General features: G+C 47.4%; 4 protein-coding genes across 5 annotated transcripts; 2 read left to right on the top strand and 2 right to left on the bottom strand.

The window, feature by feature from the left end:
* Nucleotides 1-45,858: 45,858 nt before the first annotated feature.
* Nucleotides 45,859-55,223, top strand: C19H19orf81 (chromosome 19 C19orf81 homolog). The gene is made up of 7 exons (XM_029585358.1): nucleotides 45,859-45,978; nucleotides 48,780-48,912; nucleotides 49,025-49,148; nucleotides 49,278-49,398; nucleotides 51,089-51,228; nucleotides 52,012-52,237; nucleotides 55,085-55,223. The coding sequence occupies exons 2-6, from the start codon at nucleotides 48,849-48,851 to the stop codon at nucleotides 52,211-52,213; spliced, it is 651 nt and encodes a 216-aa protein (XP_029441218.1). The 5' UTR covers nucleotides 45,859-45,978; nucleotides 48,780-48,848; the 3' UTR covers nucleotides 52,214-52,237; nucleotides 55,085-55,223.
* A 20,842-nt stretch (nucleotides 55,224-76,065) lies between these two features.
* On the bottom strand, nucleotides 76,066-205,175 carry SHANK1 (SH3 and multiple ankyrin repeat domains 1). Its single transcript, XM_029585256.1, has 25 exons — nucleotides 205,060-205,175; nucleotides 190,622-191,044; nucleotides 186,104-186,307; nucleotides 185,018-185,089; nucleotides 184,192-184,300; nucleotides 183,597-183,748; nucleotides 182,637-182,804; nucleotides 181,698-181,814; nucleotides 181,234-181,311; nucleotides 179,473-179,539; nucleotides 178,461-178,743; nucleotides 176,651-176,814; nucleotides 176,272-176,385; nucleotides 173,828-173,903; nucleotides 162,140-162,169; nucleotides 116,633-116,715; nucleotides 111,473-111,597; nucleotides 98,922-99,057; nucleotides 94,446-94,526; nucleotides 93,663-93,686; nucleotides 84,970-85,026; nucleotides 82,815-82,939; nucleotides 81,550-81,670; nucleotides 78,698-81,230; nucleotides 76,066-76,881 (listed from the first exon to the last, which is right to left on the bottom strand). Exons 2-25 carry the CDS (start codon nucleotides 190,883-190,885, stop codon nucleotides 76,311-76,313), a joined length of 5,754 nt encoding a protein of 1,917 aa, XP_029441116.1. The 5' UTR covers nucleotides 190,886-191,044; nucleotides 205,060-205,175; the 3' UTR covers nucleotides 76,066-76,310.
* Nucleotides 205,176-257,489: 52,314 nt separating this feature from the next.
* Nucleotides 257,490-265,253, top strand: CLEC11A (C-type lectin domain containing 11A). The gene is made up of 4 exons (XM_029585345.1): nucleotides 257,490-257,921; nucleotides 258,654-258,861; nucleotides 260,922-261,113; nucleotides 261,513-265,253. Exons 1-4 carry the CDS (start codon nucleotides 257,802-257,804, stop codon nucleotides 261,905-261,907), a joined length of 915 nt encoding a protein of 304 aa, XP_029441205.1. The 5' UTR covers nucleotides 257,490-257,801; the 3' UTR covers nucleotides 261,908-265,253.
* Nucleotides 265,254-268,882: 3,629 nt separating this feature from the next.
* LOC115080940 (zinc finger BED domain-containing protein 1-like) lies at nucleotides 268,883-285,934 on the bottom strand. Of its 2 annotated transcripts, none has more exons than XM_029585415.1 (6): nucleotides 285,658-285,934; nucleotides 280,194-280,264; nucleotides 279,471-279,733; nucleotides 278,354-278,418; nucleotides 273,616-273,773; nucleotides 268,883-273,184 (listed from the first exon to the last, which is right to left on the bottom strand). In XM_029585415.1, exons 2-6 carry the CDS (start codon nucleotides 280,240-280,242, stop codon nucleotides 271,167-271,169), a joined length of 2,553 nt encoding a protein of 850 aa, XP_029441275.1. In that variant the 5' UTR covers nucleotides 280,243-280,264; nucleotides 285,658-285,934; the 3' UTR covers nucleotides 268,883-271,166. The 2 variants fall into 2 exon arrangements, with proteins under 2 accessions (XP_029441275.1, XP_029441274.1); XM_029585414.1 differs by having other exon boundaries at nucleotides 285,697-285,934.
* Nucleotides 285,935-288,358: the final 2,424 nt, after the last annotated feature.

Raw genomic sequence — 288,358 nt, 5'->3', positions numbered from 1 at the left:
ACGGAAGGGCTGTGGGGAGCTATGGAGAGCTTGGAGAGGTTCAGGTTGTGACTGGGAAGGGCTGTGGGGAGCTGTGGAGAGAGCTGGGAGAGGTTCAGGGTGAGACTGGGCAGGGCTGTGGGGAGCTATGGAGAGAGCTGGGAGAGGCTCAGGGTGAGACGGAAGGGTTGTTGTGAGATGTGGAGAGAGCTGGGAGAGGCTCAGCATGAGACTGGGAAGGGCTGTGGGGAGCTGTGTAGAGAGCTGGGAGAGGCTCAAGGTGAGACTGGGAAGCAGATTTAGGAGCTGTGGAGAGAGCTGGGAGAGGCTCAGGGTGAGACTAGGAAGGGCTGTGGGGAGCTGTGGAGAGCTGGGAGAGGCTCAGGGTGAGACTGGGAAGGAGAGTTAGGAGCTGTGGAGAGAGCTGGGAGAGGCTCAGGGTGAGGCTGGGAAGGAGAGTTAGAGCTGGGAGAGGCTCAGGGTGAGACTGGGAAGGATTGTGTGGAGCTGTGGAGAGAGCTGGGAGAGGCGCAGGGCGAGACTGGGAAGGAGTGTGGGGAGCTGTGGAGAGAGCTGGGAGAGGCTGAGGGTGAGACTGGGAAGGGTTGTGGGGAGCTGTGGAGAGAGCTGGGAGAGGCTCAGCGCGAGAGTGGGAAGGAGTGTGGGGAGTTGTGGAGAGAGCTGGGAGAGGCTCAGGGCGAGAGTGGGAAGGAGTGTGGGGAGTTGTGGAGAGAGCTGGGAGAGGCTCAGGGCGAGAGTGGGAAGGAGTGTGGGGAGTTGTGGAGAGAGCTGGGAGAGGCTCAGGGCGAGAGTGGGAAGGAGTGTGGGGAGCTGTGGGAGAGAGCTGGGAGAGGCTCAGGGCGAGAGTGGGAAGGAGTGTCGGGAGCTGTGGGAGAGAGCTGGGAGAGGCTCAGGGCGAGAGTGGGAAGGAATGTGGGGAGCTGTGGGAGAGAGCTGGGAGAGGCTCAGGGCGAGATTGGGAAGGAGTGTGGGGAGTTGTGGAGAGAGCTGGGAGAGGCTCAGGGCGAGAGTGGGAAGGAGTGTGGGGAGCTGTGGGAGAGAGCTGGGAGAGGCTCAGGGCGAGAGTGGGAAGGAGTGTGGGGAGCTGTGGAGAGAGCTGGGAGAGAGCTGGGAGAGGCTCAGGGCGAGACTGGGAAGGAGAGTGAGGAGCTGGGAGAGACTCAGGGTGAGACTGGGAAGGAGTGTAGGGAGCTATGGAGAGAGCTGGGAGAGGCTCTGGGTGAGACTGGGAAGGGCTGAGGGAGCTATGGAGAGAGCTGGGAGAGGCTCTGGGTGAGACTGGGAAGGGCTGAGGGAGCTATGGAGAGAGCTGGGAGAGGCTCTGGGTGAGACTGGGAAGGAGTGTAGGGGGCTGTGGAGAGAGCTGGGAGAGGCTCAGGGCGAGACTGGGAAGGAGTGTGGGGAGGTATGGAGAGAGCTGGGAGAGGCTCAGGGTGAGACTGGGAAGGGCTATGGAGAGAGCTGGGAGAGGTTCAGGGTGAGAATCGGAAGGGCAGTGGCAGCTATGGAGAGAGCTGGGAGAGGCTCTGGGTGAGACTGGGAAGGATGGGGAGCTGTGGAGAGAGCTGGGAAAGGTTCAGGGTGAGACTGAGAAGGGAAGTGGGGAGTTGTGGAGAGAGTTGGGAGAGGCTCAGGGTGAGACTGGGAAGGGCTCTGGGGAGCTCTGGAGAGAGCTGGGAGAGGCTCATGGTCAGACTGGGAAGGGCTGTCGGGAGCTGTGGAGAGAGCTGGGAGATGCTCAGGGTGAGACTGGGGAGCTGTGGAGAGAGCTGGGAGAGACTCAGGGTGAGACTGGGGAGCTGTGGAGAGAGCTGGGAGAGGCTCAGAGTGAGACTGGGAAGGGCTGTGGGGAGCTAAGGGGAGAGCTGGGAGAGGCTCAGGGTGAGACTGGGAAGGAGAATGAGGAGCACGGAGAGGCTCAGGGTGAGACTGGGGAGTGTGGGGAGCTATGGAGAGAGCTGGGAGAGGCTCAGGGTGAAACTGGGAAGGAGAGTGAGGAGCTGGGAGAGGCTCAGGGTGGGACTGGGAAGGAGTGTGGGGAGCTGTGGAGAGAGCTGGGAGAGGCTCAGGGTGAGACTGGGAAGGAGTGTGGGGAGCTATGGAGAAAGCTGGGAGAGGCTCTGGGTGAGACTGGGAAGGGCTGAGGGAGCTATGGAGAGAGCTGGGAGAGGCTCTGGGTGAGACTGGGAAGGGCTGAGGGAGCTATGGAGAGAGCTGGGAGATGCTCAGGGTGAGACTGGGAAGGAGAGTGGGGAGCTGTGGAGAGAGCTGGGAGAGGCTCAGGGTGGGACTGGGAAGGAGTGTGGGGAGCTGTGGAGAGAGCTGGGAGAGGCTCAGGGTTAGTGGGAAGGAGAGTGAGGAGCTGGGAGAGGCTCAGGGTGGGACTGGGAAGGGCTGAGGGAGCTATGGAGAGAGCTGGGAGAGGCTCTGGGTGGGACTGGGAAGGGCTGAGGGAGCTATGGAGAGAGCTGGGAGATGCTCAGGGTGAGACTGGGAAGGAGTGTGGGGAGCTGTGGAGAGAGCTGGGAGAGGCTCAGGGTGGGACTGGGAAGGAGTGTGGGGAGCTATGGAGAGAGCTGGGAGAGGCTCAGGGTTAGTGGGAAGGAGAGTGAGGAGCTGGGAGAGGCTCAGGGTGGGACTGGGAAGGGCTGAGGGAGCTATGGAGAGAGCTGGGAGAGGCTCTGGGTGAGACTGGGAAGGAGTGTGGGGAGCTGTGGAGAGAGCTGGGAGAGGCTCAGGGTGAGACTGGGAAGGAGTGTGGGGAGCTGTGGAGAGAGCTGGGAGAGGCTCAGGGTGAGACTGGGAAGGGCTGTGGGGAGCTGTGGCGAGAGCTGGGAGAGGCTCAGGGTGAGACGGAAGGGCTGTGGGGAGCTCTGGAGAGAGCTGGGAGAGGCTCAGGGTGAGACTGGGAAGAAGAGTGAGGAGCTGGGAGAGGCTCAGAGTGAGACTGGGAAGAAGAGTGAGGAGCTGGGAGAGGCTCAGAGTGAGACTGGGAAGGACTGTGGGGAGCTGTGGAGAGAGCTGGGAGAGGCTCAGGGTCAGACTGGGAGGGGCTGTGGGGAGCTATGGAGAGAGCTGGGAGAGGCTCTGGGTGAGACTGGGAAGGACTGTGGGGAGCTATGGAGAGAGCTGGGAGAGGCTCTGGGTGAGACTGGGAAGGGCTGTGGGGAGCTCTGGAGAGAGCTGGGAGAGGCTCAGGGTGAGACTGGGAAGAAGAGTGAGGAGCTGGGAGAGGCTCAGAGTGAGACTGGGAAGGACTGTGGGGAGCTGTGGAGAGAGCTGGGAGAGGCTCAGGGTAAGACTGGGAGGGGCTGTGGGGAGCTATGGAGAGAGCTGGGAGAGGCTCAGGGTGAGACTGGGAAGGGCTGTGGAGAGAGCTGGGAGAGGCTCTGGGTGAGACTGGGAAGGGCTGAGGGAGCTGTGGAGAGAGCTGGGAGAGGCTGAGGGTGAGACTGGGAAGGGCTGAGGGAGCTATGGAGAGAGCTGGGAGAGGCTCAGGGTGAGACTGGGAAGGGTTGTGGGGAGCTGTGGAGAGGGCTGGGAGAGGCTCAGGGTGAGACTGGGAAGGGTTGTGGGGAGCTGTGGAGAGGGCTGGGAGAGGCTCAGGGTGAGACTGGGAAGGGTTGTGGGGAGCTGTGGAGAGAGCTGGGAGAGGCTCAGGGTGAGACTGGGAAGGGTTGTGGGGAGCTGTGGAGAGAGCTGGGAGAGGCTCAGGGTGAGACTGGGAAGGGTTGTGGGGAGCTGTGGAGAGGGCTGGGAGAGGCTCAGGGGGAGACTGGGAAGGGTTGTGGGGAGCTGTGGAGAGGGCTGGGAGAGGCTCAGGGGGAGACTGGGAAGGAGTGTGGGGAGCTGTGGAGAGGGCTGGGAGAGGCTCAGGGTGAGACTGGGAAGGGTTGTGGGGAGCTGTGGAAAAAGCTGGGAGAGGCTCAGGGTGAGACTGGGAAGGGTTGTGGGGAGCTGTGGAGAGGGCTGGGAGAGGCTCAGGGGGAGACTGGGAAGGGTTGTGGAGAGCTGTGGAGAGGGCTGGGAGAGGTGCAGGGTGAGACTGGGAAGGAGTGTGGGGAGCTATGGAGAGAGCTGGGAGAAGCTTAGGGAGACTGGGAAGAAGTGAGGGGAGCTGTGGAGAGAGCTGGGAGAGGCTCAGGGTGAGACTGGGAAGGGCTGTGGGGAGCTGGGAGAGGTTCATTGTCAGATCGGGAAGAAGTGAGGAGCTGGGAGAGGCTCAGGGTGAGACTGGGAAGGGCTGTGGGGAGCTGGGAGAGGTTCATTGTCAGATCGGGAAGAAGTGAGGAGCTGGGAGAGGCTCAGGGTGAGACTGGGAAGGGTTTTGGGGAGCTGTGGAGAGAGCTGGGAGACGCTCTGGGGTTATGATGTAAAAAAGCCTCAAACACAAGGATATTTTAGACTGGCTTTGCCTAAGTCCAGAGAGGAAGGATGATGCAAAGACTCAGGGAATGTAACCTCAGTGTAGCAAAGTGGAAAGCGTATACATGGGGTTCGTGGTGCAGGAGACAGGCGTAGATAGGAGTGACTGCCTGATGAGCAGAATTCACAAGGAAAGGTGGAGATGCCGTGAGGAGCTGCAGAGGTGAGCAAGCTAACTTGAAGGGAATGCGGGAATGGATCGGGAGGGATTACATGGTGAAAGAGAAGTTGTGCAGATGAATTTTGGATGGGTTACAAAGATCATGAGAGATTAGAAGCAGTGGGCACCCCACACGCGTGTTCTTACAAGAAACCAGCAGCTGGGAAGGAAAAGCATGGCATTACGTAATTAAAGCATCCCCCAGGCCACAGCTCCTAACCTCACTCTACTTTTGCATTTTATTTTACTGGGGAAGTGCTACAACTCCAGTGCTATATGGACCCTCCTCATGAAGTGCTGGGGTCACCTTGCTCCAGTCTATGACAAAGCTCATCTGAAGAAGCTTCTTTTCAGTTTCCACAATGACAAGACACCATTGGGATATGCTAAATGCCATACTGTGCACTGAATAAAGGGGCAATGGTAAAGAGAAGAGAAAGTGAGATTGGGTCCTCATGCTACGCCTGTCCTGCTGTTCAGGCACAGACCGCAGGAAAGAAGTCATGAGGGGGGTCTCACGCCAAGATGCCATAATGAGAAACATTATTACAGGTCTCCTGATTTCAAATAATGCGGTGAGAGGTTCATGATGGGGATGGTATAGACAGACAGGACAGAGGCTCATGGAGAACAGGAATTATGAGGTTACAGAGCCAAAAGCAGGAGGGAAGAGCATTTAACTACACAACAAAAGCCGACCCGTGCGGTCAGCAGTCTCAAGCCACTGTCTCACTGTCACCTCTTCCCAAGAGGACGTAAAAATTAAACAATGGGATAATCCACTATTGCCTCCCAAGAACAGAGATCATTGCTCTCCTCGCCCCCTCCTTCCTTGAGACTGGGTCCATTCTCCCTTCCCTGATGCTGGGATTGGCTTTCTCCCTTACCCCCTTCCCTCTCCTCTCCCCTCCCCCCATCGAACTTAAACTGGTTCACCCACATCTCCTCCCCAGGACTGAAATCATCTTCATCCAGGGTTTGAGCTCTTCTCTCCCTCCATTTTAAGAGATTCCTACCTAACCATGAAAGGACAGGCTTTATCAGCCTCAGCCCAGCCTTGAAATGCTTTGCTTGGATCCCTCACCAGTCTAGTGCCCCATTCACACAGCAGATAATAGCCGGACGATGCAGGACTGTACATCACTCCACAGTTACTCATTCTGTCAATCCCTACAGCTGCCGGGCACTCTCTTAGTCACTGACTCCTGTTACCGGGCTTCCCAGTTCCCTAACTCCGCACCAATCACAGCGCTCCCAAAACCCACAACCCTCTTTTAAATTCTCATCAGTCCCTTTGCCAGCTCTGCCACAATTGCAGCCTCCGTATAGTATCCCCCAACCCTATCTGAAATACTCACCTGCCAAATGGCTCTCTTCACTCATGCCCCCCCATCCCCATACACGTGCCAACCCCTTTTATAAAGCTCAGAAGTGCAACTACAATTTATTTATATACCATCCAATCCTCCTTATAATGACCAACAGTCCTTCAATTCTGTCCCATTCGTGGCCCCATTATGCACTCTGCATCCCCTTTTACAGTGCCTTTCCGGTCCCTTTTTCCAAACATAAATCTATAATAGGCAGATCCAGGATTCATACTTAATCATGGCCCCTCATGCATTCCCCAACCTCCCCAGCTTCCCACATCTCTGGCAATTATGACATCTGTACAGCTCCGCTCCAGTTCCTGCCCCCATCATACACACTCTAAACCTCTTTATAATGCTCATCTCCCCCCCACAGCCCGGTTGAAGAGTACTTGCCTTCCTCCGGGTTTTCCCAGTCACAACAAGCAGGCAAGAAGCAGGCAGGACTTCAGCACCATGGACAAGAGCCAGCCGGAGCTTCCGACAGCTGCAGCCCCGCACATGGCCCAGGAAAGGCTTTCCTGGCGATTGTCCAGCACAGAGTGGGTAGCCTAAGCTTTGGGTGGGTGGGCACCGTTGCTTGCTGCTCTTCTGAAGAGCCGGCGGTGGAGGGAGTGCCAACAAGCACCCATCCCCCCCCCCAAGAGATACCCCCCCACACACACAGGACCACCACTTCAGCGGGCGACCGAAGGGTCTGGCAGGAGGAAGGGATTCTGGCTGCACAGCTGGAGAGGTCCATGCACAGTCTGCACATGGACCGTCTGTGGCATTGTGCCTTGATTTACGCCCTAATTGAATTAAAAGCCTGTTGGCACAACATGCATTTGCGGCTCTATTGTTTGGGAGCCTCTGCAAAGCCCTCAGTAATATCTTACTGCAGCCTCCCTGTCAGCAGCTAAGTATTACTCTCCAGCCTTTTTAATTATAGCCTGTGTCTCGGAGGTAAGCCCCCTAGGCACATCTGCACCAGGGGTGCTCTCTTCCCTCCCCCACCCACCCCTCCTTCTATGCTGCTTTCCGATAGCAGCAGGCAACCAGGGAAAGCGATCAGCGATAGCCAGCCAGAAGCAGCAGCTGCCTACCTGCACAGGCTCTCATTCCTCTGGTAAGGAAGAAAGAGGGCACAGGCAGCCAGCAAAGATTCAACGCCTCCCGTCGGGCGATGCTCAACGTCCTAGCCCCCAGCGGCCAGTTCTCAGCCTCCTCGAGGGCTGGGAGGGGGGGGGGGGGGTTGGGGGGGTGCCAGGCGATTTTCAACTGCTTCCTCTCGCTGTCACTGCTTCTCCGTCTTTCCTGCTAGCTCGTGAGTTCGGAGAAGCAGCCGAGCCTGTGTCCTGGAATCTCCAGCTCCATCCCCTTCCAGCCGGCAGAGGGCAGCCTGGAGCTTTCAGAATATTAATGCACGCGCACATACACAAAAAAGAGAGGTGGTGGGGATGAGGGAGGATCATCATCCCCCACCCCCCCAAAAAGACTGAACAGCCTTTTTCAGAGCACCAGAAGCCACTAAAATCGTGTGCCAGCTGGCTGCACGGCTCGCTCTGTCTCTCCATCAGGAAATCGGAATTCAGGGGGAGGGGGGGGGGGTGGCATTTGCCCCTAGCGGGCAGCGAATGGCCAAGTTAGGTGCCTGCTGGCAAAGCAGAGGGAAGCGCAGCCCACGCAGGAGACGGGCGCCCGTGGGCTTCTGCAGCTCGGGCTTGCTCTGCTTCAGGTTAGGAGTGGAAAGCTGCAGGCCATTCTTGGGGGGGGGGGGGGGGGGGAAGAGATTTTGGGCAAAACTGCCCCCGTGGTATTTTATACCCAAAGTCTGTGCCCCAGTTTTGGAAGCAAAAGCATGCAGGCGCCCCCCGCCCGCTCAATCCTGCCGTGGGCACAGAGTATTCGTGGACATTTGCACCTGAGGTTTGGTTGACAATTTTCCTGTGTGCAAAATTGTAGGTTAGGTTAGGCGCATAAATCTTTAACCCCCCTCCCCCCCCACACACAAAAGCCCCACAATACCTTCCTTTTTGTGCAGGTAAAGTTAGCGATAGTCAGGTAAGGAAAGGAAGCAGATGGATTTCTGGGGCTGAAGATCTACACTGAGCACTCAGGGCTGAGTTATTTATTTCAAAGATTTATATTCTGCTGGTATCCAGTGTTCATGGCGGATTACAAATTTAAAATTTACCAGGACCCTAAAACATTAAACTATTATAATAACAACAAGTAAAACTAACCGACAGAACTAAAACTATAAAATTCATAACAAAATCAAAGCCAATCCAAAGACAAAAATAAACAAACATGAAACAATAAATACCTGCGGTTGAGAGGAGCAACAGGATAAAAGCCTCTGCCTACAGATACACATGGAGCACAGCAGTCTTAGGCAGGACCACTCAATGTGCCAAGGTCCCAACCAAGCCTTTTGGGAATGTATTCATAGTCTAAAGAAATAAACTGCAGTCCCAAGGCAGAATAATGACCACCAGCAAGAATAAGATATTTAAACATTTAGGAAAATAGCTAAATCCTGTTTACTTGAGGAGGCCTATAAATAGCCTAGATCTGTGTGTTTGGTTTTAAGATCATTTCTATTTTATGGGCATTTGGATTTTTACTGCCATGTGAATAAGTTGTTTGTTTTGTTAAAGAGAAATGGTTTATGAAGGTGGATGGTGTTATCTGCACAGAACTAAGACTACCCAGAATATTGAGCAGTGGGCCTACAGATCGGGGAGAGAGGGAGTGGTAAGTCTTGGAGATTGGTGACCATTAACCACTCCTCCTCGACTCAATGTGCGCTAATTACCTATGCAAAGAGCTAGGTTAGCGCAAATTGCGATAACGTTTTCAGACTTTGCGATAAGTGCAAGACCTGTTGTATTTCCTGCATAGAACCACTGTGGGACGAGAGAGAGAGAGAGAGACTAGCCATAATGTCCTCTCCCTAGATAGGTATTTGTATCCCTATGGGACGCCCACCTAGTAACTGGAGGTGAGGTTTAGGTATTAGTGTACGGGGTTAGGGGCCACTTTGACATTCAACGTGAGACGTACAAAGAGAACAGTGCTTCCTTGTGAAGATTTGATGACCCTCGGAGGGAGGAATCTCACTCCAAGATGAGATTTGTGCAAGGTTCTCTGAACCTAGCTTGATGGACACTCTACCTGGGTAACATCAAGCTAGGTTGAGAGAACATTGCACAAATCTCATCTTGGAGTGAGTTTCCACTCTCCTTAGATCATCAAATCTTCACAAGAGACCACTGTTCTGCTCGTACGTCTCACGTTGAATGTCAAAGTGGCCCCTAACCCCCTACACTAATACCTAAACCTCCCATAGGGATACAAATACCTATATCTAGGGAGAGGACATTATGGCTAGTATCTCTCTCTCCCCCTCCCCAGATGGCCAGGCTGATGCTCCAGGAGCTTCAAACCTACTAAAACAGGCCTTTCAGGAGACATTAAGAAATGCGCTAACACCTACCACCCTGTAACGCACGTTATCGCATGGCTTAACGCTACTGAAAAAGGTGTAGTTAAAATCGGTGTTAAGTCTGTGCAATAGCACTTTGCAGACTGGCAAACCCAGCCCACTCCTGCCCCTAACTCCTCCTCTTTTTCAAATTTGCATCGCACCATATGATAGATATGGTGCTATCGCATGCGTTAAAGGCATTTTCGCATGCGATAAGCCCTTAACGCATGTGAAAACGCCTTAGCGCATTTTGATAAATGACCCTCTTAGACCATGATCCCATTGTTGTGTGAATTTGGGTTTCAACCACCTCCTCATAAATCCTAAATGTTCATTTCACCAGGATCCGCTAAGAACATAAGAACTACAATACTGCATCAGACCAAGGGTCCATCAAGCCCAGCATCCTGTTTCCAGTCGTGGCCAATGCAGGATACAAGCAGTTGGAATGATCTCAAATATTAAATAGATCCCAAGCTGCTAATGCCCAGGGATAAGTAGTGGCTTTCCCCAAGTCTACCTGGTTAATAACAGTTTATGGTCTTCTCCAAGAACTTGTCCAAATCTTTTTAAACCCAGCTACATTAACTACCTTAACCACATCCTCTGGCAATGAATTCCAGAGCTTAATTGTGCACCGAATGAAAAAATAATTTTTTTCAATTTGTTTTAAATGTGCTGCTTATTAACTTCCTGGAGTATCTCCTAGTCCTTGTATATTTTGAAAGAGTAAATAACCGATTTGCAATTACCTGTTCTGTTCCACACATGATTTTATAAACTCTATCATATCCCCTGTCAGCTGTCTTTTCTCCAAGCTGAACAGTCCTAACCTCTTTATCCTTTCCATCCCCTTTATCATTTGAGTCACCCTTCTCTGTACCTTTTCCAGTTCTACTATATCTTTATTGAGATGCTGTGACCATAATTGCACATAGCGGCGACGCACCGGGGCCTTCCCCAGTTCCCTCCCAGTCTGCTCCAATTAAGGAGCGGACTGGGAGGGAACTTCCCAACCCCCTAACCTACCCTCCCTCCCTATCCCTATCCTAGCTACCCCTATTTTTTTTATTTTACCTTTTGCTCCTGCAAAGGAGCGGGAGCTAGCTGCGCGCACGCCGGTACCCTGCCAGCTCGTGATCCCCTGGCACAGCAGCAAATGGCCACTGTACCGAGCGCCTCTAGCCCCGCCCCCTTTTAAAGCCCCGGCACTTACACGTGTCCCGGGGTTTATGCGCATGGCCGGGCCCGTTTGAAAATTGGCCCGGCGTGCATAAGGCGTGGGATTTACGTGCGCTGAGGTTTTAAAACCTACCCCTTTAGTTTTTCTTCTGTTCTTCATATAATGGAATCTAATCTCCAATTCTAAATTGTCTTAACTTTATTAGCTTATATTAATAAAAGGAAGGATAAAAACTGTTAAGATTTTATGTATGTTTTATTGTGAACTGCCTAGGGTCTTTGACATAGGCGGCATATCAATAAACAATAACATAACTTAATGGTCCAACTGCCTCCCTCGCATACTTCCTGCTTTGGATATATTTGTAAAAGTTTTTATTTTGAGGGTTTACCTCTATGGCCAGCTTCTTTACAAATTATCTTTTTGCTTGCCTTATCAGTATTTTGCATTTAACTTGCCAATGCTTATGTTTTTTCCTATTTTCCTCAACTAGATCCTTTTCCATTTTTTGAAAGTTCTTTTGGCTAAAATAGCCTCTTTCACCTCTTTTAACCACACCAGCAATTGTTTGGCCTTCCTTCCAACTTTTTTAATGTGTGGAATACACCTAGACTGGGCTTCCAAGATGGCATTTTTAAACAATCCACACCTGATGTAAGCTCTTAACCTTTGTAGCTGCACTTTTTAGTTTTTTTCTATTTTCCTGATTTTATCAAAGTCTCCTTTTTGAAAGTTAAATTCAAACCAATGGATTTACTTAATGTTCTCCCTCCAGTCATTAAGTTAAACTTGATTGTGTTATTTCTTTTAAAATCTTATATCCCGCTACCTCCTTTACATTGTTTGGCATCGGTTACAAAATACTACATTCATAATATTAAACATATAATGTACAGAATTTAAAACATAAAACAAAAGTCATTTTAAAATTCTCAAATCAATACCTAAAATCATTTTTAAACAAAAATGATGTCAAAATTTTCTGAAACTTTTTTACATCTACCTGCTGCCTTAACATACTCGGAAGAACATTCCTTAATGTGGGCACTGCATAAACAAAAGACCTCTGGATCATTTCCGATCTATAGTCGCTAAATGAAGGAATTTTTAATACTCCAGCTCCTTCTTTGGCAAACCCACCCATGTACTGTTACAATAGTCCAACTGACTCAAGACAAGACTGTGTAACACTGAACTGAACAGTCGTTGAGGTAAGATGGCTTTTAATGGTCTTAGAGTTTTCAATTTAAAGAATGCTGATTTGCAACTTGTTTCGCATGGAATTGGAGGGTGAGTTTTATTTATTTATTTATTTTTTATTTTTATATACTGATGTTCCTGTATAATGTTCATATCACACCGGTTTACAAGGAACTAAAACTGTCGTCTCGGGGCAGAATACATTGAAACATAATAACAATAAATAACTTAAACGATACATAAAAAGTCGTAATATAACTGAGATATAGTACTACTCTGAACATACGTACAGGGGAAATAGGGGACCGGGGACTATAATGTCATTGTATTCCTCGGGTCTTAGTTCTCCGGGAATGCTTGGGTGAAAAGCCAAGTCTTTAGTTTCTTTTTGAATGTCATAGAGCAGGGTTCTTGGCGCAGGTCCAGAGGGAGCGAATTCCAGAGTGGGGGACCCGCAGTGGAAAGAGCGCGTTTCCTCAGTGAGGTTTTTGCCGGCTGGGAGAGTAGCGTGTTCTTGTATGCACTTCTGATCGGTCTCTTAGTGATGTGCTTCTGCAGTTGAAAACTTAGGTTGAGAGGGGAGATGTTGTGCAGGGCCTTGTGTATCATCATAAGGGTTTTAAAGTGAATCCCGTATTTAATCAGCAGCCAGTGAAGGTGCTGTAGGATGGGGGTGATATGATCCCTTTTGTTGTTGTTTGTCAGAATTCTGGCCGTCGCATTCAGGACCATCTGCAGTGGTTTGATGGTGCTAGCAGGAAGGCCCAACAGGAGTGAGTTGCAATAATCCAGTTTCGGGAGGATGATGGATTGAATCTAATAGTTTTGAATCTAATAGTAATCCCAGGCTCCTTGCTTCCAAAGGACCCTCATAATTAATTTGCAGACCAATCTGTGGCAAAGTTTTGCCAATCCACAGCAATTCCGTTTTTGCTATGCTCAAGGATAAACCTCGTAACTCCCAACCAAGTGGTAACACTGCTCAGGCAATGGCCAAAAAGACATAAGGACTGAACCATCAACATCATTACAACAAATAGGTTGTAAATTGTCCACATAGATAAGATACACAACTCCTAAACCTCTCAAAAAATTCCTAATTGGTGCTAAATAAATATTAAATAAAACCGAGGAAAAGGCCAAACCCTGAGGTACCCCGAAGTCAAAGTTTTCCATGTGGAACAATTTTGCCCCAGATGAACTCTGATTTCTTGCCATCAGAAAGGACTCAAACCAACTTAAGTGCCTGAACACCCATTCCAACTTCCTGCAACCTTACCAACAGTTTACTAAGGTCCGCAGGCTGCGGAAACTTCCGGTTGTCCCAGTAGCCCAGTCCCCCCCCCCCTCCCCCCGCTTCTCAATATGGCTATGAAGTGCGTCCATAAGGGTTAATAATAACAACTGAGTGTTATGCCCTTTTCTGAAGGTCAACTGATTATCCTCCAAAACTGGAACCTGTGCCAGATACTCATCCAGTTGATAGAACACCCACTTCTCAAGTAGTTTTTCCAAAGTTGGTAAGTTTGACACTGGCCGGAAACTGGAAAGTTCATGATTACCATTGCTGAGCGGCCCCGCTGCCGTTACTTCTCGCATCAAATCCTGCATTCCACTAAAATGGCTCCCCTTCCCATTGGCTCCTGGACCAGCTGCTCTATGATGTGACATGGGGTAATTTAAATCTCCCATTATTTCAGTGCTGCCAGATTTGTTAGCTTCCCATCATCCATCCATTTGTTTTGGCCAGATAGGCAGTAAGACATCCCCACTACTATACTCTTCCCCATCACACATGGAATTTCCACCCATAAAAATTCTACATCCCTAACAAACTGCCTCTGGCCCCCCTCCCACCAAGTTGATCCTCCCTATCATTGCAATATAATTTGTACCCTAGTATAGCACTGTCCCATTGGTTATCCTTCTTCCACCAGGTCTTTGAAATGCCAAGTATCTCTATCCCATCATACACTGCTATATACTCTAACACTTCCAGCCTGTGCGCGAAAATGCCACTTCTACTGTGTAAGTGGGGAAATTTTAAAAAACATGCACGCCGGTGCCATTATCAGTTTTCCCAGTTCGTTCCCAGGTAAGGGATAGGACTTCCAACCCCTTCTTGTTTAATAGCCTCCCTTTTCCTCTGTAGCCCTGACCCTTAAAATCCCACCAATCTATTTGTCTTTATTTTATAACTTGCACGTCATCCATAGCAGAAGTAAAGTTACGCGGAAGGGAACCCAGAGCATGACGGTGCGCATAAGTAGTTATGGGATAATTTCTATTTTAAATCCAAGAACCTCTTTTTTGGAACTTTTCATTTGTACGCGTAGTGGCAAACATGCACGTACTCGGACGGCATTTAAAATCTGCCTGGCTTGTGTGCGTATCTCCTGGTTTTGGCTTTTAAAATTCACCTTAAAGCGTGCAGTGGAAGTGAAGGAGTAGTCTCGGGGTTAGAGCAGTAGGCTGAAAACCAGGGAAGCTCAGGGTTCAAATTCTACCACCACACTCCTTGTGACTTTTGGCAAGTCATTTCACTCTCTATCGCCTCAGGTAAAAACTGTAAGTTCTCTGGAGATAGGGAAACAAGTATAGTACCTGAAGGTAATCTGCTCTGAAGGGTCACATACATAAATTAATTAAAATAACTTAGAAATCGCTGCTTGAATCGTGCGTATCCACAGATTATCCGGCTATAGACGAGAGGCGGAACACTTCTGCCAAAGACATTCCAGTCATCGTGAGCTTTTCATCCATCCTTGGTTTCATCGCTCTCATCCGACGTGTGTGCGCTGTTTTATAGACCAAGCTGGGGCAGAGACCCTAAAAGCAGATGCATGCACAGAGCTTCGCCCGGCAGCGGTGCATAAGCGAGATATCAAAGCACCAGAGCAGAGACCCAGCAAGCTATAATCACCCTAGGTCCTAGACCCATTCCTGCCACTAACTCACCATGTGGTATCTACCAACTCATGCTGCATCTGCCTCCCCATCTGCTCTCGAGGGCCTTGCTCGGAGCCAGCTGGAAGCCATGTGAAATATTCATAGGATTATGTGGCCTTGGAGGGGGGGGTTACTTATTTCTCTTTAGAAACCTGTGGGGACTCAGTTTCCCCATTTCTCTGTTTAGCTCAGCAACAACCTCGGAGCTAATAAATAAATAAATAAATAAAATTAAATTGCAGAACAAAAATGTTACAACTAAGGAAAATGCATCAGAGTTGGAATAACTGCAGGGAACTGGAAGGGACGGGACGGTCATTACATGCAGGCTTTTCAGTGGCCTGACAGATCATGCGCCGAAATGGGCATTGCCGAATCGTGGGAGCGACGTCAGTCGTTTGTGAGAACGTGGAGAAAGCTGCAGTCCACGCGTTCCCTTCTCCAGAGGGCAACGTCAGGGCTGCAAGATGGAAGCTTTCATGTCTAGAGAAAGCTGCATCTCCCAAAGGGTGGACAGCAGCCTCCTTGCAGCAGCAATGATGTGTGTCAGGCAGGAGGAGATTAGCTGAGCCGGGAGCTTTTCATGGCAGAGAAACGCAGCCTGTGGCAGAAGATAAGGGCCCTCGCAGTCTCTCCCATGCGGGCTTGAATTCTGTAACCTCCCCTGGAGTCTGTTCCAGGCGTCCTCTCGCCCCCCCCCCCCCCCCCTTCTGCTTCAGCTTCTCATTGTAGGAAAAACGCTTCCTTCTGCTACTTGATTAAAAGCCTGCTGGATATCTGGATGTTTGTCTCGTATCTCCCTGTGCCTTCCTTCGTCTACCTGTCATGGGGTGAGCTCACGCCTTTCGCTCACTCAGCCTCTGGGTATGGATTATAGTACAGGCCAGGCAACATTTGGCTGGCCCTCTGAATTGCCTCCACTGGGCCAATGTGCTTCTGTAGCCGTGGCCTCCAGAACTGACTGCCCTCTCCTAGTGAGCTCTCAGGGTCCTCAGAGATGAGGTCCCTGCCGCCACCATCCCCCACAGGGCTCTTTCTTGTTTGCTGAAGGCTAGATCTCGCCCACCACAATAGACTTTGGTCCTTAGAGTTCTGCATCTCCAAAGGCCTGATTTTTAATTAAACTGCAACTGCCAAACTCTTGACCATTCTTCTGAATTTTAAAGTCACCTTCTCTGTTCCCCCCAGCATGTTTCTTCTTCTGTTGTATATTCTCATATAATCTGCCAACAGGGCACAAATAACCTTCTAACCCCTTCTCAATGTCATTCATGAAGAGGACGGGGCCTAGCGCTGATCCTGCTGGCATCCTGCTAGTCACATTCCCTGCAGCAGAGAGGACCCCGCTGATGCTCACTCTCTTGACTCCTGTTGCTCAACCATTCTCATGCCCAGTTTAAGAATTTTGTTCCAACATCTAGACAGGCCTACCTTGCTCACCATTCTGTGTAGAATAGTAGGAAAGACCAGAAGGACACATCTACTGCACCCACCCTATGCCCTGCCTGATCTACTCCTCTGCTCACCTCAAAGAAATCAAACAAGCTTGTTTGCCAAGATTTTCCCCAGGATCCTGTAAGCCACTGGCTTTAAGGTGTTGAGCGGTTCTGCCCACCACGGATGCTAAGCTTTCCACATCCTCCTTCTCCAGTCTCCTGGATCTTCTCCTGTTCCAGGTGATGAGTAAAACAGAGCTGCGACAGACAGAGGCAATACCTCCCTCATCTCTTTCAGCATTCTGGGATGTACCCACCCCCCCACTGAGGAAACCCATCCCCTAACCTCGTGAAGCTGCCCCTACCCTGGATTCCAAAGTGAAAGACAACGCAAACAGGAGCAGGCATGCCCTTCTCTGGTAGCGTGCCTTCTTACACCGGCCAACGGGTTGACTCCTGAGGCTGAAATCTGGACGCTGCCTTCAAGGGCGCAGCCTGAATTCATCTTCACAGTCTACAAGCCCTGCCATGGGGTTGGGTCAGGTGATCCCACACAGCCACCAAGTTAGCGAGCAGAGTCACAAGACAACTGCAGTAGCACCTGCTTTAACAAGTATGCAGAAGGCGGTGGGAGCCAGGGCACACTCATCCCTCTGTGCAAAAACAGTAAAACATTTTTTCTACCCTCAAGTCTGCTCCATTGACAGCTCTGAGTACAGCTAGTAGCACTACAGAAATGATTAAAAAAAAATATATATATATCCCTGTATGGGGCCCTGGTGAGACCTCACTGAGTACAATGCTGGAGACCGCACCTTCAGAAGGATAGGAACAGGCTGGAGTCGGTGCAGAGGGGGCTACTAAAATGGTCAGAGGTCTTCATTCTAAAGCACAAGGGGATAGACTTAAAGATCTAAACATAACATAGTAACACAGTAATGCCGGCAGAGAAAGACCAAATGGTCCATCCAGTCTGCCCAGCAAGTTTGTTATGGTAGTAACTGCCGCTCCGTGCAGGTTACTCCCAAGCCTTATGTTAAGGATAGAAATATTTACAATCAAAACCAAGCAACTGTCACACCCATAACAAAATTACTGCTAGCAACATGTTTACGTGATGAGCAGCCTTCCCGATAAATCAGTCAATGCTGCTTGAACGTGCTTTGCTTTTGGACTTCGCTATAAAAGCAGTCCTGTGCTTTCCCCCTAATGTTTGTGTACCAATACCCTGGGACCATAAAAACCGGGGCCTAGCACTGGCTGTCATCGGACTCCAGTCCTCTTCCTCCCTCCCACTCCCCGCCCCCCGCTGTCAAAGCAGAGAGCGATGTTGCAACTGCATCAAAAGCATCAAGGCTAATTGGTTAAGGGTAGGAATCCCCCATGCCTTCTGTTAAGGGAATTAACTGCTGCTCTGTTCACCCTCTTCTTCATTTCCGTCCTCTCGCCTTTAGGGATCCACACGGATTATCCCAGGCCCTTTGAATTCCTTGACTGTTTTCTTCTTCACCACCAACTCCGGAAGGGCAGTCCAAGCATCCACCCACCCTCTCCGTGAAGAAATATTTCCTTATGTTGGTTCCGCGGTGTCCCCGCTGAATTTTTTATTTTGTCGCCCCTGGTTCTACTGTTTCATTTCTGGTGAAAAAGGTTCAAAGTTTGTGCATCATTAAAACCCTTCAGGTATCTGAAGGTCTGTATCACATCTCCCCTGCAGCTCCTCTCTTCCAGGGTCTCCATATTCATAAGTCTTCTGATACCTGTACACCCTGGAGGAAAGGCGAGATAGGGGAGATATGATAGAGAGATTCAGATATCCCAAAGGTTTCATACACAGGAGGGGAGGCTTTTTCACTGGAAAGGAGGCTCTAGAACAAGGGGGTCATTGGATGAGGGTGAAAGGAGTAATCTTAGGAAATATTTCTTTACAGAAAGTGCGGTAGATGCATGGAACGGCCTTCCAGAAGAGGTGGTAGAGACAAAAACAGGATCTGAATTCAAGAAAGTATGGGATAAAAACCACAGGGGATGTCAAAAGGGAGTGATGGGAATTGTAAAGCTGAATTAGTTGGGTAGACAGGCAGATTCGACGGGCCATACGGTCTTTTGCTTGTGTCACGTTTCTCTGTAATATTTTGGATTTCTAGCCGTCCTTTTCAAATGATGCTCATGGTAGCTTACAGCATCATTAGAATTCAAATAGAATAAGTCCCTTCTTCAGAGAGCTTACAATCTAAGGGGATACCTGATGCAATAGGCGATAAAGTGACTTGCCCAAGGTCACAAGGAGGATCAGTGGGAGAAGTTCATTTTGAACCCTGAGCTTCCCCGAATGTTCATCCCATTGCTTTAAGCTCTAGGCCTCGCCACCTCCTCTTGTATTGGTTTCTTGTGCACGGCATCCCTGTCTAGCTGATTCTCTTGCTCCCAGCCTATAGTTCCTATCCTTCTACCTTCCACTGCTCCGTCACGACACCCACTTCCCTGAATTCTTTTGCCTTTCCCTCTCTCCTTGTTTTTTCTCTCTGTTTCTCAGCCTTCCTGAACTTCCTCTGCTTGGATTTCCGATCTGGCTTTGCCAACGATGTAAATGAAATTCAGAAGTTAAATGATCTGGATCTACAAGAATAATGTTCTGTCTTTTTATCATTCTATCTTTCAACATCAGACAGCTAAAGATCCTTGTATGCATATGGAGGAGCCCCACTGCAGTGCACGACAGAAAGCATTAGCTGCAGGAGCAAAAGGGACTTGTAGTCTTTCTACACGGCTCATCAAATAAAGATGGGCCTCAAATCTAATCAACTGCAGCATCCATCAGCAAACCTAAGAGGCCGCGAGCGCCGCCTCCGTGCCAGACGAGAGCTGACTGGGGTCTTCCTGGTCTCAGCAATCATTTCCCTCCAGCACAAAGCACTCATCTCTTCCCAGTGGTGCTGGCACACGGCCCCGGAGAACACTCATGCCACCCTTCAGAATTCCCTAGTGATTACACAAGAACGCAAAAAGAAAGAATCAAACACGCTTCCTAGAAGGAATCCCTTACCGTGTCTTTCCCTTTGCATCTTGTCTGCTTAAGAATACATTAATCACACTGGGCACTTACAAACATGAAATGACCAGGAAACAGCATGACTGAAAGGGGCAAGGAAAAAACAAAAGCGGATCTTCTAATCTGTCAGAGAACCCCAGACAAAGCATACATCCAGGACGTACAACTCATACATGCACTATGCTCCCTCACCCATCATTCATAGCGTACCCGAGACCCTCATATAAAGCATACATCCAGGACGTACAACTCATACATGCACTATGCTCCCTCACCCATCATTCATGTCGTACCAGAGACCCTCATATAAAGCATACATCCAGGACGTACAACTCATACATGCACTATGCTCCCTCACCCATCATTCATAGCTTACCCGAGATCCTCATATAAAGCATACATCCAGGACGTACAACTCATACATGCACTATGCTCCCTCACCCATCATTCATAGCGTACCCGAGATCCTCATATAAAGTATACATCCAGGACGTACAACTCATACATGCACTATGCTCCCTCACCCATCATTCATGTCGTACCAGAGACCCTCATATAAAGCATACATCCAGGACGTACAACTCATACATGCACTATGCTCCCTCACCCATCATTCATAGCGTACCCGAGATCCTCATATAAAGTATACATCCAGGACGTACAACTCATACATGCACTAGTCCATGTGCCTATAAGTAAAGAATCACCTGTGCTAAAAGATTCCAATTTATCCCTGTCAACTGAAAAGCAGAATGTAAATACAAACAAAAAACACACTTTGAAATGTTTGTATGCTAATGCCAGAAATCTAAGAAGTAAGATGGGATAATTAGAGTGTATAGCAGTGAATGATGACATAGACTTAATTGGCATCTCAGAGACATGGTGGAAAGAGGATAACCAATGGGACAGTGCTATACCGGAGTACAAATTATATCGCAATGACAGAGAGGAGCATCTTGGAGGCGGAGTGGCACTTTATGTCTGGGATGGCATAGAGTCTAACAGGATAAACATCCTGCATGAGACTAAATGCACAATTGAATCTTTATGGGTAGAAATCCCATGTGTGTTGGGGAAGAGGATAGTGATAGGAGTGTACTACCATCCACCTGGTCAAGATGGTGAGACGGACAGTGAAATGCTAAGAGAAATTAGGGAAGCTAACCAAATTGGTAGTGCGGTAATAATGGGGGATTTCAATTACACCAATATTGACTGGGTAAATGTAACATCAGGACATGCTACAGAGATAAGGTTCCTGGATGGAATAAATTAGTTTTATGGAGCAATTGGTTCAGGATCGACAAGAGAAGGAGCTACTTTAGATCTAATTCTCAGTGGAGCACAGGATTTGGTGAGAGAGGTAACAGTGGTGGGGCCACTTGGCAATAGTGATCATAATACGATCAAATTTGAATTAATGACTGGAAGGGGGACAGTAAGTAAATCCACGGCTCTAGTGCTAAAAACTTTCAAAAGGGAAACTTTGATAAAATGAGAAAAATAGTTAGAAAAAAACTGAAAAGTGCAGCTACAAAGGTAAAAAGTGTGCAACAGGCGTGGACATTGTTAAAAAAATACCATCCTAGAAGCACAGTCCAGATGTATTCCACGCATTAAGAAAGGTGGAAGGAAGGTAAAACAATTACCAGCATGGTTAAAACGTGAGGTGAAAGAAGCTATTTTAGCCAAAAGATCTTCATTCAAAAATTGGAAGAAGGATCCATCAGAAGAAAATAGGATAAAGCATAAACGTTGGCAAGTTAAATGTAAGACATTGATAAGACAGGCTAAGAGAGAATTTGAAAAGAAGTTGGCCATAGAGGTAAAAACTCACAGTAAAAACTTTTTAAAGTATGTCCGAAACAGAAAGCCTGTGAGGGAGTCAGTTGAACTGTTAGATGATCGAGGGGTTAAAGGGTCACTTACAGAAGATAAGGCCATTGTGAAAAGATTAAACAATTTTTTGCTTCGGTGTTTACTGAAGAGGATGTTGGGGAGGTACCCGTAATGGAGAAGGTTTTCATGGGTGATGATTCAGATGGACTGAATCAAATCACGGTGAACCTAGAAGATGTGGTAGGCCTGATGACAAACTGAAGAGTAATAAATCACCCGGACCGGATGGTATACACCCCAGAGTTCTGAAGGAACTAAAAAATGAAATTTCAGACCTATTAGTAAAAATTTGTAACCTATCATTAAAATCATCCAATGTACCTGAAGATTGGAAGATGGCCAATGTAACCCCGATATTTAAAAGGGGATCCAGGGGTGATCCTGGAAACTATAGACCGGTGAGCCTGACTTTAGTGTCGCAAAAAATTGTGGAAACTATTATAAAGGATAAAATCACAAAACATTTAGATAGACATGGTTTGATGGGACACAGCCAGCATGGATTTACCCAAGGCAAGTCTTGCCTCACAAATCTACATTTTGTTTTAAGGGGTGAATAAACATGTGGACAAAGGTGACCCGGTAGATGTGGTGTATTTGGATTTTCAGAGGGCATTCAACAAAGTCCAGCATGAGAGGCGTCTAAGAAAACTAAGAAGTCATGGGATAGGAGGCGATGTCCTTTTGTGGATTGTAAATTGGTTAAAAGACAGGAAGCAGAGAGTAGGATTAAATGGTCGGTTTTCACATGCGCGCGCTGCCGTGCGCATGTTATAAAATCCAGGGTCGGCGCGCACAAGAGGGTGCACAATTGTGCAACTTGCGTGCGCCGAGCCGCGCAGGCTGCCTCCGTTCCCTCCGAGGCCGCTCTGAAATCGGAACAGCCTCGGAGGAAACTTTTCTACCGCTCCCCCCCCCCCCCCACCTTCCCCTATCTAACCCACCCCCCAGCCCTAACTAGATCTCCCCCCTACCTTTGCTTCAGAAGTTGGGCAGGCGTAACTTGCGCGCACTGGCGCGCCATCCCCCGGCACAGGCCACTGTGCTGGAGGACTTGGGACCACCCCCCCGGACCTCCGCCACGCCGCCCCCCCCCCCTGGACCCGCCCGCATCCTGGGGCTTAGGCTCGGCGCGCGCAGGGGCAGATTTTCTCGGGTTATGCGCGTAGCCTTGGAAAACCTACCCCAAAGCATACATCCAGACAGCACAACTCATACACGCGTTATCCACCCTCACCCCCATTCAGGATGTGCCAGAGAGAAGACTATACAAAGCATCTATGAAGAAAGATGTCTTCCCTTCATAGACAGCCGTCCAGGAAGTGGATGCCCTCTTTTATGGATGAGAAGTCAGTAATTTCAGCTCAGGCACCACTCCACAAGGAAACCCAACCTTCACTCACTGAGAGAAGGCAATTCATGATCTTTCTAACAAGGCCCTTTCCTCTCTCACCCCAGCGAGTCCAAGCCTGCCCTGGAGAGGAAAGCTCTTCCTAATATCTAGATCCCTAATATCTAGATCCCTAATATCTAGATCCCTAGAAACGGGAGTGGTGCCGAATGATTGGAGGAGAGCGGTGGTGGTCCCGCTTCACAAGAGTGGGAACAGAGAAGAGGCTGGTAACTACAGACCGGTTAGCCTCACTTCGGTGGTGGGAAAAGTAATGGAGTCACTGTTGAAAGAGAGAATAGTGAACTATCTACAGTCGGGAGAATTGCTGGACCAGAGGCAGCATGGATTCACCATTGGAAGATCCTGTCAGACAAATCTGATTGACTTTTTTGACTGGGTAACCAAGGAATTGGATCGAGGAAGAGCACTCGATGTCATCTACTTGGATTTCAGCAAAGCTTTTGACACTGTCCCGCACAGGAGACTGGTGAATAAAATGAGAAGCTTAGGAGTGAGTGCCGAGGTGGTGGCCTGGATTGCAAACTGGTTGACGGACAGAAGACAATGTGTGATGGTAAATGGAACTCTCTCTGAAGAGAGAGCGGTTTTAAGCGGTGTACCGCAGGGATCGGTGTTGGGACCGGTCCTTTTCAATATCTTTGTGAGCGACATTGCGGAAGGGATAGAAGGTAAGGTATGTCTTTTTGCGGATGACACTAAGATCTGCAACAGAGTGGACACGCCGGAAGGAGTGGAGAGAATGAGACGGGATTTAAGGAAGATGGAAGAGTGGTCGAAGACATGGCAGCTGACATTCAATGCCAAGAAGTGCAAAGTCATGCATATGGGGAGTGGAAATTCGAATGAACTGTATTCGATGGGGGGAGAAAGGCTGATGTGCACGGAGCAGGAGAGAGACCTTGGGGTGATGGTGTCTAATGATCTGAAGTCGGCGAAACAATGTGACAAGGCGATAGCTAAAGCCAGAAGAATGCTGGGCTGCATAGAGAGAGGAATATAGAGTAAGAAAAGGGAAGTGATTATCCCCTTGTACAGGTCCTTGGTGAGACCTCACCTGGAGTATTGTGTTCAGTTCTGGAGACCGTATCTCCGAAGAGACAGAGACAAGATGGAGGCGGTCCAGAGAAGGGTGACCAAAAAGGTGGAAGGTCTTCATCAAATGACTTATGAGGAGAGATTGAAGAATCTAAATATGTACACCCTGGAGGAAAGGAGGAGCAGAGGTGATATGATACAGACTTTCAGATACTTGAAAGGTTTTAATGATCCAATGACAACGACAAACCTTTTCCATAGGAAAAAAATCAGCAGAACCAGGGGTCACGATTTGAAGCTCCAGGGAGGAAGATTCAGAACCAATGTCAGGAAGTATTTCTTCACGGAGAGGGTGGTGGATGCCTGGAATGCCCTTCCGAAGGAAGTGGTGAAGACCAGAACTGTGAAGGACTTCAAAGGGGCGTGGGATAAACACTGTGGATCCATAAAATCAAGAGGCCATCAATAAAGAGTGGGTGGCTCACCAGAATGACGGCTACTGCCTGGAGATAATACCCTTATTCAATAAACATACACATGGTTACTGTGACTCCAACATCACTCTAAGCTACAACAGCAAGAGGAAATGTGGAAAAAAGGATTCGCACTCACAAAGTGGGGAGTAGCTGGCTTGTTACGGCGGTTACTACCCCAAACCAAATAAGCCTGATACTTCACTTTCAATACATATCCAGCATAGCTCTCTGCTTCAACGGCAGGGGAGAAGAAAAACTGATACTTCACGCATAGCTCTCTGCTTCAACGGCAGGGGAGAAGAAAAACTGATACTTCACGCATATCCAGCATAGCTCTCTGCTTCAACGGCAGGGGAGAAGAAAAAAGGATTCGCACTCACAAAGCGGGGAGTAGCTGGCTTGTTACGGCGGTTACTACCCCAAACCAAATAAGCCTGATACTTCACTTTCAATGCATATCCTGCTTCAACCGCAGGGGAGAAGAAAAACTGATACTTCACGCATATCCAGCATAGCTCTCTGCTTCAACGGCAGGGGAGAAGAAAAACAACCAATAAGGGCTGAATAACACAGTCTGGGTAAAACAAATAAACATGGGTGTAGCTTGCTTATTGCGGCGGTTACTACCCCTACTACCCCTAACTAATCAAGCTTGATATTTCACTTGGTTGCAGCTCCATCACTGCTCTCTACATTAATGGTGGGGGTGGAAGGGAAATAGAACCAAAGAGTTAAGAGAAACAGATAAATATGAGAGAAAAAATGAGGGAAGCTTGCTGGGCAGACTGGATGGGCCGTTTGGTCTTCTTCTGCCGTCATTTCTATGTTTCTATCTATATGTTTCTATGTTCAGGGTTCAAATAACCTAAAACAATTCCCAGACCCAGAGGAAACCATTGTTCACTAGAAGGCACCTTGGGCCCTCAGCCGCAATCGCTCAGTATATGATCTCTTCTTTCACCCCCTAGTTCAGAATGGGGGTGGGGAAGGGGCTTATTAAAAGCTTTCAACGTACGTAAACGCATAGCCTTTATAACCTTGTCTACATTAAAAAAGTGAGTCGATGTGTGAAGCCTTTCCTGACGCCACAGGGTTTTGGAATTATTGTCCAGCCTAACGTGGTCTATTTCGGGCCTGCACAGCCTTTGCGAGCTGGGTGTTGCAGCCGGGCCAGAGTGCTGCGGCTCGGCTGATCTCAGGGAGCGGTTATCGGCTCTCTCTTCATCGGTTACCTGGGGAATAAGGTTCACGCTGGCAATTCCATATATTCATGGGACTGGGCCTCATTCTCTCTTTGGGTTGGGCGCGCTTAGCTGGAAGGCTCATGCCAGAGCTCTTTCAGTGGCGAGCCCAGTTTTATGGCACAGGCTGCATTTTGGCCTCTGGCAGGAGCCAGATTGTCGCTCCTCTAGGAAAAAGGAGAAAGCTTTTTTGCTTTCAATGGGGTTTTTGGTAAGGCTCAGATTTTGCGTTTTTAACACTGCAGTATGCTCTGACTGATGCTAATGCTAACTTCTATTTATTGGTCTACTTGATTTTAGACTTGACATTTATTTAAAAGACTTATAATCCACTCGCTTGACAATTCTTGGCAGTTTACAGGAAAAATTCATAAAATGTACTTTAAAGCGAAGTAACTGTTTCTGCTGTTATGCATCACCTTGTCTGATTTGGTGCTACATTTGATGTCTTTCTTTATTAGCAATACTGTATATTTGTTTTGGTTGGTAGCCATTAGGAGAAAATCATTTTAGGGTTGGAAATCTTCAAAATAAACAAATAAATATGTGAGATGAATGTGTGCGGTGGGGATGGACAGACTGGATGGCTTGCATGGTCTTTATCTGCCCCTCATGCTCTATGGTAGGACTTCATGTGAATGACCCAAATTGCAGACAGCGCTCAGCAATTTGCTGAAATCTGGAGGCCAATTTAGGGACCAGTGACCTTCATCCAGTACCTCACACCATAAAAGTGTCCTTCTGTCCACACTAGCATTTGGTATCCTGAGATCCAAGTGACAATCTGATGGCTGCTGTCACTGAAGGAGCTGGAAAATGAGTCCTCAGGCCATAAAGTGCATAGTAAGAATTAATATACAGAGACAGAAACTCGCCTTACAGAGATTCAGCAGTCTGAGCAGATGTTTGATCTCAACATTGCTACACACAACTGTCACACAGCTTTCTTCCTCCTTTGGGGGAATGGAGTGGGTACACAGAACAGCGACTCTGCACTGTGAAAAGCAAGGCAGAAATTTAAAGCAGAAAAAAAGACTTCAGTCCTGCAAAATTACAACTGTTTCCTACAGCAGGGACGACAACATCTGTACCAGCAAGATCTCCAGATCTGTTTCATATGGCAGGTTCAAAAGCAAACAAAATCATTGACATTCACACACAGACATGCACTTATGCACACACCACAATCAGAAACGACACAGACACCTAGACAGACGGACACACGCAGAGACTAGACAAAGACACAGACATACACACATGTCTAAGAAAACTAAAAAGTCATGGGATAGGAGGCGATGTCCTTTCATGGATTACAAACTGGTTAAACGACAGGAAACAGAGAGTAGGATTAAATGGACAGTTTTCACAGTGGAAAAGGGTAAACAGTGGAGTGCCTCAGGGATCTGTACTTAGACCGGTGCTTTTTAATATATTTATAAATGATCTGGAAAGGAATACGAGGAGTGAGGTAATCAAATTTGCAGATGATACAGAATTATTCACAGTAGTTAAATTACAAATGGTTTGTGATAAATTGCAGGAGGACCTTGCAAGACTGGAAGATTGGGCATCCAAATGGCAGATGAAATTTAATGTGGACAAGTGCAAGGTGTTGCACATAGGGAAAAATAATCCTTGCTGTAGTTACACAATGTTAGGTTCCATATTAGGAACCACCAATCAGGAAAAACATCTGGGTGTCAGAGTGGATAATACATTGAAATCATCGGTTCAGTGTGCTGCGGCAGTCAAAAAAGCAAACAATGTTAGGAATTATTAGAAAGGGAATGGTGAATAAAACGGAAAATGTCATAATGCCTCTGTGTCGCTCCATGGTGAGACCGCACCTTGAGTACTGTGTACAATTCTGGTCACCGCATCTCAAAAGAGATATAGTTGCACTGGAAAAGATACATAGAAAGGCGACCAGCAATCAGAGAGAAGCACTGGTTCCAGCAGAGAGAAAGCACTGGTTCCAGCAGAGAGGAATCACTGATAGCAGTCAGAGAGGAAGCACCGATACCAGCAATCAGAGAGGATGCACTGGTTCCAGCAGAGAGGAAGTACTGATTTCGGCAATCAAGAGGAGAAGCACTGATTTCGGCAATCAGAGGAGAAGCGATACGAGCAGAGAGGAAGCACTGATACTAGAAATCAGAGGAGAAACACTGATATCAGCAGAGGGGAATCACTGATATGAGCAATCAGAGGGGAAGCACTGATTCCAGCAGAGGGGAATCACTGATATGAGCAGAGGTGAAGCACTGATTCCAGCAATCAAGAAGGGAAGCACTGATACCAGCAATCATAGGAGAAGCACTGATTCCAGCATTCAAGAGGGGAAGCACTGATACCACAGAGGGAAAGCATTGATTTCAGCAATCAGAAGGGAAGCACTGATATGAGCAGAGGGGAATCACTGATACGAGCAATCAGAGGGGAAGCACTGATTCCAGCAGAGGGGAATCACTGATTCCAGCAGAGGGGAATCACTGATACGAGCAGAGGAGAATCACTGATACGAGCAATCAGAGGGGAAGCACTGATTCTAGCAGAGGGGAATCACTGATTCCAGCAGAGGGGAATCACTGATACGAGCAGAGGGGAAATCACTGATACGAGCAATCAGAGGGGAATCACTGATACGAGCAGAGGGGAATCACTGATACGAGCAATCAGAGGGGAATCACTATTCCAGCAATCAGAGGGGAAACTCTGATAGGAGCGATCTGAAAGGAAGCACTGATGCTAGCGATCAGAGGGGAAGCATTAATATGAGCAATCAGAGGTCAAGCTTGCATGAGTCAGTAGAAAATCATCTTCATTATCTGAAAACCGAGCACCAATGAAAACAGCAAGTTTAATTCTCTCTTTATTGGGGAGGACGATTGACTGCAGCAAGTTACAAAGACAGAGGCACATATTAATTTTAATATTATGGCCTCCTTTTTAAAAAAAAAAAAAAAAAAAAGAGCCTCCGTTCAGATGGAGTCACTGCCCAAACTCGTGCTCTGGATACATGCCAAACTGTTAGAGGAAGAATCACTCAATCCAGGGTCCATGACTCTGTCAAAGAAAAGAAATGCTCAGTGCATTTTCAGCCCAGGGGAAAGGAGGCCATTTAAGTGCATCACCCCCCTCTGAATAACAAGAGCTTACCTTCCTCTCCAGGGACTTCTACGTAAAATACAGAAAGGACCACTTGGTCCACTCAGTCTGACTAGTCTTAGTCCATCCGCGGTCTTCTCTATCCCTCCACCTCGCTAGCCCCTTGAATTCTGCCACTGGCTGGGATCCCCCTCTCAGCAACCTCTTTTAGGTTTAACTTCCAAGGCTGGGCCTGCTGCAGCGTCAAGCTTCCCATATTTCTCTGGGTGGAACGACCCTCGGTCCCAAGGAAAGACAGACTAAAATCTTCCGGCGTGTCGGCTTCCAAATTTGTTTGCAGCTCGGGATTATTACCCCCCCCCCTGGCTAGAAGGCCAATTAGCAAAAAGGTATCCTCTGCAATATCTAGGCTTAACGTTTCAAAGCCTTACACGGCACACAGCGTCGAGAGCTGCAATCCAGCCACACAAAGGGAGCCGGGTACAGCTTCCTCGCTGGGTAATGCTGCACGTCGTACGCAGAGATGCAGGGGATACCCATCCCCTGGAAAGGGCACCTTTGCTTTGTAATCTATACCTAGCTTCGGATAGGCTTTTATACCAGCCGAACTGAAGTTGGCACCGATCCCGCTATACTGTGCCTTGTTCTAATAATGTCGCACAGCAAGATGTCAGCACGTTGCCATGTCATCCGCAATGCATTCAGAGGGCCCCCCCTCAGGGCAGTCGGGAAGTACAGAGTGGGCATTCCCAGCTACATGAAATGTCAGAAGCGCTGCCCTCTGCGGGATGCCATGCCACCATGCTTTAAAGAGCACGGAGATATGCAGAAAACGTGTTCCAGAACGACAGACAGGAAGGTTTTCCTCCAGGCGTTCCAGTGCACCTGGGTAAGTTGGCCTGTCTGGAAAATGCCCTCTTCTGTCCTGAGCTTACACAGAGCAGACCCATTTCACTCCTGAGGCTGCATGGAGACTGGGGGGCAGTTATTGGGACTGCCTGCTCGAGGGGCTCGACTGCTTCGAAGGCCCCTGATGAAACACAGCACGAGACATCGCGCTGCTGGGTCCTAAAGGAGCCTCCTGAGCTGCTGTGAAGACGGGATAGAGAGGTGCATGATACACCTCAGGCTGTCATTGGGCTGGGCCAGATTGCGAGTGCCCGTTTTCTGAACGTGGATTACTGGAATTTAGAACTGAAGATTATCCACAATCCACTGAAACCTCTACGGAGGACACATCGCCCCCAGCACCACTCTTTCCCCAAGCCCAGCAGGCTAGGCCAGTGCCAGCAAGCGTCCTCTTTCAGCCCCTCCTACTTGTCCAGTGCTGGCATCCTCTTCCATCCTGTCCAACCATCAATAGAAACATAGAAATGACGCCAGAAGAAGACCAAACGGCCCATCCAGTCTGCCCAGCAAGCTTCGCACTTTTTTTTTTCCTCATACTTATCTGTTACTCTTGGCTCTTAGTAACCCTTTGGTTCTACTTCCCTTCCACCCCCACCATTAATGCAAAGAGCAGTGTTGGAGCTGCATCTAAGTGAAGTATCTAGCTTAGTTAGGGGTAGTAACCTCCCCAATAAGCAAGCTACACCCTTATTTGTTTACTCAGACTATGTGATTCAGTCCTTGTTGGTTATTGTCTGTATATAGATCCACTTTTCTTCATTCCCCCTGCCATTGAAGCAGAGAGCTATGCTGGATATGCATTGAAAGTGAAGTATCAGGCTTATATGGGTTGGGGTAGAAACTGCCGTAACAAACAAGCTACTCCCCATTTTTTGTGAATGCAAATCTTTTTCAATATTTCCTCTTGCCGTTGAAGCTTGGAGCAATGTTGGGGTCGCATTAACTGTGTGTATGTTTACTGAATAAGGGTATTATCTCCAGGCAGTAGCCATCATTCCCGCGAGCCACCCATTCTTCATTCACACGGCTTTGCAGAGAGGACACGTCCTCTACAGCCGAGAACCCTCCCTTGCGATGGATACCGCAGGTTTAAAGGCTATAAGAGTATTATGGAAATAAAACTGGACAGCTTTGCCGGGAACCTGCAGATTTTGCAGCTGGCTGGAGCACCTCGCCCTGATGGCAGGAAGCAGTAAGAAGCCTGGGTGCGTAACACAGCGTCTGCCTCTAATCTAGGCTTTTTTTTTAATTTCTAATTTTGTTTTCCAGTTTGTGCCTGTGTAAGAGGGAATGGCTCCTCCGTGTCTGGTTACAGCCTTTGATCCTGTAACGCTGGGCCATCCCCACTTGAACCTGATCCGATACGGAGGGTTCTCCAGCTCCCATCTCCAGGGACAGAGCCAGAACCTGTGTGGCCCTGGCAGTTATGATACAGAGCCTGCACCTGTCACCGGCTAGCTCTGGCTGTGGAGGCTCTTGAAGTCAGGTACCACAGTTTAGCAAATCATGTGGTAAAACAGCGCAGGAACATGCTGTTTTATATTACTGCTTACTAAACGGACCCCTAAGTTAGTACCTGAACCAACTTCCCTGGTTCTCAGCCCTCTACTGAATCTTGGAGGAGAAGTCCATTACCTGCTATTAATCCAGTTTACTTAGAAACCAGCCACTGCTATTACTGGCAACGGTAACATGGAATAGACTTAGTTTTTGGGTATTTGCCAGGTTCTTGTGGCCTGGATTGGCCACTGTTGGAAACAGGATGCTGGGCTTGATGGACCCTTGGTCTGACCCAGTATGGCATTTTCTTATGTTTCTTATGTTCACTATGCCACTCCTCACATTTATAAAGTCTGTATGTCAGTGGGTACATGGTTGTGTGGGTATATACATAAGTGTGCATGTGTTGGTGTATATATATGTACATGTGTGTGTGTACTCATAGGGCATGTGTGTCAGTGGGTACTTGGCTGTGTGGGTATATTAAGTGTGTGTGTGTATTCATAGGGCGTGTGTGTCAGTGGGTACATGGTTGTGTGGGTATATACATAAGTGTGTATGTGTATTCATAGGGCAGGTGTGTCAGTGGGTACATGGTTGTGTGGGTATATACATAAGTGTGCGTGTGTTGGTGTATATATATGTACATGTGTGTGTATACTCATAGGGCATGTGTGTCAGGTATATACCCACACAGCCATGTACCCACTGACACACATGCCCTATGAGTACACACACATGTACATATATATATACACCAACACACATACTTAATATACCACACAACTATGTACCCACTGACACACATGCCCTATGAATATACACATGTACATATATATATACTGACTAACACACACACACACACACACATACTTAGGTATATACCCACACAGCCATGTACCCACTAAGTGTGTGTGTGTTAGTCAGTATATATATATGTACATGTGTATATTCATAGGGCATGTGTGTCAGTGGGTACATAGTTGTGTGGTATATTAAGTATGTGTGTGTGTTGGTGTATATATATGTACATGTGTGTGTACTCATAGGGCATGTGTGTCAGTGGGTACATAGTTGTGAGGTATATTAAGTATGTGTGTGTGTTGGTGTATATATATGTACATGTGTTTGTGTACTCATAGGGCATGTGTGTCAGTGGGTACATAGTTGTGAGGTATATTAAGTATGTGTGTGTGTTGGTGTATATATATGTACATGTGTTTGTGTACTCATAGGGCATGTGTGTCAGTGGGTACATGGCTGTGTGGGTATATACATAAGTGTGTGTGTTAGTCAGTGTATATATATGTACATGTGTGTATTCACAGGGCATGTGTCTCAGTGGGTACATGGTTGTGTGGATATATACGTGTGTGTGTGTTGGTGTATATATTTGTACATGTGTGTGTGTGCATGTATTCATAGGGCATGTGTGTCAGTGGGTACATAGTTGTGTGGTATATTAATAAGTATGTGTGTGTGTTGGTGTATATATATGTACATGTGTGTGTACTGATAGGGCATGTATGTCAGTAGGTACATAGTTGTGCGGTATATTAATAAGTATGTGTGTGTGTACTCATAGGGCATGTGTGGGTATATACATGAGTGTGTGTGTATTCATAGGGCATGTGTGTCAGTGGGTACATGGCTGTGTGGGTATATACATAAGTGTGTGTGTTAGTCAGTGTATATATATGTACATGTGTGTATTCATAGGGCATGTGTCTCAGTGGGTACATGGTTGTGTGGATATATACGTGTGTGTGTTGGTGTATATATTTGTACATGTGTGTGTGTGTGCATGTATTCATAGGGCATGTGTGTCAGTGGGTACATAGTTGTGTGGTATATTAATAAGTATGTGTGTGTGTTGGTGTATATATATGTACATGTGTGTGTACTGATAGGGCATGTATGTCAGTAGGTACATAGTTGTGCGGTATATTAATAAGTATGTGTGTGTGTATTCATAGGGCATGTGTGTCAGTGGGTACATGGTTGTGTGGGGATATTAATAAGTGTGTGTGTTAGTGGGTATATTTATTTACTTACAGTAATTTCTTACCCGCCCAATTGCCAGACATCTGTTCTGGGCCGCTTGCAATTTCACACACACAAATCAGAAACTAATACAGCAACAATTAAAAAAAACACCAAACAAACCCTACACTCTCCCAAAGGCCTCCCGGAACAGGTGAGCCTTCACCTGCTTCCGAAAGGTCTTAGAATCCTGTACCTGACAGATTTCCAAAGGAAGCCCATGCCACAACGCAGGGGCAGCCCAGAAGAAAGCTCTGTTCCTGGTCTCCTGCAACCTAACTTTGACTGCTAATGAAGAAGCCCCCTCAGAACACAATGATCGCATCAGAGAATATCAAGACACTTATGCCTTTAAATAATTCTGCCGCTCCCCAGGAATTGCCTAGCAAGTCAGGGATAAAATCTTAATATATGTATATGTGTGTGTTCTCATTGGGCATGTGTCTCCGTGGGTACACGGTTGTGTGTGTACACATATCCATAAGGTGTGCATGTGTCATTGGGCACGTGTGCGTGTATCTTGACTGCTCCCAAGTTCTAAAAGAAACCATTGTGCTGATAGGGGGTGAGAAAGGCAGTTTTCATGGCAACGGTTTCTATGGGAACAGGCCAATTCTGCAGTCGTCCCATTAAGTGCGCCAGTTGGTGCTGGACTGTCTGACAAGAATGATAAAGAGAGGCCAACAGTGCAAGGGAAAAAATGTTCAGCTGCATCTGTGACAGCACAGCACATCCCTACAAATCCTAAACCAATCCAAAAGAAAACCACAGGCCATCCTTATTCAACGCCATCCAATCCAAAAGCACAACCACAATCCATCCCTACACAACTCCACCCAGCCCATGAGCACTACTACCCATTCCTGCTCAACCTAACCCACAGCATAAACACAGCCCATCCCTACACAATGCCACCCAATCCAAGAGCACAACTACAACCCATTCCTACTCAACCCAGAGCATAAACAGAGCCCATCCCTACACATTTATTTATTTATTTAAATTAATATGTCACCTCTCCAATACATTGATCAGGGCAGGTTACAATTAAAACATTCATAAAATGGAATGCATAAACAAGAACATAATAAAATCAATTAAAAACATCCTTGAACAGGAAAGCCTTTAGGCTTTTTCGGAACATTCTGACATCATGTTCTTTCCTTAGCTGTACTGGGAGCACATTCCACATTACAGGGGCCGCATAATAAAATGCTCTTTTACAAATATACTGGGAATGATATTTGTGATGTGAGGGCAATGCTAACATTTCAGTGCCCCCAGATCTTAGGGTACATATTGGGACATAGTGCTGCAATTTATCTCCCAGAAAACTCTGGTTTTCGGAATAATGTAACTAGTAATTTAAACTGCGATCAAAACTGAATAGGCAGCCAATGGAGGTCTCTTAAGACTAGGGTCATGTGGTCAAACCTTTTTCCTCCAGTGATGATTCTGGCCGCTGCATGTTGTGCCATTTGTAAAGCCTGAAAAATTTTATCCGGAAATCCAGTAAACAGGCCATTACACTAATCAATATGACTCAATACTAAGGCTTAAACAACTGTTCTGAACGGAGGGGGGTGAGGGTAGCAGCGATCTCAGAGGTTTTACCATTTTAAGCTTATAAAACACTATTTTTGACACATTCTTCATAGGAGGACCCATTGATAATTTCAAAGCTAGAATCACACCTAGGCTGCAAACTTCTAACAAAATGGGCAATGATATTCCTTCAAGATAAATATTTAATCCTGCAGAAGGGGACGTTTTTCTTGTCCACAGTATCTTACTCTTTGCTACGTGTAGGGCAAACCCTGTTCTCTCCAGCCAGAGCTTTATGTCATTCATACAGTGTTGAAAACAGGTCCTCGACAAGTTTCCCTTATCACATGGAAAAAAATATCTGTGTGTCGACCACATAGATAAAGTATGACAGCCCTAATTCCCTACGGAAAGGGTCAATTGTTGACATTGATATATTAAATAATGTTGAGGATAAAGATGACCCCTGAGGTATACTTGAGTATAATGTATGCCAGGAGGAGCAGGGTGATCCCATCTGTACTCTTTCCTTCCTCCCTTTTTGAAATAATTCAAACCATTTTAAATACGGTCCCTTCAATGCCAAGTTGACTGAGATGGCAGAGGAGTGTGTCATGGCCAACTGAATCAAAAACTGCGGACAAATCTAATTGGACTAGCATTCCAGTTTCTCCCCGTTCTAAATGAATATGCATTTCATCCTTCATAGCAAAGAGCAATAATTTTGAAACTATCTTGTCTGCGAAAACCAAGCTGTTGTTCATCTAATATTGCTTCAAATTCTATAAACTCATCAAGCTGCAATAATATGCGTTTTTCCAGGATTTTAACCACAGTAGGCAAATTCGAGTTTGGGTGAAAATGTAAAAATTCTTGCATAGAACAATCTTTACCTTTGCAAATAGCTCTACTGTGACTAATTTTAAGCAATCAGGTATGTAACCTTCACACAGGGATATATTCACTATATTCTTTAATTGATAGTGGTGGCCTTCATATCCCTAATTAATCAAAATGGACATGGGTCAAGAGAAGAACTAGTGGAACGTAGTCCATTAATAATTAAGTCAATATGGTCAACATGTGGTAAACATGTGGCTAAAGGTGAACCGGTAGATGTAGTGTACTTGGATTTTCAGAAGGCGTTTGACAAAGTTCCTCATGAGAGGCTTCTAGGAAAAGTAAAAAGTCATGGGATAGGTGGCGATGTCCTTTCGTGGATTACAAACTGGCTAAAAGACAGGAAACAAAGAGTAGGATTAAATGGACAATTTTCTCAGTGGAAGGGAGTGGGCAGTGGAGTGCCTCAGGGATCTGTATTGGGACCCTTACTTTTCAATATATTTATAAATGATCTGGAAAGAAATACGACGAGTGAGATAATCAAATTTGCAGTAGTTAAATCACAAGCAGATTGTGATAAATTGCAGGAAGACCTTGTGAGACTGGAAAATTGGGCATCCAAATGGCAGATGAAATTTAATGTGGATAAGTGCAAGGTGATGCATATAGGGAAAAATAACCCATGCTATAGTTACACAATGTTAGGTTCCATATTAGGTGCTACAACCCAAGAAAGAGATCTAGGCATCATAGTGGATAACACATTGAAATCGTCGGTTCAGTGTGCTGCGGCAGTCAAAAAAGCAAACAGAATGTTGGGAATTATTAGAAAGGGAATGGTGAATAAAATGGAAAATGTCATAATGCCTCTGTATCGCTCCATGGTGAGACCGCACCTTGAATACTGTGTACAATTCTGGTCGCCGAATCTCAAAAAAGATATAATTGCGATGGAGAAGGTACAGAGAAGGGCTACAAAAATGATAAGGGGAATGGAACAGCTCCCCTATGAGGAAAGACTAAAGAGGTTAGGACTTTTAAGCTTGGAGAAGAAACGGCTGAGGGGGGATATGATAGAGGTCTTTAAGATCATGAGAGGTCTAGAACGGGTAGATGTGAATCAGTTATTTACTCTTTCGGATAATAGAAAGACTAGGGGGCACTCCATGAAGTTAGCGTGTGGCACATTTAAAACTAATCGGAGAAAGCTCTTTTTCACTCAACGCACAATTAAACTCTGGAATTTGTTGCCAGAGGATGTGGTTAGTGCAGTTAGTGTAGCTGTGTTTAAAAAAGGATTAGATAAGTTCTTGGAGAAGTCCATTACCTGCTATTAATTAAGTTGACTTAGAAAATAGCCACTCCTATTACTAGCAACGGTAACATGGGATAGGCTTAATTTTTGGGTACTTGCCAGGTTCTTATAGCCTGGATTGGCCACTGTTGGAAACAGGATGCTGGGCTTGATGGACCCTTGGTCTGACCCAGTATGGCATGTTCTTATGTTCTTGGTTGATGTTATATTAAACTCTGTCCATTTAGGTGATATACAGTATTTATCAGTAGTGCTGACATCATCTGGTATTGACAAAACTACCATCAGAGAAACATAGAAAATGATGGCAAATAGACCCAAATGGTCCATCCAGTCTGCCAAACAAGTTTCTTAGGGCAATAGCTGCCGATCCATGCAGGTTATCCCCATGCAGAAATATTACACTTAAAATTAACACAGGTTACTCCATTTCTTCATTTACATCCTCTAGCTTCTTGGGATCTACAATATTTACCCCATGCCCTTTTGACTTCTATTTCCGTTCTTGCCTTCACCACCTCTTCCGGGAGGGTATTCCATGCATCTACCACACTTTCCATGAAGAAATACTTCCTGGCATTGGTACAGAGGTGATACCCTTGGAGCTTCATTTCATGACCCCTAGTTCAATAGCTTCCTTTCCATCAGAAAAGGTTTGATTTTTGTGCATCAATAACACCTTTCAGGCAATTGAAAGTCTGTATTATATCCCCCCCTCCTGCACCTCCTCTCCTCCGGAGTGTGCATACTCAGGTCCTGCAGACTAATCTCATATGGCTTTTGATGCAGACTCCACACCATTTTGGTTGCCCTCACCTGGAACACTTCCATCCTGTCTCTATCCTTTTTGAGATGAGGTCTTCAGAACTAAAAACACAGTACATCAGGTGAGGCCTCACCAAGGATCTATACAGGAGCATCATCACCTCCTTTCCTGCTGGTTATGCCTCTCCCTATGCGGCCCAGTATTCCTCTGGCCTTAGCCACCATCTTCTCACCTTGCTTCACTAACTGCAGACTGTCAGCCACTATCACCGCAAGATCTCTTTCTCAGTCTGTGTGCATCAGTCTCCCCCTCCCCCCACATCCCATTCAGCTCCTTTGGATTATTGCACCACAAATGCGGGACTCTGCACTCCTTTGCATTGAATCCTAGCTGCTAAACCTTTGACCACTCTTCCAGCTTTGCTAAATCACTTTTCATTCTTTCTCCGCCGAATACATGATCATCCTTACACATCACCCACCCAATACACCAACATAGTCACAGCCCATCCCTACACATCACCTGCCAAATACACCAATACAGTCACAGCCATCCCTAAGCATCACCCAATTGATACACTAACACAGTCATAGGCCAACCCTACGCATCACTCACCTGATACACCAATACAGTCACAGCCATCCCTACGCATCACTCACCCATACACCAACACAGTCACAGCCCATCCCTACACATCACCTGCCAAATACACCAACACAATCACAGCCCATCCCTACGCATCACCTGCCAAATACACCAATACAGTCACAGCCCATCCCTACGCATCACCTGCCAAATACACCAATACAGTCACAGCCATCCCTACGCATCACTCACCCATACACCAATACAGTCACAGCCATCCCTACGCATCACTCACCCATACACCAACACAGTCACAGCCCATCCCTACGCATCACCTGCCCAATACACCAATACAGTCACAGCCCATCCCTACGCATCACCTGCCAAATACACCAATACAGTCACAGCCCATCCCTACGCATCACCTGCCCAATACACCAATACAGTCACAGCCCATCACTATGCACTCACCCAAAACACCAACACAGTCACAGCCATCCCTACACATCACCCAATCGATACACCAATACAGTCACAGCCCATTTCTACACATCACCAGCCCAATACATCAACACAATCACAGCTCCTCCCTATGGATCACCCAATCGATACACCAACAGTCACAGCCCATTTCTACACATCACCTGCCAAATACACCGACACAGTCACAGCCCATCCCTACGCATCACTCACCCAATACACCAACACAGTCACAGCCCATCCCTACGCATCACTCACCCAATACACCAACACAGTCACAGCCCATCCCTACGCATCACTCACCCAATACACCAACACAGTCACAGCCCATCCCTACGCATCACTCACCCAATACACCAACACAGTCACAGCCCATCCCTACGCATCACTCACCCAATACACCAACACAGTCACAGCCCATCCCTACGCATCACTCACCCAATACACCAACACAGTCACAGCCCATCCCTTCGCATCACTCACCCAATACACCAACACAGTCACAGCCCATCCCTACGCATCACTCACCCAATACACCAACACAGTCACAGCCCATCCCTATGCATCACTCACCCAATACACCAAAACAGTCACAGCTCCTCCCTATGGATCACTCAATCGATACTCCAACACAGTCACAGCCCATCCCTACACATTACCTGCCAAATACACCAACACAGTCACAGCCCATCCCTACACATTACCTGCCAAATACACCAACACAATCACAGCCCATCCCTACACATCACCTGCCCAATACAGTCACAGCTCCTCCCTACAGATCACCCAATCGATACACCAACACAGTCACAGCCCATCCCTACGCATCACCTACCAAATACACCAACACAGTCACAGTCACAGTCACATGCCTTCTTCAATCTAGGTTCTTAATATGGCAGATTTTTGCTTTTTTCTGCAATGTGATCTTTCATCAGCTTGTGTTTTGAGGGTGAGAGTTGTCACTGATTCCTCCCAACTTTACAGAGCCCATCACTCCTGGCCAACTCTTAGACATTTCATTTTATGCTTAGTCTGCTGGCGAGGTATGACATCAGCTAAATTCAGGAACACTGAGATATTTGACTAGCTTTGCAAAAAAGTTTTATGTCTAAATGTTATTAATTTTGTAATGTTCTCTTTCTTATTTTGGAGCGAGTACTATCGCTAATGGCACTTTTAGTATTATAAAGTGGAAGTATATTATGCTGGGGAGATGGAGTAATGTCTGCTTTACTACTGGCTAATGCCTAACTGCACCTTAAATCATATGTGCCAGATCTGGTTAGGGGACCAGGAGTTGGACATATTACTCCAGGGGGGCTGGGGACCCTGACCATATGACGAAGGCCCTACACACTCCTCCAGTTTACTGGCTGCAGGCGACATCCATTCCGCAGAGCAACAACCTGCTCCCTTAGGTCAGGGGTATGGGAAGTGTATGTTTCTGGAAGGGACGCCAAGCATTGTTTAAATGGCTGGAAAGTATGTTCATCAGACGGGATCCCACCTCCACAAGAAGTGCTCTTCAGATTACAATTCAGACAGGGCGACCGTAACTATCACGGACCCGTACCGGGAACAGTCCCGAAGCTCCCAGCCGACTGGAAAAATCAAGCTGCCTTGCGACTACATCGAACGCCCCAATCTAGACAGAGACCTCAGGTTACAGTGGGTGGGCAATGTCGGATAAGCAGTAAAGGTGGAGATGCCAGAGCCAGGATCTCCCATGCCACACAGATGCCAAAGGGCACCACTGCTGAGGAGGGGAGGGGAGAAGAATATAAGAGGGGGGGAGGGGAGATTAGTCTCCAGGACAGTAAAGGAATAAGGGAGATTCTCCTCCTTGAGAGAGGGAAAGGAATAAGGGGGGGGGGGGGGGAGATCCATTTCAAGCAAGGGAGAGGAATAATGGGGGCAGGGGTATCCTGTTCGAAAATGGCAGGGGAATAAAATAGGGTAGGAAAAAAGCTTGAGAATGGGAGGAGAGCATTCTCTGAAGCCTGATGTTATCATGAGCAGGTCTGACTTCCACAAGCCAGCACCATGCCAAAGGCACCCCCTCCCCTCTCACACCAATGCACCCCATCCCTCCCCTTCCAAACCCTGCACCCACCTAACCCCATCCCCTCCCATCCCCCTCACACCAAAGCACCCCATAAGAAAATAAGAACGTGCCATACTGAGTCAGACCAAGGGTCCATCAGGCCCAGCATCCTGTTTCCAACAGTGGCCAATCCAGGCCATGAGAACCTGGCAAGTACCCAAAACCTAAGTCTATCCCATGTAACCATTGCTAATGGCAGTGGCTATTCTCTAAGTGAACTTAATAGCAGGTAATGGACTTCTCCTCCAAGAACTTATCCAATCCTTTTTTAAACCCAGCTACACTAACTGCACTAACCACATCCTCTGGCAACAAATTCCAGAGTTTAATTGTGCGTTGAGTAAAAAAGAACTTTCTTCATTTTTTTTTTTTTAATGTGCTACCCCATCCCTCCCAGCCCCAGCACTTGAATGTACCCCATCCCTCCCCTTTCAAGCTCCGCACCCACCTACCCCATCCCTCCCCTCCAGGCACCCTAACCCTTCCTTCTTGGCACTGCACCCAGGTAACCGCTCTCGGTGCCCGCACACCCTCATCCCTCCCGGGCACCATGCTCACATACCTCCATCCCATGCATCGCACCCACATTCCCACAAAACGTCCCCCCTCCTCTCGGGCACTCAAGCCACAGGCGCTTGTTCTCACATCCCAATCTTTCCATGTTTTCCTGTAGAAATCCATCAAATCCATTCTGTAGCGTGACACATTGAAGCCCCCTCAGGATACCAAATTAATTAAAGCATAAACCTTTCCTGAAGAGAGATTAATTAGGAGCAGTAAGAGAGTGAGATAAACCGTGGGAGACATTAGCAGAAATGATTGATCACAACATGACCACAGGCTGTACGAAAGTTGCCCCTTTGGATTTTGCTTCCACAGGGTAGATCAAAGGAAGAAATCCTGGATCGGAAATCAGCTTCTGTCCAGCATCTAGTACGGGAGAGTCAGAGGAACCACAGGGAGCTGTCACAGTGAACCAGCTCACGACTGACTCAAGCCATGGCCCTGGCCTGCAGTTTTATCAAACGATAATAAAAATTAAAAAATAATTTAAGTCAAAAAATAAAATATAAAAACTGACACATGGAAGGTAAGGAATCACAAGCAAGGAAGGAAACAGGCTCCAGAACATGCACACCCTGTGCTGTAAGCAGTCACTCCTGAGCCATCAGCCTCAGTGGGTAATGACATAAAGGGTAGATGAGGGGAGGTGAGAGGACTGGGTGATGGTGGCAATGGGTAATTATACAAAGGGTAGATGAGGGGAGGTGAGAGGATTGGGTGATGGTGGCAATGGGTAATGATACAAAGGGTAGATGAGGGGAGGTGAGAGGACTGGGTGATGGTATAAATGGGTAATTATACAATGGGTAGATGAGGGGATGAGAGAGGATTGGGTGATGGTATCAATGGGTAGATGAGAGGATTGGGTGATGGTGTCAATGGGTAGATGAGGGGATGAGAGGATTGGGTGATGCTATCAATGGGTAATTATACAATGGGTAGATGAGGGGATGAGAGGATTGGGTGATGCTATCAATGGGTAATTATACAATGGGTAGATGAGAGGATTGGGTGATGGTGTCAATGGGTAGATGAGGGGATGAGAGGATTGGGTGATGCTATCAATGGGTAATTATACAATGGGTAGATGAGGGGATGAGAGGACTGGGTGATAATATCAATGGGTAATTATACAATGGGTAGATGAGGGGATGAGAGGACTGGGTGATAATATCAATGGGTAATTATACAATGGGTAGATGAGGGGATGAGAGGACTGGGTGATGGTGTCAATGGGTAGATGAGGGGATGAGAGGACTGGGTGATGCTATCAATGGGTAATTATACAATGGGTAGATGAGGGGATGAGAGGACTGGGTGATGCTATCAATGGGTAATTATACAATGGGTAGATGAGGGGATGAGAGGACTGGGTGATGGTGTCAATGGGTAGATGAGGGGATGAGAGGATTGGGTGATGGTGTCAATGGGTAATGATACAAAGGGTGGATGAGGGGACTGGGTGATGGTGTCAATGGGTAATGATACAATGGGTAGATGAGGGGATGAGAGGATTGTTTGTGTGCATTTACACTGACCTGTATATTTGAATTCTTTGCTTCTCTGTATCTGCAGTGCGTTATATTTTGAAAAATACTCTATGTCTGCTATAGCATAGTTTATAATATCCAATCACTACAGCACCAGCAGCTTTATATGACAAGGAGACTGCTTTTATCCTCCTCTAGCATCATGCAAAGTCTAATTATACTAAGTTTACTGCTCAGAGACCTCCCACACACCTTCAGTTCTCCCTGGTTCACCACAGATTAGAAAGGAAGAATAGATATCTCCCACCATCCCATCATGTAATAACGTACATCTCTGCTGTGGGCAGTTTGGGAGATACAGAGACTTTTTCAAAGTCCCAAAAATGGCCAGGAGGAATCCGCTCCACTGCCAGTCCCTTGTGTGCTCATTTTATAACCAACAACCACGGGCGGGGAGGGTCCTTGCTGACTGGAATCCAACTGACTTCCCGCTTCCGTACTGAGAAGCATCCTTGCTAGAGGAGATGGGGGGGGACGGGGACCCTGATCCTTTACGCCCAGCTCTCCACAAGCCCGACCCGGCTGCATCCATTCATCACTGCGTGCCGAGCGTGCAGGGCCACAGCCCATTTCTCCAGCTGCATATATTCCGCACAGCAGTCCGAGCGCCAGCCGCTGAGCCGGTGAGCCCTAAGCCCAGCCCCAGCTCGGCACCGGTTCTGGCAGACAGCAGGAACTCACCTCCCCCCTTTGCTTTAGAAAAGGAATCGGGGGTTTGGTTTTTTTTTTTAACCCTTCTTCCCTTCCATGTGCCTTAACTAAGCAGACAGACAGACAGAGCTTTATAACATTCAGCTGTGACATCGTTTCCAGAGCCAGGAAAATAAAAAAAAACTGCTGATTCCAGGGAGCTGGTTATTTCTTGAGTCGCTGCCAAAAAGCATGTGAAGAGGAAGAAAGCAAAAATGGAATATTCATTAGCCAGAGGTTCGCTTTCGACCTGCTGGATTCTCTCTCAGCTCGGGAAGGGAGGGGGGGGGGGGGGGGGAGAGAGCACTTTAATTAACCAGAGCTTTTAATTTCAGCCGAGACGTGACATAAATACAACTTATGCATGGTGGTGGCACGGGGGGGTAGCCACAGGCTCTCCCAAGGCTGGGGATGCACCGGAGCAGTTCACTTGTATTAACAGTGCAGAGCAGTCGGACCAGACTGGGGGCTTGATGGCCTGGGCAGCATTCACGGCCCCCGGAGGGAGTCCCCGGCAGAGAGACACTGGCGACACCCCGAGGGTCCATCGTGGCGGAGCTGCAGGGGAGGCCCAAAGGTGGTGGCCTCTCGTCTACAATGGCTGGGCGGAGGTTGGAGGGGGATAAAATATTAAGGACGCCCCCTGGCTAGCAGTGGGTGAAGGCGCAGGGTGCCATAGTCCGGCAGAAAATGGTTCCAGCTGAAAGCGCTCTGCCAGGGCAAGAAAAACAATTTAAAAAAAAGATTTTAAGAATAAGACTTGCCCTGCTGGGTCAGACCAAGGTCCATCATGCCCAGCATCCTCTCTTTGACAGTATCCAGTCCAGGTCTCAAGCACCCATCAAACCCCGTAAAGTAGATCTCGTTCCTGTTACTCACTCCCAGGGATAAGTGGTGGCTTATAACGTGGTAAGGACTTTTCCTCCAGGAACTTGTCCAAACTTCTTTTAAACCCCGCTATGCTCGTCGCCTTCATCACATCCTCTGGCAGCAGGTCCCACAGCTTCATAGAGCGTGGCGTGAGCAAACACTTCCTAAGATTTGTTTTATATCTGTTGGTTGCTAGTTTCCTGGGGTGTCCGCTAAGGTAAATAACCGCCCAGTTCCACCCCAGCTCTGATTTCTAAACTCAATCCCATCCCCTCTCTGTCCTGGCTGGCTTCCTCCTCAATCCTTTCCTGGCCTAAATATCAACTTGCCCACAAGAGAGCCATCAAAGCCCCCAGGAGAAGAAATCAGGAACAATGGCTAAGGGGACTGCCCAACGTGTGGCCATGTTGGAAAGCTGGAGGAGCAGCTAAACACGGAGAGCGCACGTTCAAAGGCAGGGCCTGCCCTCGGGCCAACAACGGCCGGAAGCGATTAAAAGCCGCGGCCTTCCCAGGTCCCCTGCTTCTGACCGCTTAGAAGGGCCTGGGGCTCCGGACCAGCCGCGCGTGTGCAATCGGGCTCCCGGCTTATTTTCAAACGGCGCCCGTCAAACGGGTGGGAGGCGCTCCCAATCTTCCCTGCCCCCCCCCCCGGCACGTTCGCAAAGCGCGGCCTCAAGGCCCTCCCCCAAGTTAGAAAATCGCCTGTGCCACGGGGGTAATCATGGGCCGACGGCAAGGTCGGGGACCAAACTGTTCAACGCACGCCCCCCACGGCGACGGGCCAGGGGCTCGGCTGCCCTCCTCCGGGCACGACACCGTCGGGGGATGGTGAAGGCCGCCTCCCTGGCAGGGGCTGCGAGCGCTACCGCTGCTGCGTCCTCCCAGAACCCGGGCAGGAGCCCCCGCTGTGGGAACCGGAACTTTTAAACGTTCAAGTAATGCACCAAGGGCAGAAGAAGAGGACCACCCGGGGGAGAGCAGGATGGGAGAGGTTCTCAGAAGTTCTATTCCACTCTGTCCAGGTCCAGCCGCACCACCAGCAGGGACGGTACAAGCGCTGAATACATTTACTAGAGATGTAGGCCTGGGGCAAGGTGTGCGAGTGCCAGCCAAGCCCCCTCACCCCCCCAGCACGGAGCTCTACGCTCCCGGAGACAAATCTGACCGGCCCATGGACGCCCCCCTTACCCTCGGGCTTGCCTACACCCAGGTATCAAATGCTTCCAGGCCATCCTGGTTCACCCCCGCACAGCTGGGTACGAAGAAAAGCAGGGGGGACCACAGTGGTGAGAGCAGCGGGCTACAAACCAGGAGAACCAGGGTTCAAGTCCCACTGCCGCTCCTCGTGACCTTGGACAAGTCACTTTACCCTCTGTTATCTCAGGTACAAACTTAGATTGTGAGCCCTCTGGGGATAGGGAAATGCCTACAGTACCTGAATGTAATCCGCTCTGAAGTGCTGAAGAAAAGCGGCATGTAAAATAAATACGCACTTGGACTAGCTCAGCCTGTCCACCATGACTCCGATTCCAGCCACTGCTTGTGGGCGGGGCTCCTCGGTCACTCACTGGGTTCTAGAGCTGGAACGCTGGAACTCTGGAACACTACAATGCTAGAACCCTAGAATCCCGGAATGCCGGCTTTCAAACCAGAAAAGGCTGTTTGTGCCACTCAGGAGCGCGGAGACCCCGCAGATCAAGGGTCCGGTGAGCCCTCTACGGTGACCCGGCACCCATCGCTCATGCCCTGGGCAGCAGAAGATCCTTGAATGAGCTGGAAAACGAAGGTAAGGGGGAGCCCAGCGCCGTTTCTCGCCGCCTCGGCTTTGCTCTTCCCCTGGCGGATGGAAACGTGGCCCCTTTCACAGTGAAGCCTGCCTCAGAAATCAAACACGAGCCACTGGCGGCACCTGCTCTGCTGGAAACGTACCAGCATCGATGTGAAAGTGTAATCTCCTGCAGGGTGGCTTTCTGCCCCAGAGTCAAAAACGCGTTCCCCTTTTCTCTTCAGTACAAATGATTTTATTCAGTCACAAGTTCTTAAGATTCTGCAAATGTCCAAAAGCCAACGTTCAGTGCAGCTTCCAAACTTACATGCAGAGCTGCTGCCATTCCCGAACATTCAACCAGGTCAGGAGAACATCAGGAGTGCCAGGCAGGCGGGTCAGACCAAGGCCCATCGAGCCCAGCATCCTGGTCACAGGTGCCCGGCCGATCCCCACTGTGTTACGTCCCTTGACCACGTCCTCTGGCAGCAGAGTCCACAGCTTGAGCATGCACTGAGAGAAAAAAGAAATACTTCCTACGAATTGTTTTAAAGCTGTCCCCGTCCCGGTGCTGTCTGACAGGGTAAATAACCAATCCCCTACGTACCCGTTCCACCCCAGTCATGGTTTTATAAATCTCAACCACATCCCCTTCTCAGGCATCGCTTTTCCAGGCTAACGAGGGCCTGCCCTGTTTAGTCTTCTCCATAAGGGGAGCTTTCCATCCCCTTTTAAATCATCTTCCTCGCCCTTCTCTGTCCCTCTCCTGTGTCTGCTATCGATGCCCAAGTTACAGAAAACGCTATGTTCTTAAAATAAAGCTGTTAATTAGCCATCGGGCTTTCATGCTTTTCCAGACACACACACGCCATCCACGTCCTCCCTCGACACACACGGCAGAGCCCTGCAGAACGCTGGCTCTGGGACTGTGAGCGCACAGAGACGCCGCAGCAGGCTGGCTCTGCCCTGCTGACCAGGCTAAAGATGCCATGCCTCTAGAGCATCAGGGACTTCCTGAATGATCACCAGCCCTGAAGTACGGGAGTGGCGCTCATCCCAAAGGTTCCTGCCTGTGGCACCGCTTCCAACAGCGCTTTTGGTCATGCTGGCCCCCAGGGTTTCGGCTAACCCTATACATGCAGCTTTGCAATAATCTAACTTGCGTTCTTTTATGGGAGCTTAGAGTCGGAAAGAACATCCAGGTTGCAAGCAGCAGCGATCGCTTGCTTGCCAGCTCTGCCAGGAGCTTAAGCCAAAAGGACAGATGACAAAGCAGATCCTTGGGGCACCCCTGACTGTACCCACTCACCCCCCCAAATTGTACGGAGAGATCCCCGGGAGCCTCGCAGCTTTTTACTGCCCTTCTCCACTGGAAGAACCCTGGAACGCAGGACTGCGAGGACATGACCCTAGGAGGGCCTCCTCGGCGACGGATCAACGTCTGTACGGCATGGAAGAACGCGCTTACGCTGGTTAATGGGGAGAAAAGGCTTTTCTCCCCGGGGAAATCCCGGTCGCCAAAAATACCTCTGAGCTGCAAGCACCTGCAGAGTGGTCACAGATCCTCCCTCCCACGTTAGCTGCACTTGGTCCAGATGGGCCACAGCGAGAAACGGTTCAAATAGGAGAAGGCAGGGGGCGGGCTGTGGCTCCCTAGGCCGTCTGTAAACCAAGCATGGCGCCAGCTCAGAGAAATGCCCCGCAACAACCAGCCTGCGCCTCCCCCACTCTACAGGAGGTGACCGGACGAGTTAACCTCCCTCTCGTCAGGATCCTGCCAGAAACCGGCAAGGGGCCACCTTCCAGTACTGCAGTCCCAGATTCAGGGTTCTTCCACGAGGAGGGAAGGAAAACCTGCAGAGCCCAAGGGGATCGCGCTGTTCCACAAGATAATGTAGGTCGGGGTTTTAATCATGCAATTGTCATCATGTAATTATGCATGTTTTAGTTTTGTGTTATAATTTTATATTGCTTGGTTTTGTTACATTATTTTTACGTTTATTGTATATGTTCTTATGCCCTTATATTAACAATGTTAGTTTTCATTTGTGTGATTATGTTGCATGCTTTTTTGGAACATTTGTAGGATTGGGTGAGCTAAAAATCAGGCAAATGAATAAATAAACTTTACCCGAAGGCAAAAGTACATGGGAATGAAAAAAAAAAAAGAGAGAGTTTTAAAACCATCAACAGTGCATAAGCAGAGCATGGCTGCATGCTCAGGACAATGAGGCCTCCTCTTGCTCCCAAGGAGTGTCTGTGGAAACCAAAACCAGCTGTCTCCTGGACAGGTCCCCCACGCCCCAAAAGGCTGGGCCCGTGACCTTCCCCGGAGCACCGACGGCAGCCGGGTCCCTGCCGGAACCCCCTCCAGTCCTGGGAAAGGCAGGCAAGCCTGTGCTTCCTCCAGCAGCCCGGAGAGCCACGGGCCTTGCTGCTTCTCGCTCCAACGTCCCCTCTAGTGACGCAGGGAAGTCAGCTTTAGAGAGCGGACACAGACCCCGACTAATCACTCGCACAAAGCTGGAAGCTGCCACAGCCTTACAGAGAGGTAACCACCCTCAAACTCTACTGCCTGCTCACGTGTTAAAAAAAAAAACAAAACCTGCCAGTTCCTCGGATATTGCAGACTTTGGGCAAATTATGGTACGGATTGTGCCCTGCTTTCCTTAAGATGTACTACTTTGCGAATAGTAATCCTTTTGCGCATTCTCTTGACTAAAAAGGCAATAATTAGTAATAATCTTAGCTTGCAGCTGTGCTGTACAGTGCATCAAGAGAGGTGATTTCCAGTCCTGTGTGTGTCCTCTCTCCCACTGCAGTGAACCGCGCCTGAAAACGGCAGGAAGCACTGATCAGTTACAAGAAACCCTTCCGCCTGCCTTGCCAAAATGCAGGAGGCAGCGAGGGAGGACAGCAAGGCTAGGAACTGCCTCACTGGCTGGTGGGAGACAGGTAAGTCAGACCCCAGGCTTAAGCAGGTCTTGCACGGTCAGACGCCAGTGACCGGGAGGGGAGCTCCCCCCCACCTCTCTCAGGCTTCACCACCACCACCTCTTCTTTCCAGATTTCAAGCAGAATAGCAGTAGCAGCAGCAGCAGCAGCCTGGAAAAAATGCCACCTAACTTTGCACTGCTTTCTGAAACTATTCACGCTAGCAACCTGGGCCGATCCTCCATCCTGAAATCCACGTGAGTCTGTGGGCCCGTCCCCCCTGCTCCATTCTCGCTCTCCCTGTCTTCTCTGTCTGTCTGGAAATGACTTGGCTGGACTGCAAGAGAGGCATGGGTAAAGCCTTCTCCTTCCCTTGCATCCTGCAGGAAACGTCACCTGAAGCAGATTATCCTGGAGTACGAAGCGCTGGACCTGGAAATGCCATGCATTCGCAAATTTCAGAAGCCTCCGGCAGCTCAGCCCCTCACTCTCTGCATGGAGTGTACGGTGAGTTCAGACCCCCCCAGCAGGGCCCATAATGTGTATTTATCAGCAGCACCGCCCCCCCTCCCCCATCACTTCAGCCACCGAGAGCCGGAGGGCAGGAGAGGATACAGGCCCGGGGTGACCGCTGAACAAGTCGCAGGCAATGGAGGAGGACTAGCATGGCCACAAAGAATTTCTCAGTGCCCTGGGAGACAGAAACTCGGTCAATTACATAAACTGCACGTTTCCCCTCAGGTGCTTAATGCAAAATTCAGGATTCCCTGTCTATAAGGAAAACCTGAAACAGACCAAAAAAAAAAAAAACCCCAGGCAGACCACAAACAGCTGTATCAAGAGACAACATGAAGGATGGTTTTCAAAATCAGTTTTAAATATTGTTTTGGGCAACAGGGTCTCACAAAGATGAAAGGAAGTTGGTAATCAGATCAGCAGGCAGTCCCAGTAACTGCTTCTAAGAAGCAGCTGGCTTCATTACTCAGAAAAATGAGTGAAGCTCTAATTATCCAACATGAAAATTAAATGTACTAATAAGACATAAACACTATACCTAAGTGAAAAAAAAAACAACAAAAAACACACACACACAGATCCCACCTACCATGGAGGTCACCATCCCAACTCCTAAACACTGGAATACACCTGGACACAGGCCTCAGATAAAGGCTGGGATACGCGGATATAGCAGGGGCACAGGCCTCAGATAGAGGATGGGATACGCGGGTACAGCATGGTCACAGGCCTCAGATAGAGGATGGGATACGCGGATACAGCAGGGGCACAGGCCTCAGATAGAGGATGGGATACGCGGATACAGCAGGGGCACAGGCCTCAGATAGAGGATGGGATACACGGAAACAGCATGGGCACAGGCCTCAGATAGAGGATGGGATACGCGGATACAGCAGGGGCACAGGCCTCAGATAGAGGATGGGATACGCGGGTACAGCATGGTCACAGGCCTCAGATAGAGGATGGGATACGCGGGTACAGCATGGTCACAGGCCTCAGATAAAGGCTGGGATACGCGGATACAGCAGGGGCACAGGCCTCAGATAGAGGATGGGATACGCGGATACAGCAGGGGCACAGGCCTCAGATAGAGGATGGGATACGCGGATACAGCAGGGGCACAGGCCTCAGATAGAGGATGGGATACGCGGATACAGCAGGGGCACAGGCCTCAGATAGAGGATGGGATACGCGGATACAGCAGGGGCACAGGCCTCAGATAGAGGATGGGATACGCGGGTACAGCATGGTCACAGGCCTCAGATAGAGGATGGGATACGTGGATACACTATGGGCACAGGTCTCAGGTACGTGGATACACTATGGGCACAGGCCTTAGATAAAGGATGAGATACATGGGTACAGCATGAGTACAGGCCTCAGATAGAGGATGGGATACGTGGATACAGCATGGGCACAGGCCTCAGATAGAGGATGGGATACACGGAAACAGCATGGGCACAGGCCTCAGATAGAGGATGGGATACACGGAAACAGCATGGGCACAGGCCTCAGATAGAGGATGGGATACACGGAAACAGCATGGGCACAGGCCTCAGATAGAGGATGGGATACACGGAAACAGCATGGGCACAGGCCTCAGATAGAGGATGGGATACACGGAAACAGCATGGGCACAGGCCTCAGAACAATGCTGGGCTATGTTTGTTTATCTCTGCAGCCTGAGAAGGATTTCTGTCACAGTGATATTCTGAAAGCAATAGAAAAAATCATTCCCAGGGCTTTAGAGAAAAGACGAGTCTGCAGAATCCAGTTTGAGAACACAAATGTGATCTGTGGAACTGCTGGCCGAAAAAACAGGTAATTGAAATGACAAATTCCCCCCCACCCACCCACTCTGTCCCCAGTCTGCACAGTGCCTTGCCAAATGGAAAACAAATCCATGCCCTGGACATAAGATAGCCAGGCCCAGAGCAGGCGAGGGTAGCAGGACCAAGCTGGTTAGAAGGGAGCTCGGTGCCTCAGAGCAGGGCACAGGTTGTATTCACATCCATCTTCAGCCTCTGTGCGGTTCAGCTACTTAAGCTGGATAAACCTAGCCAGCTAGCTTAGCCCGTCTATTCAGTAGCGCAGCTGCACTGTTGAATGTATCTGGCTTAGCTTTAAGACGGGTGTATTGACCGACCAGAGTTAGCCAATAAGTTTGCCGGCTAACTCAGCTCTTCCCGGTTCCACCCCTAACTTATCTGACTTGAATTTTAGCCAGAGAAGTGCCCAAGCCTTCATTTAGTTTTAGTGGGACCCCTTCTGAATTATCCAGCTAAATGCTTGTGAATAGGGACCTCATGAAGGGTAGCACACGGTAAGGAGGAGTTCCTGTCGCTCTCTCGGGCCTGCAGAGCTCTGCATCCTGGGCTGGCGGCAGTGCCTTTTAGCGGACCAGGGCAAGAATGATCCAGAGGTGATGTTCCTACCTTGAGCTTCTGAGACAGGAACGGGCGTCCTTTCACCAAATGCCCCATCTCATGAACGGGGGTGGCAGGGGTTCCTGTTGATCCCCTTCTCCCTCGCAAGGACCCTGGCGCGCACGCCTGCGACTCGCCAGGCGCCCGGACTCTCTCTCTCCTTCCTCTCCCTCTGCAGGTGGTTAATCACAGTGTCCGACTTCCAAACCCGAAATCTGTTCCTGAGGTCGGGTCTGGTGATTGGGAAAGACTATTTCCTGCTGCGCCGGCACGACGACGTGATCATGGAGGACTACAAGCTGCACCTCCGCAGAGCGCTGGCACGGAAGAAGATCCTGGACATGCTGAGTAATTCCACGGATGAGGACAGTTTAGACTGAAGGAATTAGCGAGAGGAGAAGATGGTAAAAGTTTTAAAAAAAAAAAAGATTTTTTTTTTTTTTATAAATTTACAGTACAGAAAGGGGGGGGGGGAAGAGTCCACTGCTATTTATTGCATCAGTAGCATGGGATCTTCTTAGTGTTTGGGAAATTGCCAGGTTCTTGTGACCTTTGGCGGACCCTTGGTCTGACCCAGCAGGGCAATTTCTTATTTTCTTATGTGGAAGGCACAGGGCAGCGACAGACACGTGCCAAAAGCATAGCCCCGTGCACCGCTACGCGAGCAATGATCGGGGGTCGCCCATGCTGCAGTCGGGTTTGGATTCGTGCCACGGGGCAAGCTGAGGTGGCAACGATCAGGGCAGGTTTCGTAGCCAAAGGCTAGGATGTCAATGGCAGCCCAGAACAGGGGTGCATTGGAAAACCTGCTCCTGCCATGTGTCTTGGGAATAACTTAAGAGCATGCTAATTATTTAAACTAGAGGGATAATGAACTTCTTGGCTCAATATCCCCCAGTGCATCAATGCACATTACGTTTCTCTTAGCCAGGTAGCTGTGAGAACATTAACTACACTGGGAGGGGGTAGCAGTGGGGAAAAGGCAAGTGTGCCAGTCATGCATCACAGGGCAACACCGACGGCCATTTAGACGCTGATTGCTCCCTTGCCTTCACGACAGAAGCAGCCTACTGCTCCCCCAGTATAACAGCAAGGCTATCCTGCGTTCCTGGACGCCTACTGGACACCCTCCTAAGGTCTCCACAGGCAGGAGAGGTGCTTACCTTCTGCAAAAATCACACCAGCTCCCCATCGCCTGTCCACGTGCAGCTCAAAGCGTGATGCCGGCATGAGCTGGCACATTGCTGACAGTGACGGGCAAGGCAGCAGAAGGTAAGTACCCCTCCTCTTCCCTGGCAGGGAAGCAGCTCAGGGAGGCCTGGGTCCTGGGGAGATCCAAGCGGTAGGCAGCCTTATTACAAGTCTGGATGGGGAGTTTCAGGATGGGCAGGGCAGGATAGGGGAGAGCCAGTAGGGATGCAAAGGTTCCTGCCGTCCAGGCCCAAAATGCCAAAGCTCCTTAACAAAAGCTTTTGCTGAATACTGCAGGACAGGGTTTACGTATGGAAAGTCCTAAGCCCCAGCTAAGAGAATGCCCGGGCTGTCACCCTGCCCAGAGATTAAAAATGAATTTCGGGAACCCATATCAAGTAACCTCAGCTCCCCAAAGTCACATAATCAAAGAAAAGGTTTGTTGCAGGGCCGCCCTCTCACCCCAGGCTGCACCAGCTCTGGATCCCCCACCCCCTGGCACACAGGAGTTTGTAATTCTGATGTTCATAGAAAAATCTGGAAACCCACAACTCTTTGCTTAAAATGGGGGCGGGTGTGACTGGATCAGCCTGAGCCAGGGAAGGGGCAATCCAGTTTTTCATTATCAGCCTGCAGCTGTCACACCTTCTGGCCTAGTGTAGCTGTCTCTCTCCCCTCGCCCTGTGCTCAGATTCTTAGCCTGTAAGCTCTTTGGGGAAGGGACTTATAGCTGCACACCTATGTAAGAACTATCATTTTTACATACATCACATCTCTCCTTTTCCCTCTCCCCCTCCCCCATACTTTGCCCAACTGCCCAGCACCTCCCTTAACCTGGCTGAGCTCCAAATACTCCCTAGCCCTGGGTCCTCCTGGCAGCAGCGGTGTGAGCAGGCCGTGCCCGCACGCAAACCCACCACCAGCACAGGACACTGGCAGCCCAGCTGCGTGCAGGATTTTATTAGCTACAACCTGCTCCGAAGTCAGAACAAAACTTCTCAATAATTGACATCATCTTAAGTTTTGCAGGAAAACACAGCACGTGATCAGACAATGGATTTTTTTTTTCACCTGTAAAGCAAACTGCAATGCATTTCTCCTGCGAAGCAAGTCACAAAAATGCAGCCATGCAGCCTGCAAAAAAAAAAAAAAAAAAAGTATTGCTGCTCCCTGAGCTCCCCATCCAGCCAGAAGTAAATGGCGAACAACTCCATTTCTAGCACAGAGAAGTCAGTCAGTACATCCTACCTGCTCAAGCATCAGGACAAACCGAATTTGAGGAGGGGACATTTTGCAAACGACTCCTGCGCCAAACGGCCTTAAAATGCACCCAAATACATAGAAATAAAGAAAATGTCCAGCAGAAGAGAGTCAAGGGGAGAAATAGGTCTCCTCGTCATTTTCACTTCTGCTACGTGGGAACTCTGCACCTGGGGCGTGGAGAGGGGGACACAGCCCCTCCCCTTCAGGGATGACCCCTGGCACTATCCCCCTTCCCTGTGCCCAGGCATTTCCTCTACTTCCTGCCCCAGCCCCAGGTAGGAGAAGGGAATAGGAGGGGAGGGGTCGAGGCTGAGGCTGCTGCAGTCAAATGTTGATAACTTTATTGGCAGGGCAAATGCAAAGTGATACGCGGCCTGCTTAAAGCCACAATGGCAACGCATCAGGCAAGAGTGATAGCAGTTAAGAGGAGCCTTTGCAGGTTCTGGTGCTGTAATGAGGTTTGCCTGCCCCATGCTTTGGGTCTCGTCCTGGCTGCCTTCCTGCCCTTCGACCGCCACCGCATCGCTTTCTATCAGGGCCGCACATCAGAGGGAGCTTGCAGGCCCACAGAGGGGATACTGGGGTTCCTGCATGGGCGAGGGCAGGAAGTTAGGGATAGGCAGTAGTGCCCGACGAGGCTGGGGCGGGGCAGGGCTTGGTGCCCGTCCCGGCAGACTCTGTGAGAAGTCGCCCCATGGGTCTGCCCCGGGACCTTCACAGCCCTTCTTTGATCTTTAGATTTACAGTTTTTAGCAGTAATAATAATTAAATGTTTTTTTTTATTATTATTTTAACAGATCCACCACTGCTCTGATTGCACCTTTTTCTGGAGTCTCTCCTTCTCCTAGTGTTGCCTCCCCTCCTGCTTCTGCTCTTAGTCCTCTCCTCCATCTTCTCCCCTTCCCCCCAAATAAAAAGCCAAAAGTGCCTTATTTACTTCTGCCTGTGTTTCCCTTCTGCTCTCCCATCATACCCAGCTCTGACTCCGCGGGGCTCGCCCCCTCCTCCAGCTCAGAGCCGCTGGCTGAAGAGTGAAGAAATAGGGTAACATTTCTGTTACCCCTTGGGGGTAGCCTGCATGGGTGGCAGTGAACCAGAAGAACACAGAAGTGCCAGTCCGGTCCCATGTACCCAGCACATCCCATAAAGCAGGCAGCCCTCTCCCAGCTTTCTCTGCCAGAAGAGTTACAGAAGCCCAGCCCCCAGCGGGAGGGATGCGTGGGGGCTGCCAGAGAGCAGGGCCTGGATGCACGCGCCGTCTGCTCCCCGGGCCTGGACGCACGCGCCGCCTGCTCCTCGGGTCTGGGATGACACTGGACTTTTAATATGAGCTCAAAGGGAAGGCTTTGCAGCGTGGGTGCGAGTGCTCACTGTTCTTGATTAAACGGGGGTGACCACAGCCTCCCAGTAAGGTGCGAGCAGTGTCTGATACGGAGTGGGCTCCGGCGACTTCCTTCTCTTTAACCTGCTTCTGAGGTGCAGCGTCTCGGTTTGTGACCCAGATTTCCTTTCCCTATCCCCGAGGGTTTCCACTGTTGCTGGTGTTTCGGCCCTTCCTTCTTCCTGGAGAAGGATAAGCAGACGGCTGGCGCCCCTACAGGACGAGAACCAGAAAACCTTTCAGTGCAGCCCGACGTAGGTCCTGGTGGAGACCCGAAGCCAGCAAAGACAGCCACCCCTGCGCAAGCTTGAACGTTACCCCTTCTGAAAACCAACCAAGGCGGAGGGGCTGGATTCGGCACACAGCTTCACTTGCTACCCAAAGTTAGGAGTCTAAAACGTGGGGGGGCTACAGGGGCAGAGGTAGACGCTTTGCGCCCGTAATGTAGGACAAAGAATCATAATCCCAGACATAGGTGTCAAAGGCAAGCACTGCTGTACACACACATATGAGAGGCAGTCCCTGCTCTAGGGAGCTTACAAAGAGTCTGCGAGAACTGTATGCATTGCAGAGAAGTACTCCCCAGGTCAAAGCAGCTTCAAACAGATGACGTTTCTAAACTGCCCTTGAATCTGGACTGAAAGGGAACAAGGACACAAAGGGTCAGGGAGTCTGCTTCAGCCAGAGGACTGCAACACCAAGGGGCCGTTGCAATATAAAGCGCTGAAAAATCAGCGCCCGCTTTCTTAATATGTGCATGGCGCCCGCAAGGGGGGCGCCATGCAATACTCAAATTAGAGGGTTGTGCTTGCGCCCGCAAGGGAGACGCCATGCAATACTCAGAGGGTTGTGCTAGCGCCCGCAAGGGAGGCGCCATGCAATACTCAAATTAGAGGGCTGTGCTAGCGCCCGCAAGGGGGGCGCCATGCAATACTCAAATTAGAGGGTTGTGCTAGCGCCCGCAAGGGGGGCGCCATGCAATACTCAAATTAGAGGGTTGTGCTAGCGCCCGCAAGGGAGACGCCATGCAATACTCAAATTAGAGGGCTGTGCTAGCGCCCGCAAGGGAGACGCCATGCAATACTCAGAGGGTTGTGCTAGCGCCCGCAAGGGAGACGCCATGCAATACTCAAATTAGAGGGTTGTGCTAGCGCCCGCAAGGGAGGCGCCATGCAATACTCAAATTAGAGGGCTGTGCTAGCGCCCGCAAGGGGGGCGCCATGCAATACTCAAATTAGAGGGCTGTGCTAGCGCCCGCAAGGGGGACGCCATGCAATACTCAAATTAGAGGGCTGTGCTAGCGCCCGCAAGGGAGGCGCCATGCAATACTCAAATTAGAGGGCTGTGCTAGCGCCCGCAAGGGGGGCGCCATGCAATACTCAAATTAGAGGGTTGTGCTAGCGCCCGCAAGGGAGACGCCATGCAATACTCAAATTAGAGGGCTGTGCTAGCGCCCGCAAGGGGGGCGCCATGCAATACTCAAATTAGAGGGCTGTGCTAGCGCCCGCAAGGGGGGCGCCATGCAATACTCAAATTAGAGGGCTGTGCTAGCGCCCGCAAGGGAGACGCCATGCAATACTCAAATTAGAGGGTTGTGCTTGCGCCCGCAAGGGAGACGCCATGCAATACTCAAATTAGAGGGCTGTGCTAGCGCCCGCAAGGGGGGCACCATGCAATACTCAAATTAGAGGGCTGTGCTAGCGCCCGCAAGGGGGGCGCCATGCAATACTCAAATTAGAGGGCTGTGCTAGCGCCCGCAAGGGAGACGCCATGCAATACTCAAATTAGAGGGCTGTGCTAGCGCCCGCAAGGGGGGCGCCATGCAATACTCAAATTAGAGGGTTGTGCTAGCGCCCGCAAGGGGGGCGCCATGCAATACTCAAATTAGAGGGTTGTGCTAGCGCCCGCAAGGGAGACGCCATGCAATACTCAAATTAGAGGGCTGTGCTAGCGCCCGCAAGGGAGACGCCATGCAATACTCAGAGGGTTGTGCTAGCGCCCGCAAGGGAGACGCCATGCAATACTCAAATTAGAGGGTTGTGCTAGCGCCCGCAAGGGAGGCGCCATGCAATACTCAAATTAGAGGGCTGTGCTAGCGCCCGCAAGGGGGGCGCCATGCAATACTCAAATTAGAGGGCTGTGCTAGCGCCCGCAAGGGGGACGCCATGCAATACTCAAATTAGAGGGCTGTGCTAGCGCCCGCAAGGGAGGCGCCATGCAATACTCAAATTAGAGGGCTGTGCTAGCGCCCGCAAGGGGGGCGCCATGCAATACTCAAATTAGAGGGTTGTGCTAGCGCCCGCAAGGGAGACGCCATGCAATACTCAAATTAGAGGGCTGTGCTAGCGCCCGCAAGGGGGGGCGCCATGCAATACTCAAATTAGAGGGCTGTGCTAGCGCCCGCAAGGGGGGCGCCATGCAATACTCAAATTAGAGGGCTGTGCTAGCGCCCGCAAGGGAGACGCCATGCAATACTCAAATTAGAGGGCTGTGCTAGCGCCCGCAAGGGGGGCGCCATGCAATACTCAAATTAGAGGGCTGTGCTAGCGCCCGCAAGGGAGACGCCATGCAATACTCAAATTAGAGGGTTGTGCTAGCGCCCGCAAGGGGGGCGCCATGCAATACTCAAATTAGAGGGCTGTGCTAGCGCCCGCAAGGGAGACGCCATGCAATACTCAAATTAGAGGGCTGTGCTAGCGCCCGCAAGGGAGACGCCATGCAATACTCAAATTAGAGGGTTGTGCTAGCGCCCGCAAGGGGGGCGCCATGCAATACTCAAATTAGAGGGCTGTGCTAGCGCCTGCAAGGGGGACGCCATGCAATACTCAAATTAGAGGGCTGTGCTAGCGCCCGCAAGGGAGACGCCATGCAATACTCAAATTAGAGGGCTGTGCTAGCGCCCGCAAGGGAGACGCCATGCAATACTCAAATTAGAGGGTTGTGCTAGCGCCCGCAAGGGAGACGCCATGCAATACTCAAATTAGAGGGCTGTGCTAGCGCCCGCAAGGGAGGCGCCATGCAATACTCAAATTAGAGGGCTGTGCTAGCGCCCGCAAGGGGGGCGCCATGCAATACTCAAATTAGAGGGCTGTGCTAGCGCCCGCAAGGGGGGCGCCATGCAATACTCAAATTAGAGGGCTGTGCTAGCGCCCGCAAGGGAGGCGCCATGCAATACTCAAATTAGAGGGCTGTGCTAGCGCCCGCAAGGGAGACGCCATGCAATACTCAAATTAGAGGGTTGTGCTTGCGCCCGCAAGGGGGGCGCCATGCAATACTCAAATTAGAGGGTTGTGCTAGCGCCCGCAAGGGGGGCGCCATGCAATACTCAAATTAGAGGGTTGTGCTTGCGCCCGCAAGGGGGGCGCCATGCAATACTCAAATTAGAGGGCTGTGCTAGCGCCCGCAAGGGGGGCGCCATGCAATACTCAAAGCATTTGCATGTGATGAGCGCTAACTCATTCACGCCGCGTCGGATGCGGGTTAGGAACTAATCCCCCTATTGCATTAGGGGGTGGATTAGCGCCTATTTAACCGGCGTCGGAGTGCGCACTGTATTGCATCGGCCCCCAAGTTAAGGAGGGGATGAGGTGCCAGGCAAAGGTGGACACAGAAATGAGCGCGCACTGACATCCAAGCAGAAAACAAATGAACTTCAGATGCAGTAAGCAAAGGTTGTGCTGATACCTCAGGAGGAAAGATAGCATGAAACCGAGAAAGTGCGCCCTTCACCTTTTACATTGAAATAACGAACATCAGCAGCGTTGTGGATGGGCACAGAGAAGGAAAAGGAATCATCAAATACGACGCCAAGGTTACAGGTCAAGAGAACTGGGAGCAGGAGACCCCCGCCCACAGAGAGAGAGGGGAAGGGAGAGGATGAGACCCCCATCCACAGAGAGAGAGAAAGAGGGAGGAGGGGAAGGGAGAGGGTGAGACCCCCATCCACAGAGAGAGAGAAAGAGGGAGGAGGGAGAGGGTGAGACCCCCATCCACAGAGAGAGAGGGGAAGGGAGAGGATGAGACCTCCATCCACAGAGAGAGAGAAAGAGGGAGGAGGGGGAGAGGATGAGACCCCCATCCACAGAGAGAGAGGGGAAGGGAGAGGATGAGACCTCCATCCACAGAGAGAGAGAAAGAGGGAGGAGGGGAAATGAGAGGATGAGACCTCCATCCAGAGAGAAATGGAGGGACAAAGGGATATGGGTTTGTCGGGAGAGGGAGGAAAATTGAAGACCAATCATCAATGGTTCTTTTGTCTCTGGCAGAAGCAAGTTCATATCAGATACCGTTCAGTTTATTGGCAGGATAACTTTAGATGTGCTGCCAAAGTAACATAAAGAAAGGGAAACGGGAGACAAAACAGTAAAACCGGTAAAATGAAATTACAGGGTCTGAGTTTCAAAAGTATTTTCACCCTTAAAATTGGGTTTTACGTGTGTAAATGTACTTTACAAATGGGCTTTTGAAAATTGCTACAATATTATGTTACATTGACATATGTAAAATTACTTTGAAAATTACCTCCACAGGGTAAAGGCAAAAAAGAAAAATAATTCCTCAGTTTTGATGCTGGCTGTTGCTTGTTTTGCAAGCTCTGATTAATCCATTATACAGTCGTCTTGTGACCACTACCGGTACTGTAGTCTCTGATTAATCTGTTATTCTGCCATCTTGTGACTATTGCTGGAACTGCAGGTCCTTTATTAATTCATTAGACTGTCATTGTGTGGTTGCTGCGGGTACTGGCATTTCTTTATTATTCCATTATACTGTCACCATGTGGCTGCTCCTGTTACTGCAATTTTTTCTTATTTCATTATACTATCACTTTGTGGCTGCTGCTGTTACTGCAATCTCTTATTAATTTATTTTACTGTCACTGTATGGCTGTCGTTGGTACTGCAGTGTTTTTATTCATTTATTATACTATTGCCATATGGCTGCTGCTGATACTGCAGTCTCTGTCAGTGAGTGGCTGCTGCTGCTATTGCAGTCTATGTATTAATCCATTATACTGTCACTGTGTGGGTGCTGCAGGTACTGCAGTCTCTTATTCATTATAAGGTCACTGTTTGGCTCTTACTGTTACTGCAGTCTCTTTATTTATTATGCTGACACCATGTGGCTGCCGCTGGTACTGCACGTTCTTTATTAACCCATTATATTGTGACTGTGTGGTTGCTGCTGGTATTGTAATATCTTATTAATTCATTCATTCATTCATTCATTCATTTATTTATTTATTTAACATCTCTTTTATACCGATATCCGTTCGCACATCGCACTGGGCAGTTCATCGTTTTATGTAAACCGGAGTGATTTGTAATTCCAACAAGAACTTCGGTATATAAAAATTAAAAATAAATAAATAAATAAATAAACTGGTAGTGGTCACAAGACGACTGTATAATGGATTAATCAGAGATTGCAAAACAAGCAGCAGCCAGCATCAAAACTGAGGAATTATTTTTCTTTTTTGCCATGTGGCTGCCACTGGTACTGCATTAATAAAAGATCGCAGTACCTGTAGCAGTCATACACTGACAGTATAATGAATTAATAAATAGACTGCACTACCAACAGAAACCACAAGATGACAGTAACGGATTAATAGACAGTACTACCTGCAGTGGTCACAAGATATCGGCTTAAGTGACATCAAATAAGCGTTGCAACTGGCAAATTACATAGCGTGGAGAGAGGAGGCAGGGGCTTGGCCACAGAAGAGGAGCTATTGAGAACTGTGCTATATCAGGACCCACCCTTACATAGCAACATAATATTAACTCCTGAGAAGACCAATGGTCCATCCAATCTGCCAGGCAGATTTCTTATGGTAGTAACTGCCACTTTGTGCAGGCTACCCCCAAGCCTTCTATATTCACAAAGCAACACTTTTACTGGGTGAAGTATAAAAATGCTTCCAGTCCCTGCATGGAAAGCGGGAGCGGAGCTCATACTAAAGGCTATGCTTTGTGAGGACCTGCCCCCACTCCTCACACCTTCCAATCATTTCATAGGGAGAGGAGGTGGGGTGGAGCAGCAGAGGAGCTAAGGGCAGAGCTACCTGAAGACCCACCCCCAGTACTCACATCTTCCAATCACTGCATGGAGAGAGGAGTGGGGCGGTGCCAAGGCTGATACTAAAAGCGCTTCTATGCGAAGACACGCCCCCACTTCTCACGCCTTCCAATCACTGCATGGGGAGAGGATAGGGCGGGGCTGTAGGGAAGCTAAAGACGGTGCTATGTGAGGACACCACCCCACTCTTCACGCCTTCCAATCACTGCATAGAGACCGGGGGCGGTGCCACAGGGAGGACGCTGATACTAAGGGCTGTGCTTTAAGGACTCCTCACACGGCATGGAGGGAGGAGGTGAGGGTGGTACCTAGAAGAAGCAGCTGCGGCTGTGCAGTAGCTACTTCAGCCTGGACACTGTAACGGCCCAACTAAAATCAGAAGGACCGTTTCGGAAATTGTCAGTTGGCAACACTGAGCCTCTGGGAGACCTGGCCAGTTTCTCCCGCTTCTTTCTAAATCCAGCTCAATCAAAACCCTAACTAGCATCTGTACCATAAGCCTTCATTCACAACCACCTGAGGATTTCTCCCTCTCTGTAACAGAGGGGCCTGCTGGGTAATATATAGCCCATGATGCTCTCAGTAAAACAGGGTAATGCATCCCATGATCCTCTCAGTAATAATGGGACCTGCTGGGTAATGTATTTCATGATCCTCTCTGAAGCACAGGTGCCACCTGGGCAATATATTCCATGATCCTCTCAGTAATCCTTGGGCCTGATGGATACTATATTCCATGATCCTCCCTGTAACACAGGCCTGCTGGATAATGTATCCCATCAGGGGAGGCTCAAGGCAAGGAGTGAGATGACACCGCCCCTCCCCCCCATATATGCATACACACATATACATTCACTTCTCTCACTCTTCCATACACACATGCACTCTCATTGTCTCTTCTCACCTTGATTCTCATTAGCCACAGGAGCCTCCTCTTACCCCAGGCCCGCGGGACATGCACTCCACTTCCTCCTCCTCCAGTAGCATCGGCCTGCCTTGTTTTATTTTCTATGTGCGGCCCGACACTGTTGCTCCTCCTCCTGCGTCTTCAGTTTCCCGCAGAGGAAGGCGATGTTCCTGCAGCAATGGGCTTCACATTTTCTTCCCGAGACATGGGTGCTGATGCCCCTCCTTCGTGCACTTTCTCTTCTGGCCTTCTGCAGCAGGCATCCAAAGTTTTCAGGTGTTGACCCAGAGACCCAACAACTCATTCAGAATTCTGGAGGCCCTGGAACAAATCCAGAGTCCCCAGGTGTGTGTGTGAGGCAGGGGCAGGCAGATGCCACAGGGGCATTCTTGGAGGGGCATTTTTTTGCCGCCTTAAAATTCTGCCGCCTGAAGCGGCTGCCTCATTATAAATCCACCCCTGTATCCTATGATCCTCTCTCTAACACAGGGCCTGCTGGATAATGTATCTCATGATCCTCTCTGTAACACAGGAGTTGCTAGATAATATATCCAATGATCTTCTGTAACACATGGGTCTGCTGGGTATTGTATCCCATCATCCTCTCTGTAACATAGGGTGTGCTGGATAATATATCCTATGAACCTCTTTGTAACACAGGGCCTGCTGGTTAATAGAAACATAGAAATGACGGCAGAAGAAGACCAAACTGCCCATATTTATCTGTTACTCTTGGCCCTTAGTAACCTTTTGGTTCTATTTCCCTTCCATCCCCGCCATTAATGTAGAGAGCAGTGCTGGAACTGCATCTAAGTGAAGTATCTAGCTTAATTGGTTAGGGGTAGTAATTGCCACAATATGCAAGCTACTCCCATGCTTACTTGTTTACAAAAGCTTGACTAGTACCCACTTTCAACCTCCCTCCTTAAGTGGGATTCAAACTCACGGCCCTCGGCTTACAGAGACCCAACTGCCTACCACCTCCAGGCCTCGCCTCACTGATCTGGTAAAATGTATCCCATGATCCTCTCTGTAATACAGGGACCTGCTGGATAATATCTCCCATTATCCTCTCTATACGCCAGGGGCCTGCTAGTTAATATATATCCCATGAATCTCTCTAATCGTGGAGGCTGCTGGGTAATATATCCCATGATCCTCTCTGTAACACAGGGCCTGCCAGGTAACACAAAGCTTTATGGGAAAGGTGGTCCCTGAGACTTTTTGTTCCACAATTGCATACTAGGGATGGAGATCTATATGTTAACTTCCATTGAATATATATGCAAGGCTAATGGAAAGTTAGGTTGTGATATTTTCTGTTAGAGCAACATAACTGCACACCAGATCTCATAAGAATAAATACAGCTATGCTGCTATTGGTACAAGCCCTAGAGTTGATACACAAGGTGACAAGGTTTTGATTTGGATAGATATCTAAGTATAGTATGCGTGTATTTTTTTTTTTTTAATCTAAGGGGGCATTCAAGTTGTTCACATGGTTTTTGACACTTCTGCTTTGGTTTGGCAAGGAGAATGGACTTGCTCAGCAGAGAAAGAAATAATTTGAGTATCACTCACAGCATAAATACCCCATGCCTGTAGCTTTGATCTCCACACTGTCTAGTCACAGTGACCGAGGGGATGGGGAGAAGGGGGCCATATTCTGAGAAGCCTGGTTACTGATAGCCGACTTTGTGCCCATCTCCTTCTAATATAAAACACAAGGGAGATAAACTCTGCCTCACAGTGCAGCCGTGAGTCATGAGAAAAATGGAACAAAGCATTTCATACAACCTGATCTCACCCACAAACAGCTACCGTCACGTACAGATACATGCTCTTCCTTGCCGCCCTATGGACATATGCTCGGAAACACACACACAGGTGTACATATATAGAGGAAGGACAAGGTAGGAGAGTTTGGGCTGCATCTCTCAAACCTGGCCCTTCTGCTACAGGCAGGGCCAGAGACCAAGCATCTCTGGCAGTGTTGCTCCTCCATCTGGCGCTTTTCAGACAGCAGCTGTGACTGTGCAGTGCAGAACTTAAAATCAGAACAGAATTCCTAGCACCCATGAATGTGAGGAGACAGCAGATCATGTAATCCGAAAGCTCTCTGTACCATTCACTTCTCTGGTTTTTACCAGATCGGTCTAGTTAGCAGCAAACTGTTCACTACTCCAACCACTATCTAGCTTAGAACTGTGTTCAGAAATATTTGAGTATCTGGTGTGATGAGACCTAGGATAATAATCTGTTTGTGTGTAGAGTTACCAAAGTGTCTTGGCCACTGTTTGTGTATGTAAATGATGGAATAAGAGGAAGTACATGACTGTATAAATGATGGAATACAGAGTACATGAATGTATAAAGCATGGAATACAGGAAGTGTGGTGTATAAATTATGGAGTAACAGGAAGTGTGTGAATACATGCAGAAATAACAGGAAGTGCATGTGTATAAACGATGGAATACAGGAAGTGTGGGTGTATACCTGGGAATTTTTCAGTTGTGGTCACCCTGAGATTGCCATCGATTAGCAGAGGGTGGGAGGAGTTGGAAGGAATAGAATATGTATCAGCTTTCTCTCTTCCACCTCCCTCCCTCAATCCACACTTTCTCCCACTCATCCCCATCACCTGGTCCCCCTTCAGAGATGACCCCAGCATATTCCCCTTCCTCTTTGTTCCCACCCCCTATAAGTTTCAGCTCCATGACTTATGCATCCTCACTCTACCCTTAGCTAAGCAAGGCCCAAGTCCTGGAATCTCAGCTGCAGTTTTGTGTGTTTTGCGGCTACACTCGTTTCTCCTCACAGGCTACTTGCAGTATCTGCTCTAGCCTTACTCTGCTGCTCCTGTTTTCTGCAAGCTTACTGAGGAAGGGGCGTGGCTGAGCTATATACAGAAACCCTGAAATTTCTAGTGTTTCCCCGAGACCCTGCAATTGATGCAAATTCCCTGCCTGTATAAATGCAGAGATAACAGGAAGTGCGTGTGTACAAATTATGGAATAACAGGAAGTGCATGTGTATAAATGATGAAAAAGCAGGTAGTGGATCTGTATAAATGATGGAATAACAGGAAGTATGTGTAAAGAAATGCAGAGATAACAGGAAGTGTGTGTAAATGATGAAATACAGAAAGTGTACATATAAATGCAGAGTAACAGGAAGTGTGTGTAAATGAGGGAATACAGTGTGTATATACTTCTAGAGGTGACAGGAAGTGTCTGTGTGTAAATGTTGGAATAACAGGAAGTGCATGTGTATAAATGATGGAATAACAGGCAGTATGTGTGAATAAATGCAGAGATAACAGGAAATGCATGTGTGTAAATGCTGTTGGATTCCATTTTCTGGAGTGCTGAGCTTTGCACATTATTTCAGGTAGCGCCATAGAAGTGCCAGGCAGACAGATCTGGCTCAATTCCCAGGTCAGCTCTTTTGCTCCTGCAGTCAGTAGTGCTCACAGACCCAGGGGGAGGGAGTTTCTGTCACTGGGTGATGGTGACACCTAGAGGCAGGATTTAAGGCCCAGGACTGTGAAGCTTTGGAAAGATCCCTGCTGCTGCAAGGACAGTTGCAGAAATGACTGCACTAAAGGAAATTGGGAGGGGAGAGAAAATATAGATTTCTAATGTTATCTATTACAAAAGGAGGTGCAAACGTTACACATTTATGGCAAGCTGTCTACTTGTGTGTGTTGCTGGAGTGTGGCATGGGAGAGGTCCTTGACATAAATTGATGTTTTTATTGGGGCAATACTGAAAAGACAAGTACTGTGAATGGCAACTAGGTAGCAAGGAAGATGACAGTATGTAAACCAATGAGACGTGGAATAAAAGTTCCTCTGAGCAGGGCCAGTGCAAGCATATCTTCAGTCATGCCCCTCCTTCCTTCAACTTACCTATTAGCAGAAGCCGTGCACTCCCTTCTTTGATGGTATTGGCTCTGGCACAGTACCATTCTGGGCCTTGCAGTGGTGGAATTTGCCACCTGAAAAATGTTGCCGGAAGCACCAGCCTTGCCACCGAGTTAATGCTGTGTCTCCTTTAAGAGGATCCTCTGAGGGGCTAGTGGAGGGTATATAATTTCATGTTCAAAGGTTGGTGGAACTCATCATGGGGGTGGGATGCCTGGGGCACCTCTCCTTGAGGGCTCTGCAGAGGGATTTCCCCCTCAAGGGGAAAGACCTGAGGCTGGAATGGTGTCTCTTCAAGGGGAATAACCAGGGGACCTGACCTGGGTCCCCGCCGTCCATGGAAGATTGAGAGCTTGGGATACAGGGGAAATCCCTTTCCACTGCCCGAAGCTAGTGTGGGAAGGATACGGACATTTTCTGGGTGTGATAAGAAGAGTATGCTGTATCCAAGGAGGGAGTTGATGTGAGGACAGCAGGAAAGAGTTAAAGTGAATGGAATGAGAGGAAGCATAAGATATTAAGTAAAATAGTCTGCTAGATTGGAGAGCAGAGGTATTTCTCTTACAACAGGGGAAGAATTATTCCGATGATGTTAGGGCATTTGGTTAATGTTTTTTGTGCTGTTGTTCAACTTGCAGTCTTGCTGTGGAAGTCTGGGAACCCTGGAGTGTCTGTGTCTTTTCATCTCTTTTCCTATTTCGTACATTTCTGACCGCTGGAAGCTGTTGGTTACTGATACCTTGGTGTATAAGACCCTACTTGAATTCAAGGGGTGGGCACATTCAAAGCCAGGCATCAGAACAAAAGGGGAGACCTATGGGGTTGGGCGTCTATGCCTGCTCCAATTACCAGGCCCAAACTTCAGCAAAGCCCTGCGAGGCTGGCACTGCGCTCAGATTCCATTCACATTGCGTGTGCACTCTTTGACATGGCCCTAAAAGACCTTTTCTGGAGGGCCAGCTTATGGGCACAGTTCCTTATTCTACACAGCTTTTTAAAACTGACCCCAGTGGGATCCCCTCTATAGAGCTCATGGCACGTCTGTGTGTGTGTTTAAGGTCTGGGAGAGCAGGAAGTGAAGTTGCACAGTTTATGAATTGGGGGGGGGGGGGGGGGGGCGTGCACCCCTGCCACCATCTCCTGCTTTCAGGTGTAAAATTGGATTTCCCCCCCCCAGAGCTGTACATAGGGGCAGCAGCCGCACATTGTTTCCCCCTATCACTAAAGTTGCCACCTGACCCAGCTTCGATGTTGACAGACTGGTCCAGCTTCGATTTCACTCCAGGTCATTCAGATTTCTCTGGGAAAAGCAAGATTGTTCACACAAGAACACAGAAGCACTAGAGGGCAGATTCCCATTAGGTACAATAAGCTTGTGCCTAGCGGTGCTGTGCCACACAGGGTGCCTTGGGTTAAAACGGGGAAAGATACATTTATTTTAAAAATGATGAAGGCATCGACAATATTATTAAAAGGGAGTTTCCCCCTCCCTCCTGCTACCAGGGGGGAGGGCCACAGATGATCGACACTTAAGAGGCATGCCCTGGATGCACTAGGGCAAAACCAGAATGAACTCAGACTCGCAGTTGACCTGACTCACGTGATCGATTTATACGTTTCCCCTCCGCCTTCCCCCACCACCTTGCTGCTGGTCCCAAGAGCATGCCATGATATGTGACCAAGCCTATATAGCAAAACGAGGGAGCTCCCTCCACCAACCCTGGGTCCCTTTCCCACCTGATTTGCAGGACAGAATCCAATTGATGGTAAATGTCAAGATCACCCACAACGCTCGCTGAAGGCCTTCGCCCCTAGTCCCAGCTTTTGAACCAGGCAGCGCTCTCCTCCGCAGCCATCCTGCAGGAAAGCAGGGCCAATGAAAGAGTGAGCAACCTCTGGCAGCAGCCCCTCCGTCTGCTATAACTGGCACAGATGGCATGGCTCCAGGGCGCCTGGTGTCTCCATATTTTATACTCGCACTGTTAAGAGGCAGAAGATGACAATGCAAACACAACCAGAGTGAACACCACCCCCGTACCAGCTCGCAGACACTCCGGCAGTACGGAAGGGTCTTCAACATCCCGCCCCCAATGAGCTGGGGAAACGCTAACAGTCTATGAAACCTCCAAGGGTTGAACGTCTGCAGCCCTCCTGCCCTTGGCACCAGAGTGAGGAGGCTGAAAAGCAGACAGTATCCTTCCTAAATTATAAACGCCTTTAACATTTGGAAGACATTCTTGATATATACATATATATATCTATATATATCTATACACATACATATAAATATATATAAATATATATACACACACACACACACACACATATATATATATGTACCTACCTCTCTATATATATATCCATACAGATTTATTTTGTTCAGCATAAACTGCCCCTTGCCCCTGAAAAGAAGCAAGAAGGGGCAGTGTTTGAGAGCCCTTATAGACGCTGCACAGGTGCAGAAGAGGAATGTGGGGAGTCTGAGACCCCAACAAACCATCGTTCACACCCCTGACGTCCTGAAAATAATTGTGTGTGTGGGGGGGGGGGGGGAGCTGAGCCTACCACCCTTCCCCTGGATGGAAGTCAGCCATGAGAGAACAGGGGCACAGAAAAAGAGAGAACAGACAGTGCTTGGTGAACAGAATATGGACCATGGCGCTTCTGCCCATTCTCAAGGTGTGGACAGAAAGTGTTACCATGGGAAACACAGGCGGCTGTCTCTAAACACCATTGCAACTTCTCACTTTGATTTTTCGTCATAACTGTGCTACTCAGATAAACCAAAAGGAAGTAACACAAGAGAGGCAGATGTGCAGGAGAAAGGCCAAGCAGGAGACAATGAGTCTCAGAGAGAGTACAGCCAGGGGTGAGCAAGGACCAGAGAGAGAGAGAGAGAGAGTGCAGCCAGGAACAAGTACCAGAAACAGTTTGGCTAGGGGTGAGTGTGTACGAGAGAGAGACAGAGAGTGCAACAAAGGGTCAGTGGGTCTGAGAAAAATAGAGAAAGACCAGCAGTGAGCAACTCCCAGAGAGAGACTATGAGAGAGCACACAGCCAAGAGACAGCAGGATCCAGAGAGATAGAGAGTACATCTAGGGATGAGCAGGTACCAGAGAGCACAACCTGGAGTGAATGGCTCTGAGAGAGAGAAAGCAGCCAGGAACAAATACCAGAGACAGCTTGGCTAGGGGTGAATACGAGAGAGACAGAGAGTGCAACAAAGGGTCAGTGGGTCTGAAAGACAGCATGACCAGAAATGAGCGCACAGCCAGGAGTGAGCAAGATCCAGAGAGAGAGAGAGAGAGAGAGTACAGCTAGGGGTAAGCAGGTACCAGAGAGCACTGCATGGAGTGAATGAGTCTGAGATAAAGAGAAAGTGCAGCCAGGAGTAAGTACCAGAGACAGCTTGCCTAGGGGTGAGTGGGTACGACAGAATATGGCAAAGGGTCAGTGGGTCTGAGAGAAATAGAGAGAGCACAACCAGAAAAAACTCCCAGAGAGTAACTATGAGGGAGCACACAGCCAGGAGTGAGCAGGATCCAGAGAGATAGAGAGTACAGCTAGGAGTGAGCAGGTACCAGAGCGCACAACCTGGAATGAATGGGTCTGAGAGAGAGAGAGAGAGAGAGAGATACAACCAGGGGTGAGCAGGGACCAGAGAGCATAGCCTGGAGTGAATGGGTCCCAGAGAGGGAGAGAGAGGGAGTACAGCCAGGAGTGAGCATGATCCAGAGAGATAGAGAGTACAGCTAAGAGTGAGCAGGTACCAGAGAGCGCAACCTGGAATGAATGGGTCTGAGAAAGAGAGAGAAACAACCAAGGGTGAGCAGGGACTAGAGAGCATAGCCTGGAGTGAGCAGGTACCAGACAGCACAACCTGGAATGAATGGGTCTGAGAGAGAGAGAGATACAACCAGGGGTGAGCAGGGACCAGAGAGCATAGCCTGGAGTGAGTGGATACCAGAGAGCACAGCCTGGAATGAACAGGTCTCATAGAGATAGACAGTTCAGCTAAGGGTGAGCAGGTACCAGAAAGCACAGCTTGGAGTGAACAGGTCTCATAGAGATAGACAGTACAGCTAGGGGTGAGCAGGTACCAGAAAGCACAGCTTGGAGTGAATGGGTCTCAGAGAGAGAGAGAGAGTACAGCCAGGGGTGAGCAGGGACCAGAGAGCACAGCTTGGAATGAATGGGTCTCAGAGAGAGAGAGAGAGAGAGAGTACAGCCAGGGGTGAGCAGGGACCAGAGAGCACAGCCTGGAGAGAATAGGTCTCAGAAAGATAGAGAGAGACAGAGAGTACAGCCTGGGTGAGCAGGGAACAGTGAGAGAGAGCACATCCAGGAGTGGGCAGATATGAGAACAAGAACACAGCCTTCAGTGGGAAGATCTTGGAGACAGCTAGGAGTGAGAACATACCAGAGAGAGAGCATACCAAGAACTAAGCGAGTACCAAAAAGACAGCATGAGCACAGGGTGAACAGGTACTAAAGAGACAGCACAGCCAGGACTCAGTGGGTATCAGAGAGAGCACAGCCAAGAATGAGCAGATACCAGAGAGAGCACAAGCAGTGTAGGAAGCTTACATTAACAGAGTGTGAGCGTGTGTGTTACCCATCTGTATTCTCAGACACTACACTTTCAGTAAGGGACTCCTCAGTCTTCTCTGCTCTGTTATACATTCTCAAAAAAAACAAACTTCTGGCCTGTGGCAGTTGTAATAAACTTGGAGAAAAAGGGTAATACTTTTCTGAATTCCACCCCCCTCGCCTACATACACACATCTGCTTAACTGCAGCCTAATCATGCCAGTAGCAGAGATCTTAGAGATGGCAACTCAGATCCAATCCAACTCTTACACACCTTCTCTATAGTCTTCTGTAACTGGTAATTCTACAAGAGAGAGGGATAATGAGTAAGAGGTCAGTTCTGTACCCATGTTATTACGGCAGGAGGGAGGGGTGATAAGTAAGAAGTCCCTTTTATATCTATGGTACTAACTATAGAAGGGAAGAAGAGTGACTAAGAAGTCTCTTCAGTATCCATGATACTATTACAGGAGGCAGGCATGATAAGAAAGAAGACCCTTCTGTATCTGTGATACTACTACGTAGAGAGAGATGATGAGTAAGAAGACACTTCTTTATCTGTGATACTATTACAGAAGAGAGAGGTGATGAGTAAGAAGACCCTTAGATTGTAAGCCCTCTGGGGATAGGGAAATACCTAAGTACCTGAATGTAATCCACTTTGAAGCGCTGAAAAAAGTGCGAAAAGTGGAATATAAATCTAAATAAACTAAATAAACCCTTCCATATCTGTGATACTACTACAGATAAGAGAGAGGTGATGAGTAAGAAAACCCCTCTGTATCTGTGATACTATTAGACTAGAGAGAGATGATCAGTAAGAAGATTCTTCTGTATCTGTGATACTACTACAGGAGAGAGAGGTGATGAGTAAGAAGACCCTTATGTATCTGTGATACAACTACAAGAGAGAGAGGTGATGAGTAAGAAGACTCTTCTCTAGCTGTGATATCACAAAAGAGAGAGGTGAAGAATGAATAAGAAGTTCCTTCTGAATCTGTGATAGTACCACAAGAAAGAGAGGTGATGATTAAGAAGTTCCTTTTGAAGCTGAGATATTACTACAGGAGAGACAGGTAATAAGACCCTTCTGTATCTATGATACTACAACAAGTGAGAGAGATGATGAGCAAGAAGTTCCTTCTGTATTTGTGATACTACAACAAGAGAGAGAGGTGATGAATAAGAAGACTCTTCTATATCTGTGATACTACTACAGGAGGGAGAGGTGATGAGTAAAAGACTCTTCTATACTACTACAGGAAAGAAGTGATGAGTAAGAAGACCTATATGTATCTGTGATACTACTACAGGAAAGAGATGTGATGAGTAAGAAGAACCTTCTTTATCTGTGATACTACTATAGGAGAGAGAGGTCATGATTAAGAAGTTCCTTATGTATCTGGATACTCCTACGAGAGACAGAGGTGATGAGTAAGAAGAATTCTGTATCTGTGATACTACTACAGGAGAGAGAGGTGATGAGTAAGAAGGCCCTTTTGTATCTGTGATATTACTACAGGAGAGACAAGTAATAAGACCTTTCTGAATCTGTGATACTACTACAGGAGAGGTGATAAGTAACAAGACCCTGCTGTATCTGTTATACTACTACAGAAGAGAAAGGTGTTGAACCTTTCTGTATCTGATACTACTATAGGAGAGAGAGGTGTTGAGTAAGAAGACTCTTTTGTATCTGTGTTACTACTACAGAAGAGAGGTGATGAGTAAGAAGACCCTTCTGTCTCTGATTAAGAAGAACCTTCTGTATCTGTGATACTACTATAGGAGACAGAGGTGATGAGTAAGAAGAATTCTGTCTCTGTGATACTACTACAGGAGGGAGAGGTGATGAGTAAGAAATTCCTTTTGAATCTGTGATATTACTATAGGAGAGACAGGTAATAAGACCCTTCTTTATCTGTGATACTACTATGGGAGAAAGAGGTGATGAGTAAGAAGACCCTTCTGTCTCTGATTAAGAAGAACCTTCTTTATCTGTGATACTACTACAGGAGAGAGAGGTGATGAGTAAGAAATAACTTCCATATCTGTGATACTACTACAGGAGGGAGAGGTGATGAGTAAGAAATTTCTTTTGAATCTGTGATATTACTATAGGAGAGACAGGTAAAAAGACCCTTCCTTATCTGTGATACTACTACGGGAGAGAGAGGTGATGAGTAAGAAGACTTTTCTATATCTGTGATACTACAGAAAAGAGAGATGTTGAGTAAGAAGACTCTTGTATATCTGTGATACTACTACAGGAGAGAGGTGATGAGTAAGAAGACCCGTATGTATCTGTGATACTACTACAGGAGAGAGGTGATGAATAAGAAGAATTTCCTATCTTTGATACTTCTACAGAAAGAGATTAAGAGTAAGAAGACCCTTCTGTATCTGTGATACTACTACAGGAGAGAATGGTGATGAGTAAGATGTTCCTTTCATATCTGTGAAACTACTACAGGAGGAATAGGTGATGAGTAAGAAGTCCCTTCTGTATCTGTGATATTCCTACAGGAGAGAGAGGTGGTAAGTAAGAAGACTTCTGTATCTGTAATACTACTACAGGAGAGAAAGGTCATGATTAAGAAGTCCCTTCTGTATCTGTGATACTACTACAGTTGAGAGAGATGATGAGTAAGAAGAGCCTTTTCTATCTGTGATACTACTACAGAAGAGGTGATGAATAAGACTTCTGTATCTGTGACACTACTACAGGAGAGAGGTGATGAGTAAGAAGTTCCTTCTGATTCTGTTATACTACTACAGGAGAGTTGATGAGTAAGAAGTTCCTTCTGTATCTTTGATACTACTACAGGAGAGAGAGAGGTAAGAAGCCCCTTCTGTATCTGTGATACTACCACAGATGAGAGAGAGGTGATAAGCAAGAAGTTCCTTCTGTATATGTGATACTTCTACAGGAGAGAGAGATGATGCGTAAGAAGACCCTTCTGTATCTGTGATACTACTAAAGGAGGAGAGAGAGGTCAAGATTAAGAAGTTCATTCTGTATCTGTGATACTCCTACAGGAAAGATAGGTGGTTAGTAAGAAAACCCTTCTGTATCTGTGATACTACTATAGGAAAGAGAGGTGATGAGTAAGAAGTTCCTTTTCAGTCTGTGATATTGCTACAGGAGAGACAGGTAATAAGACCCTTCTGTATCTGTGATACTACTACAGAACAGAGAGGTAATAAGACCCTTCTGTATCTGAGATACTACTACAGGAGAGAGAGGAATGAGTAAAAAGACCCTTCTGTCTCTGTGATACTACCACAAGAGAGCGATGTGATGAGTAAGAAATTCCTTCTGTATCTGTGATACTACTACAGGAGAGATAGGTGATGAGTAAGAAGACCCTTGTATATCTGTGATACTACTACAGAAGAGAGAGGTGATGAGTAAGAAGACTCTTCTGTATCTGTCATACTACTACAGGAGAGTGAGGTAATAAGACCCTTTTGTACCTGTGAAAGTACTACAAGAGAGAGAGGTGATGAGTAAGTAAACCCTTTTGTATCTGTTATACTACTACAGAAGAGAGGCGATGAGTAAGAAGTTCCTTCTGTATCCATGATACTACTACAGGAGGGAGGAGATGAGTAAGAAAACCCTTCTGTGTGTGTAATATAACTACAGGAGTGAGGGATGATTGGTAAGATGCTAGACACCTTCTGTATCCATGATACAGTTTTTGGGTACTTGCCAGGTTCTTATGGCCTGGATTGGCCACTGTTGGAAACAGGATGCTGGGCTTGATGGACCCTTGGTCTGACCCAGTATGGCATTTTCTTATGTTCTTATGTTCTTATAAAAAGGGAGGATGATTATGAAGACTCTTCTGTGCCTATGACACTGTGGGATGTTTAGAAGTCTTTTGTGTAGAGTACTGCAGAGGATAGAAGGTATGGGTCAGAGGTGCCTTCTCTACCTATGATTGTAATACAAGAGGTAAAAAGTCCCTTCTGTATGATACTCCAGGAGGGACGAGGGATAGGGCAGAAATCCATTCTATCTCAATGTTGGCACTGTGCAAAGGGATGGCCACAGGACTGGAAAGGCATCCTGTGCAGTATGACTGCAGAAATGCTGTTCTCTGCTGCACTCTACCACATTCACTCGTCTGTACCAGTGTGCAGTACCTCCCTCCTCTGCTACCAGAAATTTCCTATAGGAGAGATAGCAGCCTCCCTGCAGAAACGACAGAAACCACTTTCAATCTCTGTCCCTGAGCCTGCTTGTTTGTGCTCATTTCTTAAGAAGCCCAGACAGGAGACACTGCTGGTCTCTGCTCTCTCCTGAGTTGCCTATCCTGACATAGGAGCAGTCTCCCTGTGCTCTCCTTAGCACGTGTGAGGGGTCTCGCCATTCTCTCCTCAGCTCTCTCAGTGCATGTATGGGTAACCCCACCCTGCTTCTTGGAGTTCTCTCTCCTAATATGGAGAAACTGTCTCCTAAGCTCTCTCTCTCCTTGCAGAATTGAGCAATCTTCTCCTGGTCTCCTGATCTTTGTCTCTCTGTGCACATGTCAATGCTCCTTGCACATGGCAACAGTCTTCACTGTCTCTTCTGAATGCTTTCTTTGCACATGTGAGCAGTCTCTCCATGTTCTCTTGCCTTACACATAGGAGCGGCCTTTCCATGTTCTCTCTTTGCACAGGTGAGCAGTCTCCTCCATCACAGCTCGCTCCCAGTCCCTGTGCTTTCTTCCGACTGCCCGTTCCTCTCCTTGGCACGCATGTGGTACAGCGCTTGCTTTCCCCCTTCCCCGAGGCATGAACTGCTCAGAGAAGACTGTGGGTGAAATCATTATCCGTGAGTGCGCAGGAGGCAGAGTGTGTCAGTCCGCAGCCTGTGACAAGTCGCAACTAATTCCACCAGGCCATGCTCACCCCCCCCCCCCCCCCCCCCACGCTGGTTCACAAGCTGGTGACGTGATCTGTCTTTAAAACTCTGCATTTTTTTTATTTTTAGTATCATTGCAATTCTTGTTAGGTTATTTGAAAATTTGTTTCCTAATATAGTACATGCGGAACGGTGTCCCCTTCTCTGCGACACACCGCTGACATCATTTCCAAGGTCCTGAGGGGGAAGGGGGATTCCTTTGGGAATTTGGCCAGCTTGATAATCACCTCTCCAGGAAGAATTTCAGCGCACGCTCAATGTTCATGCGGTGACCCACACGGGTCACGCCCAAATCTATGTAGTCCTCCTTGGTCAGGGACGGCAGGTGGCTCCCGTCAATTTCATTCTCCAAAAAGTGCTCACGGTGCTCCCCCAAATTCAGATATTCCAGCCAGTCAGCCACATCAAACTTTGTCCAGAAGGGCAGGGGCTTGGATGTGAAGGCCTTTTCCGTGGGTGGCGGCAGAAAGTGTGTGGGCGAGAGAGAACGCGTCCCAGAGGGAAACATAGGGAAGGGATCGCTAGCAGCTGTGGGGGACCCACGCAGGTCAAACACCCCAGTATAGACTGGGGCAGAGGGTAAAATGGGGAGAGAAGAGGGGCGAGGTGCAGGGCTTATTTTGTGCTCTGTGGACAGGGTGGAGGGACTGGGTGCTCGCCTCAGTGCAGGACGGATGTCAAAGTCCACACTCTTAGGATGCTTTGGGATCTGCTGTGAAGACTTTGACCAGTTATGGTACAGGCTGCTTACAGGTTTCGATGAAATCAAGGAGGCTGTAGAATCATCCGCCATCCTGAGAGAAACAAAGAATGATAAGGACACGAAAACACACATCCTCCCTCTCGTTTGTAATCCTATGAAGATCCACACACACACACACACCCCCCTTCAACTGTCTGTGATCCTATGAGGATCCACAGACACAGCCCTCCAGCTATCTGTGAACCTATGAGAATCCACAGACACACACTCCCTCCCTCTATATGTGACCCTATGAGGATCCACAGACACACACTCCCTCCCTCTATATGTGATCCTATGAGGATCCACAGACACACACTCCCTCCCTCTATATGTGACCCTATGAGGATCCACAGGCACAGCCCTCCAGCTATCTGTGACCCTATGAGGATCCACAGGCACACACTCCCTCCCTCTATATGTGACCCTATGAGGATCCACAGACACAGCCCTCCAGCTATCTGTGACCCTATGAGGATCCACAGGCACACACTCCCTCCCTCTATATGTGATCCTATGAGGATCCACAGACACACACTCCCTCCCTCTATATGTGATCCTATGAGGATCCACAGGCACACACTCCCTCCCTCTATATGTGACCCTATGAGGATCCACAGGCACACAGTCCCTCCCTCTATATGTGATCCTATGAGGATCCACAGACACACACTCCCTCCCTCTATATGTGACCCTATGAGGATCCACAGGCACACACTCCCTCCCTCTATATGTGACCCTATGAGGATCCACAGGCACACACTCCCTCCCTCTATATGTGATCCTATGAGGATCCACAGGCACACACTCCCTCCCTCTATATGTGATCCTATGAGGATCCACAGGCACACACTCCCTCCCTCTATATGTGATCCTATGAGGATCCACAGACACACACTCCCTCCCTCTATATGTGATCCTATGAGGATCCACAGGCACACACTCCCTCCCTCTATATGTGACCCTATGAGGATCCACAGGCACACACTCCCTCCCTCTATATGTGATCCTATGAGGATCCACAGGCACACCCTCCCTCCCTCTATATGTGATCCTATGAGGATCCACAGGCACACACTCCCTCCCTCTATATGTGATCCTATGAGAATCCACAGGCACACACTCCCTCCCTCTATATGTGATCCTATGAGGATCCACAGACACAGCCCTCCAGCTATCTGTGACCCTATGAGGATCCACAGGCACACAGTCCCTCCCTCTATATGTGACCCTATGAGGATCCACAGACACAGCCCTCCAGCTATCTGTGACCTTATGAGGATCCACAGGCACACACTCCCTCCCTCTATATGTGACCCTATGAGGATCCACAGGCACACACTCCCTCCCTCTATATGTGATCCTATGAGGATCCACAGGCACACACTCCCTCCCTCTATATGTGATCCTATGAGGATCCACAGACACACACTCCCTCCCTCTATATGTGATCCTATGAGGATCCACAGGCACACACTCCCTCCCTCTATATGTGATCCTATGAGGATCCACAGACACAGCCCTCCAGCTATCTGTGACCCTATGAGGATCCACAGGCACACACTCCCTCCCTCTATATGTGACCCTATAAAGATCAAAAGACAACCCTTCCCCTCTGTCTGTGACCGTAGCAGGTTCCCCTGGCACGCTCCTTCTACATGTGTCTCTATATGGATTCACAAAGAACCGCCCTTCTGTTTGTGACATGAGCGTCCACAGCACCACCCTCTGTCTGTGACCTTATGAGGATCCACAGACATGTACCCCCCCCTCCCCCCCCCCCAAGTTATGAGTGTAATGCACCAGCAACAGAGGTCAGGCAACCCAGTTCTTCCATACTGCTCTCTAGATTAGTACTCAATTATTACCTATGTCTTTGCAGAGAGCTGGGTCTGTCCGCAGAAAAGGATACCGTTGACTCCGGAGGTCTAGACCAGGACATGCCACTCATCTGCTGAAGTTTGGAGCTCAGCTCATTGATGATACCAGACTTCATAGTGGAGATTGGAGAGGTCTTTCCTTGAGGACATTCCTCCCAGGAGAGCGTTGGGGACTTCCGCTGGACCTCCTTTGATGGCTCCGGAGGAGTACACAGTGAAGACCCCTGAGATGGGGTGAGAGTGTATACATTGTCTGTGCAGGGAGCTATAGAAATGGTGCAGTTGGTGGCAGTAGTAGGATCCCTGAGTAGCCCTGGGGTCCTGCTTGGGAATGTTCTGGATCGAATCTTAGTCTGAAATGGTGCCTTATCTGTCCCAAAAGCTTGTCCATCTAGATAGGTGATGTAAGTGTCCAACAATTCTGTCCCTTCAGTGGACAGACCAGACATGCTGGACAGAGTCGAGACACTGCTAATGGTCTCAAGATGGTGGTCACTGCTGCTTCGGCTGTCAATCTCCTCAATCCCAGAGTCTGTCACAGTCTCCACAGGATCACAGGCTGGAATCTGAATGGCAGACACCACAGATGAGAAGTTGACATGAGGTTCCTTAGGTTCAGGAGTGCCCTGGGTCAGATTGGCTACCTCGCTGTCATAGGAGGTCAGGCTTGAGGTTGTAGAGTCTAAGGTTGGTGCGATGCCAGTGTCAGGTGCTGGGGGCACTGGAGGTGGTAGGGTGCTTCCTCCCCCCGGTGCGCTTGGTGGAGAATCTGGCTTTTCAAAGCTATTTGAGAACTCTAAGGGAGGAGGAAGAGGTTCTGTGAAGAGAAAGTCATCATCAGCATCAATGGAAGGTGCTGGGGGAGGAAGAACCAGGAGAGGAAGGCCATTTGCCTCCTTGCCAGGCTGGTTGGGTTCAGAGTTTGTGTTGGCTGCAGGAGAAAGCCGGGTTGCTGAAGCTGGGCTCCTCCCATCCTCCCTCTCCTCCGTTTCCTCTATGAAACGCACGTGTAGCTCTATCTTCTCCGACTCCTCTCCCTTTTTCTCCCAGATTTGCCCTTGATCCAGACCTTGGAGCAGTATTAAATTGGATGGCTCGTGCCTAGGACTCTCCTCCAGTTTTTTCTCTGGGCAGAGCTTGGAATCCATCTCTTTGCCCTGGCCCAGCCCTGCTCCCCAGAGCTTGTGAGCAGAGCTCCCAGGGGATCCTGAGGGGGACCTGCATGGTTCACTGAAACGTGGGGAGGGAGGCTGGGACTTTCTCTCCTCAGCTTCACTCCGGCTATGCTGCTGGGACTCCTTCAGCGCCCTCTCTCTGGCTGCCAGTGCGAGGCCCAGGGGTGAACTGGGAGCCAAGATCTTTCCTGTCAAAGGATGTATCAAGTTACTGGTCACAATCCCCGCAGGGCTAACGGTGGACAGCACTGTCCCTGCGGGACGTGCCTGGAGCTGGGGTAAAAAGGTGGAACATACAGTGCTGAAGGCGCTGGTGGTACTAGAGCTGCATACCTTGCCAGATTTGGGCTGGTAAGAATACCCACTGCCAAGATCAATACTGCCAGGTAACCCAAAATTGGATGGGACGTTCAGGTGCATGTACGGTTCACTGGCAAACATGCCCTCATCGATGGATTTGGAGTGCTTGAGCCTTGGCATTGGTAGGGGTGCCGTCTCGGCCTCGTCTCCCATATCCGTAGACAGAAAGAGGGCTGATTTCCTGCGAGCTTCACTGTACCACTCCCGGTCTCGGCGTGCGGCACCGACGAGCGCTGCGCCAAACTGGCTGGTAAAGTCTATGTCATCGTGCAGCTCCAGGGAAGGGATGGGGTCCGGCTGGCTCTCGGCCTCCATACTGCTCCCTTGGCTGCTGCGGCCGCTGCTGCTGGTGGAGGGGGCCTTGATGATGATTGTGGGGATGGGAATGGAGCTCTTCTCCTGTGGTTTTGGGGGTGGCTGCTGGTGCTGGTGATGCTGCTGGTGCTGGTGATGCTGCTGCTGCTGCTGTTGGTGCTGCTGCTGGTGTTGATGCTGCTCATCCTCCACCTTGACCTGCTTCATCAGTTGCCCTTTCCTACGCATTGCCTTGGCTGGCACATACATGGCAGTACTGGCTGACCTTCCGGGAAGGTTGAAGTAGCGAATCTCCTGGGGCTGTCCCCGCCAGCCTCTCATGCCGGACTGAGAAATCATGTTGACGTGAGAGTGACCTTCTGCGCCAGGCTCGGAGTCCCGGCGGTAAAACGGAGCCTTTTCCCGCTGCCTCTGCTGCTTCCTCGCTTGCTGATCGTACAGGTCACTCTCCTGGCGAGAGGCAGTGTTATACACCTTTGCCTCAGAGCTGGGATTAAAAGTGGACCTCACAGTTGGACCAATGCGGGCAGAGGAGGGGCCCGCGTTAAAGGGCGGCTCTGGGGCAGATGTGGTCGGAGGAGGCGGGATGTCTTCAGAGCCTGGCACAGAGAGACTGCGACTGAACTTCACTGAAGGCGAAGCTAGGAATGGTTTCTCGTCATCAATAGATCCTACAAGAGAGAGAGATGCAGGAGCCAAGCCGTGACATAGAAATCAAAGACAAAGGTTTGGAAGCCCAGCAAACCCTGCTGAACAGAGAGAATCCTTTTTCTGGCAATGGGAAAGCATTAAAAAGAAATATTATTGTTAAGATTAATGTGAGGCATCCCCTCTGTATGCACAGGGCAGATCAAAGGAGAGGACAGAGCCTCTAGCTCTTGAGCTCAAGCTGTCTGTTCGAGCACTGGGAGGTAGGACAAACTCCTCAACCTTATGCAAGGTCACACAAGGACTGGCGTATGGAGACCTGTAAGCAGATCCATGCCTTACCAATAGATCTTTGACGTAGCATCAGGGCTTGGGAAGGACTCGTGGACAGGTACGATGGCCTCTCATAGGCAGACTGTGGACTTTGAGACCCCCCAACCAGTCGATGCTGTTCAAAACTTGGCTAGAAAGAAATAAAAAAGTAAATAAAAGAGTGAGGTGTCTGTACAAATAAAGAGAGTCCTTGATAAAGCACAAGCTTCATGAACTACATTCCCTGAAACCCATGCTGCATGCAACACCTCATAGGTCACCCACTCTAACTACAGAAACATAAAATCCCACAGATCATCCATCCCAGCTACAGAAACATTACACCCCACAGATCATCCACAGCAACTATAAAAACATTATACATAGCAGATCATCCATGCCAGCTACAGAAACATTACACCCCACAGAGGTCATCCATGCCAGCTACAGAAACATTACACCCCACAGAGGTCATCCATGCCAGCTACAGAAACATTACACCCCACAGAGGTCATCCATGCCAGCTACAGAAACATTACACCCCGCAGAGGTCATCCATGCCAGCTACAGAAACATTACACCCCGCAGAGGTCATCCATGCCAGCTACAGAAACATTACACCCCGCAGAGGTCATCCATGCCAGCTACAGAAACATTACACCCCGCAGAGGTCATCCATGCCAGCTACAGAAACATTACACCCCACAGAGGTCATCCATGCCAGCTACAGAAACATTACCCCACAGATCATCCATGCCAGCTACAGAAACATTACACCCCACAGATCATCCATGCCAGCTACATTCACTTTACACGTCACAGGTCATCTAAATATTAGATTTTACAAGTCCACAATGTCAACTACAGTCACATCACACCTCACATGTCACTCATGCTAACTAGAGAAACATTACACTCTGCAGGTCATCCACACTAACTAACATCTCATGACACCGTAGAAGACACCCACAACTGCAGTCACATTGTACCCCTGCAGATCGTTTGCAAAATTACAGACACATTCACTCCATGAGATACCATCGCAAACCATCCCAGTACAGCAGACACATCACCCTTGTCAATTGCTAGAGGGCAAGGTTTTATAAAAGGTGACTCAGATGCAGGGGCTAGAGGAAGAGATGGAAATCTTTATAGATGAGCATTTACACACAAGGTCTAGAGTTTTACAGATGGGCATTTAGATGGGAAATTTTCACCAGCAGGGAGGACCCTGTGCTAATGAAGGTCTCAGTAACAGCCCTCTGTGAACGATCATCACTGCTGCATGCCCATACCTCAGAGGGATAGAAGTTCTTTGTAGTGCTACGAGATTTAGCCACAGATGCCATGCTCCCGGGACCACCTCCCTCACTCACACTGATGGTTTGCTGGGCAGCAGCGAGAATTTCATCAAGTTTATCTTTAACAACAAGAAAGAGGTTTATGCAGGAATCTCTGAGAGAAACAAAAAGGCAGAGAGCAGCCTGCTATAATAATATGTAGACACCCCACCCCAAAGGGCACTGTGTGAGGACAACAAGGGAGAAAGTAGCGTTTTATACAAATAGCAATATGTGCCCGCGACTCCTCCCCCTCTCCCCCAATTACACTGTGTGATAGCAACAAGGGAGAAAGCAGCATGCTATACCAATAATAATACATGCCCCAACCCTACTCCACCCCAACCTGCGCTGTGTGATAACAACAAGGGAGAGAGTGATGTTTTACACAACTAATGTTACATCCCTCCCCCACTGCGCGTTGTGTGATTAACAAGAGAGAGAGAGCAGTGTTTTATACAAGTAACCTTACTCTCCACCACAATATGCGCTGTGGGATTACAACAAGGGAGAGAGAGAGCAGCGTCTTATACAAGTAATGCTACACCCTCCCAATGTGTGCTGTGTGATTAATGACAAGGGAGAGCGCAGCAGGTTATATAACTAACAATACCTGTCCGCCAATCCTCCTCCAAAGTGCATTATGTGATAACACTAAGGGAGACAGCAGTGTTTTATATACTTCCCCCAATGTGCACTGTGTGATTAATAGCAAGGGAGAGAACAGTAAGCTATACAAGTAACAATATGGGCTTCCCTCAACTCCCTCCTCCCCAAAGTGCACTGTGTGATAACAAGGGAGACAGCACTGCTTTATACAAGTAAAGTTACACACATCCCCAACAACGTACACTGTGTGATCAATAAGGGAGAGAGCAGTGTTTAATACAAGCAACTTTGCACATCCCCACCAATGTGCACTGTGTGATTAATAACAAGGGAGTGTTCAGCATTTTACACATTCTGTCTTAGACCCCTATGTGTGCTTAGTGATTAATAGCAAGAGAGTGAGCAGCATTTTCCACAACTAGCCTTACACTGTGACGTGCGCTGTGTGATCAATAACAAGGGAGTGAGCAGCATTTTCCACAACTAGCCTTACACTGTGACGTGTGCTGTGTGATCAATAACAAGGGAGTGAGCAGCATTTTCCACAACTAGCCTTACACTGTGACGTGCGCTGTGTGATCAATAACAAGGGAGTGAGCAGCATTTTCCACAACTAGCCTTACACTATGACGTGCGCTGTGTGACCAATAACAAGGGAGTGAGCAGCATTTTCCACAACTAGCCTTACACTGTGACGTGCACTGTGTGACCAATAACAAGGGAGTGAGCAGCATTTTCCACAACTAGCCTTACACTGTGACGTGCGCTGTGTGATCAATAACATGGGAGTGAGCAGCATTTTCCACAACTAGCCTTACACTGTGACGTGCGCTGTGTGACCAATAACAAGGGAGTGAGCAGCATTTTCCACAACTAGCCTTACACTGTGACGTGCGCTGTGTGATCAATAGCATGGGAGTGAGCAGCATTTTCCACAACTAGCCTTACACTGTGACGTGCGCTGTGTGACCAATAACAAGGGAGTGAGCAGCATTTTCCACAACTAGCCTTACACTGTGACGTGCGCTGTGTGACCAATAACAAGGGAGTGAGCAGCATTTTCCACAACTAGCCTTACACTGTGACGTGCGCTGTGTGATCAATAGCATGGGAGTGAGCAGCATTTTCCACAACTAGCCTTACACTGTGACGTGCGCTGTGTGACCAATAACAAGGGAGTGAGCAGCATTTTCCACAACTAGCCTTACACTGTGACGTGCGCTGTGTGATCAATAGCATGGGAGTGAGCAGCATTTTCCACAACTAGCCTTACACTGTGACGTGCGCTGTGTGACCAATAACAAGGGAGTGAGCAGCATTTTCCACAACTAGCCTTACACTGTGACGTGCACTGTGTGATCAATAGCATGGGAGTGAGCACCATTTTACACATGCACTCTTAACCCCCCCCAACTTGCTCTGTGTAATTAATAACAAGGGCGTGTGGAGCATTTTACATAAACAGTTTTCTACATTTAGGATAAAACAGAAATGTTCTTACTCAATGCCATTTGATAAACTGTCTTTTTCTTCTCAGCTGTCTGTGCAGGTTCGTAATCTTTAAAAAAAAAAAAGGAGTCAGGAATGTTTAAAGAAAGATTTACCATCTTATATACAGCAGCAGGCAGGTATAACGAGAGCGTTGTCATATGCATTATCCTACAACAGAAAGAGATGTAACCGTTCCTTATCTTCCCCCTTCCTCCCAGTCTAATACGGTAACAGTGACTGGATAGGATGAGGATTAACTGTGCTGCTCCCTCCCTGCCATCTCCCGGTCATCACTATTTCAGATGACGTTTCAAAAGGAGGCCGAGGTGAAGTGCTATTCAGAAAGGTTGGCAAATAGGAATATTTGCTATTCCAAGCTGGAGCACAGGCACTTTTGGGAAGCCCAGTGTGCAATACGTGAGCTGCAGATTGTTATAATCAGCTTCATTAGCTCACAGATGAGCCTCACTATCACTTTTCCAACACACAACTGCAGAACAGGGATTCCCAAATCCTTCCTGGAGATCTCACAGCTACTCGGGATTTCACAAGCTTCATTTGCCTATGCTGGAAACCCAATATATGCATCTTGAACCCTGGAGACAGTTGCACTTTACACTTGACATCCACCCCTCTTACCCACAGGAGGTGTAGAGTGAGGCGGGGGGTGGTTGTGGTGTGTGTGTGGGGGGGTGTCGGATCTGCATTTGCAGGTCTTTAGGAATTGCTGAGCATTACGATATCTTCAGTTACTCCAACAAGGGGGCTCTGGATTCTGGTTCCTTGTGTACCTAGGGCATCTTCTTAATGAACATGGGAAATAAAAGGTGCTCCAGAGGCTGAAGAGATGGATCTGACAGATGATCAGGGAAGTCTCCGACTCACCCTCCAGATCCCACAGTAACACAGTGAAAGACGGCAGATAAAGACCAATGCGCGCCATCCATTCTGCCCTGCAAGTACTCCTGGCTTTTTTTTTTTGGGTAGTAGCGACTGTTGCTCCGTGCATGCTACCCCTGAGGTATAATAGTAAAGTTACCTCATTTCTTCATTTCCATTCTCTAGACAGCAGGGATCCTCTGTGTTTGTCCCAAGCTCTTTTGAATTCTATTACCATTCTTGCCTTTTCCGGGAAGGGCATTCCATTGCATCCACCACCCCTGACTTTGTTTCTGAGTCTTCCCCCTTGGAGTTTCCTATCATGACCCCTAATTTTACAATTTCCTTTCCATCAGAAAAAATGTGATTCTTGTGCATCATTAATTCCTTTCAGGTATTTGAAGGTCTGTATCAGATCTCCCCCATCTCAACTCTCCTCCAGGGCATACAGTCTCATCTCATATGGCTTTCCGTGCAGTCCTCACATCATTTTGGTGGCTTTTTTCTGAAGTGTTTCCATTCTGTCCTTATCCTTTTTGAGATGAGGTCTCCAGAACTGAACACAGTGTTCCAGGTGAGGCTTCACCAAAGACCTGCATGGGGTATTATCACTTCCTTTTTCCTACTGGTTATGCTTCTCTAAGTAGCACAGCTTCCCTCTGGTCTTAGCCACCACCTTGTCACATTGCTTCACCGCCTTCAGGTCGTCAGATACTATTGCCCCAAGGTTTCTCTCCCAGTCCGTGCACATCAATCTTTGCCAAACCCCAAATGCATGACTCTGCACTTCTTGGCATTGAATCTCAGCTGTTAAACCTTCAACCATTTCTTGAGTTTTTTCTAGGTCACTTCTCATTCTCTTTATTCCTTCCGGTGTGTCCACTCTATTGCAGATCGTAGTACCATCTGCAAAAAGACAAATGTTACCTTCTAATCCCTCTCCAATACTGCTCACAAAGATATTAAGCAGAACCGGTCCCAAAACAGATCCTTAAGGAACTCCACTTATCACTTTTCTCTCCTCAGAATAGGCTCCATTTACCACTACTCACTGACATCTGTCAGTCAACTAATTTGTAATCCATTCCACCACCTTGGGACCCACTCCCAGGCTTCTCATCTTATTCATGAGTCTTCTATGTGGGACCGTATCAAAAGCTTTGCTGAAATCCAAGTAAACCACATGGAGTGCTTGTCCTTGATCCAATTCTCTAGAAACCCAATCAAATAAATCAATCAGGAAAAACTATGTTGTCTTGAATTGCAGATAATTCATTATCCTTTCCATTAGCAGTCTCTCCATTAATTTTCCCACCACCGAGGTAAGGCTAACCTGCCTGTAGTTTCCAGTCTCCTCCCTGCTACCACTTCTGTGAAGCGGGATCACCGCCACTCTTCTCCAGTCCTGTGGCACCACTCTCATCTCCAAGCATCAAATGAACAGCTCCTTCAGGAGACCCGCTAGTACATCTTGAGGTGATTGCTCTGGAGGAGGGGGAGGGGGACAAAGTATTGATGAAACCTCCGGTGTGTTCTACAGAGCCAGACCAGCTTCTCGGCAGCCTGGGGGATGCTCAGTCAGGGATCAAGTGGCAACAATGGGCTTGGCTTGAACATATCAGGGTCAGCTCCCCTCCTTTTCCATGGGAGCTGAAGAAAAGAAATGAGAAATTACTACTTACCTGATAATTTCCTTTTCCTTAAGGTGGATAGATGGATTCAGGGCCAGTGGGTTATGCACCTCTGCCAGCAGATGGAGACGGAGCAAGCTGACGTCAAAGTATATACACTCCTGCAGTGACATCAGCCTGCCAGTATTCTCTTCAAAAGCAACTATGGACAGATTAGTAAAAACCTTGATTAAAAAATATATAACCATTTCAATACCCAGTCAAAATGAAACACTGAGCTCAGACACGAAGTATATTAACTCTAGTCTAGGGACTGGATGAACACTTACCAGTAATCCCCTGGAACACATAGCCACACAGGAGAACCATCACACAATCATTCAGCAGCCGAGGATGGGAAGCTGAATCCATCTATCCACCTTAAGGAAAAGGAAATTATCAGGTAAGAAGTAATGTCTCAGTTCCTAGCATGTGGATAGATGGATTCAGGACCAGTAGGATGTACCCAAGCTACTCCCGAATAGGATGGGAGGCTGCCCGCAGTCCAGTCAACACTGCACGTGCAAAGGCTGTGTCCTCCTGGGCCTGCACATCCAGACTATAATACCTGGAAAAGGTTTGTAAGGAGGACCATGTCGCAGCTTGGCAAATATCAACGGGAGGCAACAATCTAACCTCCACCCATGACACTGCCTGAGCCCTAGTGGAATGAGCCCTAACCTGAATAGGCAACGGTTTTTCAGCATTCACATACATGGCCGTGACCACCTCCTTAATCCAGCGGGCTATTGTAGCCCACGAAGCTGGTTCGCCCTGCTTCCTTCCACCATGAAGGACAAAAACAGGTGATCAATCTTTCGGAAAGGTTTAGAAACTTCCAGATACCGCACAACATGTTTCTATACATCCAAGGAATGCAACAGGCAATATTCTTCTGCATCTCTTTCCTTATCCAAGGACAGCAAGGAAATGAATTGATTCAAGTGAAAATCTGAGACCCCTTTAGGCAAGAATGAAGGAACAGTACGCAGCTATATCGCTCCTGGATTCACCCGAAGGAATGGCTCCCAGCAAGACAAGGCCTGCAGCTCGGAAATTTGACACGCAGAACATATCGACACAAAAACACTGTTTTCAAGGTCAATAACTGCAAGGAAAGGCTATGCAGCAGTCGAAATGTAGGGCCCGCCAAGAAATCCAACACCAGGTTAAGACTCCGCAAGGGAGGATGAAGACGTTTCACTCCCTTCAAGAAATGGGCCACATTAGGATGAGACGATAAAGATTCACCATCCACCTGGCCCCTGAAACAGGCAAGAATTAAAGGCCAACCTTTTATTTAACAGATCCTGTAAAAATTCCAAAATGAGCAGGATCTTAACTGAACGAGGAAGCACTCCTCGATCCTTACACCAAGCCTCAAACATTTGCCAAACCCGCACATAGGCTAAAGATGTGGAGAACTTTCGAGCTCGTAGCAAGGTGGCAATCTCCATAGAAGAATATCCACGCTTCAACAAGCGAGCCCTCTCAAGGACTATACCATAAGACAAAACAGAATCAGATCTTCGTGAAGGACAGACCCCTGCTGCAACAGATTCTTGTGTGGTGGAAGACGAAGGGGGTTCTCTACCAGGAGTCTTTGCAGATCTGCATAACATGGTTTTCTGGGCCAATCCGCTGCCACTAGGAGCACCATCTCCCTGTAGCCTTCGATCCTGCAAACTATTCTGCCCAACATGGGCCATGGGGGAAAGGCATACGGCAGCTTGTCTTCTGGCCAGACCTGCACGAGAGCATCGATACCCAAGGACCTCAGATATCTCCTGCGACTGAAGTATAAAGAAACCTTTTCATTGCGAGAAGTCTCCAGCAGGTCTAGGAATGGAAGGCCCCAGCGATTCACTATCAGCTGAAACGCCTCGTCCGAGAATACCTATTCTCCTGGGTCCAAATTCTCCCTGCTGAGAAAGTCTGCTCTTGCATTGCCTTTTCCTGCAATGTGAGAGGCCGAGATCTCCTGGAGATGCCCTTCCGCCCATTCCATAAGTTGATCTATTTCCTGGGACACTTGCTGGCTCTTGGTTCCTCCCTGCTGAGTGATGTAAGCCACTGTCATTGCGTTGTCTGACATTACTCGGACTGCTCGACCCTGCAGTCTGCTGTGGAACTGCAAACACGCCAAGCGGACAACCAGCGCTTCCAGACAATTGATGCTCCAGAGAAACTCTTCTGTATTCCAGCATCCTTGTGCTGTTAATTCCTGACAGTGAGCTCCCCAACCCTGGAGACTAGCATCTGTCATGAGTATCAACCAGTCTGGCGATGTCAGGGAAACTCCCTTTCTCAGATGATCTGCCTGTAACCAACACTGTAGGTGAGAGCAGATTTCCATTGGCAGGTGGAGCATAACCGAATAGTCCTGAGACTGTGGGTTCCAACAAGATAGCAAGGAGCACTGAAGAGGATGCATATGCACTCTCACCCATGGCATCACTTCCAGGGTTGCCGCCATCACACTGAGTATCTGTAAATAGGATCACACTGTTGGGTGCAGAGTGTTCACCAAAAGCGCACCTGCGACATCAACTTCTGAATCCAAACTTCTAGCAGGAAAACTTTGTCCTGCCTCATGTTGAACCGAACACTCAGATACTCCAATGACTGAAATGGCTGAAGACTGCTCTTGGCTAGGTTCACCACCCAACCGAGCTCCTGAAACAGGGAGCTCACTTTGCGGGTCACCAGGCAGCTCTCTTCCAGAGACTTGGCTCGAATCAGCCAGTCATAAAAATACTGGTGGTACTAGGATTTCATCCTTTCTCAACTCAGCTGCCACCACCACTATAACCTTGGAAAAAGTTCTGGAAGCGGTGCCTAGATCAAAAGGCAGCGCCCGAACCTGATAATGGTGCCCCAATACCACAAAATGCAGAAACCGTTGGTGCTCCAATCGGATGGGAATATGGAGGTAGGCCTCAGACAGATCCAGGGAGGTCAAAAATTCACCCGACTGCACGGCCATTATCACTAAGCGCAAGGTTTCCATGCGAAAATGAGTCTCCCGCAAATGACGGTTGACTCCTTTGAGATCCAGGATGAGGTGAAAGGAGCTCTTCTTCTTGGGCACAAAAAAATAAATGGAATATCGCCCTGTACTTTCATGAGACATAGGCACTAGGAACCACAGCCCTCAGACTGAGGAGCCTTGACAGCGTAGATTCCATTGCCTGCTTCTTCTGTGGGAATGGAAGGGGACACCATGAACACATCTCGAAGAACAGTGCAAAATTCCAGTGCATATCCTCATATCACCTCCAGGTCCCACTGATCCGATGTGATCTCAACCTCTAATAAATTGTAGGGATGAAACCGCTTGGAACCCCTGAGACAACCTCTAATTCCAAAGGGGCACTGCGACTGCTTCTTATCCTCCGGCAACCGAGGAACCGGGAATTCGTTCCACTTACTGGCCAGTTTCTCCAATTCGCTCCCAAACAAGAGAAAGCCTTTAAAAGGCAATTTCGTAAGATTTGCTTTGGAGGTCACGTTGGCCGACCAATTTCGCAGCCATAATTGTCACCTGGCCGTTATTACTGAAGCCACTCCTCTGGCCAAGGTATGGACCATATCGCAGCCCGCATCTGCTAAAAAGGTGGCGGCGGGTTCCATCACTGCCCTGGAATTCACTCCAGAATCATCAACCTTCTGAGAGAGAAGCAGACAAGAGTGAGCCACCAGGGAACAACAGGAAGCTATCTGCAATGTCACTGCCACTGCGTCAAATGCTTAAGGATGGCCTCAATCCTCCTATCATGCACATCCTTCAAGGCCGCTCCTCCCTCCACGGGGATAGTCGTCCGCTTACAGAAGACACAGACAAGCGCATCCACTTTCGGAAAATGCAGACGCTATCTCACCACTGGATCCAGGGGGTACAGGGTCTTCCAAGGTCCGACCCCTTTTGAAATTTGCCTCTGGGGCATCCCATTCAAGATCAAATAATTCTTGAATGGCTTCCATAACAGGGAAAAAACAAAAGGCTTTATTGCAAGAAAACCAAAATGGGATTTATCTTTGGCTCAAACATGGAATCTGCCCCAGGCACTCCCAGCATCTTCAACGTCTGGGAAATTAGAGCTAGCAGTTCATCTCTATGAAAGAACCGCAACATAGTCCTTTCCGGTTCCATTCCTGGAGTCATTTCCCCATCTTCCAGAGTCAGGATCTGTCTCATTATCAGTGCCATCTGGATTCCTGTCGAGAATACCAGTAGCTAACCGAGGTGTGCTTAGGCGCTTAAACATAGTACTGGAAGAGGGAGAAGCCACTGCCCGAGGATCTGACCTGACAGAATTGGGTGGGGCTGAGAACTGCGCCTGAAGAAAGGATTGCAATCCTTGAAAATATTCTACCCAAGAAAAGGCAGAAGGATCCATGCCAAACCCAGAAGGCACTTGTCCAGGGCCCACTGAGATGTCATCCCCTGCGGAGGAACCAGTCAAGGGAGTTCAAAGGTCAGACAAGTCCTTAACCAGGCCATCACCAGGCTGGGAAGAACCAGGCTTAGTAAAATCAGAGGAAGATAAGCAGTGCTGTCGCATGTTAGAGGGCACTCCTGGCTGAGAGTCCCCCGAATATGATAGGCAACACAGAGAGAAAGGCACTTAGGTTTCTTGGTCACCGGTGCCATTAGTTCGTCAGTATGTTTAACAGGCGACTGAAGATGTGTGTCCAGCCAATTCGCCCTGAAAAAATTTAAGTGCACAAAATTTATGTGCATAAAAGTTAGGTGCCCCAAGTCTATGTGCTGCAAAACTAAGTGAATTGTCGCTGTGCCAAACCTGGGTGCACAACCGATACGTGTTAGAATGTGCGCCCAGGCAGCGTGCCCAAAAGAAACTGGGCGCACGTTTTGGTCGCACAGCTGGACGTACTGCGCACACTGGCAGTCCTGTAGAGGGCAGCTGACAGCGCAGAAAAGCGTGTGAAAACGCCACCGCAGCCTACCATGCGGCATACAGGAAAAAGCCCAACAGTGGGGCCTAGCCCACCTAGGCTGCCCAGTTCCCTTAACCTCCACAGGAGCGGGAACGAACATCAGAACGGTGCACGGAGACCGGAGGAAGTCCTACACAACCCCTCTACTCTGTCGCTGACTTTTTGGTTTTTTTTAAACTTACCTGAGCTCAGAAATGGTCTCTGGCTGCTGGGGCAGAAGGCATCTGCCATTACTGCTGTGCTTGGCTTCCTGCACTCGCTGCCTTTAAGCTGTACAATCAGTTAAGTCCACGCCGGCTGAAAAACCAGCTACCGGTCCAAGGCACACAGCTGAGGGACCACGGAAATCACCTCAGGAATTAACTGGGGAAGGGACCATTTGGTATCATCGCAGGACAGCGGGGCTTTTTCATGTCTTTATAAAATTCTCCTTTTAAAATCTGAAGCAATCCCCAGTAGGGAGATGCACATCCACCATCTGCTGGAGACGGAGAATACTGGCAGGCTGATGACACTGCAGGGTTATATATACTGTGACGTCAGCTTGCTCTGTCTCCATCTGCTGGCAGGGGAGCATAAACCCACTGGTCCTGAATCCATCTATCCACATGCTAGGAAAATATCCATTCTTCCTCCCATGGGAAATAATAGGAGGCAGAGGGGGAAACGGGAGGCCACCCGGATTTACTCCTGCTCTGAGCTGGGAGGGGAATAAAATCCACATCTCTAGGTGAATAAGTCTTGAGGACAGGAGAGGAGCTCAGTTATGGGGGAGGGGGTGTAGGTGGGCTGGGCCTCCTGCTTCTCCCAATATCTTTATTTGGGTCCTGCTAAATATCTTTTGGAGTGTTTCAAAATACATCAAATAGCAGCCGAATGTCCCCTTTTAGCCACTGTTTACCAAGTGAAGGCCCAAATCATTGTGTGTTAAAGCATTTCACGGGAGGATGGGGGGTGACCCTCCCCCTCCCCCAGCACGTGCATTTAACAGTACAGGTGCGCTCTGTCCCAAGCAGACACGGGAAACACGGCAGCATGCTGAGGCTGTTAGAACCACCCAAATCTCTGGTTATTATTAAGCCAGTGCTGCTGGGGAGATGAAGCTATCAAGAGTTTAACTCTCCAGCAGGTCCTCGCTTTCCTCCTAAACATTCAGCCAGTTAACTGACACCTGTAGAAGAGCAGCACTCACCACTTTTCTTCTTCCAGGGAGAGACTAGAGGAAAGAGGAGAGAAAGAGAAAGCAAATGTGAGAGATAGTGGATGAAAGCCAAGCCCTGAGAGAGTCTCAGGGAGTTACAGCAGATAGCTGACACACAGATATCCAGGGCAACCGGCAGAAGATGGCGAGAGGGAGGCAGGGGCACCGGGTGGAGAGAGGGAGGGCACAAGGAGAAAGGGAGGCAGTAGGTAGGGGCAGAGGGTGGAGAGAGGAAGATGGGGGGCATAGGGTGGAGAAAGGGAGATAAAGGTGGCACAGGATGGAGAGGAGATCGGGGACATTGTGGAGAGGAGGTGGTGAAGGGCAGAAGGTGGAGAGAGAGGTGGATGCAGGAAGGGAAGATTAGGAGGCAGGGAGCACATGGTGAAGAGAAGGCAGCAGGGGGCATGGGTGGAGAGTGGGAGACAAGGTAGGATTGGGGAGGACAAATGAATGACGGAGCTGAGAGGGCAGAAAGGGGTAAGGGTGATGGGACAGGGAAGGGATAAGGAGAGGGTAAGGAGTACTTGCCAGGTTCTTGTGGCCTGGTTTGGCCACTGTTGGACACAGGATGCTGGCTTGATGCACCCTTGGTCTGACCCAGTATAGCAACTTCTTGTGTTCTTATGAAACTGTGAGGGTTGGGAAGGTTAGGGAGTGATGGAGCTAGGAGGGCAGGGAGAGGTAAGGAGTCACAGAGCTGTGAGGGGTGAGGAGGTGATGGAACTGGGAGGGCAGGGCAAGGAAGTTAGCAAGCTTAGACTCGAGACTCACCCATCTCTTCAAGCTCGGATGTCATAGACTTGGAACGCATTGAAATCGCAGGGGGAGTAACTCGCTTCGTCTGTTGTGGCACTGGAAGGGTTGTAGATAAAACAGAAAATTCACAGCGTATAGGAAAACAACACATTCTTAATGCTGCCCCCTACAGTCACATCCATCCCCAACAGTGCCCCCTACAGTCATACCCATCCCCAATATAGCTACCTAGTCACATCCATTCCTAATACTACCCCCTACAGTCACAGCCTTCCCTAACACTGCCCCAGAGTTACACCCATCCCTATCACTGCCCCTAAAGTCACACACATTCCTAACACTGCCCCCTACAGTCACACACATTCCCAGTCCTTCTCCCTACTGTTACACCCATCCCCAATCCTGCTACCTACAGTCACCCTATCCCTAACACTGCCCCTACAGTCACACACATTCCCAATCCTGCCCCCTACAGTCACACCCATCCCTAACACTACCCCTTCCATCACACCTGCTCCAGCTTCTGCCCTCTACAGTCACAGCAATCCCTAACACTGCCCCAGTCACAACCATCCCTAACTCTGCCCCCTACAGTCACACATATTTCCAATCCTCCTACCTACAGTCACACCTAGCCCTAACACTGCCCCCTAAAGTCACACCCGTTGCAGCTTCTGCCCCTACAGTCACAACCATCCCTAACACTACCCCCATCTGTCACCCCTGCTCCAGCTTCTACAGTCACATCCATCCCTAACAGTGCCCCCTACATTCACACCCATCCCTAATGCTGTCCCCTACGGTCACACACATCCCCAATCCTGCTTCCTACAGTCACATCCATCCCTAACACTGTTCCCTACAGTTACACCCATCCTAACACTGCTCCCTACAATCACCCAGCTTCTGCCCCCTACAGTCACACCCATCCCAATCCTCCTCCCTATAGACACACTCATTCCCAATCCAACGCCTGACAGTTACACCCATCCCCAATTTTACCCCAGGCAATCACACATCTCCAGTCCTGCTGCCTACAGTCACACCTATCCCCCAAATCCTGCCATTTAAAAACACATTCATCCCCAATCTTGTCCCCACATTCATCCAATAATGCTCTCTACATTTACAGTCCTCCCAAATCCTGCATCCTATAGACACAACCATCCCCAATCCTACCACATAACTCTTCCCCATATCAATACAACCATCCTGACAACTGTTCTCTTATTGTTATGTCTATCCTAATTTGAAAAGAAGTTGGCCATAGAGGCAAAACTTATAATAAAAACTTTTAAAAATATATCCAAAGCAGAAAGCCTGTGAAGGAGTTGGTTGGACCATTAGATGATCGAGGTGTTAAAGGGGCACTTAGGGAAGATAAGGCCATCGCGGAAAGATTAAACAAATTCTTTGCTTCGATGTTTACTGAAGAGGATGTCGGGGAGAATCCGGTTACAAAGATGGTTTTCAAGGGTGACGAGTCAGATGAACTGAACCACATCACAGTGAACCTGGAAGATGTGGTAGGCCAGATCAACAAATTGAAGAGTAGTAAATCACCTGGACTGGATGGTATACACCCCAGGGATCTGAAAGAACTAAAAAATGAAATTTCAGACCTATGTCAATTAATTTGTAACCTATCATTAAAATCATCCATTGTTCCTGAAGACTGGAAGGTAGCAATTGTAACCTCGATATTTAAAAAGGGGTCCAGGGGTGATCCGGGAAACTATAGACCGGTAAGCCTGACTTCAGTGCCGGGGGGAAACTGTTATAAAGAATAAAATCACAAAACATTTAGATAGACATGGTTTAATGGGTCACAGCCAGCATGGATTTACCCAAGGGAAATCTTGCCTCACAAATCTCCTACATTATTTTGAAGGGGTTAATAAACATGTGGACAAAGGTGAACTGGTACATGTGGTGTATTTGGATTTTCAAAAGGCGTTCAACAAAGTCCCGCATGAGAGGCTTCTAAGAAAACTAAAAAGTCATGGGATAGGTGGCGATGTCCTTTCGTGGATTGCAAACTGGTTAAAAGACAGGAAACAGAGAGTAGGATTAAATGGACAATTTTCTCTCAGTGGAAGGGAGCAGGCAGTGGAGTGCCTCAGGGATCTGTATTGGGACCCTTACTTTTCAATATATTTATAAATGATCTGGAAAGAAATACGACAAGTGAGATAATCAAATTTGCAGATGATACAAAATTGTTCAGAGTAGTTAAATCACAAGCAGATTGTGATAAATTGCAGGAAGACCTTGTGAGACTGGAAAATTGGGCATCAAAATGGCAGATGAAATTTAATGTGGATAAGTGCAAGGTGATGCATATAGGGAAAAATAACCCATGCTATAGTTACACAATGTTAGGTTCCATATTAGGTGCTACAACCCAAGAAAGAGATCTAGGGGTCATAGTGGATAACACATTGAAATCGTCGGTTCAGTGTGCTGCGGCAGTCAAAAAAGCAAACAGAATGTTGGGAATTATTAGAAAGGGAATGGTGAATAAAACGGAAAATGTCATAATGCCTCTGTATCGCTCCATGGTGAGACCGCACCTTGAATACTGTGTACAATTCTGGTCGCCGCATCTCAAAAAAAATATAGTTGCAATGGAGAAGGTACAGAGAAGGGCAACCAAAATGATAAAGGGAATGGAACAGCTCCCCTATGAGGAAAGACTAAAGAGGTTAGGACTTTTCAGCTTGGAGAAGAGATGGCTGAGGGGGGATATGATTCATCAAGTGTTTAAAATCATGGGAGGTCTAGAACGGGTAGATGTGAATCGGTTATTTACTCTTTCAGATAACAGAAAGACTAGGGGGCACTCCATGAAGTTAGCATGGGGCACATTTAAAACTAATCGGAGAAAGTTCTTTTTCACTCAACATACAATTAAACTCTGGAATTTGTTGCCAGAGGATGTGGTTAGTGCAGTTAGTGTAGCTGTGTTTAAAAAAGGATTGGATAAGTTCTTGGAGGAGAAGTCCATTACCTGCTATTAATTAAGTTGACTTAGAAAATAGCCACTGCTGTTACTAGCATCAATAACATGGAACAGACTTAGTTTTTGGGTACTTGCCAGGTTCTTATGGCCTGGATTGTCCACTGTTGGAAACAGGATGCTGGGCTTGATGGACCCTTGGTCTGACCCAGTATGGCATGTTCTTATTAATGTGGACAAGTGTAAAGTGATGCATATAGAGAAAAATAACCCTTGCAGTAGTTACACAATTTTAGGTTCTATCTTAGGAGTTACCACCCAGGAAAGAGATCTAGGCGTCATAGTGAATAACACATTGAAATCATCGGCCCAGTGTGCTGTGGCAATCAAAAAAGCAAACAGAATGTTATAAAACAATGGATGTCATAATGCCTCTGTATCGCTCCATGGTGAGACCGCACCTTGAATACTGTGTGAAATTCTGGTCACCGCATCTCAAGAAAGATATAGTTACACTGGAGAAGGTACAGAGAAGGGCTACCAAAATGATAAAGGGCAAGGAATGGCTGCCCTATGAGGAAAGGCTAAGGAAGTAAGGGGCTGTTCAGTTTGGAGAAGAGACTTAGGGGGGATATGATAGACATCTACAAAATCATGAAAGGACTTGAACAGGTAAATGTAAATTGGTTACTTACTCTCTGAGATATTAGAAGGACCAAGGGGCACTCCAAGAAGTTAGCAAGTAGCTCATTTAAAACAAATCAAAGAAAATTCTTTTTCGTTCAGTGCATAATTAAGCTCTGGAATTCATTGCCAGAAGATGTGATTACAGAAGTTAGTGTAACTGGGTTTAAAACAGGTTTGGATAAGTTCTTGGAGAAGTCTATAAACTGCTATTAATCAATAAGGAATAGTAGCTTGAGATCTGTTTAATGTTTGGGTACTTGCCAGGTACTTGTGACTTGGATTGGCCACTGTTGGCGACAGGATGCTGGGCTCAATGGACCCTTGGTCTGACCCAGTATGGCATATCTTATGTTCTGCCCTCTACAGTCACACCAATTCAAATTCCTGTACCATACAGACACAGCCCTTCCCTACCCTGCCCCCTGAAGCCACGTTCATTCCAATTCGTGCCTGTCTGGGACACCTGAGCTGAACTCTTCCAGTCTATAGAATAGAGGCTTCAGCTTAGTTACTGTACACAATACCAAGAAAGGCTAGGGGCAGTTAATACAACCTGAAAGCAAGGCCGATAAGAGGAGGGAAGGGCCATCTGGCCTGGGCCTCAATCTCAGATGTACACACTTGTTTATTTATTATGTCCTCATGTTTTATTTTTACTGCAGCAAGGGGCCTGAAAAGCTGGTCTCCGAGACGGCTTGCCTATAAATTCTGCTTTTGTTTGACTGCCAGCTTCCTGATCTCCATCCGTTCTGTTATGGGTCACTTTCAAGTGGAGAGATGAGAGAAGGGAGAATGGGGAGATTTGGGAAAGGTGGGCACACGGGATAAAATGACTCCTACAGTACCTTTCTTCCGCATGGCCTCCTCCATCTCGGGGTTTCTGGTAACCATGACGACTTTGACCATTAGGTTATTCCCCCCCTGACGAATCATATTTACCACCTGGCGATGTCCCACTTTCACTACGTTGTGCCCATTCACCTGCAGACAGAGAACACAGGCATTAAGGGGCATTGCGTCACCATGAAAGGACTCCCTGCCACCATGCATGACCACAACCTTCACATGACATCCTCCCAGAATCTACTGAGCCTTACAGGGTCGTTCTGTTAGCACCTTTACTGATCCAAACTTGACACCGGTGCCACTTCCATGGGCGCTGCATTTAAATCCGCCCCCACAGGCACTGTGCTCTCTGGGCATGGACACTCATTCATATTGTGCAGGACGATGTGCCATCTCCCTCCCCACCCTTCCCCATCTCCATTTTCTGCCGATCTTGATGAGAGAGCAGGAGGAGAGGCACCAGATCTGCCATTCTCTCTTGCCCCTCCAAGATTTCCACACTGTTGGTGCATCACTATAAGCAGTGTGAAGAGAAGAGATGGGAGTCACAGGAAGCTTATCATTGTAACCCAACAGAAAGTGAGCCAGGCAGAAAGAGAGAGACGGTCTGCAGCCAAGCAGCAACGCAGTCCATGCCTTCATCTCGAAGGCTTTAGGTACCAGCTTCTGTTCCCTGGGAGACAACTTCCTCGTTCTGCTATGCTGCTTTTTACCGTTTTAATTACATAAGATCTTTAACTGGCTGAGACAGCAGCAGCTCCTGATCCTCTCTGCATACCTGCAGCACAGACTATGGGCCACTTGATATTTCAGTCCTTGCCACGGCAGCTCAGCGCTCCAAGCTGCCTGGTACAGCAGGGCTGATCTGTGGAGGGCAGATCCCAGCACCTCTCAATCCTGCCCTAAAGTAAAAGGAGAGAGCTCTCTCTCTTTGGTCCCAGTGTCTAGCCAGGAGAACACCCTCTTCTGCTGAGGTGGGAAGGATCTTATTCTCCAGAATGACTCAGGCCTTCCTGGGAGAGGGACCCGATGAGCCATCCTGACATTAATGCTGTCATGCCTCACATTTCTGATTTTCCTACTGTCTAGGTAACACTGTCGGGGCAATTCCCAAATGTTTAATTCATCGACTTTGCACCAATTTGGAAAGCGAAAACACGCAGGTGTTTTCACTTTACCCACAAACATGCGAACATTCTTGTTCTGTAGAAACATCACAAATAGAGACGAAAATGCAATCTGCACGTTATTCCCCTCCCCCATCTACATCCATCCCTAGAAACGCCTCCCCTCAATGTGGCTAAATGTACACACATACAGGCCGATACAGAAAAACGCGCGGGAGAGCCGGCAAGCGCCCGCTCTCCCGGCGCACGCGCAGGCCACTCTCCTGGGCGTGCGATTCAGGAGGGTGGCCTATGCAAATTAGCACCTCCTTTTTGACAGGAGCGGCAGCTGTCAGCGGGTTTGACAGCCGACGCTCAATTTTGCCGGCGTTGGTTCTCAAACCCGCTGACAGCCACAGGTTCGGAAAACAGATGCCGGCATAATTGAGCGTTCGTCTTCCGACCCGCGGGCCGATTTTTTTTTTTTTTTTTACTTTTGGGGCCTCTGACTTAATATCACCATGATATTAAGTCGGAGGGTGCACAGAAAAGCAGTTTTTTCTGCTTTTCTGTGCACTTCCCCGGTGCCGGACGAAATTAACGCCGACCTTTGGGCAGGTGTTAATTTCTGAAAGTAAAATGTGCGGCTTGGCTGCACATTTTGCTTTCTGTATCATGCGGGAATAACTAATAGCGCCCGCAACATGCATTTGCATGTTGCGGGCGCTATTAGTTTCCGGGGGGGGGGGGGGGGTTGGATGCGTGTTTTCGACGCGCTATTACCCCTTACTGTATAAGGGGTACAGCTAGCGCATCGAAAACGCGCGTCCAAACCTGGGCTAACCGTGCGCTCCACCGGAGCGCACTGTACTGTATCGGCCTGATAGTAAAACACCGCTCCCAGGAACACTTCCATTCAGTGTGGCTAAATGTACATGCGCTGTGAGACACAGCCTCCAGGAACACCTCCCCCTCAATGTAGCTAAATGTACACACATTGTAGAACACTGCCACTGGGAACGCATCCCCTCAATGTGGATAAATGTACATGTGTTGTGGAAATTTGCCCTCAGGAATTCCTTCTTTCAATCTGGATAAATGTACATGTATTGTGGAGCACTATCCCCAGAAATGCCTCCTGTTAATGTGGATAAATGTATACGTGTTGTTGAGCACTGCCCCTGGGAATGCCTCCCCTCAATGTGGCTAAATGTACACATGTTATGGGACACTGCTCCTAGGAATGCCGCTCCTCAATGTGGCTAAATGTGCACAAGTTGTGGGACACTGCCTCCGGGAATGCCTCCCCTCAGTGTAGCTAAATATACACACAATTTGGGACACCGCCCCGGGAAGAGACTGTATCCAAAACTACTTGAAGTTTCAGTGGTTTGATCACTGTTACTTTTTTATCATTACACATTTCCCTATTCCATTCTTCCTGCACAAACCCGACAGGGATGTACAAACACATACAGACATACACATATGCATGTGTATATACACACACATACACACAAACACATATATACACACACACACAGATATATGCATATAGACACAAACATACATATACATACACACAGACATGTAAACATATACATGCATATACAGACATGCATATATACACATACACACACACACACACACATGTATATGACATTGCCCCAGTGGAATTTCTTTTACTAAACTCTCCTTTATACTGGCTCCTTTCCTGAGAGGTTATCTCCTTTCATTGATACCCTACTCACCACTGGAGTGGATGCCAGGAATGCAATCATCTTGGGTGACTTCAACCTGCATATTGATGGTTCCCCTCTATCCAGCACTTGCTGGGATTTTTTTTTTTTTTTTTACAATCAATGAGTGCTCTTAGACTATCCCAAATGATCCATCAACCAACCCATAAGATGGGTTGCACTCTGGACCTGATCTTCACCACTACAGCTTGGGCTGTAAGTCCACTAAACACCTTCTGCACTGTAGTCTTTTGGTCAGATCATTTTCTATCAGTCCCTGTCATGGACTAACCAATCCATGCTCTGTGATTAGAAAACCTCCCATAGAAACAGAGCAGCTGCGCTCTGGCAGGGTGCCAGAGCTCCTGCAGCCTAGTGTGCATGACGTCACTAACTTAGTGAACCATTGGCAAACTTCTCTTCACACTTCTCTAGACGCTCTAGCTCCTTTGAAGCTTTTTAACTTTATTTGTCATAATACTGTTCCTTGGTTTTCTGCTTCTTTGCGCACACAAAAAAAGGGAGTTTCTTAGATCTGAGTGCCTTTGGAGTAAAAATAAGTGACTCTAATCTCTCCATTTACAGTGCTAAGTTGAACTCTTATAAGGTAGTGACAGATCAAGCCAGACAAGAATGGTATTCTGGTTGCATCCTCACCGCCACCTCTCAAGCACGTGAACTATTCTGTATTGTTCACTCTCTTTGGTCCCTGTTCCTAGTTCATCCACCCTACCCTCCACTTCCTCTACTTGTGAAACGTTTGCCTCTTTCTTTCACTTCAAAATTAATCAAATCAGTGCCAATTTCCACACCATGAAGACTCGAACCATGTGTTCCAGTCTCCTGGACAGAGTTTGCACCCACCTGCTCCTCTGAAGTTGTAGAGCTGTTAGGTAAAATGAAGGACACTTTTGTCCTTTTAATTCATGTTCCTCTGCTCTAATTAAAGTGCTTCATACTGACATAGGGGATGTTATAGCTAAAATCTTCAGCTCCTCTTTCTCCGAGGGTCTGGCTCCCTCTTCTGTGAAATCAGCAGTTGTTTGTCTTCTTCTTAAGAAATCCAATGCTGATATCACTGATCCTGCTAACTATTGCCCCTTCTCTAATCTACCCCTTCTTTCTATAATCAAGGAAAAATTAGTGCTCATTCAGTTACAGGAGTATATTGATTTAAATGGGTTTCTCGATAATTCTCAGTTTGGCTTCCATCCATTCCACAACACCGAGTCTTTGTTAGTATCTAGCTTTGACATCATCCGTCTTGAGTTTGATGCTGGGAAAACATTCTCTCTGGCTCTGCTGGACATTTTTTCAGCCACACCATCTTACTCAACAGATTGAAATCTTTGAGCATTTCTTCTACTGTTCTATCTTGATATTCTTCCAATCACAACATTGATGGCACTTCTTCTTCTTCTTCTTACTCCTTGTTGTTCAATATGTACCCAGCGCCATTATGTTCTGTACCATGTCATCTTGATGTGTCACTGAAGATCAGGGCCGGTGCAAGGGTGTTAGGCACCCAAGGCAAACCACACAGCTTGGCACTCCCCCCTCCCCCCCCCCCCCCCAATGATTGCATCCTACACACACACAATTTATTTTTAATTTGCATTTATATTAACAGATTTTTCCGCTCTGAAGTGCCAAAAAGCGGAATACAAATAAATAAAACCCTGCACGGCATGAAAAAGGACCAAGTACAGTCTTTTGAGGTAAAAATATTACTTATAACAATAAATATATTATATTTACATGCACTGCTGTGGTGCCAACCAAAAAAACTCTATAAAGAAGAAATTGGAACCTATCTGGTATTAGGCCTATGGTAATGCATGTTGGGTGTGGGCTTGGCCCTCAGAAAGCCAAGAATAAATGGAATTACAGTTACAATGTAGTAAACCTCCCATACCAAAACAGCACTAACTGCCAGCATTCAAAAAGTAATAATCCTACCTATGAAAAGGCAACATTGAAAATATTACATCAGGCCCAAAAACACCAATACACCTCCTATTAGGAATGCAGAACAAGCCAAGCAGAATACCTCACCTCAGTCACACATGCAGAACACAGACAAACCCTCACCAAATACAGAATAAGGAGATCATAAAGTATAAATAGAAATGTCCAGACAAAAATGGAACTGGAACCTGCAAGACAAACTGACTCTGTATGCAGTGCAATAATGGAAAAACAGAAACATCACCATTCCTTCTAAAACATCAAACAATAAAATCAAGAAATACAAATCAATAATCATAATAGTAAAATCATCCTAACAAAAAGGATAAATATTTCAAAACAGCTGATGAATAGAATAACATCCAAAAATTAAGAACTCATAAAAATGTTCCAAATACCAATAAAATATTTAAATACAGCAGACACATCAAATAACAGCCAAAGCAATATTTAAAATTAATAAGGATAAAACTAATTACCCTCTCTTCATACCTGGGAACTTTAGATTTCCAGAAGCTCTGAGACTGTCATGAATTAGCAGTGATTGGGGCACTATTGTTGCACAAAAACTATCTCCTCTCTCACCCACAGACACATGCTCTTTCATTCACACACAGACATGCTCTCAATCACATTCACACTTTCAGGCCGATTCAGTATGGTGCGCTCAGGCTGAGCGCACCATTAGCCCCCATCTGGACGCGCGTTTTCGACGCGCTATTATTACCCCTTATACAGTAAGGGGTAATAATAGCACGTGGAAAGCGCGCGGCCAACCCCCCGAAACTAATAGCGTGCATCACATGCAAATGCATGTTGATGAGCCTATTAGTTAGTCAGGCTCAATACAGAAAGTAAATTGTGCGGCCAGAGAGTAAATTTACAATTTACTCTCAGAAATTAACTCTCAGAAATTACTCTCAGAAATTAACTCCTGCCAAAGGCAGGAGTTAATTTCGGCCGGCACCGAGCAAGTGTACAGAAAAGTAGAAAAAACTGCTTTTCTGTATACCCTCCGACTTAATATCATAGCGATATTAAGTTGGAGGCCCCAAAAATAAAAATAAAAAAATCTTAAAAAACAAATAAAAAAATCTTTAAAAAAAAAAATTCTGCCCACTGGTTGGAAAATGGACACTCAATTTTGCCGGCATCCATTTTCCGAACCAGTGGCTGTCAGTAGGTTCGACAACCGACGCCAGTAAAATTAAGCGTCGGCTGTCAAACCCACTGACAGTCGCCGCTTCTGACAATAAGGAGGCGCTAGGGACGCACTAGTGTCCCTAGTGCCTCCTTATTAGAACGGGCCCTCATTTGAATACTGAATCGTGTGCCCAGGAAAGGTGCCTGGGCGCGCGTTGGGAGAACGGGCGCTCGCCTCGGAGTGCCGGCTCTCCCGCACACTTTACTGAATTGGCCTGATACACATTAACATACATACACATGCTCTCTCCACACATGCTTTGATTCACAAACACATTGTCTCACACATACCTGCTCTCTCCACACATGCTTTGATTCACAAACACATTGTCTCACACATACCTGCTCTCTCCACACATGCTTTGATTCACAAACACATTGTCTCACACATACCTGCTCTCTCCACACATGCTTTGATTCACAAACACATTGTCTCACACATACCTGCTCTCTCCACACATGCTTTGAATCACATTCATCTGCTCATTCATAAACATATATCCTTTCAATCACACACACACATGCTATTTTACTCACCCATCCCCCCCCCCCCCCCCCCAAAACACATGCAACAGCAGCCTCTTCCTCCTTCAGCCCCCATCTGTTATATCTCACTCCAGGCCTGGCCTTCTCTTCATCATATTCTGCTGTGTGTGGAATGAGCTTCTCAGGCAGCCTTCCCAATCTTTGATCGCAGGTGAGATAGGCTCTGCCTGGGCCTCTCTTCCGTTTTCAGCCAGCCGCAGGTAGGATGAGCTCTGTCAGTGACCCTGCTGGGCCTCTCTCTTTCCTGTCTTCAGCTGTGGGTGAAATGGGCTCCACCCACAGCCCTCTCTCCTTCCTGTCTTCAGCTGCAGGTAGGATGGGCTCCACCCGCAGCCCTCCCCAGTCTCTCTCCTTCCTCCACCCACAACTCTCCTGGGCCTCTCTCCTGCTCGTCTTCAATCACGGGTAGGATGGGTTCCACCCAGGCCTCATCTAGTCTTCTGCCATGGCCTCTCTATCTTCGATTGGCCTAAGGGTCACGCTGGCAGTTTTGGCGCTCTAGGAGGCTGCCTAATTCGCTTAATGGAAGCACTGGCCCTGTTCGATCTATGCAGATGACATACAATTCTTTTTTCCTATTGTATCTACATTTGATAAGGCTTTCAGTCATTTATCATCCTGCCTGGCTTGGATAAAGAATTGGCTGTTTGACAACAATCTTGCCTAGAAGCTCCAAAAAACAGATTGTCCTACTTTCCCACTCAGAACCACTTGAATTCCCCACCTGCTTCTCATCTGAAGGACTTGCAATCCTGATTATTTATTTAGAAACTCTTCTATTCCGCTGCTTCCCAATATCTGTCCAGCGCAGATTACAATTGTACAATCACACTATAACATAAAACAAGATAATACAACAGAATGCAACGAAAATCTTTCTAACTCATCCAAATGCTTCTTCAAAGAACATCTAAAGACCCTTTCTAAATCATTTTTCTTTTATTTAAAATTTTAAGCCCGCAATCTAGGGGCTTCAGTAACTCCTCCTTGTCTTTTCATCCTCGATTCATCCTCGATTCAATCCTCATTCCACAAGCTTCGTCTTTTGAGGCCACTAAAGCCGATTCTCTCTTCTCCTGACCTTTGCATGGTAACTCATCTGTTGTACGCTCTTCCCACCCCAGACCACGTCAACTCATTGAGAACTCAGCAGCCCACATGATACTGGATTCTCCCTTTAATGCACACATTTCTCCAGTATACGCCGCCCTCCACTGGCTCCCGATTGGTTGGCTTACATTTTAAGATTTGGACTCTCATCTTCAAAGCACTTGATGGTCGCTCCACCTCGTGCCTGTCCGAAGCATTACGGAGATATTTACCATCTCAAACTTTTCGCTCCTCTCAGTTGCATTTCCTAGAAATTCATTCCCTGAAGGTGGCCCGTCTCTCTAAGTCTAGAGAACACATTTTTTAAATTGCTGGTCCTGACCTGTGGAACTCTCTTCCTACAGAGATCAGGGCAGAGGAAGACTTTCGCTTCTGAAAAGCGCCTCAAAACTCAATTTTTAAAGCTTGCCTTTGCTGTCTAATGCTATCATAGAAACATAGAAACATAGAAATGACGGCAGAAGAAGACCAAATGGCCCATCCAGTCTGCCCAGCAAGCTTCCCTCATTTCTTTTCTCATACTTATCTGTTTCTCTTAGCTCTTGGTTCTAATTCCCTTCCACCCCCACCATTAATGTAGAGAGCGGTGATGGAGCTGCATCCAAGTGAAATATCTAGCTTGAGTAGTTAGAGGTAGTAGGGGTAGTAACCGCCGCAATAAGCAAGCTACACCCATGCTTATTTGTTTTTACCCAGATTATGTTATACAGCCCTTATTGGTTGTTTATCTTCTCCCCTGCCGTTGAAGCAGGGAGCTATGCTGGATATGCGTGAGGTATCAGTTTTTTTCTTCTCCCCTGCCGTTGAAGCAGAGAGCTATGCTGGATATGCATTGAAAGTGAAGTATCAGGCACATTTGGTTTGGGGTAGTAACCGCCGTAACAAGCCAGCTACTCCCCGCTTTGTGAGTGTGAATCCTTTTTTCTTCTCCCCTGCCGTTTAAGCAGAGAGCTCTGCTGGATGTGTGAAGTAACAGTTTTTCTTTTCCCCTGCTGTTGAAGCAGAGAACTATGCTGGATATGCATTGAAGTGAAGTATAAGAATGGAGTGATCAAGCTAGTTGAAAGGCATCAGGAATAGAGGAAGGTGGAGGTAGTAATTTGGATATTTGGTTTGGGGTAGTAACCGCCGTAACAAGCCAGCTACTCCCGTCTTTGTGAGTGCAAATCCTTTTTTCCACATTTCCTCTTGCTGTTGAAGCTTAGAGTGATGTTGGAGTCACAGTAACCATGTGTATGTTTATTGAATAAGGGTATTGTCTCCAGGCAGTAGCCATCATTCTGGCGAGTCACCCACTCTTCATTGGCGGCCTCTTGACTTTATGGATCCACAGTGTTTATCCCACGCCCCTTTGAAGTCCTTCACAGTTCTGGTCTTCACCACTTCCTCCGGAAGGGCATTCCAGGCATCCACCACCCTCTCCGTGAAGAAATACTTCCTGACATTGGTTCTGAATCTTCCTCCCTGGAGCTTCAAATCGTGACCCCTGGTTCTGCTGATTTTTTTCTTATGGTAAAGGTTTGTCGTTGCCTTTGGATCATTAAAACCTTTCAAGTATCTGAAAGTCTGTATCATATCACCTCTGCTCCTCCTTTCCTCCAGGGTGTACATATTTAGATTCTTCAATCTCTCCTCGTACGTCATGCGATGAAGATCCTCCACCTTCCTGGTCGCCCTTCTCTGTACCGCTTCCATCTTGTCTTTGTCTTTTTGTAGATACGGTCTCCAGAACTGAACACAGTACTCCAGGTGAGGCCTCACCAAGGACCTGTACAAGGGAATAATCACTTCCCTTTTCTTACTCGATATTCCTCTCTCTATGCAGCCCAGCATTCTTCTGGCTTTTGCTATCGCCTTGTCGCATTGTTTCGCAGACTTCATATCATTAGACACTATCACCCCAAGGTCCCTCTCCTGCTCCGTGCACGTCAGCCTTTCCCCCCCCATCGAATACAGTTCATTCGGATTTCCACTCCCCATATGCATGACTTTGCACTTCTTGGCATTGAATCTCAGCTGCCATATCTTCGACCACTCTTCCAGTTTCCTTAGATCCCGTCTCATTCTCTCCACTCCTTCCGGCGTGTCCACTCTGTTGCAGATCTTAGTGTCATCCGCAAAAAGACAAACCTTACCTTCTATCCCGTCCGCAATGTCGCTCACAAAGATATTGAACAGGACCGGTCCCAACACCGATCCTTGCGGTACACCACTTAAAACCGCTCTCTCTTCAGAGAAGGTTCCGTTTACCGTCACACATTGTCTTCTGTCCGTCAACCAATTTGCAATCCAGGTCACCACCTTGTCACTCACTCCCAAGCTTCTCGTTTTATTCACCAGTCTCCTGTGCGGAACCGTATCAAAAGCTTTGCTGAAATCCAAGTATATGACATCGAGCGCTCTTCCTTGGTCCAATTCCTTGGTTACCCAGTCAAAAAAGTCAATCAGATTTGTCTGACAGGATCTTCCCCTGGTGAATCCATGTTGCCTCTGGTCCATCAATTCTCCGGACTGTAGATAGTTCACTATTCTCTCTTTCAGCAGAGACTCCATTACTTTTCCCACCACCGAAGTGAGGCTAACCGGCCTGTAGTTGCCAGCCTCCTCCCTGTTCCCACTCTTGTGAAGCGGGACCACCACCGCTCTTCTCCAGTCTCTCGGCACCACTCCCGTTTCTAGGGATCTATTGAACAGGTCACACAGCGGACCCGCCAGAACATCTCTGAGCTCCCTCAATATCCTTGGATGAATCCCATCAGGCCCCATGGCTTTGTCCACTTTCAGGTTCTTTAGCTCTTCCCACACATTTTCTACTGTAAAAGGATTTTCATCTATTCCACTTCCCTCCAGTTTCTTGTTGTGTAGAGATGGTCCTTCTCCAGGGTCTTCTTTAGTGAACACAGAGCTGAAGTATTCGTTTAATATTTCTGCCATTTCTTCGTCTGTCTCCACACATTGATCATTACCACCTTTCAATTTCACTATACCACTTTGGACCTTTCTCTTTTCGCTGATGTATCTGAAAAATGTTTTGTCACCATTTTTTATCTCCTTGGCAATCCTCTCTTCTGCTTGATTTTTTGCCAACTTGATTGTTTTCTTCGTCTCCCTCAGTTGATACAAATATTCTTCTTTGTGCTCCTCCCTTTGGGATCCTTTATATTTCTTGAATGCTGTTCTTTTAGCTTTAATTTTGTCAGCCACCTCCTTTGAGAACCAGATAGGTTTCAATTTTCTTTTGCTTTTCTTTATGTTTCTAACATATAGAGCAGTTGCCTTGGTGATTGCTCCTTTTAGATTGGTCCACTGCTGATCCACATCTCTCTCGTTCTCCCATCCTTTAAGTTCTTCCTCCAGGTACTTTCCCATTTCCTCAAAGTCTGTGTTTTTGAACTGTAAAACTCGGGTCTTTGTGGTTCTTTTCCCTATTCTATTAGTGATATTAAACCATACCGTTCGATGATCACTGCTGCTGAGGTGGGCGCCCACCTGGACATCTGAGACATTATCTGCATTATTGAGCAATAAGTCGAGTATAGCACCTTCTCTCGTGGGTTCCAACACCATTTGTTTGAACAAAGATACTTGCATGGCATCCATTATTGCTCTACTATTTTTAGTTTCTGCAGATGGGATTTTCCAGTCTACATCTGGCATATTAAAGTCACCCACGATCACCACTTCTCCCTTCTTACCTATCTTATGGATGTCTTCAATCAGATCTCTGTCCAGCTCTTCCTTTTGGTTTGGAGGCCTGTAAACCACTCCAATATAAATGGACACTCCGTCATCTTTTTTTAGGTCGACCCATAGAGCTTCTTCTTTACCCCAACTTCCTTGTAGCTCAGATGCTTGGATGTTGTTTCTGACATAAAGAGCCACACCTCCCCCTTTTCTATCCTCTCTGTCCTTCCTTAACAAGTTGTAGCCTGGTATTGTTGTATCCCATTCATGAGATTCTGTGAACCATGTTTCTGTGATAGCAACAATGTCCAATTCTGCCTCAGCCATTAGGGCCTGCAGATCTGGGATTTTATTTCCCAAACTATGAGCATTTGTGGTCATAGCCTTCCAGGTACTCTCTTTAAGGTTATTGCTTTTCCTGGACTCCTGATGAGATATTAGTTGAGATTTGTTATTCACTTTACTCTTTCTGTTTGTAGTTGTGCCACTGTTGACAGAGTTATCCATCTCAATTAGATTTTTCTTTTGGTTATGGATCTTGAAATACTGCATGCATTGTGTTTTTTCTCTCTTTTCTGGTAATACTGCAATGTTTTTCTCAAGAACTTCCTCAGTTTTTAATATAGAGAGGGCTTGTTCTTTTTCAACCCCTGCAAACCTTTCTACTCTGATGTTTTTCTGATTTTATGTATAATTTTATTTTGATACTTGTAAAACTATGTAGGTGAATTGTAATTTGCCGAGATTTTCAGATTGGCGGAATATAAATTGGTTTAAATAAATAAATATACATTCATATACACACCCATGGCCATATACATGCATATACACACATATAAACACACACACACAGACATGAATATACACACACAGGAGTATGCACATGTCCAGATTCACATGGACAGATATATCAGTACATTATACTCCCAGAGAGCCAATGCATACAAACGCACACACCCACAGGCTTAGGCAGTTAGAGGCACATCTCCATCTCTATAGTGAAAGGTATTGCTAGAGATATCTTAATAGTGGGGAAGTGGGAAGAGGGTAACCCCAGCAATCTGACTTCTCCAGAGAAAGCACTCAGGCCTGCTGCCTTCTGAAAGGCGTTTCCGGACCCACTGCAAGTCCAGCAGCTGAATGCATGCGAGAGAATGGCACAAACACCAGTGCACTGCAAGATGCTATCTTTACCTCAATCAGGAAGTCGCCCATCCTCAGCCCTGCCCTCCAGGCGACGCCCCCCTCGTCCACCGACTCCAAGTATTGCAGCGCTGGGAATGCGGGCGTTGGGGTGAACTCTTCAATGGGGGTCTGAGCTGTGAAAGCAAAGGCAGCCCATTAGGACACCCCCCATACCCCCACGTCAGCACCAGGACACGATCCACAACCTCCTCTTAGATCCAAGCTCTCGAGCCAAGGCTCAGGCTACACCGAGCTGACAAAGGCTGCCAAGCTCTCCAAAGCTGATCTCCAGATGATTTCTTCCCTGCCTTCACAGTAACTGTTTTCACTATCTCGAAGGGAAATGACACAGAATATTATCTTTCTGAAACCAATCCTTCCGCTCTAAAAGGCGAATTGTAAAAGCCCGGCATGTGCCAAAACCGGGAGAAACGCGCACAAGTTGGGCCGGTGCCCACTGAGCGGATTTTAAAAGGTGTCCGTGTACACATTTTTTACAAATGAAAAATTCCCTGAAGGGGGTGGGGCATGAGTATTGTCCAGGCGGGGCATGGGAGCTCCTGGATTTCAACTTCAAATTTGCGCATAAATATTTACACGCACAGGCCCACGGCGCGTAACTTTACTTCTGCTATGCAGGATGCACAAGTAATAAAATAAAGATTAACAGATAGATCAGCGGGGTTTTGAGGGTCAGGGCTAACAGGGGAGAAGGGAGGCTTTTAAACTAGAGGGGTTTGGAAGTCCTATCCCTTACCTGGGTGAACTGGGAAAACTGGTAATGGCGTCGGCGCGCGTCTGTTAAAATCGCCCCACTTATGTGCTAGAAGTGGCATTTGCATCCACTTAAAATTGTGTGCATGTTCAGGCTATTTTACAACATGCGCACATAAACCCGTGTAATTTATAAAACAGCCACCTCCCTGGGGGCGGGCTGACGAACGCATGCACGTGCACCCATGTGCCTGTTTAAAAGTTACCGTCCCTGGCCTCAAATGCTAACTTTGGCCCCTTTGAAGCCTGACTGGGGCCAAGTACTGTGGAGTGGCAATGGGGGAGGAATTAGGGGCTCAGAACTAGTGTTCAGCACCAGACATCTAATTTAGGAGCCTAAATGCTTAAACCTCTGGAAATCACCTAACTCATGTTATGTACGCAGTAACTTTACGCACAGGTAGGAGAGGCACAGCCAGGGCTGGGGCCAGGCAGGAGTTTGCACTTGCTTGCATTAATGTTCCTGAAAAAATGAGAGCCTGAAAGCTTCCTTTAAATACAGGACGAAACTTAAACCCCCATAATCTCAGCTCCTAATTTCAGCTGAAAATTCCCAACAGTTTAGGTGCTTAATTTATAGGGCAATCAAACATCTTTTATTTCTTTTTTGTTGTTGGTTTTTTTCCTTTTCTGTGTGCAGTGAAATCTACTATTGGCAGTCAGCATGCAGAAAAAACCATCAGCTGGACCCCCCCTACTGAGTGATGAAACCCGCCTGCAAACTTTGACATTTTGGCCAGTGCGCACAACTTGCACGGGAGCAGTGGAAAGTAAGCACGGAGATTTCAAAAGGAGCCTTCCCTCCTCCAGCCTGTGCCCGCCTCGTTTTTTTCCCCTCCGGGTAAAAGTGCAGGAAAGCCCTTTTACAGGACTGATGAACCTGGGCCTGTAGGTCACGGACGGAGGGGGAGATATTCCTGGAGCTGGGGGGAGGTTTGCACGTCCGGGTGCACTTTTGCAATTTCAAACATATGCATGGAAATGTCTCCCGAAAAGTATTTAAATGGAAACAAATGAGGAGGTGGAAGCGTGGGATAATTTGCAAAGTGGATTAAGCGCGTGAGGTCCACTTCCAAAATCGGTGTAAATGCTGCCCGAATTCGCCGTCTACGCACTCCGCTCCTGGTGTGATTGTGAGTCAGTGACCCCCCCCTGGAGGTAGAGAAAGGACTTTACATTATTAAGAACTTCTTCTAGCCCCCTGGATGTGGGCCCCTTATGGGCTCGGGACCATCACTGATGGAATTAATTGTTCCTTGAAAGAAGGACTGATGCCGGCTCAGTTTAAAAAGGGAATTCTTGGCCCGGTCTTAAAGGGCTCACATTTACCCCTTCATGAGCCTTATATCGCCCTATCATTAGGGAAAGTACTAGAGAAGGTTGCATTGAATCAGTTGAATGACTATGTTGAAGGTAATAATTTATTACTTGAACATCAGAGTGGATTTCGGAAGGAGCAAGGAACTGAAACACTGTTAGCATCAGTGTCCGATTATGTTTGGAGATCTTTAGATGTGAAACGTGCAGTTCTGGTAGTATCTTCAGCTTTTGATTCTTTACCCCATGGTATTATAAAACAAAGGTTGAGGGAGGTGGGGATAGGAGGCACAGTTTCCAACAGGAACGGGCGGGGGGGAAATCATTCCCCCCGGGGGTTGCCCAGGGCTCCTGTTTCTCCCCAGTACGTTTGTATTTGCTCCCTCTTTGCAGGCTGTTGCGGGAACTAGGTGTTTATTTTATGGCATACGCGGATAACATTCAGCTGTTCTTTTCAATCGAGGATACGGTTACATTTATTCAATGGGTGTTCACTGAAATAAAAGACTGGATGGGTAAGAACCGATTGTTCTTAAACGTATCCAAGACAGAGGTCCTGGATATTACAAGAGAGATTGGAAATAATATGCCCCTTCCGGTTTCTAGTATGATAAAGAGAGCTGGGTGTGTGCCTGGGCCCAGAATTTTATTTTCAGCCTCAGCTGCAGGCAGGGGTAAGAGCAGGGTTTTTCAAACTTAGGAAACTGCGGCGTTTGCAATATGTGTTAGACAGGAACAAATTTAGGACCATTAGAGGAGCGTTCGTATTCCCCACCTTAGACTACCTAAGTGTCATTTGCAAGCTTTACAACTAGTACTGAATGTCGCCGCTCGTCTTCTTACTGGGACCCCCCTAAGAGATCATATTAGCCCATCTATAAATCATTACACTGGTTCCCCATTACTCAAGAGTCAAATTTCAACTGAAAGTATTATATGGAGAGTTTCCTGGTACATCCACCAGGGGGCAGTGAGGTCAGAAGGCAGGCTTTTATTAAACGTGCCAGAGCCTAGAAAGGCTAAGCTGCAGGAGACAAGGAACAGAGCGCCTGGTAAGCATCCGGCAGATAGAAATTGTTTCAAAAGCAGGTTAAAGCTCATCTGTTCAAGGAAGCTTTTAATTAACTTCTTTTTAAGAATATATTAGACAATTCTGTATTTTGTATTGTTTATGTTGTTGGTTTATGATTATGTATTTTGTTATGGAAACCACCCAGAACAGTCTTTTTGTTTCTTGGGTGGGAGAGAAATGTTATTTATAAATAAATAAATAAATATATATATAAATAAAATAATTTAGGCATATTGCTACAAAATTACCTTTCAGTGTCTGAGTTTCATATTTTAATAAGTAGAATGCAAAAAAGCGATCTTGGCACCACATTTAGTGCAGGGGCCCCAGGATCACAAATACAAAATTTGGAAAAATCAAGAGACAATTCTAGAAAAATTGTTCTTAAAATCAGAAAAAGAGGTTTTAGCCTAAAAAACTGAGGGCAACTCAGAACCAATGACACGAGTAAACAGCAACTCACCCATGTAAACCAGCTGTCTGGAGCTTCACCCCTCCCCCCCAATACTGCTATATGGGCGCTGAGGATCCGCAGGGGTGTGGATTGCGCAGGATCAGAAACTAATGCACAAGGATTGTGTGCTTCCTTCTCCTGCTGACAGTGTGGGATGGTTTCTCTGAACTGAAAGGAGGGGGGTCTCGGACAGGCCCCCGCTTTGTGTGTAACACAAATACATCAGCAGCAAAGGACTCCAGGCAGGATGGCTCCCTCGGAGATAACCAGAGCTTTTATACAGTGTCCTGCAGGCTTCCTACGCACATTCTCTCCAAACGCTGCCCTGTGGTTTTCCTCAGCCAGCATCGAGGACGTGTAATGCGTTCAACCAGTAGGGAGCATTTCTTTTCTAAATATGAGGCTGGAGAAAAATAAAGCTCCTGCGGGAGATCTCTTACTAAAATCGCTGTGATATACACGGTCACTATTAGCCAGTCACATCCAGCCTTCGCTAGTGAGAAGCCACCTAAACACAAAGTTAGACTTTGCATTGTGAGAATGTGCCTGCAAGTGCTTGAACTAAATTTCCAAAAGGGTCTGGCCATCCAGACCCAACTTCCTGATAACCGATCCCGGCTCAGCAGCTGAACACAGGAAGTAAAGTCAGGCACTCCCAGGGGCATGGTTTGGTCAGTCGTGGAATTTTAGCCCAAATTGTTGGTGCACACAGCCAGTTAGCACGAATTATCTGTTTTATATGAATTTTCAGCATCTAGGTAAGTCGCCGCTGAGTGTCTTGTTGAGAGTCAACCTCTTACTGCCTACGACAGTGATGGCGAACTATAGTCCTCGAGTGCCACAAACAGGCCAGGTTTTCAGGACATCCACAATGAATATGCATGAGATAGGTTTGCATACAGTGGAGGCAGTGCATGCAGATCTATCTCACACATATTTATTGTAGATAGCCTGAAAACCTGGCCTGCTTGCGGCCCTCGAGGACTAGAGTTTGCCATCACTGGTCTAGGACGACACAGCCTACTGGCCACCAGTTCATTCCAAGTCTTTGCACTAAGTAAATTTCAAAAGCTTACAAGGAATCCACACATGTAAATGAGGTCTTCTGCGTGTAGACTGGAATTTCAGCAACCTAAAACGAAGTTCCTACGTTCATATTACACAGACATTTGGCTATAAAAAGAGAGGGATTCTGGGGGCATTCCGGGGCGTTCTTAAGGTGTGTTTAAGTTATGTGGATAACTTAAATTTTCAACATAAGTAGTTATGGAACCGGCACACTCACAGCATTGTTTTGAAATGAGTAAAGTTAGCAGCACAATGAACCAATATTCAAACACACTTTCTGCGGGTGCCCTGCCTATGAAAATCAACATGTTTTATACAGGTTTAAAGCATGCATGCACTTGTTGAAAGTGGTTCGCCCATATCTGTTAGGGCAAAGAGTGGTTTCTTTACCTTTCTCAAGGCTCGCCATTTTCCTACCATGATCTCGGTTGAACAGGGCAAGCCAACAGCGGCACCCTGTCGTAATAAGGAAAGGTCTCCTCACCTTTTGCTCCTCTTAGCACGAAGCCAAATCCTTCGCTGTCTTTCTTCTGTAGCAGCACTGTCTTCTCTTTAATAATATAATCGCTGGAAGAGAGGAGAAGCACCCGTTAGAGGCAGATCTTGCTTTAGCAGACAGTGGCAGATGATTGTGAACGCAAAAGGAATCAGCGTGACAGAGACCTCCCACCGCATTCCCTGGCTCCCAGGGGAGTGAAACCCTGCAGACGGGATCTTCCGTCCCCCGGGAGCCCACCACTGTGGGAGCAGTTTTTAAAAAAAAATCTTTGCACCGAAACGAAGTCCACAGATGCTTTTGTTTTGAATCTTGCCAGGGCACAAAGAACCTGCTGACCCGTGTGCCACTTTTTTGAGTGAAGAGATTGTGCGAGGAAAGTGACGCGCGTGGTGGGAAAATGTGCAAACTTTGAAAAGTGGCATTCCCAGGGTTGGGAAATAATGCCTGCAGATTGTGCATTTTCAACTCTACAAGCTTTTATTTCCCATGGCCAAAAGCACCCACATAAAAATCAGGAGGCAAGATTCAAAAGGAAAGTCTGCACACACACTCCGATTGGAAACTGCTTGCAAAGTCCACAGCTTAAAAGAACCCAACGTGGAGAGTCTGAAAATTACCCCCATACTGTCAACAGTAACAAAACCTCACCCTCAGAACCCAGTAACCGTGGAAACACAAAGCTGTCAGATACAAATAGGAAGTCATCGAGTAGAATTGGTCAGCTGGTCATATATTTCAAAACAAATTCCAATATAACACACTTTGTGAAATTAGCTTCTTTTCTTACCAAATTTTTTGTAGGACTGACACTCAATGGGCTCATAAAATTGTAAAAGCCCTTTAAAGCTGAAAGTCCACTTTTCTTTATTTCATGTGAACCTGGCTGAAGACTGCAACTATGTTGATTGGGTTTTGATGAGTGAATTCATCACTTATAATAGCTGTAAACGGACATTTTTGAAGTTGAGGACCTGATTGGAAACTGTGTTTGTTTACCATTGAGTTGATGCCATAAGTAAGTGGACCTGTTTGCAGATTTTCATTACATGAAGCTGTAAATGAGCATGTTTGAAGCAGTGGACCTGATTGGAAACTGTGTTGTTGAACCATTGAGTTGATGCCATAAGTGGACCTGTTTGAAGACTTTCATTATATAAAGCTGTAAATGAGCATTTGTGAAGCTGTGGACTTGATTGGAAACTGTGTTGTACCATCCAGTTGGTGTTGTAAGTAGGGGGACCTGTTTGAAGACTTTCACTACATTTGTTTGGAATTTAATGAGAGATGGTGTCCCGGATTGAGAACTACTTCTTGCCTTACATGTTACTTCTGGTTTAGAGCTTGAGGAGCTTCCTCCTTCTGCCATGTTTTAAGTTAGATATATAAAGGGATTTTTAGTGGAGTTAGAGCGACAGTTTAGATGAAGACATTCAATTTGTCCCGTTTTCAAGCTTGAAAAGAGAAGAGAGATGTGAGCATTGGAAAGAAATACCAACTGAGGCAGATGGACGATCGAAACATGATATCGTGTCGGGGTTGGATCGGACTTTGAATGACAAGATAAGTAGAGTTATTGTGTGAAGCTCACTCTGAAAAAGAAAGAAAATAAGATATATTGCTTTGAAAAAGTGGGACTTTGTAATAATTTAAATATAAAAGTTGATTTATAAAAATTTAAATAAAGAAAAGTGGACTTTCAGCTTTAAAGGGCTTTTACAATTTTAAAAGCCCATTGAGTGTCGGTCCTACAAACAATTTGGTAAGAAAAAAAGCTAATTTCACAGTGTGTTATATTGGAATCTGTTTTGAAATATATGACCAGCTGACCAATTGTTCTACTTGATGAGCACTGGACTGTAAGGGTCTCTGGAATACGGTGTAGGGGGCTTTTTGCAGTGAGATACAAATAGGAGCCATGACACAGAATCACAAAACTCAAGAGTTTTAATCCCAGGGATATAAAAATAAACATCACAAAAATACAGCCCACAAAAAATGATGCTTCATATCCCAGGAACTATTCCCAACAGCCGAACACTACAGCTCATCAAAAAATGTTGCTTCATATCCCAGAAACCATTCCCAAAAGCCCAACGCTACAGCCCACCAAATGCTGAACCTTCAAGAACCCAAGGACCATTTCTCATCAGCCCAAAGATATTTCCCCTCAAACACTGCATCTTCAGGGTCCCAGAAATCATTCCTATTAGCCCAACCCTACAGTCCACCAAGTTCTGACCCTTAAGAAACCTAAGAGCCATTCACATCAGCCCAATACTATAGACTATCCAAAAGTGATCCTTCAGGAATCCAGGAATTCCCATCACACCAAAGATACAGCCCACCAAGCACTGAGCCTACAGGAACCTAGGAGTCAGTCCCATCAGACCAACATTATAATCCACCAAATACTGACCCTTCAGGATCCCAGAAGCCATTCTCTTCAGCCCAACACTACAGCCCACCTAATACTAACCCCAACAGGAACACAGAAGCAACTCCCAATACTGACCCTTCAGGATCCCAGAAACCCAGCCCAACAAACACTCATTCTTCAGATCTGAAGAGACCGTGCCATCATTCCAAAGCTACAGTCAAACACTAACCTTTTATAGCTCAGGAGACCATTAAATCATTCCAAAGATACAGACCACACAGCCCTGACCCTTCATAGCACAAGGGACCATGCCATCATACCAAAGATACAGCCCATCCACCAAACACTAACCCTTCTGCTCAGAAAGACTATGCAATCATCTCAAAAATATAGCTAAGAAAACAGTGATCCTACATATTACACAATAATAGAATATAGGAAACATAGAAATGATGGCAGAAGAAGACCAAACGGCCCATCCAGTCTGCCCAGCAAGCTTCGCACTTTTTTTTTTTCTCATACTTAACTGTTACTCTTGGCTCTTAGTAACCTTTTGGTTACTAAGAGCCAAGAGTAATTGGCTCTTAGTACATTAATGTAGAGAGCAGTGTTGGAGCTGCATCTAAGTGAAATATCTAGCTTAATTAGTTAGGGGTAGTAACCGCCGCAATAAGCAAGCTACGCTCATGCTTATTTGTTTACCCAGACTATGTAATTCAGTCCGTGTTGGTTGTTGTCTGTATATAGATCCACTTTTCTTCATTCCCCCTGCCGTTGAAGCAGAGAGTTATGCTGGATATGCATTGAAAGTGAAGTATCAGACTTTCTCCCCTGCCGTTGAAGCAGAGAGCTATGCTGGATATGCACGAAGTATCAGACTTTCTCCCCTGCCGTTGAAGGAGAGAGCTATGCTGGTTATGCATTGAAAGTATGCCATTATCTCAAAGATACAGCCTACCAAACACTGACCCTGCAGCAAATCATTCCATTATCTCCATGACACAGCCTACCAAACACTGATACTATATATCCCAGGAGACCATGCCGTCATATCAAAGATAACGCCCAGCAAATACTGTCCATTATATCCTCAGCGGCCAAGCCATCATCCCGACTCAAAATGCCTTGCCTGGTGCTTGGTTCCTGAATTACCTTATTTTATTTTATTTATTTTATTTAAAGCTTTTCTATACCGACTTTCATGATACAGATCAAATCAAATCGGTTTACAGGGAACAGAAGCATAACAACTTAACCATAACCAGCAGAAGCGAAAAGTTACAATAAAACAGGGGGATGTAACTGGGAAGATGAAAAGCAGAAGGGGAAAACAAAACTCAGTAACTAATTACAACTATAGCGAAGGCGGGTACTTGAGGCCTACATCTGATATGTGGCATGGCAGAAAGCCGGCTTTGATTAGGGGAAGGCTTGTCTGAATAAAAATGTCTTAAGTTTTTTTTTGAAAGTCAGAAGACAGGATTCCTATCTGAGGTCCGGGGGTATGGCATTCCAGATGGAAGGTCCCGCTGTTGAAAAGGCCCGTTCTCTGGTAGAAGACAAGTGAGCCGCTTTGTTAGGAGGGGCGTGTAGAGATCCTTTATAAGCTTCCCTTATGGGTCTGGCAGAGGTGTGAAGTTTGAGCGGGAATTGTAGATCAAGGGGGACCTGGTGGTGAATGGTTTTGTGGATAATAGTGAGTGATTTGTGAAGGATTCTGAAGCTAACTGGGAGCCAGTGCAGATCTTTGAGGATAGGCATAATGTGATCTCTCCGATTAGTGTTTGTCAGGATTCTCGCGGCGGCATTTTGGAGCATCTGAAGGAGTTTCGTGGTTGATGCTGGGAGGCCTAGCAGATTAGCGTTGCAGTAATCTACCTTAGAGAACAGAATGGCCTGGAGGACAGATCTGAAGTCGTAGTGGTGTAGTAGAGGCTTGAGTCTTTTCAGCACCTGTAGTTTATAGAAGCAGTCCTTGGTAGTGTGGTTTATGAACTTCTTTAAACTCAGGTGGCTATCGATTATAACTCCCAGATCTCTTACTTGTGTAATAAGAGTGTTAGGGTGTGACTGCTGGTGAAGGTCACCGTTATCTGGTGAGATAAGGAGTTCCGTCTTGGCTGCATTAAGCACCAGGTTAAGGCCAGTGAGGAGGAGGTTAATCGTTTGCAGACAGTTGGATCACTTTGCCTCATTCTTGGTTACTGGGCTATACTTGGTCCTCAATTCTGCAACTCTACTCTCAGTACTTCTGGCCAGTCATTGGTTTTAGCACTTTGTTCCATCCTCCCGGCCACATGCTTTAACTGGATCTAAGGAGAAGTCACCCTGAGACTGCCTATGGCTTAGTCAAACCCTCACATGTGGGCAACTAGTGGCGCTCCTTCTGACTATGAGTCTCATGAAGGCATCTAGAGGCTATCACAGCTAATAATGACTCACACATGGGCAGCTAGAGTAGATCCATCTATTTTAATGTTCACTGCATTGATGCAACAAAGAACTAATGTCTATAAAAAATAAAAATAATAAACTAACTATCAGTAGCTTGTGAGCTCCTTCTAACTACGAGTCACAAGGCATTAAGGGATAATCCTTCCAACTACTAGTTACGTGAGGGTACCTAGAAGTGATCCTTCTAAACATGAGCCACTTGGGCTCCTAGTGGTAATCCTTCCAACTATATGTCGCACAAATGCATTTAGGTGTGATCCTTATCACTACGAGTGAACATAGGGGCACCTAAAGACGATCCATCTAACTCAGAGTCACATCTAAGCACAGATTAATTTATTTATTATTTCATATTTATTGTTCACCTTTCCAGTGACTACCCAAGCAAGCTAACATAGTAACATAGTAATAACGGCAGAAAAAGACCAAATGGTCCATCCAGTCTGCCCAGCAAGCTTCTTATGGTAGTAGTATCTGCTGTGCCATGCAGATTACCCCTATATTTCTCTTAAGGGTCGTAACTGCCATTCCATGTAATTATCTCCAAGTCTTATGATAATCCATAAACAAATTTCTGCTCTCAACATTTTTAATGGGTGATGAGCCTTCTTGAATATTCAGACAGGGCTGCTTGACGTGCTATGCTTATGGACTTGCCCACAGAAACAGTCCTGTGCTTTTTTCCCCTTAAGTCTACATATTAGTCCCCAGACTGTAAAAGTCAGGGCCCATGTTGGTTATCGTCTGAATCTAATTCCCCTTCCCCCCGCTGTCTAAGCAGAGAACAATGTTGCAGTTGAGTCAAAAGCATTAAGGCTTATTGGTTAAGGATAATAATTCCATGCCTTCTGTTAAGGGTAGTAACTGCAGCTCCATGCAGGTTACCCTCATGCTTATCAGTATCACAGACCGTACATATCAGGGCCCTCTTTGGTTGTTGTCCGAATCCAAGACCCCTTTTCCTCTGCCATCGAAATGGAGAGCAATGCTGCATTGCATCAAAAGCATCAAAGCTTATTGGTTAAGGATAGTAATTTCCGTGCCTTCTATTAAGGGTAGTAACTGCCAAATTATCAAGTTACCCCCTGCATGTTTTTCTTCATTTCTGGCCTCTAGCCTTTAGGGAACCACAGTGTTTATCCCATGCCCCTTTGAATTCTTTGACTGTTTTCGTCTTCACCAACTCCTCCAGAAGGGCATTCCAGGCATCTACCACCCTCTCCATGAAGAAATGTTTCCTGACACTGGTTCTGAGTCGTTCTCCCTGGAGTTTCATTTCATGACCCCTAGTTCTACTGAATTTTTTCCCAACAGGAAAGCTTCAAAGTTCATGCATCATTAAAACCTTTCAGGTATCTGAAAGTCTGTATCATTTCTCCCCTGCACATCCTCTCTTCCAGGGTGTACATATTTAGATATTCAGTTTCTCCTCAAGTCTTCCAATACTGACCCCACGCCATTTTGGTCACTCTTCTCTAGACTGCCTCCATCCTTTTTGATATATAATCTCCAGAACTGAACATAGTACTCCAGGTGAGGCCTCATCAAGGACCTGTACCAGGGCATCATCACCTCCTTTTTCTTACTGGTTATTCCTCTCTCTATGCAGCCCAGCATTCTTCATGTCACATTGCTTAGCCATCACCAGACACTATTAACCCAAGATCTCTTTCTTGGTCAGTGCACAGCAGACCCCCCCCCCCCCAACCCCATCACATACAGCTCTTTTGGATTACTGCATCCCAGATGCACGACTCTGCATTTCTTGGCACTGAATCCCAGCTGCCAAATTTTCAACCATTCTTCCAACTTTCTTAAAACACTTTTCATTTTCTCTACTCCTTCCAGCGTGTCCACTCTGTTGCAGATCTTAGTATCATCTGCAAATAGACAAACTTTACCTTCTATCCCTTCCGCCAGATCGCTCACAAAGATATTGAACAGAATCGGTCCCAACATCTATCCTTAACGCTTAACACCGTTCTTTCTTCAGAGTAGGTTCCATTTACCATCACATGCTGTCTCCTATCAGTCAATCAGTTTGTAATCCACGCCACCACCTTGGCGCTCACTCCCAAGCCTCCTATGTTGGACTATATCAAAAGCTTTGCTGAAATCTAAGTAAATCACATCAAGCGCTCTTCCTTAATCCAATTCTCTAGTCACCCAATCAAAAAAATCTATTAGATTTGTCTGACAGGACCTTCCCCTGGTGAATCCATGTTGCCTCAGGTCCAGCAACCCTCCTTATTGTAGATAGTTCACTATCTTTTCCTTCAGTAGAGTCTCCATTAATTTTCCCACCTCCGAGGTGAGGCTAACCGGCCTGTAGTTTTCAGCCTCCTCTCTGCTTCCATTCTTGTGAAGCGGGACCACCACCGCTCTTCTCCAATCCCACGGCACCACTCCCGTTTCCAGAGATCTATTGAACAGGTCATTTAGCGGACCCGCCAGCACATCTCTGAGCTCCCTCAGTATCCTGGGATGAATCTCATCTGGCCCCATGGCTTTGTCCACTTTCAGTTTACTAACTCTTCCCAAACATTCTCTTCTGTAAACAGAGTTTCGTCTACCCCATCCCCATCTATGGTCTTGTCAACCAGCAACAGTCCTTCTCCAGGGTCTTCTTTAGTGAACACCGAACTGAAGTATTTGTTTAATATTTCCACCATTGCATCGTCTCTCTCCACACAGTGCTCCTTTTCACCTTTCAATTTCATTATACCACTTCGGGCCTCCCTTCTTTCTCTGATATATCTGAAAATCTCTGATATATCTGAAAAGGTATAGCAAACAGAATAAATATACAATCTAAAAATAACGTAACAGAATCAAACAACAAAGTAGATTCTAAAATACCAAGAAACACTAAAAGCAGCATCATGAAACAGTAGCAAGTATTTAAAAATAATAATGCCTGGCCTAAGAAATACTTAGCCTTCAAGCTGGCTCTTAAAGTGCATCTCTAGATACATCAACTGAGGTATTAAATGTGACTTTTAGGGGCCTGGTCCAAAAATTCACAACAAAACTAAAACTCTCAGCCTAGTGGTTAGAGCAGTGGGCTATGAACCAGGAGACCAGGGTTTGAGTCCCACTGTCGTTCCTTGTGACCTTGGGCAAGTCACTTTACCCTCCATTGCCTCAGGTACAAACTTAGATTGTAAGCCCTCTGGGGACAGGGAAAATACCTACAGTACCTGAATGTAAACCGATGTGATGTGTCAGATTGAATGTCGGTAATTAAAAATAATTTGTAACAAGTGTTTATAAATGTTAAATTTAAGCTAGAAATACCTGACACAAGAAATAAGCTTTGAGTATCCCCCTAAAAATCAACAAATCAGGTTTGTAAGGAATCTCTTTAAGAAGATAGTTACAGAGCTTTGGAAAAATAAACCCTCATGCCACAGTTCATCTCACTAAGAGGGGGCATCTGAAGTAAGGCCTCTGTCACGGATCTGAGTATTGAAGAGAGAGCAGAGGGCTTTAACCTCTCTTTCAATTAAACAGGTGCATGTATACAAAGGATTTTAAAAACAAGGGCCAACAACTTAAATGTCTCCTGGTAGATTATCGAAAGCTCTTTAGCATTGAGTGTTGTGTGAATATCTACGCCTGCTCTTTAGCAGGGGGTGTTTGTGTGAATATCTACGCCTGCTCTTTAGCAGTGTGAGTGTTTTCCTACTCTCTAGAATGTATACATGTGTACACAAAGGTCTGTGCAGTTATCATTTTCAGAATGGCTTTGCACATGGAATTTTGCTTTGATAATTCAGGCTGAAGATCGCGTAGATTTGATTTCAGCCTATTATAAAACTGGGCTCATAAAATGTAGTTTTTTTGCACACAAATGGTTGTACTAAAATAGTCCTGGGTTTAGATTGCCGGTTTTGCATACAGCTTTACACAACTTGGCAACAGGCATTCTGGGAGTGCAGTTGGGATGGAGTTCAGACTTTCGTATATATTTGTTTTATTTTAAAAAGAATGCATGTAATTTCACCCACACAAGTTAATCTTGACAGAGCAGGTGTACCTATGTGCGGATGCATTTCTGCACATATATGCATATATTTGCTTAGAAAATTTGAGTAAAGCCTGTGCCGGTTTTACCCTACCGTACAGAGTTGTAAAATTACCTCAATAAGGGCAATAATCAAAGGCCTTTCTGTGAGTAATCCAATATATATGCATTTCTGAGCAATGAATGTGCTGTCATCACATGGGGGCAGGACAAGGGTGGAGAATGGAATAGTCTGTAGAGTTTTGTTTAAACAAAGCAACGGGCATGAATAATTACCCTTAGGGAAAGCAGGTTCAAATCTCTGCAGGCTGTTTTTCATTAAGCAAAGTCAAACTACTTGCGTAGTTTAGCTCAGACTATTGCCCAGTAGCTCTCTGATTTATCTGAACATAGAATTGCCATGCTGGGTCAGACCAAGTCATCAAGCCCAGCATCCTGTCTCCAACAGTGACCAGTCCAAGTCATAAGTACCTGGCAGACCCCATAAAGTAGATCTAATTCCTGTTACTCACTCCCAGGGATAGCGATGGCTTTCTTGAATCTACCTGGCTACTAATGTGTTATGGACTTTTCCTCCAGGAACTTCTCCAAACCTCTTTTAAAGCCCGCTATGCTCGACACCTTCATCACATCCTCTGGCAGCAGATTCCACAGCTTGATAGTGCGCTGAGTGAAAAAGTACTTTTACGATTTGTTTTAAATCTGCTGGTTGTTAGTTTCATGGGGTGTATTATTTGAGAGGGTAAATAACCTTTCCTTATTAACCTGTTCCACCCCCCTTCTGATTTTATAAACTTCTCTCATGTCCCCTCTCAGCCGTCTCTTTTCCAAGCTGAAGAGTCCTTGACTGCGTAGCCTCATCATAGGAGAGATGCTCCATACCCTTTGTCATTTCTGTCGCCCTCCTCTGCACCTTTTCTAGGTTTGCTTTGTGTTGAGATGGAGCAACCTGAACTGCACACAGTACTCAAGATGAGGTCGCACCATGGATCGATACAGAGGCATTGCGATATTTTCTGTTTTATTCTCCAGTCCTTTCCTGATCATTCCTAACATTTTGTTTGCTTTTTTGACCACCGCCACCCACTGAGCCGAGGATTTCAAGACATTGTCCACAAGGATTACAAAATCCTTTTCCTGGGTGGTGACACCCAAAACAGAACCCAGCATCGTGTACCTGTAAGTTGGGATTATTTTTCCTTATGTGCATTACTTTGCGCTTTTCCCCATTAAATTTCAACTGCCGTTCAGTTGTCCAGTCACCCGGTCTCACAAACTCCTTCTGCAGTTCCTCACAATCTACTGTTTTAACAGCTCTGAATAATTTTGTGTCAGCTGCAAATCTGATCACCTCAGTTGCCAATCCCTTTTCAGATCATTTCCAAATATGCTAAATAGCACAGGTCCCAATATATTCCCCTGGCGTGCACCACTAACACCCTTTCTCCATTTGCAAAACTGACCATTTAGTCGCACCCTCTGTTTCCAGCCTAGGTGCAGTTTTAACTTGTTGTAGCCTAACCAGTTTGTTATTACCTCGACATAGATTTAATCTCATTATAGCATCCTTCAACTGCAATCCTAAAGCCACCGCCAGCTCAATATCATCTGCATAGAAAGGATAAGAGATTTCAAATTTCTGAATTACCTTAGCTAAGAGCTGGAGATAAATATTAAATATTATCAAACCTGGTGAAGAATCCAACACAATTCTACCACTAGGAAGATGTCCTGTATATAGTATATAAATAATTTCCCATAGGATTCTAACACACATATAGTCTCAGACAAATAATTCCTTATAATCATCAACCAAGTGAATCAAAATGTTCACTTTCATATGTTTTTGATATCGCTTAATGTTTGTGTGTTTTTTCTTTTGCTATTTAAATATACTGTATGCTTTCATCCAACAAAGGCTGTACAAATCAGAGCACTTATCACTGCAGTATCTTCAAACACAGCCAGACTCACAAGAAGCAGCTTAAAAACTCCAGTCCTGACGGTCACTGTTTCGATACAAACTGTGCCTGCTTTAGGGGAATGCTCAAACAACCTTCCAAACTGAAAAATTAAACCTATTCCTGACCCTGGGAAGTGCTCAGCTTTTTGGTGAATCTGAAAAAACATAGCAGAGAGCGTGCAGCCCTGGGGAACTCCTCACTCCAGGGGAGGATAGCTATCTTCGGACTTCTACCTAAAAGAAAGAAGGTAAACTGTTGTAGCCCTACATAAGACAGGCCTAATTCTAACAAAACATTTGATCATCAAAAGGAGGCCTCCTGTATTGAATGCTGTGGATAAATCAAGCATTCCTGCTAGGACTTCATTTCCCCTATCAAGTTCTCTCTGCAGAGAATCTACCACCACAACCAGCATGGCTTCTGTTGCACAATTTGGCCTAAAGCCAGACTGAAAGCTATCTAAATCCTCGATATCATCTAAAAACATTTGTGTCGTAATGACCCTGTTGACTTTTTCTTCCAGGAAGGGGTTGGTCTATAATTTTCCAGGCTTCCTGGATCCAGATTGCACTTTTTCGATAAACGAGAGACAATCCTTTAACTACAAGTCACATGCAAGCATCTAAGGCCGTCCTTATAATTACGAATCACATATGGGCACCTGGCAGTGACCCTGCTAACCAGAAGTCACATATGAGGAGCTACCAGTTAACCATTCCAATTATGAGTCACATTCAGGCACCTAGCCCAATCCTTCCATTTACAAGTCACCACATGGACCTTGCAGCAATCCTTTCAACTATGAGTCACATGCGGCTTCTTAATACTTATCCTTTTGTATCTTTCAGAGGTAGTGAAGAGAAAAGAGACTTCCCTCTCTGTAGGTTTCCATTCCCATTCCAAGGCTCAGAAATCTCTCTCCTATTTGACAAACATGGTTCACTTTATACCACCATTCAAACAATTTTTAGGTATAAGAACAATTGACGGCACTAATTCCATATTGTACGACGGGGTCTGTGCAGTTCCACTTGCTGAATGACTGCAGAAGGCCAGATTTTCTCTATGATTCAGCCTGAGAAAGAAGCATGTCACTCAAAAGCCTCACGAGATTACCATGGGGTTAACTACCTGAAAACCCACTGCTCAAGTTAATGTATTGTGCTATGTGATCTGGTAGGAGCCAATCAGAAAGCTTATCACATGTTACAAAATGTATGTACAGCATATATGCACACAAAATCAAAGAAGGCCTTGAGTGCCACTCAAGTCCAAACACGGATGAAGTGATATATAAGTTTAAAGAGCGAAAACCCCAATTATGTTAACAAAGCACCTTTCCAGGGTTATATGTGCTCACCGCACACAAACCCAGCAAGTTTTAAACCCCATGTCCCTGAATAAGTCCATCTCATCAGCATGTCCACTTTTTTACATTTTTCAATTGCAAAACTGTTTAAAATTCCAAAAAGACAAGTGGAATAGCCAAACAATGTGCATTTCAAGGGAACTGTGCTCAAGCAGCCCGCCTAAGAAAGTCAGCAAAAAAACACACATGCAAGTTACACCAATTTTCAAAAAAAAATAAAAAAAAGACATTTGCACAGAAGTCTGGTTTGAAAATGTTTGACCTGCACACACTTACAGTCGCCAGTTAATACACAGAAACTGCTGGGAAAAATGTACGTGTGCATGTTTGAATTTGGAAAAGTTTTAAGGGCAAAACCCCTCCTCAACTCTAACCCCTGGGAGCGGATCCGCTCTGTCCAGGTAAACTTAATGCAGGAACAGGACACACGTGTGTAAGCTTACCCCATAGTGGGCAGGAAAGTTTGCAAAAGCCCATGGTTGAGGGTAAAACACTGTTTTACCAGCAGAAGTGCTTTTGAAAATTACACTCAACATCTTTTGCAATTGGATCTGTGTGGGGGAGAGGGGAAGAAATATTAATTGTGGTTAGAACGGTGAATTTTTAATCTTATGAACGCTGGCCCATTTGGCGTCAATCTGGATACAGAGTGGAACGTGGCTGGCTAGGTCTGCCCCAGCTCTGATTTCTCCCGGATGGATGATGGGTCCATTCAGTTGGAGACGGAAGGAAATGAACAGATCTGCTTGGTTGACAGTATGATGGACGTTGTGTGTGGCGTCCACCCAAGGTGATGCAGGATTGACGAGGAGTTCTTAAAGTGGATCTGTAATTCTGCCCATTAATATTTTGGATGAGGAAAGTTCTCATGAATTGGGATTCCTTCTGTGCCTAACTGGGACAGCGTGCTTTTGAATTCCAATTGGCCTAGATGTGTGGCTTTAATCAGCAGTGGATTGACTGATCTTGGATTAAAATCCTCCTGCGGATGTGGAATCCATAAGTTGATAAACCCATTGGTTACAGAAGGTAACCTGAATGAGCAATCAGATTTTAAGGCCCAGAGCAAAAGAAAATTGATGGACTGGTTGAAGGATAGACCCTACTAGGCATGTTGTAAGTTGTTCTCCAGTTGATGGTTTTTTGAAGGAGTCCCTAAAATATACATCTTGTTCCATTGGATTGGCTCATGTCCTCACGCTTAAAGATTTTTACATTTTTTAATGTTTTTATGTGCAATTGAAACAAATGTAAAACAAAACCCTGACATACTGATAAGATGAGCTGAGAAGAGACTCATACTAGGATCTATGATGATCTTTAGACCTTTTTATTTTTCCAAATGAAAACACTTTGATGTAAGCTCCACCGAAAAACCAACAGTATGTAAGTGAACATTATTGTGAGCCACTATCAACAGGTAGCTAACGGCCTTGCATCATCCAATCCAATTGTCCCCCCAGCTTTCCAGGCTGCCTTTGTATAGGAGTAAAAGAAGGTGACACAAGCAGGCTACGAAAGCTGGTGAAGCACTAAAGGCTTGGTGGGCATTTTCCGAGTGGGGGGGGGGGGGCGTGCAACAGCATACTTCCGCACCTCCTTTGAAAATTCACCTGTATGTAAATGTAACATACTATCATAGCAATTTTCAAAAGCCATTTACCCACATTACGTGAACTTAACGCGGGCAAAACCTACTGACAGTTCAATGGCATGTAAATCCTTTTGAAAATCCAGCCCATAACTGGCATTTTAAATCTCTCCTCCCACCACCCGCACAAATCAATGTTGTAAAGTAGGTGGATGTGTTTAGCGCACATATTTTATGCTTGCTACATTTCAAAAGGAAACTATCCATGCAGTTAACTTTGCAAATTAGTTCTACAGTGTCCATATTAAAAAGTACCCGTGTACCCAAGTACTTTACGTCTACACAGGCTCAAAAATGCCATGTGTACATATGTATCCTATGGACACATACACTGTACAGACACACACCTTGCTCCCCTTTCATATGTGTAATATGTATATATACATATCTACACGTACATATACAGGACCTATGGGCACAAAAACTGTACAGACAACACCTTGCTCCCCTTTCATAGTTATTTATTTGTTTAGATTTTTATATTCCACTTTTCAGCACTTCAAAGCGGATTACATTCAGGTACTGTAGGTATTTCCCTATCCCCAGAGGGCTCACAATCTACCTGAGATAACAGAGGGTAAAGTGACTTGTCCAAGGTCACAAGGAGTGGCAGCGGGACTTGAACCCTGGTCTCCCTTGTTCGCAGCCTGCTGCGCTAACCACTGGGCACATACACTGTACAGCCACACACCTTGCTCCCCTCTCATATGTGTACACATTATACATACACATATAATATGTACACATAACTCATCCTAAAAACCTTCATTTTGTCTGCCATGCTGCATTCTTGAATGGAAAAAGGAGGCCCAGAGTTGGCCACCCCCTTGGGGCCTTGCAGTGTATTTTTGCTCTCCCCACTGAAGAATCCAGATTTCAGAGTAGCACCGAGTTCTTCAGTGCTCTGTAGCCACTGAAGGTGGCCCCTTAGCATGTTTCACGGAGGACCCTGAAGAAAGGGGGGGGGGGGGAGAGTTATATAAATATTACAAAATCATGATTCTGCTGTTTGGAAACAGTGCAATGAAAGCCACAGAGCACCAGCAGTACCAAAATATTGTAGCAACATTTATCAACTCATGTACATCAGCAGAACTGCTAGAAAAGCCCAGGAGGAAAAGCGCACAAAGCAAGGTGTACAAATAGACTCCTGCGCTGCTAACTGCCAACCCCAAAGAAGTGCAACAAATTAAGCGCCTCCGAAGGGCAGTGCCATAAGTGCTCCTAGGAAGGCATGAGGACAGGCCTTGCCCACGCCATGTGGATCTCATGAAAAAATTAGCACTGGAGGAGATGATGGCTAAAAAACCCCCAACTCCTGAGCAGGTGCCACAAGGAGCTCATCTGATCTTATCCGGGCAGAGCACGCAACCACCACTGGCTTAGCAATGACTTTGCAAGGACACACGCATACACCAATGAGCAAGTTCAACCAAGGGAAGATGCTATCAATGTGAGACTCCGTGTACATCCAAGTCTAGAATGGTTCTCCTCTGGATACCAGTGTCAGGGCCCGCCACAGCGGGCACACTTTTGGTAGTAGGTAAGAGTAAGCTAGGTAAAATTCAGCAGCTCATTTTATGCCGTGCAAACACGATTTTGCCCAAGTGAAACAGGCAGAACCTTGTCTTAATATTTGCCATGAGAAAATAATTTTTACTTGAATGCGAGTTTGACGACCATTGTTGCAGGACTGCTTCTGGTGGGATAGCAAGTGAAGGCCATAAGGAAATGAGATCAAACAGTAAAGGTCCTGAAAAGCCAACGCAAATATAGTTTTTGGAGCATAACCGAGAGAGTGATTAACACACGAACCTAGCAAATTATAGAGAGAGCGAGAGAGATGCTTGTTATAATCGAGGGGAGCTCAGGGTGCCTTCGTTTTCCACAGGCAGGCCCTTAACAAGGCTACCATTTCCCAAAGACACCGCAGGAGTCAGCCCACTCTCTCCCTCCTCCCCCACATAACCTCTTCCAGTCCCCAGGAAGACTCACAAGAGCTGAAAGGAAGTCTGGAGGCACGCACGCCTGTAGGATGTTCTTTGCAGTTCGTTTTCAAAGGGAAAGAATGCCAGCACCTGCACAGAATGTGCTAAAATGCCTGCAACCCCTGCACCTGCTAATGGTGAAAAGAAAGCACACAGAGGTCATTTAAGCCGGCTAAGTGCAGACTTATCCAGCTAAGTGGCAGCAACTGAATACCTGGCCCCGCTCAGTGGCCACTACTTAGCCAGATAACTATTCATCCGGCTAAATAGTTAACTGGCAAAGTGAGGGGTGGGATGGGGAGGAGCACTTATCTGGCTATCAGGCAGATCTAAAGTTAGCCGGATAAACGTATCCCACTAATTCAAAGTTATCCATGTATATTCAGCAGAGCAGTCAAATAGGTCTACCTGACTAACGTTCCTAGCTGGCTGTCTTTTGAATATCTGCCTCACAGGGTACAGGAGATGAGGGGTGCGTATTTACATGTATATACACACTCTGAACAGAAAGTAAACAAAATACATGCGAGGAGGAGGAAGGGAAGTGTATTTCTAACAGGCGTTAGTGTGGGTGTGTATTATATTTACACATACACGTGGGGAGAAGCGTGTGCATCGGTCTATTTATATATACACACACCCAAAAGAAAGAGTACATGGGGAATACGTGTATCTGTGTACATTATATATACACACAGCGCAGAGAGGGGTGTACCTAGATGTATTATACAAGTGGGAGTCAATAATAAAGCGAAGTTAAGCATTGACTCCCCCTCGTATCATACAGACAGACATGCATGGCCTCCCATGTTCCTTCTATTCTGTGTGTGTGTGTATATGTAAGGACATGTCCTCTGGTTGCTAGTGAATGATACGTTTGAAAGATGCGTACCTACAGAGGCTGGATGGCCAGATGAAGGCTGAGCCAGGGATAGTAATATCAGGCCTAGCTTGAGAGGCATCTCAGCATGCAGCTGTAACCCTGGAGCAGGCTCAGGAACCCATGAGAGAGGCATGGACAGCTAACCAGTGCCTTGGGCAAAAACTGAGATTGATGCCCCCGCCCTCCTTCAGTAGTGGCAGCTCCTGTACAGTGCTCCCTCTTTCGATAGTGCTGGTGGCATCCCTCTCGTTCCCCACCATCCCCTGCCTAGCACCATTATCCCCAGCCCAGCTCCCTTTCTCCTTCCCTCTGCTCACATGATGTGGAAGGGCACAGTGGTGCCCCTTTGTGCATAGCACACCCTGTGCATTTGCACACCCCAAAAGCCAACCCTGGGCATGGAGCAGGAACACTGAAGCAGGGCTGCATAGCAGGAACAAGACCAAACCATCAGATACCGTATGTCCGGACGACATACGGTATCTCAAGAGGCTGCTGTACCAGCAAAGGTGTCTCCCTGTTGCTCTCCTTATATTCTGTCACCAATCAGGGCACACCTGTCCTGAATCAATGGGACCTTCAGAGGCTGTGTCTATCTACCTGGGAACCGGAGGGTAAATGTACCTTGGACAATCCCTGCCTCTCTCGTGGCTCCTCTGTAGCTTCCCGACCTCTGCCAGGGATCTTCAGCAGCCTGGCTTGTTCTATTTTTTCCAATAGAAACATGATGGCAGGAAAAGACCATATGACCTATCTAGTCTGCCCATCCACACCAACTGCTCAGCTCTACAATCTCAACCACTCCCTCAGAAATCCCCTGTGCTTGTCCCATAAACTCCTAGTCTCCACCACCCTGGTTGCTGGTTGAAGCCCAGTCGATCCCGACAGTATGCCCACCCCCTATATACACTGGTCACTCCTGAGGCCCCAAGGCCTGGTTTATCCAGATGTTATTGGTGAAAGTCTACTAGATAATGCAGTTTCCCTTGAATGAACCTCGAGACTAGAGTCTGCTAGGCAAGAAATTCTTGTAGTCTTTGGATCTGGGGCTCCCATCAAGTGAAAGTCTCTGCAGGGTCACGAACTAGAGCCTAGCTGATTTGAAATGGAGGATCTAGCAGCAGCGGAATAGAAATCAGGTATGGCAGCATGAGCCCTTGTAGGCTTTCCTTGTTGGTTACCATATAATACCTGAATACTTGTATTCTGTCTTCTGGCTTGTTGCCCTTCCATCCTTACTTGGAAAGATAATTCTGTGGGCAGAAGACAGAAGTGAAGGTCATCTGGTGCATCTTCCCCTTGAATGTGTGGATCATGACATTCCAATCATGGTAATCCCAGGATGACTGCAAAGTTTAGGGCATGAAAGAGGTCAAAGTGTATTACCTCCTGCTGGTCATGAGTTGTCAGCATTATCAATAGTTCAATCTCTTGAGTCACTGAGCCCAGCAATCATGAGGAGCCATCAATAGTCTCCACCACCATGCTCATCTCCTTCTCCTTTAAGGGAACTTTGTGCTGTGGAGTAAACATGAGGTCCATGAAGCATACTGTGCCTCCTGAATCGATTATGGTAAGAATTCATAATTCTTCCTCTTCTCAGACTGGACTGATCGTGTGAGAGGTTTGAGCTCCCACTAATGTAGTTGAACCAAGCATGCTCATCAGTACTTGTCCTACATTCCTCCCCTCCACCAGAGTTGAGATTATTTGTTTCCCCCCCCCTCGCATGCTCTGACAAGTTTCTGGCCTATTGGGTCAGTTGACACGATGGTGTCCCACAGTAGAGACAGAGGCCTTCTCTATGGCATTTTGCTTTTTCCTCTACAGACAGCTCATACCTCATGCCTTCAATAACCATGGGCTCGTCCGGAGAGTACTGCCTACCGAAGGGTGATGCACTGCTCTTGGAACCATGCTTCTTCTCCTGGTTCTGTTCTGTCAGGCATCTGTCAATTCAGACATAAAGGGTGAACAGAGTCTCCAGGCTCCCCAGAGCCGTGCCAGCTTATGCTTGATGTGACTTGCAAGACCCCATCCAAAGTGAGCCCAAAATGCTGGTTCATTCCAATCCAGATCAGTGGCCCAGTGACAAAACTCTGCAGCATACTCTAACACTGTCCGTTGACCTTAGCGATCTTTTTCTCCACTCCAGGACCGGATGGCATCCACCCCAGAGTTCTAAAAGAACTAAAACACGAAATTGCAAACCTGTTACTAGTAATCTATAACCTATCATTTAAAACAGTCACAATACCTGAAGACCAGAAGGTGGCCAATGTGATGCTGATTTTTAAAAAGCGCTTCAGGGGTGATTCATTAAACTACAGACTAGTGAGCCTGATGTAGGTGCTGGGCAAATTGGTAGAAGCCATTCTTAAAATAAAATCACTGGCCATATAGACAGACATGGTTTAATGGAGAAGAGACAGCATGGTTTTAGGAAAGGGAAGTCTTGCCTTACCAAGCTTTTAGATTTTTTTGAAGGTATAAACAATTATGTATATAGAGGTGAGTCAGCTGATATAGTGTATTTGGATTTTCAAAAAACATGTGACAAAGTCCCCCATGAGAGATTCCTCAGAAAAATTACAGTCATGGGCTCAAAGGCATCAGTACCGGCATCTGAGCTGTTTAATATATTCATAAATGATCTGGAAAAGGGAACGAATGAGGTGATCAGATTGGCAGATGACACAAAACTATTCAAAGTTGCTACAACAGCAATGGGTTGAGAGGAACTGCAGAAGGAACTTGTGAGACTGGACAACTGAATGGCAGATGTGGAAAAGTGATGCACATAGGGAAAAATAATCCCAACTACAGGTACACAGGGCTGGGTTCTGTACTGGAAGTCACCACCCAGCAAAAAATTCCCAATAAACTTTGGATTTCTTGTGAACAATACGCTGAAATCCTCAGCTCAGTGTGTGGCGGTGGTCAAAAAAGCAAATAGAATGTTAGGAATGATCTGAAAAGAAATGAAAACAGAAAATATCGTATTGCCTCTATATTGAGCTATGTTGCAAATACACCTTAAGTATTGTGTGCAATTCAGGTTGCTCCATCTCAAGACAGAGTGGAACTAGAAAAGGAGCAGAAGAGGGTGACAAAAATGATAAAGGGGATGGAGCATCTCTCCTATGATGAGAGGCTGTGCAGGTGAAGGCTCTTCAGCTTGGAAAAGCGACTGCGGAGAGGGGACATGATAGACGTTTATGAAATCAGGAGTGGGGTGGAACAGGTTCATTAAGGACAGTTATTTACCCTTTCAAATAATACTAAAACAAGGAGAGCATCCAGCAAACTAACAACCAACAGATATAAAACAAATCTTAGGAAGTGTTTGCTCACGCCACGCTCTATGAAGCTGTGGGACCTGCTGCCAGAGGATGTGATGAAGGCGACGAGCATAGCGGGGTTTAAAAGAAGTTTGGACAAGTTCCTGGAGGAAAAGTCCTTACCACGTTATAAGCCACCACTTATCCCTGGGAGTGAGTAACAGGAACGAGATCTACTTTACGGGGTTTGATGGGTGCTTGAGACCTGGACTAGACACTGTCAAAGAGAGGATGCTGGGCATGATGGACCTTGGTCTGACCCAGCAGGGCAATTCTTATATTCTTATGCCATTAAGATTACTTTCCCTGCATCTTTCAGCTTTTCCGATATTCTTCCCTGTGCTCCTCTTTCTAAGATCTTCGTACTTTTCGAAAGCTAATCTTTAGCCCCTTACTTTTTCAGTCACTTCTTTGGAAAACCATGCCAGTCTTTTTTTCACTTCCTACCATGAAGAATTACTGCTTTTTCTACAGCTTCTTTTAGTTTGGCTTCCTGTTCTATGTCATAAAAAATTTCCCACCCTGACAGCCCCTCCATAAGGTTCTTCCCCCATGTTAAAAAAAACAGACAAACTGGGGTTGCTGAAGTCCAGGACTCTGACTTTTGTAAGACCTTCCCCTTGTTTAATATTTGTTGTGTCTACGCATGGAGTCACATGTTTTTGTGTATTTTTACACATGTATTTGGAGGCCAATATTTAGCGCTACTTAGTCAGATAAAAAGGGACTTGTCCAGCTAAGTGGCAGCCGCTGAATATCCAGCTATGTTCAATGGCCACCACTTAGCCGGATAAATATTTATCTGGCTCAGTAGACAGCCAGATATCTTGGGGGCAGGCAATGGGCAGATAGAGGCGGGGAAACTTATCCAGTTATCTTAACAGGATAAGTGCCTATATTCAGCCTTATCCAGTTAACTGAATAACTTAAACTTGCTCAATAGCAGGTCTAAAGTTATCCAACTATATCTAACTAGATCTTATCTGGCTATATTCAGCAGCACAGCCATGCTGCTGAATATCCCTTCTAAGTTATCTGGATATATATATATATATATATATATATATATATATATACATACATACACACACACACACAAACACATCACACACACATACTTGGGGGAAAGGAGATTGTGTTTCTGTGACTATTATATACACACAACAGAAAGTCCATGGGAGAATGTGTGTGCATGTGTGTGTGTGTATGTGTGTATATAAGATAACACAAAGTACCAGGGCAGGGGAAGTGTGTGTCTCTGAGTCTATTTTACATGCACATACAATAGACAGAACATGGCTATGTATTATGTATTCTGGGTATGGAATATGTATTCTGGGTACAGACAGAGAGTACAGAGTATAGCTGGAGTACAGAGACTGGGTATATAAGCAGAAGAATGCACAGTATAGGAGTGTATAAGTAAATAAATGCACATACACTATACAGTATAAACAAACACACATATACACAGGTCTAGATGCTGGCTATAGAGAGAGGGGCACTGGGCTTCATTTCTGGAGGTCTTTCCTTATTCTGAGCCGCTATTAGGAATCTTTCTTAAGTCAAGCCATCTGTATATGCACTAGACACAAAATGGGAAAAGCTCAGTGCTTCTGGCCCTGACTGCATATCACACCCTGTGTCTGTATTTACTCACACTGTACCTCGTCCATGCTGCACATGAATGCACGATACCCAGGTCTATGCATCAAACACAGAGAGACGCAAGAGCTGAGCCCGACTGTCAGGACACAACCAAACTTCCTCCCAAACCCACATTACATCAGCAAGGCCAAAAAGTACACATAGCAGCAATGCAATCACACACACACACACAAGCACAGACAGCTCCACACACTGGTACACACTGTACACAGCACACATACACACACACACACACACACACAAGCGGGCGCGCGCGCGAGCAATAAGCAAGTCACATCCCTTCCCCCCATCCCTTCAGAATAAGAGGCACAAATCAAAGGCGTTAGTTTAAAGGCAAACGCAGACACAGAAAGCCCCCCTACAGTCCCCCCACCCTTACCGACCAGCAAATGCGAGTCAATTAGTTTTCATAAACACAGACGTATAAAGCGACGCGCGCGCGGGGGTGAATGGGGAGGGGGGGAGGGGGTGGAATATGTGTAGCAGAGAGAGAGAGAGAGAGAGAGAGAGGAAAAGATGAATGAATGGTGTGAATGGGTAAGAAATGAATGGGAGAGAGTAGGAGCCTCCGCTAGGCCCCTGCTGGAGGAAGCGGGGCTATCGCGGCATGTGCAAGCTCTTTTCCGGCCTCTTTACCTGTAAATGTACCAGACACTTCTCCTTCGGGGCCCGAGGGCAGGCCAGCTACAGGAAAGGGGAGACTGCATCCCTCCGGCAGACAGAGCCATGACGCTTCGCCGAACCTCAGAATCCGAGCGGCACGGGGGCTCATTCTAAACTGCCTCGCCAGGAAGGAGAGCGCGAGGAGGGGGGGCGGGGGGCAGCCGCGAGCCGGAGAGCTGGCGCTGGTACGTCTGTAGGCTAGCCCTGCTCCAGGATACTCACATCATTGCCTCCGTGCGTCTGTAAGCAGGACGGCACTGGCTAGATTGTACTCATTGGCAGACTGTTCAATCAAAAGGAGAGAGCGAGGGGGAGAGCGAGGGAGCACTGCTGCAGCGAGAATCCGTTAACTCCTTCAGCCACCGCCATCGGCGGCTCCCGACCCCCCCGGCTCGGCACCTGCCCCGACCGGGACAGGAGGCTCTCCTCTGCAACCCGCGCCGGCTGCAACGGGACATCCCAGGGCCAGGCAACATACACGGAGGCACAGCCAGCCCGTACACCTAGGTCCACCCGGCAACCTACACAGACACATGCAGCCCGTACCTACATGCACACATCTACCTATACAGACAGATGCAGCCCACAACTGCACACGTAGCCTGTACCCCCATCCACACATCTACCTATACAGACACATGCAGCCCACAACTGCACACGTAGCCTGTACCTACATGCACACATCTACCTATACAGACAGATGCAGCCCACAACTGCACACGTAGCCTGTACCCCCATCCACACATCTACCTATACAGACACATGCAGCCCACAACTGCACACGTAGCCTGTACCCCCATCCACACATCTATCTACACAGACCCATGCAGCCCGTACCTACATGCACACATCTACCTACACAGACAGATGCAGCCCACAACGGCTCATGTAGCCTGTACCTACATGCACACATCTACCTACACAGACACATGCAGCCCGTACCTACATGCACACATCTACCTACACAGACAGATGCAGCCCACAACTGCACACGTAGCCTGTACCCCCATCCACACATCTACCTATACAGACACATGCAGCCCACAACGGCTCATGTAGCCTGTACCTACATGCACACATCTACCTACACAGACACATGCAGCCTGTACCTACATGCACACATCTATCTACACACACATGCAGCCTGTACCTACATGCACACATCTACCTACACAGACAGATGCAGCCCACAACTGCACAGGTAGCCTGTACCTCCATCCACACATCTATCTACACAGACAGATGCAGCCCACAACTGCACACGTAGCCTGTACCTCCATCCACACATCTACCTACACAGACCCATGCAGCCCACAACTGCACACGTAGCCTGTACCTCCATCCACACATCTACACAGACCCATGCAGCCCACAACGCTCTCATGTAGCCTGTACCTACATGCACACATCTACCTACACACACATGCAGCCTGTACCTACATCCACACATCTACCTACACAGACACATGCAGCCCACAACGGCACACATAGCTTGTACCTACATGCACAAATCTACCTACACAGACACAGGCAGCCCACAACTGCACACGTAGCCTGTACCTACATCCACCTACACAGACACATGCAGCCCACAACGGCACACATAGCTTGTACCTACATGCACACATCTACCTACACAGACACAGGCAGCCCACAACTGCACACGTAACCTGTACCTACATCCACCTACACAGACACATGCAGCCCACAACTGCACACATAGCCTGTACCTACATCCACACATCTACTTACACAGACACAGGCAGCCCACAACTGCACACGTAGCCTGTACCTACATCCACCTACACAGACACATGCAGCCCACAACTGCACACGTAGCCTGTACCTACATCCACCTACACAGACACATGCAGCCCACAACTGCACACGTAGCCTGTACCTACATCCACCTACACAGACACATGCAGCCCACAACGCCTCATGTAGCCTGTACCTACATGCACACATCTACCTACACACACATGCAGCCTGTACCTACATCCACCTACACAGACACATGCAGCCCACAACGCCTCATGTAGCCTGTACCTACATGCACACATCTACCTACACACACATGCGGCCTGTACCTACATCCACACATCTACCTACACAGACAGCCCATAACTGCACACGTAGCCTGTACCTACATCCACCTACACAGACACATGCAGCCCACAACGGCACACATAGCTTGTACCTACATGCACACATCTACCTACACAGACACAGGCAGCCCACAACTGCACACGTAGCCTGTACCTACATCCACCTACACAGACACATGCAGCCCACAACGGCACACATAGCTTGTACCTACATGCACACATCTACCTACACAGACACAGGCAGCCCACAACTGCACACGTAGCCTGTACCTACATCCACCTACACAGACACATGCAGCCCACAACTGCACACATAGCCTGTACCTACATCCACACATCTACTTACACAGACACATGCAGCCCACAACTGCACACGTAGCCTGTACCTACATCCACCTACACAGACACATGCAGCCCACAACTGCACACGTAGCCTGTACCTACATCCACCTACACAGACACATGCAGCCCACAACGGCACACATAGCTTGTACCTACATGCACACATCTACCTACACAGACACAGGCAGCCCACAACTGCACACGTAGCCTGTACCTACATCCACCTACACAGACACATGCAGCCCACAACTGCACACATAGCCTGTACCTACATCCACACACACAGACACATGCAGCCCACAACTGCACACATAGCCTGTACCTACATCCACACATCTACTTACACAGACACATGCAGCCCACAACTGCACACGTAGCCTGTACTTACATCCACCTACACAGACACATGCAGCCCACAACTGCACACGTAGCCTGTACCTACATGCACACATCTACCTTCACAGACACATGCACCTACATCCACACATCTACCTACACAGACACAGGCAGCCCACAACTGCACACGTAGCCTGTACCTACATCCACCTTCGCAGACACATGCAGCCCACAACTGCACACGTAGCCTGTACCTCCACCCACACATCTACCTACAGACACATGCAGCCCACAACAGCACACGTAGCCTGTAACTACATCCACCTACACAAACACAATGAGCCCACAACTGCACACGTAGCCTGTACCTCCATCCACACATCTACCTAAACAGACACATGCACAAGTACCTACATGCACACATCTACCTACACACACATGCAGCCCACAACTGCACACGTAGCCTGTACCTACATCCATACATCTACCTACACAGACACAAGCAGCCCACAACTGCACACGTAGCCTGTACCTCCATCCACACATCTAGCTACACAGACACATGCAGCCCACAACTGCACAGGCAGCCTGTACCTACATCCATACATCTACCTACACAGACACACGCAGCCCACCACTGCACACATAGCCTGTACCTACATCCACACATCTAGCTAAACAGACACATGCAGCCTGTACCTACATCCATACATCTACCTACACAGACACATGTGCAGCCCACAACTGCACACGTAGCCTGTACCTACGTCCACACATCTTACACAGACACATGCAGCCCACAACTGCACACGTAGCCTGTACCTACATCCACACATCTACCTACACAGACACATGCAGCACACAACTGCACACGTAGCCCGTACCTACATCTACCTACACAGACACATGCAGCCCACAAATGCACACGTAGCCTGTACCTACATCCACACATCTACCTACACAGACACATGCAGCCCACAACTGCACACGTAGCCTGTACCTACATCCACACATCTACCTACACAGACACATGCAGCCCACAACTGCACACGTAGCCGGTATCTACATGCACACATCTACCTACACAGACACATGCAGCACACAACTGCACACGTAGCCCATACCTACATCTACCTACACAGACACATGCAGCCCACAACTGCACACGTAGCCTGTACCTACATCCATACATCTACCTACACAGACACATGCAGCCCACAACTGCACACGTAGCCGGTATCTACATCCACACATCTACCTACACAGACACATGCACCCCACAACTGCACACGTAGCCTGTACCTACATGCACACATCTATCTACACACACATGCAGCCTGTACCTCCATCCACACATCTGCCTACACAGATACATGCAGCCCACAACTGCACACGTAGCCTGTACCTCAATCCACACATCTACATACACAGACACATGCAGCCTGTACCTCCATCCACACATCTGCCTACACAGATACATGCAGCCCACAACTGCACACGTAGCCTGTACCTACGTCCACACATCTACATACACAGACACATGCAGCTTGTACCTCGATCCACACATCCACCTTCACAGACACACATAGCCTGTCCCTATAACCACACATCTACCTACACAGATACATGCAGCCCACAACTGCACACGTAGCCTGTACCTACATCCACCTTCGCAGACACAGGCAGCCCACAACGGCACACGTAGCCTGTGCCTAGATCCATACATCTACCTACACAGACACATGCAGACTGTACCTACATGCACACATCTACCTACACAGACACAGGCAGCCCACAACTGCACACGTAGCCTGTACCTACATCCACCTTCGCAGACACAGGCAGCCCACAACTGCACACGTAGCCTGTACCTACATCCACCTTCGCAGACACAGGCAGCCCACAACTGCACACGTAGCCTGTACCTACATCCACCTACACAGATACATGCAGCCCACAACTGCACACGTAGCCTGTACCTACATGCACACATCTACCTACACAGACACAGGCAGCCCACAACAGCACACATAGCCTGTACCTACATCCACACATCTACTTACACAGACACATGCAGCCTGTACCTACATCCATACATCTACCTACACAGACAGATGCAGCCCACAACTGCATACGTAGCCTATACCTACATACACACATCTACCTACACACACATGCAGCCCACAACTGCACACGTAGCCTGTACCTACATCCACCTTCGCAGACACAGGCAGCCCACAACTGCACACGTAGCCTGTACCTACATCCACCTTTGCAGACACAGGCAGCCCACAACTGCACACGTAGCCTGTACCTACATCCACCTTCGCAGACACAGGCAGCCCACAACGGCACACGTAGCCTGTGCCTAGATCCATACATCTACCTACACAGACACATGCAGCCTGTACCTACATGCACACATCTACCTACACAGACACAGGCAGCCCACAACTGCACACGTAGTCTGTACCTCCATCCATACATCTACCTACACAGACACATGCAGCCTGTACCTACATGCACACATCTACCAACACAGACATAGGCAGCCCACAACTGCACACATAGCCTGTACCTACATCCATCTTCGCAGACACAGGCAGCCCACAACTGCACACGTAGCCTGTAACTACATCCACCTACACAGACACATGCAGCCCACAACTGCACACGTAGCCTGTACCTACATGCACACATCTACCTTCACAGACACATGCACCTACATCCACACAGCTACCTACACAGACACATGCAGCCCACAACTGCACACGTAGCCTGTAACTACATCCACCTACACAAACACAATGAGCCCACAACTGCACACGTAGCCTGTACCTCCATCCACACATCTACCTAAACAGACACATGCACAAGTACCTACATGCACACATCTACCTACACAGACACGTGCAGCCCACAACTGCACACGTAGCCTGTACCTACATCCACCTACACAGACACATGCAGCCCACAACTGCACACGTAGCCTGTACCTACATCCACACATCTACCTACACAGACACATGCAGCCTGTACCTCTATCCACAGATCTACCTACACGGACACTTGCAGTCCACAACTGCACATGTAGCCTGTACCTACATCCACACATCTACCTACACAGACACATGCAGCCCACAACTGCACACGTAGCCTGTACCTACATCCATACATCTACCTAAACAGATACATGCAGCCTGTACCTACATCCACACATCTACCTACACAGTCACATGCAGCCCACAACAGCACACATAGCCTGTACCTACATCCACACATCTACTTACACAGACACATGCAGCCTGTACCTACATCCATACATCTACCTACACAGACAGATGCAGCCCACAACTGCATACGTAGCCTATACCTACATACACACATCTACCTACACACACATGCAGCCCACAACTGCACACGTAGCCTATACCTACATCCACACATCTACCTACACAGACACATGCAGCCAGTACCTACATCCACACATCTACCTACACAGTCACATGCAGCCCACAACTGCACACATAGCCTGTACCTACATCCACCTACACAAACACATGCAGCCTGTACCTCCATCCACACATCTACCTACACAGACACATGCAGCCCACAACAGCACACGTAGCCTGTACCTACATCCACACATCTACCTACACAGACCCATGCAGCCCACAACTGCACACATAGCCTGTACCTACATCCACACATCTACCTACACAGACACATGCAGCCCACAACTACACACGTAGCCTGTACCTACATCCACACATCTACCTACACAGACACATGCAGCCCACAACTACACACATAGCCTGTACCTACATCCACACATCTACCTACACAGACACATGCAGCCCACAACTACACACATAGCCTGTACCTACATCCACCTACACAAACACATGCAGCCTGTACCTACATCCATACATCTACCTACACAGACACATGCAGCCCACAACTGCACGCATAGCCTGTACCTACATCCACACATCTACCTACACAGACACATGCAGCCCACAACTGCACACGTAGCCTGTACCTACATCCACACATCTACCTACACAGACACATGCAGCCTGTACCTACATGCACACATCTACCTACACAGTCACATGCAGCTTACAACTACACATGTAGCCTGTACCTACATCCATACATCTACCTACACAGACACATGCAGCCCACAACTGCACGCATAGCCTGTACCTACATCCACACATCTACCTACACAGACACATGCAGCCCACAACTGCACACGTAGCCTGTACCTACATCCACACATCTACCTACACAGACACATGCAGCCTGTACCTACATGCACACATCTACCTACACAGTCACATGCAGCTTACAACTACACATGTAGCCTGTACCTACATCCACACATCTACCTATACAGACACATGCAGCCCACAACTGCACACATAGCCTGTACTACATCTACCTACACAGACACATGCACAAGTACCTACATCCACACATCTACCTACACAGACACATGCAGCCCACAACTGCACACGTAGCCTGTACCTACATTCACATATATAGCCTACACCTACTCTCACCACAAACAGTTCCTAACTGCATATGTAGGCTGTACCCCACATCCACATGTATAACCTACACCTACATGTAGCCCATGTCCACACATATTCAGTACCTAAACCCACACATGCAGCCCAGAACTACACATGTAGCTTGTACCTGCATCCACACATACAGCCTACACCTACACCCACAGCCCACAACCACACAGTCTAGACACCTACACCCACACATGAATCCGACAATGACATATATAGCCTGTACCCACCACATATATAACCTACACCTACATATGCAGTCGACACCTATAGCCTGTACCTACATCCACATATATATAGCCTACACTTACACCCTCAGATGCAGCCCACAATTACAGATAAAGCTTGTACCTACACCATCTGCAGTCCACAACTGCAAAATATAGTTTCTACTTATATCCACCATATATAGCCCACAACCACATATATAGCCTGTACTTAAATGCACATATATAACCTACATCTATACCCACACATGCATTCCACAAGCACTTATACAGCCTCTACGTACATCTACATATATAGCCTATGTCTATCCCCACATCATGCAGCCCACAGTTGCACATATAGCCTGTATCTACATGCGCATTATATAGCCTACACATACAGCCCACCATTGCAGATATAGCCTGTACCTACATCCACATATATAACTTATACCTGTGCACAAACATATAGTCCACAACCACACATATAGCCTGTGCCTATATTCACATATATAACCTACACTTAACACAAAGTGTACACATATATCATATGCATACTTATAGCATGCACTTACACCCACATATATAACCTATACCTAAACCCACACATGCACATTTATTTATTTATATTCAATTCATATAACGGTATTCAAAGGAAATCATACCAGTTTACCTTCTAAAACAATAAGCTACATCAAAATAAAAAACAATAAAACGTTCATAAAAGTATTCAAATCCAATATAAAATTACACAGCATCAGTCAAGATACTCAGAACAACGGTCACCTGGTCACTTTCCTTGTCCTTCAGATTTACTTACTCCCCGTCATTATTTTGTTCTCCAAATGTAAGATTAAATAAATATCTTTTTAATTTCTTTTTAAAACTTGAAAAGATTGGCTTGAATCTCAGATCGCTTAGTAGCTCATTCCATATACAAGGGCCAGCCAAAGATAGAGCTTGTTCACGTACTTTATTTAAGTGTGCTAATAGCCTGTATCTGTATTATATACCTACACTCACACATGCAACCCAAACCTAATTTTCATACATGCAGTCTACACCTACACTCACATATATAACATAAACCTACACTCTATGCCAACACCCACCATGCCGCCCACTCCTACACCGCACATCTACACTCACACATACATACCCACACTTTATGCCTCCAAAATTTATACCCATCCCATACACCTCCCACTCACGCAAAATCTACATCCAGACCACACACCTCCCACTCCTGCAAAATCTACACCCACACCACACACCTCCCACTCCTGCAAAATCTACACCCACACCATACAACTCCACTCACGCAAAATCTACATCCAGACCACACACCTCCCACTCCTGCAAAATCTACACCCACACCACACACCTCCCACTCCTGCAAAATCTACACCCACACCATACAACTCCACTCACGCAAAATCTACATCCAGACCACACACCTCCCACTCCTGCAAAATCTACACCCACACCACACACCTCCCACTCCTGCAAAATCTACACTCACACCATACAACTCCACTCACGCAAAATCTACATCCAGACCACACACCTCCCACTCATGCAAAATCTACACCCACACCACACACCTCCCACTCCTGCAAAATCTACACCCACACCACACACCTCCCACTCCTGCAAAATCTACACCCACACCATACAACTCCACTCACGCAAAATCTACATCCAGACCACACACCTCCCACTCACGCAAAATCTACACCCAGACCACACACCTCCCACTCATGCAAAATCTACACCCACACCATACAACTCCACTCATGCAAAATCTACACCCACACCATACACTATCACTCACACATTGCCTGCACCCACACAGCACATTCTATATCTACACACACCATCTGCTTACAGTCATGTATAGCTTACAATCACACGTGTTACTTATATGGGCACTTGGGAGATGATATTCCATGTTTTATCTGTCTGAAACTGGGTTTTAGCCAGTCAAATCTAACCCATTCAAAATCCACGCCCCCCCCCCTTTTTACTTACCTAAATTAGCGTAGTAAAATCTCTCTGCTTGATTTTAAAAGCCCTACGCATACCAAAGTCGGAAGATACGGGCGTAATTCGACCCAGCGCGCGCCATGCAGATTTTAAAAAGCGCACGCGTACGTGCGTATCTCACAGTACGCCCACAAATCATAAAGTTTTAAAAAAGGGGCGGGGAATGAGCGGGCTGAGTCTGTAACATGAAGCCTGAGTAAGTATTTACGCTCACAGGCGCGTGCCGCGGACCCTTACCGCGTCACTTTACATGCAGTCCATAGCAGAAATAAGTATTAAAATAAACTAAACTACGCTAGTCAACGAGGTTTTAAGGGTCGGGGCTAATAAGGTAACAGGGAGGCAAGTTAGCTAGGGGGATTAGGAAGTCCTCTCCTTTACTGGGGCGAACTGGGAATGAACTGGGGAAACAGGTAATTGTGTCGGCGTGCGTATCTACTAAAATCCCCCCCCCCCCCCAACCACCCAGTTACGTGACGGAGGCGGCATTTCCACGCACGTCAATATAAAATAATGCACACGTGTACGTGCGTATAGACGATTTTATAACAGGCGCATGCATACGTGTATATACGCGTATACATTATAAAACTGCCGCGTCCATGGGCACGAGCCGGCAAACATGCGCACGCGTGACCCGGTCTTAATATGCACCTCCATATCCGCACGTATTTAGCTAACAAAGGGGGCCAAAGCAATATTCAGCGTTACCCAGCTAAATCTGGGCAAACAACTCCGTGCACCCACACAGCAGCCCTTAATCTTCCTGCACACAACGCATGCGCATAGATTGAGCTGGATACTCAGCAGCACTGCAGCTTTTAAATTATTGGACCCCATGCAGGCCGCTACAGTACGGACGCGCTAAAAAAAGCGCGCCCGTTCTGTCAACACCTCCTGGGTGTGCAAATGAGGGGTCGCGCTAAAAGGAGGCGCTAGGGACCACTGCGCACCCCCAGCGCCTCCATGGCCCAGGAGAGGTGGCTGTCAGCAGCTTAGAAAAACGGACGCTCAATTTTAGGAGAGCGTCCGTTTCCCTAACCTGACCCACCGGCGCACTTTTTTAAAAAATAATTTTTAACCTTTGGTTCCTCAGACTTAATATCACCAGGACATTAAGTTTAAGGATGTACAGAAAAGAAGTATTTTCTGCTTTTCTGTACACTGCTTTGGGCGGATCAGGCGCAATTTTTGTTTTGTTTTTTTAAACAGTATCTGGGGTGAATGACCAATAGCCTCATCAACATGTATTTGCAGGTGATGAGCGCCATTAGTTTCAGGGGGGTTTGGATGCACGTTACGGTTAAACAGTGCGCTCAGCTGGGCACACTTTACAGTATTGGCCTGATACACAGCAAGCACTCAGGCACATACACCATATGCCTTTCTGCAGCCTCTTGTTCATGCACTCTACACTCATGTACTGCCACTGCCCACATGACACGAGCTGTAGTCAAATACACACCTAGCCAGTTTGCCCAGGTTCCCCATCACCCTGAGTATCCACGGTACCCACCATCAAGCTCATGTAGCAGGAGTACACACAGCACACACATCCCTACGCAATCAGTCTTCTAAGAGCCTGCATACATCTGCAGGCTGTTCCATGCATAACTTACACCAATCTAGAAAGCAAACTTACGCACATGAGTTCATTTTCAAACTGACTCCGGCAAAAAGACCCGCACACAATTGCAGCTGCTGTTAGGAGGGGGAAACTTTGCTGAGAAAAATTCACACAGATACTTTTAAAAAGCGTGCACCCCTGGAACACCTCTCCCCCAACACCAGAAACCCCATGTGTACACAGGTCTTCTGCACGCACGTTTACCCACATATACGCACAGGTCTTCTGCACGCAAGTTTACCCACATATACGCACAGGTCTTCTGCACGCACGTTTACCCACATATACGCACAAGCCTTGTGCACGCACGTTTACCCACATATACGCACAGGTCTTCTGCACGCACGTTTACCCACATATACGCACAAGCCTTGTGCACGCACGTTTACCCACATATACGCACAAGCCTTGTGCACGCACGTTTACCCACATATACGCACAAGCCTTGTGCACGCACGTTTACCCACATATACGCACAGGTCTTCTGCACGCACGTTTACCCACATATACGCACAGGTCTTCTGCACGCACGTTTACCCACATATACGCACAAGCCTTGTGCACGCACGTTTACCCACATATACGCACAGGTCTTCTGCACGCACGTTTACCCACATATACGCACAGGTCTTCTGCACGCATGTTTACCCACATATACGCACAAGCCTTGTGCATGCACGTTTACCCACATATACGCACAGGTCTTCTGCATGCACGTTTACCCACATATACGCACAGGTCTTCTGCACGCACGTTTACCCACATATACGCACAAGCCTTGTGCACACACGTTTACCCATCTATCAGATGAGCAATTTTATGAAAGGACATTTCTGCAGAAATGCCTTATAAATTTATCCTCTGACACTACACACCATCACCATAGAGTAGGAAGACTGGAGATGCTGCAGAGCGTAACAATATTCTGTTTCATTGTACAGAAAGACAAAGCACAGACTCAGAATACACAGGGCCAGAAAAAGGAGGGATAGACAGCTGACAGATGCCCAACTGCACATTTATTTATTCATAAACATTTCATATTTAAGTTACAATTAAAATTAAGAATATAAGAACAAGAAGTTGCTATTCTGGGTCAGACTGAGGGTCCATCAAGCCAAGCATCCTGTTTCCAACAGTGGAAAATCCAAGTCACAAGTACCTGGAAGGATCCCAAACAATAAACAGATCCCATGCTATTAATGCCAGCAACAAGCAGTGGCTATTCCCTATTGATTAATAGCAATTTATAGATTTCTCCTCCAGGAACTTATCCAAACCTTTTCTAAACCCAGCTAGAATAACTGCCTTAACCACATCCTCTGGCAATGGATTCCAGAGCTTAATTGTGCGTTGAGTGAAAAATAATTTTCTCTGATTTGTTTTAAATGAGCTACTTGCTAACTTCATGGAGTGCCCCCAAGTCTTTGTATTATCTGAAAGGATAAACAACCAATTCATATTTACCCGTTCTAGTCCTCTCATGATTTTAAAGACCTCTATCATATCCCCCCTTCAGCCGTCTCTTCTCCAAGCTGAACAGCCCTAACTTCTTTATCCTTTCGGCATTGGGGAGCCGTTCCATCCCCTTTATCATTTTGGTTTCCTACAGACCAGTGAGCCTGACTTCAGTGCTAGGAAAAATCATGGAAACTAGTCTAAAGAACAAAATCACAGAACACATAAATAGACATGTCTTAATAAGACATAGCCAGCATGGACACTAAACATGAGGTCGGAGCAGGTATACAGGTACGGCTAAAGGCAAGTGATAGATCATCAGACGTAGAGTAGATAACAAAGGGCCCAGAGGGTGAAATGGATAGAGAGAATATAAAAATGAGTACCAGATGTAGAGATACTATAAGGCGGCAAGTGCTTTCTGCTGAGGTGGTAAGAATAAAGTAAGCAGGTGTATTCCGGTGGTGGCCACGGATCTGCACGGACTATCAGGAAGTTCTGGCATTCAGGCAGCAGAGGGAAGAGTCTCTGCCTTGCAATGTAGGGAAAGGCTTGGTCGAATAGCCAAGCCTCTGGGTTTGTTTTTCAAAAGGTGAGGTAGGAGGTCTCAAGCTGTAGGAGTAGCGCTGTCTTGTTCCATACTTTTGGGGCACAGCAAGTGAATGCACGAAATCTCGTACAAGCTAATCTGGCCAAAGCCAGTGCAGATAGGAAGACCACATGGGAGGATCAAAGCTCCCTCGTGGGATCGCAGAAGAACAGAACTTGGGAGAGATGATCAGGGGCCTGTTTATTCACACCCAAAGGCAAAGCAGAGAGTTTTGAATTTCATCCTACTTTCCGACAGTAGCTAACTAACACAAGATTGGTCTTATATAGTGCATTAACTTGGCTCCTTCCCGAAGTCTAGCAGCCGTGCTTTTTATGCAATAGACAACATACACACCAACCCCTCCCTCAAGGGATTCAACCAGTGCAGGAAGATTATGGAGTACTCTGCACCGCCCCTTTAAGGGAAGGCATCTATCCAGAGGAGAAAGCAGAGCTGGAGAAAAGAGATTACAGGGAAGCAAAGGCTCCATGCAAGGGCAGCAGAGGATGGAATAAAACCTGCTCCTGTCACAACCCATTAGAGGCACCTGTATCTAAAAATGTGAACAGGCTGGGGGGGGGGGGGGAGATGAGGCTCACATAATGCACACTGAATCCATGGTTAGGGGGAGGGGGGGGAATTCACAGGCCTCGGTGAGGGAGATGGACTCACAATACACAAGGGGAGGGGGGGTTGTTGCAGGAGAGAGAACGCACCACTCAGGCACAACCCACAGGCCTGGGGGCCGACAGTGAGACTAAGTGAGCAATGGAAAAACCTTGCTATATATACCCTAGTAGAGAGGAGAGACAGGGGAGATGATACCAATAGACAGAGTCTGTAATATGTTTCTATAGTGTCAGAGTTCAAAAGAGCATGGGACAAGAAAAGGAGATCTCTGAGTGAGAGGAAGGGATTATTAAGCTGAGCTGGAGATGTCTTTATCTGCCCTCAGGTTCTGTGTTTATTTAAATACCTGAAAGGCTTTACAGGATCATTTGCAAAGGGGCTTCTGAGGGTAACCCAGTGCTTTAGCCACAGAAATGGCCCTTTGGCGGATTCTCCACCAGATTTACGCCTAATTTTCCATTAGCGGAGAGGCTGGAGTCTGTGCAGGGTTTGGATTTACGGGCATGCGTGTTCTCAGCAAGACTCCCCTCACAACTTAGCCAGTGTAACTTGTGCTTGGCGTTTGGCAAGTGTCATTTCCCAAGCAAATGGATACATGGACATCCACAGGGAAGACTAGTGTCACTTGTGTGTGGAACGGGCCCGTTACACGCTTACTCCCTACTGCACGAGAAGCAAACCGTGGAAAGAAATCGCAAACGTGAGGGGTGTGATGTGAAGTTTCAGAAAGGGAAGTGGCAACGCCGAAAACCGTGACTGATTTACAAAACGGGTGGGATAAAAACACAGAGGTCAATACTAAACCCGCCCACCCCCCACAAAACAGATATGTTATCCAGCTAAAGTTAGCCCGATAAGTTATCCTGGATATTCAGCGGGATAAACGGCCTCAAATAACGTTATCCAGGTATACATACATGGATAATTCTGAAACCTAACCAGCTATGTTTGCATATTGCCGGTTGGCTTTCAAAGTTACCTGGACAGGTTTACGTGAAAAAATTGACCTTATTCAAAGAATAATTACCACAGTGAGAGGCTGCCCAAATCCTGCCGCCCAGATCCCCAATAATCACCTCAGTGAGAATAATCAGAGGCTCCCCAAATCCTACCGACCAAATCCCCAATAATCACCAGTGAGAATAATCAGACTCCCCAAATCCTACCGCCCAAACCCCCAATAATCACCAGTGAGAATAATCAGAGGCTCCCCAAATCCTACCACCCAAACCCCCAATAATCACCAGTGAGAATAATCAGAGGCTCCCCAAATCCTACCACCCAAACCCCCAATAATCACCAGTGAGAATAATCAGAGGCTCCCCAAATCCTACCGCCCAAACCCCCAATAATCACCAATGAGAATAATCAGAGGCTCCCCAAATCCTACCGCCCAAACCCCCAATAATCACCAATGAGAATAATCAGAGGCTCCCCAAATCCTACCACCCAAACCCCCAATAATCACCAATGAGAATAATCAGACTCCCCAAATCCTACCACCCAAACCCCCAATAATCACCAATGAGAATAATCAGAGGCTCCCCAAATCCTACCACCCAAACCCCCAATAATCACCAGTGAGAATAATCAGACTCCCCAAATCCTACCACCCAAACCCCCAATAATCACCACAGTGTGAATATTTATTTATTTTATTTAAAAGAACTTGTTACCCGCGCCCTCCAATGTTCGGGGTGGATTACAATGAAACATTCACAGAAAAGTAAAAAACATTTTCATAAAAATAACGAACAACAAGAGACTACAAGCCAGACTAAACACTACAAGCTGCAGAATGCATTAAGCAATCGCACTGGAGTAGGCAAAATGTAAAGAATAGACTTATTGGTGCAAAAGGAATTGAAGCCCGGTGTGGAGACTCACAAATTGCCGGCGTCTTGCTATGCCTGTCTGAATAAGTAGCTTTTCAAAGCTTTCTTGGCCCTGGGTGTTAGTCTGATCGACGGAGGAATCGAATTGCAAATAGTGGGGCCTGCGATCGAGAAAGCTCGATCTCATGCAGCCTGGTAAATCTGGGAGACAGGATTTCAAGCAAGCATTGCCTTGATGACCTTAGATTTCGGGAAGGGACATGAACATGCAAAGCCAAAAGGAGCCAGGGCCAGGTACGAATAAAAGACAGTATTTTGTATGTTATGCGCCACTGAACTGGCAAACCAGTGTAACGAGGGCAATACTGGAGTGATATGGCCCCGCGATTAAGAATGGGTGAGCAACGGGGCGGCAGAATTTTGAAGGAGTTGAAGCGGTCTAATGGTGTTCAGAGGGAGACCGACATATAAAGAATTACCAGTAAGTATCAGAGCTTGAAGAACGGTACGAAAATCATATGGTTCAAGACATGGTTTGAGGTGTTGAAGAAGTCAAAAGTTGTAATAAGATGCTTGTAATACAGACTTAATATGAGATTTCATGTCTAATCCTGAGTTAAAAATGACCCCAAGATTGCAGGCGGGGTGAGAAACTTGCAGCGTTTTATTAGCAAAGGTTTTTTGTTTATCGGCTCGGGCGCAGCCGATAAACAAACCGCGATCGGGCCCGATGAAAAAACCCCACATGTGAATCGGAACCGGAATCCGAACCGATTCCGGTTCCGATTCCCATCTCTACTTGCCAGGTTCTTATGGCCTGGATTGGTCACTGTTGGAAACATGACGCTGGGCTTGATGGACCCTTGGTCTGACCCAGTATGGCATCTTCTTATGTTCTTATGAAACCGTGTGTGGGATATCTGGAAGGGCAGGATTGCCCAATAGCATAATCTCAGTTTTTGACAAGTTTAACAAAGCTTATTATGAGATAACCATGCATTAATGGCTGCTGGACAAAGAGCCAGCTGTGTTGGATCGGAAAGAAAAACTGAATGTCATCAGCAGAAAGATGATATGAAAGACCTAAGGTGGAAAGAAGAGAGCAAACGGGAGCCAATGAATATGTTGAATAAGGCTGCAGAGAATGCTGAGCCTCGAGGAACACCAGTATTTAGATACAATACCATGGTGATGTGGCCACGTATAGCTGTATCTGCTGAGAACGGCCATGCAAACAGGAATTACAAGAAGAATATACTGTTCCAGCCAAGCCAATACAGGCCTGAGAGGAGGAGATCATGGTTAACAGTGTCGAAGGCAGCGACGAGATCTAAGAACGAGAATATAAAACGTTCCAGCGTCAAAGCCATGATGGATTTGCAGAACCCCCAAATCCCGGCGCCCAGAGCCCCCAAATAATCCCCACAGCGAGAATAATCAGAGGCTCCCCAAATCCTACCACCCAAACCCCCAGTAATCATCACAGAGAGAATAATCAGACTCTCCAAATGCTGCCAAGCTAAACCCACAACATTCAGCTAACTGAGAATAATCTGTGACTCCCAGAATAGTCCTGTCCTGTTTGCCATCTGTACCCAGCACAGTCCTGGCTGTGACAAGCTGTACAATTAATGAAAGCTTTCTATCACAGGTTACTACCAGCATCTAGCTGTTTAAGATCGTTACAGACGGCAAAATGCTGCCTCACGATACTGAGTAAGAGTTAGACCCATTCACTTACACCAGAGAAGACTCCAGCAGCCCAGGATGGGGACAATCAAAGATCTGACTTCATGGTTTCACTGTACTGTATGTCCAGGTTTGTACCTAAGAGCACCAGAATCCCATGTTTGTTCCAGCTATGTGCTATAAACATATCAGGGCTACATTTTCCAAATCTTAGGTAAGAATCGGGCACACAAATTACAGCTTCATGCGTGACTTAGCAATGCAATCAATTGACCCACCCAAAAGCGGGGCATTTAGAGCTTCATGCATGGACTCTGAATTCTGCATGTAAACAGGGTGCAGCCCCCATCTCATTAGCTACAGAGCACGGCCAGTCCTCACTGCTGAAAGTGCATGCTGCAGCCTCCAGTCTGCATACAGGAAATGCAACACGCGGGCACAGGGGATCAGTGCTCCTGGAGAGTGACCAAGCTGCTATTCTCGCCTCTCTCTTCCTCACCAACTCCCTCTGTGTGGGCCCTCTCCCCCTCCTCCTCCATCTCTTTCCTTTCCTATGCTTCCATTCTGAATCTTCTTCTCTTCTTTCCTTCTGGACACCTCCCTCTCCTCTCCTACCCTCTTGCTGTATTCCTTCTTCCTTCCTGTGTCTCTTCCTCCTCTCTATCCCCTCCAACATTCTTCCTCTCCTCTCTTAATATGTCCTTTCCTCCTCTCTCCTCTCCTCTCGTCCAGTGTCCCTTCCTTCTCTCCCACCTCTCCTTCCCTCTTCCTGTATCCCTTTCTCCAATCTCTCCTCTCCTTCTCTCTTCCTATTTCTCTTCTTCCTCTCCCTATGTCCTTTCCTCCTCTCTTTCCTCTCCTTTGTGTCTCGTCCTCATCGCTTCTTCCTCTCGCTCGTCTCCTTTCCTCCCCTCTCTCCTCTCCTTCTGTCTCTCATCCTCGCTTCTCTCTCTCTCGTGTCCTGTCCTCCTCTCTCCTTACCCTCTCTCTTCCTGTGTCCCTTCCTCCTCTCCTCTCCATGCCTTGTCCTCCTCTCTCCCCTCTCCTTCTCCTGTGTCGCTTCTTATTCTCTCTCCTTCTCTCTTCATACCCTGCCCTCCTCTTTTCCTAACACCATTCCTGTGACCCTTCCTTTGTTCCTTCTTCCCCTCTCCTATTTCCCGTCTTCCTATCTTTCCTCTCCTTCTTTCTTCCTGTGTCCCATCCTCCTCTCCTCCTGTATCCCTTCTTCCTTGCTTTCCTCTCCTTCTCTCTTGCTGTGGCCCTTCTTCCTCTCTCCTCTTTGTCTCTTCCAGATTCCCTTCCTCCACTCTCTCCCCATTTCCCTTCTTCCTCTCTATTCTCTCCTTCTCTCTTACTGTTTCCTCTTCCTCTCTTCCTGTGTCCCATCCTCCTCTCTCTTCTCCTGTGTTGCTTCTTCCTCTTTCTTTGTGTCCTGTCCGCCTCTCTCTCCTTTCTTTCCTTCCTGTCCCATTCTCCTCTCCTCCTCAGTTCATGTGCCATCCTCCTCTCTCCCCTCTCCGTGTCGCTTTTCCTCTCTCCTTCTCTCTTCATGTCCTGTCCTCCTCTCTTTCCTTTCCTTCCTATGTCCCTTACTAATTCTCCTCTCATTTTCTCTTCCTATGTCCCTTCTTCCTCTCTTCTCTCCTTCTGTCTTCCATCCTCCTCTCCTCTTTCTGTGTCCCTTCTTCCTTACTTTCCGCTCCTCACTTGCTGTGTCCCTTGCAAAAACTGGAGCACCAGCGAATCAGGGAGCTCATGGCCTTCGCAAGCTGTTGCAAAGTAGGGGTAGTGAGCCCTTGGGCCACTGTGACGTTTATACAGTCTATCGTGTGTGAGCGCAAGATAGGTCTTAACAGGCGGCAGCTGATATGCCGCAAGACTAGATCGTCTGTTTGGGTTGGGCAGCCAGCAAGGCTTTTCAGGCAGAGTACAAGGAAAGTAGAAGTAAGTGAGGTCCATGGCCGGGCTGAGGATGGGGCGGGCAGAGAGCAAAGCAGAGTCAAAGTCCAAGTTGAGGTCAAGGCAGGTGGCGAGCAATGCGAAGTCAAGATCCAGGCTGAGGTCTGGGCAACAAGAAATCAGGCCAGGGGGCAGAAACACAACAGGACAGATAGGAGCAGGCAAGGCTGGAACAAAGCTGGGCAAGAACACACAGAAACAAAACAGGAACATATTGAAACTAGCAGTGCAGATTAAGCAGGAGACCTGTTGTGAAGGCACTGGAAGGGGGCTCGGAGCTTCCTTTTGAGGCAGGATGTGATGTCACCTGTGGGTGTCACAGAAAAAAAGTCCAGCCGGCAGGCCCTATAAAAAGAGCTCAAGAACTGCAGGAATATGCAGCCATGATCCTGGGATGCAGCACGATGCCGGAGGCGCTTCAGACTAGAGATGAGGGAGGTTTTCTATATCAATTCTGAGGGACCTTTTTGCACCTGCCTGATAATGAAGGGAGTTTGCATCACTGTTACTGAGGTGGTAAAAAAAAAAGAAAAAAAAAATCTGAATTTTTCTTTGTATGGTGAGTATTAAGAGGAAACATTCCAGTCCAGGCCTGCCAGCCAACCAACCACTGCAGCATGGCTTTATTTCAATTAATAAAATTGGTATCTTTTTCTCGATTTTGTTTGCATTCTACCCCAATAAAATCACAGATTAAACACCTTCAGCAGACACGGTGACCTGATTTCTGAAACACATTTGTATCGAGGGTCCAAGCATAGAAAGAACCCGTGGACTTCGGTGGATTTCCAGGCATAGCTTTGCGGTGAAGATTAGCAGGCAGACGCGCGCACAGTTACGCATGCAAGAGAGCAGGTATCAAGGTGAATGTGGGAAATCAAAAAAAAAAAATAACCGTGGAAATGGTTTCCCCACCCCAGCTCTGCCCAGAGGAGAGTCTCTTTCCAGCATGCATAAAATCGCTCCTGCATGTACTTGTATGCGTACATAAAGCCGTGTTTTCCGAGAGCAAACGGTCCACACAAATTGCATGCTGGTCCGATTTCTTGAGCTTTGTGAATTACTAGAAGTGTTTCTGGCATGGACTGCACGTCTGGAATTCAGTGTTAGTGTTATTATTTGTAAGGGTTTGGGGTGGATCCCTGGACCTGTGGCAGGTGACCACACCCACGGGGGGAAAGTCCCGTGAGGGGCCACAGGTCAGGCTCAGCGTAGGACACACACTCACACACTTAGTTCTTTTATTATACAGGATTGGTGAACCACCAGAGGTGGCAGTAGTGAGCTGGAAAGTAGCCCGGTTGGGCTTGTAGTCCCTCAGGCTCTGGAACAGCGATCCCACAATGGCTGTGCTGTAATAGAGAGAACTGATATCGTGAGTAGTAGCAGGATATGCAGAGTTCAGGAATAGAGCCTCGTTGGTAATGTACTCGCGCAGCGGTCTCTCAGTGTGGAGCACAGGAGCTGGAGTAAGGGCAGGCCCTCGAGGAGCGAGTACCTGGTTCCAGGGAACAGCTCTGAGAGATAGAGATGGCAACTCACAGATGTTACAGGCAGCGGTGTCTTCCTGGCAGAAGTGGAGTCCAAGTAGCGAGTCCAGGAACATGGGCCCTCGAGGAGCGAGTACCAGTTCCAGACTGCGACCTGAAAGATAAGAAAGAGAGAGAGCGGGTACCCCAAATAGAGTAGGTCCGAAGGAGGCAGAGTTGCAAGGTACGGAGAGCGAATCCCATCCGTTAGGAAACCTTTGCTAACCCGATTAGCTAGCAATCGCATAGGCCTTTTGTATCCTGGATGCGTGACGTCATCACAGGGGGACGCCCCTGAGGTTTGCGCCACTGAAGGTACTTGAAGCAGGGCCGCACGGCGAGCACGCCCTAAGGCAGCTGAACAGCATGGCGGGAGGCAGCGCCCAAGCCGGTCCGGGGACACCGGAGAGGATGGCAGGCAGACGCCGTGGCAGCCAAACGTCCGTCAACCGCAGGAGTCGCCACCAGAGAGGTAAGGAGGGCGGAGTGGAGACATTGGGCAGCACCCAATGTCTCCAATGTCTTTTCCGGGAGGGGGAGGGGGGTGAAATGTGTTTTAGAGCCTTTAGCTTTTTCCACTGATTGATGCAGGAGCTGGACCTTGGGATAGCAAATGTTGCTTACCTGATGTAACAGGTGTTCTCACAGGACAGCAGGATGTTAGTCCTCACAAATGGGTGACATCGAGGATGGAGCCCACCACGGAAAACTTCTGTCAAAGTTTAAACAGAACTTTGACTGGCCCCTACTGGGCATGCCCAGCAAGGCACTGACCCTGCAGCCAGCAGGGGTCTCCCTTCAGTCTGATTTTCAAAGCTACAGGCAGTGCCTAAAAAGTAAAAACAAAACAAACCCAACACCGCGGGGTGGCGGGCAGGTTTCGTGAGGACTAACATCCTGCTGTCCTGTGAGAACACCTGTTACATCAGGTAAGCAACATTTGCTTTCTCACAGGACAAGCAGGATGGTTGTCCTCACAAATGGGTGAGTACCGAGCTGAGGATGTCCTGACTTGCACCAAATGCACCCAATGACGTGCAACAGGCACAACAACTGGGGTGGTATTTGGTAAAGGGCATCCGCACCCTACCGGGAAGGTGGAAGGGTGTTGGTACATCAAGTTGGAAAAAGGTTACGCAAGACAGATTGGCCGAAGATGGAGTCCTGTCTTCCAGCTTTGTCCAAACAATAGTGGGCTGCAAAGGTATGGAGAGAACTCCAGGTTGCAGCTTTGCAGATGTCAGGAAGCGGCACCGATCGAAGGTGTGCCACTGACGTCGCCATGGCCCTCACAGAGTGTGCTTTCACACGGTCTTGAAAAGGAATGCCTGCCTGCTGATAGCAAAAAGAAATGCAGTCCGCCAACCAGGAGGAAAGAGCCTGCTTACCCACAGGATGTCCTAACTTGTTAGGATGGAAAGAGACAAATAATTGAGTGCTCTTCCTGTGAGCAACTGTACGGTCTAGATAAAAAGCTAGAGCTCGTTTGCAGTCTAGGGTATGCAGAGTCTGTTCCCCGGAGTTGGAGTGGGGCCTGGGAAAAAAGATAGGTAGTATGATGGATTGATTAATATGAAACTCAGAAACTACCTTAGGTAAAAATTTAGGGTGAGTGCGGAGTACCGCCCGGTCCTGCAGGAGCTTAGTGTAAGGCGGATAGGTAACTAGGGCCTGCAATTCACTAACCCTGCGAGCTGAAGTGATAGCCAAAAGGAATAACACTTTCCATGTGAGATACTTTAATTCACAGGAGTGCAGAGGTTCGAAAGGAGGTTTCATTAGACGACCAAGAACCAGGTTAAGGTCCCAAGATGGGGCCGGAGGACGTAAGGGTGGCTTCAGATGGAGCAAGCCTTTAAGAAAACGTGTTACCAGGGGTTGTACTGAAATAGGGACACCCTGTACACCTTTATGGAAGGCGGCTACCGCACTGACATGCATCCTAATGGAAGAGGTCTTTAGACCGGATTCTGATAGGTGCCATAAATAGTCCAAGAACTTAGAGATTGGACAGGAAAGGGGATCAAGGGACTGAGAAGTGCACCATGATGTGTACCTTTTCCATTTATATGAATAGGATCTTCTGGTAGAGGGCTTTCGTGAAGCTATCAGGACACGAGAAACCGAATCCGAAAGGTTAAAAGGCTGAAGGACTAACCTTTCAACATCCATGCCGTCAGGGACAAGGCTTGGAGGTTGGGATGGAGGAGGCATCCGTCGTTTTGAGTGAGCAGATGCGGATCCGTTCCCAGAGGGATGTGCCTGCGGATGGAGAGATCCTGGAGTATGGGAAACCACACTTGGCGTGGCCAGTGGGGTGCTATCAGGATCATGGTTCCTCCGTCTTGGCGTAGCTTCACGAGAGTCCTTGACAGAAGAGGAAGTGGAGGGAATGCATAAAGCAGACCTGTCGTCCACTTGAGGGAGAAGGCATCTCTCGGCTGAAAGTGTTGGCTCCGAATGAGAGAGCAGTAATCGTCCACTTTGTGGTTCTGAGGGGACGCAAAGAGGTCTATGCGGGGAAAACCCCACTTGTGAAACAGAGAGGTCACTACCAGAGGATCGAGTGACCACTCGTGTGGCTTGAAGACACGGCTCAGCTGGTCTGCCAATACATTGTCTACTCCCGGCAGGTAAGTGGCCCTGAGGTACATAGAGTGGGAGAGGGCTTCCGCCCAGATCTGCGCAGCTTCCTGACACAGAAGGAAGGAGCCTGTGCCTCCCTGCTTGTTTATGTACCACATGGCCACTTGGTTGTCCGTCTGGATTAAGATTATCTGATGGAATAGATGATCTTTGAAAGTTCGGAGTGCATAGCGGATTGCGCGAAGTTCCAGGAAATTTATCTGGTGTTCGGCTTCCTCTTTGGACCATAACCCTTGGGTTTGTAATTCGTCCACATGGGCTCCCCAACCGATGTGAGAAGCGTCGGTGGTTAGGATTACTTGCGGATCCGGTGGAAGAAAAGGTAAGCCCTGAAGGAGGTTGACCTGAGTTGTCCACCAGGTTAAGGATAGGCGCAGGGCCTGTGTGACTGTGACTATGGAGGACAGAGGCTGAAAAGCTTGAATCCATTGGTGTCGTAGAGTCCATTGTGTTACTCTCATGGCTAGTCGGGTCATGGGAGTGACTTGAACCGAGGATGCCATGTGTCCTAGGAGAATGAGGAACTGGCGAGCCGTGGCAGTGTTTTGAGACTGGAGCTGGCGAGCCAGGGATATTAGGGTGTGGACCCTCTGAAGAGGAAGGTAAGCCTTTGCCTGCAAGGTGTCCAAGTCTGCCCCAATGAAAGATAAGGTTTGAGATGGGACTAAGCAAGATTTCTCGTAATTGACAAGAAACCCTAAGGAAAGGAGTGTTTGAATTGTCAATTTTAGGGAGGATTGAGCTATGTGTTGGGAGGAGGCCCTGATTAGCCAATCGTCCAGGTAGGGGTAGACGTGGACACCTTCCTTCCTTAGGAATGCTGCTACCACTACGAGACATTTGGTAAAGACTCGTGGGGCAGAAGCCAGACCGAAAGGTAGGACACGGTATTGATAATGGTCGTGGCCTACAAGAAACCGCAGATATTTGCGATGGGATTGTGTGATCGCAATGTGGGTATAAGCGTCCTTGAGGTCGAGAGAGCACAGCCAATCCCCCTTTTGCAACAGAGGGAGCAAGGCGCCCAGGGTTACCATCTTGAACTTTTCTTTTTGCAGATACTTGTTGAGGGCCCGAAGGTCCAGAATTGGACGTAGCCCCCCTGATTTCTTTGGTATTAGGAAGTATCTGGAATAGAATCCTTTCCCTTGTTGACAAGGAGGGACGGGTTCTATAGCATTTGATTGTAGAAGAAGGGATACTTCTTGATGTAATTGAGTGAAATGGCTGGTTAGACTCCATGCCTGAAGGGGCGGGGAGTCTGGCGGAAGTGTTATGAAGTTGAGGTGGTAACCCTGTGCGATAATTGCTAGCACCCACTGATCTGAGGTGATCTGTTTCCAACGGTGTAAGAAGTGGAACAGTCGACCCCCCACAGGGATGTGTGGAAGAGGGAGATGGCATGTGCTCAATACAGGGAAGTCAAAGGCCCGCCGTAGGCCCAGGAGGTGGGGCTACAGTAGGTCTTTGCTTTCTCGGCTGACGAGGCTGAGGCCTGTTAGAGGACCATGCAGGACGAGCCCTAGTTGACGGAGGGTAGTAGCGACGTGGTCGAAAGAATGACTTCTTAGAGTCCTTCTTTTGCGGTTGCTTGGAGGTCACCTCAGGTGGGACAGATGAGAGTTGTTTCAACGTCTCATGGTGGTCTTTTAACTCCGCCACAATCTGTTGAATTTGCTCTCCAAACAAATTGTCGCCTAAGCAGGGCAAATCAGCAAGACGATCTTGGACTTCTGGGCGAAGGTTGGATGACTTTAACCAAGCCCAACGTCTGGCTGAGATGGCTGTGGCTGAAACCTTCGTGGAAGCATCGAATATGTCATAGGCAGTCCTAATCTCGTGCTTCCCTGCCTCAAATCCCTTGTGAAGAAGGGCTTGAAGCTGTGGTTGGTATTGGTCCGGCAACGTGTCAGCATAGTCTTGCATCTGCTTAAAGATGGCTCTGTTGTATTGAGTCATGTAAAGTTGATATGAAGCTATGCGTGAAATCAACGTAGCTCCATGATACACTTTCCGTCCTACACTATCCAGGAACTTGTTGTCCCTGGTAGGTGGGGTAGAAGAGTGCGGCTTAAGACGCTTGGCCTTCTTCTGCGCGGACTCAACCACAACAGAGCGATGATCCAGTTGAGGCTTTTGGAAACCTGGTGCTGACTGGACAAGGTATGTGGAGTCAGCTTTCTTGTTAACTGGTGACACCGATGAAGGAGATTCCCAGTTTTTCTTGAGCAGATCCAAAAACACCTGGTGTATAGGGATGGAAGCGATGATTTTTGGAGCATCCAGAAATTGAAGTAGTTCCATCATCTGGTGTCTATCATCAGCTTCAGATTGTAGTTGAAAAGGTACAACTTCTGACATTTCTTTCACAAAATTAATGAAAGATAGATCCTCAGGAGGAGATCTTTTTCTACTCTCTGTAGGAGATGGTGGCGAAGGCAGATCTGTGTCAGAAGAGGTATCATCATCATCTCCCCAGGTATCGTAGGGATCATGTGTGGCTTGTAGCCCTGATGGACCTGGCTGAGGCTCTGAAGGCATCGATGGAAACCGAGGTGGAATCGGTGCAGTAGGTGGAACCAGAAATGGCATCGATGGCTTCGGTGCTGCCGATGGAATCGGTGCCTGGCGCGGAATCGATGGAGCCGAAGGATAAATCGGTGGAGATATACCAGAAGGTACCGATGGAACTACCCCGGAAGGGGGAATTCGAAACGGTGTTTCTCCTGCCGATGAGAAACCAGTCGGAGACGGTGGTGTTGTCGATGGCACTGGAATCACCGATGGAAGGGCCGTCACGAGTGCCTCCATGCGGCTCAGTAGCGGTGCTAGCGCTTGTATCAACGGCTCGGTGGTCGGTTCCCTCCTCGGTGGCGAAGCCGGTGCCGGTGTCGGTGCCGGGGGCGGCACTGGAACCGGTGCCGGAGACGGTGCCGATGGAGGTTGTAATTTCTTCATCGCTTTCTCGATGGCCTCCTGGACCAGCCGGTCCAGTTCTGCCCGGAGACCAGGGGTAACCATACCCGGCTCGACGGGAGAGGGAGGCTGAGGCAGGGCCGGAGGGACCACCGTAACCGGTGGGATCACGGCCCCCACACCCCGAGAGGGTGAGGGTTTCCTCGATGCCGGCGAACGAGACGTGGAGGGCATCCGGTCTGTTCACGGCTTCTTTGTCGGTGGCTCGGCTTGAGCAGAGGTCGATGGCTGTGGATCCTCGACAGGCCGAGACTTATGCCGTCGATGGCGGTGCTTTTCTTTCCGATCCCCTCGCCCATCCGGGGAAGGGACGGGAGTCGACGGCCGAGAAGCGATCGATGGCGGACGGTCACCGGAGGGTTGACGATGATGGTACAACTTCGACGGTGCCGGTTCCGATGACGTCGATGCTATCGATGGCGTTGGGGTTGGTGCATGGAAGAGGAGCCCCATCTTCTCCATCCTGGCTTTGCGACCCTTGGGTGTCATTAAGGCACATTTGGTGCAAGTCAGGACATCATGCCCACTACCCAAACACATTACACAAACCCTGTGGGGGTCTGCGATGGACATAGTCCGGGTACAATCCGGACAACGACGGAACCCCGTTGCCATGGCTGAAAGCCAAAATTTAGGCTGGGGATCGGTAAGTGCCCACAGGCCTCGAGGGCCAAAATCGACGGCAGTCGATGGAAGAAGGCAAAAAACTTACCGGGTTCCGTAAGATGACTAAAAAATTTGTCGAAGGGAGACCCCTGAGGGGCAAATTTTCTTAGGAAATTAATTTCCAAATTCCTGTCAGGAACGTGGTTAGAGAGCTCCTTTCACCGCGTGGCAACTGCTGCGCGGAAAAAAGAAGACTGAAGGGAGACCCCTGCTGGCTGCAGGGTCAGTGCCTTGCTGGGCATGCCCAGTAGGGGCCAGTCAAAGTTCTGTTTAAACTTTGACAGAAGTTTTCCGTGGTGGGCTCCATCCTCGATGTCACCCATTTGTGAGGACAACCATCCTGCTTGTCCTGTGAGAAGCCCCAGTCACGGTGCAAAGAATTAGGATGTTGAGGGGATGGTCTGACAGAAGACCTCATCTGAGTGGAATAACAGAGAGGTGTAAGATGACTCTGAGCCTTCCTGGGAATCAGACAATGAAACAGGTCTTCTGGGGTTCTTCTATCTCTTGAAGATGAGTCATGAGCTTGAGAATGGATCTAGTCATCTCTACATTGATGATGTGGGCTAGCAGATTGACATTTGCTCCAGTGGAAGAGGAGAAGACAAGTCCTGCATATCAGTCAAGTACTTCTTCATAAATTCCAGCCACATTTTTTGGCACCCTGGTATATGACAGAGCCCGTCAAAGTTTTGCTCTGTCTCCATCTGCTGGTGCGGAGGCATAACCCAAGTGTCTGGACTGATCCGGGTACGTACAGGGAACTCTCTGATTCTGGGACCAGAATTAGCATAGACAAAGGAATATTCCATTTTGCAGGTGCAGTTTCTGTCCGTTCTGTTTGTTTGACATCGACACGTGTCCCGACAAGTCTCCAGTACCTGTACCAGTAGACTATTTGCATCAAAGGGAGATTCAGCTGATGGCATCTGGCTCTGCGCTGGTCTCATACTGGGCGCCTTAAAAGACTACCCTTTGGCAAGAGTGTCCAAGCAGAAATTTCCATTAAAAATCATCTTTAAATATGCAAGGAGGTATCCTGATCAACTCATGTGCTCTGGAATATAAATGTGGAATTTTATAGAAAGGAGGCGTGAGCACTTTCAACTGGGAAATCCACTTTTGGTATAAGGATTTTCTTGAACTATTCATCTTTAAAGACACAAATCCATATTGATTTGCATATGATAGACAACTGAACATTTTGTGCAGGTATTTGCATCGACTGCAAATACCCGACAGTATGAGGTCTATATTTAGCCTCTATGCGGTTGAGCTAGCTAGCCAGATAAACTCAGCCAGGATATTCACTTGCGTGGCATAACCGGCTATCTAAAAGTTAGTCGGATAAGTCTAAATATGGGAGTTAGGCAGATGACTTATCCATCTAAATGAACTCCTCCCCGTTACAGCCCGCCCACCACTTAGCTGGGTAAGTAGTTATCTGACTAACTGGAAGCCGCTGATCTTGGGTGGATATTCAGCTGTCGCCACTTAGCTGGATAAACTGAAAACTTTTCCAGCTAAGTGATGCCGAATAGCTACCTCTTTGTCTTTGTAGGAGTGCCCCTGATTGATTTATCTATTTGTTTGCAGACTGCTGGTTTTATTTCCCTTACAGCTGATGGACACATACATGGACGGGGAGGGAAACTCTCCCAAGCACCGATTTACTCCTAACAATGGTCACCCCTGCTTAACCCAGCTACAGGTACATGCCGGAACTTGTAACCACACTGTGAGGATGCATTCTTGGGTGTGGGTGGAGGTCGGGGCATATAGTATTTTTAACTCTACGTGCATTATTTCCCATGGAAAAAGGCAGGTGCAAATGCCTGTGGGTACAGAGCAAGTGAAATCTTCACATACTTTCTCATGGTTAAGTACCTGTGGACGTTGCAGCAATGCAGACAGCAGGTGCCATTAATTATAACGCCTTTCCTCCAGTTTAAGGTTGAGACCAGGCCGCCAAACTGAATCACAAGCTGTTATTCTGGCCTTGATATTTTCTCTTCCAGCAAAGCTTCTCGAGCCTTCAAGCTGCCCTCCCACTGTTTCTGCTTTGGACCTGAGGCCGGGAGCCAGGACATAGATCTCTCTTTCCCTCTAAACACAAATACCAGGTGTCACTCTTAACCATAACCATGACTCTTCCTCCCAGCGGCTGGGAGCGCCATCTCTGCAAGCATCCCTGGCTCCAGCTGACCCGATCTGGGGACCTTGCACATGGCAGCACACAGCACTGCCACTGAGGTACCTGACCTCAGGCGCCTGTAAGGTAAAGACATGGTCCGAGGTTCAGTGCTTTGGGAGGAACCCAATCAGACTACTGTGCAGGCTTTTTCTGTTCAATAGAAACTAACATTCATTTGCTGAGGACCCTACAAAAGAGTTTCCTAATGTTTCTGTTCACATAGATCTCTCTCTAATTATTTGGGTTGCTGGTACCCCCATATTTATAGATTGGTTTAATTAATCCTTCTGAGCATGTCATAGGGAAATAGCCAGAAATTAGAATCAGGATAAATAGCTTTGCTAGTGCTTCCTCGACTTTGTACACTGCTGGATCTGAATATTTCATTTCAGACCCCATCTGGCCCAAGTGCTTTTCCAAATTCTGCAGGTTCCTGTATTGTTAAGGGAGTGTCTCATGAGGTCTGCTAAGTTTTGATGGCCCTTTCCAGTGAGTCTGATTTCTCTTGTCTGAGATCATCATGTTTGATCTCTTTATAGAGATGCTGGAAATACTCAGTCCAGATTTTTACCATTCTGAATTGCTAAATTGGTTTGTGACCTGGATTGACCACTGTTGGAAACAGGATACTGGGCTTGATGGATCCTTGGTCTGACCCGGTATGGCAATTCTTATGGGTTTTGAGTTTCAGTCTCTTACAGTTGTCCCAGAAGGAAATGCTATCTATGGTCACCTTGATTTCAGACATCATTTTCATGCATTCTGCCTTCCTGCAGCTCACTTTCGCCTTACAATCCTCAGATTACAAAACCAGATGAGATACAACATAAATCCTCCTCAAGGCGTTCTCTGAGCCTCAGGTTAGAGAATCTTAGTTTCCTGTGTTGCTTTAGATGTGTTTTCTTACACTTGATTTTTAGTTAGGAAATCATTTGCTGCTATGTGGAAAAGTGGGTTCATCTCTTACTGCTTGGTGACTTGTCCTTTGGAGTCTGGCTGTACATTTTCATCAGGAAAGTGGTGCTCTGGTTGTGTGATGGTGCTTTTTCTAAGGATCGTTAAGGTTTTTCTTTACCTTTGTTGTATCCATCTGTAATGTGGGGGGGCGTTTGTGCAGATTTTGGGCTGGGCCACTGGGTACTAGTATTTGTTTAGCTTGTGATTTGATAGGTAAGACGGGGGGGGGGGGGGGGGGGTGTCAGACTATCAGGGCATGTCAAGGTTTGTTATGGGAAATCTATATAGGGAGCCACCCCTGGCCCTGCCAACGAGTGTGAACTTAAGGGTCTCTATCCATTTGTGTTACATTCATCCTCACAATTGATCCTTTGCTTGCTAAGATACTATCCAAGAAAAAGCATTTCACTCTAACTCGTATAACAACACTTGCTTTTGGACAAATGAGTGAACTCTTATATATGAGCATCACATATACACCAAAGGACTGCATCGATTCTTTGGTTGTCTCACATCCAAAGATACTATGGCAAGGTATCTCATCCTCAAATATGGACTCATTCTTCTGGCTAGTTCTTTTCTTCTGGGAGGGTTGCTTCACTCCCTCACTAGTAACATTACCCCTTGACTTAGTCAAGAGGCATACCTAGAGCATTTTTTAGACCCTTCACCTCAGGTGGACGGGATTGGTCAAGCTCTCCCTGTAAGGGTTGAGCAGGTGCAGACTGCAGTTGTAGTTTTGGTTTTTGGGGGAGAGAGAAGCATTGATTTTTCCAGAGGACCCTAGTAGGCCCCACAGCCTGCAGTATTGCCCAAGAAGGACTGTGTTCTTACTATTGCCCTCACAATCCTAGAAGGGACTGGCCCTGGAGAGAAAGAGGTTTTTTTGACCTTTCGAGAGCGCTGGGGGTTTTTTCTTGACCTGCTCCAGCTCAGGAGGGAAGGATAGGGTGCTGCTTGGCCTTGCTACCAGTCTAAGTGAAGCCTGCAGTTGCCAGAAGAGAAAACTGATTTGCGGGATTTGTTTTTGCTGGAAGGAACTTTTTACCGCCAATTCCTACAGAGAACTTTTCCCTACTTTCCTGTCACCAGGAAGGGACATTGACTCAGTGGTTGGAATGAGAAGTACGAAGCACTTGGAGGTCCATATTCAAAAGTCATTTAGACCAATAACTCAAAAGTTATCCATCTAAATGGCAAAACCGGCATATTAAGACTAAGGTGCCTATATTCTAGCCAGATGACGAGTATTCTGGCTAGAATTTAGGTGCATTAGTTGGGGGCATTCCAGGGGTGGGCGGGAGGCATTTCGGGGAAGAGCAGAGTGAGCTGTATAAGTCATGCTGCTGACCTGTCCTAAAGGTAGCCGCATATGTTTATGTGGCTAACTTGAAGAGAGCCGGGTATATCCAGCTGCTGAATATACCCTGATAGCTAGCAGCTGAATATTGCCCCCCCCCCCCCTTGGATTTTTGTTTTCCCCATGCACTAAGAGATTTCTGAGCTTCTTTTGTGATTTGGACTGTTACAATCAAGTTGTATTTGAACACCACTTCAAGTTCAAGGTTTGCCAGCCGAGATAACAAGGAGTGAGTACATCTGCAGTGGCACTTCTGGAGTGAGAGAGTTCCCACCCCATGAGCCTAGGCTTGTCCTCTTCCCCGCTGGAAGAACTCCAACACCCTAGTGGCCTACTGTGGAGTTTGGACTCTGCCAGACAGCTGGAGAGGACAGATCCAGGAGACCCAGTGGCCCTGGTGACTGCTGGGTGCCCTGAATGCCAGAAGGTCCCATAAGAAAGGGGGTTACACTTGCGCATGCATTCAGGCACCCATGCAGAATTATTTTTCCTTTTGGGTGGAAAGAGACATTTCAAATTCGTTGTCAAATATTCAAGATCAAAATAATGAGAATCTGAAATGGGCATTCCTTCTGCCTCTCTCTCCTCTCTTCCTGTGTCCCTTCCTCTCCTTTCCTCTCTGTGTCCCTTCTATCTCTTGCTATCCTTCTCTCTTACTGTCTCTTCTTCCTCTCTCCCCTTGTCTCTTCCTCTGTCCCTTCCTCCTCTCTTCCTCTCTCCTCTCTGTCTCTCTTTCTGTGTCTTCTTCCTCTCTTCCTGTGTTCCTTCCTCCACTTCCCATTCCTTTTTGCACTCCTCTCCATCCTCTGTCCCTTCTTCTGGTCTCTCTCCCTCTGCCCCTTCTTCTTCCCTCTCCTTCTCTCTTCCTGTGTGCCTTCCTCCTCTCTTCCTGTGTGCCTTCTCTCACTCCTCTCCTTTTTCTCTTCCTGTGTCTTCTTCCTCTCTCCTCTTGCTGAATCCCTTCTTCCTCTCTCTCCTCTCCTCTGAGCGTGTTCTTCCTCTCCTTTTCTCTTCCTGTGTGCCTTCTTCCTCCCTCTCCTCTCCCTCTGTCCCTTCTTCCTCCCTCTCCTTCTCTCTTCCTGTGTCCCTTCCTCTCTCTCTCTCTCTCCACCTGTGTCCCTTCCTCTCTCCTCTCCACCTGTGTTCCTTCTTCCTCTCTCCCTGTCTCTTCCTGTGTCCCTTCTTCCTTTCTCTTCTCTTTCTTCCTATGTCCCTTCCTCATTTATTTAAAATTCTTATATTCAGCTGCTTCCAATGACATCATCCAGCACAGATTACAAATATTCAAGAACAATAAAATCACATTTCACATATCATAATAATTCAGCCTCATAAATTCTGACAATAATAAAACATTCACATAAAATAACAAACCTTACCTCACCCATATACATCTTTAAATAACAAAGTTTTAAGTAATTTTCTGAATACTTTCTGCTCCTGCACCTCTCTTAACTTTTCTGGCAATTTGTTCCTTCTTGTGACAGCCGATAAGAGAAAGCCCTCAGCCATATCCATTCTAGCTTATTTTATTTTATTTTTTACAGGGGGGAATCTGTAATAGCTTTTTTCCCTCTGAACGCAAAGGCCTAGCAAGAGCATTCTGCTTAATACTATTCCTAACACTGCACGGCTGTTCTCCTATTAGGAGTTTAGAACCAATAACCAACAACCTAAATTTCAATCTCCATTAGACTGGAACCCAATGGAGCTCTTTCAGTGCTGGAGTCATGTGCTCCCACCATGGCAAGCCACATAGGACCGAGCAGTGGCATGATGAATCAACTGCAAAGCATCTGGCAATCCTACATATAAGGAACTACAATAGTCGATATGGCTGAGAACCAACGACTGCTCGACACATTGCCTGGGGTGACATGCTCTTTAAAGGCCTCACTAGTCTAAGCTTGTAAAAAGCAACTTTAGCCACATGCCGTAATTGTGGCTTCATTGATAGCCGCGAGTCTAAAAAGACACCAATGCTAAGTACCTCGGGAAGAACTGGAATTGCAACACCATCCAAACAAGTATGTTGTTGTGCACGCTCATCTGATTGATGTTTACACACCCAAAGAATTTTCATTTTTTGTACATTAACAAATAAGTGCTTCTTCGCCAACCATATCTTAACAGCAGCAATAGTATCTTGTAAAGAGCTTTCAGGCAGATCCCCATTAACTTTACTTGGCAGAAAAAGCTGAACATCAACAGCATTTATAACGTATGATAAGCCTAAGCTCTGAAGTGGAGCCCCCAATGGCACTAAATAGATATTACATTTAAAAAAAACTCTCTCTCCTCTCCTTTTCTCTTCCTGTGTCCCTACTTCCTCTCTCTCCTCTGCTCTTCCCGTGTCCCTTCTTCTTCTCTCTTCTTGTGTGTCACTTCTCTCCTTTTTTTTCTTCCTGGTGTCCCTTCTCTCTCTCTTCTCTCCTTCTGTGTCACTTCTTCTCTCTTCTTCTCACTTCCTGTGTTCCTTCTTCTCTCCTGTCTTCCTGTGTCCTTTCTTCTCTCCTCTCCTTCTCACTTCCTGTGATCCTTCTCTCCTTCTCTCTGACAAGTCTTCCTATTTCTTCTCTCCTTTTCTCTTCCTGTCTCTTCTTCCTCTCTTTTCATGTTGTTCTATTTCCTTTCCTTCTCTCCTTTGTATCCCTTTCATTCTTCTTCCTTTGGGTCACTTCTTCCTCCTTCCTTTTGTTTTCTCATCCTTGGATCCTTCGTTTCTCTTTTGTCTCCATTGTCTCTCTCTTTCACTTCTCTCATCCTTTGTGTGGCTTTATTTTCTCTCTCATTTCCTTCACTGTTCCTTTTTTGTCTCTTCTTTCCCTCATTTCTTTCCTTTTCTCTAACTTTAGATCTCTTCAAAAATCACCCTTTTTTCAGAGATCATTTCTCATTCCCTGCTCAGAACTGTGCAGACAGATCTTTTTTCCTTGGTGTTGACTTTCCAGGAGAGACCCCCAGTGTAAAAGCTCTTTATGGAAAGTGCATTGACAGACTGATTTGGACAGAGGCATAGAGCAAAGAGAAGCAAAATAGGTCCTTACCTGGGGGCATCAAAGCTGTCATAAGAGCCCACAGTATAGTGTCTGAACAAGCGCTTGGCTTTGTCACTTCGGTTCTCTGACAAAGAAATGAAAAGTTTACTAAGAAATGTGAGGCAGCTGGGTGCCCTATCTCTGCTCTCATTAGTAGAGTGAGGACAACCTCTGGGTAATCTTCATGATGAAGATGTGCAACAGTGATGATGGTGAAGGTGAGGTCTCTAGATGATATTTATGAGGAAGACGAAAAGGGATACGAGGTCTAGGGTAAGAAAGATGATGTATAAGGGTGATGAAGATGAGGTCTCTAGTTGATGCTGATGAGATTCAAGATGTTTTCACTGGGTGATGCTGGTAATGAAGATGATGTACAAACGTGATGGAGATGATGATGAGGCAAATGTTTTCATTGGGTGACACTAGTGAAAAAAATGATGTATAAGGGTGATGGTGATGAAGGTGAGGTCTCTAGTTGATGCTGATGAGGTTGAAGATGTCTTCACTGGGTGATGCTGGTAATGAAGATGATGGATAAAGGTGATGGTAATGAAGTTGAAGGTGTTTTCATTGGGTGGTGTTGGTGATGAAGGTGAGGTCTCTAGTTGATGCTGATGAGATTCAAGATGTTTTCATTGGGTGATGCTGATGATGAAGATACCCATAGATAATGCAGTTAATGGGTGTAAACTCCACACTCATCTATAGAGATGCTTTGAAACCTTTTTCCATAATCTGGTTGAGTAAATGCTAACAAATAACCTAAATGCAATACTTTACTGAGTATTCCTCCATTTCTTGTTCAGAAAGTCTTATCATATGCCACTAGATGTCAGTAAAGCGTCAACACTTGAACACATCAACAAAAAATAATGCAAAATGATCTGTAGGCCCACAAACTTCTAAGAAGCCATTATGGCAAATACAGAGCTTCTCCAATAATATGTACAGCTAAAGGAACCAAAGCAGAGATCTCAAAATGTTCCTGAAGGGCCACAACCCAGTCGGGCTTTCCACAATGGCTAAACATGATCTATTTGCAAGCAGATTTCATGCATATTCATTGTGCAAATCCTGCAAATCTGACCAGTTTGCAGCCCTTGAGAACTGAGTTTCGTGACCCCTGTTAACCCAAGTGTCATTACTCAGTCCATCTCACAAAAAGCTCAAGACAATTATTGAAATAAGAATTGCTAATGCTCTCATGAATAAACAGGACCTTCCTATAAGTGTCAGCACAGATTCACAACCCAGGCACAGTGCTGGGCACATCTCTGTTGGCGCCTTCCAATGTCTCCTGGGGGGTCCTTGAGTGTATCATTATAAAGCAGCTACTAGAAGGCATGTGGAAGTGTGTGTGGCTGGGGGAATTGTTTCTAATTATACAAGGGGTCATTTTCCATGTATATTAAATCACTTCTCAAAGGGAAATATTCAGGCTGAAAACCAGCAGGAGCAAAGTACGGGCACTAGCCTATGAAAGGCATCTGTATGTGTCTGAGTTACTGAGTGGAGTCCAAATAGCACTAATACCTTCGGAAATCCTACACACATGTGCTATTTTGCTCCCCTGACATAAACATGCCCATGGGAGCACCTCCTTTTACTGTGGCTAAAAGTGCCTGTGACAAAGTAGCCATATGCACTGTTAGCCAGATTTAAGGAGGGCAATTCTCAGTCAGACCATTAAAATTACCCTTCTAATGTTGGCTGAGGGTCTGTTTGTATATGACTATGACGTGTCTACTACCATGGGGAAAGGGGCGGAGATTATGTGTAAAGCGTGTGTACTGGTTCCCTCTCTATGCATGTGTGGGATTGGGTGTGTGTAAAGAATGTATAGCGGTTCCTTCTCTGTGTACGAGTGTGCGATTATGTGTGTGTAAAGCATGTGTACTGGTTCTGTGCACGTGTGGGACTAGGTATGTGTGTAGAGCATGTGTAGTAGTTCCCTACCTGTGCATGTGTGGGATTAGGTGTGTGTAAAGAATATATAGCGGTTCCTTCTCTGTGTACGAGTGTGCGATTATGTGTGTGTAAAGCGTGTGTATTGGTTCCCTCTCTGTGCACGTGTGGGACTGGGTATGTGTGTAAAGCATGTGTAGTGGTTCCCTCTGTGTGTAGAGCATGTGTAGTAGTTCCCTACCTGTGCATGTGTGGGATTAGGTGTGTGTAAAGGATGTGTAGAGGTTTCCTCTGTGTGCGTACATGTGGGATTGTGTGTGTGTAAAGCGTGTGCACTTGTTCCCTCTGAGTGTGTGTAAAAGCATGTGTAGATGTTTCCCCTGTGTGTGTGTGGGTGGGGTTGCATGTCCTTGCTAGATCTCTGTGTATGAGCTTGAGGAAAGAGACCTGAAGTTGTGCCAGATAGGATCTGGGCGGCAAAAGATTAAAAGATGCCACAAGGAATTGACTCCTGAACATGAGTCACTGAAGGATTCTTGTCTTACCTTGTTTTCCCTCCTGTATCTTTGAAACAATTTCTTCCACGTGATCAGAAGGAAACCAGCCTACGCGACCCTTTATATTGCCTTCCCAGAAGCCGCCTTCTCCAACGCTGAGAACTGCAGAGTGTAAAACACTTGGATTATAAGAGGCATCTCCACCCTCGGGGCCACTAAGATCCCAGGAGGTACCTGCTGCGGGTTGTGGGTCAGGGACACCAGCTGCTTGCATCCCTCACCAACAGATTCAAACACTCAGATTACAGGATGCGCTTCCATCCTCAAGCCCGGCACCTTTCTATCCTGCCGCCACCCTGTCCATAGGTTTGGGTACTAGTAGTGTGCATCACTGCCTCTCCCCAGGAGTGAAACGGGAATGACAAACCTGTCAGCTTCTCCCCTTTGCAGAGAGAGAGTTCTCCTTCTGACTGGGCCTGGTACGGCTTCACCACCACAAACGAGCGCCCAGGAACTGCTGAGTAGAGCTTGCGTTTCCCACGGTTGCTGAGCGTCCCCCCAACTGCAGTGTCCTTAGTAAATCCACCAGAGCTGTGGAACGAGAGGACAGACAGAGAAAGAGAGAGAGGTCATTAGGGTCTGCCAGGGGGCCCTGAGTGACTGGCAGCAGAGGAGACGAGGGGATCAGCTTTTAAAACCTAACTCTTAAAAGCTCAGCATTCAAAGAATCTTCAAATTCTCTCTTCAGCTGAAGTTCACTAGATGCCGAAACCTAGGGGCCCCATTCACCTTAGAAGTAATTGGCAGCACATCGGACATACAAATTGCACCCAACACTGGCTCTTCAGACATCTCATCCTTTATCCCACAGAGGTGTCTGGATCTGATCTCCACATCGAGGCTCTCATTCATTTATTTCACAGAACTTATATTCAGCCATTTGCTAAGCACAAATGGCTGAATATACAAATATATTCAATATACAAAAACAAATATATACAATATACAAAAACAATCATTAATTAAAAGCATGTAAAAACAGGAAAGTTTTCAATGCCTTTCAGAATTTCACATGGTCAGATACAATGCGAATTCCAATAGGAATCTGATTCCAAAGCTCAGGGCCCAATAGAGAAAAACACTAGATCTGGTCCCAGTTAACCTTACAGATGATAAGAGATGGAACTGCCAATAACTGCTGAGAGGCGGAGGGCATAATGGGCAAGCTGGTAAGGAAGACTGGATTTTCCTCACACCTTGGAATGGAGGGCTCTCCTGTGATTAGTATAAAAACTTACCTCGGGCAATCGTCAAAACCATTAATTACTACTAACTTATATTTATATAGCAGCACAAGGCCCTGCACAGAGACACAAAAGAAACGGTGCCTTCTCTGGGGGTTTACAACCTAGTCAGGACAGACAGACAAGACAAATGAGGAAAAAGGATTTAAGGTCTTACGGTGGCTTAGTAGGTGCATTTTAATTGAAGACAGGGACCATTTTATCTAATTGAATAAAGCTACAATTAGAAAACCAGGAAATGAGGTGGGCAGGAGATGGATAGTGAGGGAGGGATGTGGGCAGGACCAGCTTATCTGTCCATTACAAAGCACTCTGCCCTATAACAACTTTCTCACAGCAGCTCGGATGGATAATCCACTTTACAGAGAGCCCTACAAAAGGAAATGAAGCTGCCAGGCATAAACTGAACAAAGTTATTTAGAAACCGGGATAGGGCAGAACAAGTCTTTGAAACGGCTCGGCCTCACGTGCCTCCCACATGGAGATTTTTAGCTCTCTCAGCATGGGCAGGGCTACAAACATCGTGGAGGGTTTAAAACAAGTTAACAGTGCCAAGAACAGCAGGGGAGTAGGGGGAGAGTAAACGTACTTGGTGTGTTGGGAAGCACACATGATGTTTCACCTCCTCTAATGATGACCGCAGAGAAGATGGGCTCTGTTAACGTCCATCTTAATATCAGTTGACTCTGAAAGAGATGCCACCTGCACCATTTCCTTCTGCAGATTATCTATCCGGGAACGTTTCCACTATGCAAAGATTCTCTAAATTACCCATCGAAGTGACGGGATGTGGCCCCCTCCCTGCCTGGATATTCCATTATCCTGGGAAACCTTCAATGAAATGGGATGAGCCCCCTCCCCATATAACCCTGTATCCTGGGTTAACAGTAACCTTTACTGAGATGTCACATGCCCTCCTAGATATTCCTGTACCTGGGACGTCCCCTCTGCTGTCTCTTCACATCCTCAGTATGACGTCCCCTAGACGGGGAACGGCTTCGGGCCCCTCGGGGGCTGCTGGAGCTACGAACAGCGCTCGTACTAATCTTGTGGCCCTGCAGGGTAACCGTGCTGGTGGTGGGGGCAGAGTAGACCATCCAATCAGGCAGGGACAGGCTGTTGTCGCTGTTGGCACGCAGAAGGACATTGGGAAGACCCAGGGCCTTTCCGCCATTCCGTGACTGGGCCGCATAGGACGGGGACTCCTGGAAGGGAACTAGAGACAGAAAGCATGTGAAACGAAGTGGCAGAAAGATTCAATATATTCCTCAGCTAATCCGAGCCCTCAAGACCTTTGCTTAACAGACTCGGCCAGGGACATAGGACAGGAGCAGGAAGAACAGACAGTCAACAGTAAGGACTGTAGGCAGGCGAAAAAGCAGAAAGATTAATACTACAGATTGCACAAGGGTGATGGAAGCTGCCTGCATACTGCAGATTGCACAAGTATTACACATTGCAGGATTATTACAGATGAGGATTCTCCATTCCTCAAACTAGTGAAAAATATCGCCTGGGGTCTCAGCGTCTTCCATCTCTCTCGGAGACACACCTGTCACCCTCTTTCTCTCTGCTAGGTGTTTTGGAGCAGTGTGTATGCAATGCGTGGCATAAGAGAGAGTGTGTGCGCTATGCGATGCATGCATGTGTGCTCCATAAGTGATGTGGATGCGCGCATGCATGTGTCCGCAGGCAGCAGATTGCATGTGGTTTTCCTGGGCTAACTTTGGGATTTGCTTGTCACCATTTTCCCTCCCTGACTCACTAGGCAGCCAAATTTAGCACTAACCATCTAGCCCCAGCCACTCAAACAGCAGTCCTAAATTTAAGCTGATTTAAGGGAATTCGTAGCCAAGGTCTTATCTAGGTCTTCCTAACATCAGCGGCGCTTGCGACCTGGACCCCACACTCACGGCCCCTGAGGAGTAAGAGAAGGAGAACCTACCAACATCCAGTTCCCTGTGACTCTTGATCAGTTCTCCCAACTCAAAGTTCCCAGAGATAACTGCAACCTAGGAAAGAGAGACCGACACAGTGAGAGAGACAGAGAGAGAAACAGCGCCAAGAAGAGACAGACAGAAATGGAGAGCGAGAGAGGGAGGCCAGGGCAGAGAGGACGCAGGGCCGGCTTCAGTCCATTTCAGAGGCGCTGTGGTGGCTTTAAAGGAGTGGAAGAAGGTGGTACACTGCCCGACCCCAGCCGCTGAGGGCACATTCCAGCTGTCTGCACAGGGTGCTAAAGCCAGCCATGAGAGGGAGACAGACAGAGAGGGAGAGACACAAGGACGAACGTCACCAAGATCTGGGCTGTAGACTGTACCATGAGGGGAGCCAGTCCTTTCCTGCGACTGCCACCCGTCATCTCCATAGCACTGCCAGACACGCAGGCAAGACAGTCCCTCTGCCCCTAGTGCAGTCAGAACTTTTCAGAACATGAAACTCACACCACCATTCAAGCACACAGTGCAAACTCATATCCCTATACACACACACAGTGCAAACACACATCTACAATGTAAACTTACACCCTTACACACACACACACACAGTGCAAGCTCACATCTACAATGTAAACTTACACCCTTATACACACACACACAGTGCAAGCTCACATCTACAATGTAAACTTACACCCTTATACACACACACACAGTGCAAGCTCACATCTACAATGTAAACTTACACCCTTATACACACACACACAGTGCAAGCTCACATCTACAATGTAAACTTACACCCTTATACACACACACAGTGCAAGCTCACATCTACAATGTAAACTTACACCCTTATACACACACACACACACAGTGCAAGCTCACATCTACAATGTAAACTTACACCCTTATACACACACACAGTGCAAGCTCACATCTACAATGTAAACTTACACCCTTATACACACACACAGTGCAAGCTCACATCTACAATGTAAACTTATACCCTTATACACACACACAGTGCAAACTCACATCTACAATGTAAACTTACACCCTTATACACACACACAGTGCAAGCTCACATCTACAATGTAAACTTACACCCTTATACACACACACAGTGCAAACTCACATCTACAATGTAAACTTACACCCTTATACACACACACAGTGCAAACTCACAAACTCACCCACACAGTACAAACACATACCCAAATGCACACATATCTACAGTGCAAACTCATATCCCCACACACGCGCACACACACACACATGCAGTGCAAACTCACATCTACAATGTAAACTTACACCCTTATACACACACACAGTGCAAACTCACAAACTCACCCACACAGTACAAACACATACCCAAATGCACACATACCTACAGTGCAAACTCATATCCCCACACATGCACACACACACACATGCAGTGCAAACACACATCCACAGTGCAAATTCATATCTCTATATACACACACAGTGCAAACACACATCTACAATGTAAACTTACACCCTTATACACACACACAGTGAAAACTCACAAACTCACCCACACAGTACAAACACATACCCAAATGCACACATATCTACAGTGCAAACTCATATCCCCACACACACACACAGTGCAAACACACATCCACAATGCAAACTCACCCCCTTATACATACACACACACACAGTACAAAAACACACACACAAGTAGCTGGGAAGAGCAGCAGAGTAGCAGACAGAAATGTTATTCCCGGTAGAAAAGAGGCCCGCACCTGGAAGGGAGTCTGACCACTGTGATTCTTGATTTCTCTGTTGGCCCCACGATACAGCAGGATTCGAGCGCTGCCCTCCTACCGAAGGAAAAAGAGATCAAATACTATACCAGGTCCGCCTCCCCCCCCCCGCCCCCGCCCATAATCTACTGCCTCTGCACCCCATCCTGCCGACCCCTCCTCCCTTCTTTTACTCAGCTTTCTCTATCCCTCTGCCCTTCTGATACTGAGCCATATCTGTCCCCCACCCGTCCCCTCAACCTTCTGACAACCCACCCTTGATACTTAGCCATCTCTGTCCCCCCTCTCTCTCATACCCAACCACCTTTGCTCTGCTGCCTCTGCTCCCCACCCATCTGACTCCATGCCACCACTGCCTCCTGCCTTCTGATACCCCTCGCCGCTGAGACCCCCATCCTTGTAAGATGCTGCCAACCCGCTCTGCCCTTTCAGACGATGCGAACCTTGTTGTACAGTGCACAGATGTGCAGTGCTGTGTTGCCAGAGGCGTTCTGTGCAGCGGGATCCGCACCATAGAAGAGCAGGTGCTCGAGGTGTTGTGTGTGTCCGTGCTGACAGGCCTGGGGAGGGAAATGATAGCTCAGTCACCTGCAGCCTTCCGAACCTTCATCCACTCTGGACTGCAAGCATAAATGTCTTTAACAAGCAGTGAAAGACAGGCGTGAACAGCCCTAGCAGTCCCATTAGATAGTGGCCTTACTAGACAGGCAGGGCCGCAGCTCCTTGGCTGGCAGCTTACAGTCCCCATGACATCACTGCTAATATGGCTGCAGCGCTGGTGATGTCATGTCACACGGGGCCTGCTGCTGGGAACCAGCAGGGTGCAACTCGGAGCAATGCAACACGCTGAGAATCCTGTAACAGATTCTGGAAGATGGTACAGGCCTCTCTGGAGAATGGTATTGCATATTCTGGGTGCAGAGATTATCCAGGGACAGGGCATAGGGTTTCCCGTCACAGTTTAACGGGACGGTACTGTCTGATGCAGAGCTTGGTCAGTGGGGGCTAGCACTGGGATATGAGCCATGTTTGAAACTGGAACTGGGATGCACATTTCTTTCACCTTTTGCCACTTGAATGCTGGCGAGTGCATGGCTTTTTATGTATTTTGTCCATCTTTTCATTAGTTATGTTTTAGCATTTTATTATTGTTTTAATATTGTGGATGTTCATAGTGTAACCCGCTTAGTACGTGCTACTACAGAATTTAGTGCCAGCTCACTTGTTAAAAAGTTTCTAAGAACTCCTCAGGCCCGCTTGAGGGCCGGTTCTGTCCACGTACCCCTTCCTTTCCTCCTTCTCCCCTTCAGATACTTGGGAAGATACGGTGGGAAATAAAATAAGGAAGGAAAAGAGAGGGAGAGCAGTCTGGCGTCGCTTACCTGGTGAATCTCTTGCCATCCGTTCTCATCCACGGTGCCTATGTGGGCTCTGTTACAAAGCAGTAACTCGCAGCAGCGGGGGTCTCCCCCCACCATGGCAGTGTGATAGAGAGGGGTCAAACCCCGACGGTCTTTGTAATTTGGGGAGCCGCCGAGATCCAGCAGGGTCTGTAAACGGGTACAGAGCAGCAGGATTAGTCCCGAGACAGCCCAGAGAGAGTGTTCCCGCTCCAGCCCGCACCTCTGAAAAGTAGGCCCCATGCATGGGCTCTCTAGGCCAACCGGGGGCTGGGGAGGCGGCGCTCACAGCCCTTGAGGGGAGTGATGACTGACATCCTCTTCAATGGCAACATCTAGGGGGCCAAACCCAGGGTCCGCATTAGCCGGAGCTCCGGAAGAAACTGCAGTCTGTGGCTTCCAGCCAAGGACTATCAGTGCAATGAGGCTCATAAACTCGGGAAAAGATCCCAGGAGGGTTGCAAACAAAGACTCAGGGCTCTGGTTCTGACTGAGCTGAAAGCCCAAAGGAAGAGGAAGAAAGAGTCCCAAAAAACAATCAGGGCCCATTAGCAGCTCAATCTGTCCAGAGGAGATGAGGCTGAACCTCGAAGCAGAGTCTCTGCTCTGGCCCCGAGTTTCAAGGAAAAGTTTTCATCAGGAGGGAAGGACGTGAGACCCAGGTGTGCCTGCTTCCTGCCAGGGAACCCGCCGAGCATTACATCCAGTTCTCCTTAGCTTGGCACGCATGGCTCAGCAGCCTTCAGAGAAACTCAACATTGCACTGACAGCTTTTCTTTCCCTGGCTCTAAACAGCTTCAGGACAGGCGAGACACCACATTCCACGCCCTCTTTCCCACAGCGCACACGTCCCGCACACACTCAGGCCCGTAACCCAGGCATCACACGTGACACAGTCAGGAGTGCACCACAGTGAGGTGAGCCCAGCCCCCTCTGGCCTACCATCAGGGCACTGTAGTGCCTGGCGCACGCAGCCTTGTGCAGAGCGGTCATGCCATCGCGAGCTCTGAAGTCGATGTGGGCACCACCCAAGCACAGCATCCGGATGACATCGATGGAGGCTTCCAGCTGTGCTGCCAGCGTTAGGGGGGTCTCTACAAGGAAACAGAGCGTCAAGGAGAGCGGCGGGGACCACCCTGCCCTTTCTGCGCTGCAGTCTGAGACATCACTGCTCTCACTGTGTCCCCATCCATTCCCGCTCTGGCACTCCGCGCCCTCCTGACTCAGACCTCCCCCCTCCTTCATGGCTCACAGGTGCATCCTCCCGCCTTACCTATGCAGTGCTTCTTCACTCGGCTGCTGCAGGTCTGAGAGATTGAAGAGATGATGTGGGAGGCAGATCTGATAATTGGGGGGGGGGGCTCAACTACCCACAACACCCATGGGGCTGGTGCCTATAACCCCAACCCCCCACCCAACTCCCTCCTTTCACAAATCTCAGTTCCCAGCCCCTACCTCCCCCTACTCATGGTTACATTCCCATCCCCCTGCCCCATAAATACACACCTCCTAGCCTGCTGCCCACCCTCACACTCACCTCCACTCTCTGAATCCTGATAATTGGGGTCCAGTCCTTTGTCCAGTAGTCTGGACACTTTGTCCGTGGCGCTGTGCTGAACATACTCCAGGAACTTCTTCAGACTGGCCTGTGGGAGTCACCGGTCAGGAGAGTCAGGAGTCTGGGACACTGACACCCATAGGAGCTGGCATGCCCCATGTTCACTCACACCCCCTGAAGGAGACTGACTGGAACCCACCACAGCTCTGTAAAAGTGTCGTATTTACCCCACCGGCACCTACTGCCTAGCACTGCAGGTTGAAAATTATTGGACACAGGAATTCTTAACTGTGACCGACTGACTGACAACCCTGACACTAACAGGTCAGCGAACTTTTCTCCCAGAATGGTGGTCCTGGTAATACAGCTCCAAGAAACTCGGGAGGAGTGAAGATCCCTCACCGTCTCCCCTCCCAGTGTCGCAGTCTCCCTCCTTTCTCTTCTGTTCTCACATGCACCCCCCACCTCTTGCCCCACCAGGAAAATGAGACTCCAGCTCAGATGCAGACCCATACAGCTGACTCAGTCACCAGGGTCTTTTTTCTCGCATGCCCCTTACACACATCAAAGCATGACCCAGCCTGATAAAGCATGTAATAATATTGTACTGTCTGGCACAGTATGGCATGGCATTACACAACCTGCTGCAGAACGATGCAGCCTCAAACAGCCTGGCACATTATGGAATGGCATGATACCGCTTGGTGCAGGGCAGTGCAGCCTGGTACAGCTACCCACAACATGCATGGCACAACACGGCATGCAATACCACATGACACATGGTCAGGCTCCAACAGCCTCACACCTTTGTGTGCAGTTTGGCTAGCTGCTTCTCATCCAGATTGGTCTGTTTGTAAACTCTGGTCTTGTAACGAAACTGCAGAGAGAGAAAGGGGCGAGAGGAAGGAGAGGTGGGGTGGTTTGTTTCGGAAGACATATGAGGAGAGGCTGAAGGATCTGAATATGTGCAGGGGAGATGTGCTGCAGACCCCTTCAGATACCTGAAAGGTTTTAAGGATGCACAAGCTTCAAACCTTTTCTGTCGGAAAGGAAACAGTAGAACTCGGGATCATGAAATGAAACCCCAGGGAGGACAACTCAGAGCCGTCAGGAGAGGATGGTGGATGCTTGGACTGCCCTTCCGGAGTTGGTGGTGAAGAAGAAAACAGTCAAGGAATTCAAAGGGGCAGGGGATAATCAGTGGGGATCCCTAACGGCGAGAGGACGGAAATGAGGAAGAGGGTGCATGGGGGCAACCTGCATGGAGCGGTACTTACCACCCTTAACATAAGGCTTGGGGGGACTCCTACCCTCAATCAACAGCCTTCATGGCGGGAGTGAGGGAAGGGGAACTGGATACAGACAACAACTCACACGGGCCCTGACTGCTACAGTCCAGGATACTGACGTGGGACATGCAGACATAAGGGAAAACGCTTCTATGGCCAAGTCTCAAAGCAAAGAACGTCAAGCAGCATTGTCTGAATTATCAAGAAGGCTCCTCAGCCAGGAAAAAGGTTGCTAGCAATAATTTATGAGTTTGACAGTTGCTTGGTTTTGATTGATTGTAAGTATTACTACCCTTAGCATAAGGCTTGGGGGAACTGCACGGAGCGGCAGTTACCACCCTTGCGAGAAACATGGGGGTATCCTGCACGGAGTGGCAGATACTACCATAAGCCGCTTGCTGGGCAGACTGGATGGGCCATCTGGTCTTTATCTGCCGTCATTACTCCGTTACTATGAGAGCAGGTCAGGAAATGAGGAGGAAAGCAATGCCTGGTCCTATCTGGGCTGTGATATTCTGGCATGTTTCAGCTGGATGTGGCAGGTACAGGACTTCTTGGGGCAGACAAGAGAGACAATGGGGGGGGGGGGGGGGGGCAGGTACCTCCAAATATGGGACACCCTTCTCAAAAGACTGAGGGTACTCGCGGAGCAGTCGCTCTTCATCCAGGAACTTGGCATCACGCCCGTTGGTGGCTGGCTGAAAGAGCCCATAATTCAGCACGTCCTTCAGGCTCTCATTCAGGGTGCACAAAATCTGCTGCTTCGCTACCCAGATGGTGGCATCGGGATTAAACCGCAGACATTTCTACAAAAGACAAGGGTTAGAATGTAACATAAAACACTTTAGTACATGGCAGGCTAGTGCACGTAACAGACTACATCCATGGCTCCTCAGTGAGACTGAGGCTACCACAGATAAGACAAAGTACATCCAGGACAACTCAGCAAGACAGAGGCTACTGAACCTAACACAAAATACATCCAGGGCACCTCAGTGAGATGGAGGCTACTGCACATTACACAAAATATATCGGCGGCACCTCACCGTGACTGACGCTATCACAAGTAATGCAAAATATATCCCGGGCACCTCAGTGATACAGAGGCTGTCCGCACAGAACACCGAATATAACCAAGGCTATATAGCACACAACACAGAATGGAGACAAGTTTCAAATAGCTCACGTAAAACACGCAAGCACTTTTAGTATACACACTTTATGCTAATTTTCAAAGACACACAAGGTGGGTAATTTCTCCAGGAAACCTAGGTAAGAAACCCATGTTAGAAGCACCTGCTCCTTTGCTCAGGTGGCTGAGGAGGGAAAAGGGGGATATATTCACAGCTATGTGCTGCTTTCCCTCTCCTCCCATAATATGGAAGCCCCTGCTTACTATTAGTTGTCCTAAAGAGGGCAATTCTCAGCCAGACCATGTCACCCAGGCAAACAGCTTTCCACATTGTCTTCCCCATGCCCATGGCACCTCGCTGTCTCCCCAGCTATAATATAGAGGGCTGCATTTTTATTATATGTTTTATATTTTTATATGTGACCCACTTAGTACCGCTGGCCTGCTAAAGATGGGATATAAGAGATTTTATTAAATAATAAAATATATTGGTGTCACTTCACTGAGAATATCAAAACACAACACAGAACATCTCCAGGGCACCTCACTGTGACTGAGGCTATCACACAGAACACACGAATATATTTGAGCACCTCTGACTGAGGCTACCACATGTAATGCAGAATATATCTGACACACCTTACTGCAAATGAGGATATCAAACATAACAGAATATGTCTGGGGCACTGTGACTGAGGCTGTCACACATAACACAGAACATATCCAGGGCATCTCACTGAGACTAACGCTATCACATGTAACACAGAATATGACCGAGGCTATCACGCATAATACAGAATGGCAATGTTTCAAATAACTCATGTAAAAGTATGCAGGCACTTTGTGTGTACATACTTTATGCTAATTTTCAAAGACAAACAAGGTGGATAGTTTCCCCAGGAAACTTAGGTAAGGAAAGCACGTTAGAAGTGCCTGTATGCTCTGCACCTGCTCTTTTGTGCAGGTGGTGGAGGAGAGGGGTGGAGGATATATTCATAGCCTCTCCAACCTCTGGAAACTCCTCCTCATATACTATGGAAGTCATTGAGTACTGGCAGCCAGCCTGAGGAGGGCAATTCTCAGCCAGACGATGTCACCCAGGTAAACAGCTGTCAACATTGTCCTCCCCGTGCCCATGGCACCTCGCTGTCTCCAAGAGCTGCATGTTTGGTTTGTATTTTTATGGTTGTATTTTATGTGACTACTTAGCACAGCCAGCCTACTATAGGTGCGATTTACGAGACTTTAATAAACTAAATATATCAGTGTCACCTCACTGAGACTATCACACAACACAGAATATATCAGACTCCTTACTGGGAATGAGGCTATCATACAGGCACCTCACTGTGACCGAAGCTATCACATGTAACACAAAATATATCTGGGGTACCTCACTGCAACTGAGGCCATCACACGTAATGGATATATCCGGGGCATCTCATTGTGACTAAAGCTACCACATGTAACACAGAATACTGTATATCCGAGACTCCTTACTGTGACTGAGGCTATCACACATAAAAAAGAATATATCCAGGCTACCTCACTGCGACTGAGGTTATCACACGTAACAGAGATACATCTGAGACATTTCACTGTGACTGAGGTTACCACATGTAACACAGAATATATGAGGGGCACCTCACTACGCCTGAGGTTATCACATCTAACAAAAATTTTAATTAGGGCACCTCCCTGCGATTGAGGCTATCACACATAATGCAGAATATTTCTGGGATACCTTACTGTGACTGAGGCTATCACACATAATACAAAATATACCGGGGCATCTCACAGCAGCTAGGCTATCGTATATAACACAGAATGTATCTGGGGCATCTCATTGTGACTGAGGCTATTACAGGTGACACAGAATATATCTGGGGCACCTCACTATGACTGAGGCTAAAACACATAAAACAATATATTCAGGGCATTTTCCAGAAGCAGCAGTCACCTCGAGGTATCTCAGTGAGATAGCCTAATTGAGGTGATTCATGGAGACAAGGTGGTAACCTTGAGGCATCCCAGGAGGGCACCATGGAAGCCAGATGCTCCTCAGGGCATTTCAGGGAGGTAACATGGAGGTAGGGGCAGCTCAGACATTTCAGAAGGGCACCAAGGAGGCAGGGGGCACCTCCTGGAGACGGGAGCACCTCAGAGTATTTCAGGATGGCCCCATGCACCTCTTAATATTGTCATTAAAAATAATTTTTTACAAACCAAAATCTAGGGAGCCCAGGGTGAGAATTAAACATGTATTATTGGTTAACTGGCATGTAACACATTTGTGCCCAGCCCATAAACCAAAAGTAGTGCTCAGCCCACACCCAGGACTACCCAAGGTTAACTCCGTGTCCCATCACACAACACACAAAATTACATGGAAAGACCTACAAATATATATGCAGCACAATGTATATGAGGCAGACATTCGGCGCACACACAATGTACATACGTGCAGCACCTAGGGGTGCCCAAACAAGCTGAGCCAGTCCTGGTTCTGTCTTAGTGCAGCTTTACCTATAAAAAGTTGGAACTACATTTCCCTGCATGCACTGGAACCAAAGCAGGGCTGGATCAAACTGTCCACAATGTCCTGAGGAAAAGCCACAGTGCTGGATTATCAAGACAAGCCGATCTGTCCTGGGCTCACCCCACTGCATGGAGGGGATTTGTAGTCCTGCTTTTCTTAGGGATTGCGATAAGGACATCAGAACTACAAGTCCTGCATGCAGTGGGGGAAAACCAGGACTGGATCAAAGCACCCTGAAAATATGGAGCCAGTTAACAAGTGTACACGCGGCATGCACATGGAGCCCATGTGTCACATGCAATCAGCAGCCTGCTACTGGGGAGAGGACAGCTGGGTTTCCATAGTACCTGTTCCCATAGCAACATCTGGGACCCTTTTCCCCAATCCCCCATGCTCTCCCCTCCCTAAACATCACCTAGAGACTTCAAAGAGACCCAGAAGGCTAGGCCTCTTAAAGGGCCAGGACACTGCCAAGAGCAAGCCCAGCTGAGTAATGTTTCCAAAGGAAAGGATCAACATAATCCTCTTTGAAGGGCCTGAAAAGCAGAATGTGACCCTGCTACCAACCTACCTCATCTACCAACAGGGGGCTGAGGCTACAGGCACATAGGCCCCCCCCATTCCCTACAGTGCCTCCTGCTGGAGACGCTGGGACTGCAGGAGCTGTGAATTCCATCCTACACATAGCATCCCTGCATCATTTCCTTCAGCGCCTCCTGCCAGAGACGATGGGACTGCAGGAGCTGTGAGCTCTCCACACCCTGCACTCCTGCACCATTCCCTACAGCGCCTCCTGCTGGGAGAGGCTGGGACTGCAGGAGCTGTGAGCTCTCCACACCCTGCACTCCTGCACCATTCCCTACAGCGCCTCCTGCTGGGAGAGCCTGAGACTGCAGGAGCTGTGACTCCCTCACACCCAGCGCTCCTGCACCATTCCCTACAGCGCCTCCTGCTGGGAGAGGCTGGGACTGCAGGAGCTGTGACTCCCCCACACCCAGTGCTCCTGCACCATTCCCTACAGCACCTCCTGCTGGGAGAGGCTGGGACTGCAGGAGCTGTGACTCCCCCACACCCAGTGCTCCTGCACCATTCCCTACAGCGCCTCCTGCTGGGAGAGGCTGGGACTGCAGGAGCTGTGACTCCCCCACACCCAGTGCTCCTGCACCATTCCCTACAGCGCCTCCTGCTGGGAGAGGCTGGAACTGCAGGAGCTGTGATTCCCCAGCGCTCCTGCACCATTCTCTACAGCTCCTCCTGCTGGGAGAGATTGGGACTGCAGGGGCAATAAGCACGCAGCACTCATGCTCCATCCTCTAGTCTACCTCCTGCTGGGGTGCTGAATTAATGCTAACACCTGCTAAGATTGATACCCACAGATACCCTAAGCAATAGAAATAGCAGCAGGAGTCAGCAACCCATTGACACAGAGAGAGAATATGATGTGCTTACTGTCTGATGCAGGTCGGGAATCCCGATGCGGAAGACCATCATACTGAAACTGGAGTCATCAGGGACTGACAAGGACCTCTCCTTTATCCTATGGGCAGCCGCAGAGGACGGAGGGTTACCACCTGCTTTGCACATGGCAGATGTGGGATTGCTCTTCCCGCCACGGGCCATCTCCTCTCTGGAGCTGTCTGAGTCCGACTCCCCCCCAGGGTATTCGAGGATGCTCCTTCTCTCCTCGTCGCTTGACACAGGACTCTGGGGCATTTTTAGGAATATGGAGGAACTGCTGCATCACAGGACCAGCTGGGGCAGGGAACAGGAAACTGTGCTGAGGCGTGGTGAAAAGCAGGAATCAATAGGCAAAAGTCAGAGAGCAGCAGGACAGGACAGGCAGGAGTGAGGAGACCATGGAGACAGGCGCACCTGGGGAATGGGAAAAAGAAAACAGAGTTAGAAAGGAGATCTAAACAAGGGGACAAACAGCAGAAGAGAAGATGAAGCAGAGGGACAAAGTGGGATGATGCCGCACGTCCCGGTTAGAAAGGGAGAGGACGCGAATGCCGGAAAGAAGGGGAGAGGACGCATGCATTAGACAGAAAGGGAGTGTACACAGGTTCCAGAAGCAAATGGAGAGGACACAAGCACTGGTTAGAAAGGGAGTGGACACGGGATCTGAACAGAAAGGGAGAGACTGGACGTCCAGGTTAAAAAGGGAGAGGACGCGAATTCCAGAAAGAAGGGGAGAGGACGCATGCGTTGGACAGAAAGGGAGCGTACACAGGTTCCAGATGCAAATGGAGAGGACGCAAGCACTGGTTAGAAAGGGAGTGGACACAGGACCTGTACAGAAAGGGAGAGAATGCACGTCCTGGTTAGAAAGGGAGAGAACGCAAATTCCAGAAAGAAGGGGAGAGGACGCATGTGTTGGACAGAAAGGGAGTGGACACGGGACCTGTACAGAAAGGGAGAGAACACACATCCCAAATAGAAGGGGAGCGGATGCACGTCCCAAATAGAAGGGGAGAGGATGCATACTCCAGTTAGAAAGGGAGAGGTTACCTGCACCGGATAGAAGGGGAGAGGACATGCGTCCTGGATAGAAAGGAAGAGGACACGTGTCCTGGATAGAAAGGAAGAGGACACGTGTCCTGGATAGAAAGGAAGAGGACACGTGTCCTGGATAGAAAGGAAGAGGACACGTGTCCTGGATAGAAAGGGAGAGGACACGTATCCCAAATACAAGGGGAGAAGACGCATGTCCCAAATAGAAAGGGAGAGGATGCATGCATTGGATAGAAAGGGAGAGTACACAGGTTACAGATAGAAAGGAAAAGGACGCACATCTTGGCAAGCACTGGTAAGAAAGGAGATGAAAACAGGTCCCGGATAGAAGGGGAGAGGACGCACATGCCAGTTAGAAAGGGAGAGCAGGAACTCTAGGGTCTCATACCTAGGGTGCGCACACACTCACTACATCTTTCATACCCCTGTGTAACTTTACAGACACTGCCACAAAGCATACAGGCCTGAGCAATGGTTCAGAGGTCATTCCTGAGATGTGTTAATCATCACTACACAAGCAAAACATGGCAGCACAGAGAGAACAGCAGCAGCAGAAGAAGGAAGACTAAGATTTTCTTGTTCAGGAACTCCCTGAAATCAAATAGGTCAGTTGCGACTCAGCTACCCCCAAGAAACCCCTTTAGATTGGATTTTGGCAGCAGGACAGTTTTCCATAAATGTACAACCTTAAGAAGTTGCCATACTAGGTCAGACTAAGGGACAATCAAGCCCAGCATCCTGTTTCCCACAGTGGTCAATGCAGGATACAAGTACCTGGCAAGTACCCAAACATTAAGTAGATCCCATGCTACTAATGCCAGCAATAGCAGTGGCAATTCCCTATTGATTAATAGCAGTTTATGGACTTCTCCACCAGGAACTTGTCCAAATCTTTTTTAGACCCACATCCTCTGGCAATGAATTCCAAGGCTCAATTGTGCGTTGAGTGAAAAAGAATTTTCTCTGATTAGTTTTAAATGTGCTACTTGCTAACTTCATGGAAGTGCCCCCCTAGTCCTTGTATTATCTGAAAGAGTAAATAACCAATTCACATCTACCCGTTCTAGACCTCTCATGATTTTATAGACCTCTAGCATTACCCCCCCCCCCCAGCTGTCTCTTTTCCAAGCTGAACAGTCCTAACCTCTTTCGCCTCTCATAGGGGAGCCATTCCATCCCGTTTATCATTTTAGTCGCCCTTCTCTGTACCTTCTCCATCTTACCTATATCTATTCAGAGATGTGGCGAGCAGAATTGTACACAGGTCTCACCATTGAGCAATACAGAGACATTATGATATTCTCCATTCCCTTCCTAATAATTCCTAACATGTTTGTTTTTTGACTGCTGCAGCACACTGAGCTGACGATTTCAATGTGTTATCCACTATGACGCCTAAATCTTTTTCCTGGCTGGTAGCTCCTAATATGGAACCTAACATCACGCAACTACAGCAAGGGTTATTTTTCCCTATATGCAACACCTTGCACTTATCCACATTAAATTTCATCTGCCATTTGGATGCCCAATCTTCCAGTCTCACAAGGTCTTCTTGCAATTTATCACAATCCGCTTGTGATTTAACTACTCTGAATAATTTTTGTATCATCTGCAAATTTGATTACCTCACTTGTCGTATTCCTTTCCAGATCATTTATAAATATATTGAAAAGTAAGGGTCCCAATACAGATCCCTGAGGCACTCCACTGTCCACTCCCTTCCACTGAGAAAATTGTCCATTTAATCCTACTCTCTGTTTCCTGTCTTTTAACCAGTTTGTAATCCACAAAAGGACATCGCCACCTATCCCATGACTTTTTACTTTTCTTAGAAGCCTCTCATGAAGGACTTTGTCAAACACCTTCTGAAAATCCAAATACACCACATCTACAGGTTCACCTTTATCCGCATGTTTATTAACCCCATCACAAAAATGAAGCAGATTTGTTAGGCAAGACTTCCCTTGCTGTGTTACATTAAACCATGTCTTTCTATATGTTCTGTGATTTTGATCTTTAGAATAGTTTCCATGATTTTTCCTGGCACTGAAGTCAGGCTCACTGGTCTGAAGTTTCCCGGATCGCCCCTGGAGCCCTTTTTAAATATTGGGGTTACAGTGGCCACTCTCCAATCTTCAGATACAATGAATGATTTTAATAATAGGTTACAAATTAATTGTATTAGATCTGAAATTTAATTTTTGAGTTATTTCAGAACCCTGGGGTGTATACCATCCGGTCCAGGTGATTTGCTACTCTTCAGTTTGTCAATCAGGCCTACCACATCTTCTAGGTTCACCGTGATTTGGTTCGGTTCATCTGAATAGTCACCTTTGAAAACCTTTTCTGGAACGGGTATCTCTCAAACATTCTCTTCAGTAGACACCGACGCAAAGAATTGTTTAGTCTTCCCTAAGTGCCCCTTTAACCTCTATATTACCTAAATGATCCGACTCCCTTGCAGACTTCCTGCTTCAGATATATTTTTAAAAGTTTTTATTATGAGTTTTTGCCTCTACAACCAACTTCATTTCAAATTCTCTCTTAGCCTGTCTTATCAATGTTTTACATTCAACTTGCCATTGCTTATGCTTTTTCCTATTTTCTTCAGATGGATCTTTCTTCCAATTGTTAAAAGGAAGTTCTTTTGGCTAAAATAGCCTCTTTCACCTCATCTTTTAACCTTGCCAGCATTCGTTTGGCCTTCTTTCCATCTTTTTTAATGCGTGACATAAATCTGGTCTGCACTTCTAAGATGTATTCCATGCATTTGCATTGTTAAACAATGTCCACACCTGTTGTGCACTCTTTATCTATTTTACCAGGTTAGGATCACTATTGCCAAGTGGCCCCACCACGGTTACCTTGATTTTCAGAAATCCTCTCTCGAAAGGATGAAAAGGAGAGATGGGGGGAGGGTTTGCACACATATGTATGTACCTTCAATAATTCAGAAATTAATATACACTATGCACGCAGCGTATACAGCATGTCCAAATGCACACACATTGCACACACCTTCAGAGTGCAAAATCTCATATGCAAGAACGCACAAGAAGGGTAACTTTCAAAACTGCTTGCGTGTGCCCGTATGCACGTGCGTTTGGGCACATGCAAATTTACCACTATGTTTTCTAATCTGCGAACAAATGATATGCGCAGCTTATAAAATACAAGTAGATATGCACGCAAACATGTAAAAACCACCAGCTATGTAAGTTTGGACTTCTCCGGAAAAGCGGAAGCACTTATCAAGATAAGTTCTGATTTATGTGGCTAAATAGCGGCACTTTGCTAGTGTCCATCTAAGTAGCACTTTTTTGGACTTATCTGGATAGGTAAGATAGCCGTAAAAGTCTAAAAAAAAAATAAAAAGCATTATTTATACAGGATAAATTGAAATTTCACCATCTAAGTAACAGCAAGGGCGTTATTTAGCTGGGTAAGTCGGAATTTAGCCAGATAAGTGTATGCATATGTGTACTTCAAATTTAAAAGACTATGTGAGCAGATTTTACTCATGTTATTTAGACAGGGGATTTCATAACATGCGCACAGCAACGAAATGACCAGGTTTATCAATTGGTCTGCCAGTTCACCCAGTCCATCTGTACTTTCTGAAGCCCCTCCTGACTCTTCAGCCTAAAGTCCCCCCATTTCACCAAGACCCTCCACCCATTCAATATTTCACTTTTAAGAAGTTTACGACCACTTACACCAGATGCTGTGCAAATAAAAGACTTACGTGTGTCACTTTGGCGGTTATAAAAAAGCAATTTGTGCGCTTAAATGTTGGCCCGCCCTGCTCCTTTTTTACATATGCAAATTTACTCGCCACCCTCTGATTTATGTGCATATGTTGCTGTTTTTAAAGTAGCATATACTGGCGTATATACCATTTTGCGCACACATCTTTTGAAAATTTACCTCTCAGTATATACAGTGTACAAATTCACACACATTGCACACTTTCATAGAGTAAAAACTCATCCATGCCACACACACAATGTATACAGCATGTACAAATTCATACACCATTTCATTGAGTGTATCCGCACATATACAATCATTCATAACAATTTTCAGGAACAATTCTTTTTGGTTAGGTTCTAGACTCACGTACATAGACCTCAACGCTCAGCTAACAAAGGACTGAGTATCCCTACTATTCAGGCAAGCTCACTTAAGCGAAGTAAGGATAGAGCGATTTCAGTGGCAGGACCCATTTTAAGGAACTAACGGGCCGATACAGTAAAGTCCGCGGGAGAGCGGGTGAACGCCCGCTCTCCCGGCGCGTACACAGGCCGCTCTCCTGTGCGCGCGATTCTCTATTCAGATGAGGCCCGGCAGTAAAAACAGGCAAAAGAAGGCGCTAGGGACACTAGTGCGTCCCTAGCGCCTCCTTTTGGACCGGAGCGGCAGCTGTCAGCGGGTTTGACAGCCGATGCTCAATTTTGCCAGCGTCGGTTCTCGAGCCCGCTGACAGCCATGGGCTCGGAAACAGACGCCGGCAAAATTGAGCGTCCGGTTTTCGACCCGACAGCCACGGGCCGACTTCAAATTTTTTTTTCTTTTTTTACTTTTCGAAACTTTTGGGACCTCCAACTTAATATCGCCATGATATTAAGTCGGAGGGTGCACAGAAAAGCAGTTTTTACTGCTTTCCTGTGCACTTTCCCGGTGCCTGAAGAAATTAGCGCCTACCTTTGGCTTGGCTGCACATTTTGTTTTCTGAATCGCGCGGGAATACCTAATAGGGCCATCAACATGCATTTGCATGTTGCGGGCGCTATTAGGTTCAGCGGGTTGGACGTGTGTTTTCGGCCCCTTACTGAATAAGGGGTAACGCTAGCGCGTCAAAAACGCGCGTCCAATGGCGGGTTAACAGTGCGCTCCATCAGCGCGCACTGTACTGTATCAGCCCGTATGTCTGATACATTGAGACTTTTATCTGACAGAAAAGTATTCAGACCTGGTGATTCAAACAGGCGTTTAAATATGTAATCTCAGATACTTGAATTCATATTTACAGGACGAGATGACTATGTCTCTAGTTCCTCCTCAAAGGTGTCCTTTATTATTTTATTTTCATGGAGGGTAGTTTGTTTTTATTATTTAAATTCTATGTCTTTATTGTATTTTGTGTTTTATCTGTATTCTTACCATATAATTATGTACGTTTGAATTGTAAAATGCCTAGCTTTATTTAGGCGGTATATAAGTAATGTCAAATATACACTACCTACACATTCGGTCGTTTTTCAAAGGGAATGTGCATGAGCACAAAAGCTACCTGCTCTTTGGTGTGGATAGGTTTTTGAGGAAAACCAAGCACATTCTTTTTTTTAAATAAAGAAGTACATATGAAAGTGCTCACTGCGCACAGACAGGCTCTAGGCACACACTTTTTCCCACATAGGCAGCCAATATTGTAAGAGCCCTTTCCGCAGGTACTTCATTGTTTTACCTGTGGAAATGGCTTGTGAAAATACCCCTAGATGGTATAATTTTATAACTGTGCATGGATGCAGACTTTATCCTGAATTTTCAGAGCAAATGTGTATACATTCGCTTTGAAAATTTGCACACAAGTGTCCTGTTGCCCACACAAACTCATCGCACAAAGATACCCCTGTTCTATCGAGGCCATAACTTGTGTAGGTGAACTTTGACACACAACTACAAAAGTACATTTTTAAATCCCAATTCCCCTCCCACCAAGAATGCCTCTTCCCAGTATGCACAAAGTCGTGTTACATGTGTACATTTATGTGCACTGCACGTAGGTGTAAAGATTCAACCCATAGAATACACTCACATACTACACGCACATTCAAAATATATACACAGCATGTACAGATTGATACACACTGCACATACACATTCACTGTGTACACACTAACATTCATAATATATAGACAGCATATACAAATTCATACACACTGCACTCACACATTCACTGTGCACACACTAACATTCATAATATATACACAGTATGTACAGATTGATACACACTGCATTCACACATTCACTGTGTACACACTAACATTCATAATATATATACACAGCATGTACAAATTCATACACACTGCACTCACACATTCACATACTATACATATTCATAATATATACACAGCATGTACAAATTCATACACACTGCACATACACATTCACTGTGTACACACTCACATACTATACATATTCATAATATATACACAGCATGTACAAATTCATACACACTGCACACACACATTCACTGTGTACACACTAACATTCATAATATATAGACAGCATATACAAATTCATACACACTGCATATACACATTCACTGTGTACACACTCATATACTATACATATTCATAATATATACACAGCATGTACAGATTTATACACACTGCACACACACATTCACTGTGTACACACTCACATATTATACATATTCATAATATATACACAGCATGTACAGATTTATACACACTGCACACACACATTCACTGTGTACACACTCACATATTATACATATTCATAATATATACACAGCATGTACAAATTCATACATACTGCACTCACATTCACTGTGTACACACTCACATACTATACATATTCATAATATATACACAGCATGTACAGATTCATACACACTGCACATACACATTCAACATGCACACTCACATACTATACATATTCATAATATATACACAGCATGTACAGATTTATACACACTGCACACACACATTCACTGTGTACACACTCTTTCTTGGGTCCCTAAATCTTGCTCAATAACTGCACGTGCTTGCATTTGTTATTGTCCTAGTATCACAGCCAGCCTGACAGTCTATTTCCAGCTCACCTTGTCCTAGAAAATTTGCCCAGCAGAGACATTCCTGCCCCACATTCCAACTAAAATGAAGTGCTGAAGATTCACCCTGCTCTTCCATTCAGCCTCAATGGCTCACTGCTGAGCTGTCTCTCTGCTCCCATCAGAAGTAACATCCAGATCCCAGCACACTCAAACAGCAATTATATTGAAACTGTCTGTTCTCAAATAAAATGACCTCTTACTTATAAAGCAGTCAGCGGACACAGCACTGCACAGTCACAGAGCAGTTATTAGTATTTATAAAGCTCTAGTTTTTTCTGTAAATGTTTAATTGTATATTTTACGTTGTTACTTTGATGATTTTATTATTGTTTTAATTGTCCCAAGTAGTTTTATTATCTAACATTGTGAATGTTATATTGTAAACCACCCCAATCAACATTATTTGTAGGGTGCGGTATATAAAAAAATCTTAAATAAATAAATACACAGCACTGTACAGTCGCAGAACGGTGATTAGTATTTATAAAGCACTGTCAGTGGACACAGCACTGCACAGTCACAGAGCAGTGATTATTTATAAAAGAATAGTCAATGTACACAACACTGTACAATGTATAAAGCATTAGTGTACACAGCACTGTACAGTCACAGAAGTGATTAGTATTTATAAAGCAATGTCAGCGGACTCAGCACTGCACAGAGCAGTGATTATTTATAAAAGAATAGTCAATCTTCACAGCACTGTACAATGTATAAAGCATTAGTGTACGCAGCACTGAACAGTCACAGAACGGTGATTAGTATTTATAAAGCACTGTAAGCTGACACAGCACTGCACAGTCACAGAGCAGTGATTATTTATAAAAGAATAGTCAATCTTCACAGCACTGTACAATGTATAAAGCATTCATGTACACAGCACTGTACAGTCACAGAACAGTGATTAGTATTTATAAAGCACTGTAAGCTGACAGTACTGCACAGTCACAGAGCAGTGATTATTTATAAAAGAATAGTCAATGTACACAGCACTGTACAATGTATAAAGCATTAGTGTATACAGCACTGTACAGTCACAGAAGTGATGAGTATTTATAAAGCACTGTCAGCGGACACAGCACTGCACAGTCACAGAGCAGTGATTATTTATAAAAGAATAGTCAATGTACACAGCACTGTACAATGTATAAAGCATTAGTGTACACAGCAATGTACAGTCACAGAGCGGTGATTATTTATAAAAGAATAGTTAATGTACACAGCACTGTACAATGTATAAAGCATTAGTGTACATAGCACTGTACAGTCACAGAAGTGATGAGTATTTATAAAGCACTGTCAGCAGACAGAGCACTGCACAGTCACAGAGCAGTGATTATTTATAAAAGAATAGTCAATGTACACAGCACTGTACAATGTATAAAGCATTAGTGTACACAGCATTGTACAGTCACAGAAGTGATTAGTATTTAAAAAGCAATGTAAGCTGACACAGCACTGCACAGTCACAGAGCAGTGATTATTTATAAAAGAATAGTCAATCTTCACAGCACTGTATAATGTATAAAGCATTAGTGTATACAGCACTGTACAGTCACAGAACAGTGATTAGTATTTATAAAGCACTGTCAGCGGACACAGCACTGCACAGTCACAGAGCAGTGATTATTTATAAAAGAATAGTCAATGTACACAGCACTGTACAATGTATAACGCATTAGTGTACACAGCACTGTACAGTCACAGAACGGTGATTAGTATTTAAAAAGCACTGTAAGCTGACACAGCACTGTACAGTCACAGAACAGTGATTAGTATTTATAAAGCACTGTCAGCGGACACAGCACTGCACAGTCACAGAGCAGTGATTATTTATAAAAGAATAGTCAATCTTCACAGCACTGTACAATGTATAAAGCATTAGTGTACACAGCACTGTACAGTCACAGAACAGTGATTAGTATTTATAAAGCAGTCAGCGGACACAGCACTGCACAGTCACAGAGCAGTGATTATTTTTAAAAGAATAGTCAATGTACACAGCACTGTACAATTTATAAAGCATTACTGTACACAGCACTGCACAGTCACAGAAGTGATTAGTATTTATAAAGCTGTCAGTGTACACAGTACTGTACCATCACAGAACAGTGATTATTTATAAAGCTCCATCAACGTACACAGCGCTATAAAGTCAGAGTGATTTTATTTATAATGCACCGTAAGCATATGCAGCATCATGCAATCACAGAGCAGTGATTTTAGTTATTAAAAAGTCAGTCCTTTCCAGTCACATAATGATATTTATAAAACTCTATCAGTGTGCACAGCCCCGTACAGTCACACAATGGTGGTTATTATTTATAAACACCACCTGTTGCGGTCCGCTCCACAACCCTCACATCCCGGCCCTTACCTCAAAGTTCCAGCTGGGCCACTCGATGCCTGAACCAGCTCCGTGAGCGTCTCCGCGGTGGAGATGCCATTACCCTGGGCTCCTTAGGCGCGCGCGCGTGCTGTCACGGCGCTGATATAGCCCATTTCCCGCCAGAACGCGCTCCGCCCCCGCTCCTGACGTCAGACGCCCAGTCCTACTTAAACTCCCCGCGGACCCCACTACGACGCCTTGCAACCGGGTCCCTTGCAGAGCCCAGTTGCCCTGAGCCCCGGTGTGTGACGTCCTCGCACACCGTTCCTGCCTGCCTGCCTGCTTGGTCTACTATGTAACTTGCTCACACTTCTAACCTCTCAGTTCTTGCCTGCTTCAGCACCTGTCCAGGTTCCTGCCTGGTCCCGCTCTGCCTGCCTTCAGCTCGCTACAGTTCCTGCCTGGTTTCGCTCTGCCTGCCTTCAGCTCGCTACAGTTCCTGCCTGGTTTCTCTCTGCCTGTCTTCGGCCCGCCGCAGTTCCTGCCAGGCCTCCTTCATCCGCTTCAGCTCCAGCCTACTCAAGATCCGGACCAGAGATCACCTAAGTCCCAGCGGCCGGGTTCCTACGGGCTCCTCCCGGGGGGACACCCGCTTCCAGGGTGAACCTCCTGAGTCCCAAGCGACTGGGCTCCCAAGGGCTCCTCCCGGGGGAGTACCAGCTTCCGGGTGAAGCCTACTGTCTACATCAGCCTGGTCTGCCTACTGGCCTGCTGCCCCGAGACCATAGTCCAACTACCCCAGGTCTCCCGCAGGCCGGCCTAAGGGTCCACTGTCTAGCTAGTCCACAACACCACCAGTGTGCACAGTGCTCTACAGACACATAGACAGAGGTGTTAGCTAAGGGTACACAATACATGGTACAAAGGTATTAGATAAGGATGGGATATGGCAAAGAGGAGTTAGCAGAGGATTGGGATACGGCACACAGGAGTTAGGTGAGGGTGGAATATGGCAAAGAGGAGTTAGGTGAGGGTGGAATATGGCACAGAGGTAGATGAGGGTTGGGATATGGCACAGAGGAGTTGGGTGAGGGCTGGGATATGACACAGAGGAAGCATATAAATAGTAACTGATATCAGAAAACAGCCTGGAAGCTAAGTGCAGCTGCAACTGCTCAGGATGATGATAGAAACAGAATTATTGTCCAAAAAGGCTCTAATTAAACTTCACTAAATGTCCTCAGGGCAACATTTATTGCGTTTTGCAACTGTGAAAACGTCTTCTAAGCAAATCTGGGAACACAGTGCAAGGCTAACCGGGGCCCAGTGCTGCTCATTAAGCAATGGGCAGGGCATGGTCTGCTGGGACTCGCCTGCTCCACTCGAGCACCGTGTTACTGCAGACAGAGCATGGGAGGACGAACAGCCATGCATGCCATCCCACGGCCCAGGCTACCTCTCATCTTCTCATTCTGGCAAAGGGAGGAATAATTGAGGGAACGGGGCCTGTAATGGGATTCAGCCGTTCCAATCTCATAAGCGGGGCAAGGAATCTTATGTGGATCTTGCCAGCAGTTCCAATCGGAATTTGTGCAAGAAGATGGCACCTTCCCAGGCATCCCCTGTCCCCTTCTAATGGGATTAACGAATGGCTCTGTGCACCCAGTGTGCCTTGCCCCAACCTGATTAATATCAACTGCAGAGCCTTCAAACAAATCTAGTATTATCCTCAGCAGACAGAGACATACAATGAAACAGAAGGACATAGTAAGTGCTGTGCTGGGTATGACCAATGATCCACTGAGTCCAGCATCCTGTCTTCAACAGTGGCCAGGCCAGTTCATGGAACACAGCAGATGTGATGTGGAAAGGTTTTTATCATATGAAAGAGAATTACAGGAGATGTGGTGGAAGGGAGGTATGTAGAGGTGTGATCACAGCAGAAGGGGTATCCCAGGGGAGGGCATTACAGGAGATGTGGTGGAAGGGAGGTATGTAGAGGTGTGATCACAGCAGAAGGGTTATCACATGCGGGCCGATACAGTTAACCTGCCTTACCCCTTATTCAGTAAGGGGAGGAAAACGCGCGTCCAACTCGCCAAACCTAATAGCGCCCTCAACATGCAAATGCATGTTGATGGCCCTAATAGGTATTCGCGCACGATTCATGGCGATATTAAGTCGGAGGTCCCGAAGGGTAAAAAAAATAATAAAAAAAAATTTTTTAAATGTTGAAGTCCACCGGCGGCTGTCGGGTCGAAAACCAGACGCTCAATTTTGCCGGCGTCCGGTTTCCAAGCCCGTGGCTGTCAGCGGGCTTGAGAACAGACGCCGGCAAAATTGAGCATCAGCTGTCAAACCCGCTGACAGCCGCCGCTCCTGGGCAAAAGGAGGTTCTAGGGACGTGCTAGCGCTAACGCCCTAGCGCCTCCTTTTGCCCGTTTCTACCGCCGGGTCTCATTTAAATACTGAATTGCGCGCACAGGCGAGTGGCCTGTGCACGCGCCGGGAGAGCGGGCGTTCACCCGCTCTCCCGCAAACTTTAATGAAGCGGCCCAATGGATTACAGAAGATGTGGTGGAAGAGAGGTATGTAGAGGTGTGATCACAGCAGAAGGTTTTATCCCATGGAGGGCATTACAGGAGATGTGGTGGAAGGGAGGTATGTAGAGGTGTGATCACAGAAGAAGGTTTTATCCCATGGAGGGCATTACAGGAGATGTGGTGGAAGGGAGGTATGTAGAGGTGTGATCACAGCAGAAGGTTTTATCCCATGGAGGGCATTACAGGAGATGTGGTGGAAGGGAGGTATGTAGAGGTGTGATCACAGCAGAAGGTTTTATCCCATGGAGGGCATTACAGGAGATGTGGTGGAAGGGAGGTATGTAGAGGTGTGATCACAGCAGAAGGTTTTATCCCATGGAGGGCATTACAGGAGATGTGGTGGAAGGGAGGTATGTAGAGGTGTGATCACAGCAGAAGGTTTTATCCCATGGAGGGCATTACAGGAGATGTGGTGGAAGGGAGGTATGTAGAGGTGTGATCACAGCAGAAGGTTTTATCCCATGGAGGGCATTACAGGAGATGTGGTGGAAGGGAGGTATGTAGAGGTGTGATCACAGCAGAAGGTTTTATCCCATGGAGGGCATTACAGGAGATGTGGTGGAAGGGAGGTATGTAGAGGTGTGATCACAGCAGAAGGTTTTATCCCATGGAGGGCATTACAGGAGATGTGGTGGAAGGGAGGTATGTAGAGGTGTGATCACAGCAGAAGGTTTTATCCCATGGAGGGCATTACAGGAGATGTGGTGGAAGAGAGGTATGTAGAGGTGTGATCACAGCAGAAGGTTTTATCCCATGGAGGGCATTACAGGAGATGTGGTGGAAGGGAGGTATGTAGAGCAGTGAGCACAGCAGAAGGTTTTATCCCATGGAGGGCATTACAGGAGATGTGGTGGAAGGGAGGTATGTAGAGCAGTGAGCACAGCAGAAGGTTTTATCCCATGGAGGGTATTTCAGAAGATGCGGTGGAAGGGAGGTATGTAGAGGTGTGATCACAGCAGAAGGTTTTATCCCATGGAGGGTATTTCAGAAGATGCGGTGGAAGGGAGGTATGTAGAGCAGTGAGCACAGCAGAAGGTTTTATCCCATGGAGGGCATTACAGGAGATGTGGTGGAAGGGAGGTATGTAGAGGTGTGATCACAGCAGAAGGTTTTATCCCATGGAGGGTATTTCAGAAGATGCGGTGGAAGGGAGGTATGTAGAGCAGTGAGCACAGCAGAAGTAGTGTCCCAGGGGAAGGTTTTATCATGTGGAGGGAATTATAGGAGATGTGGTGGAAGAGAGCTGTGCAGTCTTACATGGTATATGGGAGCAACTCGCCTGGAATAAAATCTATGATTCGTGGGGTACTTTCGAGGTGCTTCTGTGGAAACCACTACGATGCCTGCCAGGGGATCTTGTCCCAGCTGCCGCGACTGAGTTTGGAATGACAGCCGATGGCTTCGCCTCTCGCAGGCCCTAAACCATAGCGAGCACCATGTCCAGATGTAAGCTCCCTTACCTCTGCCTGGCACCGTATCTGGGCCAGAACCGGATGCCACGGCCTGCCCAGGCCAGAGCAGGCACGCCGAGCACGGCCTCGTCCCGGCACGGCGTGCGTTAGCCCGGGGCTGAACGACTTACCCAGCGGTGCCCCGTGTGAGCTTCAGGCCAGCTCCGAAGAGGCGCGCGCGCCCTGCATGCTGCCACGGCTGCTGGACCTCGAGGCACGAAGCTGCGGCTGCATCGTGGGGGGGGTGGGGGTGGGGGCGTCTCACTCGCGCACGTTCACTCATCCACGTGAGGCCGGAACGAGGGCCGGCATCGGCGTCACGAGCTGTCAGGGGCTCCGCGCCGCCTCCCCCCCCCCCAGGTCGCTCATTAGGAAGCACGGGCTGAGGAGGAGCGTAACGTGGTACGTGTTGCCATGGAGACGGCGCGGGAGCCGAGCCGGGCCCATTGTGAAAGCCTGCGAGCCGAGCGGCGGAGGAGATGGGAGGGCGGGAGCCGCGGCAGCATCCCCGAGCTGAAAGACGGAGGGAAGTCGGTTTCCATGGCGACAAGCCAGCCGTGCCGCGGCCGGGAGAACGAGCCCTGCTCGCCTTCACTTCCGTGTTCAAGGCAACGTGTGGAGTGGGAAGGGACGTCACGGGCGACGGACGGCCAGGTGGGCGCGTGCAGAGGCACCCGCGCATGATGGGGGGGAGGGGGGAGGGGGGGGGGCTGCGTGTCAGAAGCGACAGACGGAGCCGCATCTGTGCAACTCCAAGAGACTTCACATGCATGATCGCAGCCACTCGCGCTCCATTCCAGGGTCAAATCAGGACACAAGAGCCTTTGGCCGAGTTCACCCCGAGAACAGCTCCTACCAGAGGTTTCAGATGCTGTTTCGGCTTTTCTTCCCACAAATAGCCAGTGAGGAAAAGCCACAGACTGCTTCACCTTGCACAAAGGACGGGATGAGACATATATATATATATATTAGCCCAAAGGGCCGGTGTTGCTCAGGTAGCCTGTGGGTGTGCTGATGCCTGCCTGTGTGAGATTGCTTGTATAGGTGGGAGCCCATGTGCACTTGTGTGTGTCCTTCTGTGCACTAGCGCAAGCTGGTGGTTGCATTTGTGCATGCTTGCCTGCTGCCTGTCCATAGATAGCTAGATAGATAAATGATGCTGGCTGTCCAGTCGTCTGCATTGTGCAGGTGTGGAACGGGCGCAGGATGATGTCAGCTTGGGACACGTGGCCACACACACACTCCCCCAGGCCATACTTTCCTTGCCCTCAGCCAGATTCAGCTGGCAATGAAAATTGTACCTTTTTTTTTTTTTGGCCCATGCTCAGCGGTGGGGGAATCGACAGGGATGGTGGGGTTCCCAGGCCCTGCCAACCACAGAGGAGGATGCACAAGGTGAGGGGGGCGTGAGAAGGGAGGGCGAAGAAGGACAGCGAGCTGCACCTCTGGTGCAAATCCATCAGGACAAGCACCTCCAGTGCATTCATCTAATGGACACGGACGAGATGATCAGAAACATGGCACGCAGAGGAAGGAGCCGGAGAGCACTCGGATCAGCAGAGGACAGTGAGGGAGGCGCTGAGTCAGAGCCACTTCCAGATTCACAGGAAAAAATAATTGGCCCTTGCCTAATCCATTTCTTGACCAGCTTTGGGGGGGGTCAGGGCTGGCGAATCTGGGCTTGCTTTCTACGTTCGGGCATTGCACTCAAGTTCGTTTGGCTGGGATCTGCCGAAGGGAGCTCAGATCCCAAGCTGCGCTGTTACTCCAAGAAAGGACGACTCTGTTGGTTGCTCTCTTATTTCCACACATTGAAGGGAGCCTAACAATACACAAAACTCTGGATTACTGCTGAGACGGGGGGCACAGATGCAGAATGTCAGAAGTGCATGTCAGAAGGCCACGGCACCAGCAGGAGGCTGGTTGCTGAACTGAAATAAAAATCCCCAAGACTCCTTTTCATTCTAATCTACATTTCATTGCAGAGGGACTCAGTGCTGAAGATCCTTTTACAGGATCTCAAACCGAAGCAAAGTCGGGGAAGAAGATTCTTGCACACGGAGCAAGGTTGTACTACAACTGGCACATTTTGGGGGGACTTTTTTTTTAAAGAATTTGCAGTATATCATAGTAATTTTCAAAAGCCCACTTACAGGCATTAAACCCAGTTTTCAGCCTTTTGAAAATTACCCCCTGTCCATTCAAAAAAGTTAAAAAAAAAACCCCAGCTTTATTTTAGGAAAGAGCAAAATGAGGATGTACCAGCAACGCTGGAAGCAAGAGGCAGGATGGTCTGCTGCTTTTTTCTTTTGCTCTCGTAATTTCCTCCTGCTCAATCAGAATCAGATCCAGCATATGGCACCTGGAGGCTTCACAATTCCCTGGGGACCCATAAAACCAGCCTGACTTGCCAGACACACACAATTTCACTTTCAGCATGGTGCCTTTACTTTGTCCGTTCCAAATTGGGGTGTGAAATTAGGCAGGCAAATAGCATGAGGTCCATATTCATAAGCCATTTAGATGGATAACATAATAGTTATGAACACAACAGACCTATAGCACCAAGTTCAAGGAAGGGAGTAGCTGTCCAACAATAGCAAAATAAATAAGCTAGAATCCCAAAAATGAGAACCAATAATAGTGTAAGTACACAGCTTAGTTATACTTGTCAGCAGACCTCATACGGGGCATACATATCTGATGCTAGTTAGCAATAGTATACCAGTTGTATAATCATCGGTCAGATTATTTTTTAAGATTTTTCTTATGCTCAAGTGAACAATAAAATAGCCCGTTGGCAGTGCATATTTAAGTATTAAGCTTATTTTAGCAGCATTGCAAAATTTATGCACTTAGCTTAATGTTCTCGAGGAGGTAGCGGAGACATGGACGTGGGGACATGCACAGCGTCAAGCCCGACACGGACCGTGTTTCGGCTGAAAAGCCTTCTTCAAGGGCTAATAGTATGTGAAGATAAAGAGCAGCGTGCATGTCCCCACGTCCATGTCTCCGCTACCTCCTCGAGAACATTAAGCTAAGTGCATAAATTTTGCAATGCTGCTAAAATAAGCTTAATACTTAAATATGCACTGCCAACGGGCTATTTTATTGTTCACTTGAGCATAAGAAAAATCTTAAAAAATAATCTGACCGATGATTATACAACTGGTATACTATTGCTAACTAGCATCAGATATGTATGCCCCGTATGAGGTCTGCTGACAAGTATAACTAAGCTGTGTACTTACACTATTATTGGTTCTCATTTTTGGGATTCTAGCTTATTTATTTTGCTAACATAATAGTTATCCATCTAAATGGCTTACGCAGCTCTATTCAGCCTTTATCCGGCTAAATTCTAGCGGGCTAACAAGTTACTAGGGTACTGTCAAGCTAGGGTGAGAGAACATGGAAGTAATCTCATCTTAGTCTGACTTTCCTCACTCCAAATCACATCAAATCTTCACTGAGGTCTACTGTGCTGTTCATATGTCTCACTGTACATATAAAACTGGGCCAAAACCCTAGGCCACCACCACCAAAACCTCACCTCGAGTTACTAGATGGCCCTCCTATAGCAGTATAAATAAGTGACTACTAAGTGTGCCACCCCAGAGGCTCTCTCTCTCTCTCACTGCAACAGAATTTGTAATATTTATCGCGAATTGCGTTTCGGCCGTTTTGGGCATATCGCACACCTTAATGCCAGGAAAAAAAGGTGTAGTTATTTCCAGCATGGGTTACGCTATCGAAGGGGGAGATAATGCCCCTCATTTTCATTGATCCCTCCCCAATCCTACCTCTTTGACTACATTAGAAAAATTTGCATTCGCGCTGCGCATTGCGATAAATATCACAGGCGTTATGGCGCTATCGCGGGCATTAACACCATAACGTAATTTGATGACTGACCCTCTTAGCTGGCTAAGTCTGGTCGAGTCAAAAAGCTGTCCTAACTAATTAAGAGAGCCGGCTATATTCAATACTGTGACTGCACTGTTGACTATGCCTCCAAAGTTAGCTGGATAAGTTGATCCGGCTAGCTTTGCTAACCGGACTGGGTCTGACTATAGACCTCCATACTACTTAGTGACAATTCACTGCATGCACTTCAATCCTTAACCTGCTCCCGCAACACCTCCCAGAGCCCCCACTTGTTGCGCAGGGTAAGGTGAGGGTGGAAAGAATTTGAACACACGTTCTAAGCCTCGGAGAATTCACGACCTGTACTTCTAGCCAACGTCTATGCACGTAACTCTTCATTTTACGCCCTTAGCTTTTAAAAAATACATGCAACACTGAAACAGGAAGGAATCACCGAGTGCAGAAAGGACAGTGCCCGGGGTCTGGTGCCGGTTCCGGCCCGGTGGCAGGACACCACGGATTCTGCGGCTCCGGCTGCTGTTTCTCCTCTTCCCCCCCCAGGATCAGATGCAGTTTTTCCTGCTCCTTCCTGGCTGGGAAGTCCTGGATTTTCTCTCTCTTTTCTCAGCGCAGGAGGAAATGCATTTCTGCTTCTCTTTCTCCCTGTTGCACTGCAAGCAGCCAGGCTTCTCCCTTTTTCTTTGGTTAAGGAGGGGATGCGCATCCTACCCCCTGCTGTGTTAAAGGATATTAATGAGGTAGCAGAATCTTTACAGCTTTTTGCCCAGAAGTGTTTTATTTTACCACTGGCAGAGAATATGATAACTCTGCCTACCACACAGGCAATAATTAACAATACGATATTTGCTCACTGCGGGGCCGATGTGACAAGGCCTGTGCTGAAATCCGCGCCGATTTTTCTGCGTGAATTCTTTTGGCGTGCATGGCAAAAAACCCAGCAGCAGTGCAATATATATTAACAGCCAAGTATGCTAATTAGGTATGCGCATAAAATCCATGTGCACCAAACGCGCAACATAATGTGCGCAGTAACGCGAGCTCATGGCTCTAGGTGGTAAATTGCGCAGACATCCACAAAAAAAAAAAACCCGCGCGGACACCCATAGGCGTGTGAACACCTGCAATTGATTCTTGAGGAGGAAGCCTTTCTGGTTCAACAAAATGAATAAATTAGTGGTCCGGAAGTTGATGTGAAGGTGGGTAGAGCAATATCTAACCCCTTCATGATCGGACTCCGACCGCTGGCGAGAGTGTGAAATGCAGATTGGCGATTCTGCCTCATCGAGAAGCCTCCTCTCTACCCGTTCCATCTGCTGCTTGGCTGACCCGCAAAAGCATAAAAAAAAACAGTCTCCACACTGGCGCTTTCACTTAACTTCTGCCCTGACCCGGGCGCTAAAAATTCACATTCAGATTTTTATATTGTTTAATTATGATTGTACTATCCGTAACCTACCCTGAATATAAGAACATAAGAAATTGCCATGCTGGGTCAGACTAAGGGTCCATCAAGCCCAGCATCCTGTTTCCAACAGAGGCCAAAACCATGCCACAAGAACCTGGCAATTACCCAAACACTAAGAAGATCCCATGCTACTGGTAAAATTGATTAATAGCCATTAATGGACTTCTCCTCCAAGAACTTATCCAAACCTTTTTTGAACCCAGCTACACTAACTGCACTAACCACATCCTCTGGCAACAAATCCCAGAGTTTTATTGTGCGTTGAGTGAAAAAGAATTTTCTCTGATTAGTCTTAAATGTGCCACATGCTAACTTCATGGAATGCCCCCTAGTCCTTCTATTATTCGAAAGTGAAAATAACCGAGTCACATCTACTCGTTCAAGACCTCTCATGATCTTAAAGATCTCTATTATATCCCCCCTCATTTCAAATACATTTAAATAAATAGAAAACCCGCACTAACCCGATCTCCCTGCTAGTGCAGCTCCCTGCATTGCTCATGATTAGATAATCGCCTCCTTTGCATACCATTAGCAAGCACTCTCAGTCATTGCATGCAGTGAGAATCTAAGCTAACCAATCTCCACCCATACCCTAAAACCACTGTTGGCATTCGTGAATGAATGAGTCTTCGGGGAGAGGAAATGGGCAACAACTCAATACCAGGAGCAAACCTCTTCTTATACCAACAAAGGAAAGGCAAAATTACAGGCAAAAGGGAGCAGAAATACAACTAGAAACTGGATGCCATATGAAGCAGTGCTTCCTTTCACATACTCAGTGATCTTCCCCACTGCATCAGGCAGTGTCTGTCACACTGTCTACAGTATCTGCCTCCCACTCCACATCAGGCAGTATCCATGACACAGTCTATATAATCTAACCAACCCCTCCACATCAGGCAGTATCCATCAAATGATCTATACAATCTAACCAACCCCTCCACATCAGGCAGTATTCATGACACAGTCTATATAATCTAACCAACCCTCCACATCAGGCAGTATCCATGACATGGTCTATACAATCTAACCAACCCCTCCACATCAGGCAGTATCCATGACATGGTCTATACAATCTAACCAACCCCTCCACATCAGGCAGTATCCATGACATGGTCTATACAATCTAACCAACCCCTCCACATCAGGCAGTATCCATGACAGAGTCTATATAATCTACCAACCCCTCCACATCAGGCAGTATCCATGACATGGTCTATACAATCTAACCAACCCCTCCACATCAGGCAGTATCCATGACAGTCTATATAATCTACCAACCCCTCCACATCAGGCAGTATCCATGACACAATCTATATAATCTACCAACCCCTCCACATCAGGCAGTATCCATGACATGGTCTATACAATCTAACCAACCCCTCCACATCAGGCAGTATCCATGACAGTCTATATAATCTACCAACCCCTCCACATCAGGCAGTATCCATCACACGGTCTATACAATCTATCAACCTCTCCACATCAAGCAGGATCCATCAAATGGTCTATACAATCTAACCAACCCCTCCACATCAGGCAGTATCCAAGACACAGTCTATACAATCTAACCAACTCCTCCACATCAGGCAGTATCCATGACACGGTCTAATCGGAGAAAGTTCTTTTTCACTCAACACACAATTAAACTCTGGAATTTATTGCCAGAGGATGTGGTTAGTGCAGTTAGTATAGCTGTGTTTAAAAAAGGATTGGATAAGTTCTTGGACAAGAAGTCCATTACCTGCTATTAATTAAGTTGACTTAGATAATAACCACTGCTATTACTAGAAACGGTAACATGGAATAGACTTAGTTTTTGGGTACTTGCCAGGTTCTTATGGCCTGGATTGGCCACTGTTGGAAACAGGATGCTGGGCTTGATGGACCCTTGGTCTGACCCAGTATGGCATGTTCTTATACAATCTAACCAACCCCTCCACATCAGGCAGTATCCATCACACAGTCTATATAATCTACCAACCCCTCCACATCAGGCAGTATCAATGACATGGTCTATACAATCTAACCAACCCCTTCACATCAGGCAGTATCCATCAGTCTATATAATCTACCAACCCCTCCACATCAGGCAGTATCCATCAGTCTATATAATCTACCAACCCCTCCACATCAGGCAGTATCCATGACACAGTCTATACAATCTAACCAACCTCTCCACATCAGGCAGTATCCATCACACAGTCTATACAATCTATCAACCTCTCCACATCAAGCAGGCTCCATCAAATGATCTATACAATCTAACCAACCCCTCCACATCAGGCAGTATCCATGACACAGTCTATACAATCTAACCAACTCCTCCACATCAGGCAGTATCCATCATATGGTTAACAGTATCTCTCTGTACTATACACCTAGTAATGTGGAGGCTCTGACTTGTCCTCCATCTTTACAGATGCCCAGCATGTGTTTGTGTATTAAGAAATCCATCACTGGATATCTATCTTGCATCTTAAGTAACCATCACTTCCACTCTTGTACAGAAGTATGAAGTTGGCAGTCTCCCTCCGAAGCATCTGTCATTATCTGCGTGAACCTTTTTGGTATCTCTTCCCATCAGAAGATGTTAACATTTCTTCCCTGTATATTTCCTTTCTTATTTCATCTCCAACCTCTGTATGTGTGCCCTTCCTCGTGCCTCTTCCTCCCACTGGCCCTTTCCTTACAGATTCTTTTACAGCAAATGCACGTCTTGCTCAGATTAGGATAAAGAAGCACCTTTCCTTCGTCCTGAAGGCCAGTGCTGCTTCCTCCTCCCACGTTGTCCAGCTCCTGTGATCTCAAGGGGAGCCATGGATGCCACCTGCAAGGCAATGGCTTTAAGGAACTGTTCCCCAGCTGCGCTGTCACTCAACTCTACAGGATTCACTGACGCAAGAAAAAATGTCACTAAAAATAATGTCAGCTGTGAGTAGCAGAAACAAATGTCTTCCCCTGGGATAGAAATCAGCCAACACTGAGGCCCTAAAATGAAAGGGTCTGTCTCACACCATCTCTGCTTCTCCCAGGGATCCAGCAGCACATCATCCTACAGTGCTCAACAGCAGACACAACACACACACACTGGTACACCAGAACTCTCAACCAGGACCCTCAATAATCCTCTCGCCTCCAGCCAACTCACTGAGGACCACCAATATCCCCTCCTTCAGCTCCCTCGAGGACCCTCAATCCCCTCACCAAGGTCCCACAATCCTCTCTCCTCCATCCCCCTTACCAAGGACCCCCCAATCCTCTCTCCTCCATCCCCCTTACCAAGGACCCCTAATCCACCCCAGTTCTCTTATCAAGGACCCCCAAAGCTCTCCCCAAGGACATAAAGCATTTCTCATTCTCCTCCTATTGTATACAAAATACTCCTCATGCTACTCCTACTATACACAAATTACTCCTCACACTCCTACTATACAGAAAATACTCCTCATGCGCCTCCTATTATACACAAAATGCTGTGCGCAACACTGCCAAAGTCTTTATAGGGTGCCTATGCCCCAAGAAAGGCACCTGGGTGTCATTTGGAAAGCTGTTCATGTGTATAAGTGGCTGTACTCTAACAGCCCATGGCTGAGTGTGTGTAACCCAATTACATGCGTACCTCTATGTGAACTGAGCTGAAGCGTTTCAGGGGCAGTAGTGGAATGGAATCAGCAATTACATGCATATGTTTTGAGTTTATATAGCCTGCAAGTTAGGCCCTCCGAAAAGGTGTAACTTTATGTGAGTGAATGTGTGCCTGCTATGGGGGCTGTCTGTATTACCCCTCTACAGAAAGCATTGCCAATATCCACTGTGCAGCACAGGATCAGTGTCTCCAGCTCCTCTGGGACATCATGCGGCACAGGATCCATGTCTTTTCTGCCTTGGAAAGAGAGTCATTCGGGGTAGCCCAGGAATGGGTCTACTGTTCCTCACAGACAGAACAACATTGTTCAGCAGAACGTGTTAAATGACACAGTGTGAAGAGCTGACTTTACTTCAGATGAAGAACCAACACCTCAGACCTAACAATCTTTACTAGCCCTCCATTGTGGTTTATCAACCAAATCTAGCCTTTACATAGAGGACTCCACCGATATAATCATGGCCATTATCTGCATGTACAGGAATCCAACAATATCACCATATCCATCACCTGCATGTATGGGAATCCAACAATATCACCATATCCATCACCTGCATGTACAGGAATTCACTGATATCATCAGGCCCTCTCACCTGCATGTACAGGAATCCACCAATATCACACCCCCTTGCCTGTGTGTACTGGAATCCACCGATATCATCATATCCATCACCTGCATGTACAGGAATCCACCAATATCACCATGCCCCCTCGCCTGTGTGTACAGGGATCCACCAATGTCATCACACCCATCGCCTGCATGTACAGGAATTCACTGATATCATCAGGCCCTCTCACCTGCATGTACAGGAATCCACCAATATCACACCCCTTTGCCTGTGTGTACTGGAATCCACCAATATAATCACACCCATCAGCTGCATGTACAGGAATCCACCAATATCACACCACCCATTGTCTTTAAGGCTAAAATCTGTAGCAGCCAAATGGAAAGCAGGAAACTTCCTGGGAAGCCACCTCAATGACAGGATCTCATCCAGTCCTTTTTGTGCAAATATTTACAGAACCATCGCATAAGTGCACACCTTCCCTCCTCCCCCCAAGAGGCTGTCGCTCGGTGGCATCTTCTGAACCGGTACCCAGAAATCCGCACTTCATCACCAAGCGAGAAACATCCATCTGGCTTCATGTCTGCCAAAGGGCTGACATTTTCCATAAAAATATAAAAAGCCCCACAGATGATGCATTGAAGAGCGAAGGGGGGAGGGCGCGAGCTGCTGCTGCTCTGGGAAACAGCGACAGAAACGGCCTTTTATGCTTCTTGCTAAGATTAAAGCGTGCGGCTCAATGCTGTGCCAAGGACAGACATCCAGAAACGTGGTCCTTCAGCTGGACTGGGTGTTCTGGCTGCCCGCATGACAGGCTAGGAGACTCCTGAAACAGGGAAATGTCAGATACAGAGAAACACGCACAAATGTTTGGGAAAAAGGGCCCTCAGAGGGACACAGAGGCATCTTTTGTACCAAAGCCCAGGGAGCGCAACCTCCCTTGCCAAGAGCTGCCATTTGGCAAGAACAAGGCAGGAGGTGCAGGCACCCGCCACCGGCATTCGGTCCTGACAGGATGCGCAGGAGAGACGTCCTCTCTGCCATCCGATGTCTTCCTCATCTGTTTCAGGGCCAGAGGGCTTGCTCCCGGCGATGGGGCTATCTCACCAGGCGCCACTGCCAGCCCCCACGCAGCCGAGCATCAAACCAAGGGAAGACTAGCAGAGAAAAGAGCTGGCTTTCTAACAGAACCTGTTCCCCCATGCTCATGATTAAATATTTAATACCGCATACCACTAAGTTCTAGGTGGTTTCCAAGTTTACATTCATAAAATCATTGAGCTAAAAACATAAAACAAACATAAAACAGATAATAAAATGAGCACAATACAATCTCAGCTATCTGCCCAGCCTTCCGCAATGCAAAAAACTTTGTCTTCTGTACATCACGTCATAAGCCAAAATATAATAAATATAACACCTGCTTGAGCCCACTAAAACACCATCGCCTATAAAAAAAACATTATTCTGAAAGCGGATTGTAAACAGAAGCCCAATGACGACTGATCATCTGCTTTGCTAATTCATCACCCAGAACTCATAAACATTCATTTTAACTTAGTTAAAAACCCTTAACCGATTTTTGGGATTTTAGCAAGGATGTGGCAAGGAGCTCCAGAGTGAATTGTCTAATCTGATAACTCTAAATGAAGGAACAGCTAATCCATTACGAGAGAAAACAAACACCAACATTTGTGTGACTCGCCCCCCTAAGATTATCCGATGGGAGGATGAGCAAGGAGTGGCAAGCACAAAGGGGTGCCATAGCTTCTCGGGCTCTCTCTGTGATTTGCAAGGCTGTAACACTGGCACAGGAGGCTCTCTCCTTCCTGGACTGGGTTGGGAGCAGGAATGAAATGTTAAAAGGCCTTGGAGTGCTATGTCCATGCCACCAAATCCCAAAGCAAGGTAGCAAGGAAGACAAACTAGATACCAACCAGCTGAACTCATCTTCTCAGACCACCCCCACCCCCCCAGAGACTCACAAATAACACCACTGACACCCACCCCCACCCCAGGGACTCACAAATACCACCACTGACACACACTAACACTCATACTCAGACTCACACCACGGACACACATATACATCCAGAGACTCACAAACATCACTGACCCACCCATCCACCCCCACAGACTGACAAATAACACCACTGACACACACCAGAGGTACACAAACATATATACCCAGAGACTCACAAATAATAGTATTAACTTACACATACATCACCCAGAAACTTATATATACCACCACTAACACACACATAAGAGAGGTACACATAGACACACACTCAGACTGAAGGAAGTCTAGCACAAGGACTGAGTTAAGAGGGTACTGATCTCTGCTGTCATCAGTCTCTATCCAAGTGACTTACAACTGTAAAGCAGAGTACATAAAACACACACATATTAAGCAAACCATGCATCCAGAGCAGGCCCGCAGATAATTTCACTGCCTGCCCTCAGGTAAGAACCCCCCCCCCCCTCTTGTACCAAGAGATAAATCAAGACAGCGAGTTTCACAAGCAGAGAGAAAACTGCAGAGCTCTGTGAACAGGGAGTGATTCTGCAAAGGTGGATACTCAGCAAAATGTTCCATAAACTGCAAATATTTCTAACGCACTGTCTCAGGACATGATCAGCTCTCCGAGTAAATCCTAAAGTGCTTTTACTGACTTCCATTATGCCTGGGGCACCCATCACACACTGTCCTTTCATGGACATCATGCTGGCATCTGTGCCACCCTGACTGGGGCAGCTGCTTGTACATTGGCTTGGATTGTAAAGCACGCTGGCATCGTGTCTGCATAAATCTATTATTATAATTGCTCCGTTTATTTTTATAGATGTGTTTTCTCCCCTTGAGCCTCACTGCTCTCCTTCGCATCTCTAGAGTACACATGGCTGGCAAGGGCAATCAGAGCTGCCTTCAACCCAAGCACCAGAAGAAGCAGGGCCCACAATCCCAGGCCACTGCTGCCGCCTATGAGCCAACTCCTGACAAACCCAGCCATGCCAGGTACAGCTCTCATGTGCTGCCTCTCGCTTCACAACCTTCAGCCTGGACATAAACAAGGGTTGTGGTAACCCCATGCACAGCCAGTCATGCCCGCCTCCCGAGAGCCACATGTAACCTTGGGCTCCATTCCCTGGCCCAGGACATGGAGACAGACAGAGAAAAAGGAAGAGACCAAGGGCCAAACCCTGAGGGACACCAACAGATAATGGAGAGGGATCAGAGGAAAGGTTTCTGAGGTCCCTGAAGAGAGTCAATAAGACAGACAGAAAGAAATCAACTCAAAATCCAGCCATACGCACCTCACAATGATTGTGCGTCATGAAGAATATGGTCAATGGTACCTGTGGCACGAGACAGAAATTGAGCAAGATGTCAGGAGGTGACCAAGCAGGTGAAAATGAACAAATTCATGATGTAGAATGAGCAAAAGACACACTGAAAGAAATGGAAACCTGCGCACTCAGGGACCTTGGACAGAAAATGAAAGCAGAGACTGCTGATCGTTACTAAGAAAGTGAGAATGCAAGGAACGAGCAGGAAGATGACAGCCACTGTAAAAAGTAAAGGGAAGGTGTGTTGATCACAGCAAGGAGAGATCACGGGGGAAAACAGAAGTATGCAAGGGATCCCCAGGGAAAGGGTGAGGTTTAAATGTGAAGCTCAAGTCAAAGGCTTAACAGACAGAGATCAATGAAGAGGAAAGAGAATAGTGAGTGGAGCTTTCTGAGAATGGAGCAGGAGGCCAGAATAGAAGAGCAAATAGCAAAATCTTTTCCACAAAAAACCTGTGGAAAGAAACTGGGGAAAAAAGTGAGCAGGACAGAAGGTGAAGGATACACGAGAAAACTAAAAATACTGAAGAGATGGAGAGGGTGTCCAGTAGGCTGAGAGATGGCACGAGAATTTGGCGGGGGATTTAACTAGTGTGAGGAAGACAGCTGATCAGGCGGATCTTTTGACTTTTTCCAAGAGGCCTCATGTGCTGAGTGCAAGGCTGAGGAGGAGAAAGACAAGGTCCAGAAGGAATAAATAGGACACGGTGAAATAAAGGAGTCAGAGACTGCAGTCGTAAAGGCCACGTCCAGAAGTCATCCATCGTCCTGCTCCACCAACTAAAACCATGAATGGGCAGGAGCTTGAAGCTTGTACACACACAGAAGGCTCATTTTCGAGTGACTAAACCTGGAAAACAGGGGTTTACCTGAGCAGATTGCCTTAGCTACAAGTACATGCCGACTTTTATAGCACGCGTGTTCCCTGGGGTGTGTTCAGCGCGGAGGAGTACACAGTGCATGCATACAAACATTTTCACATTTCAATCAATCACCTGCAAAACCAGCAAATGCAAAGTACACAGGCCCCATTAATGTGCCCACTTCATAGCTAATTTTCTGAGGAAACTACCTTGGTCGTTACTCTTTGCAATTAGCAACACAATGCATGTATGCGCTTGTAACACCATGGGCTACAGCCCACATTTTGCATCAAGTGTGTCAGCTATTTCAGCTGATGTACATAGCACCAGTTCTCAGAGGGAAATAATCTGCATTTCATCTCTGAAAAACAAGAAGATGCAGTGGGGATTTCATTCTGGGTCGCTGCCCCAAGAACCTTTTTCAAACTACAGGTGTTGGCCACTCGCTGAAGACAGGAGGCTGCAGAAAGGTAGGGAGAGGTGTGGTGGCAGGGGAAAGATTGCCATAAGCACCTCCCCCACTTAGAAAATCCACTCTGAGCCAATGCAAAGTCTGTGAGTTAAAAGCATCCACGCATTTTGCATCTATTTCTGGGGATGACGGAGCATATTTTTGGCAATCCCACATGCTTGTGATATGTTCCTTCCCTGACCAAAGCATGCCCACAAAAACGCCTCCTTCTGAAGTGGCAATAAGTGCATGCACTGTGGAAGCTGGGGTTAGGGGGCTATCTGAGCGGCTAATGATTTACCTGGATGAAATTTAGACGGTCAGTGGGGGAAAATATTCAAATCTCAGGGTTTGTCTCTTTGACTATCAACCGCTTAACTGCATTTAGGGAAAGAACTTTTCCCCATCAGGCTTTTGAAATGTACCCTCCCAGGTAACAACCGCTAGCTATCCCTTCAGCCCCTCACGAGGGATGCCAGAGCTGTGATCCCGGAGAACCATGAGCCCGGACCTGCAGGGACACAGGAGATACATGTGCGGCCTGGTGCTCCAGCCAAGTCACCCGAATATGAAGCCCTGAGGCTTGTAGGAAGTTCCCGTCTATATTTCCTGGACGCAGCTGCCAGACAGATACGGTTCTCATTGGAAAGCTGCCTTTCTAGTGACAGTTTTGGCTCCCGTGCCATGGAAGAAGGCAGCACTTGAAGTCCCTTCCTCCCACTTTCACTGTAGGTTCCTGAAGCAGGAATTGTATTGATGGAGCTGGAAGTCTCTGCTTCTTGGCTCACCAGCCGTGCATGAAAGGAAAAGGGGAGCTGGATCTTCCCTCTGCCCATGCTTCTGACCTTCTTCCTTCAACGTTTGCCACTGTAAAGCCAACCCAGAGCTCAGAGCACACAGCCACTCATTTCCAGAACTAGAATCTGGGGCAGCACACTAGGGATAGTGCCACTGAGCCAGCTCAACTATCATCTCTCTCTGGAACAGTCACTCCCGAGTCACTCATTCTCCGCACATGGAAAACCTCAGCAGGTGTGACCCATGCCCAACTCTTTGAAATGCTGTGATAATACTTCACTAAGGCTACATTTACAGGTGAATTTTCAAAGAAGTTATGCATGTAAATATAACATCAATCGTAGCAATTTTCAAAAGCCACTCACGCAAGTAAATCCTATGGATGATTCAATGGCATATATTGTAGGAATTTTCAGAAGCCCACTTAGGAAAAGTGCATTTACATGTGTAAACCCCAGTTTTAAGCCTGTAAATCCTTTGAAAATCGGATCATTAATGTTCTACAACAGGCATAGCAAAGAAAAAAAAGAGCAAGGCAAGACTGAAATGCTTCTAGCAGGTTTTTTTTATTCCCTGTTTATTGCTCTCCCAGAAAAAGAAACAGTATAAGAGCACTCACAGATTGAACCAAGTAGAGTTATCCCTTTCTTAGAACCAGAGACAGCTCCAGAGCATTCACAGGCATTATCAAGACACTTATTCCTCCCTAAGAACTTGGGAAAGCTCCAGACCACTCATGAGCATGACTAGGGACACCTATCCCTCTCTCATCACTGTGGAAAGCTGCAGAGAACTCACAGGTACACCTGGGAGAAACTTACCCCTCTTTTCACTACCAGAGACAGCTCCAAAAGACTCATAGGTACAGCTGGGAGACACTTACCCTCTCTCAGAACCAGGGACAACTCCAGAGTGTTCACAGGCACAGTATCCCTATCTCAGAACCAAGAACAGCTCCCAAACACTCTCAGGCACAGTGAAGAGCCAGTATCCCTCTCAGAATCTGGGACAGATCCAGAGGGCTCATAAGCACCGTGTCCTCCCTCAGCACCTGGGACAGCTCCAGCGGACTCTCAAGCACCGTGTCCTCCCTCAGCACCTGGGACAGCTCCAGCGGACTCAAGCACCGTGTCCTCCCTCAGCACCTGGGACAGCTCCAGAGGACTCTCAAGCACCGTGTCCTCCCTCAGCACCTGGGACAGCTCCAGCGGACTCAAGCACCGTGTCCTCCCTCAGCACCTGGGACAGCTCCAGAGGACTCTCAAGCACCGTGTCCTCCCTCAGCACCTGGGACAGCTCCAGAGGACTCTCAAGCCCCGTGTCCTCCCTCAGCACCTGGGACAGCTCCAGAGGACTCTCAAGCCCCGTGTCCTCCCTCAGCACCTGGGACAGCTCCAGAGGACTCTCAAGCCCCGTGTCCTCCCTCAGCACCTGGGACAGCTCCAGAGGACTCTCAAGCCCCGTGTCCTCCCTCAGCACCTGGGACAGCTCCAGAGGACTCTCAAGCCCCGTGTCCTCCCTCAGCACCTGGGACAGCTCCAGAGGACTCTCAAGCACCGTGTCCTCCCTCAGCACCTGGGACAGCTCCAGAGAACTGTCAGGCATGGCCAAGGGAGGATACTCTGAGAACCAGGGACAGCTCTATAGCACTCACAGTCATAGCCAGGGAAAATTATCCCTCTCTTCTATCACAGGGACAATATACAAAAGAAAATTACCTGAGTAAAATGTTGTGACAAACAGCCCTCTTCCAGTGTGGCTCAGAGTATGCATGGGTCCATAGAGCCCATATTAAAGAGGTGTTCCCAGGGGAATTTAGGACAGGAAAGGAAAACAGTGCACGTACAACCAATTTCCAAAAGTCCATGTGCTACTTTCCCAGCATTAGGCCACTTACAGAAACAGTCAAAGACTCCCAACGGTGTGTTGTTTAGTGCTGTTCTGATGTCCAAGCCCTTTTAATGATGGGGATTAAAAACCATACTGAAATCATCTGAGTAGGAAGATGAGACACCAAGATTTCAGCAGAGCCTGGGAGACCCGCGGGGTCTCAAATTGCAGAGCATGTGGAGAATACGAGGGTAGGGGCAATTGTTGCAAATAAAAGAGAAGCACTTCAACCCTCCACTCGGACTGACTGTGACATCCATGGAGGAATTTCTGAGCATAAAAAAGTGACCAGACCTGTCAGTACATTTATGCCCTGGCAAGCATCAAAGGATTATGCTAAACTGAGGGTCAAAATCTTGAGCTGACTTCAGCCACAGCAATGGGCATTCCATACACCCCTCAGACCAGCCTCTAATTCTGGGCATCTCACAGGGCCTACACCACCCCTCAGATCAGCCTTCAGTGCTGGGCAACACAGGGGCCTACAACACCCCTTCCAGTATTGGGCAACCCAGGGGACTTGTGACATCTCTGACCAGCTTCCAGTGCTGGGGAACACAAGGGACCTGCACCACCCCCTAGGATCAGCCTCCAGTGCAAGGCCTGTGACACCTTCTCAGAGCAGCCTCCAGTGCTGGGCATTACAAAGGGTCTGCATATAGCCACCTCAATATCTGAAATTTCTCTGCACCAATATCCACTTTGAATTTTACATGCTACCCCATATACAGAACTTATGCACACACTCCCTCACATCCCTCCTGGAAGGACCCTCACTTCTCCATATATACACCCTCAGTATTATCCACACGTCACACTTTAAACTAAAAAAAAATTACACACCCCCGTGTCTCAATATATGGAAAAACACATGCACATGGATAACTCTTCCTCATGCTCCTCTTCCCTTCTTGCTCTCCATGGTCTTCCAATAGTAACTTTTAGCACGTGTATTGTAGCACACAGCTCTTCTGTCCTCCTTGTACTTTTGTGATTCCCATTTCTCCTCTCTGCCTTCCTCACACCATCTCGCTCTCATTCTCACCCTTGCAGACTGATGTTTCCTTTCTGACTCTGATGCCTCATGGTCCAGGTGCACTGGAACCACACAGCCTGGCGGGACATCACAACTGTAACCACCTTAACTGGGTGCCACATTTCAAAAACCAAATGTTGGAGCCACAAAAGAAAAAAAAACAACCACCCAGCAATAAGGCCAAAATATAGCATTTCAGGCAGCTTCCTTAAACCGTCTACACAGATAATCTGCAACCCACAGCCTTTCCTGACAGCCATGAAGTAATATCCTCAGAAGGGAGCCCTCTCGCAACCCACCCACCTCTCTAAGTATGGCGATGAGGCAGAGAGACAGCACAGCAGGCTCTTGAGGGGAAAAAAAAAGAGAGGGAAGTCTCCAATGGAGATGCAAGCCTCATTTCTCTCATCAAACCAACCTCCCCCAAGCCCATGCTCTCTCTCTCACCAAGCACTTCTTTGGAGGGGAAGTCCAAACCACGTTAAAAAAAAAAATAACAAGCAGGTGTGCATGTAGGAGAATGGCCTTTCCTCACTCCAGGGCTAAGATAGTCCTGTCTCACTTCCATGCCACAGACAGGCATAAGTGAAAGGATCAATGCTTTACCTGCTCACTTCCTGCAGGGCTCCGGCCAGCTGGATCACATTCAGCAGGTAACCATTTCTCTCTGGGACATCTTGGATGCTCAGATCCAATCCAGACATGGAGTTCACTCTTCCGCAGGTCTCAGAGAAGGCACCAGTGTCTGGTACTGTCTGCTTTGTCCTCTGTGAGTCTCCCTTTCTCAATCAGTATGAACTCCCTCTGTCTCTCTGGCCCATTCTCACCTCCCACCACAGGAGTCTGGCTGTCCTCCTCCTTTCCAATCTAACAAGATGCCCTCAATCTCTTCCGTAGTCTCTCTCCGTCTAGCTCCAGGAAGCTCAGCACTCTCCCCATCTCTCTTCCAGCCAGCCTGGCTCTCCCTCTCCCGCCTCCTCCTCTTCCCTGCAGCTCACCCTCTTTATCTCTCTCTCTCTCTCACTTGGTATCTGGATTGCTCACTCTCATCTCTCTCCCCCCCCCCCCCCTTTCCCAATTTGCGTACAGCTCTCTCTAGTGTACGCTCCAGTCCTCTCCACCTCTCTTGTTTAGGAATGAGATTCTTTTTCATGCATTCTCCTTCTGCCTTTTCTTTCTCCGGTTCACCTTTTGTCTGCAGCTCATTCAAGAATAATAAGATCTCGCTCTCTTTCCCCTTGGTCTTGCACTCAGATGCTCAAATTCAGCATTTCTTTTTATTCCAAACTCTGGATCATGGGTGACCATGTGCCAAAAGGGTGCTGGGAGAGACAGATTCCTATACCAACCTTCCCTAAATATCCGAGGGCTGCAATTCATACACTGTCAGATGCAAAGCTGCCCACCACCGCACACTCCCCCTGCTTCCTCCTGGTTACTGAAGAGAGATTAAAATCAGCTCTGCTGGGGGCTTCTCTCAGCACAGCCAATAATCAGAGAATTTATCTGACTACATTACTCTCTCACACCCAGTCATTTCAAGAGTTTTCCGATCCTATAGGAGGGCTGCTGCTTCCTCCCTCCTCTCATGGAAAAAAATCTCGTAACATTCAGATATAAGGACTTTCTCTGCCCCCTAACATCAGGACACTGATAAACCTCCTCCTCCTCTGAGATCCCCAGATCAGGACATTCCCTGCCCCTAACACCAGGACAGTGATAAACCTCCTCCTCCTATGAGACCCCCAGATCAGGACATTCCCTGCCCCCTAACACCAGGACACTGATAAACCTCCTCCTCCTATGAGACCCCCAGATCAGGACGTTCCCTGCCCCTAACACCAGGACACTGATAAACCTCCTCCTCCTATGAGACCCGCAGATCAGGACATTCCCTGCCCCTAACACCAGGACACTGATAAACCTCCTCCTCCTATGAGACCCCCAGATCAGGACATTCCCTGCCCCTAACACCAGGACACTGATAAACCTCCTCCTCCTATGAGACCCCCAGATCAGGACATTCCCTGCCCCATAACACCAGGACACTGATAAACCTCCTCCTCCTATGAGATCCCCAGATCAGGACATTCCCTGCCCCCTAACACCAGGACACTGATAAACCTCCTCCTCCTATGAGACCCCCAGATCAGGACATTCCCTGCCCCTAACACCAGGACACTGATAAACCTCCTGCTCCTATGAGACCCCCAGATCAGGACATTCCCTGCCCCCTAACACCAGGACACTGATAAACCTCCTCCTCCTCCTATGAGACCCCCAGATCAGGACATTCCCTGCCCCTAGCACCAGGACACTGATAAACCTCCTCCTCCTATGAGATCCCCAGATCAGGACATTCCCTGCCCCCTAACACCAGGACACTGATAAACCTCCTGCTCCTATGAGACCCTCATATCAGGACACTGATAAAACTCCTCCTCCTATGAGACCCCCAGATCAGGACACTGATAAACCTCCTCCTCCTCCTATGAGATCCCCAGATCAGGACATTCCCTGCCCCCTAACACCAGGACACTGATAAACCTCCTCCTCCTATGAGACCCCCAGATCAGGACATTCCCTGCCCCCTAACACCAGGGCACTGATAAACCTCCTCCTCCTATGAGACCCCCAGATCAGGACATTCCCTGCCCCTAGCACCAGGACACTGATAAACCTCCTCCTCCTATAAGACCCCCAGATCAGGACATTCCCTGCCCCTAACACCAGGACACTGATAAACCTCCTCCTCCTATGAGACCCCCAGATCAGGACATTCCCTGCCCCTAACACCAGGACACTGATAAACCTCCTCCTCCTGAGATCCCCAGATCAGGACATTCCCTGCCCCTAACACCAGGGCACTGATAAACCTCCTCCTCCTATGAGACCCCCAGATCAGGACATTCCCTGCCCCTAACAGGGCACTGATAAACCTCCTCCTCCTATGAGACCCCCAGATCAGGACATTCCCTGCTCCTAACACCAGGACACTGATAAACCTCCTCCTCCTATGAGACCCCCAGATCAGGACATTCCCTGCTCCTAACACCAGGACAGTGATAAACCTCCTCCTCCTATGAGACCCCCAGATCAGGACATTCCCTGCCCCCTAACACCAGGACACTGATAAACCTCCTCCTCCTATGAGACCCCCAGATCAGGACATTCCCTGCCCCTAACAGGGCACTGATAAACCTCCTCCTCCTATGAGACCCCCAGATCAGGACATTCCCTGCTCCTAACACCAGGACACTGATAAACCTCCTCCTCCTATGAGACCCCCAGATCAGGACATTCCCTGCTCCTAACACCAGGACACTGATAAACCTCCTCCTCCTATGAGACCCCCAGATCAGGACATTCCCTGCCCCCTAACACCAGGACACTGATAAACCTCCTCCTCCTATGAGACCCCCAGATCAGGACATTCCCTGCCCCTAACACCAGGACACTGATAAACTTCCTCCTCCTATGAGACTCCCAGATCAGGACATTCCCTGCCCCCTAACACCAGGACACTGATAAACCTCCTCCTATGAGACCCCCAGATCAGGACATTCCCTGCCCCTAACACCAGGACACTGATAAACCTCCTCCTCCTATGAGACCCCCAGATCAGGACATTTCCTGCCCCTAGCACCAGGACACTGATAAACCTCCTCCTCCTATGAGACCCCCAGATCAGGACATTTCCTGCCCCTAGCACCAGGACACTGATAAACCTCCTCCTCCTATGAGACCCCCAGATCAGGACATTCCCTGCCCCCTAACACCAGGACACTGATAAACCTCCTCCTCCTATGAGACCCCCAGATCAGGACATTCCCTGCCCCTAACAGGGCACTGATAAACCTCCTCCTCCTATGAGACCCCCAGATCAGGACATTCCCTGCTCCTAACACCAGGACACTGATAAACCTCCTCCTCCTATGAGACCCCCAGATCAGGACATTCCCTGCCCCTAACACCAGGACACTGATAAACTTCCTCCTCCTATGAGACCCCCAGATCAGGACATTCCCTGCCCCTAACACCAGGACACTGATATACCTCCTCCTCCTATGAGACCCCCAGATCAGGACATTTCCTGCCCCTAGCACCAGGACACTGATAAACCTCCTCCTCCTATGAGACCCCCAGATCAGGACATTTCCTGCCCCTAGCACCAGGACACTGATAAACCTCCTTCTATGAGACCCCCAGATCAGGACATTCCCTGCCCATAACACCAGGACACTGATAAACCTCCTCCTCCTATAGGATCCCCAGATCAGGACATTCCCTTCCCCTAACACCAGGACACTGATAAACCTCCTCCTCCTATAGGATCCCCAGATCAGGACATTCCCTGCCCCCTAACACCAGGATACTGATAAACCTCCTCCTCCTATGAGATCCCCAGATCAGGACATTCCCTGCCCCTAACACCAGGACACTGATAAACCTCCTCCTCCTATGAGACCCCCAGATCAGGACATTCCCTGCCCCTAACACCAGGACACTGATAAACCTCCTCCTCCTATGAGACCCCCAGATCAGGACATTCCCTGCTCCCTAACACCAGGGCACTGATAAAGTTCCTCCTCCAATGGGATCCCCAGATAATTACAAAATATTTTACTGTTAGGGAGATGCTGGTCTTTACATAGGGAACTGGGAAGATGCACATTTAATGCATTCTAATTGACTCTCATTAAAAAAAAAAGGCAGTCCAGTTATATAAAGTGCTTACTCATGTTTACGCGAAATGGACCTTTAACCACTTCAAGGATAGGAAAATTGGTTCTTACCTGCTAACTTTTGTTCCTTTAATACCACAGAGCAGTTCAGACTCCTGGGTTTTGCCTCCCTGCCAGCAGATGGAGACAGAGAAAATTTCACCGACACTGTACTTAACCTAGTGTGCCACCTGCAGTCCTAAAGTATTGACCTATACCCAAACCAAGATGACAGCAGCCTTTAATAATCTTAAATGCAACCTCCCCTTCCCAATGAGCAGAAGGAAGGTGAGGTTGCCCCAAAATGGAAAACTAATTTCCAGAAATTAACTTAAGTGAACAGCATTGAAAAACCTCCAACAACTCTGCACGATAGACAAATCATCAGAAAGTATGTACGAGCAGTAAACTCTCCCCCTAATAAATGGATGGGTCTCTGGACTGATCTGTGGTATTACAGGAATGAAAATTAGCAGGTAAGAACCAATTTTCCTTTCCTGTTCATATCGAGATCAGTCCAGACTCCTGGGATGTACCTAAGCTCCAGTTCCGTTCATAGAATGCTCTCAAAGCTCATGTATGTTGGAGCCCCGACACACAAGTGGTAATGCCTAGTAAAAGTGTGCAAAAACTTCCAAGTAGCCACTCTGCAAATTTCCTGATGAGACACCTGCTGTGACTCGGCCCAAAATGTCGCCTGAGAACATGTCACATGAGCCCTTAAATCCTCAGGCACAGGATGACTTGATTGCCTCCTTCAGTCACCGTGCAATCATAGCCTTAGATACCTTTTTTCTCTGGACCACTCCACAGTACAAAGAGATGATCCAATCTACGGAAATCATTAATAGCCTTCAGCTACCTCAACAGTGCATACCTGACATCCAAGAGCCTAAGCTCCCTTGCATGAGGCAAAGAGAAATCCAAATCTGGAAAGGCTGGAAGTTCCACCATTTGATTAAGATGGAATGCCAAAACTGCCTTTGGTAGAAAAGAAGGTACCATGCACAACAATACTCCTACATCTGAAATCTGTAGAAAAGGATCATGACATGACAAAGCCTGGAGCTCCGAGATTCTCCTGGCTGAACAAATAGCCACCAGAAAAACACGTTAAGAGTCAAGTCCTTTAGCGTTGTCCTCCTTAGTGGTTCAAACGGAGCCTCACACATCCCTCTAAGCACCAGATTACGATTCCATGATGGACAGATCTTTCGTACCGGAGGACGCAGATTCTTAGCTCCCTGAAGAAACCATTTGACATCTGGGTGTGTGGACAGAAGATACCCCTGCATCTTATCCTGAAGACAATCCAAGGCCACTACCTGGACTGTCAGAGAGTTAAAGGCCAATCCCTTAAGAACATAAGAATATGCCATACTGGGTCAGACCAAGGGTCCATCAAGCCCAGCATCCTGTGTCCAACAGTGGCCAATCCAGGCCATAAGAACCTGGCAAGGACCCAAAAACTAAGTCTATTCCATGTTACCGTTGCTAGTAATAGCAGTGGCTATTTTCTAAGTCAACTTAATTAATAGCAGGTAATGGATTTCTCCTCCAAGAACTTATCCAATCCTTTTTTAAACAGACCTGTACATAGCTATCAGACCCTTCTGCATAAAAGCCAAGATATGCAACACCGTAGCCTGGACAGGCTGATGCTGAACTCCACTAACAGCACACCGGGATTTGAAGACCCTCTAAACTCGCACATATGCCAAGGAAGTAGAAGGTCACCTGGCTTGCAACAAGTTGCTAATAACTGCTTCAGAATATCCCCTCCATCTCAGACATTTCCTCTCAAAAGCCAGGCCACAAAACAAAAGTGAGCCACTTGATCCGAAAATATTGGTTCCTGGTGGAGAAGATTTGACAGATGGCTGAACCTCAGTGGCCCATCTATGGCCATGTTGATCAAATCTGCAAACCATAGTCTGCCTGGCCACTCTGGAACCACCAGAATCATGTTGCCCAGATGCTTCCCTACCCATCGTAACACCTTGCATACCAGAAGCCATGGAGGAAAAATATAGAGAAGAAAGCCTTGAGGCCATGGTAGGAACAGAGCATCAATTCCTTCTGCAACATGTTCTCTTTATTGGCTGTAGAACCAAGCCACCTTGGTGTTCTGTCTGGTCACCATTAAGTCCATATGGGGATACCCCCATTTTCTGTGAGTGAGACATCGCTGCATCCAACAGCCCCCACTCCCAGGTGTCTAGTTTTCTCTGACTGAGAAAGTCCGTCTGAACATTACCTACCCCAGTGATGTGAAATGCTGCCAGCTGCTCCAAGTGATGCTCCACCCAGAGAGTCAGCTCCTGGGCCTCTCGAGCCCCTGCTTGACTCTTGGTTCTGCCCTGATGGTTGATGTAGGCCACTGTCATTGCATTGTCATAAAGAACTTACACCAGATGATCGCGCAACCATGGCAGAAAAGCAAGTAATGCAAAACGCAGCACTTTCATCTCTAAGCAATTGATAGACCATGAGGCTTCCTGTTTCGAATACTGTCCCTAAGCTGACTAATTCTGACACACCACCCCCAACCAAAAAAGCTGGCATCGGTGGTGACTATCACCCAATTTGGAACCTCCATGCTCAAGATTGGTGCAAATAAGCCACCATGAAAGACTGTCCCTTCCTTTTCCTCCTAGAGGAAGGGGAAGATGATATTCTTCAGATAATGGATTCTAGCAGGAGAGAAGAGCCCTCTGGAGAGGCTGCATATGCACAAATGCCCAATGCACTAGACCAGGGGTCAGGAACCTTTTTGGCTGAGCCATGAACGCCACATATTTTAAAATGTAATTCAATGAGAGCCATACAATATGTTTAAAACTAAATACAAGTAAATGTGTGCATTTTATGTAAGATCACACTTTTAAAGTACAATAAGTCTCTGAAAATATTACACCAGGCCTTAAGACACCAATACATCTCCTATTAGGAAAACAGACCAAGTCAGGCTGCTCAGAGTCCTACACAGAAACTACACGCCAGCAGAAAACCTCACCTGAATCACGTGCTGTCCCTCACCTAACATAGAATAAAGAGACCAAAACGCATAACAAGAAGCATGCAGAAAAAACTGAATTGGAAACTGCAACAAGCCAGAGTCTCTGTATGCAGTGTAACAAAGGAAAAAAGAAACATCACCCATCCTTATAAAACAAATCAAGAAATATAAAATCATCAGCAGTAAAACTGTACTAACAAAAAGAACATATTTCGAAACAGCTGATGAGTGGAATATCCAATAATTAAAAACTCATATAAAAAATTTCCAGATACCAACAAAATATTTCAAAATAGCAGACACAAAGTCCCAGTAATGAAAAATAATAAGGATACAAAAAATTTTTTGCTCTGCATACCTGGGAACGTTTGATATCCAGGTGTCCTGAGATTGATCTGAATTAGCAGGAGGAGGGGTGGTTTGCTTGGAACTTTCTCCTCTCTCAGTCACATACCAGCGCTCTCTCTCACACTGGCTCTCAATTACACACCTATACACATGTTTTTTCTCTCTCACTTATATAGGCTCTTAATTACACATTTACACACATGCTGTCTATCTTTTCACGCTTACACACACACAGGCTTTCAATCACATAAATACATGCTGTCTTTTTCTCTCACACACAGACTCTCATTCACATGCTTACAAACGTGCTCTCTCTCTTTCTCTCATTTACACACAGGCTCTCAATCACATACTCCATCATCTAAACCAGCTCTCAATCACACACTGACACACATGCTCTCTCTTACTTATACACACAGGCTCTTAATCATACATACACATGATTTCTTTCACACACAAAGGATCTCAATCATACACACATACTCTTTCACACAAACAGGTTTTCAATCACAAACTTACACATACAGGTTCCCAATCGTAAACTTACATTCATGCTCTCTCTCTCACAGGCAGGCTCTCAATCACAGACATACTCTCTTTCACATATACAGGCTCTCAATCATTCACATACATGCAATCTCTCACTCACACACACAGGATCTCAAACACACATGCTTGCTTGCTCGCTCATTCACTCTCTCTCTCCCCCACCCCGGGAACTCGCGGCAGCAGCAGCCTCCTCCCAACGCTAACCTCCTTCATTTTCAGCCCTCGCGGAGGAGGAGTCCCATCGGCCACGGTTGAAGCTCTTCTTTATTTTCCTCCGAGCCGCACTGCACAATCTTCTTTTCATCGGACCGACGCTGACCACACTAGCGTGGTCTCTTCTTCCCACGCACGCACTCGATGCTCACCACTTCCTCTTCCGGGCCGCGGGGGGGGGGGGGGGGGCGGGAAGAAGAGAGCATGCCGGTGCTGCCGACTCCAGCTATTCTGCCGCGTTCCGCCCGGGCTGACAGCATTTTAAGCCCGGGCGGAGGAGGACCGGAGAGCAGCTGGGTCAGCGGGGGACTGGAAAGTGTGGCGATACACTGATTTAGTAGATTTGTCTGCGAGCCAGATGCAGCCATCAAAAGAGCCATATCTGGCTCGCGAGCCATGGGTTCCCGACCCCTGCACTAGACCTTTGGCACCAAGAGCCCTAGTAGATGTCGAATCTCACCCTGCAATTTCAGCAACTTCTCTTCAGTGAGAAACACTCTTCCTGCCAGCATGTCAAACCGAGCCCCCAGATACGCCAGAGTCTGTGAGGGGACTAGATGGCTCTTCACCAGATGCACCACCCATTTTAGAGACTTCAAACACATCAGAACCTTCTGTACTGACTGCCAACAGAGGTCCTCTAATTTTGCACGAATGAGCCAGTCACCTAGTTACGGGTGCACCAACACACCCTCCCCTTTGCAACGTGGCTGCCACCACAATTACCTTGGTGAAGGTACATGGAGCCATTGCCAAGCCAAAGGGAATGGCCCAAAATTGAAAATGTTCCCCTAGGATCATGAACTTCAGAAATCTCTGGTGCTCCAGCCTGATAGCTATGTACAGATGTGCCTCTTTTGAGAGACACCAGGAACTCCCCCTTGTGCACAGCTGCTATGACTGACCTCAGTCTTCATATGGAAATAAGGAACCTTGAGAGCCACATTTATCTTTTTTAAATCCAAAATCAGCCAAAACATCCCTCCAGAGGAACTGAGACTATAGCACCTAGACGCCATAAACTGTCCACCTTCGCTTGGGCAGCAACCCGTTTGGCATGAGGAGTGCAAGGGGAAATCATAAAAGCATCCCAAACCGGACAAGCAAACTCTAATGTGTAACCATCTTTTATCACACTAAGGACCCACTGGTCTATGGTAACTTTGGCCAACTCCTCGTAAAAGAGCACCAAGCGCCCTCCAATGGCCAGAACAGAAGCGTGGACCATCCTCGCTTCATTGCAAGGGCTTCATTTCTCCTGCACCTGTATCAGGGTTGTCTCAGTATGGCCTTCAACCACCCGAAAGCACTGACCCCAGGACTGAGCTCTACCTGCGGATTGCTCCTGAGACCCTGATGAACCTTTGGTTTGGTGAAACCTCCTATTGTCTTGAAACCGTGTCTGAGCGGGAAAACACTTTCTGCCCTTCGGCCTATCTTCTGGCAACTTATGCACTTTGGATTCTCCCAAATTCTTCATGATCTGCTCCAGGTCCTCTCCAAATAAGAGCTTGCCCTTAAATGAAAGAGAACCCAGTTGAGATTTGGACTACATATCCACTGACCAGTTGTACAACCATAGCAACCTTCTGGCAGACACCGCAGACATCATGATCGTGGAAGATGTCCTGATCAGGTCATAGAAGGCATCTGCCCCAAATGCCACAGCTGCCTCCAGACGCTCAGCTTTCTGTGCTGTCACCCCTGATGTAGCTTGCAACTCCTGTAATTGCTGGACCCAATGCAAATCACAGCCCTTATGCCCAGGGCTGAAACCTCAAAAATCCTTTTGCGGTAAAGCTTCAGCTTGCAATCTTGCACATCCCTTAAATCTGCAGAGCATGCCACCAGAATGGTAGTTGTCTTGGTGACCGCCGACACCGAGGCATTAACTTGAGAGAGAGCTAAAAGCTCCAGTGTCTCCTCCAGCAACTGATAAAGCTTCGCCATAGCTCTGCCAACCCTCAAGCTAGACTTCAGTGTCCCACTCCCAATTTCTTCATAGACTTGTGAAAAGGAAAGGCCTTCACTGGACCGCACAAACCGTCCAACACAGGATCTGCTCCCTCCAAGTCAGACTCCTCCTATGACAACTTGATTCCCAGTTCCTGAAGCACATACGGAATCAAAGGCCAGAGTTCCTCTCTGCAGAAAAGGTGCATCACTTTGGGATCATCTCCCTCCTCAGGGTCCCCATTCAGGCCAGCAGTATCTGGTAATGTGCCTGCAACCGGGGACTCCCCTGTTGCTGTATCGAGATCCTTAGAGTCATCAGTGTCATAAGAACATAAGAAAATGCCATACTGGGTCAGACCAAGGGTCCATCAAGCCCAGCATCCTGTTGCCAACAGTGGACAATCCAGGCCATAAGAACCTGGCAAGTACCCAAAAACTAAGTCTATTCCATGTTACCGTTGCTAATGGCAGTGGCTATTCTCTAAGTGAACTTAATAGCAGGTAATGGACTTCTCCTCCAAGAACTTATCCAATCCTTTTTTAAACACAGCTATACTAACTGCACTAACCACATCCTCTGGCAACAAATTCCAGAGTTTAATTGTGCGTGGAGTAAAAAAGAACTTTCTCCGATTAGTTTTAAATGTGCCCCATGCTAACTTCATGGAGTGCCCCCTAGTCTTTCTACTATCCGAAAGAGTAAATAACCGATTCACATCTACCCGTTCTAGACCTCTCATGATTTTAAACACCTCTATCATATCCCCCCTCAGTCGTCTCTTCTCCAAGCTGAAAAGTCCTAACCTCTTTAGTCTTTCCTCATAGGGGAGTTGTTCCATTCCCCTTATGTCCTCCTGAATATGACCAGACAGCAAAGAAAAGCTCAAAACCCAAACACGATCTGTACATCTTCTCTTGGAGGGACCGGACCTCTCCACTGCCCGGGGTTCAACCGCAGACCAGGACCCTACTGTGGACCAAAACCCGGATCTAGAGCAATCCCCTGAAGCTTTCTTGGCCAAATATGCCTTGAGCATCAGAAGAATAAAATCAGCTGAAAAAACCTGAGACTCATCAGAATACCGATCCAGGGAGAAATCCTCTAAATCGGAGCCTCCCCAATTCAGGGAAAAATCCACCACATCCAAATCTCCTTGGTCCACTCCAGTGCTGGCTACAGCTGGAGATAGCCTTGATGGGGGATCATCTGGCCTCCTCCATTGACACTGATGGCCCTGCAGTAGGAGACAACATCGCTGTCGTTCCTGCGCCAAGAGAGCAAATGCCTGTTGCAGGCCTGGGCACGTGTGACACAGCGGCAAGCTTGGAATACATGGGAGGCACTCCCGACATGCCTTCCCCACCAGATACACACCTGGAGCACAAGCGTTCACGATCGAGTTTTGATCATGAGCCCCAAGCATGGCATGTACTCCCACGCGCCATGCCTGTCAACAAGTGTTCCGGAGCTGAACGCTGAGCCTCAATGCCTTGCCACCCGGGAGACCTGCCTGCATCGGGAAGAACCACCAGACCCCATCCCTGCACCCCCAAATGCTCCAGCCACCAGTCGCTGCACAACTCCAACACGAGCAAAAAAAAAAAAAAAAGGCAAAGCTTTTTTTAAATAAGCAAACTTTAGTGAGCCAGACCCGGACAACAGCATAGAAAGAATACTTCCCTACTCCTGCAGGCTTGCTGTGCAGAGTTGTCATCCGGTCTCAACGCTGGAATAAAGCATTTGGCAGCTCTCTGGAAGTGGAGCATCTTCAAAGATGCAAATCCATTATATGAACTATGAAAATTTCACATTAGTGAAGGATATCATGTCATAAAATAACCAAAGTGCTGTGTGTCCTCTATGATTTGACTCAGTGTTTGAACTTTGCTGTTAAAGAATACCCTAGCACACTCCCAGTCTGGACAAATCCAAACACACAATCACAGCCTCATGTAAAGAGGCAAGATTACACAAACACAATTACACTCCATCACTACTCATAATGATTGCAGGCTCTGATTCCAACCATCCCCAATATATATATGTATGGGATAGGAACATGCAGCAATGGAAGGGTTAATGTCCATGATAGGATAAGACAGCTCACCATTCACATACACAGGAGTGTGAGGCAGCGAAAGGGTTAACGTCTGGGATGGATAAGTGGAAGAGTTGATGTCTTGTGTTATGGCTTCCTCTAGTCCACTCCAGGACAGCCCCTAAAGCACCAAGCAACCTGTCAAAGTTGCAGAGATGGTGTCTTTATCAGGGGCACTGGGGTCAAGATCCGGTGCTTGGGGCCACAGATCCCCAATTTCCCCCTCCCTCCCAGTATTTGGGCAACTAGACAACTCAATCATGATCAGCCCTCCTCCCCAGAATGACCCTGTGAAAATACATAATTGGATAGCATCATTTTAAATATTACATTTTGAATGATCTCTGTCCTACATTGCCATATGGCTCTGAGTGGGGAGTCATCCTGCATGGACTGTGAAGTGGAATGCAGCCAGTTAGCTCAGTCCTGCTAAGGATCCCATGGTTCTCTCTGCACTCACCTTTTACCAAGCTCTAAATGGGAAGAGGCCAACCTGATCATAAAAAGGCAGGCAACTGCTGCAAACGTTTGTGACATTGTCATGAGGTGCTGGGCATGCTCATCCATGCTATCTCTAGCTGCTAAGTTCTGGAGAAGCTGCAGGTAACACAAGATTTAACAAGAAACCCTGATAGAGTGAACTGCAAGAATCAGATTTTGACATGAGCAGCACATCAACAGCAATAGCCAAACCTAGCCTGGGTAAGAAAGAGCGAAACTTTATTACTAGGCCTTTGGTGCCCCCATTCTGGTCAGCAAAGAGCATTTCTTTGATGTCATATAACCACTATTTCCTCCACCTCGGGAGCCTGGCTTGAGGAAGTAAGCATAATCCTTTGTGCTCTTTGAGGATAATGTGTCAGAAAGGATTGTAGGCCTCAATGTTTCACCAGTGTCCGGGTCAGATTATGTTCTTATTAAATTTAAGATCTTAGAGATTGTTGCTCAACCCAAGTTAAAAAGAATTCAATCAAAGTTCTGACTAGGAAGGAACATTGATAGTACCTCCTTTACAAGAGGTGGAGGGTCAGTCAATGGGTTTTGACTTTCGATGCAAATCTGTGAAGTCCTTAGTAAATATGTGAGCAGATCCCTCGACCCCTGTACATATTTTTTCTTATGTTCCAGTTTTCACCCTCCCCTGCCCCCTCCTCTGTCTCGATCACCCCACCCCCTCCTTCCACAAGTTATCTAGTTATTTGCTCTGTTTTTGAGCTTATGTTATACACTGTTCCTTGTAAAGGCTCTGCCTATATATCCTTGTTGTAAGTTATCTGTAAACCGGCACGATGTGCAAACGGTTGCCGGTATATAAAATTAAATAAATAAATAAAAAATAAGGCAAGTTTTAGATGTCATCACCCAGTGAAACTGAGAAGACTAAGGATTAAAAAACCCGTCTCCCTGGTTTTCGGAGACTTTCCTATACAGCATAAGAAAAACAATGAAGGAAATTGGGAGAAGAAGCAGACAATGTAGTCTGTAAAGAAATGAAACATTTTCATGGACTCAATTCTGAGCATATAACAGCTTGCAGGAACTGTTCTGTGTAGCAAATGACTTGTTGACCTCTTCACCTTATGGGAAAAAGATTATGAAAGTGCACCAGACTGTCCTTCACAGACTAGTGGGCTCTTCTGGATGCAACCTGAGAACATCCAAACTGATGCAGCCCAAATGGCATCAGATCATATGCTGGAAAGTTATTTACCTACATTTCTTCTGCCTTTCCAAAGAAAATACCCAAGGCGGATTTCAAATCAAAGTCAGGTATGACTGGTAAGTTAAAGTATAGCAATGAATGCCACATCTAGGATAGCTTCAAGGAGGTCATAGTGTTGACAAAGTGAAAGAGGCATTAGCACAGATGTACCCTATTATGTCTGTTCTGGACCCATGCCCCTCCTGGTTCCTTAAATCAGCAAGTGATGCTACGCTAAGGTGGGTTACTCGTATTGTCATTGTTTCTTTGTCTGAAGGGAGGTTGCCTTGCTAACGAGCCATCATATGCCCCTAATTTTAAAAAAAACCTAAAACAAACCTCCTTAGATCTTTGTGATAGCTACAGACCAGTATCAAATCTTCCTTTTTTCTAAAAGATTATAGAGAAAGTGGCCACTGCTCAATTTAGTATATTTCTAGATGATTCTAATAGCTTGGACCCATATCAATCGGGTTTCCATCAGGAGCCAGAGAGACGGTTCTTAACTCAGTTACAGAAGGGGGGAAATGGACGGGGGAGGGGGGGGGAGATGGGTTTTTGTTTATTTTGTGGGACTTGTCTGCAGCACTCAATAGGGCAGACCATTTCCTTTTAATCAATAGATTGAGAAGTCTGGGAATAAGAAAGGTGGCAGAAAATTGCTTTAACTCTCTTATGTCAGAGAAAATTCAAAGTGTGTTGTGTGATGGAGTTTCTTCCTTACTCCTGGAGGACCCCTGAACTGCGGGATCCTCCAGGGGTCTTACTGTACTTTCGCCCATTGGAAAGTATGATCTTAAGGCATAGAAGCATGCATTCAGATTTTTTGGTCATTTAAGGACTCCTGAGGAGGCAATGGAGGTTCTAAACAATTGTATGTCTGAAGTTGGAAGCTGGGAGATTAAGTCAGTCAAATTAAACCAAGAAAAAGAAATACTTTGGTTAGCAAAGGCCAAAATTCCAACCTTCAATTTGATGCCCAAGTTTTTGTGTACCTTGCGAGTACAGAGACTAAGGATCATCCTGGGTTCTGCCCCAAAAATGGAGAAGAAGGTGACAAATGTGGTGAAACTGGAAACGAAGACTGGTTTGCCTTGCTTCGGTGGGGCCGGATTTCCTTTTCACTGCCATGGGGATATGCTCCTGTGGTGGCCTTGCTTCTTCTTCTTCAGCTACCGTGATGGAGTCAGCAGTGGCCAGGCCTTGTTTGGTGTTGGGTAGCCCTGATTGGGTGGGCCTGAGCCCAAAGTGAGTGGGCTGTGGCTATGCTACTGCTCTAAACTATCAGTAACATCATCTACGGTACCTGAAGACTGGAGGGTTGCCAATGTAACACCAATTTTTAAAAATGGATCAAGGAGTGATCCAGGAAACTACAAACCAGTGAGTCTGACTCTGAGCCAGGCAAAATGGTAGAAACTATCATAAAGAACAAAATTGCTGCATATATAGATAAGCATAGTTTAATGGGACAAAGCCAACATAGATTTAGCCAAGGGAAGTCTTGCCTCACATATTTGCTACCTTTTTTGAGAGAATAAATAAATATGTGGATAAAGGTGAGCCCAGTTAATACAGTGTATCTGGATTTCCGGAAAGCATTTGACAAAATCCCTCATGAGAGACTTCTTAGGAAATTAAAATGTCATGGGATGAAGGCAGTGTCCTGTTGTGGATTGCCAACTGGTTAAAAGACAGAAAACAGAGAGTAAGGCTAAATGGTAACTTTTCCCAATGGAGAAAGATGAATAGTGGAGGGCCCCAGGGATCTGTTCTGGGACCACTGCTTTTTAATATATTTTTAAATGACTGAAAATGGGAACATCAAGTGAGGTGATCAAATTTGCCGATGACACAAAACTATTCAAAGTTGCTAAACCACAAGAGGACCTTGCAAAACTGGGAGACTGGGCATGCAAATGGCGAATGGAGTTTAATGTGGACAAGTGCAAAGTGATGCACTAAGGGGTAGATTTTCAGACGAGCGCGAACAGCCTACTTTTGTTTGCGCTCCAGGCGCAAACAAAAGTACGCTGGATTTTAGTAGATACGTGCGTAGTCGCGCGTATCGGCTAAAATCCTGGATCGGCACGCGCAAGGCTATCGATTTCGTATAGCCTGCGCGCGCCGAGCCGCGCAGCCTACCCCCGTTCCCTCCTAGGCCGCTCCGAAATCGGAGCGGCCTAGAAGGGAACTTTCCTTTGCCCTCCCCTCACCTTCCCCTCCCTTCCCCTACCTAACCCACCCGCCCGGCCCTGTCTAAACCCCCATCCTACCTTTGTCGGGGGATTTACGCCTCCCAGAGGGAGGCGTAAATCCCCGCGCGCCAGCGGGCCTCCTGCGCGCCGGGCCGCGACCTGGGGGCGGGTACGGAGGGCGCGGCCACGCCCCCGGGCTGTAGCCACGCCCCCGTACCCGCCTCCAAAACGCTGCCGACACGCCCCCGCAACGCCGCGCGCTCCGGCCCCGCCCCCGACACGCCTCCCGACACGCCCACTCCGAAAACCCCGGGACTTACGCGAGTCCCGGGGTTCTGCGCGCGCCGGTGAGCCTATGTAAAATAGGCTCAACGGTGCGCAGGGCCCTGCTCGCGTAAATCCGCCCGGTTTTGGGCGGATTTACGCGAGCAGGGCTCTGAAAATCCGCCCCTAAGGGAAGAGCAACCCAAATCATAGCTACACAATGCAAGGTTCCACATTAGGAGTCAACATTCAGGAAAAGAATCTAGGCATCAACGTTGGTAATATGTTGAAATCTTCTGCTCAATGTGCAGCAGCAGCAGCAGCCAAGAAAGCAAATAGAATGCTAGGGATTAATAAGAAAGGAATGGAAAATAAAACAGAGAATACATAATGCCTCTGTATCACTCCATGGTGCCACCTCATCTTGAGTGTATTGTGTGCAGTTCTGGTCACAACATCTCAAAAAAGATAAAGCAGAATTAGAAAAGGTACAGATAAGGGCAACCAAAATGATAAAGGGGATGGACCAATTCCCCTATGAGGAAAGGCTAAAGAGGTTCGGACACTTCAGCTTGGAGAAGAGATGGCTGAGGGGAAATACGATAGAGTGGAATGAGTGGAATGGACGAGTAAACGTTAATCAGTTGTTTACTCTTTCTAAAAGTACAAAGACTAGAATGAAGTCACTAGGTCACATTTTAAATTAAGTCACATTTAAAATTAAGAGAAAATATTTTTTTACTCAACACATAATTAAGCTCTGAAATGTGTTGCCAGAGGATGTGGTGAAAGCTATTAGTGTAGCTTTATTTAAAAATGGTTTGGACAAGTTCCTGGAGGAAATGTCCATAAACCATAAGTCCACAAGCTGGAGTTGCAGAAATCTCCTGCTTATTCTTGGGATAAGCACTTGGAATCTCTCTACCTCTTGGGATCCTGCCAGGTTCTTGTGACCTGGATTGGTCACTTTTGGACACAGGATACTGGGCTTGATGGACCCTTGGTCTGACCCAGTATGGCAAGTCTTATGTTCTTATGTTGTTGTGTACGTCACACATGCAGAATACAGACAGACCCTCACCAAATACAAAACAGGGGACCACAAAATAGAAATGTGCAAACAAAAACAGAATTTCAAACTTCTAGAAGCCGGACTGCATGCAGTGCAATACTAGAGAACTAGAAGCAGACATGCATTTTCTCTTATACTGAACAAAATAGAAAGATATCCGAGATGCACCTTCCCAAAGTGGAAATCTTTCAATGCTGGTTTTCTACCTTTGTGGTCCAGATAAATCAGGATGATCCCAGTTTCTCTTTTCCAATTTCCTCTTCTCTAACTCGTTTTCCAGGGTCTTCTTTCAACTTTGTCACTCTCCTCCTGCCATCTTCAATTCCTCCTCTATGTCTGTCAGAGACAATGGTCTCTCTCTTTTCTCTCTTTATAATTCATTTTATCTCTCCTTCTCCCCTCCTGTCACCTTCCAGTCTTCATTCTCTTCCTTTTCGTCTCATCTATTCCATCTCCCGCCATCTCATCTAACACCCCTCATCTCCTTCCCTCCACCCAATCGCCAGTCCCCATTCAGCGACTCTGGGGTCCAGAGAGCAGAGCTTACTCCTTAGCCATACCCCACACTATTACCCCAAATCCCAGGCTACACAGAGACAAAGCCAGTCCCTGCTATTACAGCTCAGCCTTGGTATTATCCAGAGTCCCAGCCTCCAGGAAACAGACGGAGGACCTTGACCCCTATCCAGAATCACGCTTTCCTCTCAGCCTCCAGCATACTTCCTCTGCAGGTTCTGGGCCACCTCTCCTCAGGCCACACCCCAGCTGGTATCTCTCCTCAGGCCATGACATCCATTATGTACACCCCCTGGCTGGTATCTCTCCTCAGGCCATGACATCCATTATGTGCACCCCCTGGCTGGTATCTCTCCTCAGGCCACAACATCCATTATGTGCACGCCCTGGCTGGTATCTCTCCTCAGGCCATGACATCCATTATGTGCACGCCCCAGCTGGTATCTCTCCTCAGGCCATGACATCCATTATGTGCACCCCCTGGCTGGTATCTCTCCTCAGGCCATGACATCCATTATGTGCACCCCCTGGCTGGTATCTCTCCTCAGGCCACAACATCCATTATGTGCACCCCCCGGCTGGTATCTCTCCTCAGGCCACGACATCCATTATGTGCACGCCCTGGCTGGTATCTCTCCTCAGGCCATGACATCCATTATGTGCACGCCCCGGCTGGTATCTCTCCTCAGGCCACGACATCCATTATGTGCACGCCCTGGCTGGTATCTCTCCTCAGGCCATGACATCCATTATGTGCACCCCCTGGCTGGTATCTCTCCTCAGGCCACGACATCCATTATGTGCACCCCCCGGCTGGTATCTCTCCTCAGGCCACAACATCCATTATGTGCACGCCCTGGCTGGTATCTCTCCTCAGGCCATGACATCCATTATGTGCACGCCCCAGCTGGTATCTCTCCTCAGGCCATGACATCCATTATGTGCACCCCCTGGCTGGTATCTCTCCTCAGGCCATGACATCCATTATGTGCACCCCCTGGCTGGTATCTCTCCTCAGGCCACAACATCCATTATGTGCACCCCCCGGCTGGTATCTCTCCTCAGGCCACGACATCCATTATGTGCACGCCCTGGCTGGTATCTCTCCTCAGGCCATGACATCCATTATGTGCACGCCCCGGCTGGTATCTCTCCTCAGGCCACGACATCCATTATGTGCACGCCCTGGCTGGTATCTCTCCTCAGGCCATGACATCCATTATGTGCACCCCCTGGCTGGTATCTCTCCTCAGGCCACGACATCCATTATGTGCACCCCCCGGCTGGTATCTCTCCTCAGGCCACGACATCCATTATGTGCACCCCCCGGCTGGTATCTCTCCTCAGGCCACGACATCCATTATGTGCACCCCCTGGCTGGTATCTCTCCTCAGGCCATGACATCCATTCTGCGTACACCCCAGCTGGTATCTCTCCTCAGGCCATGACATCCATTCTGTATGCCCCAGCTGGTATCTCTCCTCAGGCCACAACATCCATTCTGTATGTCCCAGCTGGTATCTCTCTTCAAGCCATGATATTCACTCCGTCTGTGTCCCAGCTGGTATCTCTCCTCAGGCCACAACATCCATTATGTGCACGCCCTGGCTGGTATCTCTCCTCAGGCCATGACATCCATTCTGTATGCCCCAGCTGGTATCTCTCCTCAGGCCACAACATCCATTATGTGCACTCCCTGGCTGGTATCTCTCCTCAGGCCATGACATCCATTATGTGCACCCCCTGGCTGGTATCTCTCCTCAGGCCACAACATCCATTATGTGCACCCCCCGGCTGGTATCTCTCCTCAGGCCACGACATCCATTATGTGCACGCCCTGGCTGGTATCTCTCCTCAGGCCATGACATCCATTATGTGCACCCCCTGGCTGGTATCTCTCCTCAGGCCACGACATCCATTATGTGCACCCCCCGGCTGGTATCTCTCCTCAGGCCACGACATCCATTATGTGCACCCCCCGGCTGGTATCTCTCCTCAGGCCACGACATCCATTATGTGCACCCCCTGGCTGGTATCTCTCCTCAGGCCATGACATCCATTCTGCGTACACCCCAGCTGGTATCTCTCCTCAGGCCATGACATCCATTCTGTATGCCCCAGCTGGTATCTCTCCTCAGGCCACAACATCCATTCTGTATGTCCCAGCTGGTATCTCTCTTCAAGCCATGATATTCACTCCGTCTGTGTCCCAGCTGGTATCTCTCCTCAGGCCACAACATCCATTATGTGCACGCCCTGGCTGGTATCTCTCCTCAGGCCATGACATCCATTCTGCGTACACCCCAGCTGGTATCTCTCCTCAGGCCACAACATCCATTATGTGCACGCCCTGGCTGGTATCTCTCCTCAGGCCGTGACATCCATTATGTGCACGCCCCAGCTGTTATCTCTCCTCAGGCCGCAACATCCATTCTGTATGTCCCAGCTGGTATCTCTCTTCAAGCCATGATATTCACTCCGTCTGTGTCCCAGCTGGTATCTCTCCTCAGGCCACAACATCCATTATGTGCACCCCCCGGCTGGTATCTCTCCTCAGGCCACGACATCCATTATGTGCACGCCCTGGCTGGTATCTCTCCTCAGGCCACGACATCCATTATGTGCACGCCCTGGCTGGTATCTCTCCTCAGGCCACGACATCCATTATGTGCACGCCCCGGCTGGTATCTCTCCTCAGGCCATGACATCCATTATGTGCACGCCCTGGCTGGTATCTCTCCTCAGCCCATGACATCCATTCTGCGTACACCCCAGCTGGTATCTCTCCTCAGGCCACAACATCCATTATGTGCACGCCCTGGCTGGTATCTCTCCTCAGGCCACGACATCCATTATGTGCACGCCCCAGCTGTTATCTCTCCTCAGGCCGCAACATCCATTCTGTATGTCCCAGCTGGTATCTCTCCTCAGGCCATGACATCCATTCTGTATGTCCCAGCTGGTATCTCTCCTCAGGCCACAACATCCATTATGTGCACGCCCTGGCTGGTATCTCTCCTCAGGCCGTGACATCCATTCTGCGTACACCCCAGCTGGTATCTCTCCTCAGGCCATGACATCCATTCTGTATGTCCCAGCTGGTATCTCTCCTCAGGCCATGACATCCATTATGTGCACGCCCTGGCTGGTATCTCTCCTCAGGCCACAACATCCATTATGTGCATGCCCCGGCTGGTATCTCTCCTCAGGCCATGACATCCATTCTGCGTACACCCCAGCTGGTATCTCTCCTCAGGCCACAACATCCATTATGTGCACGCCCTGGCTGGTATCTCTCCTCAGGCCATGACATCCATTCTGTATGTCCCAGCTGGTATCTCTCTGCAAGCCATGATATCCATTTTGTGCACGCCCTGGCTGGTATCTCTCCTCAGGCCACAACATCCATTATGTGCACACCCCAGCTGGTATCTCTCCTCAGGCCATGACATCCATTCTGTACGCGCACCAGCTGGTATCTCTCCTCAGGCCGTGACATCCATTCTGTACGCGCACCAGCTGGTATCTCTCCTCAGGCCGTGACATCCATTCTGTACACCCCCTGGCTATCTCTCTCAGCTGTGACATCCATTCTGTCCACACCCCAGCTGGTATCTCACCTCAGGCTGTGATATCCATTCTGTATGTGCCCCAGCTGCTATCTCTTCCCGGGCTATAATATCCATTCTGTACACATCCTGGCTGGTATCTCTCAGACCATGACATCCATTCTGTACGCGCACCAGCTGTTATCTCTCCTCAGGCCGTGACATCCATTCTGTACACCCCCTGGCTATCTCTCTCAGCTGTGACATCCATTCTGTCCACACCCCAGCTGGTATCTCACCTCAGGCTGTGATATCCATTCTGTATGTGCCCCAGCTGCTATCTCTTCCCGGGCTATAATATCCATTCTGTACACATCCTGGCTGGTATCTCTCAGACCATGACATCCATTCTGTACGCGCACCAGCTGTTATCTCTCCTCAGGCCGCGACATCCATTATGTACACCCCCTGGCTATCTCTCTCAGCTGTGACATCCATTCTGTCCACACCCCAGCTGGTATCTCACCTCAGGCTGTGATATCCATTCTGTATGTGCCCCAGCTGCTATCTCTTCCCGGGCTATAATATCCATTCTGTACACATCCTGGCTGGTATCTCTCAGACCATGACATCCATTCTGTACGCGCACCAGCTGTTATCTCTCCTCAGGCCGTGACATCCATTCTGTACACCCCCTGGCTATCTCTCTCAGCTGTGACATCCATTCTGTCCACACCCCAGCTGGTATCTCACCTCAGGCTGTGATATCCATTCTGTATGTGCCCCAGCTGCTATCTCTTCCCGGTCTATAATATCCATTCTGTACACATCCTGGCTGGTATCTCTCAGACCATGACATCCATTCTGTACGCGCACCAGCTGTTATCTCTCCTCAGGCCGCGACATCCATTATGTACACCCCCTGGCTATCTCTCTCAGCTGTGACATCCATTCTGTCCACACCCCAGCTGGTATCTCACCTCAGGCTGTGATATCCATTCTGTATGTGCCCCAGCTGCTATCTCTTCCCGGTCTATAATATCCATTCTGTACACATCCTGGCTGGTATCTCTCAGACCATGACATCCATTCTGTACGCGCACCAGCTGTTATCTCTCCTCAGGCCGTGACATCCATTCTGTACACCCCCTGGCTATCTCTCTCAGCTGTGACATCCATTCTGTCCACACCCCAGCTGGTATCTCACCTCAGGCTGTGATATCCATTCTGTATGTGCCCCAGCTGCTATCTCTTCCCGGGCTATAATATCCATTCTGTACACATCCTGGCTGGCATCTCTCAGACCATGACATCCATTCTGTATGCACGCCAGCTGGTATCTCTCCTCAGGCCGTGATATCCATTTTGTGCACATCCCAGCTGGTATCTCTCCTCAGGCCGTGACATCCATTCTGTGCATATCCTGGTTGCTATCTCTCCTCAGGCCACGACATCCATTCTGTATGTCCCAGCTGGTATCTCTCTTCAAGCCATGATATTCACTCCGTCTGTGTCCCAGCTGGTATCTCTCCTCAGGCCATGATATCCATTTTGTGCACTCCCCAGCTGGCATCTCTCCTCAGGCTCCATCTACAGTATTCTCTCGGGATATTGTCTTGAAACATGTTTGGGGTTTTTTTTTTTTTGCATACTGTGGGAGGAATGAATGTCACTGTTAAACTAGGGTACAATCTCAAATTATCTGGTAGTGCTATTTCTTAATGCTTGTATTGTGTTAAAGAAAGTTTCCTTGTAGAACTAGTATGGCGTAATATGTACAGGCAACATAACACAGAGTACTTGGAAGTTCTTTTTAACTGGACCAGTGGCACCCAATATGTTTTCCTGGTCACTGATTACAGCTCTTGGGATTTGAGGATCTTCTCTCTCTCTCCATATGTAGTAAAACCCTTCTATTAGCAATGCCATTCTTGTGTTTTCTCCTTTAGCCACAATTCCCTGTTTTCTCGCACGGAGCTCTTTAGTGCTTGGAATAGAATGTCCCAGGAGATCTCAGCTTTTTTATTCTCTGCAATCATGTCAGGGTCAAGATGCCAGTGTTTCTCTGGTCCGACATTAGAAGGTTTAGCATTTCAGTGGATGAATCATGCTACTTTGTGTACAGGCTTTCGGGCATCAGCACCTCCCACCATGATGAGATGATCTGTTTTACAGAATCTGCATGTGCCCATTTTACCAGCCTTTTCTACGCTGGCAGTAAACCATCTGCTCCACAGGTCACTGTCCTGCGCTGCAGTGAGCCACGTCTCATCTTTAGGTTTACGTTCACCTCTCCTTAGCCTTTCCTATGTCACGTTTTGTGCAATCGATGGCAGTCTTTCGATTGCCCACTCTATTTCTACATTCTCCTCCTGCTTTACTTTGGTTCAACTCTTTAAAGAGATTTTTTCTTCTGCCTTGCACACTGTGCTGCTTCTTTCCCTGTGCAGGCTGGCAGATTCTCACCAATTCTTTCTATTCCTAGGAACGCCTGACCAAGTTTGACAGTGGAAAACCTTTGTGGCTGTTTACGCTCATTCTTTGGCACCTTCTGATGCCAGCAAATATGCTTGCGGTCCCATTCTCCGTGTGCCCCAGCTGATCTCGCTCCACGTGCCTCTGGCAGACTTTCTACTCATTACTTTTACTGGCAAAGTCCAGTTTTCCACCTTGACTCTGCTTCTGATGGGTCCCCCTTTTGCAGCCTACATGTCCAGCAGGGAACATCCAGTTTCCATCTGCTCTGCTGAAGGCTACAAGTTGCCTGGCAGGATGCCAACTGCTGAATGCTCATGTCAAGTTTCCCTGGAGTGGAACTTGAGTGCCCCCTTGTGCCACCATGCTTTCTGCACTGCTCTCCATCACTTGACAGGGAACCGTTCCCGGTGCCTCCGTCTGCTCCATTTACTACCAAAGTGACGTCTACCAGGTATCAGAGTTCAGGGACACATCTGGGTGCAACGATGGGAAACTTTGGTGGCAGCCAGAAAAAGCTGCCCTTGTGCTCACTACAGCAACACAGCACTTGCAGGAACAACATCTCAGAAGTCCAATCAAATTATCCAAAAGGAACGATTAGTACGCGGGGGCCAACATCGGCTTCAAACCCAGGGAAACATGGTGCCTCCTCAAAGTTCAAGACAAGGGACTAGAAACACAGAGGTGTCGGAGAGTCTGACAGGAACGGTAGGGTCTGCACGTGACAATACTGCTGAATGCTGCTGCAGTCATGCTGAGGATGGTCTGGCTGTGTCTGCACAGTTTCCAGTGAAAGGAGGGGAGAGGGCTGGCAGTCTCATAAAGGAAGGACAAATGCAGTGCTTTGTAAAAGATCTTCACACCCTTGGACAATTTGCAATTCTGCTTTCTAAACTACACAAGTCATAGTGCATTAAAGTAGGAGTTTGTTTCACTGAGCTGCACAACATACTCTTATTATTTTCATTGTGAAGGAACTATAGAACTATTTCTAAAGTAATTAAGAATAAAAAAAAAAACCCCTAAAAAGTCACAATTGCAAGCACTGTGTTGTCATAGCAAACCCAAATGGGCTCCAGTTTGAAAACTGCCTTCACAAGGCCCGTAATACGTTCCTTAGAGCCCACCTGCGTCCAGTCACAGGAGCTGGGCTGATCTGAATAACTCCTGGATGAGGAATCGAGCTGTTTCTGTTGTATGAAGTGAATTTGAAACAAAAGGTCAAAACGTGCCGAAAGAACTCCAGGAAAATGTTATTCAGAGTTACAGATTGAGGGCACTCTCAGGTCCCACCACTGGAGGCTTTTGTGGGTCAGGAGTGTAAACGGACACATATGAATTTGAAAAGACTACGCTGCTTACCGCCTTTTTTTGGACACAAACGCATGGAAAATTGTAGCCCTATCTGTAGTTATAGGGATTTTAGATTAAAGCAGCGGTTCTCAACCTTTTTACCATCGTGCCACACTGCTCATTACAATTCACAGCGGAAATAAAAAATAAAGGCCCGGTATTAATTTTATTGTTAAGAATGACACAAGGGAAAGATAAGTGCTCTCTCTGAACAGAAATTGCATAAATAGTAAACCTCCCATACCAAAACAGCACCAACTTCCAGCTCTCAAACAGTAACCATCTTACCTAAGAAAAGGCAACACTGAAAATATTACACCAGGCCTTAAAACACCAATACACCTCCTATTAGGAAAACGGACCAAGCGTCACCTAACAAAGAATAAAGAGATCATAAAGCATAACTAGAGACATGCAGACCGAAACTGAACTGGAAACCACAATAAGCCGGAAGCTCTGTATGCAGTGCAACAAGGGAAAAAGAGAAACATCACCAGTCCTCATAAAACAAATCAAGAAATATAAAATCAATAGCAGTAAAACCATACTAACAAAAAGAACAGATTATTTCAAAACAGCAGATGAATGGAATATCCAATAATTAAAAACTTATATAAAAATTTCCAGACATCAATAAAATATTTCAAAACAGCAGACACAAAGATCCAATTAAAAATAATGATAAAAAAAAGGTGCTCTGCTCTCCATACCTGGGAACGTTTGATTTCCAGATGCGCTGAGATTCTTGTGAATTAGCAGGGGAAAGGGAAGGGGGGGGGGAGAGTTTGCAACTTTCCCCGCTCAATCACACACATATATACAATGCTCTCTCTCTCTCATTTCATAGGCTCTCAATCACACATTTACACACATGCTCTGTCTTTCTCACACTTATACACACAGGCTCTTAATCATACATACACATGCTCTCACTTACACATACAGGCTCTCCTTCACACACACAGGCTCTCAGTCACACACTTACATACATGCTGTCTCTCTCACACACAAAAGATCTCAATCACAAACACACACACAGGCTCTCTTTCACACAGATTCTCAATCACACACTTTCTCATGTGCTCTCCCTCTCACTCACAGGCTCTGAATCACAGACACACATGCTCTCTCTCTCACTTATATACACAGGCTCTTAATCATACATACACATGCTCTCACTTACACATACAGGCTCTCCGTCATACACAGGCTCTCAGTCACGCACTTACATACATGTTGTCTCTCTCACACACCCACACACAGGGTCTCAAACACATATGCTCACTCACTCTCTCCCACCCCCTACCAAAGAACAACTGGTGACAGCAGCAGACTCCTCCTCTTCCAACCCTCGCGGCCTTGAGAAAGGCGTCCCATCGCCGTGAGGGCAGCTGGACCAGCGGGGGACCGGGCAGTGTGGCAACACACCTGCATGTGCTTGGCGACACACCAGTTGAAAACCGCTGGATTAAAGCAATGCATTGTTAGTAAGGTTACTGGTTTGTCTTACCCAGAAATTACAGTAATTCAGAAAAGTATAGCCCAATTAGTACATAAGAACGTAAGAAATTGCCATACTGGATCAGTCCAAGGGTCCATCAAGCCCAGCATCCTGTTTCCAACAGTAGCCGATCCAGGCAACAAATACCTAGCAAGTACCCAAACACTAAGTAGATCCTATGCTACTAATGCCAGTAATAGCAGTGGCTATTCTTTAGGACAACTTGATTAATAGCAGTTAATGCACCTTTCCTCCATGAACCTATCTAAACCTTTTTTAAACACAGCTACACTATCTGCCCTAACCATATCCTCTGGCAACAAATTCCAGAGCTTAATTGTGCGTTGAGTGAAAAATTATTTTCTCTGATTAGTTTTAAATGTGCTACTTGCTAACTTCATGGAGTGCCCCCTAGTCCTTTTATTATCCAAAAGAGTAAATAACCAATTCACATTTACCCATTCTAGTCCTCTCATGATTTTATAGACCTCTATCATATCCCCCCCTCAGCTGTCTCTTCTCCAAGATGAACAGCCCTAACCTCTTCAGCCTTTCCTCATAGGGGAGCTGTTCCATTCCCCTTTATCATTTTGGTCGCCCTTCTCTATACCTTCTCCAGTGCAACTATATCTTTTTTGAGATGCGGTGACCAGAACTGCACACAATATTCAAGGTGCGGTCTCACCATGGAGCGATATAGAGGCATTATGACATTTTCCATTTTATTAACCATTCCCTTCCTAATAATTCCTATCATTCTGTTCACTTTTTTGACCGCTGCAGCACACTGAGGTGGTAACTCCTAACATGGAACCTAACCATGTAACTACAGTATGAGTTATTTTTCCCTATGTGCATCACCTTGCACTTATTCACATTAAATTTCATCTGCCATTTGGACACCCAATCTTCCAGTCTCACAAGGTCCTCCTGCAATTTATCACAATCCTCATGTGTGATTTAACTACTCTGAATAATTTTGTGTCATCTGCAAATTTGATCACCTCAATGGTCATACCCCTTTCCAGATCATTTATAAATATATTGAAAAGCACCGGTCCAAGTACAGATCCCTGGGGCACTCCACTGTTTATCTTTTTCCACTGAGAAAAATGACCATCTGTTTATTTAAAAAAATGTATATTCTGCTGATCCATAAATTTCAGCAGATTACAATATAACACACATAGACATAAATAACAACACAATCTATACAAATCAATCTGAACAAATACATTCAAAATTACATTAAAATTTTTCTTAATCAAAGAATATTACAAAGAATTGAGGTTTTTACACTGTGTAACTGCTAATTAGCCACCTAACTAATTGAATGCTAATGAAAACATATGGGTTTTTAAGAGCTTCCTAAAACAAAGCAAATTCTTCTCAGCCCTTATCAAGGCAGGTAGCTTATTGCATAAGAAAGGTGCGGCTGCACTGAATATTCTCTTCCAGTGTTGAGAAGTTGTAAAAACTTGGCAGGGGTAGCTAACTCAAGCCAACTTCCTGAGGAAGGGCGTAAAGAGCAGTTTGGATATGACATGACAGAATGGAGGAAGAAACAGATGGTGGGGCTAGACTGTACAAACATTTCAACCCTAAGCATAATACCTTGAACTGTGTACGCCAAGTCACTGGAAGCCGATGAAGTTTTACATGTGAGGGGGGTATTGTGATCCCTTGAAGAAACAACAGTTACTAAGCGAGCAACAGAATTTTGAACTAACTGTAAAGATTTAAGAGAGGAAAGCGGGAGACCTAAATAGAGTGTGTTCAATAGTCCAGAGGAGATAGGACGAGGGCTTAGTTAAACAAACGTCTGCTGGACATAGGTATGGCTTAACAGAGCGTAACATCCGCATTTTGTAATAAGAGGAGTCAATTATAGACTTGCTTTGTGGTAACAATGACAGTGATGAATCAAAAGGAATCCCTAAATTACGTACTTGCATGGACATAGGGAGAAGCTAGCCTTCAAAAGAAAAGGTGGATGGCAAATCTGAAACTGCTGTGCGGCTTAAGAAGAGAACTTCAGGGTTAAGATTCAAGGTCAGCTTGTTCATAGTGAGCCAATTTCTTTACTTTGCTCAGGCAGTTGTTGAACTTCTTGAAGATCAACTGCAATGTTTCACTGATAGGCACAAAGAACTATATGTTGTCTGCGCACATTCTGAATACCACACCCAGGCTCTAAAGAACCAAGCAAAGTGGAGTCAAATAGATATTAAATAGAGTGGTGGCTAGGCATGAACCTTGGGGCACACCAGTAGTGAGTAGATAAAGATTAGATGTAGCATCTCCAATAGATACACAAAATGAACGAGAAGAGAGGTATGACGTGAACCAAGCAAGAACAACTGCAGGCAATCCCATAGACTCTAAACATCCCTGTGAGGCAGTGCCCTTAGTGTTCCCCTATTTTTTTTTTTTTTTAAATCTTTATTTCTCATTTTCAAAATAATACAATAAATCACTTATTGCATATGAAATACAATAGTATAGTTTGAAACTTTTCAAATTAAACAATATATATCTAGTATCACCTTAAATGCTAATACTATTTTTAATTATCAATCAACATTGGAGGAGGGTTTTAGTTTCATCAGATACTGGGAGAGTATTTATAAGACAAGAATAATCAAGAAAAAACTAGCTTTCCTATACATCATTCCCATTCTAAGTTAACACTGGGGTAGATGAAGGTATTCTCAATGGTTCTAAGAAATTATTCAACTGGTCTGGGGTGAAAAATATATATATATATCTTCCTGTCTCTTTACTATACATTTGCAAGGGAAACGTAATGCAAATGAGAAACCCCATAGAAAGAAACTTCTTGGCGGTAAACTAGGAAGGCTTTACGCCGTTGTTGAGTTGAGATTGCTAGATCCGGAAAGATTTTTATTTGCTTTCCAAGAAAATTTGTTGGGTATCTATTAAAGTATTTTTTCATAGTTGAATTTATATCAGAAATATTATAGAAATTAACCAATAAAGTTCCCCAGTCAATTACATTGGCTGAGGAATCCTCCAGAAAATTTGTTAGATCCCCTCCCAAAAGTTAAGAGTGTTCCCCTATTTACCTATGCAGGACCAGGCTAGATGTCTGGTCCATTTTAAATTCCTTAAGGAGAGTATGCACTATGGGCAGGTGGGGCTCAGAGGGTGTAACCAGAGACTGAGGAATAAGAGAGCTGGAATCCAGGTGGGGATAACCAAACCAGGCCCGGGTCTCCAGGAGGAAGGCAGCTCCTGTAACGTAACACTGTCCAAACACTGAGCTGAGCCGAAGCTGAACTGTGAATACTGAGGGAAGCAGTACTGAACCGTAAGTAAAGAGAGTTCACTATTCTGAAGGGAAGACAGTCTACTGTTGTGCATGTGTGAAGCTGTAATAAAATTATACTGTTTTAAGAAAGGCTGGAATCAGACTATTTTGTCTCCAGGCTTGTAGGAATCACTGCTCGTTCCCACAGTCCCAAAAGAATATAGTGTCAAAAGCTGTGGAGATATCCAAGAAAACAGCAAAGTACTTAGTACCTGTGTTAAACCCCTTCTGAATAATTTCAAAACAGGATAATAGAACAGTTTCTGTGTCGTGGCAAAGGCGAAACGCAAATTGATATTCATCTAGGAAGTTATGCTCAGTAATGTAATCTTGCAATTGATTGTGGACTATTTTTTCCAAGATCTTTGAAATTGATGGCAAAATTGAAATTGGGCAATAATTTTTATTTACATCGAAGGGATTCAAATTTGGATTTTTAAGCAAAGGCCAAATTGTTGCAGCTTTCAAGGCAGGGGGGATGGATCCCTCTTCTAAAGACACGTTTATTTACTAGCAATAAAACCGCTTACATCAGAGCACAGCACTTTAATTAGAGTTGTGGAACAAATATTGAAAACACAGTAAGAATCTTTCAGTGCATTCAAAAAGGAAGATGCCTCCAGAGAAGTAGTGTGAGAAAAAGTGTTTCAAGGATGCTTGGCTAAACCTGAGGTATAGGTTACCATAGTTATGCCAACATTAGAGGGCATGGATGACGTTAATAGGGATGTCTTCTTTAAGAAAGACAAGGTAAGCTGCATTGGGACAGTGTTATTAGTGAGAGCGTGTCCAATATTAAAATCTTCACGTGGTTGGGAGGCCGCTCTAGTGATCCTAGCCAATTTCTCTTAGTACTCTTTCAGGACACCTCTTATCCTGTCTTTTTTCGCCAATATTTCACCTTCCGTACTGCTCTTTTTTAGTACATATTTCCACAGAATACCATGAAGCATGATTTCTACCCATAAAGATTCAATTGTGCATTTAGTCTCATGTAGAATGTTTATCCTGTTGGACTCTATGCCATCCTGGACATAAAGCGCCACACCTCCTCCCGAGTGCTCCTCTCTGTCATTGCGATATGATTTGTACCCCAGTATAGCACTGTCCCATTGGTTATCCTCCTTCCACCAGGTCTCTGAGATGCCAATTATATCTGTCTCATCATTCACTGCTATACACTCTAATTCTCCCATCTTACTTCTTAGATTTCTGGCATTGGCATACAGATATTTCAAAGTGTGTTTTTTTGTTTTGTATTAACAACCTGCTTTTCAGTTGACAGGGATAATTTAGAATCCTTTAGCTCACATGATTCTTTACTTATAGGCACATGGCTACCTTTGCTTTTATTGGAACTTCCCTGTTGAGATGCCCTGTTTATTAGCATCCTTCGAAAATACCTCCCTCCAAACCATGCACTGCTGAGCGACTGCTGGCTTCCCAACTTCTTCTAGTTTAAAAGCTGCTCTATCTCCTGTGGGAAGACTAGACATCTTTATATTGGTTACTGACAGCCAAGAGAGCTAAGTTGAGTTTGGTGTTGCGGTGTATGAGGTGCAATGGCTTGATAGATTGGCCAGGAATGAGCCTGAGCAGCTGTTTAGATCTTCCCAGGGTATTTTCCTACCGTTTTCACATGGCAAAGGTTTAAATCTAACCATCATTAAAAACGTACGTTTACAGCAATGGCTCTGCAGATTTAGAATTCTCTTCTATTTACACTAAGGGGCAAACTGAATCATTTTAAATTGCAGAAGCTGGTTAAGGTCTACCTGTTCCCCTTTAAGAGTTTGATAATATGGATGTCTATCCAAGCTATTCTCTCTGGGGGCTAGTGGTAAGGGTTGGAACTTGGCATTGTTGGTAGAAGAGATTATTAAGAGGGGTTTCGTTTGATTTTTATTGTGTATGTGAATTTGTAAACTGCTTTAATTGTAGCTATAGATTTTACATTTTACAATAAGGCACTGTCACGGTCAGGCTGTCCTTCCAAAGTCAGTAGCTACGGTTTAAGGAAATTGCTGCAGAAGGTCACTGTGAGGCCTAAGATTACTTTAAAACGACTACACAGGACTCTTTTTTTTTGAGATTGGAGACAATCTTGACTGTTCCACCATTTCAAGATAACTACGCAAACATGGCCTGCAAAGGAGGGTGGCAAGAAGGAATCCACTGTTGAAGAAAAGCCATCTGACGTGGCACATAGCATTTGCACAGAAACACTTAGGGACACTGCATGCATGTGGGAGAACGTTTCGAGGTCTGATGAGACCAAAGTGCAAACTTTTGGTCTCAATGTGAAGTGATTATAGGTGAGGGGTAAAACATGTGCATCACCCTGCTAATCTCATTCCTACAGTAAAACATGTGTAGCAGCGTTATATTACGGGGGATGCTTTGCAGGGACAGGGAAACTTGTGAAGATTGAGGGAAAGGTGGATGGGGCAAAGGACAGGTAGATGCAGGGAAAAAAACGGGTTCCAGTCTGCCACAGACCTGGAACCAAGGAGAAGTGTTACCTTTCAGCAGGGCAGTGACCCTAAGCACAAAGCAAAAGCAGAACCTGACTCAGCAAGAAAGTGAATGTCCTTGAATGGCCCAAAGCCCAGACCTGAATACAATAGAAAATCTGTGGCTAGACTTGAAGACTGCAGCCCACAGATGATCCCCAGCCAACCTGAACGAGTCTGAGCTACTTCTGTCAAGAAGGATATGCAAACAGTGTGCCATCCCACCCTGCGCAATTGGTGGACGCTTATCCTCAAGGACTCAAGACTGTTATTGCTGCAAAAGGGGCTTCCAGCAAGTATTGAGCAAGGGGTGTGAAGACTTATCCAATCAAGACCTTTTTTTTTTTTTTTTAATTCTTAATTACTTTTGAAATAGTTCTATAGTTGTTCTTTCACAATGAAAATGAGGAGCATGCTGTGTTAAGTCAGTGAAACAAACTACTAACTTTAATGCATTTTGATTTGTCTTTTTTAGGCAGCAGCAAAGTGAAAAAAAAAATATACAAAAGGTGTGAAGACTTTTACAAAGTCTCATAGCAGGCAAGTAAAGCAACCCGATAAACAATAAAAAGGCTGCGATTGGCCAGCTGCAACGGGCCATCATGTCCCCTCAGCCCAGCCCCCTGTTCAGCCATCTCGCCTTGCTCCGAGATGAAGGGCAAGGCCCCATTCCTCAGCTTACTACTCTCTCCCACTCTGACAGGTAGAAAGGAGTAACAGGACGGGAATTTGTAGGAAAAAAAAATGGCAGCAAATCACACCCTTCTCATGCATTCTGGCAAGAAGACGACGATATTAGCGATGGATAACAGATTCTATTACTTCTAGCACTTTCTACAAAGTGTTGCAGGTTATCAGTTAATGGCACATATGTCTGAGAAAGGAACACGATTTCTGCAACTAGCGAGGTGTTCTGCGGGGGGGACACTGGATGGCACCGCCTGTTTTAGGAAATGGTCCAGATCGCTGGGATTAACATCCTTTACTCTTCTCCAATGCCCACAGGGTTAATATCCCAGCCCAGCCCCGACACACAAGCTGTCGCCACTCCAGCTTATAAAGGCAGCGAGAAGAAATAGTCCAACACGCCTCCGATAGTGCAGATAGATCCAAGGATGGCGGGAGGTTTTTTTTCTCTGCAGGACTGCTGGAACTTTTCAGCATTAAACGGAATTTCTCCGAGCTTGGAAATAATTCAATAATTTCTGTCTATGAATGTGTGTGTGTGGGGTGGGGGGTGTTTGCGGAGAAACAGAACTCCTCAGAGGAAGGAAAGATGACTGTGGGCACTTGTACCCCTCCCCCCACCTTCACCAGCCCAGACCACAGTCACTAGCCCACAAATTCCATCTTGGCACTGGGACAGCAGCCTCCTGGGAAGGAAAATGTGCTGCCATTTCCTGTATGCGAGAAGGAGCAAGAACACAGAGCCCTGAGCGGTGGACAGAGCCAGACTCCCTTCTTTCGGGGGGGGGGGGCTCCTTTCTTTGCACAACACACGGACTGCAAACTTCAGCAGGCCGGCAATGATCTGGGGGAGGCTTCTCCTGGTGCTGGTGGGCCAGAGCTGGATCCCTGCAGGCCACGCGGCGGAGACCACAGAGCTCGGCCTGGGAGCAGGGAAACAAAAGCACCTTCTGGAAACGGTGAGAAGCGAAAAGGGGGGGAGGGGGGGGGGGGGGGCAAAACGGAGAACTGCTTCCCTGCAAAGAGACCCAGTCGCTCAAAGTCTATTACCGACACCGCCAGCCACTGAGGCAAAACCTCGAACAGCAGCGCCAGCAAAAGGGCAGCTCAGAGCAAGAGAAAGGCTTCTCCCTTTAGCAGGCTTTAGTGATGCAGATTTGAGACACAGCGAGAGATGGGAAGTAAAAAGGGTTTTGAAACTAAACGCCCGGCCCATCTCGGCAGCCAAGGGTGACACTTCCCTGCTTTCCCCCAGGGCCTGGATTGGACGGTGCACTTGTAGAGTTGTCTTTCGAAGGCAAATTATGATGCTTACAGGCAACGGCAGAGTGGCAGAGGGGCTGGGGGTAACTCTAATTGATACAAGCTGAGCATTACTCCTTGTTTGTGAGCCTTGCTGAAAGCTTATACACGGTACAAGAACCTGATCTATGCATAAATACCCGGGAGCATATGTAAATATATCCTGGCAAGGGAAACTATAGCACAGGTCATCTGCTGGAGGGGGTGAAGGGAGAGACTCCCGCCCTTCCGGGGTTACTTTGAGACCCGCACTGCTCTCAGGTGGGAGAGGAGCGAGAGAAAGGCTCATGGGGGGCAGAGGAAAAGCCAGCAGAGAGTCCATCTTCCAGACCTTCCAATAAACCGTAGGGCTCCGTCCCAACCCTCCCCCGCTTGTTATCCACCTACAGATCTCACAAGGAAGGCCAGAGGCTCCAGAAACGGCTGCTCAGAGCCCAGTGGGCCACCCTGAGCACGAGCCAGAGGCAAGCAGCAATCGGACCGAAGGAGCTGAAGGCAGCCAAGGGAACGTGGAGGAGGGGGACAAGAGCCATGGCTTTCCCGGACAAACCGCTCTCCCAACAACCGCAGCCGCAGAGGACAACTTCTCCTACATCTGTGAGTAACCACGAGCACCTTGAGCCCAGTGGTTCACCCACACACCTACGCAGGGTGCTGGCAAGGGGGAGGGCTTACGCCAACCACTGGGAAAAGCACTAGAACTCCCCCCCCCCCCCCCGAGCGTCCTTAATATCCCAGGTTGGTCCCATGGCTTTGTCAGTTCCTCTTAGCAGCCAGGTCAGCACAGCAGCTTGCTGGTGGTGGGACATCGTCCGGAAAGACGGCAGGGGGCCTGGCAGCTTGGATGTCTGGGCAGTGGCCAGACTGGGGTGGGTGGCTGTTTCTTGGGAGGTTTGTGGTTACACATGAGAGGGAAGGAGGGCCACGTGTTAGTTAAATCAGGGAACCTGAATGTCAGCTACTGAAGACGGTAGGGTTTCATGGAGGAAGAGGACATAAGGAGGGAGATCTTACAAGCGGTCACTCTATGTCTGGTAACAGGGATACATTCCTTGCACTGTGGACAGGAACTGGACAGGCCAGGGTCTACTCTGCTACGTCTGTACTTCCAAGAGAAGTAAACCAGAGGCACTCGCATAGGATAGCTGCATCCATGCCATCCTTTCCACAGTCAGTCCTGCAGAGGTGGCCATCAGAATTTTGCTTTCTATGATGTCCTGGCCCAAGGGTTTCTGAGCATCTCGTAGTCTAGAGGCAGGTGTTACATCAAGCATGGCCTCTTGACACACGCCATTACAGAAAATTCAAACATTGGGAGAGGAGCGGCCTCGTGCGTTCTTTACAAGGAGAGCATGCCTTGTTCCGTGCAGGTCCTGCACGCCTACATATGCAATGGACGGACGGACGGACTGACAGGCTCCCCCGCCATGCATTAGTTAAGCTCCTACACAATACATAAAAAGAGGCAATCAGAATGCACGACTGGCTATTTTCTGTATTGTTCTCACCCAGAGCCCTCGCTGGAGGGGTGGTTTTATAAATGTGAGAAAGAAATACATTAACCAGGGCCAGACATGGGCGCTGGTAGATCCAGGCCTGGCTGAACAGTAATTTCCTTATTTCTGTCTTCAAGATCTGTGCTATGGAGTCCTCCAAACGCAGGGCACATCCCCTTCTCTCCCCGCGCATGGCTTGGAGGCTGTTTCTTGGTTTCTGTTTAGTAACCTTGTAATTATACCTTCTGCGGAAGCGACATTCCTATTTAACTGGCAGTGTGCGCCTCTTCCATTCCCTCTCTGTACCCAAGATGGCTTTTTTCCTCTCGTTGTGGTGCAGAGGTTGCATTCCAGGGTGGTAACAGCATCTGGAATTAAGTCAGTTCCTTCCCTGCCGATTTCACCCCGCACTCCCCTCAATAATAATTGCAGACTGCCAATTATCTCAGTGACACTCTCTTTCATCAGTATGGGACTAATTTAACGGAGAGAGATCAAGTAAACAACCGCAGGGATATTAATTTGCCAAAAGCTCATTTCGGCGTGATGGTACTCCTCCGAGTCACGCCCTGCGAATTCTCCTGAGAGGCTGGTCAGAGCCCACAGGACAACGTCATGGCTGGGCTGTAGCTGTCCCACCTTCCTGCCTAAAGATTTTTAAACTAGTGCGACACAGAGCACCATTATAATCAGATTTACGCCAGTTTGGCACTGACCTGGCCATAGTCTTCAATATTTAGGGCACCCAGAACCACTTCCATGGAAGGCCCCCGCATACCCAAGGACGGTGTCCCTAGGGGCAGTCATCAGCTCTCACGCTTTAAATGTAGACTCCTTCCACTGGGGTTTCCTTTTGCTTCATTACTGCAGGCGACCAGCTCAAAAGCAAACGCAATTTCTGTGTACGTGGGTGTCGGTGAAAACTCAAGCAAGGAGAGGGACATAGGGATAGAGGTCGCCGACTACTCAGGGGAATCTTTTAGGAAGAGGCTCTCCCAGTCAATGCAGCGATAATCCTCCAACGGGGGGCCACTATGAAACCCTGGAGCCATGCACCCGAGCCTGGCTAGTAAGGCACCATCATTGTGCAAGAGCTGGGCCCACACTAAAGTCCTCTTGTCCTCTGCCTCTTTCCCTAAACCACTCCCTCCCTCTGCTCAGTCTCCAGGTTAAGTGCCATGGACGCAGCGATTCATCGCCTCAACGTTCAGTTTCACAGCATGGATGTTAAGCTTTCCCAGCTGTCGCAGAACGTGGCCAAACTCCGAACCAAGCTCGACGACAACCAGGACACCATTAGCAGCCTCTCTGAAATGAACACCAGGAGCCTGAGACAAATAGGCCAGCTGGAAGGTAACGCTGCAGCTCATTACAGGCACTGCTATGGATTAGGTACTTGTGGAGACTCTTGAGAGAGGTCTGCTTCCAGGGCAGGGGTGGGGACGCATTGCTGAGGAAGTCGGGGCGAGGCAGGCATGAGTAGAGAAGAACATTTTGTTTCCTTCTATAATGAAGCACAGTTTTGAGTCTGTTGTAGTTTTAGCATCTGTATGTTCGGTTCCCCAAGATTCCTCTAGCTCCGCCGGCTCATGTGGTGGGCTGCCTGGTCTATGCTCCGTAGGTCTCCAACTAGCACATTTCTCTTAACTCTTAAGCTACCTTGTTTCTTTCTCCCTGCCCTTTCTCTATTAATGACCGAGCTACTGAACAAGACTGCCAAGTCAGACATCTTGACTTTGTTTTCCTTGTCAGGTTGCCTGAAGGGAAGGAGGTTTACCAGGAAGTGCTATTTGCTGTTCCTGCACTTTGAAAGCTATGCCGCGGCCCAGCAGCTGTGCCACGGTCGAGGCGGAAGCCTGGCCATGCCTGCAGACCAGCAGGAGTACGCGGCCCTGGCGCAGTACGTTCACGACGCCCTTTCCCCATTCAACTGGCCCGTCTGGATCGGGATCAACGACCAGCGCTCCGAAGGGATGTACCTGTACGAGAGCGGCCATCGTGTGTCCTTCTTCAACTGGTACAAGGACCATCTGGTCACTCAGCCCAACGGGGGCACAGTGGAGAACTGCATCTCCGTGTCCTCCGACGATGGCAAGTGGTGGGACAACGACTGCTCCCGGAGAATGTATTACGTCTGCGAGTACTGAAGCCCCGTAGGGCAACGGAAAAGAGGAAGGCATGGCATGGCATACCCTAATTGTAAGGAAGACTGTCCCGTTTCCCATAAATGTCAGAGCTTTGAACCTGTCTATGTGATGCCAGAAAACGGCCATTATGCTAGCACATCACCATCATTAGAAAGGGTGCGAGGGAGACTCGGGGGGGCTCAGGAAACTTTTTTTTTTTTTTTTTTTTTAACACTGCAAAATTATTTCAGATACAATATTTTCCTATAACGTAACATCCACGGACCTGGGACAGCCACATCAGAAAGACAGCGTTAGAGAAATGTTGCAGAGAATGCTGCAACACTCAGCCCCTAACACTCCAGAACCCAAAGATGAAAAATCGAGCCTTTGATGCAAAGTGCAGAAGGGTTTTTTGTTGTCCCCCCCCCCCCGGATTTTGGCGGGATCTCAGCGCACACGGCGAGGGCCATCCCACAGCAGTCTGGGTGGACGGCGTCCCATCTGTGGCCAGGGAAGGCAGGCGCCGTTTCTCTCAGCAAAGGCCTGCAAGCCTCATGGGCCGGGAGACACTGCCGCTTCCTCACATTTGGGCGAGAAAAACAGCACAGACACATGCACTGTTCATAAAATAGAAAATCCTTTATTACGCCTTCGTTGCCCCCTTTTTTTTTTATATATATATTAGCAGAAATCCTCAGGATGCAAACCTCAGGGTCACCAGGAGCACAATGCTGTAAAAGGCTTGTTGCCACGGCAACCTTGGGCTTCATCCAGAGCCAATAATTTAAGATTGATTTTTTTTTTTCTCCTCCGCTCGTCTTTAAAATCACTTCCACATTATAATCGGAACATTCCATTTAAACATGCACAAAACAAGAGGATGCATGGAGGCAGTGGGATAGGTTGACGTTTTTCACTTTTATTCACATCATTCTTTGGTTTCAGATGACCCCACCTCCATTTGCACGGGAAGTACAATTCTCCCCCCCCCACCGCATCCCCCTCTGAATAACAAGGATATAAGGGGAAAACATGGAAGGGAGGAAAGGATGCCAATGGAGGGGGCAGTCGCAAAGGCAGAGCCCACCAGGAACAGCACTGGGATCACACAGACTCCCTAGAGCAGCCCATCTTCCCTGATCAGACGCATAGGGGCAGGGACCCATGGCTAGGACCACCTTCCCCCACCCCCAGTCCTCTGTGATCGCACACACAGGGCAGGAGGCAGGAACCATGACATCCGCTTTGACCTCTGATCATGCTGGGTCAGCCAAGAGGTCCATCAAGCCCAACTTCCTGTCCCTGGTGGTGGCCAGTCCAGGTCACAAGGACCCAGAAGGATCCCACCGAATAGGTCTGATCCTTCTTGCTCATAATCAAGATAAGCAGTAGCTAATAGTGGTTTATGGACTTTTCCTCCAGGAACTTGTCTAAACCCTGTTCAAACCCAGCTACACTGTTTTAACCACATCCTCTGGCAAGTAAAAAAAAAAAAACCTTTCCCACATTTGTTTTAAATGTGCTACCTATTAGCTTTATCGGCAGGGACCACGACTATGATTCCACCCCGCAGGTCCTCTGATTACATACGTACTCCGGCAGGGATTATGATTGTGACACTACCCCGCCTCCTGTCCTCTGTGATCACACATACACGGGGGGGCAAGGACCATATCTGTGGCCCCCTCGGCCTCCCAGTGCTCCGTGACCAAACACACAGGGCCAGGGACCGCTGCTGTGACACCCTCTGTCCTCGAGTCCTCCTCTGTGAGCACACATACACGGGCAGGGACCACGGCTGTTGACCACACTACATTGCACTACCCCTGCCCCACATCCAGCACGCTATCTTCCCTGATCACACACATGGACAGTCACCGCGGCTGCGAGCGCACTACCCTTCACCCCCAGGAAGAACCCGTTCTGCGTTCCCGAAAACAATCCCCTCACAGCTCACCTGGGCTGCCGGGTCCATTAGATGCTCCACGTGCAAGCACAAACAAAACCATCTCCCCAACCCAAAATCGCTACACCGTGCAGATGGCGACTTGACTTCACGGATGGCTGATTTAAGCCCACTGGAAGGGGAGGCCTCCTGAAAAGTCTCTTTTCCAGTTTTTCGTGTGACTTTCAAAAATAGTGAGACTAAAAGGGAAACCAGCTAGATGAGGCTCGTGCAGAATCAGGTACAAAGCTCCATTAGTGAGAACAAGGCAAAGAGAGGTTCCCGTGAGGCATGGCAGCCTTAGTTCCCCAAGAGGAGGGGCCAGCAGCCAAACACCTGCATACAGGACGGAAAAAACGGAGGAGTAAGTGGTTGTCCTACAACAAACACGGACATCAGGCTTCCCTTAGGATGCCTCAAAGGAAGGTGCACATGACAAGCCTGCTCTCAGCAGTATGGGCAGGGCAGGTTGTAAGGGTATTAGGCGCCCTAGGTGAACCTTCTGCCTTCTGCCCGCCCACCTGGTCCTGCCGTACCCCGGTCTCAGCCCGACTCCTACCTCACTTCGGCCCCCCCACGGCTGCTCTTCGGCGCCCCCTAATGGTCGGTGCCCTAGGCGACTGCCTTGTTCGCCTCATAGGTTGCGCTGCCCCACCCAGAGTATGGGGGAAATCTTTAAAGGTATTTCCACACGTAAAAAAAACCTTTAAAAGCTGCCCACTCCCTATGCAGGGGATTAATCATGCGGTTCTGCCAAGGGAAAAGGGGGATGGACAGGCAGAGTGATTTCATTCTGAAATCCTTGCACGCTGTTTCTCCTACATCCTTTGCACCTAAACAGAATGGGGAGCAAGGAAAGCCCCTGGTACCAGATTTTCAAACAGAAACAATTCCGGGCCCTTTTTCCCATTTGAATAATCGGCACGCAGGCACAGAGTACCGGAGACTTTGCAAGCTGCGCTGGAAACTGTTCTCCCATGCTTCATAGTAATGCACCTTCCGTACCACATGCCCCAGCGTAACGGAGAACCAGAGATGTTGGCAGAAAGGGACAGCTCGGTCCACCTAGCCTGCCTACTGGGCTGTCATAGTTCTCGCTTCATCTATGCTCTTCTCCCGCCTTTGCTACCAATCCCTTCTGGGTGGACTGTGAAACAGGCACAGAGTGCCCGACATCACCAGCTACATTTCTGAGGTATAGATCCGAATTTGAGCTGGTGAAGTCAAGCTCCGTCTCAGCCATAATTAGTCCAAGTCCAGCCAGCTAAGTTGACTCTTGGGGTTAGTTGCAGAAAACCAGTACTGCTCATAAGAACATAAAATATGCCATACTGGGTCAGACCAAGGGTCCATCAAGCCCAGCATCCTGTTTCCACCAGTGGCCAATCCAAGTCATAAGTACCTGGCAAGTACCCAAACATTAAATAGATCTCAAGCTACGATTGCTTATTAATTAATAGCAGTTTATGGATTTTTTTCCTCTAGGAACTTATCCAAAACCTTTTTAAACCCCATTACACTAACTGCTGTACCCACATCCTCTGGCAATGAATTCCAGAGCTTAACTATGCGCGGAGTGAAAAAAAAATTTATTTTGATTTGTTTTAAAAGAGCTACATGTAAACTTCATGGAGTGCCCCCCTGGTCCTTCTAATATCTGAGAGGGTAAATAGCTGATTTACATTAACTTGTTCAAGTCCTTTCATGATTTTGTAGCCTTCTATCATATCCCCCCCTCAGCCATCTCTTCTCCAAACTGAACAGCCCTAACCTCTTTAGTCTTTCCTCATAGGGGAGCCGTTCCTTGCCCCTTATTGTTTTGGTCACCCTTCTCTGCACTTTCTCCAGTGCAACTATATCCTTTTTGAGATGCGGTGACCAGAATTGCACACAGTATTCAAGGTGCGGTCTCACCATGGAGCGATACAGAGACATTATGACATTTTCCGTTTTATTCACTATTCCCTTCCTAATAATTCCTAACATTGTTTGCTTTTTTGACTGCCGCAGCACACTAGGCCTACATTTTCAATGTATGATCCACTATGACACCTAAATATATTTCCTGGGTGGTAATTACTAAGATAGAACCTAACATTGTGTATCACTTTGTACTCATCCACATTAAATTTCATCTGCTATTTGGAAGCCCAATCTTCCAGTCTCACAAGGTCCTCCTGCAATTCATCACAATCCGCTTGAGATTTATCTAATCTGAATAACTTTGTATCATCTGCAAATTTGATCACCTCACTGGTCGTACCCCTTTCCAGATCATTTATAAATATATTAAAAAGCGCCAGTCCAAGTACAGATCCCTGAGGCACTCCACTGTTTACTTTTTTCCACTGTAAAAACTGACCATTTAATCCTACTCTCTGTTTCCTGTCTTTTAACCAATTTACAATCCACAAAAGGACATCACCTCCTATCCCATGACTTTTTAGTTTTCTTAGAAGCTTCTCATGCAGGGTTTTGTCAAACGCCTTCTAAAAATCCAAATACACTACATCTACCAGGTCACCTTTGTCCACATGTTTATTAACCCCTTCAAAAAAATGAAGCAAATTTGTGAGGCAAGACTTCCCTTGGGTAAAGTCATGCTGGCTATGTCCCATTAAACTATGTCTATCTAAACGTTTTGTGATGTTATTCTTTATAATAGTTTCCACGATTGTTCCCGGCACTGAAGTCAGGCTCACCGGTCTATAGTTTCCCAGATCACCCCTGGATCCCTTTTTAAATATATACGTTACATTGGCCATCTTCCAATCTTCAGGTACATTGGATGATTTTAATGATAAGTTACAAATTTTTACTACTAGGTCTGAAATTTCATTTTTTAGTTCTTTCAGAACCCTGGGGTGTATACCATCCGGTCCAGGTGATTTACTACTCTTCAGTTTGTCAATCAGGCCTACCACATCTTCCAGGTTCACCATGATTTGGTTCAGTTGATCTGAATCATCACCCATGAAAACCTTCTCCGGAACCAGTATCTCCCCAACATCCTCTTTAGTAAATACTGAAGCAAAGAAATCGTTTAATCTTTCCGCGATGGCCTTAACTTCTCTAAGTGCCCCTTTAACCCCTTGATCATCCAACAGCTCTCTCTCTCTCTTGCAGGCTTTCCCCACTGCCTGTCACACTGAGCGGCTGCAATCCCCAGGTCTCTTACCTGTTTTTGACTGCTAGCTCTTTACTTTCAGAAAGATAATTTAGCCCTGGATTTTCTTCCCCCTAAATAACGAGTTGTGTTATTAAACCATTTCTCTATCCTTTCGAACATTGTTCAAGTTTTTAAGTCATCTTTCATCATACCTACCCCGCTCTGGCATGTCTGCTCTAATACAATTTTAATATTATCTGCTAACAGCCACACCTTTACATCTAACCTTGAACATACTGTAACATGCCTTAACCTCACATACTGTACTCCAAGGCAACATGTCTTCCATACAACACACCCCAGAACCACACAATCATCTAATATAACCTCTCACAATCTACCTACCAACCAATTTACCAATGCAGCTTCCAATCAACACACTCATCTAATATAACTTCTGGTTACCTACCTACCAACTTACAAATGCGTCTTCCATACAGCACACCACAGAATACTCATCTAATATAATCTCTCGCAACCTACCTACTAACCAATTTACCAATGAATCTTCCATCCAACATACTCCAGAATAACACAATCATCTAATATAACCTCTCGCAACCTCACTACCAACTTACCAATGCATCTTCCATACAACATATCCCAGAATAACATACTCATCTAATCTTACAACCTAACTACCACCCAACTTACCAATGTGTCTTCCATACAACACACCAGAATAACAAACTCATCTAAAATAACCTCGCGCAACCTACCAATTTACCAATGCGTCTTCCCTACAACACAGCCCAGAATAGCACATTCATCTAATATAACCTCTCGCAATCTACCTACCAACCAATTTACCAATGCATCTTCCACACAACACACCCCAGAATATAACAATCATCTAATCTTGCAACCTAACTACCACCCAACTTAGCAATGTATTTTCCATACAGCACACCCCAAAATAACACACTTGTCTAACATAACCTCTCGCAACCGACTGACTTACCAAATCATCTTCCATCCAACATACTCCAGAATAACACAATCTAATATAACCTCTCGCAACCTCACTACCAACCAATTTACCAATGCGTCTTCCATACAACACACCTCAGAGTAACACACATTTAATATTAGGTTCTATCTTAGGAGTTACCACCCAGGAAAGAGAACTAGGCATCATAGTGGATAATACATCAAAATCGTCGGCCCAGTGTGCTGTGGTGATCAAAAAAGCAAACAGAATGTTAGGAATTATTAGGAAGGGAATGGCGAATAAAACAGAAGATGACATATTGCCTCTGTATCGCTCCATGGTGAGACCGCACCTTGAAAACTGTGTGCAATTCTGGTCACCGCACCTCAAAAAAGATATAATTACACTGGAGAAGGTACAGAGAAGGGCGACTAAAATGATAAAGGGCAAGGAATGGGTGCCCTATGAGGAAAGGCTAAAGGGGTTAGGGCTGTTCAGTTTGGAGAAGAGACGACTGAGTGGGGATATGATAGAAGTCTACAAAATCATGAAAGGACTTGAATAAGTTAATGTAAATCTGTTTTCCCTGTATGTACCAGGATCAGTCAAGACTGCTGGGTTATGCCGCCCCTCCAGACTGATCCTTGGTACTACAGGAATGAAAATTATCAGGTAAGAAACTAATTTTCCTATTTACTTTCTCAGATAATACAAGGACAAGGGAGCACTCCATGAAGTTAGCAAGTAACTCATTTAAAACAAACAGAAGAAAATTCTTTTTCACTCAGCACATAGTTAAACTCTGGAATTCGTTGCCAAAGGATGTGGTTACAGCAATTAGTGTAACTGGGTTAAAAAAAGGTTGGATAAGTTCCTAGAGGAAAATCCATAAACTGCTCTGACAGTAATTAATTAGCAATAGTAGCTTGTGATCTATTTAATGTTTGGGTACTTGCCAGGTACTTGTGACTTGGCTTGGCTACTGTTGGAAACAGGATACTGGGCTTGATGGACCCTTAGTCTGACCCAATATGGCATTTCTTATGTTATGTTCTTATGTAAACTCACAACCTACCTACCAACCAATTTACCAACACGTCTTCCATAGGAGCACACCACAGAATAATACTCATCTAATATAACCTCTCACAACCTACCTACCAAACAACTTACCAATGCGTCTTCCATACGACACACCCCAGAATAACACATACATCTAATATAACCTCTCACAACCTACCTACCAAACAACTTACCAATGTGTCTTCCATACAACACAGACTAACATGCCTCACAGTAACCTTTCTCCCTCATATGCTATCTCTCTGGCAATGCAAGGTCCATGTAACATGCCCTACCACCTCATACTGTGGCTTGCCTCATGATAGCCAGTTCTCCATGATTCCACAATTATAACAATTCATACTTCTGTAAAAAACAAACAAAAACCCAAGCACTTAGTTGAACTACTTCCAATCTACCACATCTCCTGCTAATCCAGAGCGCTTCCATGTGCTACACTGTCAGCTTTAGGATCTCCATGCTCCAAGTTATATCGTGTCTTCTCTCGCGAGCACACTTGATGGCATCGCCAGCTCCCACATTAATGGCACAGGGACAGAAGATCTGTAAGAAAACGCACTATTGCCTGTTAATTAGTCCTTGTTCAGTTGATTATTACTTTCCTGTCGCATGCCGCTTTCCCATAAAGGGGAGGCATTATTCCTTTTTTAATAAAGTTTATAGTGGATTTGTACAATGTGTTTCCTGCATTTCTTGAGTCTTACTAGGTAGCGAGACCTTTTAAAAAGGCCACCGAGACCTCTGCAGCAGGGATCTGCGAGGTCTCGAAAGCTCAGGTACAATATCAGCTTGCCGGACCGTTCTTTGCGAGACTGTCACAGCCTACAAGGGCCTCCGCTTTCACCGGGACCAGAGGGGGCACTCTCGTACTTCTCCAGCTCCTTTCTTTCGTTCCCAGAAAATGTGACTGCCTGGCTGCAAGAATTTGTTGTAATCAGCCTCCTCTGTATGTTCTAGCACGTCTCCCACCACAAAGGATCATAGGCTAGAGAAGAGAAAAGCAATTCAACTGCACCAATTCATTAATGGTGACTAATCTGCTGACAAAAGGGCTGAAGGAAACGGGGAGGGGGCACAGGCTCGTGCAAATAACCACTTAGCTCACATCCGACAGAGCTCTGTACACACTCGCAAACAGATGGGGTGTGTGAGCAGCTGGGACAGTGCTGGCATGGAGGAAGTCATAGCAACTATGCCTTTAGCCCAAGCTCACCAGAGGCTCCACTACAGAGACAGCCAGGCAGCTCCTCCAAAATGGAAACACTCTCAGACATTAAGAACATCAGGAAGGGACCCTTAGCAGCAACTTCCATGAACCAATCAGGGTGTTAAAGGAAGCCTGGGCTCCCTGGCTTCCTTTAACACCCCAGGGCCAGGTCGTGCAGGCGTTCACGGGGAGACGGCGCCTCACTTCTTTCACCTGGATCTAATTTAGAAGTGGCAGCGCTTGTGGCCGGCAGCTTATCTGGTCTGTGGATAAGCTGAGAAGAGCAGATCCCACTTCCCAGTCTGCACTCGCATCTACCCACTTAAGAACATAAGAAATTGCCATGCTGGGTCAGACCAAGGGTCCATCAAGCCCAGCATCCTGTGCCCAACAGAGGCCAAACCAGGCCACAAGAACTTGGCAATTATCCAAACAAGCTCCAAGGCGGCAGCAGCATGGGAGCCCCCCCCCCCCACCCCACCCACCTGGCACTAGAGACCCTTCTGGTCAACAGCTTGCTATATGTTGGAGCAATCTATCGCGCGAGTCCAGAATGGAAAGAGCAAGTGGCACTCTCCACCCGGAAGAGAACTCTGGGCAATGACTTAACCCAGTTTCTAGACGAAATCTTTATGAGGGAGGATGAAACCCAGAGTAGACCATAGCTCATCAAATCTTCCTTAACAACTTCAATACTAACTCAATCCCATGGCCTATCGAGACGTTAGCTAGTATAAGTGGGGTAGATTGGGGTGTGCTTAGGGATGGATGCTGCTCATGTCCTCTCCAATGGAGAAGGCAGGTTAGGGGAAGCGCTGGATCTGACCCAGAGGAGTCAAAAGGGCCCCTTGGAGGGAGGATGCTACGAGAAGAGGGAAGAGGCACAGAAGAGCCCTTCCACTTCATAGAACTGACCGATTCCCGTTCAGAAAGATCAACATGTCAACATGTTCCGGAGTCACTGCGCAGCGTTTCTTGTAAACTGCCCACACCAGCGTCAGTAAAGAGCCAACTGGTGGGCACAGACGTGGCAGGTACAGCCAGCAACCTGCGGGCAGCACGAGCCAGAAGTGGGTACTGGGTGTGATGCATCTTCCACCACTGGAGGGGATCCTGGCACAGCGATGAGGCCTCACTGGTCTGAAAGCTGCTGATCTCCTGCTCCGCCTGTTGGTTCACTGAGCTGCTAGAAGAATTTCTCACGTTGCACAAGTCCCCCAGCAGGAACTCAATCCCTGAATCTTGCTTGGACTTTTTGACAGGAGGAGCCGTGTTCAAGGGCTCAGGGGTGCTGAGAACACCATCCAATGGCTGGACTTTGGCCAAATGGGATGCTTCCAACTTCAGTAAGTGAAGCGTCTCCACACGGTCCGGCTGACTGAGAAAGTCCAGGCCACGGAAACGGGGATCCAAGGCACAGGCCAGGTTGAGCACCTGGTTGACCTCACTGTCTGAATATTTGAAGCTCAGGTCCTCGTGAACAGCCTTCTTGATATTCTGGGAAAACTCAGAGTCCCAGTCGTTGGGCGCCAAGTGTTTATAGAGAAGGCTGGTGATGACTGGCTTCACCAGGGACAACCCGGCAAAGTGATCTTTGGTGAATGTTGAGGTAGCAATGGCCAAAGGTTTGAGGATATCCACAACATCCTGGAGAACTGACCAGTCCTCTTGATGCAGGGTGATCTCTTTCTCATTCAGGGTCATGCTCAAACCTGTGAGGAACTTTGAGTGATCCACCATGCTTTGCAAGAGGCTATAAATGCTGTACCACTTGGTCCCATCACGAAGGAACATTTTCAGATGGACCTTCAGAACCGGCTCCTGCGTGGACAGTTCCTCACACTGTGGGGTCAAGGAGAAAATGGTGGCCACCAGCCTGCGACACTTGTCCAGGGTAGCCTGGATGGTAGGGTGCTGGAGCACTGCTTCAATACAGCCCTTTAGCACCTGCCCCACACAAGGTAATGACTTCCAGCCGAGCCTAGCTGCAGCTAGCTTGACTGCAGGGCTGTTGAGCCCAACAGCATAAGACGTGCTTTCTCGAATCCCCCATTCATTGGCAATGTCCATCAGGACCATCTTCAAGTTTTCCACCGACAGTTCATCCGACACAGCCCTGCTGGACAAGACCTTGTTCCTGGAGTCAAACCCTTCATCTACATAGTGAACTGTCAGTGTGAGGTAGGATATGGAGCCACTGTGCTTCCAGATGTCCAAGCTAACAGAAGACTGCTGTAGACCCTTCACCAGCTCCATCACCTTTGCTTTGGCCTGAAGCTGCATCTCCTGTAAGATGGTGTGAGCCAGAAATGAGGCTGCTGGGATTTTGTAGTTTGGATCTAGGATAGCCAGCATCTGGTTGAAGCCTTCCCCTTCAATCACCTCCACGGGCATCAGGTCCCGTACAATGAAGTCAGCCACCGCCCGGGTGGTCCGCCCGATGGTGGGAGTTGCCACAGCCCTGACAGCCAAGTCTCGCGTTAGGGAGTCTGTGTTCTTGTGCGAGTCCACCACCGCTCCCTGGGTGCCCACCAGCTCATTGTACTCCCTGCGGTGCTTGTAGATCAGATGCTGCCTCAGATTCGTCGTGTTGCCGCTGTAGGAGAGCCGCACCCCGCACAGTTTACAGATGATCTTGGTTTTGTCCAAAATGCGGCCATAGGCGTCACCTTGGAAGCCAAAGAAAGTCCAGTAGCGGCTCTGAGCGCGGCCCAAGCTCACCAGGTTCTGCGTGCCCTCCAGCAGCTGGAAGCCTGAGGAAGAAGGGGGAGGATGACCCAGACTGCCTGCCAGGTAACTGGGTTTGTGGGACTGCATCAGAGAAGAAACAGTATCGTTGCACAGGTATTGACCGTGGGAGGCAACGCGGTTTGTCAGGGACTCGCGGGTCTTCAGGTGCAGGTCTTGAAAGAGTTTCATCAGCAGCTCTTTCTCCCCAAACTCGTACTTAAAATGTTCCCCTGAAAGCACAAAAAAAAAAAAAATCCAAAACAGAATTACCATCCGCGTAAAAAAACCAAACTAAATAAATAGAGAGACAAGAAAACAGGGTAAAGAGATTCCCCCCCCCCCCCCCCCCCCCCCCAGGCGCCAGACTTCCCCTTCCCCCAGCAAGATTTGCATCCGAGAAAGAAAAAGGTAGCGTTTCGATCACGGCTCCCCCCAGTGTCAGCTCTGCCTTTTGTCGCTTTTCTATCAAGCCTCGGAAAAGAGGCCTCAATGAGAACAGGGTCCTCGGAGCTGGACGCTTCCGAAGCAGGGCAGCGCGGAGCCTGGGAAAGAACGCCCGTGCACGGACGCCTAGGCGGGGGAGACGCCCGGCGTGCAGCAGCGGGTGGGGGCCGAGGCCTGCCGAAAAGCTGAAAGGCTTTGGAAGGTGTGATGCGCTCACCCAGTTTGAGACCGAGGGTCCGGGCATACTCCTCTCCGATCCATACCAGCAGCTCAGCCCCCAAAGGAATCAGCTGGCAGGCGCGGTAGTAAATCTTCCCTCGGTACTGAAACACTGTCAGATTGTGTTCCTCCTCCGTCGAAGCACATGCCACGTACCTGGAAAACAGAAGATCCGTTTCAAGGGCATCTCCAGCGCTCGGAGGGAAGAGCCTGCATTACATGCTGCACTTTCTCTCTAAGGTACCTGCTAAGTACCGAATGACGGTACAACCGCCTGTGATCTGTGCTCCTGATCAGGAGGTGGGGGACGGCTGCTTCCTGGGTGCAGAATTCAAGGTTTCACGGGGTGGAGCCCGCTGATCTTACAGGAAGCTGCTCCCTGTCCCTCCCTCTGTTTGGTGTAAGTTCTTGGATTTGCTGAGGGCTCGCGGGCCTACCTGGGCACCATGCTTTGGACCCACGGGCCTGCGGCAAAGGAATATTCAAACGGGGACGCGCGCAATTCAGGGGCCGGGTTGGCGACACAGAGAACAGAGAGAAGTCCCCATGTGCCCCAGGACCCTGGCTCTTTGTGGCACCCGCCTGCAGAAGGGACAGGCACTTTTCCACCCCTGACTTTACCTGCATAACCTACTTTTCAAAATGTGTCCTCTGTACTGCGAGGACAAACCACTAAACTCTGAGGACCCCTCAGGTTTTTGGTTGTGGACCTACAATAGGGTGGGGATTTTGTTTTCCTAAAACTTTCAAGCTTAATCTATCTTGTAATTACTGCATCAGACAACAGCCTCATGGTCAAGTATTTAATTATAATTCTCGAATGAAAAGAGTCACAGAGGACAGAAAATCCAAAGGTTACAATCACAGGAAAGAGAAAAAAAAAATTGAAGGAGAGAGACTACAGGAGGAGACGGATGGAGAGAGGGAGGAAAATGAGTTCTTGCCTGCTATTGTTCAACTTGGAGTTTGAAAACACGAGCAAACCAACGCCATCAATGAACTAACATAACTGCATGGATTATCCGAACCTAAAAACCACAGCAGAGAAATGAGCAGGCTTTCCAGAGAGGGCGGGACTCTGGACTGAGCTGTGGTATTTCAGGTACGAAAATTAGCAGCTAAGAACCAATTTTCCTTTTCTGTTCATACCCAGATCATTCCAGACCACTGGGATGTACCCAAGCCTCCCTATACTGGGCAGGACCCTGAAAGACCCACTCGCAACACACTCTCACCAAACCCCTCGCTCTCGTGGCGCTCGCACATCCAGGCAGTAATATCTCACGAACGTGTGCAAAGACGACCAAGTTGCCGCCCGACAAATTTCTTGGGGGGTCACCAACTGACACTCGGCCCAGGAAGCTATCTGCGCCCTGGTCGAATGGGGCTCATAGCCCCTCAGGCACCGAAAGCCCCTTGCAGACATAAGCCCAACGCAACGGCCTCCTTGAGCCATCTCACCATGGTCACCTTAGACGCTCTATTTCTTTTCTTTGCTCCTCCAAAGAGAACAAAAATGATCTGAACGATGGAAGTTATTAGTCATCTTCAAACAGCGCAACAACCCCTGTCGAACCCCCAATATGTGCAATTCCTTTACCCGTGGATCCGAATCCAGGCCCCTAAAGGAGGGAAGCTCCACCGTCTAAGATGAAAGTAGATATTACCTTTGGCAGGCAGGAAGGAATGGATCGCAATGACACCCCATCCTCAGTAAACTGAAGGCAAGGCTCCCGACACGGCAAGATCTGAAGTTCCGAAATCCGTCCGGCTGAACAGACCGCCACCAGAAAAAACAACTTCAACATTAAGACCTTCAATGTTGCCTTTCTCAAGGGCTCAAAAGGTGAACCGCAAAGGACCTTCAGCATCAAACTCAGATTCCATGAAGGTACAATCTACCGCACCGGAGGTCACAAATGTTTTACACCCCCCCCCCCACCCCCACCGAAAACGAATCACATCCGGATGCAAAGCCAAGGCCATGCCTTGCACCTTACCCCTAAAACAGCCTAGGGCTGCTACCTGGACCCTTAAGGAATTGAACCAAAGCCCTTTCTTTAAGGCCATTCTGCAAAAAGGCTCAGATGCAAGACATTAAAGCCTGCAACAGTCCCACGCCCTCTGCAAGGCCCCGTGCCTCAAACAAACACTTTCCACACCCGAACATAAGCCAACAAAGTGGATCGTCTCCTAGCCTGCAGCAAAGTAGTAATGACCTCCTCCGAGTAGCCTTTCAAAAGCCAGGCTGCGAGACAAAAGCAAGCCACCTGATTCAAGAAAATGGGACCTTGATGTCCGAACCTTAGAGGCTCGTCTACCGCTAGGATTTATCAGGTCTGCCAACCATAGTCGATGCGACCAGTAAGATCACTTAGTGGTGAGTCTCAATATGTCAGAGTACTCTTCTTATGAGAGGCCAGGGAGGAAAGACATACAGCAGAATTCTTGGTGGCCACCAGAGAACCAGAACATCAAGACCTTCTCCTCAAATCCCTGAATCTTGACCTGGGGGGAAAATTCTTCTTGGCCCCTCCTTGGGTTTATCCTCTGGCAACCTATGCCCTGGAGCAGTTGCTTGACCAACTGCTCCAGGTCCTCTCTAAATAGGAGTTTGCCCTTAAAGGGGAGACTTCCCAGTTGCGACTTGGACCAAACGTCTGCTGACCAATTTCTCAGCCACAGGAGTCGCCTAGCCGATACCACCATATTTCTCATCAACATGCGGAGCAAATCATATGAGCGCTCTTCTTGCTTGGCAGACCCTGAATATGAGGATGCTGAAGATCCCTTCACCAGATGCTGCTCAACAAACAGGCACGTTCCAGGAAACTGCTGCTGACCCTACCACTAATAGAGTGATCCTCTTAGTCACAGCCGAGACAGACACTTCCGCCTTCGGCAGCTATAGTAGTTCCAGCACATCTTCCGTTCAGGGGTACAGCCTTGCCATAGCTCTCACCATCTTAAGCCTGGCTTCAGAAGTCTTTCCCTCCTGTAACACCAGCTTTTTAACCACCTTGTGGATCAGCAAATTCTTTGCTGGCCCTCGAAGCCCATCCACGACCGGATCTGCTCCTTCACGATCCAACTCTTCCTGCGGCACCTTTATCCCTAGATCCTTACGGAATGAAAGGAAATAGCTCCTTTCTTCTAAAGAGTCCAGTCACCTTAAGAGCCATCTCCCTCCGCTGCTGACACCTCCTCAGGGTCCAAGGACCTTGCATAAGCATCACTGTCCAGAGTGCCTACAGGCAGATCCCCGTTTGCATCTGAAAGCTCCAATTCCTTACGATGCACTAAGTGGCCACCTTCCCAGAACAGCCGTGCACTTGGGCACCTTTTTGCCCTCCTGAGGATTCCTCACCTTAGCCTTAACTCTCCGAGTAGGACTATGTGAGTGAGAATGCTTTTTCCTCGCCTCCTTCTTTGCAAAGAAGGCCTTGTGTAGCAAAAGCACAAGGTCTGTGGATAAAGCTTCTGCGGCCTCAGAACCTTCCACGCCCCTCCAATTCCTCATCAGGAACGGGCAGCCATTTTGGAGGCCTGTGCAGGGAGGGCAGGCCAGGTCAGGGGAGGATGAAGGATCTCCTCTGGCCTGCCCTGCACAGGCCTCCAAAATGGCTGCCCGTTCCCACACTGACCTGAAAATCCAGGCCTGTTGCCGATCGCATCATGCACCTGCCCTCCCTGGCAGAATTACCCACACCAGAGCTGCCCTCTCCTCCTGACAGCAGTGCTTCACGCACTCTGAAACAGCCATTATGTGGAATGCACGCGTTGCAGAGTCTTCTCCGCTGCTCCTTGAGCCAGCCGACAACGTGCTCCTACACCCGCACATCTCCTGAGCCAAAGGGGCTGGCCTACCGATACCACACTGAATGTCCCCGGGACCTGCTGACACACAGCTCCTGGGCCTAAGTTCTTTTTTGTCTTTTTTCCATGGCACAGCTATCACATGAGACAATGAACTCAGCCCCCAAAGGGAAGAATAAAATCAGTACTTCCCTGCGCTGGTCCTCTCTAGTGAGCCATCGGGAGGAACTATACGGGGACAGAGGGAACCGGACCACCAGGTTTCAACCCCCTGCTTGCCCTCTTAGGTCCTAACACCCCTGGGAGCAAATCCAACTACTACTTTTTCACTCTTTTTTTTTGTTTTTATCTCAGACTGCAGGTGCTTTACACCTCTATCATCTGCTGGAGACAGAGAAATACTGAGGGACTGCAGGTGACACATTGCCTAAGTACTATAGGCTCGGTAAAGCTTTTCTTCTCTGTCTCCAGCTGCTGGTAGGGATGCAAAACCCAGGCATCTGGACTGATCTGGGGTATGAACGGGAACTGCAAGAGAGGAGGAGACAGCAAGGGGCATACGCGAGAATAAGAGAAAGGAGGAGACAGGTGGCGTCCATGAGAGAGGACCACGAGACGGAGGAGAGACAAGCGGCACCCGTGAGAGAGAGCATGGCACCCAAGAGAGGAGCCAGGTGGCCCCCATGAAAGGGGGCCACGAGATGGAGCGGAGACAGATGGGGCCACGAGATGGAGAGGAGACAGGCGGCGCCCAAGAGAGAGGGCCTCGAGATGGAGCGAAGACAGGCGGCGCCCGTAAGAGAGGGCCACGTGAGGGAGAGGAGACAGATGGCGCCAGTGAGAGAGGGCCACAAGAAAAAGAAGAAAAAAAAATGAGAAAGTTAATAAGAGGAAGGAAAGTTTAAAGCAGTGCTGCTCACCTCATCCAGCTGGACTTGGACTCATCCGATGCATCAATGTAGAAATAGGATCCATTCTCCCGAACCTGAGAAGCAATTTTATTTATTTAAGAGTTTTTCTATACCGTCATTAAGTTATTTACCATCATAAACGGTTTACAATAGGGCACCTGTATCAAAGAAAAAAGTGGATCATAATTTACATAGGTGGTGCCATTAATATTCAGTAACAAATAATATTATGAATAATATGGTATATGATAAGGCGTTTACATTTAAAGAAATCCACATGGGGAATTGAGTTTGGTAGCAATTCATCCTGATGGTTGGTTACAGTTAAAATGAGGTAATTAAGCGCTGTGTGCTCTATGCCGCTTATCCTTGTTTAATTGCCTGTTTCATTCTCTTTCTTGAAAGCTTGATTGAAAAGCCAGGTTTTCAGTTGTGTTTTGAAAAGTTTATGATTACTCTGAAGTCTTATGTCAAGGGGCATGGAGTTTCATAATGCGGGGCCGGCTAGAGATAGTGCCCGTTCTCTAACTTGGGTAAGTCTTGCTGTTTTCACAGATGGAATGGTTAAACGTGCTCTGTCTGGGCCCAGCTTAAGCATCAAGAGATGCTTAAGCTGGGCCCAGGGTTATGCCATGATTAACCAGACCCCTCAGATTACTTCTGACCCTGTTTCTAGTTTGCCTTTTTCACCCTCTTGTCCCTGACCTCTTGACTCAAGCCACCCAGAGAAACATGAAAGCATTCACACCTTCTGAAGTTATTTATTTATTTAAATTCTTTTACTATACCGATACTCAAGATGAGGTCTTATCATACCGGTTTACATTAGAACAGGGGAAACCATTTAACAACTAAGTAGAAGGTAAAGTTACATTAAACAGGGAGCAAAAAACATGGGCGATGGAAGACAGGAGAGATTTTAAAAACGATAACAACTGGAGAGTGATAAAATAATCAACTAAAAACCATAGAGTAGAGAGACTTAATCAGAGATTTATCCTAGGCGAATTATTAACATAGTATATCCGGTGGGAGGAGGAGACACGGAGAGGTGAGCAGGGGGGGGGAGGGGGCAGAAGGGGAGAGTGGAGGTGGGAAGGAAGCTGGCTACGGCGCGTGCTCTTACCGCCCAGGAGTACACAGTGCACTCGTTCCTGTCCACCAGGACGTCCCCTTCGTACGGCCCAAAGATGCAGCCCCGAGGGATGACCGGGATGGTACACCAAACCCCAAAGCCTCCCTGAGGGCGCTCCTTGACAACTAGCCCCTCGGGCAGGGAAAGCAGAGCTCGGGACGGCACGTTCTCCGGAACCGGCGTGTCCAGGATAAAGGTCGGTGCCCCATGCTGAGGGCAGGAGTCCCGGTAGTACAAGCGACAGTCCTCGCAAACTGGGAAGAGGAAGAGGAAAGGAGACAGGCAGGGTCACAAGCCTCACCAAGCACTGGCAAATACCTGAACCCCAAGTATCTTCTCTAGCAGTGACTCCCACAGGCCTGAACCCAAAGAGTACCCCAAAGCTACAGTCCTGCAAACCCTTCCACGGAGTGGATGCACAACCACACTCAGGACAGTGTGAGTAGCGTCCAGTCCTCAGGTCCTGCTAATTAAAAAAAAAAAGGCACCACCACGAAGAACCTAAGGCAGCCCCCATTCCCTCTCTCTTGGCCCAGAGTATTCTGGGATTTGAAGTCCCAAGCTGCTCTTGGCTGATCTGCCTCAGCGTTATGCCAACACACTCCCCCCACCCCTCTCTTAGGAGACAAACACCAGAGCCCTCCCCAGCCTCTCTGGGTCCCCTACCAAATGCAGGTAAACAAGGGAGAAAGACGACAGGAAGAATCCACTTACAAAGTAACTCATCTTCCATCTGAGCACAGGCGTCCTCCGCTACCTGCATGTCTTATCCAACGTCCTGGTACCTGCAAGGAGCCCACATTCGAGTTGGAACACGACGGACAGAGAGCAGATGCTAGCATACAGAACCACAGGGCACATGAACGTAATACACCAACCTGGTTCCGGAACAAGGAGAAATGAGTACTTACCTGGTAATTTCGTTTTCCTTAGTGTGTAGACAGATGGACTCAGGCCCAGTGGGTTATGCACCTCTGCCAGCAGATGGAGACAGAGCAAACTGACGTCACAGTACATATAATCCTGCAGTGACATCAGCCTGCCAGCATTCTCTCCAAAAGCAACTGTGGACAGGCTAGCAAAAATCTTGATTAAACACAGATAACCAGAACTGTACTCAACCAACAGGAAACGCTGAACTCAGGTAATAAATGTATGTACCCCAATCTAGGGACTGGATGAACCCTTTCCAGTAAACCCCTGAACACACTGCCCCACAAGAGGACCAGTAAACCAATCGTGCGGGAGTACATATACTGTGACATCAGCTTGCTCCGTCTCCATCCATGGTCCTGAGTCCATCTGTCTGCACGCTAAGAAAATGAAACATAGACACGTACAAATGTGACGGCAGAAAAAGCCTATCTAGTCTGCCCATCCACACCAGCTGCAATCCCTTCCACTCCCCGGGTTTATCCCAAGCTTTCTTGCATTCAGATCCTGTTTTTGTCTCCACCACCTCCACGGGGAGGCCGTTCCATTCATCCACCACCCTCTCTGTGAAGAGATATTTCCTAAGACTACTCCTGAGTTTACCCACTTTTACCCTCATCTCATGACCCCTCGTTCTAGAGCCTCCTTTCTATTGAAAAGGCTCAGCTCCTGTGCATGGAAACCTTTGAGATATTTGAATGTCTCTATCATATCTCCCCTATCTCGCCTTTCCTCTAGGGTGTACAGGTTTAGATCTTTAAGTCTATCCCCATGTGCTTTAGAATGAAGACCACTGACCATTTTAGTAGCCCCCTCTGCACCGACTCCATCCTGTTCCTATCCTTCTGAAGGTGCGGTCTCCAGGACTGTACACAAGATTCCAAATGTATATTCAGGAAAGTCATTTTCAGCCCCCACCATCCTATACTCATATAGGGAAGGGGCAGTGGAAATACCACTCTGGCCCCATGTCAGGAAGAGCACACAAAAGTCCCCATTGCCTAAGACACATGAATAAAATAACTGGATACTATATTAATTAACAGAGGCGAGGAAAAGGCCAGCTAGCCCATGCAGTCTGCCCAGTTATTCCTGTCCATCCTGGGAAGGATCTATTCCAGCTGCCAGCCGGAGAAACAAAGCCAGCCAGACAGAGCCGGCGGCGTGGCTTCCTGCTGGCCCGCTAGGACATCTAACATCTCCGATCACCCACTCTGCCGAGAGGGCCAGCAGCCCCATTACTCGTCACTGAATTGTTCACGCAGGCCATGCTCTGGCTACCTCTTCGCTCTTCACATATCAGGACCCTGCCTGGTACCGCAGTCCAGGCGTTCGCCCCCCTTTCCGTGAAAACAATGCTCCCTGCCACGGCCACCGAGTCTATCCTCCTTATCAGGATTCCTGGAACTTCTTAGGTGTTGTTGATACCTTGGAGATATTTGAAAGCCCCGGTCTCTATATAGTCACATCCTTAAGCCTCAGCTCGTGGAGCTTTTGTTCTAGACCCAAAAGTATTTTGGTAGCTCCTCTCCAGAACACCTGCACTATAAAGAGGCGCTATAAGTTGAGACTTAAGGACCTTAACAATTATGCCCTAAAGGAGAGGAAAGTCAAGGGGAGATGACAAATGGGATTTCTTCTAACAGCTTGGAGAAGAGACGGCTGGGGGGGGGGGGGGGGGGAATAGAACGGGTAAATGTGAATCGGTTATTTACCCTTTCAAAAAGTACAAGGGAGACACAATGAAGTTACTGGGTGATACATTTAAAACTAATAAGAGAAAATAACTTTTTTTACTCATTGCATAATTAAGCTCTGGAATTCATTGCCAGAGGATGTGGTGAAAGCTGTTAGTGTAGCTACGTTTAAAAAAAGGTTTGAACAAGTTCCTGGAGGAAAAGTCCATGAACCATTATTAAGGCAGAGTTGCAGACATCCACTGCTTAATCCTGGGATAAGCAGCTTGGAATTTCTCTACCCCTTGGGATCCTGCCGGGTACTTGTGACCTGGTTTGGCCAGTTGGAAACAGGATACTGAGCTTGATGGACCTTTGGTCTGACCCAAGTATGGCAAGCCTTATGTTCTTATGTACTGTGCTGGTGAATTAATATTGCCCAAGAATAGGGACAGTCAACAACATTTCTCCCAGGTAGGGGAAGGAGTCAAGTGGAGGCAGGCTGCTTGAGAAAGCATGACGACCTTCTTACCTACAACAGGAGGGCTTGAATGATAACATCTACCCACTGCCGGGGAGGTGGGTGATAACTTGCAGAGGGAAGAGAGGGTGACACGTTGGGAGGAGGCTGGAAAGGGATACATCTGATGGGTGATACCCAGCAGGGACTGGCTGAGTGGGGAACCTACTCAGAGGCAATAGCCAGCATGTGGGATGTGATACTTGCTGGGTACACCCGGCAGTGAGAAGGGATGATAGCAGGGAGAGGAGTAGGTGATATTCATGAATGGGAGATAAAATGCCTTGCCCAACATCCCAAGGAGTGCCAATGGTAAAAGCAGAAAGAGTGATACTGGTAGGGGGTGGGTCATACCCAGTGGGGGTGATACCGTAGATATGTGGCAGGGCTGGGCGATGTCCAGAGTGGGGAGGTGAGCATGAGGGAAAAAGTGGGGGGAGGGAGTGATACCCCGTGGGAGGCTGTTACCCAGGCACAGAGAGGAGGCAAGACTCGACATCCAGAGGGGGGAAAGCGTGACAACACTTGGGGATACCCAGAAACGAATAGGTAGTAATGTTACCCAGAATGAATTGTATTTGGAGGAAGAGTGATGATAAATAGGAAAGTTGTTACTTGATGATACCTGAAGAGAGTGAGGAGTAATGCCTGAAGGGTCAGAGGTGTTGATTGGGTAATGCGGGGGGGGGGGGGGGGGGGGGAGCAGGAAGGTGGTGATGTCATTCCGAGATGAGAAGAGGAAGGAGGCAGGATGTTACCTGGGAAGGGGAAAGGTGGTAGGGTATGAGTGGAGGAATTGCTTGAAAAAGAGGATTAGTTGATATTACCCAGGAAGGAAAGATGCTACCCTGGGATGGGAGAACTCGATATATGGGAGACGTTACCAGTAGAGAGAAGGTGATGCCTGAGGAAGGGGCGGGGGGGAGACTGAAGTGTTACCTAGAGAAGAGAGGGAAGAGATGACTGCCAGAGACGGAGGAGATGTTGCCCAAGGTTGTACTCTCACCTTGATATTTTATTTGGAAAGATGAGGGATAAATTGAGTGAAACTAATTGAAAGTGATATCTGGAGATAGTGCAAGTGGGGTTACCTGAGTGGGGGAGAGGAAGGTGCTACCTAGGACAGAGATCCGTGCTATCTTTCTGGGGAAAAAAAAAAGGTGCTGGTATTCAGGGTAAATCAAGCAGATGGAGGAAAAATAAGTCGGTACCTGGGGAGGAGATACTCCCCAGGTATCAGGGAGCTGATACTGGGATAGAGAGTGGTTTTATCGACACAGTAGGGGGAAAAGGCGATACTCACCAAGGGGAGAAGCAATGTTTCCATGGCAATAGTGTTAGGGGTGCTATTACAGATGCACAGGAAGTAATATCCACAGAGGAATATTGTTACCTGGGGAAGGAGTAGCTGATATCCAGAGTGGAGGGACGTTACTTGAGGAAGGAGTAGCTAATATCTAGAGTGGAGGGACGTTACTTCGGGCAGGAGTAGCTGATATCTAGAGTGGAGGGATGTTTCTTGGGGAAGAAGGAGGTGTTATCATGTAAAGGGTGAAACAATACCTAGGGAGGAAGGGAGGTAATATCCAGTAAGGGAAGTGGGGAGAAGATAATACAAAGAGGAGGAAATAGTATTTTCATGAGGATAGTATTATCATAAAGGCAAGATGTTACCTGGGGACAGGGGAGGTAATATCCACAGAATACTGTAACCTAGGGAAGGGAAAGTTGATGTCCGGGGTGGGGGGGGGAAGGGGATATTTGGGGAGAGAGTTGATAGTATATGGTAAAACGCAGGGCCAGAGAGAGCAGGAATTAGGCCCGTGCCCGCTAAGAAAAGTAGGCCCCTATGTAAGGTTCTGATGTGATACTTAATAAGAGAAATTGTTTTCTAACTTTCCCAAACAATGTTTATTTATTTAAGGCGGCTTTACAAGCTTTTTTGTTAGCAAATTCTTCAATTACAATTGAAATTTGTATTTATATATGTTAGAAATAGATATAGTTAGCTGCTTTTTTTTATTTATTTATTTTGCCCAACAAAAGTAGGCCCCTTGAACATTGTAGGCCCTAGCCAAATGGCCATGCTGGCACCCCCTCTCTACTGGAATGGCAAAACTATATCTAGGGAAGGGAGGAGGTGATAACTAGTGAAAGGGAAATGTTAACCAGAAAGGGGGGGGGGGGGGAATAGTAACTGGGGGAAGAGTAATGTTACTCGAGAAGGGGAGGAGCTAACTGGGGAATATTATTACTCGGGGGTTACGCTACCCAAGAAAGGATTGGCGAGTAATATTACCCGACAAGGCACCTGTTAGAATGTACTATAGTACGCTTTTACCTACATTATGTGCCTACATGTAAACCGTTGCAATGGTATATAACTTAGCAACGGTATAGAAAAGATTTTAAATAAATAAAGGTGACCGGAGAGGTAGTACTGTTACCCAACACTTCCCCAAGAAGTAACATTGCCCAGGTAGAGGGAGTACTGTTACCCGAAATGGAAAAATGCAATTGAGGAGTAATATTACCCGGAGAGAGGGAGTACTGATACCCGATACGGGGAAGGCAACAGAGAAGTAATATTGCCCGGGGAGAGGGAGTACTGTTACCCGCTAAGAGGAAGGCAACCGAGAAGTAATATTGCCCGGGGAGAGGGAGTACTGTTACCCGAAATGGGGAAGGCAACCGAGAAGTAATATCACCCGGGGAGAGGGAGTACTGTTACCCGAAATGGGGAAGGCAACCGAGAAGTAATATTACCCGGGGAGCGGAAGTACTGTTGCCCGATAAGGGGAAGGCAACCGAGAAGTAATATTACCCGGGGAGCGGAAGTACTGTTGCCCGATAAGGGGAAGGCAACCGAGAAGTAATATCACCCGGGAGAGGGATAACTGTTGCCCGATACGGGGAACGCAACCGAGAAGTAATATTACTCGGGGAAAGGGAGTACTGTTACCCGATAAGGGGACGGTAATCAAGGACCCGGGGAGAGGGCGTTCTGTTACCGATAAGGGGAAGGTAATGAGTGAGAAGTGCTATTTACCCGAAGGAGGGGATGATACCCGGCCAAACGCCACTTTACCTCAGGTATCGGGGGCTGGGCTTCGCGGTGGGCGGGTCCGATACCCGCGGGTATCGGCCCGGTATCGGCTCCTCCCTGCGCCGACGGATCCCGAACGCCGCGGCACACTGACACCACCGCCCCCAGCCCCGCCCCGACACCGATTGGACATATCGATTGGCAATTAGTCCGCGACTGACAGGCGCTACAGCCAACGGCTGAGGCCGACTCTTCTCAGCCACGCCCCTCTCGGACATGGATCGACTGCCAGCGGCGCAACGTCACGCGAGACCTGTGAGGAGTCGAACCCGCCTACACTAAAACAGACAGCCGCGGTAGCCAGTGACTGAGATGCACTCATTCTTGCCACGCCCCTTCGGCGCATGTATCGACTATCAACAGCATAACATCGCGCGAGATCCGCGAAGAGTCGGACCCGCCCATACCACGAAGGTTAATAGACGCCACAGCACTGACGTAACGAGGAGAGAGTAGCACGAGAGCCAATCAGCAGCGCCTTTCCCCCCCCCTCTCCTGCACAGGAAAGGCTGCCGAATGGGCCTATCGTAGCATCCCTGACATAAAGGCGTCAGAAAACGTCTTCGAGCTTGGCCCGCCTCCCCCACAACCGCTGTATGATGGAACTTGTAGTCCTGCGCCCCCTTCCGCACGCCAGAGCATGATCGTGCCTGCGTGTGGGTGCCGTGGAGTTTACAGTAACTCCGGGATTCCCCAACCCAGTCCTCAGGACAGGCCTAGCCAGGATATATCCAATGAATATGCATAAATTCCATTTGCATGCACTGCGCCGTTTTATGGCAATCTCATGCATATTCATCACTAGCTGGGCTTGGCCGGAAGACTGGGCTGAAAATCCCTGTTATGACAGCCTGCCAAGTGGAACAGGGCTTCCCAAACTAGGGCCTCCACAGGCAGAAGGATTTTTAGGATATCCACAATGAATATACATAAGATGAATTTGCATACCATAGACTTACTATATGCAAATATCTCTCATGCATATTCATTTTGGATATCCTGAAAACCCGACTGGGTGTAGGGTCCTCAGCAGGTTTGGGAAACCCTGAAATAAGAGCTTCCCTCTGTGCCTGGACTCAGCTCAGGCGGCTTAGTTGAAGTCTTTTTAGGCTGCTCTTTGTAAATTCACCGTTTAAATATAGGTTTGTGACATAAACATACTAGAGCATCATCTCCTTTTAATCTTCAGCGGTCCACAACACTGTATCTCTTCCTCTTAATACTGTGGTCTGTCTCCTGCTGCAGTGGGTCCATTAGTCGGGGTCACCTTGGTCTATAGCTGCATCAGGGCAGTTTTCTACTATCATCGTTTGGCCTAGACCTGAGGCTAAGGGTGGGTACCTTTATTTCCTAGCCATCATGAATTGTTCTCTTTCCTTTTCACACTTCAATAATAGTAGCCGCCGTGCTGTAGTTCATTCTGGCTCTTTACAATGAAGGCACTCCACACAACTTGGTAAGTTTACTCTGTTCTTTCCCCCTTTGGTAATGCACAGCAATTCTTAATCTCCAGCATTACCACAGACCACCTTCACTAGGGACTACAGCCTACGGCCAAGATAGCAAACTCCATTCCTCAAGTGCCACAAACAGGCCAGGTTGTCTGACTACCTAGACAATCACAAAATTCTCTATCCAACTCAATACGGTTTCCGTAAATCTTTAAATACCGAATCCCTCCTTATCTCACTCACAGACTACCTTATTATGGGCCTAGACAAAGGACACTCCTTCCTACTAATACTTCTTGACATCTCTGCCGCGTTCGATACAGTGACTCACTCTATCTTACTAAATCGTCTATCAGACATTGGTATTTCTGGAACTGTCCTCAGATGGTTTGAGTCATTCCTCAGCAATAGACACTAAAAGGTCAAAATAAACAACAAAGAATCCTCCAGCATCAAATCATCCCTAGGAGTACCTCAAGGCTCTTCACTTTCTCCCACTCTCTTTAATATCTACCTGCTGCCCCTCTGCCAGCTGCTATCTAACCTAAACCTAAAGCATTTCCTATACGCCGATGACGTGCAGATTCTGATCCCTATAACAGAATCCCTACCCAAAACACTCAAGTTCTGGGAAAGCTGCTTCCACTCTATTAACCTCCTCCTCACCAGCCTTAATCTAGTCCTCAACTCAGCCAAGGCCGAACTCCTCCTCATCTCCCCTGATCACAATGAATTTTCACTGCCGACCTCTTCTACCACCATGGTCACCCAAGTAAGAGACCTCAGAGTGATACTAGACAACCGTCTGAACTTAAAGAAATTCATCAACAATACAACCAAGGACTGTTTCTACAAATTACAAATTCTAAAAAGACTTAAACCACTCCTCCATTTCCATGACTTCAGGACGGTCCTCCAGGCCACTCTATTTTCCAAGATAGACTACTGCAACGCCCTCGTATTGGGTCTCCCCGCCTCTACCACCAAACCCCTTCAGATGTTCCAGAATGCGGCCGCCAGAATTCTGACAAACACCAACCGAGGAGCTCACATCACACCCATCCTCAAGAATCTACACTGGCTCCCCATAAGCTTCAGAATCCTACATAAGTCCCTCACCATTACTCACAAGACCAAACACAATCAGCACTCACTCGACCTTCATATCCCGCTAAGACTGCACACTTCTACAA

This window comes from Rhinatrema bivittatum, chromosome 19 (assembly GCF_901001135.1).
Source record: "Rhinatrema bivittatum chromosome 19, aRhiBiv1.1, whole genome shotgun sequence".
Lineage (NCBI taxonomy): Eukaryota > Metazoa > Chordata > Amphibia > Gymnophiona > Rhinatrematidae > Rhinatrema > Rhinatrema bivittatum.
The sequence above is the reverse complement of the archived record's forward strand: the minus strand, read 5'-3'. Positions and strand labels throughout refer to the sequence as shown.

Bases quoted from the DNA above. Each gene is read 5' to 3' on its own strand.
- CLEC11A (XM_029585345.1), top strand. From the start codon at position 257,802: ATGATCTGGGGGAGGCTTCTCCTGGTGCTGGTGGGCCAGAGCTGGATC. The intron at 257,922-258,653 runs GTGAGAAGCGAA...ATCCACCTACAG, and splicing joins AAAAGCACCTTCTGGAAACG to ATCTCACAAGGAAGGCCAGA. The intron at 261,114-261,512 runs GTAACGCTGCAG...TTTCCTTGTCAG, and splicing joins ACAAATAGGCCAGCTGGAAG to GTTGCCTGAAGGGAAGGAGG.
- SHANK1 (XM_029585256.1), bottom strand. From the start codon at position 190,885: ATGCCCCAGAGTCCTGTGTCAAGCGACGAGGAGAGAAGGAGCATCCTC. The intron at 186,308-190,621 runs GTAAGCACATCA...TGTCTTTTGTAG, and splicing joins TTCCCGACCTGCATCAGACA to AAATGTCTGCGGTTTAATCC. The intron at 111,598-116,632 runs GTGAGGAGACCT...TTGCTTTCACAG, and splicing joins CGTGCTAAGAGGAGCAAAAG to CTCAGACCCCCATTGAAGAG.
- C19H19orf81 (XM_029585358.1), top strand. From the start codon at position 48,849: ATGCAGGAGGCAGCGAGGGAGGACAGCAAGGCTAGGAACTGCCTCACT. The intron at 48,913-49,024 runs GTAAGTCAGACC...TCTTCTTTCCAG, and splicing joins CACTGGCTGGTGGGAGACAG to ATTTCAAGCAGAATAGCAGT. The intron at 49,399-51,088 runs GTGAGTTCAGAC...TTATCTCTGCAG, and splicing joins CTCTCTGCATGGAGTGTACG to CCTGAGAAGGATTTCTGTCA.
- LOC115080940 (XM_029585415.1), bottom strand. From the start codon at position 280,242: ATGCAGGTAGCGGAGGACGCCTGTGCTCAGATGGAAGATGAGTTACTT. The intron at 278,419-279,470 runs GTAAGAGCACGC...ATTGCTTCTCAG, and splicing joins GCACTGTGTACTCCTGGGCG to GTTCGGGAGAATGGATCCTA. The intron at 273,185-273,615 runs GTGAGCGCATCA...TTGTGCTTTCAG, and splicing joins GACCCTCGGTCTCAAACTGG to GGGAACATTTTAAGTACGAG.